This window comes from Artibeus jamaicensis, unplaced genomic scaffold (genome assembly GCF_021234435.1).
Source record: "Artibeus jamaicensis isolate MK-2021 breed Jamaican fruit bat unplaced genomic scaffold, CSHL_Jam_final contig_447, whole genome shotgun sequence".
Lineage (NCBI taxonomy): Eukaryota > Metazoa > Chordata > Mammalia > Chiroptera > Phyllostomidae > Artibeus > Artibeus jamaicensis.
In genome coordinates, this window is record NW_026521834.1 from 3277754 (window position 1) to 3561001 (window position 283248).

Consider the following 283248-nt stretch of genomic DNA (forward strand, 5'->3'; position numbering starts at 1 on the left):
ATGTTCTTTGCATTTTCTTTGAGCTTCTCCATGAATAAGTCTCTCCTTTTTGTGACCAAGTTCTAAGGAGAGTCATTAACACATGACGCTCTCCTTTCTTAGCTTTTGTCGCTGTCCTATGTCAATTAAGTTACTATCACTCTCCACCAACCCCATCAACTCAGTTCTCATTAGTGTCATATGTGGACTCCTTGTGGCCAGGGGCATTTGACAGCCCTCCGTCTAGACTCTCTGCTCTCTGGGATGCTGTTGATCACTCCTTTTCTTTCTTTGGCTCTTGATGCTCAACTCTCTTACACTTTCTTGTTTTCAGCTATGCCTTCTAGGTTTCCCATGTGGGCTTCTGCTCCTTGCCATATAATTGTGGTTTCCTCAGGATCTTGTCCTGCCTTATGACTCTGCATGATTCATACCATCTCCCAAGGATGTCTCATCCACACATGTAGCTTCAACCACAACCTTTATGCCATCACAGCCTTTCCTATGGCTCTTCTGACCAGTGTCATGGCTTCTATTCTTTCCCAAGTGTTAGTGATGTTGACTTTGACTGCAAGTAACAGAAAACCCAACCTAAGTTGACTTCAGCATAAGGGGTCACAATTTAAGAAGGTCGCATAATAAAAAGACTGGGAGGAGGATAGCTCCAGAGTTGATTGAGTCAACAATTCAGAGACGTCATCAAGCGCCTAGCTTTCTTCTACCTTTTGGCTCTGCCAGCCTCTTGAGTTCTCTTCAAGTGAACTCCTCTCGTGGTCCCAAGATAGCTTTCATAGTTTCGGGCATTACAGAGACCAACATGTCCAGCTTCAAGGAAAACTTTCTCAGAAGCCTCTCACAGATTTCCCTTTTCATTTCATGGACATTACTTTTCCATGCCCAAACCAGTAACTGTTAAGGAGAATGGGATCACCATGGTAGCATTAGATTGATTATGATTCAACCTTGGGGACCTAGGATGTTGTTCTTCTGTGAGACATAGAGTCAAAATAGGGGTGAAGTACCAGAAACAGTCTTTGGCTCTGTTGGAAAAGAGAAGGGGAACAGTGACTGCTGGGGAGACAGCTATGTCTCTTCCCTCTCTCTGACTCTGTCACCCAGTGTGGTCAGACACCTGACCACATTAGTGCTTTGATTAAACCCTTCAGTGGCTTCACAATAACATCTGATGAAATTCCGAGTTCCCAGCTCGGCACTCCAGGCTTCCAGGACCTGACCTGTATCTCTCCGGCCAGCCTCATCTCCCACCAATCCCCACCTTGCATCAAAGCACACCATTACCTCTCAGTGCCCAGATCTGCACCACTGTGCCCAGGAAGCTTCCTGGCACTTGCCGGTGATCCAAGAACATCTCTGTGCATGCTTATAGCACTTGTCCATTTCTCTCTCAGCTCTTGGTGATATTGCCTTCCTGAGCACCAAAGTTCATTTCAAGTACTCGATAAATGTTTTCTGAACTGACCTACAGCCCCTGCTGGCCTCTCTCCTGTGCTCCAGACCTGTTTAATGTGCACTTTTGGCTTGTCCCACGGGTACTTGAGTCTCAACATTTTAAATAAGTGGTGTGTCATCATCTTGCCCTGATCTCTTCTTCTCTCTGCATTTCTTAGAAAATGTACCTTCACTAAGCTGTTCAGACAGGAATTTGGAAATGAATTTTTCTCTTAACCTCATATCCATTTTGCTCTGAGGCCTGCCAATCCTGTCTTCAAATGCCTCTCTAATTACCTTCTTTCCCACCTTTCTCTCCATATTGCCATAATCTCAGTTCCCCAGATTCCTGCAGCAGCCCCCAAATTGATTCTCTTGTCTCCAACGTGTAGCTGTCCTTTCTCCCCAGGGTAGCCAGAGAATGTTTTTTAAGGTTAGTTTCCTGCTTAATCCTTTGATGCTCTCCATTTCCTTACCAAATTTCCTTACCAAATGACCTTTCTTGGTTGTAAGACCTGCTACTTACTTCTAGTCCGTATCTCTTAAGATTTTTATTTATTTACTTATTTAGAGGGGAAGGGAAGGAGAGAGGGAGAGAAACATCAATGTATGGTTGCTTCTGGTGCATCCCCTGCTGGGAACTGGCCTGCAACCCAGGCATGTGCCCTGACTGGGAATCGAATCACGATCGTCTGGTTCGTAGGCCTGCGCTCAATCCACTGAGCTACACCAGCCAGGGCTTAGGCCATATCTCTTAAAGTACTCTTATACTCATGTGAACTCAAGCTGTGTAGGATGATTTCCAGTTTCTCCACAACGGTCCCCCAGGGCTTTCTCTCTGCTTCAAGTGCAACTTCCTGACTTTCGCCCCCTGTTGGCTCATGAACCCTCATCCTTCAGGGCTCAGCTCATCACCACCGCTGGGAAACACCCCATCTCCACCTGCTTTCCAGGGTTGGTACAGCCACCCCTTCTGCCCTCTGTCACAGCTCCTAGCTCTATACGGTGGTTGTCACTTCACCACGTTTTGTAGCACCTTCTGTGCTCCAGGCTCTGGGACAACCTCTTCCTACACTTTGGAGTTTCTGGGTGGAGGGCTCTAACACTAAACACACACTACTGGGTTACATCTGAGACAGTGCTGGGGAAGAAGGGAACAGGGTATTAGGGGGGGTAAATGACAGAGGACCCGACTTAGGTTGAGGAGTCAGAGATGGCTTTACCGAGGAAGTGATGGCTATGTGGGAATGCTAGGCATGAGGAGGAGTGGTGGTCAAATGAAGACTGTGGGAGCGGATGCTGGTGGCATTTAGGCAGAGGACTACCGCAGTGGGAAGGCCCTGAGTGTGAGGTCACCCGGCTCTTTGAGGAGCTGGAGGCAGCTGGTGTGGCTGGTGCACAGAAGTGGGCAGGAAGCGGCGCAGGAAGACACTGCCGTCACAGCTACCTTCTGAGTCTGCTAGCATGTACGATCCTCACTTCCCTCCAGGCTGGCTGCTGCACAGCCCTTCCCGAGCCCATGGGTGATGCTGCTGTTGGAAGCTTTAGCCCCACCCACACATACCTGCTTGCTGCAGGTTCAGAGCAGTGATGCTTACAATGGCCAGAAACTGACAAGTGCCCAAAATAGTGAAGGGCGGGGCAGACTGCAGACACATGATGGGACAGCGTGGTGCCATCAAATTAAAATGCGGCTGTAGGTGAGATTGTATTGCTGTGTTGATGACATGGGATTTAATGTGCCTATGAGATTTCATTTAATGAAACAGCAGAACATAAAATATCAGGTACATACTAATTACAACTGCCTGCAAAACCTGTGTATATGCACTATAATCTCAGTTGTAGGGAAAACACGCATAGTGAAAGACTGAAATATGTTAAATATTAGTAACATTAGGTAGAGAAATTGTACATGATTTTTCTGCTTCTTTATTGTTTTCTATTCTTAACTTTTTATAATAAGCAAGTATTTAGCATGAGAATTCAGAAAAGTAAATAAATGAAAACACTGAACCCCTCCTACGTTTACAGATGGGTGTAGATCAGGAGAGTATTTCCAGGGACGTGAGCCAGAGTGCGTGGCGATTGCCAGGTTCCCATCACGCAACATCTGAGAGCTGAGCCAGGTGGGGCCAAGCACTCTCTGCCTCCGAAGTTCTGTGATTCAACTCAATGCCATACAAGTAGGGAAGCTCACTAGTCAGGGAAACAGATTTATTTATTTAACTCATTCATTAATTCAGCAAATATTTATGGAGTTCCCGCTATGTTCCTGGCATTGGTCCAGTTGCCGGGGAGCGTAAATGCACAATTATAATACCATGTAAGAAGTGCCTCTGTGGCCCTGGCTGGTGTAGCTCAGTGGATTGAGTGCGGGCCTGCGAACCAAAGGATCGCAGTTCGATTCCCAGTCAGGGCATATGCCTGGGTTGCAAGCAAGCAAGTTCCCAGCAGGGGCCAGTTCCCAGCAGGGGACACATGAGAAGCAACCACACATTGATATTTCTCTTCCTCTCTCTTTCCCTTCCCTTCTAAAGATAAATAAATAAAAAAAAGAAGTGTCTCCGTGGAAGTTCCTAAGAAGTGTTGGGAATCACACACCAGAGAAAGCAAGCAGCTCGTACAAGCAGCTCATTCGAACAGAGGGAAATTAAGCTTATGATGTGTTGGGATTGCTTTCGGAGATGCCTATGAGAGCTAGGAGGGCAGATGGATAGTGGATTGTTTGTAGGCAGTTGTCCTCATCCCAGCCACGGGAGTCAGGGTAAGAAGTGAGTTCAAAGGTCTGAACTCACAAAGGTAGAGTCACTCTTTCGTGTCCTGGCTGTTTCTCCCCCCACCTTTAGCCAGGAGACATGCCTGCTCAAGGCCCCTTGAAATAACGACCCTCCTGACCCATTGGTATTGCTCAGGCCAGGAACTGGAAACATCTGGATCCTGCTTGGCTGGAAAAACAGTGAGTGGCCCCCGGACTTCTGTCCTTGTGTGGAAAGCAAGTGACAGCTGCAAGAAGATGATCCAGGCTGGAAATCTCAGTGGCAAATGTCAGTGTGAACAAGCATTGAAGAAGGGACCACTGGGCATCTCTCGTTGGCCTAGTTCTTTCTTCCCCCCTTTTCTCAGTGCTCCTCTGTCCCCTGTTTCTTCTTCTTTGCCACATCAATCTTTCTTCTTTCCTCTTTCTTTTTCCTCTCTCTCTAGTCTCTTGGAATCACTTTTGTCTCCTTCTGCTTTGCCAGCTGATTCTCTGTCTCGCTTGCTTCTTGCATCTTTTTCTATCTTTCTCTTTCTCACTTCTGTTGCCTGTCTTCAGGTCAGCCTCTTGGTTTCCTCCATCTAAGGGAGCCCCAGCTCGTCTGTGAGGGTATTCAGAGGGGTAGAGGCGGTGGGATGCCCTGAACTTGTTTGGCTGTATTCGACAAGCATCTCTTTTTAAGGAGTCTGACTTCGTAGCATGAAAATAGAAAGAGCTCTTTCATTCTGGCTCTCACAGATTCTACTTGAGCAGAAACGTTTCAAGACAGATAACTATCAGGATTCCCACAGGAAATTAAAGACCTTGGCACTGCGTGGCTGCTCCAGTCACCTGTGTGGTTTGTTAAGTTTCGTGAAAAGCTTTGCTTCCCTGACAGGTGATAGGGCACATCTTTAATGAGATTTCTCTCCCAGATCTAATGAAGTCAGTTGTGTGTCTTCTAGATAAGCAAGTTCACAATAAAGCCAGCGGGTTCTCATTTCGGTGCAGACCAGTGCTTCACCCCTTCTTATCTGAGTCGCAGGGACACCAAATAGACACACATCCTCAGGATCCGCACCGGGGAGCGGCCCTGGGGGAAGAATCCTTACCTGAGGTGCCTCTGCACCTCTGGCTGGCTTGGCCGATGCAGCATTTGCCTCACTTCTTTGGTGAATCCCTACTTTGTTCACATTGCTCTGGTCCACGTCTGCTTCAGAGGAAGATGGGCCTGAATCTGGCCAACATGGGAATCCCACCCACCCCTTGCCAGTGACAGCCCTTAGGTCTGAGCATGGAACTCATTTTTGACCAGTAAATGTGGAGGAAAGTCTAGGAATTTGAGGGACAGCTTTCTTTGTTATGAAAGGAGATGTAAAGTAGGGTGCTTCCCTTTACTGTCTCTGGACTTTGAAGGGCAATGATGGGATGCCTGGAGGTACTGCAGCCATCTTGTGATTATGAGGAGGTGGCCAACACGCTGAAGATGGCAGAGCGGAAAGCCAGATAGAACCTATGTTCATGGTGACCTGTGCCGCCAAATCAAAGCCCCCTGAAACTGTCCTAACTCTTGGGTCTTAGTGTGCGGGATAATAAATGTCCTTTTTTTTAAAAAAAAATTCTCAACCAAAGATATGTGGGTTGATTTTAGGGACAGAGGGAGAGGGAGAGGCAGACGGAGGGGGCAGAGGAAGAGAGACATCGTGTTGTTGATGTGAGAGAGAAACATCGATCAGCGCCCCGACCAGGGATTGAACCCGAAATCTAGGTTTGTGCCCTGACTGGGAATTGAAACTGCAGCCTTTTGGTGTGCCGCATGACGCTTCAACCAACTAAGCCACTTGGCCAGGTCATAGATGTCCTTGTTTTAAAAACTATTTAGAGTTGGGTTTTCTTTACTGGTAGCTGAAAGCATCTTGGCAGATACGGGGAGGTCCAAGTTGGGCCACCACGTTTTATAAGGGGAGTGTGAGCTCACTGAGATGGGGGAGGTGGGGACCAGACGCCCGCGCTGGAGCGCCGGCTCTGTTGTTTTGCACTGTAACAAGTCACGGGCAAGTCGCTTAACTTCTCTGGGCTGAAGTTTCCTTGGCTCAAAAGGAACATTGAGAACCACACAGATGCTTCGTTGTCAGTTATCTTCTCCCCAGACACGTTTCTCTGCCAGCTATTTTTAAAGGGGCCAAGAGGGGCCAGGTGCAGTTGTTGAACAGCATTTCTGTGCTGGGGAGAGTTGTATGTAGAGACCATTCTGAGTCCTTTCCCCACAGTTACTCCAAGTGCAAATCACATCTCTAATGCCAGCAGCGGCACTGAGGGGGAGGCAAATGCACCCAGTTCTCAGTTCTCCATGGTGATGAGGGACGTGGATAATTGGAAACAGCAGATAATTCCCGAACTTGCTTTGAGTCACTGACTTCCACTGCCTCCCCCACCATTGCTTTTCTGGTGCAGCTGACAGACTGCCACACAAATGCACACCTCTCCTTTCTCTCTTCTGGGGCATCACTTGGCCAAGCTGCTTCAAAAAGTGGCCAAGGTCAGGGCCATGGAGGAGAAGCAAGGGGGCTAATACTACCACCCCAACCAAGAATAGCCTGGGAGCTGCATGACTGAACTGGGCCTTGGAGTTGGGCTCTGTCTATCCCTTGGGTTAGTTGGACTTCAGTTTATCCAAGCTCTTTAGGAGGTCAAAGACACAAAGGGATAAGGATCCCATAGGTGGAAATGAGCACCAGCTCCTTCCCGTGGCTGGCCCCTGCCCAGGCGCCCAGGGCAGAGCCGACCTCGTGCTCGCAGCTCCTTCCTGTATGTCACACACTGCTGGGAGCCAAGGGTGTCTACCCACTTCCCTCTCCTGAGCAACGGTGTGGACTGACATTAATTGTATTCATTGAATTGAGAACTGTTGGATTCCTGATCCAGGTAACAGATCCTCCTTATTTGCCAAAGCTCCCCTTTCAGTCTGTGAAAGAACTTCGTACGAGAGGGATGAGAAATGAAGAGAGAGGGAAACGAACATTTATCGAACACCCACCGCAGGTCAGCACTGTGCTGAGCACCTCTCATCTATTGTTTCAGGGAGAGACTAGATTTTTCTAGTTAGAACCTGTCTGGTCTGAAGTAGAAGAATACTGGCTGCTTGCTTGTCTCTGGCAATCTATTCTGGAAAATTCCTGCCTTGGTAGCAATAACACAAATTAATTTCCTACCGTCCTAGACCCAGGGTTCAGGTCTCTGAGAGTCTCTTGCTGCCCTGTCCTTTCCTTCTGTACTGGAAGCTCCAGCAGCCAAGTTCTGTGGGTCTGGGAGCCTAGCCACTGGTCGGGGTGAAGCTTCTTCACTGGGCAAGGGGGAGTTGATGGGGCTCTCGGGCTTTATCGGGAGACACAGAAGTGCCCATGGTGAAGGGTCACAGTGCCAGAAGCAGCTATTACAAGCTCTGGGGGCTGCCAGGGCAGGCTCTGGTCCCTTTTTCTTTGTTTTTTTCCTTTTCTCTGGTCCTCCTAGCTGGTTCAGAAGCTTCTGTAATAATAGTGACAAGAAGGAAATAGGAAGCCACTGGCCTCTTCTACTCTCTGGGGCTCACATTGGCCAGTTCCTGGGGCCAGCGGGAGCCTTCTTACGGGATTTGCAGGAGGAAAAATGTGTTAAGAAAAGAGGATTAGCACCCACTAGGCCACCCCCCCAGAGCTCACACAATGGGCCACAGGGGTTGCTGGAGCCATGATCTGTCCAACGGTCAACTCTGGGAACACCTGTTTCAGAGACGATCAAAAGAGACAAGCTTCCCTAAATTGCAGGAAAACTCCCCGGTGAGAATAAGGGCTTACTTTCGGTTCGAGTTCTTTCTGAGATGTATGGCCTCGTCCCTTCCCACTCTCGTGTGTGGCTTAGAGTGCCGGACGGGAAAGAGCCAAGGTGAGGGAGCTGGGCCTTTGAGTCTGAAACTCACTTAGTTAATCTGGGGCAAGTCTCTAGGCCTCTCTGGGTCCCAGTTACTCTCTGTAAAATGGAGACAACATAACCGCCTCCCAGTGTCACGGATTAATGCCTGGAGACTGACAGGCGCTCTAAGACCTGGTCAGATCTGATTCCGCACTACAGGTAGCTCGGGCAGCAGGGGCGGTGTTCTCCACCCTGCCCATGACAGGCAGCCTGGAAATCCAGAACCTTCTCTCTCCTCTTAACCCTACACAGACTCCCCTGAGCTCACAAACAGGAAGAGAAGTTCCCGCAGGAGAGGGCAGAGGCCAAGTCAGGGCCTGCAGTGGCGACCCCACCTGGTCTTGTGGAGGTGCTACGCCCTCGGAGCTGCTGCTCGTGGCATTTCCAGGACGGAGCCCTCCCCCTCCTTCAGTGCCTCTCCTTCGTCAGGAGAACTTGCCAGGGGCTCTGCAGCGGGAAGGAGGGCGCCCAGCCTGCGCTGAGGCTCTGCCCGAAGGGGTTTTTTTTCTGCTACAAATTCCACGCTTGCAGTGGCCTGTCTGGTCTGGCAGACCCTCGGCCTTCGGACGAGGGCTTTCTTTGAGCACCGCCCTGGTCCAAGATGAGGAGTGAATGGCAGTTTCTGGAGGTGTGGGCTGCAGCGCTGCCTGCCATAAAGTCGACGTGAGAGCGAGCTCAGCTGCCCGCCCTGCGCCCGCTCCCTGGGGCGACTTTGTGACCCTCCCTCCAGGGTAAGCCTTGGCGTTTCCGAGACAGGGTTTGGGCAGGAATGACTTCCTTTCTGCTTCATCGTATTTCGTGGTAGAAATTAAAAATAAGAAAGATGCTGGTAAATGTGGGGATTTGGTCACTTTCCTCTACCTCTCTTTCCCAACCTCTTTTTACATAAATACATGCACACACACAGAAACACACATACACACGGATATGCGTGTATGTGTATACGTTCGTGTGTCCACGCCTACATCTGCATCTGTCTCTGTGTCTGTCTCGAGGGTCTTCTGCGATGGAGATGAGCTTCCCTGTCCAGTCACACTCTTCCTCCAGGACAAACGCCTGTGGGGAGGGCGTGTGGTCAGGGCAGAGAGAAGCTGGCTCTGTCCTCCACACGGGCGTGCTGAGGCAGGCGCCATACATAGGCTTGGTGACTTCTAGGGTCAACATGCTTTCCTATAGGTCCTCGCTTGACAGGTTCCTCGTGGCCACTGGGGGCTCTGGAGTGTCCTTCCCAAAGGAAGCAGAGCAAGGAGGCTTCACACCTAACCTCCCTGTCAGGGGGGCCTGAGTCTGTGGCTGTGTGGAGTCTCATGGTCTTGGGGACCAGGTCTGGTGTGTAGGTGGGCAGCTATGGGACATCCCACAGGTGACAGTGCTCTGATTTCATGGCGGAGAGCCCAGAGTCAGAGAAAAAGCTGTGGTCTCATTGAGGGAACAAGCATGGGAGTGGGAGTCCCGGTCTTCTGGAGGGGACGTTGGCACAGGCGGTGTGCTTGGGTCATCATGAAAGTGTTGGGGTGAGAGGCGAGCGTTCTCTGGCCATGTGCTGGAAGCCTAAGGTGGGGGGAGCATGCTGTTTTCATGTGAGGGGCTCTAGTAGTGGTGATCGTGACGTAATCTCCTGGTGAGGGTAAACGAGGGTCTGTGTCACAGTGGGGAGTTGGGGTGCTTCTGCCCGCAGGCAGCCGAGTGGCCAGGAGTCCAGCTCAGAAAAGTCCCTGGACCCCTGGGGTTGTTCTTACATAAGAGCAAAGGGCTGCCAGGTCTTTCCTGCAGGCCCTGCTCCCACGCACAGCTGTGGGTGCCCCACCCGCCCTCTTTCCAGCCGCCTGCAGGGGAGGTGCCGGCCACAGCCATCAAGTATCTGATTTGATGGTGAGGCTGTTAAGACACTATTGCATTTCTAATTCTAGCTAAATTGACATTGGTTTTGTCAATCTACCTACATAGGTCAGGCTTGCTGCTTCCAATTTAGGGTGATTTCCATCTTGTCACTCTCCCCTTTTCCTTAGCCCATCGAATCTCCATTTTTTCCCAGCTGCCTGGTGCCTCCTGTGAGGCATCCCGCGGCCCCCAAGGCTTGGCAATTACAGAAGGGACTCCAGCAGGGAGGGCCGCCACGGATTACCACTGAGGAGGGAGGGCCCCAGCGCAGTGTCCATAGCAACCCTCCAGCTTCCACCTTTACCGGGAGAGAAGGAAGGCAAAGAAAGAAGGGAGGTGAGCGGATGCCTGCCCTTTTGCATTATTGACATCAAAGTGCTGGGCGCTGAGGGCCTCGGCTACTGGCTGTGCCTGTGAAACTGTGAGAGAGAGGGAGGGGACTGTTCTCATTTAGCAGCAACATGGAGTGCGCATGTAGCTGGGAGTTTTGGTTTGGGATGAACCTGGTGAGACAGCAGGAGAGGTTGTGGTGAGCAGCTGATTATACAACAGTGAATGAGAGGTGACAGGCCCCTTGAAAGGGGACCCTGGTTTGGGTACCAGCTTTGTTCTTAACTCACATGTGAGCTTAAACAGGTCACCTGCCATCTCTGGGTGGGGGGGGTCTTCTCTTGCTAATAAGAATGGGCCCTGAGGCATCTCTGTGTTCCCTTTGAGCCCTCTCATTCCAGACTACCTAACCTAGGACAGAGGACAGGGATAATACCTTCCTTCCCAATGGAGAAAAAACTCAAGGAAGCTGCCAAGTCGGAGCTGCTTTTGCAAAATGTTAGCAAAGGTGAGTCTCAGACCCAGACGCAGTCCCTGGGCTGCACAGAAGGAGGCAGAAAGTTAAGGCTGGGTGATTGCTCTGTTTGAGATCTTCCTCCGAGCCTCCCCCAAGATGCCTGGAGTGAAGAGCTATGTGCATATGCCACCAGCAGAGGGCGCCACACTCCTCACAAACCCACCACAGGTTGCTGCCTCAGGTGGGTGAGCATCAGCCAGCTGGGGTCTCCACCTCAGATCCCAAGCTGGGCAGGAGCCACCAGGAACTCCCTGCTGGAGCTGTCATTGGCCAACTGCATTCGGGAAGGGCTGGCAGTGCCAGGCTGGCTCGGAGGGCTTGGGCCCAAGTCCCCAGCCAGGCCCTGGGACTATGTCAGTCATGTGCTACCCCCACTGCCAGGAGGGCGGGTCACCGGGGCCTCAGAGTGCCCGCTGCCTCCCTCTGCGCTTGGCTGCCCTGCTTCCGGGAAGCCCTCCCTCAGGCAGCTCAGGTGCTGGCTCTGGGTTTGGGGAACTGTTAGAAGCCTTTTTTCCTCTGAGTGGGGCCAGGAAGCTGATTTATTCAGTAAATCTGAATTGAGAGTGTGCTGTATGCTCGGCACAGTGTCTGTGGTGGGGGATGGTGCCATCATTTACATTACTGCGTGGCCACACCCCTGACCCACGACAGGCAGGCGATGGCCTCCACCCACCGCCTCAGCCCTGAGCAGGGGACGGGGCTCAGGAGCTCTGGCCAAGCAGGTGTCTGCAGGCTGTCCTTCACCCACCAGCTTCCAGTTGCACTGACAGCACTTTACAGTCTGCAAAGTGTGCACACCTGTGCAGTTCCCGGAATGCTGACACCTGTGCCCATTTCCCAAGCCTTCTTCTGAGTCATGGTGTCAGCATTTTTCATTTAACCCTTCACTCCTCAAATAAGTGAACGTTCCCACCCAGGCTGACTCATCTGGCTAGAACAGCAAGTTCTCACCCCAAAGCGGTGAAGAAGGGGTCAGGAGAAGCCTTTCAACATGTATTTTGATTTTCACAAAGGGCATGAGAGGGTCCAGTTTTACAGGCTCAGAAAGGTGCTCCTTGTTCGTGTGGTCACCGGCAGGGAAATGGCAGCTCTAAACCACCTGGGCCAGACCCCCAGCCCAAGGCGCTCCCGGCACCCCCGCCTGGCTGCTCCACTCCTCCCCAGCCTGGGCTGCCACGGAGTTTCAGGAGCGGCATCGTCACCCTTCTTCCAGAGAGTTCTCCATAGAGCCGTCCTTATGAAATCTCCCCTATCCTTTTCTCTGGAGGGAGTTCTATGGAGAACCTGGAAGGAGTGGAGGGCCGGAGGGTCCTTTTACTAGAAGGGGAAGAAGCCCAGTGGCAGAGGCTTCGTGGTGAAGAGAGTGACTGGTACGTGAGTGGATAGACCTGTTTGGCGTGGCCTCTTACCTCCTCTGACAGCAAAAACATGCCAGTTATCTTCTCTGGAACTTAACTCAGTTTCCTCATCTGTAAAATGAGGGCACTGACCCCAGCCCACGGGCTTGCTGGAACTGCACACGCACAGAGCAGCCCCACAGTGCAGGCGCCAGGGCGCAGGGTGCTGGGCCGTGTGTCCCCTTTATAGAAAGACCAGATAGCATATGAGAATTTCAGTTTCTCTCCAACAGGCAGGTGGTGATATCATGAAGCTAAAGAAGCCTCAGCACCCAGGGATGGCCAAGGGTTGGTGGGTGGCCCGGGGGCAGGTTGAAGGTGCCGTAGTCCTGCCTTACTCTTCCTGCCGTGGTTTGGGAAATGGTGGGCGAACTTCAGTGAGGAGAGGCTTTGCCCCAGGGTCTGGACACTCAGGGAAGAAGACAAAAGAAGCATGTCCTGCCAGGAAGTCTAAGGGGAGCATTTTATGTGAAAATAGTTGAAACACTGTAAAGTGCTATACAAACACAGGGAGCTGTTTTTATTATTAAAGCATTAATTGATCTAGTAGCAAAGCTCCTAGATAAGAACAGAATAATGATGGGGCCTGGATGGGCTGTGAGCTCTTCAGCCCAGCTCTCAGACCCAGCCACCCAGGGTCTGAGGGAGGGTATGATGGATCTTTATGACAGTATCTATCCTGCAAAGTTAAGGGTATTCCTTAAACACCACTGGTTTTTCTAAAAAAAAAAAAACACCAACCCACTATTATCCATTATGGTATCTAAATGGTATGATCATCTATCCACATATCCATCTATCTATCTATCCACCCACCTATCTCTTCCTCCACCCATCCCACTGATCCACCCTCCCATCCACCTATCACTCATTCACCCACACTTCCCCCATCTACTCAGCCCTCCCTCCATCATCCAGCACCTATTTATCCACCCATCCATTCATCTACCCATTTACCCACCAGTTCATCTATCCACCTACCCACCCACCCACCCACTTACTCATCTGCCCACCCATACACCCACTCACCCATACACCCACATACTCATACACACACACACTCATCTACTCATCCACCCACCCACCTACCCACCCACCTAGTAAACCTTTACTGAGTGTTGACGTGACCATGTACCCTACACAGCGCTGAGGATATAGAAGAAAATTAGACCTCTTTTCTGTGCTCAAGGACTTCAGAGTCTAGTGGGACAGACAGCCATGGAAACCACGGGTCATCACTTTTCTTAGACCTGTTTTCAGTTGGTTCTGCCTTTGAGGGAAACAAACCCCACAGATCATAGATTATGGAATTTTAAAGCTGAGTGATCCAAGAATCATCTCTTCTGTCTCACTCATTTTACTGATAGAGAATTGTGCTTATAATTTGTTGTAGAAACTACTACTACCTCCTCCTGTTTGCCTCTAAGTGACTTCTCCCAGGGTTCAAGTTCGTTTCAGTTCAAGTAGTTTGTATTAAGAATCTGTTAGATGCCAGGCTCTGTACAAGAGCTGTGGATACAGTGATGGAGCAGACGTCATTCCTGCCCTCCAGTCGGTCATAGTCTAGGAAAAAAGGACACAGAGGTAACAGCCATACTGTTTGATAAAGACAGGAATAGAGGTGAGCACCAGGAACTGAAAATACAGGAGAAGTGCCCTAATTTTTCTTGAAGATTTTACTTATTTATCTTTAGAGGGGAAGGAGAGAGGGAGAGAAACATAAATGTTTGGTTGCCTCTAGTGCTTCCCCTGCTGGGAAATAGCCTGCAGGGAACTGGCCTGCAACCCAGGCATGTGCCCTGACTGGGAATCGAACTGTGATCCTCTGGTTCGCAGGCCCGCGCTCAATCCATTGAGCTACATCAGCCAGGAAAGTGCCCCTAATTTGGATTTAGGAAATTTGAGGGAGGCCTCCCAAAAAAGAAAACCCATCAGCCTCATCCTGATGGGCAGAGAAGTGTGTCAGTGAAGGTGTAGGGGGGGCATGACAGCCGGAGGAACAGCATGAGCAAAGGCAGGGTGGTGTGAGACAGCACGGTTTACTGCAGGAACTGCAAGAAGCTGGTGTTGGAGCTTAAGGAGGGAAGTGGTGAGGAATGAGGGGGGGGGAGGAGGGCGGGGCCGAGTGTGGCTGATGTGGGCTCCCTTCGCCTCACTGGGTTTGGTGAGCATGCCCTTGTCTCTGAGATAAGAAACTACCAAATCCCCTCATAGGGGAATTTATAGACTGAATAGGCCTAGTTTGTGCGAAGGAAGAGCCCATTCTTCAAGGTGTGGCTGAAATCTCACCACCTCCTTGAAGCCTTCATTAACTACCCTCTGCCTTTAATGAACTCTGTTGTCTGGCCCACAACCCAGGCTTGTGCCCTGACTGGGAATCAAACCAGCAACCCTTTGGTTTGCAGGCTGGTGCTCAATCCACTGAGCCACACCAGCCAGGGCTCTGTTTTTTGTTTGTTTTTTTAATCATCCCATCTGAGTACAGCTCGTTTCTACCTGAGACCACAACTTCCTGAGGACTGACTATGCGAGTCACATGACGATGTTTAAGAAACACCGATAAAACTGAATCCTACTGATTTGCATTTCAGAAAAGGTCAGACAGATCTGGGTTTGATTTCTACTGTGCTACCAGTTACTAGTTAGTGCCTAAGGACAAGTATTTGAATATACCTAAGGTTTCAGTTTCCTCATCTATACAATGGATGATGACTTCAACTCCTGGGTGGTTTTGAAGACATGGTTTTAGCTGGGGGCTGGGGCAGCCCTGGAGACTTCCCCACAGTGGGGATTGGAACCTGCAGCAATGTTGGCAGGGGCTTGAGAGCAGTGCATCTCTCGGGCAGGATGGAAAACTTGCAATGGTCAGGCCCCGTGGCTGAGCAGCTCCCAGAGGATTTACTAATCCACTAGGTACTTGAAGGTGACAAGGTACTTGATCTGTGCTCCCTCACTGGAGCTAAGGAGGTTAAGCAATTTGCCTGAGGTCACCCGGCAATCAAGTGGTGAAGCCTGTGCGGGTGAGAGGGAGGAGAGAGGGAGTGCGTGGGCAGCGGTTAGAGGGGGATGACACGCACACTTTGTATATAACAACATGGGGTAAGGGACAGGAGTGTGATGCTAAATGTGTAACAGCCAGTAAATGTTTAACAACTAGCTCACCAAGAAAGGTCAACCCCACCCTGGCTGGTGTGGCTCAGTGGATTGAGTGCCAGCCTGTGAACCAAAGGGTTGCTGGTTTGATTCCCGGTCAGGGCGCATGCCTGTGTTGCGGGCCAGGCCCCCAGTTGGGGGTGTACGAGATACAACCACACATTGATGTTTCTCTCTCTCTCTTTCTCCCTCCCTTCCCCTCTCTCTAAAAATAAATAAATAAAATCTTTAAAAAAAGGGAAGATCAACCCTGCTGTGAAGTGTTTGCCAGTTCCTGTGGTGTAAATACTTCCACCACCAGTGTTTCTACACGAGCTATCAATCTGACAAGCTATCAGTACGACATCACTGGGTCTGGGATTCAGAAGAGGTATGCACAGTTGGCTTTTATGAGCCAGTACCAGCCAGCTCCGGCATTCCACTGAGGGCTCAAGGTCGTCATGAATGGGCCTGTGGGAGAGCCCACTCATACTGACTTGCATCTAATCCTCCCAAACCCCTCGAGGTTGGGACCCTCCTGCTCCCATTTCACAGAGTGGGAAGCTGAGGATCCTGCCTGTGGTCACACAGCCATCACGTGGAAGCGAGGGGCTCCAGTCTGGGCCGTCCAGCTCTAGAGCCCTAACCACGGCCGACTCTCGCTAAGCATGAGCTGCTTAGTGGCACTGGCTGTCAAGTTCCAGCCCGTTTCCAGATGAATTTCCAGTTGATCTTTGGCGCTGGTATAGTTTGGTTCCTCTCTTTCTGCCCCCAGCTATTTTCCATCCCCATCCATGATAGCAGGACTTCCCCTAACATTCCCCGTTGGGGTCTAGCTGGCACAGCCAGAAGAACTGGAGGTAGAGGCTGGCCCAGCAAGGCCAGTGGGGGCAGAAACAGGTTATGGTGGTGGGACATAGAAACGTCCAGGCCCGGAGTCCGTCCCAGCCCAGATACTTACTGGCACTCAGAACCAACACTAACAGCACATGTCTGCTACTAACAACATAATAATGATAAATTACTGGGAAATAATGAAGTCTATGTGATCTGGAGCACTGAACCAAACAGGGGACTCTGTCTGGGAATGGAGGGAGGGAGACCAAGAAGACTAAGGGACGGGGAGGAAAGGCAGGGCACGCTGGAGGGTGTGCGTGAGTGTGCGTGTGCATGGGGACTGGAGGGCCTGCAGGGTCCTCGGAAAAGACACGGGACCCAGGCTTGTGTCTGAGCCCCAGTGCTATGATTGTAGTGGTGGGGGACAGGGGAGAAGGAAGATCACATCACTGACAATAATAACAATAGTCAAGATTGTTATCTGTGCCCTGGTCAGTTAGTTGTAGCATCATCCCATACACCAAAAGTTTGCAAGTTCAATCCCTGGTCAGGGCACATACCTAGGTTGAGGGTTCATCCCTGGTCAGGATGAGGCAGCCGCTCAATGTTTCTCTCTCACATTGATATTTCTCTCTCTCCTTCTCTAATATCAATAAACATATCCTTGGGTGAGGATTAAAAAAAGATTATTATGTGTAACTAATTGTAATTTATTCAGGTTTCTGGGGTTGTGCTTATACTACAGGTAATATTTACCTCTCTATCACCAGGGCTGCAGGGGACTGAAGAGGTGACACTGGTACACAGAGAGTAGTAGGACTGATCTGATGGGAGCCGTGCCCCTTCCCGATCTGGCCACTTGCTGGTCACCATTCAGGAGAGCTGTTTTAGAAACTCGTGAGATGTTTGCATTCCCGTGCATGTGTGTGCATGTCCACATGTGTGGGCCAGTGCACGTTTGAGGGCCTGTGTGTGCACACACATGTACATGTGTGCACCTGCATGCACGCATCTCTGTGTGTACATGTCTGCTCCTTTCCTGTCCAGGGAGGAGCTGGGCAGAGGCCAAGGGGTGATGGGGGAGCAGAGCCGCTGCAGACAGAAATGGAAATGAATTCAGCTCTCGTCCCATCTCTTTCGAACCTCTTTGCACACAGTGGAAGCTTAATAAATACTTGATGATGGTTCTGAACCTGGGAAGCCAGCAGCTGTTCCCAACTCTGACTCTCAGAGCCCCGTAGGGCAGACCAAGTGGGGAGTGACCACGGGGGTCTTCATTCTTCCTGTCAGACCCTCTGGTGACTCTGCCCAGCTGGAGCCATGGTCCACTTCACACCTCCTGTCCTGGGGAGGCTGGTTCCTCCTCCGCAGCTTCTCTCTGGCTCTTTCCCACCCATCATTCCAGCAACATTTATGGAGCAACCACTTTGTGCTAAGCACCGTAGTGGGAGGCATCCTGGAAGAGGGTACAGGCGGTGTGGGGTCAGACTGACCTGGGTTCAAGTCCTAGCACCCTTAATTACAAGCTGGGCAATATCTGGTAAATTACTTACCTGTGCTCCAGTGATTTCCTTCCTTCCTTCCTTCCTTCCTTCCTTCCTTCCTTCCTTCCTTCCTTCCTTCCTTCCTTCCTTCCTTCCTTCCTTCCTTCCTTGTTTTCGTCTGTAAAAGGCCAATGATGACATTTTTTTAGGGTTGATGTGAGGGTTAGAAATAACCAAGAGGCGTCTGCACGCAAGTTGCAGGGTTTCAGTGGGTGAGCTTATCCACCTGGATTCATGAGGACGTCGATCCCCTCTGCTTCTGTTACCTTGTAGTTGTTGCTCAACACCTCTGAGCATCAGCTTGTAAGACGAACATAATGCCCACCTCCTTGGGTGTTTGGAGGATGTTAACTGGATAATATGTGTGAAACAACCTATTGTAGACCTTGGCCATTAACAACTGTCTTCCTCGATTCCTGCCCTCGCATCAGAGCGCACAGCTCTCCTCCTTAGGAGACCCTCTGCTCCTCCTCCCCACTGCTCGCGTGCCGCGTACATCCCTTATAGTCGTGGGCTTCCGGTATCTACCTGTCGGAGGAAGGGGGCAGTTGCTTAGCTCTCATGTGGGGAGCGGAAACTACAGTTCCCAGTCTTCCTTCTGTGGTCGCGGGGCTGGAAGCTGAGGGCGGCTGGCCCCTCCTCTAGGGAGGAGCCTATAAGGAGGGCGGAGTTAGGAGGTGGTGGGAGAGTTAAGCCAAGCCAATGAGACCAGCTGCTAATAAGTGGGCTGGGCTTGCAATATAACAGTGGCAGGAGGAGGAGAGCAAAGCTATTGAGCCAGCGAGGAGTGAAGCTGAGCCTGGCCTCGCAAGCTCCAAGAGGACCACCTCCTGAGACAGTTCTTTCTCCCCTGTTCTTTCTCCAAGCTCCCCTCCTGCCCTTCCTTCCTGCCCAGTACAATGCATTTTTGACTGGACGCGTCTGGACTCCAAACAGCCCCACAGAGCCGGAGCAAGCCACAGAGAGAGGACTGGAGCCAAGACACTCTGGTGGGGAGCTTGGATGCCTGGCTCTCTTTGAGGACATCTCTGGAGCAAGGGTGGCTTTGGGGTTGGGGGTTGCACTGCAGGGAATCCAGCCAGGCCCCAAGATGGACACTTCTGGGCACTTCCATGACTCAGGGGTGGGGGACCTGGATGAAGACCCCAAGTGTCCCTGTCCATCCTCCGGGGATGAGCAGCAACAGCAGCAGCAGCAACCGCCACCACCACTGCCAGCACCACCAGCAGCCCCCCAGCAGCCCCCAGGACCCCCGTTGCAGCCTCAGCAGCAGCAGCAACCGCAGCAGCAGCAGCAGCAGCCTCAGCAGCAGCAGCAGCAGCAGCAGCAGCCACCGCATCCCTTGTCTCAGCTCACCCAACTCCAGAGCCAGCCCGTCCACCCTGGCCTGCTGCACTCCTCTCCCACTGCTTTCAGGGCCCCCCCTTTGTCCAACTCCACCGCCATCCTCCACCCTTCCTCCAGGCAAGGCAGCCAGCTCAATCTCAATGACCACTTGCTTGGCCACTCTCCAAGTTCCACAGCCACAAGTGGGCCTGGTGGAGGCGGCCGGCACAGGCAGGCCAGCCCCCTGGTGCACCGGCGGGACAGCAACCCCTTCACAGAGATTGCCATGAGCTCCTGCAAGTACAGTGGTGGGGTCATGAAGCCCCTCAGCCGCCTCAGCGCCTCCCGGAGGAACCTCATCGAGGCTGAGCCCGAGGGCCAACCCCTCCAGCTCTTCAGCCCTAGCAACCCCCCGGAGATCGTCATCTCCTCCCGGGAGGACAACCATGCCCACCAGACTCTGCTCCATCACCCCAATGCCACCCACAACCACCAGCACGCCGGCACCACCCCCAGCAGCACCACCTTCCCCAAAGCCAACAAGCGGAAAAACCAAAACATTGGCTATAAGCTGGGACACAGGAGGGCCCTGTTTGAAAAGAGAAAGCGACTGAGTGACTATGCTCTGATTTTTGGGATGTTTGGAATTGTTGTTATGGTGATAGAGACCGAGCTCTCTTGGGGTTTGTACTCAAAGGTAGGAGTTGCAGTTTCTCTTTATACCTTGAACAAAAGGAATATACAGGTACAGAGAGAGAGAGAGATTGGGGAGAGAGGTGGTGGTGGGGGAGAGGTGGTTACTCGATTATATTGGACACTTGAACTTCCCATGGTTTTCCTTCTTAATCCTGGGAGAATTCATGCCTCTCTTTCTCGGTGGGGGACGCCCCCCTGCACTGTGTCTAATTTGGAGACTCCGTGTTGGGGAGGGTTAAAGAATCCCTTCGGAGAAATCATTTCTCCTCCTGGCTCACCCATGCTAAAGCATAACCCAGGAGCTTAACGCACCAATTAATGACACTCTCTCCGCCTCGATGTGCTTGCCGGTTCCTGTGACTTCCCCTCCTCTCCGCCCTCCTCCCTCCACTCCATTTTCCCGAGGATAAAACAGAAATAAATGTCTGGGTGGGGGGTGGGGATTCCACGCCGGTCTCTTCTCTCTCTGTCTGCTCCCTCTCTTCCCAAGTTTCTGTCTCCCTCCTTGTCTTTGAGAGACTTAAGGCGAAATCAGAAAAGCACCAGTGACCTGAGTCTCCTGGGGCTTGGGGTAAAAATACAGGTGGAGGAAGTCAGCAGTCCTTTCCCTCAGGAAAGAGGACTCAGAATAAACCCGCTACTGCCTCATAAACATCCCCTGATAAAAATGGCTACAGGTGTTCCCCGGGTAGAGCAGATGGGCGCCACCTTGGCACCAGCCTGGGGGGCGGGGGTGGGCCTCTGCTTCGGATGGGACGGCAAGGCTTCCCCGGCTTCCCTAGAGCCCGCTCCCAAGCTCGGCCCGGTTCTCCCCTCCCACCCCAGCTCCTTCTCTCGGGATAAATAAGGCTGAGTGTGTGTGCGCGAGTGTGTGAGCGCGCGCCAATGGAGACCGGCAGCGCCCGCCGTAGCGGGGGAGCTGGCCCCACTGCTCCCGCCTCAGTCCAGCCCAAGGCGGAGGACGGGGTTCCCTCCTAGAGGGGCCTTGGAAATCGTGTCCTCCGAGGCAGTGGGGATTGAGGAAGGTGGGTTTCTGTTCCTGCTCTGCCCGCTGTGGGCTCTGAGGCTTGGAGACCCAGGGGAGTCTTGGGACAAGTAGGTTTTTCCCATCCACCCCTCACCCCCAGTTTGTTGGGATGTGTGTATGTGTGCGTGTGTGATTGCCTGTGTGTGTATGGGTGCTTCCTTGTTGCTTGCATTTCTCACTTATTTGTCATTTTGGGCAGGGGGTGGCTGGGCCGGCCGCGGTAGCTGGGAGGGGCTCAGCTGTTGGAGGTTTCAAATAGAGCTTGTTTCGGGCCGGGCACAGCTGCCGCGAGACTGTCACATTCCTTGTGGAAATCCAGCCGCTAAACCCTCGGAGGTGCCGATCGGATTTCCCCCGTTCCCAGCCTCGAGTTCTAACAGGGGATGGGCAAACTCGGTGGTTCTGGAAGCGGCTGGGGCGGACCTGTCAGATGACCTCTTAGCCAGGGCCGGGACTTCCAGGTGGGGGTTCTGCTAGGAAAAGGCTGCTCAAAGGGGGCTGCTGGGCGGAGCAGCTCCTGGAAGCAGCCTTCGTCGAAACGGCTCAAGGATTCGAACCCCTCAAGCGTGCAGACGCGAGTGGGGCTTCCCCTGGAAGCACGGCTCACTTAGTCATCCCCAGTAATGAGCCTCTGAGGCCGCAGGTCCTTCTGCTCACGCCTTCTCAGAACCGCTTCTCGCTCTGGGCACACAGGGAGAGGGGCCGCCGCCCTCAGCACAGGGGCTCCTGCTGGGAAGTGCTGATGGCCCAAGTGCTGGGTGTGAGGGGAAGGGGTGAGACAGCGTCTCCTCTTTCAGTGAGCCCCATGGTCAGAGCTCTTCCTAGAGACAGCTCCCAGTGCACTGGTCTGCGCACATTCATCTTCTTGCAGTGGGGGGGCTGCTGCCAGGGAGGAAGGGGCTGGAGCAGGTGACGTTCAGGGAGAGTGAGAGAAAGCAGGCTCCAGTGTGAAGGACGGGTGAAGTGATCCAAGGGGCCAGGCGTCCCCGTTTCTAAATCGCTGACCCTCTGGCTGATGGCAGCTCGGGCGGGGCAGCACCTGGGAAGGTCCTGTGGGCCTCCGCTGGTGAGGCGGCTCCTTCCTGTGCCTCGCGGTTGGTACTGGGTGGGATCAGCAGGACTCACTGTAACCTGCTCTCCCGCTCGTGAGCCCTGCTGCCTGTCCATCCACACTCCGAGTCATTCAGAAACAAGCACCGTCTGCGTGTCTTCTGTGTCAGACCCTGTGGATCCAGGAGGGAGGAAGGGAGCTAGCCCTCTCTGCTGGAGGCAAATGGGAGCATTTCAAAGAATCAGACTGAAGTTTGAATTCCGGCTCTGCCACTCCCAGCTGTGTGGTCTTGCACAAGCCATGTAGTTTCTGTGAGCCTGTGTCCCCAGTCAGCAAGTGGCGAGAAGTGAGCTGGACTAATAAACAGGACTATTGTTGTTGTTGGTAATGATGACACTGGGGAGAGAAAAAGAAATGTCTTTTTCCTGTTACCCATCTCAGTCTCCCACAGCAGTTGGGGCCTGAACAGACTGGGAACTAAGACTTACTGATGGAGGGAGAAGTCGTATCTCGGAGGGACAGGTTCTGAGAGGGGCAGCCATTCCTCCTCACGGCCCTGTGGTGGTGAGGGTCTATTCCCTGCTTTGTGGAGAAAACAGGAGGGTTCGGGTGAGAATGAAGAACCACCAACTGCAAGCACTCAGAGTCACTAGCAGACCCGGGGTGGGATGGGTGATGGTATCTTTTGCTGGGGAGCTTTCCGTGTCTGGAAGCAGGAGGAGGGACTGGTGACTGCAGGCCCCCCAGTCAGACTGGGTCATTCTGCACGAATGGTGGCAGCTCCCACTCAAAGGCGTGGTGGGGAGAGGGACACACTTCCCTCTACCCCCCTGCCGTGATGGAAGACTGCTAACCTTGTGCCTGAGCTGCTGCTTTCCAAAGTTCTCTGCCATTTCCCACGGAGCCGTGGCCTGCCTGTTTGCCTGCCTTTGACTGGCATCTATTGCCAGGGAAGGAATTCACCACGAGGCCTGGCTGGCTCTCTTGAGAGGAACACAGCATGTCCCTGAGCACATCCAAAGTTAATGCAAAAGGAAGCCAGCGAGAGGAGGTAAGAAACTGGGGCAGAGCCATCCTGGCTTCCCCTTCACGAGCTGTACGTGGTGACGGGCAGGAAGATGAGCTAAGGGGGGCTCAGGTGGCAGGAGAGCTGCTCACTCTCAAACCAGGGCCGTGAGGCCTTGCTGCAGGGAAGGGCCAGAGATGGCCCCAGCAGGCTCCTGGAGGTTCCGGACTCACCCTGAACCGAATGAGGACTCCAGGTTTGTCCGTGTGTTTCTAATAGCTGAGCTTACTCTGAGGGTTAAGACATCCTGACGTGGCCAGGTCGAGGGAGCTTGTTGAGAAATCTTAGTGACATTGTCTCTACTGTGTTGGTGCTAGTTGGGAGTGGGGCAGTGGGGACTTAGGGTCCTTCTTGGCATTCTTTATTTTCTCCCAGAGCTGGTTTGAGGCACACCCTCTCCGTTGCCTTACCCTGCCTGCTGTGTTCTCCCCGGCGGATGGGGAGAGAGCTGGGGCTGGGCCCTGTCGGTCCTCCTTGTCCTCTCCAGGCTGTGGACTCCTGGACCCCACCCTGCTGTCCCGCTGGCTGCTGAGCTGGTACCTCTCTTCAGTCTGTCCAGATGGCCAGTCAAGGGTGGACAGTGTTGCTCAGAGGCCTCAGGGTGTGGAGTCATCTCAGAGGAGGCTGGGGGGTGCTGGGCCTGGAAGCACTTTCCCATCCCTGTTCTCACGGTCCGTCCGAGCTTCACTCCCCAGACAGAGCGGGTTCTCTGCTCTCTGCCCTCCCGCCTGTCCCACCAACTTCTGGCCCCCTGCTCTGCCTGCTCCCCCTGGCTGGCCTTGTTGCTGGGGTCACCCAGGGTACGGGCAGAGGAGCTGGGGTGATGGTCCTACCTGGCTGTCCTCTCTATCCCATGCGTGGCTTCCTTTCTCATCTCTAGTTACTCTTCTATTTTCAGACCACCTTATGGGAAGCTGCCCTGGAAAGGACTGGCTTCTCTGCATGGCCAGGGAGCGTGGTCCCCCAGCCACTCACTCTTCAAAGAGGAATGGGGTCCCTTAGGGACAGCTCATAGAGGTCAGTGAGTCCCTTCCAGCCTCCAGCCTGGTCCCAGCTCCTTTGATCCCTGTCCTCCCGCTCAGAGGTCTTGGCTGCAGAAGGTAGAGCAGCAGCGGGGCTTGGCTGGGTGAACGGCCTCGCCTCCTGCCAGCCCAGGAGCTAATGTAGGGTAGGTGGGCGGCTGTCAGGAACGTTTGGACATTTGGGAGGAGATGCCTCAAGGTACTTGCCGGGCACGTGGTGAGAGCAAGGAAAGGGCAGACCCCTATTCCTGGGCCCTCTCTGTGGGATGGCCCACGGGACAGGGTGGCAGAAGGCAGGAAACTCTTCACAAGCCATTGGCTACAGGCAGGAGCCTGGGAGCCAGGTGCCAAGGGCCCCCAGGCACATGTTTTATCTTCACAGGTCACACTGAGAGTCTTGGGCCCAGGGAGGGCAAGTGTGGCTCTGGGGCGGTGAAAACGAGGCCCTTCTCCTATCCAGGGTGGTGGCAACTTTATTTATAACCTTGTGGACAGTCTGCCATGAGTCAAGCATTTGTAATCCACAGAGGGGACAGCTAACTTTTATATATGCTTCCCCTCTGTGGGTCATCACACTATTTATAACCGTCCCAAGGAAAGACTTCACAACACGCCCGGACTTCCCTTCCCCACAGGCAGCGTGGCCTGCCTGCTTGGGCTCCAGCATCATCACCGGGGCATTTATCTGCTGTGCAGGCTAATTAGGAAGCTGGCCATGGCCTTCTAGGTCCCTCAGTGAGCCTTCTTGTGAGGCTGTGGTCCAGAGACCTGCTCTAAGTCGTATAGGGTAAAGAAAGACAAAACGAAAGCAGATTTGAGTAACCTCGGTGGTGAAGCTGAGGCCCAGATGGAAATGTGAAATCAGAACAGAAAGCTTCGGTTTTGTTGCAGTTTCTCGTAAGGCACATTTGGAGGAGAAAATGAGTGTGTGAGAGCAGCTGAGAGGGAGTCAGAGAAGGGACTGTGGGGGGTGGCTGTGCGCTGATGGAACCCGGGTCACTCAGCCGGGTGGCAGGCAGACCGATGTGTTCATTTGTAGCTGTTTTTCTTCTTTCTTTCAAAACCCCAAAGGGAGACAGAGCAAAAGAAGAAAGCCACCTATTTCTCTTTAAATAAAGAGGGTGGAGAGTTCTGAGACCATGCTGTTCTCAGGAGCTGTGGGGAGGAAAATTCTTGTGTCTTTTTTCTGGTGAGGAAAGTCCGGAGGAGGCTAATGGGTTTTCAGGTGCCCCTCCGCCACTCCGTCATTCCACCCCCAGGAGCTCTGCTGAGAAAGGAGGGGAGGAGGGTGGGGGCAGGGACTGCTCTGCATCCGGGCCCCGTAAAGGCTGCAGGAGAGGGAAGGCAGGGGCCATTGGTGAAGCCCTGGATCAGCTTTGCACTGGAGAGCTCTGGAAGTAGGCGGCCGTCAAGGCCTCCTTTGCAGATGAAGTCACTGCATCGAGCCAATATTGCTGGTGGGTGACCACGTGGGGCTGAAAGCCCAGGCTCACTTGAGGCCCAGTGCAGGCCCTTTCCTCACCTGCTGCTGCTGGACAGATCGCTTAGCATCCTTTGGAGAGACACTCAGGTTTATGGGCTGGAGACCAGTGACGTGGAACATTGGGACACAGGGAACTTTACCGAGAGATAGGGCTTGGTGGAGGCTGGGAGAGGCCAATGCAGGCCCCCCAGAAAAGTCCTCAGGGGGCGGTCAGGGTAAGGGGGGCTCTGGGGACAGCTTGGGTCCAGGGTGAGACGGAGGTCTGGTGAGGCTGCCTGCCCCGGGGCGGTGCTGGCAAAGCTGCAACGGGGTAGGGGTCGGTGTTACTGAGAGCACAGGAGTTCGTCCTTCAGAGGCCTGGACCGGTCCAGGGTCCCCCACAGCCCCAACCCCGGCGAGCAGGCAGGCCCCAGACCGAGGGGGACACTTCTGCACACAGCTCTGGGGCCTCTCTTTCTCCAGCCCAGCATTTACATCCCACCAGGTATTTTCATGCTGTTGTCCTTCAGGACCTGCTGTGGCCCTGGGAGGTGGAACAAGCAGCAGTATCTCACAGATAAGGAGACTGAGCCACAGAGGGGTTGAGTCACTCCTGGTGTCCATCTTAGGAGAGATGGTTCTGGAACCAGAGCTCAAGTCTCCAGGACAGGGCTTGTCTTTCTGCTAGGGCTTGAATAAGGGAATCTCCAAGGACTTCTCCATCCCTGGTTCTAGAATTTTCTCCTCATCCTGGAGTCCCAGTTTCCCAGTTCCCTGACGTGAGGCTTGTTTAGCTCTGTCGCCAGTGGTCAGTGTTAAAGAAACGCTTGTCTCTGCTTCGAAGGAACCCCGCGGAGCAGCTTCTACCTCTTGCTTCTGACTCGTTCAGGGCCTCGCTCAAGCCCCTTCGCCTCGCTGGGCCTTTGTTTCTCTACCTGAACAATGAGGCCAGGCTCTGATGCTGAACTCCCTTCTCGCCCCAAAGCTTTCAGACTCCCCTCCGCGTGCGCATGTCCTGCTCTGTTGCCGAGACAGTAGCGTCATCCTCAAGCTCGTGTTCTTAAGGGGAGTCAGGCCTGCACCTGGGAACCATCCTCCAGGCTGGGCTGCATTTTCTGGTGATAGTGTAGGAAACACCGCGGAAGGAGTCCAGGATTCAAAACATCGGGAAGGCTCCCTGCAGGTGGCGAGTGGCCCTCGAAGGGTCGGACAGACCCAGATGAGAGGGTCACGGGCAGGAGTCCTTACTGGCTGTGGGAACGTTGGGAGCAGGGCAGGGGGCAGAGTGGGCAAGGAGCGGAGCTGGGCTGTTCTGGGCATGTGGCGTGCGCAGGGCAGGGTGGGAGGGGAGACGAGCCTGGGAGGTTGCTGGGGCTGGTCTCATCCCCAGGGTTTCTGAGTGGAGAATGGAGCACTCATGCCCCGGTGAGGGCACAGGGGTGACTTGATAGTTCACTGATGCCTGTAGTTGCTGGGGTCTCAGAGTTCTGCACCCTTGGGCCCTGCAGGCCTGATGCTATTCTCCAAGACTCAATCTGAGCTGGCACAGTCAGCAGCCTGGCGTGGTAGTTGAGGGCCTGGGCTCTGGGCTCCTGTGCGGTGACACGCCAGTGGTGGGTCCTGAGGGGGTTACTGACTTTGGAGCCTGCTTCCCAGGGGGAATCATAGCCCCTGCCTATGGCGTAGCACCTACTACAAAGCTGGACACGCAGTGACCCTTGATGTCTGCCAGCTTGTGCTTTTATGAGGCCAGTGCTTAGAAGATGCTCCTGCTGTTACCAAAGCCACCCCGAGGACCACAGAGGGGCACAGATGCACAGGCCACTGTTCCACACAGGTGGCGTGGAAGAGGCTCCGGAAGAGGCGAGCACATGAGGAGCGTGCCCCCTTTCTCACAAAAGCAGATGGCCTCACTTTGGGTGGTGGCAAGGCGCCCCTGCCATGTTTCTGGACGGGCCCCTGGGGGTGAGTCAGCACATTGAGAGAGAGGCAGGGTGTGCCCTGGGAGGCGGGGCCATCCGGCCTGGGCTTCTGGGGCCTTCCTACCTCAGGGGACCCGGTTATTCTACACTCCAAGTCAGCCCTCTGTGGCCTCGGCACAGCTCGCTGGGTGTGGGCCTGGGAACGGGACAGGTGGGCAGGAGACAGAAATGAGCCCGGGAAGCCAGGCCAGTGGCAGGGAGACCTAGAGGACAGCCGGGGACAAACAATGATCAGGCAGAGAGGCTGGAGCATGGGACAATGGGAGAGGGCCACCAGAGGCGGTTCAGGACAGACCAGGGAGGAAGAGAGATGCTAGGGCTTTCTCATGGCTTCAAGGCTTGCAGAAGGGTACCTCCTTGAATGCAAAGGGTTGTGGGGGCTTGTGAATCCAGCTTCTTTGTACCCGTCCTGCTGTGATAGGTGGTAACTTCCCACCTGGCGCTAAGGGGCACAAAGGGCTGTGGGCAGGGGAGGGACACGCCAGGGGATCAGGGCTGGCCTTGCATGGAGGCCATGTTTTTTTCACAAGGCCTGATGGCAAGGTAACCAGAGTCGTATTCTGAGCAGAGCCTTGGTGACACTAAGTGAACAACATGCAAATGATGTGTGAAATAAGATGCAAATTGGCATCTGTTATTTTAGAGTCAGCTTGTTTGGCATCTTTCTTAAGGGACAGGCAGGGTGCTCAGTGTCACATGAATGGGAAAGCTGCCCTAAAGGACACTCCCACAGGGGCTGAGAGCTGGGCACTGTCCTGCACCCTCCGCAAGAGCTGTTGTTTGGTGTTTAGCTCGAGGCAGGTGATCTGCTGGAGGGAGACTGCACTTGGGTAATCTTGGCCCAGACTCTTGATGCCAGGTGACTGTAAGGCCAGTGTCTCAAACTCTCCGAGCCTCAGCTTCCCCATTTCTAAAAGGAGATGGTGGCATTCACCAGTCTGGTGAGACTTAAACGTGCTAATGGCCGGGCAAGAGGCCAGCACAGTGGCTGGCATATCCCAGACTGCCAATAAATGGCAGCTCTTCCTTGCACCTTTGCTGAGTTTGCATCTGTCTGCACCCTCGCAAGTTTCCTCCAGCAAGGATTTTTGCAGACCCTTTTCTTCTTTTTCAGAAGATTTCTGCTTCCTCAAATTGGGGCTTAGCCATTTTCTCTCTCTCCTGGCTTCCATTGGGAAGGATGTTGGCTTGCTCAGCCAGCCCCTGAATAGCTCCCACGTGTGGGAGCGCACGGAGATGTCCGACAGGTGATGGCACTTTCCTCAAAGATGAGGGCTTGGGGTGAGCATGCTGGCTTGTTACGCTGCCTTTGGAGGTGCTCAGAGCTGGATGGCGTTGGTGGGATGACCCAGGGGAGGCCTCCTCTGGGGGAGGCTGGTAGCCTGCCTGGCCAGGTGTGGTGCAGTACCTCTCTGAATGGCCAGACTCGACAGGCCCACCAGGTGTGCCACCCTGGGTGGGAAAGGGGCAGGAGTGCAGGCCCTGTGGCCAGCAGGCGTCTTCCTGTATATGCTGCCCACCTCTGGAGGAAGGCAGGGCAGGAACCATTATCCGCTTTACAGGACCTCAAGGCCCAGAGAAGTTATGTGACTTACCTGAGGCCACTCAGCATTGTAAGTGGCAAGGAGCAGCTGGAATGCAGGCATTCCAGGTTTCGGCCCCTGAACACCAGCGGCAGCCCCACCCTGTGTCACAGCAACGCAAAGGCCTGAGCCCTCGAGGACGCAAGTCGGCTATAGGGGGTCTGTCCTCAATGAAATGTGTTGCTCTCCACTCACTCTTCCTTAGAGAGCACGGGCTTCCAACACAGGCCTGGGCTCAAATCCTGGCTGTACACAGCTTCGCTATGCGGCCTTGACGGTGGCCTTTTTATCAGGAAGTGGGGTTTCAAGGGTTCATCGTGGCACCCACTGGGCTCTAGGACTCCCAGGTCCGGGGTGGCCTGTGGCAGGCTTTGCCTTGGTGTCTTCCTCTGAGAGCTCAGCAGCCATGGGACCACACGAGATGCCCCATAGCTGGACCCACAATTCCCTGCCTCTCCTGCTACGGCTGGACCTGGCGCTCCCCTGCTCCTGGGGAGCGACGGTGCTGGGCCAGGTGGGAGGGCATTTTGGCACAAGATGCCAGATGGGGTCCACGCTGTGTGCCAGCAATGGAAAGACCTCCCGGGGGTGAAGTGAAGTTAATTCGAGCCAAGAATAAGTCCAGGTTGGAGGTCTGTTCCTGAGGGTTTCCTTGCGGGTGGCTGGGTCATATATAACACTTCTGTCCCCAGCAGCTTGGCAGAATGTGCCGCTCTCATAAAATAGAAACTTCTTTCCCTTCCATAAAAGTGACTCCAAGGCAACACCAAGTCTCATTCAGGACTGAAAAGAGGGATAGGTAGGGGAAAGAAGAACATGAACATTTACTAAGGGCCTACTTGGTGTTTTCACACGCCTCATCTCATTTTAATTCTCACAGCAGGCTCCCTTTCACTTGTCCTGGTCTCAGCCAGGAAACAGTAGAGTTGGGATTAGAACCCAGGAGCATCCTCAAAGCCCTGAGCCCTGTGCGACAGACGTGCATTTGCAGATCATCTCCTGCCTGGGCTCTTTTGAACCAAAAGGCTGCTCTAGCTCTCTGGAAGCTCTGCACCTGGGCCCGCCCCACCCACTTGACTGTGCCGCCCTCACTCACTGCCAGCCTCACCCAGAGCCTCAGCTGAGCTCTGGAGGGAAGGAGGGGAAGGACATCAGTTTAGACGCAGAGGGTTGCTGCTCTCCTGGAGCCCTGAGTATATTTTCAGGGAGGACGGGGCCCTGGGGCCGAGGACGGGCTCCTGTGGGCTCTGCAGGGCCAGCTGAGCAGTCAGCGGCTTGCACTTCGGTGTCCTTGTCCTGGCTCTGCGTCTTCCGGGATCTGCAACCTCCACGAGAAAACTGAGCCCTGTGAGCCTCAGTCTCCAGACCTGTGCTCATAGTAAAAGGCTTGGTTAATGCTGGCTGTTTTTATCGTTTATTTTCTCATTGCCTAACTCTGTAAACTCCGTACCCACAAGGCTGGATTGAGTTCTCTGACCACCTGTTTGCTGGCCTGGCCAGCAGGCGTCTCCCTGGGCCACATGGCCCGCACTCCTGCCCCTAGTCTGGTTTCATGCAAACTCTAGTGCCTTCTGCCCCCTCTGCTCTGTCGGTCCCTTTCCATGTCCATCCCTGGACCTCCCTCCCCCCCCACCTCAGTTTATCTCTGTTTCCCAACAGGTGTTTCGGGTTGGCTCTGGGGTTCAACACTGAGCAAGACGTGGAGCTCACAGGCTGGTGGGGAGGCGGGCGATGAACAAGTAATGACAGGTATGAGGAGTTTTATAGAGGATGGAACCACATGCACAGGGCCTGGGTTCAAAGCACAAGCCGGAGACGGTCTCCCGTTTCTTCCGCCTGTTCCCTGCCCTTGGTTCCCAGGAGGTCCATCTCGCCTTCACTTCTTTCATCTCGAATCTCTCCGTTGCCCTCTGTCTCTTACATACAGGCAGCATAGCCTGGCGTTAGGAGAGGCTTTAACGCAACATGTCTGGGTTTGCTGCCTGTGGGGCTTTGGGCGAGTTGCTTCCCTGTTTGGATTCCACTTTCTTGGGAGGTAATCAACAACCCTCTCTTGAGGGCAGTTGTGAGGATTAAATGAAACACCACGTATGTAAAGCATCAGCATAGTTTGGGCCCCTGTTGGGCACCAGTAAAGACTGTGGTGAAGAGCAGGGCAGTGGAGTGGGGGTGGGAGATGTGGTTTCTGGGCCTCTGCTTTGTCATCTGGAAAATGGGAAAAGGTGAGGGTGAGGTGATGGTAATTCCTCCACTGGCCATCTCACGGGAGGGTCGCGGGCATTGGCTGGAGCTCGGGAGTGGACAGGGAGAGAGCTGTGACCTGCCGGGCTGAAGCACACTCTGCTGTTCGGTGGGCGTGTTTCGGAGGGGTGGGCTGGGGCAGGCGAGGGGAACCCGCCTGCACAGGTTGAGCTCAGGGGGTTTTCTCACTATCAGGAGACCCAGAGAGACGGCCCTTCTGGCCGGCCTCCCTGCCCACTGCCTCCTCCCTGCAGGCCAGCCCTTGGCATGAGGCCTGTCAGCTCCTGAACCCTCCTATCAGCGGGGATTTAATTACTATAATGTAAGGAGTGTGGCTCAGGGCCTTCTGGCAGGGGGAAACATTTGTCTTCTCACTGGGAGAATAAGAACTGATGGGAAGGAAAGAAAATGTACCTTCCCCTAAAGTACCCGCGGCTGTGGGGCTGCCAGCAGCTTTCCTGGGGTGGGGACAGAGGAGCCAGGGTGGCGGGGAGGGGGCGCAGTGACAGTTCAGGGGCCCTGGCAGTTGCCTTTGCCTTCCATGGGATGACTCAGCTAAGCTGCCTCTGTGTCCCCAGTGACCTGGTGACAAGTCATTCTGCCACTCAACAGCCACATATCGAGCTCCTACTATGTGCCTGGCACTGTCCTTGAGGAAGTTTCCAGCCTTGCAGGGAGCCCAGGCAGGAAGCGGATGACTTGTTCATTCGCCAAGTGGTTACTGTGCACCTCTTCTCTGTAAGGACTATTCTAGGCACCACAGATCAGCCAAAAAAACCCACAAAAGATAAAAATCCCTGGCCTCTGGGAACTTACATTATAGTAAGTAATGCTGATGGTAAACTATTTACATTAGTTATTTATTATGTCACATGGTGATCAATGTGAAAAATGAAGCCGGGACAGGCAGAGAATGTGGAGGAAGGGCTGATGATTTTCCATGTGTGCAGGGCAGGCCTCGCTGAGGGGCGACAGCTGAGGGAAGGTCTCTGTGTGTGGGGGCTGGAGTGGCACTGGGTTGGGGGGGCGGCAGGGCCTTGCCGTGCCCCGCAGGCCCTGGCAGCTCCGTGCGGTGGAGACAGAGGGTGAGCTGTGTGTGGGGTTTTATGCTGCCCGGCAGTCACATTGAAGAGAGTAAAAGGAGAAATGTGAAATTAACGTTAATGTCTTTAATTTAACCTAAAATAGTACAAATATTACCATTTTGGCATGTAATTGGTGTAAGAAATTCCTGAGATAGTTTGCATTCTGGTTTTCATACTGAGCCTCTGAAGCCCGGCGTGTACCTTACAGGACGTTTCCATGGGAAACACTGACCTGGACCTGCCTTTGGAGTCCGAGAAACAGAGGGGTGGGAGCGGCGAGGTGGCGCGCGAGAGGCGGCTGGCTCCGTGGACTGCGTGGGAGGAGGGCGTACTGATGAAGTGACTGTGGGGCTATGGTGGTGTTGCAGGGGTGCGGGGAGGAGAGAAAGGGGAAGTCAGGGATGAGGCCAAGATTTTGGCCCAACAAATGCAGGGATGGAGTTCATTGGGATGGAGAAGACTGTGGAAGAAGCAGTTTGGGGGAGAAAATGGGAGACTGGGGTTGGACTTGCCAGGTGTGCGGGTGTCAGTTTTAACACAGTGAGTAGTGTGTGCCCCAGGCACCGAGAGCTTCTGCCTGGGCCCCTGTACAATGGGAGCGGCTCCCTTCACATTGCACAGGACAGTCGCAGCATAGCTGGCCGTATTTTTAAAAAAACATTCAAATAAGTTCTTTGTGTCTCTTGTACCAAAGGTGTTCACTTTTCAGAGGTCACTGGGAGGCTGACCTCAGAGCAGTTTGATGGCTAGGAAGAGTCACACAGGGTCAGAAGCTCCCCAAGGATGGCTGGGGAGCCTGCTCTTATGGGAAGTTACTGAAACAATACAGAACGCTGAAGACATGCATTCTGAATTTTCCCGCTTCAGCTCTCCAGGGGTGTTGGGGGAGGGATTAGTACCGAAGTGCCGAGAGGTTGGAGCGACCTCCTCCTCCAGGCCTCACAGTGGGGAGCAGGAGAGGACCAGCCACTAGGGATCCCCAGCCTAGTGTCCACCAGCCAGGGCTCTTGGGGACCCTATGGGGAGCCGCCTCACCCGTTTCCTTTGCGGTTGGGGGGGGAGTAGGACAAGGGTGCAGGAATGGCCTTTAGGGTCTTCTCCCGACCCTACCAGTGCCTGGTGCTGGGACCTAGGCCTGGAGGGTGACATCTTGGGTGGGACCTCTTGACCAGGCCGCCCCGTTTTGGCAGCCTGGGCCTTCTGGCTTGGGTCCAGATCTGAACCCTGACCCTGCCTGGCTGTGGGACTCGGTGATCTAATCTCTGAGTCCATTTGCCCGTCTGCCGGAGCGGGTGGGGGTGATGGTGCCTGCTTTGCAGGAGGTTTGTGAAGTGAAGCTAATGTCAACCTTAGCACAGGGACGTGACACTTAGCAAATACTGCTTCCCTCCTGCCTCCCGTGGTGAAGGCAGGGAATGCCCGTGGGTGGGTGGTTCTGCCCAGAGCGGAGGAGCCGGTGCGAAAGGCAGCATCCAGGCTGTGTTGGATGAGGGTGCCCAGCGAGTAGCGTGAGTAGAAGAGGAAGGAGCTCGTGCCTGACTGGGGTAGAGGAAGAACGGTGGGAAGGCTCTCCCGCCTTTCAGGGTACCGGGGATCTAACGGTGCTTTTGACTGGGGGCCTCAACCGGGCCATTCGATCCCCAGGGGGACATGCAGCAATGTCTGCAGACATTTTTGGCTGTTGCAGCTGGGGGAAGGATGTTCCAGGCATCTCAGGGATAGACGCTGGGCAGAGGTTGGCCAGCCCTGGGTAGAAGGAACTGAGGACCAAGGCTGGATGGGCCATGCTGAGCCCATCTGCAGTAAGGCTGCTGTTTTGAAAAGTTCTTTCCCAGTTCTAGCTAGTAAGGGTTGTTTCCAGGGGTGCTGTTAAACATTCTACAACTCACAGGACAGTCCCCACAACAGAGAATTAACCGGCCGTCGCACCGAGGTTGGGAAACCCTGCTGTGGATGACTCATTCTCACAGGCTCGTTGCAGGACAAAAGCGAGTGCAGACCGGGCTGGTTATCAGCTTCACTGTGCTTTCTAACCCCTTTCTTCCCCCACCCTTCCCTCAGGGGCAGCCCTGTGTCATCCAGGGCTGGGGCCACGAGTCAGAAGCTCTGAGTTCAGGTCTGCTCAGGGAAGGGTTCCTCACTTCAGTCTCCAAGTCTTTCACTCTGACGGGTCTCATCTGGAAAGGGGCCATGGTGTGGACCAAACGGGAGCCTGTGTGGAGAGGGTGCTTCGTCAGCTGCGATATGCTGGCAAACGGGAGGCGGCGGGGTGATGGACGTTCTGCCCGACGTGAAGGGTCCTCGTCGGAGTGCGAGAGCCCAGGGGGTCCTCTGCTCGCCTGGGACTGTGGCTGTTCCCAGGTCTGCTCCATCCTGCTTCTGGTTTTGTGTTTCCTTGATCAAGTGGAGATAAGTCTCCATTTGGGGAAGATGGAATATGCAGGAAAATGCAGGGCTATTATTTCTGTGCCGTGTGAGTGGGAGACAAAGCCAGGAGAGTGGCAGATTCCCTGGCAGGGGAGGGATGGCTGAGCGTGCCAGCCCGGGCATTGCTAGCACCCTTTCAGGGCGAGTGGGCCAGGGCTCCTCAGCGACCGCCGCAGGAAGTAAATATTTCTTCTGAGCTCAAGACTAGACGGGAAAAGATGGGACTTGCTGGAGGGGAAGGATCTGCACCCATGCACTGAGGTTCCAAGGACACGCCGCGGGCAGGCCTTCACTGACACCGTTCTGTGCTGGGCACTGGCCTCGGAAATGTCGGGGGACACAGAGATGGACAGTGCATGTTGAGGGGGTGGCCTGCCTGCCAGTGCTCTGTGGAGAGGTGGACTGTGACAAGTGTGTTGACGTGGTACAGGGCCACACTAAGGGCACGTCTGTGACCTTTCATGTCTAGAGTCTTCTGAGAGGAACTGGGCTGGGCCTTGAAGGAAGGTGGGGTTTCACGAGGCGAGAGGGAAGGAGGATTCCAAGCTGAAGGCACAGTCTGGGCAGATGCCCAAAGTTGGAGAGTGCCAAGTGTTCTCAGGAGGGGCAAAGGAGCTAAGTTTTCCTGGAAGTGTTGGGAAGAAGCGGCTGGAGACGGTCGCGGACCCTGCAGAAGACGGGTGACCACAGGAGGAAGCTCCAAGTAGGGAGGCCGGTTGGAAGGTTATTGCAGTCGCTCTAGAGAAGACGTGAAGGCTCGAACCAGGGGAGGTGTGGGAGCAGGTGGTGTGCTGGGCCTCATGCCCCCCCCACCCGGATAACTAGGTTGTGCGAGACGGTGGGGAGAGAGCTGCGGCCTGATCCTCTCACCGCGCAGCTAAAAACCAACCAACCGACAATAACAAACAAACAAACACGCCCTTGCTGGGAGGGTGGGAAGCTCCGAGCACTGGCCAGCCTGCCAGTCCCAGGGGGAGGGGGGCACAGCGCCCACGCCAGCCACCCTGGCCGGGGGGCTTTCCTTCTGGAACCCACAGGGCTCGGTTCTGGCCTTCTGCCAGGCCTGAGGGAGATGGAATATACCCTCTTCCTGCTCATTTTCAAAGATATAGGAGGAATGGCAGCCGAGGGTCGGAGCCAGCTATGCTTGGGCTCACATCCTCGCTCCGGTGGCGACAGGCTGTGTGGTCGGGCAGGCCGCCTGGTCCCCGGGCCTCAGTGTCTGTGTGTGTAAAGTGGGGGTGATGATGCTGAGCCACGAGGTCGTTGTGAGAGAGGATGAAATAAGAACACAGTGCGATGTTCTTAGTTCAACAAACAGCCACTACATTTAATGAACAAGACATGGCACAGACTGGCCCTGCCAGGTGGGGAGAGACAGGACTGTGTTGTCTTTGAAGGAGGTGGAGACCCGGGGACTCGTGAGGTGGTGAGCTCTGGCCTAGCTCTGAGGGGCCCGAGGAGCCCCAGGAGCATGTCTGAGGCATGTCTGGGCACGCGGCTCCTGTGAACAACCCTTCCTAGCCAACTGGAAATGAGCTTTTCAAAACACTGGCCTCACTGCCAGTGACCCCAGGGCGGTGCCCAGGAGTCGGTTCTTGTGGCCGACCCAGCCTCAGTCCGCAGTGCCTCAGTCCGGAGCCTGGACAGCCTCTGCCCTGGGCTCTGGCCGGCCCTGCTGGGGCTCCAGAGGGAAAAGGGTCCCAGATCTGGGACTTGGCCTTCACGTGGGCTTGGCCTCTTCCCCCTCAGACGTGTGGGCTCTCACAACATGGTGTTGGGGCCGAACAGCATCCGGGCCACGCCGGCACTTAACACACGTGCACCCCTCCTTCAGCAAGTACGGTCGGCAGTTAGGGCGGGGCCGCCCCAGGGCGGCTGGAACGCCCGCACTTCCCAGCTGTGGGGAGTCGGGTGCGTGCGGGGAGCCGGTGCTGCTAAGGCCACACTTCCCCTCTGCCCTGGCTGCCCGTTCTGCATCCCTTTGCCCTCTCTTCTCCGGGGATGGAACCCATCTCTTTGGAAATGGCTGCGGCTGCCTCCAGATGGGCGCACCTCAGGCAGGGGGTGGGCCGCCCCTGCGTGGACAGTGAGGGGCACACTGTATGGAGAGTGAAAAAAAAAGTAAAACTGACTAACAGTTGGTCTGCTTTTTCTTTTCTTTTTTAAGATTTTATTTACTTAGCTTTAGAGGGGAAGGGAAGGAGAGAGGGAAAGAGATATCAGTGTATGGTTGCCTCTCATGCGTCCCCTGCTGGGACCTGGCCTGTAACCCAGGCATGTGCCCTGATTGGGAATCGAACCGCTATCCTTTGGTTCACAGACCCGCACTCAATCCACTGAGCTACACCAGCCAGGGTGGTCTGCTTTTTCTTATCACTGTTTGCTGCCTCTTAGAAATACTGCCAGTGATGGAACCCTCCTCCTCTGGGGACAGATGCGCCATTCCCTGCCCTTGGTGTCGCCCTGCCTCCTGGTCGTCCAGAAAGGGGCCCAAGAGGGAAACTCACTGGGCCCTGCCGAGGACGAGAGATGACATGGAGAGTGAGCCATTTATAGCTGCAGTCGGAGTGTGAGTTTGGAGCCCCGGAGCCCCCCCAGGCAGTGAGGGTGGACAGAGTGGTGGTGAGCTGCTGCGGGCAGTGCGGGTGAGGGCTGGGAGCTCAGGCTGGGGGCACTGCCCAGGCCCTCTGGACACGGGCAGGAAGAGGGTGCATTCTATTTCCTTGGGCTTGGCAGGAGGCCAGTGCTGAGCCCTGTGGCTTCCAGAATGAAAGCCCCCTGCCTGGGGTGCTGGTGCCAGCTGGTGTGGGCGCTGTGCCACCCTGTTCCCCCAACCTGGGGAAAAGGAGCCAGGCTGCCCTGGGGCTCCAGAGCTGGTGGGGCTTGGGGAAGCAGGAGGTCTGCAGCGGCAGACAACGCTCCACCCTGGTGACCAGGATGTGCGTGGGGAGCAAGCCCACCTTGGGGTTTATTACCGTTATTTAAAGAGGTTTCCTTGCAGGGCTGCGGGACGGGCCCATGTGGACGGGTTGTGGGGGAACCTCTCTCAGCTGGAGAGGCTGAGTGGGTGCAGGGGAGGAGAGTGTGTCCCTGGGACTGGCTGGGGCACTGGGCCCTGGGACCGTGTGGAATGGGGGTCCGGTGGTGTTTGGCCCCTTTTCTGCTTGAACCCCTTGGAGTGTTCCTTGCCAGGGAGCAGCGAGCCTGGATCTGTTCTGGAGTCAGCCACCTGGGCGCCTGCTATTTCTGGAGCAGATGGGGTTTAGTGAGGATGGGCCTCAGTGGCAGGGCCCCGACTGTGGGGAGAGCAGAAACCTTTGGGACTTGGGGGAATTGGGGCACTCCTCCGGATCTGCTCCCAGAAGCAGGTGCGCCTGGTTCTGTTTGGAGCTACTCAGAGCCAGAGAGTGGGCTGCTCCAGGGCTGAGCAGCCGGCTGCGCTTAGCCCTTCGGCACTTCCCAGAAACCCGTGGCATCGTCACAGTGCTGGCTGGCTGTGCAGAGCTGGCAGGGTGCAGCACAGGAACAGCAAACAGGTTTTATCTGGATGTCAGTTCTGAACAATTGGTATGAGCTTCTGGAAGGGTTGTGTTGAGAAGGATTCTGAGGCACAATCTGAGCTTGGTGGGAAGAGTGCTGTGATTGACTTGTGGTGTCTATTCTGGGCAAGGAAGGATGGTAGAGTGGCTAGGCGTTTGCCATCCTTGGTGCAGTGAAAAGAATTAGGAGAGCCTGTGTTTGATCTCGCGTGAGTAGCCTCTACCTCTCTGGGACCTGGCTTCCTGCTCTAAAATGGGGGTAAAAGTGTTGCTTTTCCAACCTGACAGGCTTAGGTGGGGCCTGAGAGTGGAGTGAAGGCCCTTCGTGAGTCTGGAAAGTGACGCAGGTGCAGAGTGGGGTTCTTTGTTACTGAATCACTCAGGAACCCAAATGACCTAAAAATGACGTCTGCAGTCCCTACTTCCTCTGCCTCACCGAGGACCATACCACCCGCAGTCTGTGCGCACAGGCACGGTGCGGCGCCGTGCAGGGCCTGGCGCCCGGGCCCCTTGGAGGCACTTGGCCAGCGTGGCCAGCGGGGAGTCACTTTGTTTCTCTCAGACCCTCTCCCCAGCTTAAGACACAGAGACCAGTTTTGTGTTTAATGAGAAAAGGACAGAAGACCTCTCCCATTGACTCTTATTCTCTATTAAAGATAGTAAAATTACTTTATAAAGTCGGAAAGCCTGACAAGAGCACATGCTAATAATGCATAAATTATGGAAATCTGTATAGTCACTTGATTTGCATAATGAAGGGGCTGGAGCAAGGGTTGGGGAGGGGAAAGAGTGGGGGTGAGGGTGCCTGCCCAGATCTGCATAATGGGGGACACCATTCTCTTCTCCTTCCTCACCCTTCCTGGTCTTGAAGGTGGCCCACCCCTCAGCTTTCCCTGCTCGCCCCGTGTCTGTCCCTCTGCCACCTGGCTTCTGTCCGTGTCCCCCCCACCCCCGCCCCGACAGGGGCTGTCACCGAGGCAGGGGCTCGCCACCCTGTGCTCACCTCTCATGTGGAACTGGCTTCATTAAATCTCTCAGCCGCGCCTCCGTGTACAGGCAGCCTCTCCTGAGAAGTCCCCTGGGTCATTATTTTTACAAACGTCTGTCTCACTGAGATGGTGGACTTCGTTAAGTACCGTCTGGAGTTGTAACTATTGCCAAGTGCCTTTTTCTCTGGCTTGAGGGAAGGAGGGAGCAAAGATGGTGGGGAGGAGGAAGCTCCTTACCTGGCCTTGCTGCTGTCTCTCAGGCTGTAAAGTGGGCTCCACCTTTGCCTGTCCCTCCCTGTCTCCCTGGGCCCTCGCTAACCTTAGGACTGAATTTGAAGAGGGCAACTGAGGCCTGACCCAGTGGGTGTTGCTTGGAAGCCTGGGCAGGTGTGGCTCTGACTGGAGGGGTTCAGCCGTGGAGGTGGCTGGTCCCCGGCGTGTGTGGTGGCACAGCAGCCGGCTTCCCCAGAAAGCTCTTGTTCTGGGGAGGAGCGCACTCTGCATGGCAGATGCAGGGACCAGCCCCGGTGGAGCGTGGAGAGGGAAGTCTAGCTTCTGCAAAGGCTGAGCAGACTGTCAAGGCCGCACACAGGCCAGGGTTCAACTCAATTGGATGTACTTTCTAAGTGCTTAGCTCTGTGGGCCGCAGCTCATTCTAGGTGCTGGGACCATGGGGATAAAAAAAATCCCTCAGTGCCCCATTTACTGAGGTCCTACCCCTGGCTCAGGCCCTGTGCTGTGCCGCTTGTTTAAATGAGTCACCTCAATGTTTACAACAACTTTATGAAGTCACTATTTCTCTCTTTTATAGATGAGTAAATTGACGCTTGGTCGCAAAGCAGGGCACAAGCCAGGTCTTCCAGCTCCAGAGCCCATTTTCCCGCCCCCCATGCGTGGCTGCCTCTGTTCACTATGATCAGCCCCTTCCCTTGAGTGTCTCGCGGTCAGAGGAGTGAGCAGATGGGGGTATGGTGAGTGCGACGCCCGCAAGGAGAGTTTGAACCGGGATCAGAAGTAGCACGGAGCATTTACTTATTCAGGGAGGGCCAGGGACAGTTCACAGAGGGGGTGGCCCCTCAGTAACGCACAGAAGGGCAGCCAGGTTCTGACTGGCACCATGGGCAAAAGGCCAGTGTAGCTGCAGGTCAGTGGGTGGGGGCTTCGGGTGAGCAGGGTAATTCCTGCTGCTGCTCTCAGCTGCTCTTGCCCCACTCACCGTGGGGGTTGGGATGGGGTGCAGTGGAATTTAGCTCCAGCCCTGCTCAGGGGATCTTGGGAGGGACAGGCAGGCAGGGCAGGTGTGTGGTGCTGCCCCAGGGGCAACTCTCCCCAGCCCATATGTCCAGCCGGTGCACTGGCCACCCTGGCCCAGCCAGGCAGCCCTGAGAGAAAGGGTCTCTGGGTGCCTGAACTGCGTGTGGACTCTGATGCCTGAGGTGAGACCACAGCTGTTCCCACACCCACACCTTTCCAGACCCGGGAATGGGGCCACCAACGGAGCAGCCCTGGGAATTCTTTGCATTGTGGAGGACAGAGCTGGAAGGGGAGGGATCAGAGGTTCTGAGAAAGGCAGTGACTTGCCCCTACTCTCACCTGCTCGCTTCCCCCGGCACCTGCGTCAGCACCTCTCATGTGGAGCTGGCTTCATTAAACCTCCCAGCTGCCCCTCGTGTTTAGGCAGCTTCCCCTGAGAGGTCCCCCGGGCCATTATTTCTCTAAATGTCCATCTCACCGAGACAATGGACTTCGTTCAGTACTGTCTGGCCTATGGGAAGTGAGGGTGAAATGTCAGCGGGAGGAGAGAACCCCTCGCCTGACCCCACTGATGTCTCTTAGGTTCTCATCACAGGCACCCTCCTGCTGTGTTTTCCTCACACCTGGCCAACCTGGCAGGATATCTTAGGCCCAGGCTTCTTTCTGGAGACAAGTGAGATGGAAATGTCAGGTGAGGGAGGAGCAGAACCTCCAGGTCCTTCCCACACGCCCAGCCCCTGGTCTCCAGCCCTGTCCCAGAGTCCTCGTTCTTGGCCACAGTCAGGCTGCTCCACTGAGGAGCCGGGCAGAGCGGGAGAGCAGCGCATGGCAGACGGTCTTTGTGCAGGACGTTTGGAGAGGGGGGGCTCCATGTTAGAGCCACAGAGGCGTGAACTGAAATCCTGCCTCTATTGCTTCTAAGCTTTGTGACTTTAAGCAAGTGACTTAACCTCTCTGAGTGCCAATTTCCTCATCAATAAAATGGGGGTAGTAATAATACCTACTTCAGTGGTTCTCAAACTTTGCTACATTTTAGAAAGACCTGGGATCTTTTTAAAAAATGCTGATGACTAGTTGCCAGCTTCTGACCTTCTACCTCACTGGTGTGGGAGGCAACTTGGGTATCGGGAGTTTTAACAACTCCCCAGGTGATACTAATAGGAAGCAAAGGCAGGACCCACTGGCGCAAGGTCAAAGGGGCCTTGCAGGGGTGATGCAGACACGTGGGAGAACTCGGTGCATGGAGGCGATGGCATTTTTTAAAAATTATTTGCTTTTATTATTATTTTTTAATTTTTTTTATTGATTATGCTGTTACAGTTGTTCTATTCCCCCCTTCATTCCCCTCCACCCTACCCCCCCATCCCCACCATTACCCTCCTTTAGTTTATGACCATGTGTCTCAATTCCTTTAGATTCTATATTTCCCATGCTATTCTTGCCCCCCCCATCTATTTTCTATCTACTGTCTATGCTACTTATTTTCTGTACCTTCTCCCCCCTTCTCCTCCTCCCACTTCCCTGTTGCTAACCCTCCTTGAGATCCTCATTTCTATGTTTCCACTCCTGATCTAGCTGTCCTTTTAGTTTGCTTTTGTTTTAGGTGTGGTTGTTAATAACTGTGAGTTTGTTGTCCTTTCACTGTTCATGTTTCTTTAACTTCTTTTTCTTAGATAAGTCCCTTTAACATTTCATATAATAAGGGCTTGGTGATGATGAACTCCTTGAATTTGATCTTATCTGAGAAGCACCTTATCTGTCCTTCCATTCTAAATGAAAGTTTTGCTGGATAGAGCAATCTTGGTTGTAGGTCTTTGGATTTCATGACTTGGAATACCTCTTTCCAGCCCCTTCTTGCCTGTAAGGTCTCTTTTGAGAAATCAGCTGACAGTCTGATGGGGACTCCTTTGTAGGTGACTGTCCCCTTAGCTCTTGCTGCTTCTAGGATTCTCTCCTTCATTTTAATTTTGGCTAATGTAATGATGATGTGCCTTGGTGTGTTCCTTCTTGGGTCCAACTTCTTTGGGACTCTCTGAGCTTCCTGGATTTCTTGGAAATCTATTTCCTTTGCCAGATTGGGGAAATTCTCCTTTATTATTTGTTCAAATAAGTTTTCCACTGGTGGCTGTTCCTTCCCCCCTTCTGGTACCCCTCTAATTCTGATGTTGGAGTGTTTAAAGATGTCCTGGAGGTTCCTAAGACTCTCCTCATTTCTTTGAATTCTTGCTTCTTGACTCTTTTCTGTTTGGCCATTATTTGCTTTCTTCTGGTCCACTCCATTGATTTGAGTCCCAGTTTCCTTTTCATTGCTATTGGTGTCCTGTGCAATTCCATTCATTTCAATTAGTTTCGCCTTCATATATTTGTCTAATTTGTCGGTATAATCAACCAGTTCTGTGAGGATCCTGATGACCAGTGTTTTAAACTGTGCGTCTGAGAGTTTTGCTATTTCTTCATCGCTTAGATCTATGGGCTCTGGGGCTTTGAGATCTTGCGACATTTTTGGTCTGTTCTGGCCCTTTAAGTGTGAGAAGCGGTGCCTTGGACTCCCAGGTCGCTGGGTTGTGACGCTGTATGTGGGGGCGTGGTCAGAGCGGTGAAATGGCGGCCCCCTCTGCTGTCTCTCACAGCTGGGTGAGGAGCAGCGCCTTAGGTGGTTCCCCTGGGCCGGGCCACTCAGAGTCGCTGGGTTATGAGGCTGTATGTGGAGGTGGGGTCAGAGCAGGGAAATGGTGGCGCCCTCCACTGCCGCTTGCCGTGGGGACCCGCCGAGCCCCGGTCCAACCGCCCACTCCCTCGCCTGTCCATCCGCGCACAAATGCGCGACCACAGTCAACATGCAGCACCGCTCCCCCGCTGTCTCCCCCGCAGTTGCTCGCCTGGCGGCTCGCTCGGTGGCTCACTAGGTCCAACCCTGCACCTGGATTCCGCGCCTGAGTCCGTCTGACCGAGACCTCCTGTGCAACCCCGCTTCACCAGCCGCTGGTTTCGCCCCTTACCGGTCAGGCTGAAGAATTTGTTGTTAACGGACTTCCGAAAAGTTCAATTTTCCGTGTTCTGGCTATGTTTTCTGTTGCTAATATTTAGTTGTCTCTAAACTTGGTTGTGTGAGAAGGCACGGCACATCCACCTATGCCTCCATCTTGGAGGAAGTCCTTCGGCGATGGCATTTTATCCGCCTCCCTGCCTCCCCCCCACTTACTGGAGGGGTGGGTGGGAGTGGGGGCATTCCCATTACTCCATGGTCGGACCCCCAAAGTGGCAGTCAGTGCCCATCTTTATAGAAAAGCCTCTTCCCGACCCTCCCAGTGCCTTTGCAGCCCCAGGACAGCCTCAGTCTCCCCGAGAGGCCCCAGAAACTCACGATTAGATAGGGTTCCCAAGAGGGGAGCCCATGATCAGACCTCCTGAGTCTCCTCTTGGTGGCTTTGGGGACCGAAGGGCTGGTCTCTACAAAGGCCTTGGGGAGTCAGAGGCCTGTGATGCTGGCCCGTGCTGCGCCCAGCCTGGATTTGGTGGTCTGATTTGGGGGGGGCTCAAGGGAGGAGGGTGCTGGTGGCACAGAGTAGGGAGGGGCTGCTTCTTTGGCACAAGTGGAAGCAACCTGAGGTGGAGGCTGTGAGGGGAGACACATGTCCTCGGGTCCCTTGGCTGTCCCCACAGGAAGCTCTGCCTCACTGGGCTGACAGGAAGGAAATGACTCTGCCTTTTGGGGAGACCGACTGACTGCACGGAGGGGACAGGCGTGTGCTCGCAGAGTCCGATTATCCACACACAGCTCTTTCCCCTCGGTGGTCGCTCCCCATTCATTTTCCTTGGAATGGCGAAGATTGACTTTCACTAATGAGGAGCAGTGAGAGGGAGGCGAGAGGGGCCCTGCGAGACTTCAGGAGGTGGGAAGCCTTCTGCCTTCCATCAGCATCTTTCTTACCCAGCTGCCAGCTTTGGGGAAATGGAAGGCGACCAGCATTTTGTGGTCTCACGTGCTGCTTTTTCCTCCATTCCCAGACCACACCTTCACAAATGCCTTTGATTTCTGCTTCTTTTACCAGCCCCAAACACAATGAATCTTTTAATAGCACAAGGCCTTTTGGATCTCTAATCAATCAGTTGCCAAATCCTCTCCAAAGTACACTCAGAATAGATGCTTTAAATAAAATATATTATCTTTAAGCCAGCGTAAACCTGTGAAATTTGTACATTTCTTTTAGAGCATCTCTACAAATTTTACAATATTGAAATCACCACCCAGTGACCTTTCAGGAAATACTAGATAAATTGCAAGAGACAAGTAGACAAACCAAACTGAGAAGCACAATTTTCAACGCCTTTCCTGCTCAGTTCTCAGGCTGAGTTTTTGAAATCCCTGTCTCCCCATCTGCCCTTCCCCAGCCCTGTGACCACCCCACCCTGGAGGATTCCCTGCTTCCCTGCTCCTGCAGGAACCGGTGGCCCGGGTGCCTTCTGAGAGCCACTTGAAGCTTGGAGAGGCAGCTCTGGTATGTGGCTTCTGGCACCTTGTCCTGTCTGTGTTTGTCTCTGCACTTCATCCTTCAAAACACTCCCACTAGTGGCCAGAGCCACCGGAATGCCCTTGGGGGTGGCTGGGGCTGCTTTGGCCAGGCCCCGATGCTCTGTTGGCAGAGACAGGGAGTCCCCGGCCACACTGAGGCCTGCGTCCAGGGCCCTCCCTGTGGAGTGTTCTTTGTGTTCGGGCCAGCCCTTGGTTACCACCTTCGCCCCAACCAGGTCACGTCCCCTCTGAAGACTTGCTGCAATAGGCACCTTCCCTCCCTGGTGGTATGCAGGGGATATCAACCAGGTGTAATGGCCCGTTCATACTTTGTGTAGGAAAAACAGAATTTGGAAGGCAAGTGGGCTGTAAAATCACGTGACTCAGAGTCCCCGAGGGGTCTTCCGGCAACTCGCCACTCAGCGTCCAGGGTAGTAGGCCCTGGGGACGAGGGGCAGTGACGGGCTGGTGCCTGTTTCCCGGAGCCTATTAACTGGGATTTACTGGGTGGCAGTGGCCACACGTCGACAAGCTCACTTCACGGGTAAGTGAGCTCATTTACCAGCCCGGTTGCTTTGCCATCAACACTCAGTGAGCTGCGTTCAGGTCCACCAGAGGAGGTAGTCACGTCCCCCGGGTCTCAGCTGCTGTTTTCCCAGCAGAGATGCACCTCACATGACTCGTGGTGGTGGCTGAGACCCACCAAGCTCCCACACGGGGATGGAGAGAGATGAGAGGGAAAACAAAGGTCCGAGCGCATCCCGGCCCCGTTTGCCCTTCCTCAGGCTCAGTAGCACTTCGAGGAACATAAGCAGGCACTGTCAGTGCTGCCCGGGGGCTCATTCACTTCTTAATTTGATAATTAATTTTTTGAACATTAATGGCTTTTTTGCACTATGCTGGGTGTGGGGGTGGGGGAAAAACTAAAGATGAAAAGAGCTGGTTCCCACCCTCAAAGAGCTCACAGGCTGGTAAACAGACACTTAATGCCGTTAGAGTGTCTTCCAGACACACCAGGTGTCCCTGGTGGAGAAAGCACAGAGGAGGTGATGGGGGGTGGGGTGGGGGTGGGAATAGTGCGAGCACATTTGGGGCTTGAATGTGTCATGCCCAGAGGGGAAGGTCACTCCTTCCCAGAGGTGTCAGAGTGTAATGCATTTTGGAGGCGTGCGGATGTCACTCATTGTGGCCGGAGTGTGTGGCATGAAGGGGGCTGGAGAGGTGGGCAGGGTCAGATTATGCAGGTATCCTGCTTAAGGGTGCACATTCATCCCAGAGGCCGCAGAAGCCATAGAGAGCCTTCCGGCCAAGGGGCAGCACAGTCCGTGCTCTGTATTTCCCGTGGCGGAAACGATGCGGGGTAGCAGGAGGCACTGGAGCAGGGGTTGAGGGCGCTCAGTTCTAGCTCTAGATTCTAAGTCTGGCCCTAGCATCTGGGTGACCTTGGCCAAGTCTAGGCCTCAGTGTCCTGGCCTGTGAGATGAGAAGACTCTCAGGCCTGTTTCGGCTCTGATATTCTCCCACCCACAGCTGCCTCTCTTTTTGGCCCCACGCCTTTGTTCTGCACTTGTCCACCCACCTCTGGCTGCCTGACCCATGTCTCCTGGCTGTCCCGCCACACTCAGCAGCTGGTGGCAGCTGGAGGCAGAGGGGTGAGTCCTCCAGGAAGAATGCGCACCCCTAGGCCCCTGTAGTTCCCGGACTGCCTGGCCTTTTCCAGCCCTGCAGGAATACCTTTCCCCTGGCCCCAGCTCCCCTGGCTCCCCACGGCTCGTGGCCCTGGCCCAGCTGGGTTTCTTCGGTGAAATGTTTCATTGCCCTGGCCCAAGTCCCCTGTCTACGTGGTCCCAAGTGAAAGGAGGTGGCTGATTTGGAGTCGCTGCCCGGAAGCCAGGGACATCTGTGTGGAGACGTGTCTGTGCCTTTGGCCTGAGCAGTCTTTTTCTTTAGCTCTGACCTCAGTTTTAAAAGCTTGGTATGTCGTCATCTGCGGTGGTGGCCCAGGACCCCTGGCATTCACTCTTCCTCCCCGGGGACCCTGGAAGCCACCTCTGCAGGAGCCCTCAAAGATGGCAGTGGGTGCCAGCAGGTTTGTTCTGCTACCTTTTCAGCGTTGGCGCTCTGTCCCAGAGAGCTTCCAGGCTGAGGGACCGGGAGGAGGGCTGGCCTGCGGTTTCTGTTTTCCTTGTCTTTGAGGAAAACAGCTGTTGTATTTAAATACTCAAACAATGGATTCTAAACAAATAAGTATCTATTTAGTCAGTGAAATGAGGAAATTAAAAGTGACTCAGAGATTTCCCCCCTCATTCTAAGTGCTGTTTACTACCTGAGTGATCAGACCTGAACAGGAGTAATTTTGGTCGATTCTCCTCTCCTTGAGAACGTGGTATGGTATTTCATTCATTCATTCACCCACTCACTCATCCATCAGGTATTTATTGAGTACCTGCTACTATGAGCCAGGCCCTGAGTGAGACAGTGGGGACAGGGACAGACAGGATGAGCCCCCGCCACCAAGCAGCCCGGAGTCTGGGGTGACCCCCCAGGTGCTGGGGTGATCCCAGGGGCTCCCTTAGACCCAGAAGCTTTAGCTGACAATCCTAACCCCAGTTCCCAGAAAAAAAGGAAGTAGAAACAGTGTAAGGGGAAGAAATATGTATGAAAAGAGAGAGAGGGTGGAGGAAAGAAGGAATGATGGAATAAAGGAAGTAGCAAGTTTCCTGGGAGGGGGACCCTCCAGACAGCCCCCCAGGTCTGTGCTGTAGCCCATAGCTAACTAGCGAGGCCCAGTGGAGGGCAAGGCCCTGTTCTCTCTCAGCTCTGCCCTGGCAAGCTGGGTCATAGACTGGCTACTCCTTCTTGTGCCTCAATTTCCACAACTGTAAAATGAGGCTTTGGACAGGGGGATCTCAGAGACCTGTTTTGAACGAACACCCTGCGACCAGTGCAGGGCCCAGCAGATGTGGGGCAGGAGCTCAAACAAAGGCCCTTCAGGTGGGAGACACGCTTCCTCTGGCTCTTCCCACTGCAATAGCGAGACACCCAGACGGGGCCTGTGGGGGTCTCACCATCACCTCACTAGCAAGAGGTGCCTTCCACTGCTCTCCCAGTTGAACACAGAAGGAAAGTTCTGGGTCTCCACGTTTGTGGACATACTTTCTGATGTGGGCACAGCCTTGTTAAAGTTTCTTTTCTTTTTCTTTCTGCCAGTAAGGCCACTTGAAATTCTGAAGTGCAGGACCGTGCTTGGCACACTCGTACCCCTGGTGTGCCGGGCTGCACTGGCAGGCCTGCCTTACTCCCCTCGGGCCCTGCCCCCAGGCCTGGCTGGGCTGTGTCCCACCCCTGGAGCCGAGGTGCTCCCGGGCAGCTCACACTTACTGAGCTATAAAGAAGGCAGTGTTTTGTCAATGCAATGTTAGAAGAATTGGGGTTCCTAACTGTGACCTTGGGTAATTGCTTAACTATGTTGAGCCTCAGTTTTCTCATCTGCCAAATGGGAGCGGCTCTGCTGATCTCCCAGGGATCCAGTAGGAACCTGCACGAGAAAATGCTTCATAAACGGGGAGGCCTCAAGCTGACCTGTGGGACACAAGGATTCATTATTGGAATATTCTACTATCCAGTGCTCTCTGCAGTTATGGCCTCCTCCGTGCTGAGAAATTGAAGCCACGAAGGGTTAAGGCAGGCTAGGCATGTGACTGAGATTGTCAGTAATTGATGGAATAAACCTTAAGGAAGGGAAGTATAATTGTAATTAATCCAGGCACTGTGACACTGCCGCGCTAAAAATAGTATCTACTAATAATTGCTTTGATTTAGCAAAACGTTGCCTGTCCGTGAGTCTGGGGGCAGGGACCTGGCAAAGGGTCTGCTTGTGGCAGCACAGAGCCCCCCCCCCCGCCCTGTACAAAGTGAGTGTGGCAGCTGGGAGACTTGGGGGCAGAAGGTCAGGGACGGGCCTTGATTCTCTCACTCTATGGCATCAAATGGTATGTATATAGGGTGATCATATGATTTATTGCCTGAACTGGGATACTTCTGAGAGTATAACATTAATAATTACTGCTCAAATCCACCACTACACCAGACAACAAGCATCAGTAGACTCCTGCAGGCAAACCGAGTGTATGGCCACCCTCCGCAGAGGCTGTTTTAAGTTCATGGGAACCCTTGGCAGTAGAACATTTCCACGTTCATTATCTGGTCCTCCTCCTGATAACTCTGGAAGGAAGGAAGGATTTTCCTTCTCATCTAATGTATGTGAAAGATGGTGATGGAGCCAGACCGCCCAGCTGTGATCTTTGGCCTGGCCCTCCCGGTGGCTGACCCTATGCAGGCCTGGCTCAGGAAGCTCTGTGTGCAGGGAAAGAAGGGGAGCTCTGAGGGAGAGAACCTGCAGCAAAGGGACCGTGTCCACCAGGGGCACAGGGCGCAGGTCCAGCAGGGACTTGCCTGAGTCGCCTCCGATCCTGGGCTTAGAATCAGAAGCCTCCTGCACGCACTAGCTATGTGATCTCAGCAAATGCGCCACCGCCCCATGCCTCGGTTTCCTCATTTGCCCCATGGCGACAGTAATCCCTTGCTGTGGGGGTTAAGTGAGATCCTAGGTGAAAATGGGTAGGCTCAGGGTCTGACAGGCCAGGTCCTCAGTAAATCCTTGTAGACTGCGGAGAGAATTCCCAGAAGTGTCCCCTTTAGAGAACCACTGGCGTCCTCGTGTCCTGAAATAGTTCCAACTCGAGGTGCTGGGTAGACAAGCTCCTACCTTGAGATCGGGACTGCCTCGGCTTCTCGGAGGAAGGACATGGATGAAATCAACACTCGGAGAAGCTGAGAGATTCCCGACCCCCCAGGCCGTGGACGAGTGACTGCAGGCACTGTCTGAGGCTCCTCCAGGCCCTGAGACTGCCCCGAAACTCTGCGTGGGCAGGCAGCCTGCGTGGGCCTGGGGCCTTGGCCTTCTTCTGAGCTCTGGGACGAGCTTGCCTGAACACGGGCAGGAGACATGGCTTGCATGGTGCCCCACTGCTGGAACTGACGGCACCTCAAAGCCACAGGCAGGTAGGTTGGCAACGATTTGGTGCCAGGGAGCTAGTGAGGAAAGGAGAGGCTTATAAAAGTGCCACGTCCACCCTATTAATAGCCGTGTTTGGGCTCCACCACCTCTGTCAACACCATCCATCATATGCAAACAATTGAACAGCCTGTGCCAAGCGGCTAGGAGTTAACAACTCAGGCTGGGCCGGGTTTCTGAAAAACGGTATTTCTACTTCTTGTGCTGCTCTGGAATGCCAGTTGTTTTGTGCCAACTGGTTATTTTTCCAGACCATTTCCTTTTATTTATGTTTCAGTTTTTATATTTTTAAGCTAAAAGAAGATGGAGAACCTAGAGCAGGTAACTATTATTTCTGATTTGCCCTTGAGTGAGCTGTACAAGAAATATTCATTCTCCAAACCTGAAGTGAGCATTTGCAAAGAGGGGTGGAGCAATCAGACAGAGTCCTGCCCCTTTCCGATGTCCGGGCCCGATGAGCAGGCAGAATGGGGACACAAGGGAAGCACTGGCCCGGCCCTCTGATGGCCTAGGGCAGGGTTAGCGCTCTCTGGTAGCGCTCTCTGCTACTGGCCGGCAGCGTCTCCCTGGCCCCAGCTTTCCTTGCCTGCAGAGTGCGGGAGTCGGACTAGAAGACCCCTCCCAGCGAAGCCTGTGCTGCCTCACATTTACTGGCAAGAGCACGTGGGTGGAAGTGGAAGGAAGGGGAGGCTGCCCATAGGGGAAGCACAGACAGGGCTGTTCTCTATCTGGGGGGGCCCAGAGCAGCCTTCAGAGGTGTCTGTGGGGCCGCCCAGGCAATTGTTTTTCTCATCATATGGGATTTCTGGGCAACTTAAAATTTTCACTAAACCCAAACACTGCCAGGCTCAGGGGATGGTTTTGCCCCGTGTGGGGGCGAAGATGGGTTTGCCCCTGGGCAGCAGGCAAAGAGGTCCACTGTGGAATTCTCTGGGGCTGGAAGGTACAGCTGATGCCACAGTGCTGCCTCCTGTGTAGCCAGAGGCAGGGGCTGCAGGGAGAAAAGAGGGAAGTCGAACTGGAGGGGGTGACGAGGCTGAGATGCAGGTGTGGTGGGGTTGTCTGCAGGCCTTGCTTTGTGTCTTTAAAACCTACATACACTTCCCTGTCAGGCAATGCAAGTCAGCACTCTTATTCCAAGTTATATCCATCTGAAGGTGAATTTACCCAGTCCACTGCGGCTGGTTGGCCCTAGCTCCTACAGGGAAGCTGGGGTCTGGTGTGTATCATGGCCAGGATGGGGAGAGAGAAGCCCCGGACTGGGCTGGTTCAGCTCTAGCCAGAAGCCCAGTGAGCACACACAGGATTTTACAGAGCAAAGTGATTTCTTGCTCTTTTATTGGTTTGGGGGCCAGATAGGTTTCCGTAAGAGAAAATAAAATGACTTCAAAGCAAGCCATCCAGAAAGCATACTTACTTGTTTCATTCTAGAACATTGGAGAGAATGGAGGCTTCTGCAAGCTGCAGGAACTATGGGGGCCGCGGTCTTGGCGAGGGAAGCAGTGGCTGTGTGTAAGGAGGACCCCTCATGGTGATGACAGGCCTCTGGCTCCCTGTGGCTTGGGGTCTCGGCTGCCAGGATGGCAATGGACTAGGGCAGAGGCCTTCAGCGTGTGCTTCTCCTGAAAGGCAGGTGGGAGTCGGGCCTTCGGAATGAGACGCAGTGGCAAGGGTGCGTTGGTCAAAGCTGGGAAGAGCGGCGGGGGCTTTCTGATACTGCAGAGGAATGGAGCTGCTGGCTGGCCCAGAGCGCTCATTCTACGAGGAGGAGAGGAGGAAGGGCAGCCCGGAGCAGATTGCTTATTGGAGAAGGAACTAGAGGGCCAGGTGGGGCACTGGGAGGGGACTTCCAGCATGGGATGTAGGCTTTTGGAAAACAGGTAAATGTAAGGCTTTTATTTGCATGAACAGGGAAGACAGAGTGGGCAGGGCTGCTGACCCTGTGAGTGGAGTCCTGGAGGCCCCAATATTTGGGTTCCAAGCTTTGCTGCAGCACAGGCTGCTGTGTGCCAGGGGCATAGCCAGCCATGCTGGGCCTCAGTACCCTTGTGTATAACAAAGAGTGGGGGACTAGCTGATGTCCAAGTGTAACTTCAGGCCTGGCATTCTGTGTATTTATGGGTGTTTGTGTCGGGGAGGAGCTCTCTATCCAAGGACATCACACTGAAGCTCCACAGAGGCATTGGTTTGTTTAGCTTTAAGTAGGGGCCAAACACCTAAGAAAGCTGAAGCCAGATCTTTGAAAAACAGCCTTCCAAAGTAGAGATGGACTGCTTCAACAAGAAGGGAGTTCTCTGTCCCTGGAGGTAATCAAGCAGAGACTGGACGAACACATGCTGGGAATCATAGAGAGGAGAGTCATGGGTCATTTAACTAGATGGCTTTTAGTTTTCTTTTACCTCCAAGGTTCTGGGGCGTCACCGCTGACATGTGTGGCTGCCTGTTCGGTGGTACCTCGTCCAGGCCATGATGGTGGTGGCAGCCCCAGCCTCTGGGTGTCTGCGCTGTGCTCCTGAAGCAGCGGTCCTCATGCCTGGCCTGCCTATTGGGATCACTGAAATATTTTTTAATTTTTATTTTTTAAAGAATTCTTAAAAGATTGTATTTATCTATTTTTTAGAGAGAGGAGAAGGGAGAGAGAAAGACAGGAAGAGAAACATTGGTGTGAGAGACATGGGTTGGTTGCCTCTCATACACACCCCGACTGAATACTGAACCCACACTGCAGGCGTGCGCCCTGACTGAGAGTTAAACCGGCGACCTTTCGATTTGTGGGGCAACACCCAGCCAGTGGAGTCACACAGGGCAGGGCTGAAATGTTGTTTTAAATGTCAGTGTCCAGGCCTCACCTGGGGAGATTCTGATTTAATTGCTCGGGGGCGGAGCCAACGCCCCTCAGTTCTGGGGTGGCCCGGGCTGTTGGTGCCTGGCCAGCTTCCACCCCACCCTTGGACTCCCTGATGGTGAAGAGAGACAACCCCTTCTGCTGTCATTCTGTCCTCGCACGGGGCTCAGGAGTGCGAGGCTGTGTTTACCCTCCGCGTTCACTCATCCAACCAACATTTGCCGAGCACTTATTTTGTGTCCGGAAGAGCCTTTGGAGGGCCAGCTTGGCTACGTTCAGCGCCGCAAGCACTGCACTACCTTTAGAAAGACCTCACTGTGTTTCATTATTTCTCTCATACTCAGCACGGTGCCTGGCACACGGCAAGTGTGTAATGCAAAATTTGACTGAATCACGTGGGCTCTTTGCCGGTGTCGTAAGTGAGGCAGGAAAACGCGTTACGAGCAAGCAGGCAGCAGAGGGTTTCTGACGTGCCCGTTCCCCTCTGCTCAGACCTTGTAAAGGAACCCATCTCCTTAATTGCAGTCATGTTTGTGGCCACAGGGGTGACTTGTCTGACTTGATATTTTGGTGGCATGATCTCCCAGCTGACCTTTTTTACTTCCTTGGGGCATCACACGGCGGGAGCGCCGGGGCCTGGGGAGGGTCGTTTTCTCTTAATTGGTGCCCCAGTCATTGTGCTGGCTCCACCAAACGTTAGCAGGCCGCCCTCTGCTCAGACCCGGGTGCCCTTGTTATTAACTGCGCGATGTCCCTCACACATCAGGTTCCATCTCCTCCTGGGAGTGACAGATCGGAGGGCCACAGAGAAGTGCCCCAGGCCAGGTCGACTTGCTGAGCTTTATTTCGAGATAGTTGGCCTCCTTCCCTCCACAAGCACTTGCTGCCTGCCCCCCCTCAGGGCACTGGTCTGGGCTACACTTGCAGTGGCGATGCGGATCCCAGGCTGATCTGGGGCTTGGCGGTAACGCAGCTGGGGCCTCCTGGGGAGCAGGCACGGTGGGGGGTTAGCCGGGCCTGGGAGGGAAACGTTCCGATGGCCACTGTCCCACCTGTCGTGAGACTCGTGCCGTGGACAGAGCAAGGACCTTTGGGTCTGACTTGCCTGGGTTCCAATGTGCCCTTCACTTCTTTCTTGCTTGGGGACAGTGGGCAAGTGACTGAAGCTCCCTGGGCCTGTGATGGGGTTGCTCTGAGGACCTAAAACAGTCACACCAGCGCCTGGCCCGTGGAAGCACATGTTGAATATCAGCTGCTATTTTTATCGTGTCCCTTTGGTTTTCAAACATTTGGAATTTCAGGATCAAGTGCCTATCTGCTTGACACATCTCAGAATTTGGTCCCTTCATTCAAATATTCAATATCCAACTAATATTTCTTGACCTACTATGTGCTGGACAATGTCTTAGGCACAGAGACATAGAGGTAGACAAATGAAGTTTAAAGCCCTGCCCTGCTGCGGCCTCTGTCCTGGCAGGGGGGAACAGCGAACATCGGTGGGTAAACGGCTCGACAGGGACAGGTGCTCTGGTCACTGCAGCAGAGAGCGCGGCCGACAGGGTGGCACCAGGTGGGGTCTGTTCCGGAAGGTTGCGAGGCCCAGGCCAGAATAGTGGGGTTCTTGGTGCAGAGGTTACCTCGCATGGCATCGAGTCCAGGAACAGACTGCCACATTAGATGGTGGGTCTAAGGGCCCAAGGACTGAGGACAGGGTTCCAAAAAGCCATCTTTCCATGGACATAGGGCGGACCACCCCCTCCTCATCCTGGTCAGCTGGTTCAGTGTCCCAGCCGGGTGTTGGACAGAGCGGATAGCGTGGGCGATCTCACCTTGGATTTTCCTCACGGGGAATATGCCTCAGGCATCCCCCAGGCGCTGGGGGCAGGGAAGCAAGCCAGAGCAGAGGCTCCCTGCAAGGTGACTCAGAGGCAGGAAGGGCCGCAGAGATATTCAGCTCCACATCCAGCCTCTGGGGCCTGGTGAAGGCATTGCCCCTCTCCCCCGCCCCCACACACAGGGGGCTTGGAACATCCAGACTTGGCGCTTAGCTCAGATGGGCGCCGAGCAGCAGATGTGGCCCTCATCTGCACAGCGCATGCAGTGGGTCTGCGCCCTCCGTGGCAGCCTCCAGCGCGTCTGCACTCCTCTCCTCACACTCAGGATGGAGACTTAAGTTCAGCTGCTTCTCTGTGGTCACCTCCTCTGGTCATGCGCTGGCCATTCAGGAGCCACTTGCTGGTTTTCTCTGTCCACCTGGGCTTCCCGTCTGTCTCTGCCTGGTGGGATTCAGGCTCGGTGGGCTGGGGTGGGGTGGGATCCCTGGCATTTCGCAAATGCTCAGCAAAGAGCCTGGGCAGAGCAAGTTCTCAGTAAGTGTTTACGTGCAAATGGATGCAGGAATGGGTGTTTGGTCCACTGCGGTCGCCAAAGGTGTCTCTGAAACGTGGGGAGCCCAGTTGTCAGCTGTCAAAACCCCGAAGTGCTGATGCTGGAGGTGCGTTCAGCAGTTCCCACTGAGCTCATCTGCACTGGCGTCGGAATGCGAGTTTTTCTCTGTGTGAGAAAAAGGATCCGTTTCTCCACGTGCCTTGTTCCATCCTCCAGCGCCCAGGTGGGTGAGAGGAGGCCCTGTTAGACCTGCCTCGCAGAGGAAGGGGCAGAGGCCCAGAGAGGTTAAGGGTCAGGTCCAGTGTCCCACGGTCAGTGAGCAGCGAAGATGTGACTCGAGTTTTGGTGGTTTGATTTAAAATCCCATGCTATTTAGAGTTATTTAGAGAGAAAGAGAACAATGATCTTCCTTGTGAGCTGCCTCGTCCTGTCTGAGGAGAGGGTGGCGTGAGTGAGTTCATGCTCACAGTTTTGTCATCTACAAAAACACTTGGGAAAAGAAAGGGAAGGTTTGGAGTGTCCCTCTGAGCTGGGTGTGTGTCATGGCCAGCGTGCTTGGGCACCACTGGCTGTTCAGCTTAGCTGAACTGCAGGGACTGTTTGTTCCAAGAGTTGAATTTTACTGGGGGACTGAGGCCTAGAAGGGTGAAGCGATTTATCCAGAGCCAGGTGTTTTCCACGCAGGGCCCTCTGATCCAAGCCCAGGGCCCAGCTCCAGAGCCCTCTTGGCTATGAAGCATTCTGGGTTCTTGAAACTCGTCCCTTCCTAGGCGTGTTGGAGATCTGTTTCCCTTGCGCTCAAGTTGGACATTCCAGAGGATGCAGAGGGTCAGAGTGATTCCACTCTGGACCATGAGCGGCCAAAACAGGGTTCTGGTGGCTAACTCCTGGTAGGAGCCTGGAGGTGATGTGATTATACTTTAATCAGGCAGCTCAACCTGGGAGGGTGAGGCTGAGCTAAGAGATGAGCGTGAAGGTGAAAGATGCAGAGAGTGGATGAGAAGAAGCGATCTTGAGAGAGGGGCAGCGTGCAAGCAGGGGACGGATCGGAGGAAAGCAGGGGCTTGATGCCACTGCGGGGGCCTGGGTCGAGGATGGAAGCCTCCCTCTGCAGACTGCAGCAACCAGCAGTGCAGTCTTACCTGCCGCTGGACGAGGGGCTGGTTTTAATCTGCATAGCATTAGTTAGCAAGAGTGTCTAATTAGGACAACCATGACGGAGTCATAGTATTAAGCTGATACTGAATATCAATCAGTTTTGGAGCCTCCATGAAATTGAAGGAAAAGTTGACCTTATTAAACATAAAAGATTTTTAAATCAATTATTTCCCAAGTTGAAAGCACAGAACATAGATCTTAATTCAGTAAATGCAGACTTTAGATGGTATCATCTCTTCCCCTCGGGGTTCCAGCCAGTGACAAAAATCGTGAATGGACCACATGTCTGCGCAGGCACATGCGCAGGCACATGCACACGCACGTTGGGGTGCAGCTTGGCTGGGGAAGGCACCTGCACATGTTTACCTCAGTGAAGCTGGTATTTCACTTCTGCCCAGGTGCCTCCAGGACTCTGCCTGTAAGCACAGTTTTCTGTTCCTTTCAAATGTTCCAAACAGGGAAACACACTTAGAACTTCAGTGTTTCTGGGAAGATCTGGTGTGATCATTACAATTCCGGCCTGTCTTTGGAAGCCAAGGGCAGGCAGGAGAGCAGTTTACGTGGCTGGCTCAGAAACTGGGAGCGCACCCCATCACACTGCAGAGCGTGGGGGAGGAAGGCCTGGAGCGGTCTGGGGGTCTCCCTGCAGACACCGCAGGCACAGGCCTGGCCTTGGGGCGGGTGGGGGACCCGGCGGGCAGGTCTGGAGTAAATCCCAGTTTCTTCAGTCCTGACTTTGCCGTTTGTTGGCACATCCTTGGGCAAATGAAGTAATTTCTCAAGGCCTGTGTTTCCTCCCCTGTGAAAGCAGGCTGGCGATGCCCTCCTTGCCTGCGGGCCCTGCGCTTTACTGCAGGCGTCGTCAATGAGGAATCACAGACCTGCGGAGGGCGGGCTGAGGGCCCGGAACTGGACAGAGACCATGTGGGCGTGGGTGTCCTGTGAGTCAGTCACTCTCCGACTCTGTGGTACCCCATGGCTGCAGCCAGCCTCCGCTAGAAAGAGAGGCACCCCCATTGCATGGGGAAGCCTTGTTTGCTTGCAGGAAGGGGAGGAAGGGGATAAACAAATCTGGCATACAGCTAAAACCTGGGCTAATGTGTGATCCTGGAAAAGCTACTTTACCTCTCTGATCCTGAGTTTCCTTATTAGTAAAATGGAGACATTGTTACCTCATCTGCAGGGTACCAATGTGAGTTAAATTGTGTGCAGGCCTAGTCTGAGACCTGGGACACAGTCAGTTCTCAAAAAATGTTGGGTAAAAGTAAAAGTACTATTGCTAAGTAGTTTCGGGAAGTGCTTATTAAGCACCTATTGTGCTCAGAGTGTTTGAGAGGGCCCGGCGTCGACGCAGTGCTTCCTGAGCCCCCCCCCCGTCTCCCCCTGGGAGGTGTGTGCGAACTCGGGGTGCGCGTGGTGTGTCCTGCCTGCCGCTTCATAGCATGGTTCTGTATTTTCCGTTTTTTACATTAAAAAGTAGCAAATTTAAACATAATTGGAAATGTACCATGTACAGTTTTGGAGGCTGGGTTTTTCACTTGATATTACTGTATTTTTAGACTATAAGATCCACCCCCCCCCAAATTTGGGAGGAATAGTAGTTGTTAATGCTGCTGTTGAGTTCTGCTTACATTTACATTGGTGAAATATTATTTATGTTATTAAATATTTTACCACATTTTTTTTTGCTTCAAAATTTTTTTTCTATTTTCCTCCTTTAAAACCTAGGTGTGTCTTATGGTCCAAAAATACGGTACATCCTGAACCTTTCCTCCTGTTGTCAGATACTCTGCATAGAAATGGTGTTAAGTGACCACACAGTGTTGCATTGCTGGCTGTTCTCAGGTTTACTCAGCCACCCCAGTATTTTGGGGCATTTATGAATAAATGGCTTAAAAACAACTCTTATTTTAAAAAATATTTTATTTACTTTTAGAGAGAGGGGAAAGGAAGGAGAAAGGAGGGAGAGAAACATCTATGTGTGATTGGTTGCCTCTCATACGCCCCCTACTGGAGACCTGGCCCACAACCCAGGCATGTGCCTTGACTGGGAATCAGACCATGGAACCACACCACCCGGGGCAAAAAAATACTCTTATCTGTTGGGACGTAATTCCTAAGCATTCCTGTGTGTTAAGGATCATTACTCTGTTGTTGAAAAGTTCTGAGTTGCAGGGCAGAAGGATTGACCAGTTGATCGTAGGACTTCCTTCCAGCCCAGTGGATCCCATGGGCCCTCGGGTGGGTGAGTGGGGAGAGCAGGTGGGTGTGGCAGGCACCCCAGCTCATGGTGTGTGGCAGTTAATTAGCCAGCTCTGAGTTGCTGTCATCACCCAAGAACCATATCGATTCCAAGCTTCATTGGAGTCCAGGCAGCAAAGAAAAGATGATAATTAAACATTTTACCAAATAGACAACATTTCTAGTCCAGTCAGAATTTGTTGACATATTTTCCAGCTATTAAAAATGGTTGATAGTTGATAGTTCATTTTTTATCGATATGTGAGAGAGAAGCAAGGAGATCTGTAAAGCGGTGAGTGCTCCTGCTGGTTCCGGGTACAGCTCATCTCCCCACGGGCTGGCACTGGCCGGGCGGCGCACCGGCCTGAACCACTAAGCTGGTGGCAGTTGCCTCTTATGCAGAGGCTCCGGGTTCTAGAACAAAAGGAAGAGGCCGAAAGGAGAGGAGACAGCCTCTGGCCCCTGTCCCTTCACCTCTTCCTCTAAAAATGGTGGAAATAGGCTTGGATAGTGAATTCAGTTCATTTCTGCCATAAGAAATAAATTAGAGGTGGAAATGTGCAGCCTCTCCTTCTGGGGGAGGCACGATGCCCCCCAGACGCCTGCAGACCCCTCTGAGGGGAACGTTACGGCCATTTCTGGCCCCCAGACGCTGTGAGCTGCTTTCAGTTGGTTCCTGTAGGAGGTTTGTCTCCCCCTACAACGGTCTGCGTGTCCCGGACTCACTGCCTGCTCTTTCCGCCCCACCCAGGCCTGTGATTTGGGTCGCGTTTCAGGCGTCCAGTAGTTCTTTCGAAGGCCAGAACCTCTGCGAGGCCCGGAACCGTGACCAGTTTCTCTCTGTGCCCACAACTGGAGCAGCACCACACCACCCATCCCCGCGCCTTTGTGCGAGTAAATGAATGCAGGCTGCTCCCCATTAAACTGCAGCCCACGGCAGAGGCTGGAGGAAAGCCTCTTACATGTAGATCACCGTCCGGGCAGCACAGAATGGAGAGCTTCCCCCACAGGGGACGAGCACACAGTATGGAAAGTTGGAGTTGGTGTGTAAGCCATGTGGGAAGCTCCTGGTGGGCAGGGGCTCTCTGCAAATATTTCACAGCATTCAGTACACTGTCAGACATGTAGTAGGTGCGCAGGAAGTGAGAAGTGGTTGGAATTGTCGTGAATGAATTAAACAACGAATGAATGAGCTACTTCCGTACTTGGCCCTCAGATCCCCGGTGCTAGCTCAGGCCTGGCATAAAGCGGGCCCAGGAACTGTATCCAGTGGATACACGTAGGTCAGCAGACGCTAGGGACAGCTGCTCCGTCCCCTCTCAGCCTGCAGAGGGTGGTTGGGGGCACTCTGTCTCCGAAACTTTTTCTTTTTTGTTTAATCTTTACCTGAGGGTATGTTTTATTGATTTTAGAGAGAGGAAGGGAGGGGGGAGAGAGGGACAGAGACGGGGAGAGAGAGGGAGACCTGCTGACCTGAGAGAAAAGCTGGCGGGCTGCCTCCTGCACGCGCCCTGATCGGGGATCAAACCCGCAGCCTTTCGGTGTGTGGGATGACAGCTGGACCAGCTGAGCCACCGGCCAGGGCTGAAAGCTTTCTTGACAGTGACATCTCCCTCTCTTGATCCCCCCAACCCGACCCCAGCTTTGTTGTAGATTTTGGCAGGCCGTCAATCACATCCCACCTTTGAAATGCCTCCCATTATTGTCCTAAGCTGTCATCTGAGTCTATGTAATGGACACTTCTCACTTTTCTACTCTGTTTCCCATTGGAGGGTGGGCCTGAGGGCTCGTGGGCAGTGCTGCAGTCTGGGACTCAGAGGCCTTAGCTTTGAACTCTTTCACAAGCCACTTCCCTCTCTGAGCCTTTGCCTATGATGCTATAAAGCGGGGAGCGGGGCCAAGGGCTGCTGTGAGGAGGGATGAGACCCGGTGTGTGAAAGCACCTCATAAACTACAAGGTGCTTTACTGAGATTGGGTGCCATTATGACTGAGCTCTGGGAGCCCAGGGGTTATTTCTCATGTGACATCCATCTCCCAGGACACCCAGGTCACCTGCCTTTCGTCTGCTACCTTTGCTGAAAGCTGGGCTCCTGCCTTCCTGTGGGGTTGGGAGCAGTCTCTACTCGTTGGCTTTCGAACGCCCAGGAAGGCACAAAGTCGCCCTGAATTTGTAGAGGAGGCAAAGCAGATGCCGGTGGTGGCTGACCCTCACGTGGCCAGGCACTGGGCCATGCACTCACATGCACCAATTTCCCTTGATTTTCCACAGCAGACCCATGAGGAAGGTTATCCCCACGTGGCACCGGAGGCATCGGAGTGAGCAGCGGAGGTCACACAGCTAGGTGCCACGTCAGGGTTTGGACCCCAGGGCTGGGCCCAGAGCTCGAGCTCCCAACCGAGTGGGTCTTCAGGCTGCCCTGGGGCTGAAAGCCTGCAGTGCTGGCCAAGCAGCCCACCTGCTTCCCCTGCCCTCCTCGGAGGGTCCCTCGGGACCCTTCTCCTGCCCAGGACTCTTCTTTGCTCCTGTGCTCAGCCCCTTTCTCTCTTCGGTAGCTCTTGCTCTCTGTCCCCCTTGCTTCCCTCTCTACCCTTGACCTAAAACAGGAATTGAGAGCAGCTGCCAGGACATTCCAATTTATTCCTAAGAAAGTTCTGCATGGTCAAGGATAGAAGGACCTCATCCTCTGGTTTAAGATCGTTAAGAGAAAAGAGAGGCCTGCACTGGCACAGTGCTGATGCTCAAACCATTTAATAGCAGGACGAACAAAGAATTGTGTTCGCATGACTTATGAGCAGAGAGGCAAAAATTCTAAACAGCGCATCAGCGAACTGAATCTAGCCATGTATAACAAACATAATATATCACGCCCAAGTAGAGTTCATCCCAGAAACGAAGACATGATTTAACCCGAGAGAACGGAGGCTGGGTGGGGAGTCCCTGCTGGGATGGCATCAGCCCAGGGCCCAGCCTGAGGCACTTTCTGGTGACAGTCCCTCCTCTGCCCCCAGGCTGCCACCGTTACTTGGCCTCAGAGTAGAATGAGATGCCCCGTTGCTGGCCCTCCCTAATTCTCACTCTCCGTTTCTCCTGCAGGATTCCATGTTTTCGTTGGCCCTGAAATGCCTTATCAGTCTGTCCACCATCATCCTCTTGGGCTTGATCATCGCCTATCACACACGTGAAGTCCAGGTAGGTGTCCTGGCCCTTAGCTCTCATGCAGTGACCATTCTCTTTCGCCTGGCTGAGCCCGTCCCCACCTTCAAATCACCTTCTAAGCAGTTACTCGGTTGGTTTCATAAGATGGTGTCCAAGATTGTGGCTCTTCTAAGGGTTTGGAGCCTCGTGGGAGAGGCATGGTGAGGCTGCCCTGTGGCTTGGGACCAACTGTGACATTATCTTCATTGGGGGAATCCAGAGGCGAATGTGGCTTTACGGTTTAGGGGTACTGTGGGAGCCCCGAAGAATTGCTGTGACTTTTCTCCCTCACTGGATCCTTTCTGAACCGGAGCCACAAACACCCCAGTGAGATAGACCCACGTGCACCCTCTGTGCATGTGTGTCCTCCTACGAGCGCATGCTCACATGCACACATGCACTGCCCCCACCACCACCAGGAGTTCGTATTTCCACGTCACGTAGACGGTACTGCCTCTGGACACCGTCCAGGGAAATACTGGTGGGTGTTTTGGGGGGCACTTCCGGTTGGCTGACGGAGGGGAGATGGCTGGGCCAGGTCTGGAGAGGGCAGGCGGGAGTGAGCAGGCCTGTGGCATCTTCTCCTGGCGATGGGTTTTCCTCCATCGCTGGCCCTCCAGGCTGCCCTGCTGTGCTGGGGACCCGGGTATCAAGGTGTTTTTTTCTCACACTTGTGAATCTGGATGCACTCCTAGTCCATTGGCTGGAGGAACACAGATAGATTCACATCTGGGCAGTGGCGAGAGCATGACAAAGGCCAGGACTCAGAGGCAGGACCACGGCAGTCAGGCCTCAGCCATGACCTCTTCTCACAGTGTGTCTGGCCCGTCCTGTGACCTTTCTGGACTGGAACATGCGAACCTTTTTTCATCTGGAATATGAGGGTTTGATTCCACATTTCACTGGTCGTTGTGAGGGTGGAGTGAGGGGCGTGTGAGAGAATGCTTGGCGAACCGAGTAATCTTTTGTTACTCATCGTTTTTGGGGCGGATTGGCTGCATAGACAGACGTGGTGTGCACAGCTCCCGCTAGAGAGTGGGCTGGCTTTCCTGCTGAGTGTTGGGGCGCTGCTGTGGCTCCGGGCCATCTTGGCAGGGCTCCAGTCTGCCGACGACCAGATGGCACTGATCCAGAAGGCGGGGACTGTTGAGTCTCTGGAGGCTGTGGGTGCTCAGAGAGATGTGCTCTGAGGCTTGACAGTCCTGGATGCCCTCACGGAGCCTGGACTGGACAAAGCATGTGGCTTTCAACATAGACCACTGTCCAGTCAGCCCAGGAAAGGGGCAGGAATGTGGGCAGAGAGCAGGAACTAAGACGGGACCCAGAGCCACTCCAGGCCTTGGGCCAGGTTTCGGCCTCCCAGACCAGTCACAGACCGGGGAGCCCCGCAGCCCCTCTCAGCCCCCGTGTCCTCACCTGTCAGGAGCCTGTCTTGCTACAGATCACGCTGACCTGTGTGCAGAGAAGATGGCAGAATCATAAAGTCCAGCCACCATGCAGGCTGGAAGGAGGGGAGAAGAGCATTCCCAGCCGTGGTGCTTGCACTAGGGCCCTCTGAGCCTCGCTGCTTCCTCTCTGCACTCCCGGGCTCGGGGGCTGGCACTTCCCTGCCTCCAGCTCCCTCGGGGCCTTGTTCCCAGCTCAGATCCTGCAGCTTTCGTTCTCACACGTGGCCTGGCCTACCTGCAGCTGTGACCTTGGCTCTCTGGCCAGGTGGCAGGGCCATGCTGCTGACAGGCCAGCGCCCAGCTGGGCACCCTTTGTCTCATCCTCAGCTCATGGCTAATCTTTGCTTTGTCCTAATTTTGGGCAATAGAAGATGCTGTTTTAGTCACTTACCTTGGCCCGGCCTCATGGTTTGGAGAAATGAAGTGGAATCAGTGGTTGGAACCCTGGCTTGGACACTTCAGCCTGAATGACTGTGGGCCAGTGACAGCCTCCCTGGGCCAATTTCCCATCTGAAGTGTGGCTGTCACATGACCACCTTGTTGAACTCTTGAGAGGTGGTAACAGCAGAGAGTGCCCAGTGGGCTTTCGCAAAATGAAAACTTCAGTTTCTTTTCTGCCACACTGTTCCCAGCTGGGCCTCGTTCATGTACAAGCTGGGCCCACAGGTGGTCACTGTCACGCCGCCTGGTACTGGCAGGTGCCTGGGCGTCCTCTCCACTGTAGCCCGGCCCTGCCTTGATCCTACTCGACCTGCGGAGTCACCAGTGTCTGGCTCCCTCTGTGTCTCTTACCGTTCCAGCGAAGTTCTTTCTGCATGTAGATAGGCCTTCTCCCGCCGGAGGGAAACAGGAGCGGTTCAGGCCCAGATGCTCGTGGGGGGCGGGGAGAGCTTGTTCCTATGCCTGCACCCCTTGTATGGATCACACTGTCATTTTTTTGTTCCATCCCGCCTCAGGGACAATGATGTCATTAATCTTTGCATTTCAAAGGCTCTAAGTGTCGGGAAAGAGCTGGTGTTTGCTGTGCATGTTTTGAATGAAAGGGTGCTGGATTTAGTATATTTGGTTTCAAAAGCAGTTTGGATCATTGCTTAGCTCTATGGATTTCACCTGAGTTTCCTTATCTGTTAATTGGGGATCCTAAGCCAGCAATTCTTTTTTTTTAAATTATTTTTTTATTTAGGCACAGGGAAAGGTAGGGAGAAAGAAAGGGAGAGAAACACGGATCAGTTGCCTCTTGCACACACCCCAACCTGTAAGCCAGGCGTGTGCCCTGACCGGGAATCGGACTGGCGACCTTTGGTTTCCTGAGATGATACCCAACCAACTGAGTTGAGCTGGCCAGGACGAGCCCCCCCAGTTCTATAATTCTCCGATCGAGGTGTGATGTGCAGCCGGTGGGGGGGGGGGGCTGCTTCCTGAGGGGTGTGGACCACCAGCACTTGGAAGAGCAGAGCCCTTGGAAGGCACCTTCAGTCAGAAAGGCCAGCTGCTGTTCACCTGTTGTGAAGCTGGCCAGGGTCGAGTGACAAGCAATGTGTGGCTCGTTGCTCTGTGGGGTGATGTCAGGGGCTGTGGTAAGGATCTGCTTGTCACTTCTGTCATCTCTACCAGTTGCTGGTCACTTGGCCAGATAACCCGGCTCCCACCTCCCCCAGCTCTGCCACCAACACTCACCTCCAGGCCCCAGGCCCGGGCCCACCCACACATGCTGCCGGGGCACCTTCCAGAATAGTGTTCCTGTCTGTCAGTGTGGACGACTTGTGTTCTGAGGAAGAAGAATTCTGGAACACTATTGGGTAACTCTCAGTCAAACTCGGGCTTTAAGGCGGAGAGCCTCCAACCGGGAGTGTTCTCAGGGGTGGCTGGTGCTCCTCTCTTCAGGGCATGCCCCTTTGTACCTCCGCAGGCCCCCCAGGCCTGGGGGTCTCCCTTCTTGAGGGAGGGTGTCCCTCGACGGGCAGCACAAGGTTTCAGAGAATCTGCCCTCCCTTCTGCGGGAGGAAGTGGGCTTCCCTGGAACCTCCACTCAGCCTGTCTCTGGAGCAGGGAAAGGATGTTTCCCGCCAGGCAGCCTCTGGGGCTGGAAGATGGCCTCCGGCTCTGCTCATCTCCTCCTGTCTCGCTGGCGTGGAGCACACAGCTTTCAAAGGCTCAGGCATCTGTTATTCTCAGGCCAGTGTGTCCTGGAAAGAAATGAAAACACATAAAACCAGCATTACGTTTCCTTACCAACACATCGAAAACCTTCCTCTCTCTTGGAGAGCCCTTTCATCCTTGTGGTTTGGTGGTCGCCAACTCCCAGACAGGCAGTGGCAGCCTCCCAGGCTGCGGGCTCTCGTTTTCGGTGTCACCGGCACGTCCCTGGCTCCACGTGTAAGACGTGGGACCCTCCGCCCCCAGCCTCCTCCCTCCCCCACTCTTGACAACCCGTTTGGCGCATTCGTTCAGCATTTACGTACAAGACCTCCTCTGTGCAGAGCTGGGGCAGGAGCCCGGTGCTGTGGGCTAGAAACCCTGCAGGTACCTCTGCTTCTCCAAGGGGTTGTCAGCCTTCAGTAAATCTATGTCTGATTACTGTCTCCGGTGCCACTCTGGAGCGGAGGGTGGCAGGTGGCTGAGAACATGGACTTTAGAGTAGTTTGGCATGGGTTCAAGTCCTGCTCTTTGACACATTGTAGTGTGTATGGTGACCTTTAGGAAGTTACTTAATCCCTCTTAGTCTATTTCCTTCCTGCAAAATGGGACTAATAATAGTACCCACCACAAAGGGTTGTTGTGCAGATCGAATTAGATAATATATGCAAAACACCTTCACTTAAATGAGGATGTGTTTGCCTGGCAAACAGGGTGGGAAGAACACACCGCGCAGAGGTCCCCAAATAAACAAAGGCCCCGAGCTGGGAAAGAGCAGCACACCTCCGGGACACCTCCGGGACGGGACACCTCCGGGGCGGGGCCTGAGCAGCGGGCAGGTCCGCTGTGGAGCACGGGCAGGACCAGCAGGTACTGGTCTGTCTCACTGAAGGGTTTGGGAGTGTCCTGCAGGCAACAGTAGACGCCATAGAAGGGGTTCAAGCTGCGGGGAGTGATGATTGGATTTGCATTGTAGCTGCAGCATGTCAAATGATTTTGAAAGGGCCAGTTTCTGAGGGAGAAAGATGAGTTGGAAGCATGTTCCCATAGTCCCGTTAGGGGATGGTCACACCTCGAACCAGGGCAAGACAAGAGCTGGACGTGAGAGACATTGAACAGGTGGAATTGACCAGACCCGGTCACCAATCAGGATGAAGTTTCTATCTGTAGGAAGAGGAGGCAGCTAGGAGTTGCTTGGGTAACTCAGCCACCGGGAGTGCCATTTATTAACATTGAAACCACAGAAGGAAGTTGGCTGGGGAATGATAAGGTCAGTTTTAGGCCTGTTCAGTTTGAGGTTTGGTGGGGCAGATGAGCATGCAGCTGCCTCCTGGGTAGTGACACGGAGGCCAGGGCCGCGTCAGCAGGGGCAGTGGGGTGTAGGAAAGCCCAGGACAGATCCTTGGAGGGACGTTGGTGAGGTGAGAAGTGGGGGGAGGAAGAGGGGTCCACAAAGGGTCAGAGGAGACTCAGGAGGCGTGAGTCACAGAGCCCAGGGCAGAGAAGGGAGTGTAGGGTGTGCCTCGGGGAGGTCGAGAAGTTGCCGTAGGCCCTGGAGAGGTCATTGTGCCTCTTCTTAGCGCAGTCCCTGGGAGTGGCAGTCACAGGGCCGTGGTGGGGAAGGGGACCTGAGTGGGCGGTGAGAGGGCAGAGACGTTGAGCCCCCACCAGTCTGCTAAGAGGTGTGGCTGTGAATGGAGGGACGCCAGTGTGGAAACTGGAGCGGACACAGTGTGAGGGAGGGATGTGTGGTTGCTTTGTGCAGACTGGAGAGACTGCATGGGTCCATCAGCTGTCAGAAAGGGGCCAGCCGAGAGGGAGAGGCCACCAGGTTCTGCTCCAGGAGCACACGGGAGGGGAAGGGACCCAGTGCTCCGGACAGGAGGTGCTCTTTCTCAGAGCCTGGGGACAGGGGTGGGGGAAGGAGAAGGTGGGCAGCCCAGCCAGACCCGCCTGTGGAGGCCGGGAGAGGAGCCTTGCTGTTCCCGATGAAGCCGCGGGGGCAGGAAGTGGCAAGACAGCCCTGGCACACCAGAGCCTCGGCCAGTGTTTGTTGAGTTAAACTGGGGGCTGTGAGCCCAGGACAGGGCGTGGTTCAGTGGGAGATGCCACGTGTTCTGTGCGTGGATGGGAAATTTAAAGATGATTTCAGGGTGTGGTTATCGGCTACATTCAAAGCAGAAGTATGTCAGATTAGCGGGTAGGTGTCCACTCTTGTCTGGAAGCATCAGTCCCTCAAGCTCCGGCACTGGCCTCTGGTGCCTGTTAGTCCACTTCCAACGTGACGGAACCACGACCGCGACCAGATACGAGCCTTCAGCCTCATCGACTAGAAACACAGGGGACCAATAAAAGGGGATGGTTTTAATTTATTGGGTATATAAAAGTGGATATTTTTATTAAATACTAATAGTGTTCTCAGCTGACAGTGAAATTACTTCAAATTACATTCAAGAGACAGCTCACATTACAGAAAGGCCCACCTGTGGCACGGTGCCCCACAGGTGAGCGCCCTCCTGGGTACGTACGACCCGCTGCCCCAGGGGCGTGGGCATCTGGGGTGCAGGAGGTGCCCCTTTCTCAGACGCTTGGGGGTCCCACTGCTAAATGAGCTGGTAGCGTCTTCCCCCCAGGGGGTGGCAACTCTGCATCCTGGCCTCCCCCTCCCTGGGGAAGGGAGTGGGTTCCAGTCACGTTCCCAGTTTACCTGGAACGGAAGGATTACTTCGTGTTAGGCACTCAGGATTCAGGAGTAATTCAGACCTAATCCCTGCCTTTGGAAACTGCTTGTCCTAGACCTTGACCCACTGTGACCCAGGCTAAGAAGTGCCATAATGTAAGATGTGTGTGTTTGGGATGAGACTGGCTGGCAGTGTTTTAGGGGAGCAGAGCGAGAACAGAAGGAAGGTGTGTTTGTCCTCCAGGGGAGATGGCTGCTTTCGGATCCCATGGGGCTGGGTTCTCCATCCCCACAGGCCCCTGGAAGACATTTCCTGGCGGTGTCTCTGGCTAGTTGGCTGATACAGTTGAACTGCCCTCACAGGAGGCACTCCTTTCGAGCTGAACAGGTTGGGGACCCCTGAGATCTCAAGGGCTCCAGGCAGGCGGCCCTCTCAGCCTGCTTGGTCTGAGGATATTAGCTCCTTACAAGGCCTGCTGCCCAGAGATGGGGAGGGGGCTCTGAGCACCCTGGGTGGCCCCAGGACCAAGGGTTGTGGAGCTCCACAGGAAAATTCCAGATGGCGGTCTCCTCTGCCAGCTCACGTCCAGCCCCTGCTCCACTCCAACGAATGCTCCCTGGGTGGATCTCTGCACACAGAGGAGGCTGGAAATGGGGAGTGTGTTCCAGGGCACAGTGCCCAGGGGCCACCGTGCATCCACTGAGGACACCACCCACCCTCCCGCCTACACCTGGTGAGGCGGGAAGAAAGGAGGGAGAGAGGCAGTAGCAGCTCAGTCTTTGCCGCAGCCCGCGCCGTGCAGACACCTGGAGACCTTGTCAGACTACCTTCGAGGGCAGGAAGCCGAGAGGCTGGCACATTGGCAGCTGCCTCGGTGGTGATGACGTCACCTTATCTCGTCTGGTGCTCCATATTTTTTGGAGTGTTCTCACACATACTGTCAGATCTTTGCCTGCCTGACGTCACCTCCTGACTGTCAGGCTTCAGCACAGGTACATCCTCCTCTTGGAGATTTTCTGGCTGCCCCTGTGCCCTGAGCAAAGTGCCCTTTCTAGGGGGTGGCCTGGCGCCGGCGCTGGCCCCCAGCGCCGCATGTCTCGTGTGGAAGTGCAGATGCCGTGCCTTACACATGCCGCTTCCTGGCTGTGTGAGCACGGGGTGGGGTCGGAGGGGGCAGAGAGTGCCTAGCGCACAGCAGGTCTCCCGTGACAAATGAACCTGGGGCGCAGGCGGGGCAGGTCTATTCTCCCCTCACCTGCAGCAGGGAAACTGAGTCTCCAATGGCTGAGAGACGGGTCTGGGCAGGCCTGGCTTCCAGCCTTCGCTTTTGCCTCTTCAGGGGTCTCCGGCCCCTGCAGGCCTCCCTGCAGCCCCCCCCCCCCCCCCCGTTGTCCACCAGCCTCCTCCCATCCCAGCACCTCTCCGCTTGTGGGCAGGCTGCTGGTCATGGATTTCCACGGTGACCACGCCAGCCCTGGCAGTCTCTGTGTGACAGTTTGGTTTTATTTGCTAACCACTTAAACATGTGGGTTTAACCCTTTCCTCCTCAAAGAGGAGGGGCCCCTGCCCCTTCTGTGGGTGCGAAGGCCTCCTGCTGCCGGCGTCACTCGGCATTGGTCCCACGGCCACCCCGGGCTGCTGGGCCCGGGCGCTGGGTGTTGCAGCAGTGCCAGGCTCCTCAGCCACCCTCACTGGCTTTCTGTTTTGTCACTTGGAAATGTCACCCTGTGTCATGCTTCTCTGTGCGGCGTGTGCAGCATCTGGTATCAGGAGTGAAAACCGCCGCCCTGGGCAGGTCTGGACTTGCCCGGGCCAGAAGGGGTAGTCCGGGAACTCTGCAGTCAGCCCGCTGGGGCATTATTGACTTCCAGGCAAATAAATGCCTCTCGCCAAGTTCTCCAGAAGCTTCCTTGGCTGCAGAAGTCCAGGATGTTCGAGTGTCCTCCACCCCCGAGCCCTGGCCAGACACAGAGGGGCCGAGGTCTCCGAGTCAGCGTTTGTGAATGGGAGGTTGGCGTTACCTCACTTCCCACCCGCCTCCCCTTCTGGCTCAGAAGTGGGGCTGAGATGCCGAATCCACGCATCTGTGTGTCGCCTTGGAAACCACACAGTGGCCTCACCCTGGGCCCTGTGAAGTGAGGGGGCTGGCACACCTCTCAGGAAGCTTCTCTGTAATTCAGTCACAGGAAATCACCCTCCCAGCACGGGCAGCCAGGTGAGCGAGGGGGTTCTGCAGAGAAGCAGCCCAGTGCCCGTCCCACCCCTGGGGCGTCCGCCCGGCGAGCCGGTGCCACTTCTGCCTGGTTCAAGGGGCCTGCGGACTGTCTGGGGCGCCGTCACTGTGGGAGCTTGGATGAACGCGTCTCCCTCAGCCTCGGTTCTGCCACCATAAGCGGCAGTTTGGAGCGGTGCTCTCTGGGGTCTCTGGCTGTGTTCAGGATTCTGTGTCTGAGGGACGCTCGGTTGTGAGGAGAGAAAAATGCAGGGAGAGTGGCTGTGGATGCTTCTCGTGCACAATGACCAGCACCGTGTGTGTTCGGGAGGCCCTTCTGGGGCCCCGCCAAGCAACCTCGTCCCTTCCCTTGGCTGCCTGGCCTCTCTGTCCAGTAAGGGAGTGGACTGTCCCCTTAATATAACCTTGAACTCGAAACAGTAAATAATTGAAAAGAGAGTTCTTAGGCTCCAACATCTTAATGTTTAAAGGTGACTCCTTTTAAGACTCTTGCAAATGTAAACTGGCCAGACATCTTAAAGCTTTTAGGATAATTAAAGTCAATGACCGAGTTCCCCTCCTCAGTGCTGGGTTCCAACCTCCTTCCATGAATCCGAGCCCTGCTTCTCCCGAGTCCTAGGGAACGAGTGCCCACCTAACAGAGCGCTCCCTCTCCCCGAGAGAGCCACTGGGGCCCGCCCGTGACTTTTCCAGTGAATTTGTTCTGCATGTTGTTACTATTTTTAAGTGGTGATCTTGTCCTCCACGGCAGCAGCTGTCAATCAGGGATGGGCATCGCGTCCCTGGGCGGCGCTGGCCGGCAGGCCTGGTAAACCCCGCCACCTGGGGACGTGTGCGTTGAAAGCCCTGCAGGCGTTCCAGTGCCCACACCCGGTGAAGAAACATCGGGCTCCCTTATGAGCTCAGCGAGGGCCCCCACTTCTAGCCGTCACTGTGGCCGGGCCTGCTGTGCCTGTAAAGGGTCTTGTATGTGGTAGGAGCTCAGCGATTCTATGTCCCGCCTGAAGATAAGTGCCTCCCTGAGGATTCGGGAGATTGGAAGGCATTGTAGGACATTCAGCAAAGCTCCTTTATAACTATGGTCGCATCGTACTACCAAGAAAAGTTGGATAGTTCTAATCTGTTCAACTGGAATCTGGTTAAAACACATTTTCCTGTTTTTAAGATAAAAGGTAGCAAACTTGCTACTGCTCAGCATCTCCAAAACCCAGTAATTGGAAAAGAGGTGAATGGTGCTTGGTTTATCTTCGAAGCAGAGAATTCACTGGGGTTCAAACAGTGTTTCCTTTCCTCTGACCACATCACTACTACGGACCTGTATGGGTGGGGGGAAGAGGGTACAGGCCATGCTGTGACTTTGTCATTAGCGACTTTTAAAAAATGCTGGTAAAATACATACAACATGCTGTTTACCATTTTAACCATCTTTTCAGTGGACAATTTGGTGGCAGTACATGCACCCAGGCTGCTGTGGGGTCATCGCCACTGTCCATGTCCAGACCAACTTTGTCATCTTTTGTGTGAATGGTCACCTGATGGCTCCTGGGTGCGGGTGCCCTGCCGAGGCCCACGGTGCACTTTCTCCACACACCGATGTCCTGCCAGCACCCCCACTGCTCAGCCCGTGAAATTGCCTGTACCTTTGCCTCACACCCTCACGTCACAGGCCTGGGCTTCGATCCCAAGCTCTGATTTGGAAGACGGATTCGAGTCCCACAAATGATGTGAATCATGGCCTCCATTTGTTGATCTCTTGACTTTAGGACCTCCCTCAGTGGATGGTCCGGTCACAACAGTCCTGTGATTCTGGGTAACGTGTCCAAGGTCGCGCCGCTGTCGGGAAGCAGGGCTGGCTCGAGCCAGGCTGCCGGTCTCCAAGCCGGGAGGCTTCCCTGTTTGGGCAAGCGCGCTCCCTCCCCGACCCTGGTTCCTGCGGATCCTGAGCACGCCCAAAAGCTGGGCTGAGCCTTGGGGACTCCTCTCCAAAACGGGGTGAGAAGCGTGACCGTGACAAAATGAGGGCTGAAGAGCCGGCCAGATGCTGCTGGCCCCTCGAGGAACAGCACCTGAGTGCTTGCCCCAGCCACACCTCCTGATGGAAGCCCGGCCTCGGCTTTGCCCTCCGGTGGCTCCTCTGCCTAGTCCAAAGCCCTTCTTATCCTGGTTCCCCACTGTCCACCCCAAGAATCGGGTCCAGCACCGCAGGGGTTGGAGGGTCCCGCCACAGGTGACACTCCCGGGCAGCAGCCCTGGGGCACGGCCCTGCTCTCCCTGCCTTCACCCCTGACCCTGTGAGCCCTGGCCGCCTGGCCGGGCCTCACACTGTCCCGTTCTTTCTTCTCTCGCTCTCTGAGGGGTTGGCTTCTGCATCCCAGGCCCACTCAGGGCTAACCCAGAGCCATTGTGTCGCTGCCAGTCACCTGGCCCTAGGGCTGTATCTGACTCCACCTGCAAGCCCAGGCTGCCTGGGCTGCTTTGCTGTTCCCCTTAGACCCCGAGCCTTGGGCTGCAGGTGACCTGGGCAGGCCGGGCTTCAGCAGCTCCCTCCATTTCCCCGCCTTTATTTCCTCCTTGTTCTGACTGCCCCTGTGGTCAGAAGCCAGCAACTGCGCACTCAAGTCCCCGTGGGTCAGACACATGATTTCGCAAGGTCCCCTTCCAGATGAAACACTGCAACTTCCCTGGCATAACGAGGAGCCCCGTCTCCGCCTGGCCCCACTGCTGTCCCCAGGGGCGTGAGCCAGCTACTGCGAGGGCCGCCTGCCTGCTTTCTCATTCCTTCGCTGCGGCGGAAGGTAGCAGTGCTGTTTGACTTGCATAGCAGCCCGAGAGTTCACATTGAGTCAAATGTTTACTGAAACCCTCTGCTTCTTCACAGAGCTGCGGAGCCACAGGTTCCCCCAGCCTCCCCAACCCTGGCTTGTACAGTTGGCTGTTGGGGGCAAGAGCTGCCCCACCTGTGTGCCCTCGTTGGTGCCACGCATTCATTTCAACCCTTCATTCGTTCCGGCCTGACTGGGTCTGTCAGCCTCTCATTCAGCAACACGTGGCTGGGACCCCCAGCTTCCTGCCCTCCCACTCGGGGGGAGCCTGGCTGTGACAGCTTCACCCAAAGCATTGCTGCAAACACGGAACCAGAAATGGAATCTGGGGAAGGTGACTTCCTTTTGCTGAATTAGAGACACGAGAACGGAGGAAGAGACAGTCAGGGATTTGCAGATCTTTCTCATTCTAAACATGCTGCACTGCTCCCTTCCTCCCGCGCTCTGGTGCAGGATGGAGCCGAGCAAACTCTCTGTCTCTGCCACTCGCATCTGAGGGGTGCAGGGGGAGTGGGCGCTGGCCACCTGGCAGGACTGGGGCGGCGCAGCGTTGCCCCACAGGCTGTCTCAGGAGAGTGTCACTGCACGACCACATGTCCCCGCGGCGCCAGCCTTCCCAAAGCCACTGCCAGACGCCACTGGGTTTGGCTGCGACTGTTGGCCTGTGGCACCACTGGCCATTGCCACACACCAGAGATGAGTGACTGGCCACAGTGGAGCCATCCACCAGGTGCAGAGCAGCCAAGCCTCTGAACTCAGCACCAGGAGGCAGCCACGCCCCTGCCGCTGTCTGCTGCATCAGGGACTGCAGGTCCTGCCCCTGTGCTCTCAGCACCCTCCTTTGTGCAACCCGGGCAAGGGCGGGGGGAGGTTGAGTGCCCGCCAAGGCTCCTCCAGGTTCCCTCTGGGGCCTCTTGCTACAGTGTGCTAGAAACCATACTGATTTCAGAGCAAAGAAAAATGACTCCCGCTGGGCGTGTGTGTGGAATGGGGGTTGGGAGGGTGGGCAGGGCGATATTTGTCTTCCTGCTGCTGTTAGAAATAGCAACCGCTGTGCACCTCCCCTGAGAACTGGACAAAAGGTGATTAATTCATTTGACACAGAGCCATTGGAGGTCTGTTCTGAGCCGGGTACCTCAGGGACGGCAAGGTCCCTGCCCTAAATGGGCTTTCGATCTAGCAGGGAGATAAGCAAGCACTCGTGCTCCCGCCATGGCTGCCAAGTGCTGAGCGCTGAGATGTGGGGCGGGTGCTGGGGCGGGTACTGGGGTGCAGGGGGGCTCTGCCTGGCTGGGAGTGAGGACCCTGCCCAGAGGCTTTGAGGTGGGCCTTAGTGGCCAGGCAGATTTCTCACAGGTGCAGGTGGGGTGCAGGTGTTTCTGGGAAGGGACCTGCTTGAGCAAACGGGGAGAGTGAAGGAAAGCTCAGGGCTCTGGGGCGGCGGGAGGGGTGCAGCCGGCCATGAAGGCAGTGGTGAGGAGTGAGAGTGAAGAGGAAGGCTGGAGTCAGGTCCCGGCCAGTTGGAGCAGGATAGGGAGGGGCCCGGGGGTCAACGGTAGCAGCAGCACTGGCAGTTAGGAGGGGCTCAGGGATGGCAATCGGATGGGGAGCAGGGATAGGAGACCAACCCCAAACTTGTGTTAGTAAAGCATTTCATGTAGGACTGAGGAAACATCACTAGTCAGTAGTGAGACCAAGGAAGGCGCTGGGGTAGGGAGACCGGCAGAGATGATGGCAGAGGCCCGACCCGCCGCAGTCCGCGTCCCCATGTCGGCTTTGAAGCCCAGGACTGTCTGGGCTGCAGGAGATGTTTGAAGAGATCTCCATCCTGGGAGGATCTTTAGTACTAACCATGACGACCACCGGGTACATTGTCCAGGAATGAGAGGAGTGGGAAGCACCTGGCCTGGCCCGCACACCCAAGGTTCTGTGGTCTCGTGGACAGAACGTGCGCCACTGGGACCCGGGCCGCAAGGAGCCGCGTTTGTCTTGCTCTGTCGGATACTTTCAGATGTTTAGTGAAGAACTGCCCTGAGATTTTACAAGAACCCCAGGATTTTACAATTTTGCTTTTATATCAGATCCAGCCTCCACCTAAAAATACTCCACTGCCAAGGGGTCTGGGAGACTGAGCCCCTCAAGCAGGGAGTCGTCCTTCCTTTGCTGGCAGCATGCCACCTGCATGTGTGGGGAGAGGGCCTGGCCCAGACAGAAGGGCCACCTCCCGAGTGCTGGTAGGATGGGCTCCAGGCTTGACTGGTGCCTGTGGGAGCAGTGGTGTCTTCGAAGCCCAGGGCCAGGGCTGGGGGCTCAGGGCTCCTCAGTTTGTAGTGGGTCGACAGGTGCAAATGCAGGGGAGGGACAGGTGATGAGCTACCCGTGGCTCATAAAGGAGCAGCTGACCTTGCACAGGAGCGTCTGCCCATCTGTGGCTCATGCTGTTGTTGGCTCTGGCAGGAGAGCTCGCCAGCAGCCGCCCCGAGACGGCTCTTCCTGCCCGCGATTTCTTTGCAGGGCTCTTTTGAGCATCCGCTAAATCTGCCCTGTCCCCCCGGCTCTCCTTTCTAGCTCTCCTCAATCTCTCCGATCTTTCCTATCTAAACTGTTGGTGTCTGCTGCTCTGTGTGTGTGTGCGCACGCGCACACGTGTGTGGCTTTCAAGCTGAATTGACAAGGCTGAATTTTACAGCCAATACTGCATGGCTCTGGAAAAAGAGAAAGAGGAGGACAATGAGGGACAGGATCTCTTGTAGCAGGGAACATTCTGATCTGGGTGAGCCTGCGGGATAAATTTAGTTCTCAGAGCTGGTGCAATATTCTAATTTGGTGGGAGCCCTTGGACACCCACGGTGGGGAGTGGACACGTCTTCCCTCACCGGCCTGGCCTGCAGGAAGCCCAGGTTTATGACCGTTATGCAGAAATGCAGTTTCGGCAACCCTGATCTGACACAAGATTTATTCTTCTGGCACCAAATTCCCTTCACACCCCTTTCCAGTTGTTTGTAGCTCTCGAGGCTTCTACATTTTTATGGCTGGCACATTTCAAGGTGGAAATCCAGATGAATGGCTGTACTGGCTGTGTTCTCATGTTCTTAGGATTAAATCAATAAGGACTAAAATATTAATTGGGACTTTGTGAGAAGAAAATGAAATATGGTACAGAAACATGGACTGAAGCATTTTAGATTCAGTATCAAGAGTTTGAATTCAGTTCTGCTGCTAACAGGTGACTCAGGCAAACCACGGAACCTCCCTGGAGCCCGTCTCCCGCTCACTCCAATGGCTACGCAGGAGCCGGGTGACAGGCCCTTGCAAGCCCGGCACAATAGGGGCTTTGTAGTATTTAACTAGGGACCCTCCTTGCCAGGTCAGTCACTCTTGCAAACCTGAGCCCTCTGCTGCTGGCGCAGCCCTCTGGCTCTTAACTGCTGGAGGCAATTATTGGTCGCCTGTAGCCCCTTTAAGATGAAGTTCTGAGGCCCTTGCAGATCATTCCCACTGTCCTTTCTTAGCTGGTGGTCAGGAACATGCCCCAGGGCCTCCCTTCCCCGCCCACCCCCCCCCCCCCCCCCCCCGCCCCCAGCCCACAGCCCCACTTCCTGTTGTTTCTCTTGAACAGAGTCCGGAAGCAGAAACGGTGGTGCACGGTGCTAATTGGCATCTCGGGGCTCCAGGGAGCCTGTTGCCCTGTTCAGGAAAGGCTGACTGGTTCCTACCAGCTCAGGCCCAGGTCACAACATGAGGCTTATTGCTGACGCATGGGGTCTGGGACTGCCCAGCCACCGCAGGAGCCCAGAGTGGATCTGGGGACGGTAGGGCAGGCAGGGGTGCGAGCCACAGGGGATGGCAGCTCCCTGACAGGAGGGTGATCATACAAATAGCAACCAAGTACTAAGAAGAGTGCTACATGTTTCACAAAATGTATCTCGTTTAACCTTCACCCCCCCATTTATTCCCTTGCATCCTGTGTTTGTTGCCTTTTGCTGCTGCAACAAAGCGCCACAAACATGGTGGCTTCACATGACACAAATGCATTTTCTTTCCATCCACAGATCAGAAGTCTAAAATTAGTCTTACTAAGCTAAAATCAGTGTCAGTAGAACTGCATTCCTGTCTGGAGGCTCCAGGGGAGAATACAGACCCTGGCCTTTTCACTTCCAGAAGCTGTCTGCCTTTCCATCTTCAAAGCCAGAAACAGCCAGCCGTTCAAGCCCTGGTCCCTCCTCATCCCTCTAACACTGACTCTTCTGCCTCTTCCTTCCACCGTAAAGAACCACTGTGAGTGTGCTGTGCCCCTGGATACCCGAGGATAACCTCCCGGTGACGAAGCCAGCTGATTAGACACCGTGATCCCAGCTGCATCCTTAAGTCCTCGTTGCCACCTCAGACAACATATCTGCAGGTTCTGAGGAGTCACATGTGACATTTTGAGGGGCCACTTTTCAGCCTGCTGCAGTCCCGTATTTGCAGATGAGGAAAGTGAGGTTTGGATATTAGGTGACATGCCTGAGGCCATGCAGCTGGCGAGTGGCAAGGCTGGACGTTGAATTAGAGCCACGTGATCTAAAACCCACCACCACTCTACAGGGCTCCCTAGAAAACTGGGGAAGACACATCCCCCTGGAACGGCCCCCAAATGGCCACCACGGTGGGGGAAGGGAAGGTGGCAGGGGCTTCCCCAGGCTGGATCTGTGTGTACCACCTCACTCCACAAAGAAAGAGCAAACTTCTCTGGTGGTAACAGTACGAGCTGCTGAACCAATGGACCTCAAACTTGGCTGTGCACTGAGTGAGCGTTATCATAGTGCCCATGTTCCAGTTCCTCCCCTGGGGCCCGAGGTGCAGTCACTGGGGGGCACTGGGTGCAGAGGTTCTTCCCAGCTCCCCGGGTGGTTCTGAAGTACAGGACAGCGTGGGAACCATTGCTCTGAGCTAATGCACGGCCCCAGCCATGCTCCCCCCCCCGCACTGTGTGCGTAGTCTCCTCCAACCAAGTCCAGGACACAGCTCTCCTACCCCTGGGACTTGGCGCTCAGGCCCTGCCCCGAGGGCCTGTCTCCCTTGTTCCTCCCTCGCGGGCCCCCTCGCGTCCTGGCCGTGTCCAGGGCAGCATCGGTTGTGCACAGAGGACCCTCCCCTTTGCGACTGGGGAATAGTCCCCTTTTATATAGCTGTCTGTAGAATTGAATTTTATTAATTTATCCCGTGTACATGTTGTATTTCTATAAAAGGGCCTGTTCTAAAAAAATCTAATGATCTGTTTTTTAGAGAGTTCGTATCCGTTCGACCTGAGAGGACTGGAGACCGGGCTCTGGAGCAAGGCTGCCTGGGTTCTAATCCCAGCCCTGCCACTTCCTGACTGAGCTCGGGGCAGGTTATCCTACTCTCTGTGCTCAGTTTCCTCATCTATAAAATAGGGGTAATACTAGAACTTACCTGGGGCTGGTGTGGCTGTTCATGGTTTTATCTACATAAAGGGATCTGAACTAGCGAGAATGGGTAAGTCAGACAGGTGGGCAGCTGATTTGAAGTGTGAAAAGTTTGAAGCAGATTGCCCAGGCTGATAAATATGGGCACATCCACGGTGCGTGGGCTCGCTGGGGCCGGAGACGTCAACGCGTGTTGTTCATTCTAACCTCTAACAAAATCTTAATGGGTTTGTCCCTACCGTGCACACTTCTGAAATTCCGAACGGAAAAGCGTTTGTTGGCGCCTGTGCCACGCGTGTCTGCAAGGTGTGGGTGGTGGCCACTCCTGCCAGTGGTGCCCCTGACCGGGAAAGCCTGCCACTGAAAAAGAGCCGGGTCCCTGCGAGGAAAGGCTCACGGTCCCCTCGGACACACTGCGGACAGCAGCGGGGCCCATGGGAGTGTAGTGAAGGAGAACCCGTCCTGCACAAGAGGACAACGGAGCAACTCACATGGGGTTGCTTAGGACCCCCAGGGGCAGGGCCAGAAATGCCCGATGGGAAAGTAGCCAAGGGGCAGAGGGAAAATGGAGGGGCAGTCCTTGGTTGGAGCCCTGGCAGAATGTGTCTGCCCGCCCCCTCAGCCAGATGGCTGGTGGCGCCCCACCCCCCCACGCCTCTCCCTTGGCTCACCAGATCCCTTGCTCCTTGCTGGCAGCTGTGGCGGACCTGCCAGCTGTGGGAACAGCTGTGCACTGCCTCTGGCCGTCTTACCCCTGGCACTTCTCCTGGGCCCCGCTCCGTTGAGTGCACTGAAAAACAGGACCTGACACTCCTTGGGTTTGAAATGTGCAATTTACCCTCAAAGGACAAAGACTCGCCGCCGTCTGCCTGCTGAGGGCTCGATAGGCTGCGGGTTTTCTTGTTTTGACAAAATTCACCTGTCTCAGGGCAGGCAGATGTTGATGGGCAAGTTTATAAGGGTCCCAGTGCGAGCCAACAATGATACTGATGGTATCATACTAAAATGGCAGGTGTCAATTCTGACCTGCAGCTCACGGTTCTGCTGTCAGAAGCCTGGTTCAGATCCCACCTCTGCTGGAGCAGCCTGACCTTTCAGCCACAGCCTTGGGGTGACGATGGCAAAACATTCGCTGTCACCTGGGGCTTGCTGGGATGCCCTGATAATCCCTCCGTGCACTTTGCTGGTGGTCACAGGTGTCCCTTCTTGTCCCAAACCACTGAAGTCCCTAGGAATCTGAGCAAGGAAGGTGAGCCTGAGGCTCACGGGTGGGTTAGGGAATTTCTGGGCCATTTCACAGTGGGGGCAGGGGGCCATTTGTTGAAAGAGCTTTGTCTCCAGCAAAAGGTGCTTCTGGCCTTGGCGAGCCAGAAGGGAGGGCACAACGAGGGCCCTCCCAGGGCAGGCCGGCTGTCCCTTCCACGGGGCAGAGCACGACGTGAAAAGTCTGGAGAGGGAGGCCGAGGAGGAAGCTCTGAGCAGCAGCCGCAGGAACGCTGCGGGGAGACCGGCACCCGGGTCCCTCCACACCAGGGCCCGTCCTCGCCCGTGTCAGCAGGCAGGGCCCCAGCTTCCTGCGGTTGAGTGTGGCTGGAGGGTTTCAGCAAATGGATCCTATTTTTTCCTGTTACACTCTAGATACTATGTTTTGCCTCGTAAGGTCATAAATATTCATCTGCAGCTGGTAGTCCTCCTAAAACATGACTTTGACTAGGTCATCCTCTCTTCACACACTCTCCCCTTTCTGTGACTTCTAGATAAAATCGAACCCCTGAGCCTGGGACTGGGCTCCATGCTGTCCAGGGCTGGCCCAGGCCAGCTGCCCTGTGATCACTGAATATGGACCGGATCTTACCTGCCTCCTTCCTGCGTTTGTGAGAACTCTCCTTCCCAGCTGCAGAGCGGGTGCTGGGTGCAGGAAGGTGCACGCACTTCTCTGCGGTGCGTAAACACAGTGCCTGTCCCTGCCAGCCAGCGCAGGAGGCACGCGGGACGGCGTGCTCTTCTCCAGCTGGGAGTCAAGAGGATCTTGGACGGCCCCAGCTTATTTAGCCACATAACCTTGGGCTACTTGCTTAGATGTTTCAGCCTCAGTTTCCTCATCTGTAAAGCAGAATCGTGTTAGTACTTCCTTCAGGGGCTGCTGTGGACATCAGATGAAATAACGCACGGAAGGCACCTGGCCGAGTGATGGCACCAGGGTGTGAGTTCGGTACAGTGACCGCTACTAGTTTGCCGCTATTTTTATTTCAACCCACGGTCGCCACCCGTGCCTGACACACAGCACGTGCTAGTAATTGCAGAGCCGACAAACACTGCGTTTGTATCCCCCACTTATGGCTGTGACCCCTTCCTCTTTGGGGGCCCCCTCCCACCCCTCCCCCAGGCACGGGGAGCCGATATGACAAACGGAGCACTGGAGGTGGGGTGTTTCACACTTGGACTGCACATCCTCTCAGGGTGTCAGCTCCTCAAGCTCTTCTCGGGAGCCGTGTCCAGGTCCTGCCGCTGCGGGCTGGAGACTCCAGCTGTGGAAGAGCGGTGCCTCCGCCATCTTGCCTGTCCCTCCTGCATTTTTCACTGTCACTTTCGCAGGCAAGTGCACTTAAAAATAAGCTGCAAAAGTTGCACTTGTTTGAAGTGTAAGAGATGTAACTCTCAGAAAGAGATTTTGTTCTTACTTTATAAAAGATAAGAAAGAGATCTCTAGTTAAAGAACGTTTTTGGCCAGCTCTGCTTTCAGGAGGGGAGCGCACATCCTCTGTCTTTTGGGCGTGGGCCCCTCGAAGCACGAACGGGCTCGCTTCAGAGCCAGCAGCACAGCCGCTCCGGGCCGGCTTTCTCACTGATCTGTTTCCTTCGAGTGAATGGCTGCCACGGAAGCGGCAGAGATTTTCTCCTAATGATCGTGGATAGAAAGGAATAAAAAGTGACTGGGGGCGTCTTGGGGCCTTCACTGTCACTGCTTCCTGATACTTCATGTCGGAAGGCAAAGGACCTTCTCTCATTTTGCAGAGATAAATGGTTCTCTTTAGTCAGAGGGACTTAAGCAAAGAAGCAGGGCTCTCCTTGTAAAACTGAAGGGCCTCCCCTGTGTAGGGCACTGGTCTACGTGTCTCCCTTCTCCTGGTCTTCCCCAGAATCTCAAAGAAGGGAGGCCAGAGGCTGGATTCTACCGGCCAGCTGGGGCCCAGGACAGCTTTGTGGTTAGAGTCCTAACCTGTTTCCTCCTGAGGGGTAGGTGCCTCCCAGTGAAGCCCGGAGCCTGGGGACGGAATTCCTAGACTGGCTGTCACCCCACTTGTGCCAGCATTGGTCTGTGCAAGGCTGCTTCCCTGGTGGGTCCTGTATCTGGGCGGATTATAACAGCTCTGGAGCTCTGCTGTGGGCCCCAAGGCAGACCCCAGCCCTGAGCACTCATGTCCTGGGTGACGGTGAGTCATTTCTGCCCCTGAGCCAACTCTGCCACCTGTGGTAGCACAGCAGCTCTGTGAAGACAGAGGGAAGTGTCAACACCAGCGAGGCCCTCGGGAAATATCCACCAGCCACTGGATGGATGGACACAGGAAGGCACCGCAGCGCCGTCCTCCCCAGGGTACGGGCGTGGCCGAGATCTCCCGTGGGCTGGGGCCGGGGACTGGGAGGGAGAGGCCCTCCTTTTGACTGAGCCACTGATAGGGCCCATTATGTAAGAATACAGCCAATAAAACCATCCGCAACAGCACAGTGACAGTAATGATTTGGGGGCCAAACAAGTAAGTCAAAGCCCCTGCTCAGGCCCCTGGTGCTGCAAGGCTGTTTCTCACGCAACTACACTGGTGGTTAGTCTCTGTTCGCAGACAAGGCCGTCGAGGGGCCCAGAGGTGAGAGGACGTGACCAGAACTGTCCAGACGGCAAGGCAGGGTGGCTGTCTCCAGTCTGGGGTGCAGAGCCCCAGGTTCCCAAGTGCTCAAAGCTGTTTCAAGTCCAGCTGTGGAAGTAATCAGGGACCTTTCCCAGGCCCTGCATTGTGCCGCCCGGTCCCCCGAGAGCTGAGGCCGCCGGCTGACCCGGCTGCTGTGGGCCAGGACATCGGCCCCGAGTCTCCCCAGGCCCAGGGCCCTCGCGTGTCCCCGGAAGGCAGGGGAGTGCTCTTCCTTCAGGGGCAGAGCCCTGTCGCTTGCCACCCTTTAGGGCGTTTACAGCTGAATTCTTACGAAACCCTCTGTGGGGAGGGCGTGTGACCCCTGGCACCTTCACTCTATGGGCTCAGTGTGTCTGGGCTCTGGAAGCGGGTCGACCTGTTCACGCTCCCCGGAGACTCTGGCTACGTCGGACAGTTCGCATGGGCAGCCTTTGCAGGGTCCTTGGCCAGCATGTGACAAATACCTAGCACCACTGTTCAGTCACCAGTGAGTGACAGTGACCTTGAGCCTTTCACCTAACCCCAGAGAGTGACCTAATCTGTCTGGTGTCAGTGCTGACTGACTTGGAGAGCGCTCACCTCTTTTCATCTTGATTTGATCGCAGTTTAAGTACTGCACTGGTATAATTCATTATATATAGTACACTTTGCATGTGTGTACGTGGTAAATACCATATTAATGGAACACAAATACAATCATTGTTAGTTCCATATAATTAAGTTCATTCTGACAGTCTCACCAGTCTGCCCAGGGTGTGGTGAGGCTCTGGGGTTGGCCACTGGAATCAGAGAGACCAGGGTTGGAACTGGGCTCCATCACTTCCTAACTGCGTGGCCTCAGGTCCTTAAGTTACTTTGCCTAAGTGCCAGGCTCCTCATCTGCAAAGTGGTGGGCACAGTGCCTGCCCCCGGTGGGCAGGTGAAACAGGAGAGTGCTCCTGAAGTGCTTGGCGCTGCACCGACATCACCCCTGGGAAACACGCTGGAAGTGTTAGCACGTCTCACCGCTCCTGTCATCTTATCCCCTTCATGTGAACCTGTAGAGGCTGCCTCTGAATTAATAGTGTCTTCTTGCCCTAAATTGCACTGGGGTGTATCCTGATTAACAGGTGTGGATGAGACGCCTGGAGCCTAAACTCCAGCTTCTTCAGAGTGGGAGACTTTGAGTCAAAGGCTCTGCTTTGGTTCCTGCTTTGCCACCTGATGCTTCCATGGGCATTGCTCACTCATCCTCCTGGCCTGTGAATGGGGACGACGGTACCGCCCAGGCTGTGAGGTCCAGATAAGCCAGTACCTGCCAGAGGACCTGCGTGGGGCCTGGCGCCCGCCCATGGCCCCCAGTTCCCCTTCCTTCCTTCCGCTGCCCCTCCCTCCCTTCCTGTATTTTCAAACCAAGTGTAAGGCTAGAAGGTGAGTCTTGGTTCATCCACCAAGCAGCCAAACCCACAACCTTGGTGCACCAGGAAAATGCTCCAGCTAACTGAGCTACCCTGTCAGGGCCTGGGTGTGAACTTTTCAGTGTCCGCCTCTTGCCAAGGAGCAGACATTTGGGTGCCCTGCACCCCTGGCCGAGGGGCAGGGCTGGTGCTGTGCAGGCAGAGAGAGCATGATGGCTGTGAGCTATTAAACACACTCCTTTATTTGCAAGTCTGTGACTGTTCTTCGCTGGCTTGCATGTCTGACACCTCACTTGGCACATGATTTATGACAGCTTTTAAATAACCTGTTCTTTCTGGATCGACTCTCCCAGTCCATTTAGAACAGGGAGGTTGGCTTGTAGGTGTTTGTGGTAAGAAGGGTCCTCAGTGCAGTGGTTTGGAATTAGGGGCTTCCTGTTGTCAGTAAACTCCCCTTGGCCCTGCTGGGACAGAAAGGATGGGAGGAACTCACCTGAAGTCACAGGAGCCTGGGAGTGTGTGCAGAGAAACCGCCTTCTAGTTCTGCCATTACCTGCAGGGGTAGAAAGACGTGACTTTGTACGTGGGTCACAGTCTAGGGAAGGCAGTTTATCTAAACAGACTGGAAAGGCCTTCAGGATCCATATAGATTTTCCCAGATGAATAGGTCCAGACTTCCCTCCGGGGTATTTCTCCAATCTCCCTCCCTCTCCCTCTCCCTCTGTCTGTCTGTCTGTCTGTCTCTTTCTTTCTGTCTCTTCTTCCCTCCAAGGTCTGATACTCTCTGTAACCAGAATCCCTCTTGGTACAGTTAAAGCCTCTTAGGGACCAGTTAAACTGGAATTAAGGGCGAAGATAACAGAACATGCAAATTCCCTCTTCTTTTAAAGAGAACTGTGTCTGATGGCCATTACATGAACAAACTCCTCAGTTTATTATTGCTGGTCTGGGGTGACAACTGGGGCAAACCCTGGCGGGAGTCCGGGGAAGATCTTCTGTTCTCTGTGTGGAGGACCATCCCAGCAGCTGCCTAAAGAACATTCTGGGTCCTACTGCTACCCGTATTTGTCCCCTGGGCCCCACTCAGAGCCCACCTCCTCTGGCTGTTGGCCGTGAGGCCCTTTAACACAGCCCCGATTACAGGAAGAGGACGGCATGGTTGTAGAAACATGGCAGAGAGAGGGACACGGAGGGAGCAACCCGCACCAGGCACTGCATTTGCACAGGGACACCCACCAGCCACATCAGGGTCCTTTGTCCCCGTTCAGGATTCCCGCACTGAGTCACCCGTTTTACCACATGGTGGCAGGATTTATTCTCTGGCCGTCTGCCCCCACCCACTCGAAGTTCGGAACCCTGGATAGCATCACTCTCCATTGATTATGGCGCAGGTGCCGCCTGCCACCGTGGCCGGGACTTCGTTGCAGTTCCATTGTTTCCCTTGCCCTCCCTGAGACTCAGAGGAAGGGCCCCTCGGACAGGCTGGCCAGTGCGGCGATGGCTGAGCGGCTGGCACGACTCTCCAAGGAACGCAGGTCAGCTCTCCGATGTGGTTTGGTTCTTCCTCTCGAATTCATGCAAACAGCAGAGAAGTTTTAAAAAGTCTTATAACTTCACTCATTTAGCAACTGAGGGGCACAACTGTCACTTTGTTACGGGACAGGGGCCTGGCCCTGAGCTGGTCTGCCTGGGGCCAGCTGTAGCGTGTGGGTTCTTGACTTCACATAGGACCGTTTGCTGATGCCAGGGACCGTGAAGCAGGAAAGGCTTAGCGTGGAGGAAGAAGCAGGAGGGCCTGGGTGGGGCTGCCTTAGCCCACTGGGAGGTCAGGGAAGAGGGGGCCTTGGGGGCAGGTTCAGGGATCAGCCTAGGACAGCTGCCAGACACCCACTGCCTGGGAGTTTAGGAGACGCCCACCTGTGGGGAAGAAGTCGGGGAAGAGGAAGGGAAAGGGAGTGGGGGCTGCCCCCCGGGGAGTCCTTTGTCTTGAGGCTTTCATCTCTCTCTTGCAGGTGGAAATCTGAGGGGAGGTCCCGGGTCCCCAGGTGCGCCCTCCCAGGGTCGCGGTCTCCTGATGGGTCAGCGGCAGGGCAGGGGCCTTCGGTCATTGCCGTGGGTTCCGGCGCGGCCCACCGGGTCTTGCTGCTCTTTGGGCCTGGAGCTGAAACACGGCTGAGGTCTGGGGGTTAATCACACGGGAGGCGGCAACCTGTAGTGTGGGCTGTAAACGGCTCGGCCACTGCGTTCAGCTCCCGGCTCAGTTTCCCCACTTCACTCGCCAAGGAATCTCCCCAGCTTCTTACTCTCCTGTCGCCTGTAGCCGTGGGAGAGGCGTGGAGTCAATCTCAAGTTGGAGAGGACTCCAGTTACTCATAACCCTGGCCCGAGGGTCCCTTGTTCCCTCCCAAACCCCCTTCTGGGTTGGGCAACAGCACCCGTTTTTCACCACAGCGGCGCCTGCGCTCTCACCCCGTCGTCGCACCCTGCTCGCAACTCTCAGTGCTTTCCTCGTTTTTGTTTTTCATGGAGCCTGGGGTAGCTGCTCAACTGCTGGTGTGCAGGGCTGCTAGAAGTGCCGGCCCTCGGATGAGGGCAGCAGGAGGACCCCCTTCATCCGTCCCAGGCAGACACACGTTGGGCCCCTACTTGGCAGCAGCCATAAGAAGGGACCAGACTTGCCCTTACCCTGAGAGAGCTCTGAGTTTAAAGCAAGTGTTGTTCTGTAAAAATTGTGATGAAATACATGCAATGTAAAATGTACCATTGTAATCATTTCCAAGGGTTACGGCTCAGCAGTGCCCGGCACATTCCTGTCGCGGTGCAGCCAGTCCCCAGAGCTCTTTTCATCTCGCAGAGCTGAAGCTCTGCCCCACGCCCTCCCCGCAGCCCTGGCAGTCACTATGCGTCTGTCTGTCTGTCTGCCTGTCACTATGCGTCTGCCTACCCCGGGCACCTCACGTAAGTGGGATCCTACAGCGTTTGTCTTCTGTGACTGGCTTATTCTACTTAGCATAATGTCCTTAAGGCTCATCCATGTTGTGGCCTATGTAAGATTCTTCTTCTTTTTTAAGGCTGACTAATATTCCATTGTATGTGTATACCACAGTTTGCTTATTCATTCATTTATCCGTGAACACTTTGGTCGCTTCCATCTTTTGGCAATTACGAATAATACCGCTGTGAACACAGGTGTGCAAATACCACTTTAAGATCCTTCTTTCTAGAGCAAGTGTTTGTAACCTGGGGTCTGTTACCTCCTGGAAATCATCTGCAAAATGTGGTGTGTTCGTGTACCTTGTTCCCAGGAAGGCAAATCCATAGCTCTCATGAGGTTTTCAGTGGGATTAGGATATATATGAACGTGTTTCTTCTGGAGGGTAACAAAGGCGGCACCTACTGAGAACCCCTGAGGCCTCTCCTGTCCTGTGTCCTCTCCAGCAGCAGATGCAGAGGGACAGCAGAGAGTCACCCCCTTCTATCCCAGCTGAGCTGCTTATCCCCTGGGTGTCCCTTGTAGCTCATGTGACTTCTTGGAGCCTTATTCTTCTAATTTGTAAGATAGGGATAATAACAGTGTCCTCCCAATATTGTTGGGAAAATTAAACTTACGTAGCACAATGGTTAAAAGCAGAGTGTAATAGGGTGAATAATGGCCCCCAAATATCCAGGTCCCAGTCCCTGAAATGCATGGCTGTGGCAAAAGGAATTTTGCAGATGTGGTCAAATTCAGGATCTTGAGATGGGGAGATAATCCTGGGTTTTCTGGGTGGGTCCTAAATGTAACCACAGGTTTCCTTATCAAAGTGAGGCGAAGGGAGATTTGGCTACAGAAGAGGAAGTTGGAGATGCAGCAGATGAAGCCAGAGGCTGGAGTGATGGGAGGAAGGGCTGGGAGACAAGGAAAGTGGCCAGCCTCTGGAAGCTAGAAAAGACAAGGGAACAAATGCCCCCAGAACCTCCGAAAGAGTCAGAACCTCCTGACATCTTGGACTTAGTCCAATGAGACTGATTTCAGACTACTGATCTCCAGAACTGGAGGAGAATAAGTCTGTGTTTTCTCGGGTCACTAATCTTGTGCCGATTTGTTGTAGCAATAATAGGAAACTAATACACATGGACTCTGGAGCCAGACTGCCTGGATTTGATCCAGGTTTTACCGAGTACCAGCTGTGTGACCTTGGGCAAGTCACTTACCCTCATCATGCCTCGGTTTCTGCCTCTTTAAGTGGGGAAAATATAATAAGGCCCACCACACAGCGTTGTTAAGAGGTACATTTGTAAAGCACTGAGAACAGTGACTGGAACCTAGTAAGTATTGTATCCTTGTTAAACGAAACATCTAGGAGCCCTGTGGACGCGCCTGGGCTATGGGAGGCCACGATAGCGCTGGTTATGCTCAGCGGGGGAGTAGCTGGTGCCTTGCAGGAAGACTGCTTGGTTCTAATGAAGCACAGATGACCCAGGTATGAACTTCACTATCTGGTGCAGTGGATGCCCCGCACTCACTGCTCTCCAGTTTTCCTTGAAACATTAGTAGCTGTTATTCCAAAGTAAGTGTCATGGTCAGATAGGTTTGAGAGACTACCTTTCAAAGCTGTTTTCTTTTTTTCTTGATGATTTCTCAGACCCTTTAATATGTAAATGAACCTTGTGAACCTCCCAGAGTCATTTCCCAAATGTTGACCACTGGATTCCCCTTTTTTGGCACCTCCTACAAGACAGGTGTTCAGCAGAACCCACTTCAGAGTGAGTCTGGGAGCCCAGGTCTGCACAGAAGGGAGGAAGAAGGGAGGACAGGCTCTCTGGGAGGGAATACCAGGGCCCTGTCCTGCCTGACCTTGGAGCCATCTAGAAAATACAGCTGCTGCTGCAATATATACGTACCCCAGGCAGTCAGAAAGGACTATAGGCAGACGCACCTCTGATATCTCCGGCGCCCTGGTGGCAGCCTCAGATGGAGGTTCCCAGGCTTCCAGTTCTCAGCCCCTAGTGTGCCCCTGCTCTTTTGTTCTGGCTCATTCTGTACCCTGAGGATTCTTGTGGATTCATCAGCCCTCAGGCCCAAGGTCTATCCTACACCCTCCCCATCCCTGCCACCAGCCCAGCTGCCCTTTGGCTGCCTTCAGGCTTTAAGGCTGCACCTACAAGCCACCATGATCTGCCTGCAGGACAGAGACGTGAAGAGGTGCTATGAGTCCTGGACGCAGAGCCCTGCCAGCAGGCTCAGACAGGGAACCCGGGGCCCTGGAGATGCGAAGCTTGGTTGCAAGGGCTCCTTGGCTGTGGGCTCCAGGCTCTGAATCCAGAAAAGTTGGCGTTCATGCTACCAGAGCCAATAAGCAGAGACAGGGATTGAATCTTTATGGTGCTTTATTCAGATGGTCAGCGATCTGAGAAGACATGGATTTGCACCCAACAGACTGTCTTCCATTCAAGCCAGCCTTTTATAAGGTGGCAAAAGTGTAGGTAAGGAATTTGGAATTCAGGAAGGAGGTGAATCAGATAAAGCTGCAGTCCGGCAGTTTCTCTAATGTCCTTTCGTCCGCTGTCTGGTCATTTTGTTCATCTGCGTTCTGTGTCCTGGACAGCAGACTGTCCCTCCCTGGAACATAATGGCTCAGATGCCACCCTGATTGCTTCTGGTCTCTTCAGAAGCACAAAGGCCAATCGCTGGTGGTCTCCCTGAGTCAGGGTGGGTCATACTGCAGTTCCCGAGACAATAGCTTTCTACATGCATTAACTACTAGGCTTATTAACTATACCTTAAGCTAAAATTTTTCAACTCTTGAGTTCCCCCACCAGCTCCCAGGGAGAGGTGTGGCCAGAGGAGGCGTTACCGGACAGGAGTCTGGCCCTGAGTGGTCTGCCTAGGGCCAGTCGGTAGTGTGTGAGTTCTTGACTTTGTGTAGAAAGATTTGACAACACGAGTCCAGGTGACTATGAGGGTATGTTTATTGAAGCTGGGGACAGTGAAACAAGGAAGGACCTAGCATAGAAGAAGCAACAGCTGGCCTGCCTTAGCTCACTGGGAGGTCAGAGAAGAGGGGGCTTTGGGGAAAGGTTCACAGGATCAGCCTGGGTCAAGCTGCCAGACGCCCGTTGCCTTAGAGTTCAGGAGACGCCTGCCTGTGCAGAAAGAAGTGGGTGTAGGGAGAAGAAAAGGAAAATGGCACCAGCTACTCTCCAGAGGGAGAGCACCCCTGGGTCCTTTGTCTTGAGGTTTTTCTCTCTTTCTTGCAGGCAGAAATCTGAGGGGAGGTCTCAGGAGGTTTCAGTAGAACGTTCCTCAGTTGCCCAGATGCGCCCTCTCAGGGTCACGGTCTCCTGATCGGTCCGTGGCAGGGCAGGGGCCTTCAGTCATTGCAGCTGGTTCTGGTGTGGCCCACCTGGTCTTGCTGCTTTTCTGGGCCTGGAGCTGAAACACAGCTGAGGCCTAGATGTTATTTCCAGGGAGGAAAGGCCAGAGGAGGAAAGATTACCGTGGCGGTGAGATTCTTGTTTTCCCAGTTTTGCCCCCTGCCAGGCAATCTTGTGGCCACCTGCACCCGGCTGTAAATTGCTCGGTCACTGTGTTCCCCTGTGTCTCAGTTTCCCTGTTCTACATACCAAGGAATTTTCCTAGCTTCACACTATCCAGTCTTAGAGACATGGAGCGTGGCCCCTCTAGTGGGGAGGGGACAGGGCCTGCAGGAGCCCCCCTGCCTGGGTCCAGGGCGGGACCAGGTGTGGGCACCAGCAGTGCAGTGTCACAGGACCCCAGCTGCACACAGTGACTATCTTTCCTTTGCCCCTCATTGCCAAGCTGGTCACTTCCACGGCCTTATCTTTGTTTACTTCTGTTGACTTCTGAGCTCTCAGTGGGGCAGAAACTCGCAACCTAATCTCCGCTGTGCCCACGGAGCCTGGCACTGCACGTGGCGCACTGCGGCCAGGCCCTGGCGGGCCTCCTGCCGATGAAGGCGGTTTTCGGCGCCTGCAGTATAAATGTGCATGAGAGGTGGGCCTTGTACTAAGTGTCTTTGTTCAATTTCTGTACATTCGAGCTGTATTCACAGGGTGTTTTAGTCAGAAGGGCTAAGGAACAGGTAATGAAATTGGCCTTGGTGGGGTGGGGGATGGAGCCTTGTGAATTGAGCCCAGCTATTAACGCCTCCCAGCCAGGCTTTGCTCACAGAATCCTGGGGCGGGGCCTCCTGAGGGCTTTGAAGCTCTGCCTAGAAAATTACAGTGGAGGGAAAGGACTGAGCCCTCACCCCTCCAAGAATGGCCTCGCTTAAAACATCCCCATTAAGCTCAACTAGAGGCTTTCCCCAGGGCAATTATTTTAAGAAATACTTTATTGGGTTTTCAAAACTACAAAAGCAACGTGGGCTTGTTTTAACATAGAAGTATGTTCAAATTATTAAGGAAAACAATCAATACTTTCCCAGATTCCCAACCCCCACCTCCCCAGAGGGACTGGCATTAACTATTTGGAGATTAAACAAAACCTTTACCGCATTTTGTGTGTGGGTGTCCACACAAAAGATATATCAATATATTAGGGACTTTTTATGTTTGTGGTTTTTTTTTTACAAGAGAAGAATCACACTATATCCACTGTGCTGCAGTTTTCTCTTTTTACTTAATATTCATCATGAGCGTCTTCGAAGTCGGCACAGATAGGTCCCGCCATTACTTACCCGACTGTTTCCCTACTGAGGTGTGTTCGGATCGTTCCCGGTTTGGTGTGTTGTGTTGTGTTTTATTATTAGCAGTTCTCTTTTAAGTATTCTTTGGTTTCCTTCTGTATCTTGTTCATATGCTACAAAAGACTATTTTACCTTGGGAGAAGTGTAGAAATGGCGAACAATTAAAATGTGTTTATTTTATAGTCACACTGACGCAGTTTTGTCGCCTTACCCTGCTGGAGTGTCAGCCCATTTGCCCCCGTTCGCCCGTTCGTTTGGGTGGCCTGTGCTTCTCGAATGCAGTGCCCAGCGGAAGCTCTGTCCCTGCAGAAGGAGCCCTGTGGGAACGAGGGCACCGGGCACCCACCAGAAGCTGGGCCACCTGCTTCAGCCGGGAGCACAAGAGGCTTAGTAGCTGAGCGTGTGGACTCTGGATTCAAATCCCGTCACCACCACTTGCTGTGCAGTCTTGGGGATGTGGACTCACTTATAAAGCGGCGACAATCACAGCATTTTCCTCTGGGGTTGTTGTGAGGACCAGGAGGATTAATGTAAAAGTCACTTTGGACCAAGCTAGCAAGTCAGAATGGACGTTGGGCTGCTGTTTGCAAGGCCCCCTCCACCGGGGTTCAGGAAACTCATGTGAGGGTTGACAGTTAGTCATTGAGCATGAACTGAAGGGCATTAGTCAGCTCTGGAAAGGCAAACAGTCCCCACCCACCACTACCACCTGGCCTGACCGGGTTCTTCAGCACCATGAGTTGTACGATCCTGAAACCTCCTTATTTTTAGTTGCAAAAATACCCTCTGAGCCAGGGTTCAGATGTACCCCGCCTGCCCCCCACAGTGGCCATAGGTTCCAGTTCCAGTGGATCAGGGCTTCCAGCAGCCCCAGCAGTCACACTGTTATTCCACAAACATTCAGCAGGATCCTTCATGTGTCAAAACAAAATAGAAACTTACCAAAAACTTCCTGTTGAGAAAAATGATTCTTCTCACTCCAGACTTAGCAGGTGCTCAGAAACCATGTAACTCCCTGATCTGCCAAGGTACACAGAGGCCCAGAAACACCCACTGGCCTGGCCTGAGGTGGGAAAACACCCAGGGTCAGCCCACCAAGCCCACCTTGCATAGCCTGAGACCAGAACACAGTGGTCAAGACTGTGGGTTTTGGAACATGTCCCCCTGGCCTTAGAGCCTAGGCCTGCCCCTTATTAACTGTATGGCCTTTAGCAAATTACTTAGGGAAACTGAGGCTCAGAGAAACTACCTGTATAGTGGGGATAATAATACCTCTCTCGCAGCCCTGGTTAGGACCAAATGAGACGATGCCTGCAAAGCACGGAGCACAGGGCCTGGGACCCTGCGAGGCTGCCAACTGCGGTGTCTGACGGAGAGGCCACCCTGCCCCCTCCTCACCTCCCCCAAAACCGGGGCTAGCACTCCAGACCCTCGATTTATCCAGCTGCTATTTGGGGGGTTTCTCTGTGATGGCACAGGGACTGGGGAGTCCCCAGGGAGGACACTTAACCTGGTCTGGGGTTGGGAAGAGGCCCGCCAAAATGTGTGCAAAGGAGATGCTTAATCTGAATCTTCAAAAGAGAGAAGGAGCTCCCTGGTGAAGAAATTGAGAAGAGAGAACAGCCTGTACAAACTCCAATGGACAGAAGTTCAGGAATCATGAGTAACTTGATTTGGCTGGAACGAGACGCCAAGTGGCAGGGGGTGGGGGTGCTGTTTAGAGAAGTACAGTTAAGAGGTTCGACTTGATTCTAAAAGGTCTGGGGAGCCATGAAAGGCTCTAAGAAGGGAAGTAACAGTTTGGTTTGCATTTTAGAACATTTGTTCTTGCAGCAAGGTGGAAGACGGGTGGGGTGGAGCGCATTGTGATACCTGGGTGTGGCCACTGTCACCAAGACAGTGACAGTGTCACTGTTGGACAGTGTCACCTTGCTCTTACTGCTTCAAATAGGATTGGGCTTGAACTCTGCCCAAGGGTGGGGACCTGTGTCTCCTCACAGTCTCTGGGCGTTCTTGGGAACGTCCATTTCTCTTTTGGCAGCTCCTCTGATGCGGCTTCTGCTGAATTCTCCAGCTCTGTTCTGCACAAAGTGACGTCTGCAGGCCCTGGCTCCCCTCCTGGTCCCTTCACAACTAGAGGACCCGTGATCAAGACCTTGGTGTTAGCTGACTTTTCCGTGGGTTGAGAGCAAGGGGAGGGGGTGATGTTGCTGGTGGCACAACAAATAACATGGCGTTAGACTTGGCATACTCTTATTCTTGGAAGTCTCATGACTGTGCCTGCTACTCCTGAGTGGACTCTGTCCCTACTCCTGAGTGGCCCCAGGTGCTCCTCAGCCATTTCCCCTCTCCTCCTGGTCCCTTGCCCCACAGTCCCCAACCTCTGATGTTCCTGTTCATTTCCAGGGCAGATGAATGAAGCCATGTGTTGGTCTCCTCCAACCCCACCCCAACCTCGCCTAAAAGAAATCTTCTTCATTAGCAAATATGCTCGGGTATGTAGGCGGCTCCCAAGCAAAGATGGGTCCCTCCCGCGGTGGGAGCTGCACCACAGATCTCCCCCGAGGATGATGGGAAAGCAGACACGTGGATAGTCTGTGGGAATGAGAGCAGCTGCCTTGGTTTCACAAGCAGACCTGTCTGGATCGCTGATCACGTGTGGGTGCAGACCCAGCATGTTCTAATGGTGTATTGATTCTGTGGTCACTGAAGACTTTTTTGAGACATGAATATTTTGAAGAGTGAGCTTGGGTTTTGTGTGTGTGTGTTTGTTTTCTGTTTTGTTTTTTAGACTAAAACCAGGTAAAGCCCAAACTGGTCTGTCCCCAGCAGATGGTTCTGCTTGGCCGTGAAAGGGCCTGGGGCACACAGGGTAATGCGGGGCCCTGGGGACTCAGTTCAGCCCCCTGTGTTTCAGTCTCTTCATTTGCGAAATGGGCCTAATATCACTCCCTTGCAGCAAGGTTTTACGGTTTGCATGAAACAGCATGTGCAAAATCACCTGGCTTGGCCTGTAGTTGGGCTGCAGGGTAATTCTGACATACAAGGACACTACAGCGGACTGAATCGTTTCCCCCAAATTCATACGTGGAAGGCCTAACCCCAATGTGACATGTTTGGAGAAGGGGTCTCCAAGAGATAATTAAGATGCAGTGATATCTCAAGAGTGGCCTAATCTGCTAGCACTTTGGATTTACTTGTAGGGAGAGAGTGAGGTCTCTGCCACTCAAGGACGTGGTGAGAAAGAAGGCAGTGTGTGCAAGTCAGGAACCTGGGCCCGACCTTAGTGGCACCTGGACCTCACACTTCAGCCTCCAGAACTGTGGGAAAATAGAGTTCTATTGTTTAAGCCACTCAGTCTGTGTTACTTCATTATAGCAGACCACACAGGCTAATGCAGTCCTATATTTAACCTGCGACAGTCTGTCTTCAGAAAGGGGTGACAGAGTGCATGTCCCCTGGTGGGGGCAGGCCCGTGGTCTCGCTGTCCTTCCCTGTGTCTCCTTTCATGGCCTCCACGGCCCCAGTGAGCTGGGCCCTGCTACCTTTGCGGCCTCATCTGGTGCCACCCTCATTTATTTCCTATGTCGGCCTTCTTTCTTTCACCTTTCAACCTCTCCGAGTTCCGTCCTGCCTTGGGCCTTGGCGCTGCCCTCCCGCTGCTTGTGGTGCCTTCTCAGGACTCCCTTTCACTCGAAGTTTGCTCCTCGGGGAGCCTGCCCGGGGAGGCTGCCTCGGACCACTCCCTCCACCCAGGCTGCTCTCATTTCCTTGCCCTATCGGAGTCTTCCTGGCAGGCATCGCTCAATGGAATTAAATGGTTTGCCCATTTATTATCTGTTTTTTCCCACTGGAATGTAAGCTTTGTGAGGACAGAAGCTTTGTCTGCTTGTTCTCGTTACCTCCCTAGAGCTTAGCACAGTGACGGTCACGTGATATGGACTCAGTCAATGATGCATGAATGAAACAATAGGTGAGCGAGTGAGGGAGTGAGTGAATGCATGAACCCACGGATCTAGGTCAGCTGCAAGCCTGGCATCCAGTATTTCTTGAACTAGACCCAGAGCACCTTTATTTCCAGTACGACCCCTTACCTCTCATTCCAGCTGGAGGCTAGAGACGGTTCTGGGGAGAGGTGCAGGGCCTGCACAGAGAGCTGGGCTGGCAGGGGTGGTGAGTGAGTTGGCCTTTGAACGCTGTCTCTGCCCCTTCAACTAGCACAGCTCTGTGTTCTGCTGTTTCCATATCGGGCTTACATGAAAACCTCATTGGAAGAAGTGGCTCCACAGCTCAGAGAAGTGGAAAACCACAATCTGGATCCAACCCTTTATGTTATAGATGAGCAACCAGAGGACCGGACAGGGAAAGGGACCTACCCGCCCATGGATTAGTGGCAGAGTGTGGTGTCCCCAGGGGTGCTGTGGTTAGGGATCAAGAAATTCCCTTGTTACTGGCTTCCTCAAACGCTATAACTTGGCTTTCACTCTCTAAGGACTAGGGACAGGAAAGGATATGTGGTCCCCACTGGGGTCTGGCTGTCCCCCAAAACTTCAGACTCACGGGTCCTCACACACACTGCAGGGGACTGCGGATGAGCTCTGCCGGGGCACTTGGGAGAGCCCAGGCCCCGCCAGCTGGAGAGCCACCACGGGAGCGCACGTGGCCGAGTGCCATTTGGCTCAGCAAATCCCAGCAGTTTCCGAGCCGGAGGATTCCTTCTTAGAAAGATGGAACTGCCTCGCTTGGACCCCAGCCCTCTGAGACTCTTCGTAGTAGACTGAGAGGCTTTTTTCTGACAGCTCACTCACTCACTGGCCTCTCCGAGATGTTCCTTTTCCTACCTTTGCTTTTCTTTTTTTCTTTCCTCCCTTTCTTCAGCTAGTTCCATGGTGCATTTGCTGACTGGAAATTTTATGATAACCATTACTGCAAAATCTAGGAGTTCATTTTATCACTGGCAATCAGCTCTTGTCCTCGGGGAAACCTAATTAGGTATTACAGGACTTTTGATGTCGTTTCCATGGAAACCCCCATAGTAATGGTGTACATGCCAAACGCATGCTCCAGGGAGTTGGAAAAAAAATAAATATATTATTACTGGGTTTTAAGAAAATCTTTCATTTTTTCCCTTTTACTTTTTTCCTGCATACCTATCTATATTTTTAATGATGGGAATTTTCCCTGGAGTTCTTCTTTCACAGAGAGAGAACAATAGAGACACAAAAGGCCGTTTCCATTTTCTCCCCTGTAATTTAAGGAAATTCATAGTTGCACAGGAATGAAAGTTTTTCAAATCGGTCAGAATGTCTAAGCAGGATCTCCCCTAGCAGCTGAGAACGTTTCAATAAAAGATGCTGCTCAAATAAAGAACCCGAAAGGCCTCAGGCTTTCAAAACAGAATGGGGAAACTAGCGAATCCAATGAATTTACTTCAAATGTATCTACCAGGAAACAAAAAGGCAGGTCCCCATGTGCTTCCAGGGGAAAGGCCAGGGCTTGTGGGCTTGGAACTGAGCCGTCAGGCTGGCAGGGGAGACTCTGGGGTAGTCGTCTCCCTGTCGAGGTGGCCTGTCCTGGGCCCTGAAGCTCCAGAAATCCCACTTTGACTTGTCTCGAGGTGACCAGATGGCCTGTCAGAGGTGACACCTCCATGGGGGAACTGAGAAACTCTAAAAGGGAAGCAGGCAGACCTGGTCTGGCTGAGGCGGCGGCGCAGGGAGAAGGGCTCAGAAGACTCGGAAGAGAGGGCACGCCTGTTACGCACCCATGTGCCCCAGCTAAAATGCCACGGTTTCTGAAGGATCCATACAGAACTGAAGCTGCTTTCTCTGATACCTTTGATTCAAGGGCGGAATACCCACATGGATCTCTTTGCTAGCTGCCAGGAAAATCATTTTACCACCAAACTTTCCCGACCACACTCACAGTTCCCAGACTCCCTGCAGTTTTCTCTCCCCCACACCCAGTAAGTTCTGTTTGCCTTTATATCTTGGTTCAGTTTGCCAGCTGACTTCTTTTTTTTTATTAATATATTTTATTTATTATGCCATTACAGTTGTCCTATTTCCCCTATCTTCATTCTCTTCCACCCTACACACCCCCTCACCCACCATTCCCTCCCCTTTAGTTATGACCACGTGTCTCAAGTTCTTTAGATTCTTTGTTTCCCCTACTATTCTTGCCCTCCCCCTGTCTATTTTCTACCTATCGTCTATGCTATTTATTCTCTATACCTTCTCCCCCCTTCTCCTCCTCCAACTCCCCTATTGCTAACCCGCCATGTGATCTTCATTTCTATGGTTCTGCTCCTGATCTAGCTGTCCTCTTAGTTTGCTTTTGTTTTAGGTGTGGTTGTTAATAACTGTGAGTTTGTTGTCTTTTCACTGGTCATATTTTTTATCTTCTTTTTCTTAGATAAGTCCCTTTAACATTTCATATAATAAGGGCTTGGTGATGATGAACTCCTTAAATTTGACCTTATCTGAGAAGCACTTTATCTGCCCTTCCATTCTAAATGAAAGCTTTGCTGGATAGAGCAATCTTGGTTGTAGGTCTTTGGATTTCATGACTTGGAATACTTCTTTCCAGCCCCTTCTTGCCTGTAAGGTCTCTTTCGAGAAATCAGCTGACAGTCTGATGGGAACTCCTTTGTAGGTGACTGTCCCCTTAGCTCTTGCTGCTTCTAGGATTCTCTCCTTCATTTTAATCTTGGCTAATATAATTATGATGTGCCTTGGTGTGTTCCTTCTTGGGTCCAACTTCTTTGGGACTCTCTGAGCTTCCTGGATTTCCTGGAAGTCTATTTCCTTTGCCAGATTGGGGAAGTTCTCCTTTATTATTTGTTCAAATAAGTTTTCCACTCGTGGCTGTTTCTCTTCCCCTTCTGGTACCCCTATAATTCGGATGTTGGAGCATTTAAAGATGTCCTGGAGGTTCCTAAGCCTCTCCTCATTTTTTTGAATTCTTGTTTCTTCATACTTTTCTGTTTGGTCTTTTTTCTTCCTTCTGGTCCACTCCCTTGATCTAAGTCCCAGTTTCCTTTCCATTACTGTTGGTTTCCTGTGCATTTCCCTTCATTTCAATTAGCGTAGGCTTCATTTGTTCCTCTAATTTGTGACTAAAATCAACCAGTTCTGCGAGCATCCTGATCACCAGTGTTTTGAACTGTGCATCTGATAGGTTGGCTATTTCTTGGTTGCTTAGAGTTGTTGGCTCTGGGGCTTTGAGTTCTTCTTGAGCCATAATGTTTTTGTCTGTTCCCGCCTGTTACGTATGAGGGGCAGAGACCTAGGTGTTCACCAGGGTGGGGCGACCCAGTCACTGGGTTGTGACACTGTATGTGGGGGTGGGGTCAAAGAGGGACAATAGTGGTCCCTTCTGCTGCTTCCCATTGCTGGGGCCTGCGAGGTCTGTCTCATTGCTCACTCCTTCACCTGGTTTATCTGCGCGTGAATGTGTGACCACGGTCAGCCTGCTGTCTTGCACCCTCACTGGGTCTGCCCATTGCCACCCCATGTCTGGGATCCGCCAACCACCACCCAGGGCCGAATTTGCCTACGCAACCCTGCTCCGCCAGCCACTGGCTCCACCCTTCTTACCGGTCTGGCTGAACGGTTTGTTGTTGTCGGACTTGCATATAGTTCAGTTTTCTGTGTTTTGGTTGCGTTTTTGTTACTAAAACTTTGTTGTCTTTAAACTTCATTGTGCGAGGAGGCACAGAATTTCCACCTATGCCTCCATCTTGGCCAGAAGTTCCGCCACCTGACTTCTTCACACGTGAGAAACACTTTGTATGCAAAATCATTAAATGGCCGGCAAAATAACTTATAGAACAATTTGAGTTATTCTTTGACATAGGAAATGATGTGGCCAGTGGGTGGGGAAGCTGCCATGCCTCTCGATCACGAGCCCTCTCCGTCCAGTTACCCAGTGACTTGAAAAGACTGGCCAGCCCTGACTGATCCACCGTGTGGGGGCGGAGTTCCTTCTAGAGCAGAGGCACAACAAGCTGAAATGGGAACGTTGGGCAAATGACTCACCTCTTCTAATACATGGGCTAAGTAAGTGCATGAGCTAGTTTTGTTATTCACTAGATTTGTTGCACAACAAAGTACCCCCCAAATTAATGGCTTAAAACAGTAATCATTTAGTTCGTGATTGTGTGTGTCAGCAACCTGGGCTGGGCTCAGTGCAGCTGTCCTTCTGCCGGCCTCACCAGGGGTGCCCCTGTTATGCAGCTGGTTGAAGATGGCCTCACTCGCAGGCTTGGCTGCCAAAAGCAAGCTCCACGATGGTGACATTTTTCAAATCTCTGCTGCATTACGCTTTCTCATGTCCATGGTAGGCACATTTTCTCATTGGCCATTGTAGGCACATGGCCAAGTTCAGGTTCAAGGGGTTGAGAAATACACGGTACATCTTGCTGGGAGAGGTAAAGCCACATGTGAAGAAGCAAACGAATGGGATGTGAGGAGCCTGTGGCCATTTGGATGAGCTTCTACGGGAAGTTTGTCTGTCACAGGCCTTCCAGGCACCACGAAACCCCATCTTGCCCCAGAAGCTTGTTACAATGGGCCTAATGGCATGGCCCTTGCTGGAGCCACCTGAGATTGCGAGCTGATTTATGGAATATGAGTCCGATTCGTATTTATATCTCCACGGGTCCTTGCCTAGTTGATTCTTTTTTATTGATTTACAATTGACAAACAAGATTGTGTATATTTAAAGTGTACAATGCGATCATTTCCTGTACATATGCATTGTGAAATGGTCACCACGATCAAGCTAATGAGCACATCGTGACCTCACATCATTGCTTTTTTGTGTGTGTGAGGACACTCAAGATGCACTCTCTTAGCAAATTTCAAATACTATTCGGTTCCTACTAATTGTTTTTATCGAATTGAGTTGAGTTGAGTCTCATCAAGTTGCTCTCCTTTGTAATTGCAAGCTCCTTGAAGGCAAGTTTGGGGTTGCTCTACTACATAACATCTTCCCAAGCTCTCAAAGCTCACAGAACTATACCACGGGCTCTCAGTTAAGGGGCAGAAGGATTAGTCTGGAGCCAGCTCTGTTGGGGCACTATCTGGGGAAAGTGTGGGACTTGCGGGAGACTCTAGGCCTTGGTATGGAAGTGTCTTCAGGCTGGTCATACCCCACATGAGTGAAATCTTTGTTTTAGGTTGAGGAGGCAGAAAGACTCAGCAGGATGTGGCTTTCCTTCCCCACCCAGGGAGGCCAGCACGCAAGGGGCAAACCCAGGCCAGGTCAGGAGGAAACTCGTCTGTTAGCCCCAGGCCTCTGAGGCTTCTGCTCCGTGGCAGGCCAGAGGGGACCATGCCAGGTCTGATCCACATCACCCTGGTACTCTTTCAGAATTCATTGGGGTAAGCAGTCAGGCTGCTCTAGAACTGGGGCTGGGTGGTGGCCGAGACCAAATGTGCGGGAGGACAGCCCCTTTGAGGAGTTGCTTGCATAGCTCCCCTCACTCCTGTGGTCCAGTGCTACTCAGGATCCTGGTTCTAGATTAACTCCAGAACTTCCTAAGGCTTGAAGATCACCTGGGACAGTTTATTCCAGATTGGATCACTATTTGGGAAGAGGAAGGTGTCTTTCTCACAGCATAAGCTGAATTGTCAGGGACTTCACTAGTTGCAGGCTTAGGAATGAGTTTTCCACAGGAATCTCCATTCTGAGTGGTTAACAAGGGCCATCGGCAATTTCTTTTTCTTTGCATGACGCAGTCATCCACCTACTCTCTTCACCGTAATTCTACTGACTGCTGGGTGCAGTCCCAGGCATTGTCGAGAGGCCAGATGAGCCAGGCTTGGGTCCTGCGTCCAGAGAGCTCATGCGCCCTGAGAACACACGAGGGGCAGGTAGCACCAGCAAGCCCGAGGGGCTGCTTGGGACCACAGAATGACGGCCCCTCAGGGCAGAAGACACCTCATGTGCTCCAGCCCTCCTTCCTCAGCAGAGGAAACTGAGCCCTAGAGAGGGAGCTTAGACTTCTAGGATCACTTCGTCTCGGTGGCCCAGGCATGGCTATTTCAAGCAAGTTCTCCGAGCGATTCTAATATGCAGCCAGGCCGAGAACCACTGCCCTAGGGGAAGACAGATGAAAACTGAGTAAACATGGAGAAGTTCACAACTGAGATTTGCGATCTGTAAGGAATGAGCAGGGTGCTGAGTGGGGACTCATCAGGGTGGCGTGTCTGTTGTCTGATATGCTCAGGGAGCTGTGCTTCCAAGGGTCAGATGGGGGCGGGCACAGGGTGTTCTCATCAGGAACAGCAATGGAATTCTCTGGGGCACATTGCCTACCCTGCATGTCCACAAATCCCTGCGTGGGAGCCCTAACGAGCAGGCCTCTCAGTCTGCAGTATGAAGTGGCTACCCGCCATTCACACACCCCCAGCACGCACTCAACACCCCCCGCCAACACTATGAATGCTCCCCAGGGCTGTGGCTTAATAATCCCTCACATTATTAGAGTAGTTAGTAAAGCACATTCTGTCTTTTTATCCGTAATATTGGATCCTAACACTAATCCCATGAGTGGGCAGGGTCAAGGTTAATAATCCTGTCACGGAGATGTGGAAACAGGCTCAGAGAGGTGGTGTGACCCACCTGAGGTCACACAGGTAATAAATGGATGTGTGAGACCTCAGTCCAGCTCACCGGCCTCCAGTTCTGCTCTGTGGTTGCCCCGCACACATCGCACCAGGAAACAGAAATAGAAGACAGGCGCCAGGGCGGCGGTGGCGGTAGCGCCCGGCCCGGAACCCCCGTTGGGCTGGGCAGTAAGGTGCGCCCTCCCTTTAACTGGGCTGGTGTACCATCTTGTTCCCCACTAGGGACTCAGAGGGGTCTGTGACTCGTAGCTTCAGTTCCTGCCCAGAGTGAACCCAGTTACTATAGTAACCTGAGGCAGTCCTTTCTTATAGACAGGGTGGACGGTTTTCATTTTGTATTTGAAGAGTTTGGCCAGCCAGTCACGTTGCCAAGGCTTGGCCTGTTGGTGACTCAGGAGAAGAAGGGACACTTGAGCAGCCATTAGGTCTTTCCTATTTCCACAGATGGTAGACACTTGTGTCTAGACACGGCCGGGCTTGGTGGCACTGGGGGAGTCTGGGCTGGGTGCCATGCTGGGTGTCCTCTCCTGTTCAGAGATCACACGTTTTTAATGAGAGCCACCTGGGCCGAGGTGGGCCCCTCAGCCAGCTGCTTCCCCACTGCCCCCCGTGGTTCCCCTCCCTGCTTCTCGTGCTCACAGCTGTTTTGTTCAACCCTGAGTCCTCTGGGTGGGACCTCCTTGAGAGCAAAGCCTGGGCCCTTCTCTGCCCATGAACCCCAACACCCCAAGTCTGGGTGGGGTGCACAGCAGGTGCTCAGTAGGTGCTGGTTTCAGCTGCTTTGTCCTTCCTGCTGGCATGACAACAGGAATCTCAGCTTCATGGAAGTTAGGGCTGGAAGGGAAATTAGACATCACGGAGTCCAGCCCTTATTTTATAAACGTCGGAGGCCCCGGGCATTAATAATGCTAAAGATAATAATAGCTAATACTTACAGAACATTACTGGGTTCTGGGCAGGGTCCTCTGCACTCTGTACACAGAGTGTGTATAGCTGGCTCCCTTTGACTGCCGTGAAGCTGCGGGTGTTATCACTGTCCCCAGAGGAGCAAACCAAGGCATAGAGAGGTTCGCAGACGTACCCAAGGTCACAGCTAGCTAGTGTTAGGATCCGGTCCAGACCCAGGCAGCTCCTCTCCAGGGCCCACACCACAAGCACTGTGCTGCTCTGAGTGAGAGCAGGGCGCTGCCAGCGAACACTGTGGGTCCCCTCTCCGAACGGGGAGGTCTGTGCCAGCCTGGGTCAGCTCGCTCACAAAGGAATGAGACTTTTCATTTCCAGGTTCCCTTCCAGGGCTTAGCTCAGAGCCTGGTAGGAGCTTAGGAAACTGTTTTCAATACGAGTGAGCTGTTCTTCTTCCTCCTCATGAAACAGCCAGTTTGGGAGCTTTCAGCAGGAAGGGACCTTGGGAAGCAATGTACAGAAACGGAAGCCCCCAGAGTGACTGTGTCGGCCAGGTCTCCCTGCTCCCCTTCCAGGGCACTCACTGCACAAGCAGGGCTCCAGAGAGCGCCCTGAGGGGGGCCAGCCACCCTGTCCCGCCTCCTGCAGCGCAGGTTCTGCCTTGGCCACACTAATGGGCTCACAGGTTCTGCCTTGGCCACACTAATGGGCTCTCTGCTCTCACCAGCTCTTCGTGATTGACAATGGTGCGGATGACTGGCGGATAGCCATGACCTATGAGCGCATCCTCTACATCAGCCTGGAGATGTTGGTGTGCGCCATCCACCCCATCCCCGGCGAGTACAAGTTCTTTTGGACGGCGCGCCTGGCCTTTTCCTACACACCCTCTCGGGCAGAGGCCGACGTGGACATCATCCTGTCCATCCCCATGTTCCTGCGTCTGTACCTGATCGCACGCGTCATGCTGCTGCACAGCAAGCTCTTCACGGACGCCTCGTCCCGCAGCATCGGGGCCCTCAACAAGATCAACTTCAACACCCGCTTCGTCATGAAGACCCTCATGACCATCTGCCCCGGCACGGTGCTGCTGGTGTTCAGCATCTCACTGTGGATCATCGCCGCCTGGACCGTCCGCGTCTGCGAAAGGTATTCCTGAGGGTTGCGTTCCCCACCCAGCCCTAGTCTTCTGAGCACAGAACCGTGCAGAGCAGGGGAGGGCAGAGGCGTGGGGTGCCCAGACGTGCATGCCTGTTGGAGGAGACAGGCAGTGCCCACACACCTCCAGGGAGAACGTGGGCAAGGGGAGGGCCCCGTCAGGCTGAGCATGCACTGCCACGTGGGAACACTGTAACCACCGTCAGCTGGGGGAGTGCATGCAGAATATTACTCATATTTTGTTCCCTCTTTGTAAACCAAAGTGTATCGACGCTTCCTAGTTGTGTCGTTAGCCTTTCTCTGGTTATAACACGTTTGCATTATCTGTGCCTGTTGGAGACTGACTGAGCTCGCCAACAGCGCAAAGATGCTGAGAAGTCCTGTAGCAATGAAACTGGTTTGATTTTATTTAGTCCAGATGTTCTCAAAAAATCCGCCCATAGCCCCTTTCAATGTATAACATTGCTGAGGCCTCTCTACTCAAAGTCTGGCCCCAGACCAGTGGCATCAGCACCCCGGGCGCTGGTTAGAAACGCAAGACCTCAGGCCTCACCCCAGGACTCCCGAGTGGAGTTTGCGTTTTGACAAGCTTGCCAGGGGGTCTGTGGGCTCTCTAAGGTTGGAGAAGCACTGCACTGGTGGAACAGACTTCGGGAGACACTGTTGTAGGAGGCTGGTGGTTAGGTGGTGTCTCAGAGGGTGGCTGGTGGGTGAGTAGCGGACAGAGCCCAGTAGACCCCGGGCTCTAACAGAACTGCCAGCCTTCAGAACTGCCACCACTGAGCTCAGGGGTAGGACTGTCTCCCTCCACCACCACCCTCAAGCTGCCCTTGGTAACTCCTCTCCCTTCCTGGCTGATCCTGAATATTCATTTTAATCTGATGTCACATTGAAGAGTCTGAACACCCAGGTTAGAAACCTGGATTTTGTTGCTGAGTGGCCACAAGACCTTGGGCACGTCACTTAATCTCCCTGGCTTCAGTGTCCCTGTCTTAAAATAAGGATCCCCTGAGAGCAAAGGAATCTGTGTCCACCTGAGAGGTTATTGTTATTATATCTGGAGACTTGGTCAAGCACCCTGTGTAATTTATATCAGCAGTCCCAAACCTTTTTGGCTAATTTCCTGGGAGACAGCTTGTCCATGGATGGGGGTTGGGGGGGCGTGGGTGGGACAGGAGGTGTAGCCCTGGCAGCGATGCAAGAGAAGATTCGCTTGCTCGCTCACCGGCCTCTCACCTTATGCTGTGTGGCCTGGGTCCTGACAGGCCGCGTCAGCTGGTACCCGTCCTCGGCCCTGAGGTTGAGAACCCCGGATTCACACTCATCCTGGTAGGCATCCTTAGCTCATTAACACGTGCACTTGTATTGCTGAGTCTTCCCTGTGCCAGCGTCTGTTCCAGCAGAGATAACAAAGGGCATCTGGAGCAGAGTCAGCCTGAAAACTTCCCGAGCGGGTGGTTGAGCCGGATCTCCTGCGTAGTTTGAGAGGCTCTGTTTGCAGATGTTTCTTTCAGGTGTTTGGCCAGCTGACACACGGTCAGATTGAGAGCATTCTTCTGCAGTAGGACCAGGGCCCTTAAGCCTTTGAGAGCCAGTGCAGAATTGGGAGACATTTCTCACTCACAGATCCCCAGAGACACATGACACCCACCGCCATCACTCAGCAGCTGACATGGCAACATCCGCTCTACTCAAGACCACACTTCATGGTGCTTTGAAGCTGCAGAAACCTTCTCCGGGAAGCAGACACTCTTTCTGCAACGGAGAACGCGTGTGCCTGGGTTCCGCCCCGAAGTCCTCACAGTGCTCGCCATTGAGCAACATAATGTCCGTCGCACTGCCATGCTGGTGCTCAGTCCTCTCTCCCGAAAGCCGGGGATAATAATACCTACTTTACAGAATTTGTTGTCAGAGTTAAATAAGATAGCGGATGTGAACCGAACACTGAAATGCAATACAGCGAAAATTAATAATGATAACAGAGATACCTCGATAACTTGGGAATTTTGTGGCTGCCTTCTTATGGTTAGGACGAACCAGTTCCTACCACATGTAGGCCTAGTCCCTCCCTGTTTTCTTTTCCCAGTGACAGGAGCAATCACTGAATTTGCACAGTCCTTCAAGGTGTTTGGAATTTCAGACGAGCAAATGGGCTGAGCATGGGCAAAGTCCCTGCAAGTGAGATTTCATTGTTGATTGAATGTGGAACAGATAGGAGTGATAGGAACAGATAGGACTGTTTTTTACTGGAAAATAAGTGTGTTTTAAAGTGCATAGTTTGCAAAGTCCTCTGTTGCACTTTATTTGGCCTTCGATGGCTCCGAGAGGCTCTGAGAGGCCTCTGTCCCCAGATGTGACTGACAGGCCCTGCTGAAGTTCAACGCAAAGGCGCAGAGAAACAACGCACAATTCAGAATTTCGCCTCAACTGTCCCTTTCTCCTGTGAAAAGGCACTACGACCCAAAGGCTTCTCCCGCTGGGCTCTATCACGAGTGCACGAACACCACGGGGGTGTTCTCATCACCCTGTTTGTCAGGGTGCAGCCTGCGCCAGTTCTGTGAGAGTTGCTTCCTGTGTTATCTCTGCTTGCCCCTCAATAGGCCTGTGCTACGGGTAGCATGACTGTCCCCATTTTAGAGTTGAGGAAACAGATGCAAAGGCACCAACCTAAGGTCACAGCCAGTAACGTAAAGCCGAGACTTGACCTTGATTCTGACTCTGAACTTTGTATTCATCTTACCACCCAAGGCAGAACCCTGCTCTTACAGAGAAACCGTGGCCTAGACTCTCCTGGCGACTCCCCCCTCCGAGGGTCTGCCGGTCACAGAGGCTGCACGTAAATCCCAGTCTTGCTGTCGTGTCTGCCTCGATGTCTGTGCGCTCAGCCGTTTCGCTGTGCTGTCTTCGGGGCTGACTTCATGTTCAGTTCAAACGAGCCCCAGTGTGGTGGCTACCGTGGTGCACCGTCCACTTGCCTCCTCCAGGCCCGGACTCTCATGCCCTCCGCCGGGGCTGTCTGCTGTGGCCCAGCCCTCTCCCAGAACCGCCCTGGCTGAACAGAGTGGCCTCGGCCAAGGTCAAGGCCCCTTCCCAGGGCAGCAGGCATCCGCTGACTTGTCAGTACAGGGCTTCAAAGCCTCAGCCCCTTCACCCCCAGCAGGGCCACCCAGCTCCAGGCTCCCGGGGGGGGGGGTTGCCGGAGGCCCTGTTGTATGTTCACAGCCCCTTCCTCTCCTGCCTCCACCCAGTCCTAGGTCCCTCACGTGCCACCAGTGTGAGCCCTCTCTGCGGCCCCCGCAAACGTCTTGCACCCCAGTCTCAGCATCTCGGAGACTCTTTCCCAGGAACCTGATCTATAGAACTGTGAACACATGTATGAATAAGTATGTTTTTTTCTTTATCAGGCAACACACTCGTCTTTAAAAAGACCAAGCAATTTCTTTCAGAATCAAGCTTAAATTACCATTAAGCAAGATTGGCAGAGACCTTGAGGCGGAAATTTATCAGCCTGAGACTGGACAAAGGCTAGAAGAAGGGCTGCTTTGGGGGACTGACGCATCGGACTGGGCGGGGAGGGTGGTGTGGGCAAGATGACCTTGATCTCTCTCATCCCGGTCTGCTAATGCTCCTGTCATCTTAGCAGAGAGAGTAAATGACCTGCCCAAGGTCACGTAGCAGCATGATGGGTTCTAGGAAAACTCCTGCCTGCCGACGCCTGGAGCAGGGCTTGTTCACATTCCAGGTGGCTTCCATCAGCCTGGACTTATCTCTAGTTGTATACACAGTCTTCTGAAGTTGCTATGGAAATCCCGCTTCAGCAAGATGCATTTTGAAAGGCATTTATTTCTCATGTCTTGGGCTGGCTTTTATGTGACGATAAAGGTTTTCACATTTCCTCCTTCCAAGCAGGGAGGGGCTCGTAACTACTCAGAACAGCCCGCTGTGGGGCGGCAGCCACCGGGGCGGCGCTGACAGCAGCGGGCTTGTTTTCCGAGGACCCCAGTGAGGCACTGATTGCATCACGGGGTCTGCGGCCTGGAAGCTGTGGCACTCAGCACTCTCTGGGATTCTCCTGGCCGCTTGCCTGCCTCCCACAGGCCGCCCAGAGCTCATCTGAGGAAGCTCCTCATGAAACATGTCACAGCCGAGCAGCCTGGCTGGTGGAGGGGCCTCCACAGCCCCAGTGCCAACGGCAGCAGGTGGGGGACGTGGGCCTTCCTGGCGCACCCTGAACGAGGGCCGCTAGCTCACCTGTGCGTGTGTCTCCGCAGGAGGGGTACAGGGCCTCCTGTAACATCGATAGAGTGGGCCGAGTCTTAAGAGTGGGCCAGGTTTTCTAAATGACCCCGTGGCCTCTTGAATGGATTCCCTCCCTCTGGGCTGTTCCCTCCTGAGGCTCGAAGTTGTGCACAACAGCTGCTTCGGTATCTCTAGCCTGCCAACAGGTCTCCAGTGATGATGTTACAAAGTTCCAGCTTTTTCTGGCTATTATATCAAAATGAGAAATTTCATTCTGGACACTTGGCCCTTGGAACAAGAGGGAAAAAAAGACAATCCCCCTTCTTTCTCTCATTGAAACAGAGCAATCCCCATTGTAAGGGGCAAATAAGAGGCTTCCTTCCTGCACTCTCTTCTCTCTTTACCTCAGACACTCAGCTCTGAACCAACCAGAAGCCAGGGAGCAAGACCCTCCCTCCTCCCACCGGTCCCACCCACCTCCCACCCACCCCTGGCAGGGCCTTCAACTACAAGGACACAGCAGGGAGGTCATCCAGGACATGAAGAGCACTGTATGGGGGTGGTGCTGAGCCCCCAAGTGGGGCTCGTGTGGTGGGCTCAGCTAGGAAGAGTCTTGAGAACCGTGGCTGAGGACTGTGGTTTCTGGTGGCCCCTTGGGTCCGAGCCACAACCTCCAATGTGGATGGACCACGTACCGGCATCCCCAGAGCAATAAGAAGAAATGGTCAGAACTTCTAGGCATAGTTATTTTTATCTAAAAAATGAGCTCTGTTAATGTTTTTATATGTAGGTAGTCAATAATATGTGGCTACAATTTATGATGAGCATACATGTAGCAGGGGGGAGTACCTGCTTAAAAGTTGTTTCCTAGTACAAGCTCATGATTCTAAAGGTTTGTAAGCCATGGGTTTGGGGTATCGGAGGACTAGTCAGTGGGGATTGTGTGCTGCCACATTAGATGAAGCCTGCTAGACCCAGGAGCCCCGTGCTCTGGTTAGAGAAAGAAGTTAGCTCAGCGCCTCACAGGGCAGAGGACCCGCTGAAGGCGACCCGGTGCCGGGTCTGGGTCAGGGCAGGGGGTGAGAGGAGAGGGAGGGAGGCTGGACGTGAGGGGAGGGAAGGGGATCCTGCCTGAGGCCTTTGAGACAAATCTGCAGCATTAAGAAAGAGGAAAATAATCCTGGAGACACAGAAGAATGTTTGGTTTTGAGGAACAATGAGCAGCCTCAGAAGATCCTTGGGAATCCCTCCTGGGGCAGGAAGCTGTGGTCTCTGTGATGGACCAGAGCGGCCCATGCGAAATGCAAGTGTATGTTTCACATAAGCATAGAGTTCCAGGAAAGTAAGATTGTTTTAGCAAAACAAACACACAAAACCCCCCACCACACTGGGGGCACCGAATTTTTTAAAACGGTGGAGCGTGAAGAACAAACTTGGAAGTTCTCTCTGAATGTAGAGGCAGGGACGGGAGCAAAGACTGGCAAGGAGAGAGGAACGGGGACGGACTTAAGTCTGCAGAATCAGGACTGACTCCAAGAATTAGAATTACTTTTGGAGGGAGGAATCGGAATAACTCAGATAAAAGCATAACCAAGGACATGCATGAAGAAACTTCTCCAGAACTGGCCGGTTGAGGGACACTGGGGAGGTTAGGGTTAGGCAGACCATAAGGCTTTCTGTTTTCCTGTTAGAGCTGGGAGGAAATGCTTTTTTTCTGGAAAATTTACTGAATCATAAGGTTAAGTAACCCCAGAAGTATGCAGGCAACACAAGGCAGATTTTTCCTCAGAAACCCCAAATCCCAGGAGGTATTAGGGCATTACTGCCATTCACATGAAGAAACAAGAATAATAGAAGTCACTCCTGGAGTTTTGTAGACCCAGAGGGGAACAAGCTACACTTCTGGGGAGCGTGCCTGCCAGTTGATTCATCTCCATTCATTCAGGGGATGAATCACACAGTGCGGATCTCCAGAGCGGGGCAATGTGAAGGAAGGACAGATAGACAGCATCGAAATCAGGTAACGAGAAGCCCAGATGACGTTTCAGCATGGTCGCAAAACCAAACTCTAGAACAAAGTAGATTCTGGAAAGAATAACTGTATAAAATAAAAACTGTAGTCCCATAATAATTAGAGGGTTGCAAACCCTCAGATTAAAAAGTTGAGAGAGAAGGATAAAAACGATCAGTTAAAACATGCTAAATTCATTGTTTTAGGTAGAAGAGAATTTAAAAGCCTTATCACTCAATTTTTATAATTAGAGAATATAGTTTAAATCATTTTAAACCTAAAGGTAACTGCAGGTAGAATTTTTAAAGTGTAACAACAGTATTGATATCAGCCAGGTACTGTTTCACTTAACCCGTGCCACAGCTCTGTGAGGTACAGGGTTGTTACTCTCTCCATCCCACATGCGAGGAAATTGAGAAACAGAGAGGTTAAGCCATGTGCTTTGGGGTCACACAGGGTATGACAGACCCGAGGCCCTGACACCCTCCCTGAAAGTCTCATTTCACCCACCCTGAGAACGTGTGCTTTCCACTCGCTGGATGTTTGTACCTCAGACAGAAAAATAAAGGAAGCGGGAAGGAAGACTTTAAAAACAGAACACATGAAACAAGATGGGAGAAAACCAAACTTCAAGTTTACAGCGATCAACAAAACTGAGTTTACTTCCCCTATTAGAAGACAATGTGTCTTATGTAGGTAGGGTTTAAAAGCAAAATTTAATTGCATACTGTTTACAAAAGAGGTACACTAAACGAAAGAAAGAAAAATAAATGAATAACAGACTTATTAGGTGAGTGCAAACAAAAGGGCGATTGAATAGGAACCACCATTTTCGACCAAGTTCAATTCAAAGCCAAAACCATTAAATGATTCAAAGGAAGCATTTTAATAGAAATAAAAAGCCTAACCATAGTAAAACTTTGAACTTTTATGCAAAAAAATAAATGAGGTGGTTGAGAATCTGAATTATAAAATGTTTTAATTAACTGATCCATATTGAACTTTATAGCTTATAAACAAATAATACATCTCTATTTTAGGTATTCATGGAACATTTACAAAAGTCAGTTAACTTATTAGCCACACATTTCAAAACATCTGAAAAATAAAATTCAGGTATATGCTCTAACTACAAGGCTATAAACCCATAAAAGTTCAACTAAAAAACACGTTTTGGGGGTCTTTTAAGGCAATCTTCATTACCACTTGGTCGACAGAGAATTACTCCAACTACTATTTAAAAGATACAGTGACGGCTCTATATGTCAAAACTCAGGGCAGGACCAAAGTTATGCTCAGACAAAAAATATCCTGAATGTTTTTCTGTTAAAAAATGAAGCATGAAAATAAATTGAATTCATTAAGAGAACAAAACAAACTTCTGGAGAACAGATTGAGTTTATAACAAAGATAGGAATTAATGAATTTAAAAAACAGAATTTATAAACCCAAAAGATACTGTTGCCTAATAAATCTAATCAACAAAAAAGTTAGGAAACACACAAAATTAGCAACTTTAATGGGGGATAACTACTGATTCCGAAGATGTTTTTATTGATGAGACTGGCTTAAATTTGAAAACACAGAGAAGGCCATTGAGGGAAACTTTCTCTATTCGATATTAAAATGTCTTATAAAATTCAAGTAATGAAGTCCCTGTAAGCGCCCTCAAAAATCAGTAATGGTAGATCAATGAAACCTAACGGAAAACCCTGAAGTAAACCCTAGTATGTAAGAACACAGTGTGTGAGAAAGAAAACCAACTAGGAAGCAATAAATTATTTAATAAATGTGAATGGGGAGATTGGATATTTGGATGACAATGCAAATTAAAATCCCATGTCTCACCAGCCACCAAAATAAATTACAGGTGGAGACCCATGTAAAAGAAGATGTAAGAGAACAGGTATGAATAAGCTCTAGAAAACAAAGTAAATATTTAATCAATTCTGAGGTGGTAAAGAACCAGTAAGCATAAAGTGTCTCAAGCAGTGGAGAATCAGAAACCAAGCAACTGCCCAGGATGTAACATGGTTAAGTGTGCTATAATTTATTGTCATTTATTGTAGCATGTCCTTATGATGGGTAGTTAGGCAACCGTTTAAAAAATCAGAAGGTAGGAATATAGTGATGTGATATTTGAAAAAGGAGCATACAAAATTGTCTTATATGGGGTGTTATTGATTTAAAATATATAGATATTTATAATATGCATAGAAAACTCTCGGAACATGCGTGTGAATATTGTTATATTAAGTTGTTTTCTCTGTGGCTGGTACATGGGTTTTTTGTTACACTGTACTGTGTTTTCTACAGTGAAAACGCGTGTCAATATATGCGTGTTTGTTTGTCTCATGGGAAGAGGCAGCATTGCTTCCTCCACACAACCCCTTTTCATCTTCCACAGAAACCCAGTGTTTATTTCAATGGAGCTTGGCAATTGAAGTTCAATGGCTCAGTTTTCACAAACAATTCTCTCAGAAAAAAACCGCAGTGAAAGAAAGGTCCTCGCTGAGGGGTCGCTTCTGACCTAGCAGCTAGCACGGCCTTGAAAGGCAGGGAAGCGGAGGTTCCCCCCCAACTCCCACCCCCTCCCCGGGGTATGTGTTACTTAGAGCCCTCTGTGGCGGCAGGATGTTTATGGGAGGACCAGTGTCCAGGCAGGTAGAATTCTGCAGGTGAAAGGTGATCGGAGGCACGGCTGCATTAGCTCTTCAGCACCGTCTGGGCAGGCCGGGCTCTGGGGGACCCACGGGTCTGAAGAAACCAGGTGTCAGCAGGTGGTTCCCGCACCAAGGCCCAGAGACGGCCAGTGAGGGGCTGGAGCGAGGCTCGCTTCGCCAGGGGGCGCCGCATCCGGCAGGCGGGGGAGCACGACTGTGGCCCGATGGGCAGGGCTCCAAGGTCAGGGGCCAGCAGCGCGGGGGTTCAAGTTCAATCCTACTGTGGTGCCGGCGCCTGCGTGCAGCCGGGAGTGGCTGCGGGGCTGGGCGCTCTGCTCCGGGGCAGGTTCTGTGCCAGTCTCCGGTAGCACTGCCATTCTCATTTCCTGTGCAGGCTCCGCGTTTCTTCCCATCCCTGCGCCTTCACAGCCACGTTCAGTTATGTCCGATTCGACGATTCTCTCCTCTTTCTCACTTGCAGTAATTTCGTGCTCTTTGACACTTAAACATGGAAACAGTCAATTTGTGACAAGTTTCTTTGTACTTTTATTTATATTAAGTAATAACATATTACTTATATATTATATTTTAATTAATGAATGACACCTCTTAGGAGAATCAAGAAGTGGGGAAATGAGGAAAATTTCCGCAAAGTTACCATTCTAAAGCACTAAGGACAGTGTGGGTGCAAAGTGAACTCCATATTACACTGTGAACTGTTCCATTTTCCAATCTGGTCAGTCCCCAAATTGCTCTAGCCTGTACCACACTAAAGTCAGGGTTTCTCTCCACTCTGTGCTGGGAAGTGATTGACCACGGCTTTCTGCTTCCTGGATCTTTGCCGTAGGTAGATGCAGCTAAGTGCCAGGTTCTGAGTGCTGGTCCTTTCTCCATCCAGGAAGGATTACCTAACATTTCCCCACCAGGGATCTGAGAGAGAATTAAGCCCTACAAAAACGGGCTGGAATGAGCATCTTCCCATTCTGCCAAGGATGGTGCACAGCTAAGTACCATGCTAGATGTATGGCAGAGAAGTTGCTTCTCTCTCACAGTGGATGCCTAAGGATCTGGGTTGAGTCCTCATCCCTAGGACCAGAATAAAGGGCTGCATCACTGGCAGGAGACAGTGCCACAAACCCTACAAGGGTGGGAGTCCTCGGAAAGAGCGAAGGTAAGGAAAAGGGAGGGGTTCCTGTCACCTTGCCAGCCACATCTATTTATGGGCCAGCATTAGTCAAGACAGGAAATACAAATTATGTCAAGTTTGGGTTATTTTGTTTGCCCCTGGTCATCCCATTGTGCCCTACATGTCCAGTGTGGGCATCTGCAGCAAGGGGCTGGCCCCTCACCCACAGGCCTTCTCAGTGTTCGGCGGTGGCCGGGACTGTCTCACATGGGCTCCCTTTGCCACCCTGATCCTTCCACTGCTCCGGCTGGAATGGGGCCCCGCCTTTCCACCTCTCACAGCCCAGCCACTGAGAAATTTTTTTCACAAGCACTTCTCCTTCCATTTAGTACAGATTCCTTCATTCCAAAACTCGGCCCCCGTCTCCCAGAGGCTGAGCCGGGAGTATGGGCGAGAGCATGCTATACCCCAAATGGCATCTCACTGAGTACCCCCAAACTCTCCTCTGCCTGGATGCCTACTACCCCTGTGGTGCGCTGCCCAGGATTTTAGGCACAACCATAGTCTCTTGGTGGCTTAGGAATAGTGGCCCCACAAAGCTACCAGCCCTAACACACCTGGTCGCTTTGTCTTCCCTTGAGGCTCTTGGGAACAGCCCACTGCCACTTCCAGACATTAGGAAATTGGGTAGTTCATAAAAAGTCCTTAGCACAGGGGAAAGCATTTAGCATGCGGTGAGCACCCAGTAAAGCAGGCTGGCGTTCCCTCTTCCACCGAAGGTCCCTTACATACATGAGAACATATTTTATCTTCTCCAAATGAATGGTCTCTAGTCCTTCAACAAGTCCTGCTCACCCGCCTCCCTGGTCATCAGTGTCCCCACAAAGTACACATAGTGCCCAAGTGGGCAACCTCCCATTTTCTCTGCATTGTTCTCCTTTTAATGCAGCTTGAGAGCGGCCCACAGGAAGGGTACGGGGCACCCAGAAGAGGTATAATGGCCTGGACATTGGAAAGGGAGACCTGGGGCACTTTTGATAGCCCTGAGTCTACAGCCAAGCACTCTATAGTAAACTTTCCCTCAATATGACTGCGAAGGCCCTGGTTAGCATGAGCCCTGTGCGGGGTGACTGGCACCCCCACTCCAAGTGGCCCACTACCTGACAGGAGCCACTGCTGAACCAAGGACAGAAGGGTATTAAGCAATGTGGGAAATAGATAGGACTCTTTATGTCCTGATTCCAGCTTTTGTGAGAGGAAGGGGGTGTGACGGCAGGGGTGGGGGTTCTGGCCTGGAGGGTCCATTTCTCTGCCTTAGTTTTCCTGCTGCTAAAAGCAGCCGTTATCAGCCCCTTGAAGATCCTCAACAGGATTGCCAGAGCACCGGCTGTCAAGGCGGTGGGTCCCTGCTCCTCAGGACCCATCTCAAGCTGGTCCCTCCCCATCACCTTCTGCTCCACTAGAATTTATTTGCCTTCTTTGGCTGGCAGTGCTCTGCCCTTCCCTCCGTCACACCTGCTCGCAGACAGTGCATCCACTCTCACGAGGATGCGGCCACCCATCGGTCAAAATGTTGAGCCAGGCCTCCTCCCTGGGCTGTGATGCTCAATTATGAATAGCTTGCTAAGTAATAATAATACTGTTATTGATAGCTCTCAATCCCTATGATTTGCCAGGCAATATCATTAGGAATTAAATATGCCTTAGAGAATAAGCTACATATAATTTTTTCCCTTATGGGGCTTATCATCTACCAGGGAAGAAGCAAATGAGTCAAGAAACAAATAAGTGTGTAATTTCAAATCTATGAAGGAATTAAAATTTTTTTGCAAAGGTTCTTTGCAAAGGCTGCAATGATTTTTTTAAAAAAGTAGTGGGGTTGGAGAGGAATCCCACTCAGCTGGGATCTGCTTGGAAGGTCTCTTTAGAGGTTATGTTTCAGCTGAGACCTGAAGGACAAGAAGAGCTAAGCCTTTTACAGACAGAGAGGGAGGGCCGTCCAAGAAGAGGGGCCAGCATGTCCAAAGGTCCTGAGTTGGCGAAGAGCATGCTATGTGGGGGTCACCAAAGGGGGAGGAGAATGGACAGGCATGTGAGTGTGGCCAGACCTGAGCTACGGAGGAGCTGGACCTTTGTGGAGAATAAGTTAGAAGTGAGTAAGAAACCTACTAGGAGGGCGAGTGGAAGCCATTGCAGCAGGCCAGGCAAGAGACAAAGGTGACTTAGAAGAGTGGCAGCGGCAGTGTCGAGTTCTCAGATGCATCCCGTGTACCAGGCTAAGTCTTACATGTATGTTCTCAGATACATCCTGCGCACCAAGTCTGTGTTCATACTGATCGTGCTGCCCTAATTTCTCTCTGCTTCTCGGTTTTTGTCTTCTTTTTCTCAGGAATTTTATCAGTTAGTATTAGTTGTTGGTTGCAAGTGGCAGGAAACCTGAAATAGTCAGCAGTTGCTTAAACAAAACAGAATTTTCTTTGTTATGCAAAGAAAGACTGGAAAAGGGTCAGTGCAAAGCTGCTGTGGTGTCCTGACAGCCTCAGGGACCCAGGTTCTTTCTCCCTTGTGGCCTTGCCAGCCGCCCTATGTGGCTTCTCCTTCGTAGTTAAATAAGGCTGCTGGAGCTCCCGTCGTTCCATCTGCCTTCTAGCCAGAGGAGGGAGGTAGCGACAAAATAAGATGTGCTGTTTCTCTTTAAAGACATTTTCTGAAAGTAGCACATGTCATTTCCATTCACATCCATTGGTCATTCACCTGTCTGGAAAAATGCACTCTTTTTTAATTGGTAACCATTGCTCATTCCTGGGTTCTTTTACCAATAAAGAAGGGGAGAAGGGCTATAGGACCATAACTATCTCTTAGGCTCAAAACCATTCACCATCCTTGTACCCTCACCCGACTCCATTCAGCCTTCTATTCGGGCATCAGCCCAATGATTCTCATCCTGTAATGTCTCTCAAAGTCGTCTCTCCCTGCTCCCTTCACGAGATACAGAATCCTGTCATCTTACTTTAGCACACACCCTATCACCCCTGGGACCCTAGGTATCCTCCTCCAGAAGTTCAGTCCATATTCCTGGCTTCCGTGTCCAAGCTCTTCTACAGCCCCGCCCCAGCCAACCCATGATAAACCACTTGGTTCGATTTCAGTAACATCAGCAACGGTGGTCATGTGGGGGAGGGAGAAACTTTCCTCTACAATTCAAAGTTCTGTCAGTCTAAGGTCTAATAATTAAATGTATATGAAAAAAGTTAACAAGATAAAATGGCCAAATTTAATTGCATATGTACATATGGGAACCACCCGTACATGAACCGTTCAGAGACAGAAAATTAAAATGAGCTATGTATGACACTCTGGGATAAGGATGAGGTCAGGAGCCTGTGGCTTCAGCGGGGAGGTGGGTCATTCGCTGACTAATAAGAAGAGCAGACGTTCAGTAATTAGATGTTTTTACTGCTGTATAGGTAGGTCAAAAAGTTATTTCTGGTGATAACTTATTAATTTAAATTCTTTAAGGTAGAGGTAAAATTTTCTCATGAGCCCACAGGGTCTCGATTGCCTTCAGCTCAACATAATTCACATGCCCAAGTAGTACCTCTTGGGGAGGCCTGTTCTGAATCCCCCACAGTAATAACACATCAACTTATAAATGTAAGGTTTTATTGCCTACAAAATTGAAGGCAGTAGAACCTGAAGTCAGAAAATCCACGCTAACCATCTAGCTTAATGGATTAGCCATGTGACCTTCGGCAAGTGACTTACCCTGTATTAGATAAGACAACTGCCTATGACTATAGCTAGTTCTCAGTGAACACTGGGTCTTTTCCTTCCCTAGGCCTCATTGTTTTGATCCGTAGGTTGGTAGTAAAGCCTGTCTTACATGCTTCCTATGTGAGTATGAAGTTCAGACAAGAGGAGGCTGGGAAGCCAGGGAAACCTTGAGTCCTGGCCAACATGGAGACAAAGGTAAATATGTTTTGCTTCGTCTCACAACCAAAAGGCCAGTAACAAATTTAGAAACAAAAACAACCAGAATTGCCAGAAAATCAAACTGTATGGAAGTCTGGCAACCAGGGAGTTAAAGAAGAAACATTCATCCAGACTGGGGGGCGGGGGTAGAGATAGGCAGCTGGGGTGAAGAGGATACATGGCAAGGCAGTGGCCGGAGAATGGGGTAGGTGGGTCCCACATTCGCATGTTGATAAGCTGGGAGGAACAACTGGGGAGCGAGACACACTGCACAACCCAGAGTTCCAGTGCAGAAACTAAAGCCTTAAAACCTCTGGCTGCAAGAGCCTGTGGGGTTACGACAGTGGGAGAAACTCCCAGCCTTGCAGGAGAGTTCATCAGAGAGAACCACAGGGTCCTAGAACCTACACGAACCCACCCACCAGGGAATCAGCCCAGAAGGGCCCAGTTCACTTGTAGGTAGCATGGGAAGTGACTGAAAGCAGGGGGAGAGCTGAGCAAGAGGCATTGTTCCCTCTCTGACCCCTCCCCCACATACAGCACCACTAGCAGTGAAGTTGGTTGCCCTGCCCTGGTGACTACCTAAGGCCCACCCCTTACAATGTAACAGGTGTGCTGAGACAAAGAAATATAGCCCAAATGAAAGAACGGATAAAAATTCCAGAAAAAGAGCTAAGGAGGATGAAGAGATAGCCAACCTATGAGATGCAGAGTTCAAAACACTGGTAATCAGGATGCTCACAGAAATGGCTGAGTATAGATGCAAAATATAGGAGGAAGTGAAGGCCATGAAAAGTGAAATAAAGAAAAATATACAGGAACCAACAGTGAAGGGAAGGAAACTGGGACTCAACTATTTGGAACAGAAGGAAGAAATAAACATTTCAACTGGAACAGAGTGAAGAAACAAGAATTAAAAAAAAAAAAAAAAGGCTGAGGAACCTCTGGGATGACTTTAAACTCTCCAACATACAAATCATAAGGGTACCAGAAGGAGAATAGGAAAAGTAAGAAATTGAAAACATTTGAAAAACTTCCCCAATCTGGCAAAGGAAATAGACTTCTAGGAAGTATAGGAAACTCAGAGAGACCCAAAGAAATTGGACCCAAGGAGAAACACACTAAGATATATCGTAATTACATTACCCAAGATTAAAGAGAAGGAGAGAATCTTAAAACCAGCCAGAGAAAAGGAGACAGTTACCTACAAAGGAGTTTCCATAAGACTGTCAGCTGATTTCTCAAAAGGTTGGGAAACTGCAGGCAAGAAGGGGCTGGAAAGGCATATTCAAAGTCATGAAAGGCAAGGACCTGCATCCAAGATTGCTCTATCCAGCAAAGCTGTAATTTAGAATGGAAGGGCAGATATAGTGCTTCCCAGATACAGTCAAGTTAAAGGAGTTCATCATCACCAAGCCCTTATTATATGAAATGTTAAAGGGTCTTAGAAAAAAAGATCAAAACTATGAACAGTGAAATGACAACAAATTCACAACTATCAACCTAAAAAAAAAAACAAATTAAGCAAACAACTAGAACAGGAACAGGACCACAGAAATGGAGATCATGGGGAGGGTTATCAGTGGGGAGAGGGAGGGGGGAGATTGGAGGAAAAGGTACAGGGAATAAGAAGCATAGATGGTAGGTAGAAAATAGACAGGGGGAGGTTAAGAATAATATAGGAAATGTAGAAAGCAAAGAACTTACATGTATGGCCCATGGACAGGAACTAAGCGGGGAGAATGCTGGTGCGGGGCGCAGGTACAGAGTGGAGGGGGATGAAGAGGAGAGAAAAATGGGACCAGTGTAATAGCATAATCAATAAAGTATCATTTAAAGGAAAGAAAAGAAATGCAGGGAAACCAAAAACCACAAGACCATGCCCCTCTGGAGGTGAGCAGGCAGGACGGAGTCCAGAGTCAGCGAGGCTCGGTGGTCTGCTCTGTCCCCTGACTCACAGGGCAGTGGAGGCCTGGGCCCTCAGGAGCCCGATGGCCTGCCATGGGGTTCTTGGGGTGTTTGTTAAATCGGGGAGTTGTCTTATTTGACTGTATAGGGGTCAAAGGAGAAAGCATAATGTACAAAGTAAAAAAAGTTTTTCTGTAGTTTTGGGCTACGATGTCATTTTTTAAAAGATCTTATTTATCTTATTTTTAGAGGGGAAGGGAGGGAGAAAGAGAGGAAGAAAAACATGAATGTGTGGTTGGCTCTCACACGCCCCCCACTGGGGACCTGGCCCACAACCCAGGCATGTGCCCTGACTGAGGATTGAACTGGCGACCCTTTGGTTCACAGGTGAGCGCTCAACCCACAGAGCCACCCCAGCCAGGGCCGATGACATTTTATAAGTTGTTTGAGGGCATGCTGCCGGGACCTAGACAGAGATCGTGACCGGTGGTATGGACAGCCAGTAACTTGTAGTGGGAGGCCACTGCCTGTTAGTGGGCCCAGGTAGCAGCAGCCCGGTGTCCTCGAACGCTATGTCAGTTTTGGGGGGGTAGGCAGGGTTTGGAGACTGGCTGGACGTGTTCTGAGAAAGTGTATGTCAAAATTAATAAAGTAATCAGCTATGTTTTCCATCTTACATAGTTAAGCAAATGTGAATATAGTTAACTAGGCAATAGCTTTATAATTATTTTGTCAAGTTTAACACATGAAATTGCTCCCACTTAGTTACCAGCATGGTTAATTTGTTTCGTTCTTATTTATCATTTAAACTGTGCATTTTAGTTAGGGAATAAATGTGTCTCGAGGCTTTTCATTACTTTAGGAATGAGACTGTCTCTCCTGAGGGTTGCCAGGCTGCCACTGCGGCCACGGCAGGCAAAGCCCGAGCGCTGGTGAGTCCGAGCTCGGACTCCGGAGCCTGGCGACAATGACCTCGAGCCTGAGGAAGGAGGGAGCCATCACTGAATAAGTGCATTTCAGTGCTTCTTGCGTACGTCGTCCCAGTTAACCCTTGCCAGAAGCTTTGGCAGTATCATCTCCATTCACTGGTGAAAAAGCCGAGGCCAAGGACAGGTGGGGGGCTCGCCCGCCACTGTGTGGGGTTGCTGTTTACTGGCCTGTGCCCCAGCAGCGGGGATGTCTGTCAGGGAAAGTCCCCTGGCGTGCCGAGCACCCGTAGGACGTTCGAAGTGATTTCCGAATAAACGAGGAGCACTGTCGTGTAGTCCACGGCTTCACAATCTGTGCAGCTGCTCGTCCGAAGTGCACAGGCAGGAGTAATTTTCCCGTTTTAGAAATTAGGGAGTGGAGGCTCTGAAAGGTAAGTGAGCCTCCATTCTGACCCAGGGCTCCATTCTGCCCTCACTGCCAACCCAGGGCTCCCTCCCGCCCGGAGAGGGGGAGTCCTCCGCTGGAGGTACTCCCCTGCTGTCCCCAAACCTGCCTCCGAGGTCCCCTTGGCAGCTGGGGTGTCATCTAGCCTGAGTGTCCCCGGACTGGCTATGACTCTCTCTGATCCACTCAGTGCTTGCAAATTCCAGAGCCCAAGGTCAATTTAAACTCACGCTCAAATGAATGACCCCGTGTTTGCCGAATGAATGATGGCAATGGCAGTGGCGCTCTTTGTTTTGAGAATAACTGTGTTTCCTGGAAAGTCTGGGGAGAACTGTGCCACTGCTTGTGGATGTTCATGATAAAACCACTCATGAGATAGAAGTAGAAGCTCACAGACGAGTGTTTAGCTAAGGCGCTGTCATCATCATTCTCCCAACCATCATCTTATCAACAACTCCACTCCAATCACGTCAGGTTTGACCAAAAAAACAACAAAGCCTTTTGAGGACTTGACACCCTCAGGCTTTTCTCCACGTCTCCGTCACCGTCTCCCTCATTTCAGTGCGTCAGTCTTTCTCCCATCCGTTTGCTTTTTGGCACTTGATGCAACTGTCTGGGCTCTTTCATTCTGCTTCCCGACACCCCCAACACCCCGGAGCTTCTCCTTTGTTCTGGCAGCCTCCTCTCATCTGCTGGTTCCAGGCCTATGAAGTGTCAGAGGTGGGTTGCAGTTTTCAGGCAGCATTTTGTTGCCTGGCAACATATAACAAGTGTCTTCTGTGATGGCTGCTTCCTGTAAAACGGAGCCAGGGCTGGGGACGAGAGGATGGAGAAGGCTCCAGGGGCTTCTCTGGGGCTGTGGGAGGAAGAAGGGAGGAGAGAGGCAGACCGGCAGACAGATTGGCTTATATGGTGACTGAGAGTAGCCATGCTGGTTGCTTTGTTGTGGCGCGGGCACCGGCTCCCCTCTCCTGTCCCGATTCAGGGACCACGGGTGTTCTGTGTCAGAAGTCTTGGTTAGGGTCTGTCAGAGGTTTGGTGTAACTTGGTGGTCACCTGCAGCGGCTCCCCAAGGTGTGGCTGGCCTTGGGTGACAGCCGCTAGGCTGAACTCCCCCGTTATCTTCTTCCCTGTGGGGTGCCGAAGGCCTGCAGTCTGTGAAGTCGCCTGGCTTCCGCACCTGCAGTCGGCCTGGCCACAGGCTCCCCAGAGACTGGGTGGAGGGGCAACAGTGGTGGCAGGTGGTAGAGCATGAGCAAAGAAACCGTGCCCTGAGAACTGGAAGGGGCTCTAGAGCTTATTTAACCAAATCCTCACATTTTACAGATGAGGAAACCAAGGTCCAGAGAAGGGAAGCAACTTGCTTGGAGTCACACAGCAAGTTGGAGAGAGTCTGAGCCCCTAGTGAAGGGTCTTTCTCCTGGGGCCAAGCATCCCGGACTGGCATGACTGGTGCCTCTTGGGGTGAAAAGGGACACGCAGAAGCGAGAAGCACAGTGAACTTGGGCCCAGCCAAGTTCCTCTCTGGCCTCCATTTCCTTATCTGAAAGAATAAGGTTTGTCAGGCTAGAGGTAGCCCAAGACTCAGTAACTCCCAGAGACCAAGCTGACCCAATGGGCGATGCGCCTCCTGCCCAGGTCTTTGACCGCATGTCCATGCTGTTCTCTCCCTTCCCCAGGAAGTCCCGGAAGTTGCGGGGTGGCAGGGCGGCTCCTGTGTCTCTGGGCTAATGTTCCCTAGAAGAACCCCATTCTGCAGGAGGAGACTCCCAGCGTGGAGCAAGCCTGCTCGATATATGTCTTTCCAAACATGGCCCCTCAAAGCCTCAAGATGGGACCTGCAGCTGCCCACCCCTGACCTAACCAGTTCTCTGCCCCGTGTGGACAGTGGGTGAGAAAAAGTGCTGGGCGAGTCCCAGCTGCTCAGAGCTGGAGGGCCCGGAAGTTCCGTGGCCCGGGTGTCCTCATTTCTCAGATGAGCAGAAGGAGGGATCTCCAGATGGGTCATCTCTTTGTCTTGCTCCTTCTTTTCCCCCAGCAAGACTCTCTTATCTCAAGGGGCAGAAAAAAGCATTGCTGCGGCTGGAGGCAGTCTGGCTGCAGCTGTATCCCTTCTGCTCTTGGGCTGTGGAGCTGAGCAGGGCGGGTGTGGGGGCCCTGGCCTGAGCCCCTGTACTTGAGCCTTTCCTCTCAGCTGCTGCTCTCAGAGACCTCGGGGCATGCCAGCTCCGGAGGTTTGGAAGTTCCTTTGGCAAAAAGCCCCCTGGGAGGATGGCTGGATGTGTGCTGGCTGTCTCCATCCTTGCCTCCTTCTAGTATTGAGCTTTAGAAATAGCATTATTTCTGATGTGTACAGGGCTTTCCAATTAACCACATAAACCAAGGTCTGGGTGGCGTGGCTGTGTGGCTGGAGGGCCTGGACCAGGGCCTGAGAACCCTGCTTGCCTTAGACTTTGTCACCCTTCACATGGCCAAGGCCTGCCCCACAGACCCAAGGCCACATGCCTCCCGGATGCTCAGCCTGTGGAGAGAAGTCAGAAATTAGAGGCAAGCACACTCCACGTGCAGGCCACATGTGGCCAGGAGTATCCTGCAGTTCCCCCCCCACCCCACCCGAGCCCTGAAGCCATGTCCCCAGATCAGGTGGTGGCCCGGCTGGGTCTGAATTCTGCCCACTCACCCTGTGTCTGATCGGACCCCTCCTCAGCAACCCCTCTTCTCAGCCGCAGGGGAAGTGGTCCAATCAGGTTCTCATGTCCCACCCTGGAAGCCCTGCTGCTCTTGGAAACAGTAACGAGAAAACTCCTTCCCAGGGAGTTTCTTCCAACCAGTTTCTCTTTGTTCCTGGTCACAGGACCATCCCCACCTCCCTCTCTCCCACGCTACACTACCCAGGTGAGACTGCGGTTCTGTGCCCTCCTTAACATCCCCCGCCCACCCCTTGGGGCTGCCTGCCTTTAATTCTCTGGGGAAAGCATGACTAAGAGGAGGAAAACACCCTTCTTTCCTTTGAGGCTCCAGTCAAGACCACTGCCTCCGCAGCACTGACCTCCAGGGGGTGCCATTCGCATTGAAGTCTCGGTGAATGGCACTCCTGGGGCTGCAACAGTGCACAACCTACGCTGCTGAGCTGGGCAGCCCTGGCTCTGGCTGAGGCCCCTGTGAGGCCGGCTCACTGCATACAGACCCAGGGTCCCAGGATCAGGTCCCCAAGAAAGGGAGAGAAGCCCCAGTAATCTTTGCAATCAGCCTGCATGGGCCTCCACTTTGTCAATGGCATAAATGATCAGACAGGGCTGTGCCAGCAGCCAAGCCCAAGCTCACACGCAGGCTCTCACGCTTGGTAGATGTTTTATTTTGTGCGAGTTCCCTAGTCTGGCTGACCCTGAGTTTTCAACTCAAGAACATGGCCCATGTGGCATGTGGCTGATGCTTGACAAATGACAATCAATGACTGTTCTCCCCTAAAAGAGGGCTGAATGCCTCGTCCCACTCACCTCACAGAGATGGGCCCAGATACAAAATGAAATGAGAAACACATCTCTCTAAGGTCTCTGAGGAAATAGTTTGCAAGAGTTCCAACCACTGCTGTTCTGTCTGTATATGAGAAACTAAGAACTGTGATGCCCCTTTACGTCTGAGTCATGCTCTGTGACTGACAATGGGTGTTGGGAAAAGCTCAGCCAGGAGAGAGAAGCTCACGGGCGGCAGACTCAGGCCCCTGTCAGGTGGAGCTGAAGGTAAACCAAAGACAGCAGCTGCGAGCGACAGGCCCACGAGGGGCACGAGATGAGCCCAGGCTTGAGTGTCTCCACCCGGAGCCGTCCTTCACTCACCGTCTCCTTCAGCACAACTGCCGAGCGCCCTCCCAGTGCCCGGCCACCTGGGCCGGCACTAGCCATGCAGAAGAGTGAGCCCCAGGAATAAGCCCCTGTAGGTCCTGTGGTGGGAGGGGACAGAGAGCGGCATGGGGGCTGAGGGAGCTCCGCAGAGGACACCTGATCTAGGAAGGCTTTCTGGAAGAGGTGATTTGGGGGGCTCGAGGGGACTTCAGGCAGAAGGACCAGCAGGAGCAGAGCTCAGAGGTGAGGGGAGAATGGGGTGGGAGAGAGAATTGGCAGTTATTTGCCACGGGGTCAGCTGCAGTCAAGGTTAGAGAGGCAGGCAGCAGCCAGGCCTCTTTTACCAGTTTGAAGAGTTTTGACGTGATCCTCTATCAAGCCAGTGGTTCGTAACCTTATTTATTTACTTGCTTCTTTTAATGCAGTGACGCAGGAGAGATGGTACTCAGACACCTGGTGTGCACTGCGGGTTTGCCCCGGTGATGAGTCATTTCCATCAGGGGACGGGGGTTGCCACCCCTTCCTCGCCACAGGGGAAGGCAAATCAGAATGCGAGGGAGCGAGAGTGATGCTATCCCAGGGCAGCCTTGGGCCACCCTGACACGAAACAGCAGGTCAGTCAAGCTGTCGATTCTTCCACTGCTGTTCGTCCTAGACAGAGGGTTTGTGACCCTCCCTGTGTCTCCACACTGAGGGCAGAGCACCCCGCCCCCGCCCTAGGCCCGTGGGAGCCATTGGTAAGTTTTGATCAGGGGAGGGTCTTGTTTTGGGGAACGATTTCTCTGGCTGCAATGAGAAGAGAGGTTTGAGGGGACACGAGGATGACACGAGACAAGGAGACCAGCTGGGGACACTGCTGCAGCGATATACATGGTACAGGATGCCATTTCCACTGGGGAAGTGGCAACTGGGACGGAGAGTCAGGGGAAGGTTTGAAAGAACTAGCAGAGCCCAGACGCACGGGACTGGATATGGGGTGGAGGGGGAGGAAGTTTGAGAACAACGCCCAGTGTCCTGCAGGCTTGCTGGACTCATAGAGCCACCCCACAGCACAGGCCCGCGACTCCTCGGAAACTGCCAGCCCCCCTACAGTGGGCTCCCAGTGTGGGTCCTCACAGGAGGAAATGGGAAAGACGCTGAGCCAGAGAAGGGGAAAGCAGGGGAGAGGTAAGAGAGGGGTGAGCAAGGCTCCACAGGAGAGAAAGACAGAAAGAAGGATGACAGAGAAGAACAGAGAGGCAACAGACAGAAAAGTAAAGGAGAGGGAGGAGGGGAGGGAAGGCCCAGGGGTGCCGGTGACGGTGCGGGCCAACAGTGCCACTCATAGAAGCCCAGTGCCGGGGACTTTGAGGGTACCCCTCCCCTGCAGTGGTCAGAGCTAGTCCTTCACCTGGAGCGCCCCCAACCCAACACTCCCCCCCATTTGTCCTGGGCAGTATGAATGTTGCACCCTCAGAGAAGGCCTCTGGGCACTCACCTCAACTGGAACTTAGCCTTTTTTTTTCCTGCTTTTGTGTTGCTCAGTGCCGACCTTCTTCATGGCCCTGTAAAGTCCGTGAAGTCTGGCGCATAGTAGGGACTCGTGTATTAAGCCCCAAATCCGTGCCAGGTGCCACGCCTGGTCTTCTGTTTGTCATCTCATTGAACTGTCAACAAGATACCACGAGGCAGGTTTCTCACACTTCATTTTACAGGAGAAGAGCCCACGAGGTGGAAAGGTAAGGCCTGACCGAGGCCACGCCCACCCTCGCGCCCACCCTCGCGCCCACCCTCGCTGCCGCTGCACCCCCTTCCAACACCGTGGAAGACTTGCTTCCCCTGGGAGCAGTGTTTGTTCCAAACATATTGCTTTTCTCCATTTCCATGCATTTTTATTAATTGCTCCCAAATCAGGAAACGTGGAGATATTTTTAATAAGGAGAAAGAAATATTGCAAATAGAGAAACTGACTCGGAAGGATTTGCCAGATGAGCCATCTGGTCTTTAACTTAATAACCACTCAAAGAGGTCGACAGCGCCCCCTTTATGAAGAATGGACTGTGGAAGGAATGGCAGCTGGCTTCCTTTCAAGGGCATGTCCATTGGCCAAGTGGAGGCTTCGAAGGGAACATCTTGGCTGAACAAGAAAAGAGAAGCACATGCGGAGGAAAGCTAAGCTGGTGTCCTGGTGTCAACTTACCACCAAGGCCTGGAGAGACATTGCATCCGGATGTGTGACACCAGGCAGATGTCCTGGCTGTCTCGTGGGACGATGCATGCGTGCTACCACCTCTCCGAGGAGGAGACGCGGCATCCGCGCGCTCAAACCGCAGGCACCCGCTGTGCCTGTCTGCGGCGTGTGGCAGCCCGGTCGCCGGAACTCCCGTGTTTTGGTGGTGGAGGTTTTCTCCCCGTTCGGAACTGGCAGAGGCCTTCTACCTGTGCTGTTAGCTCTTGGGCTAGAAATAAAAGACTAGATTTAGATTTGTGCTGGAAAGATCCAGGGCTGTTGCCTTGAATTACCTGGTGACGGAAATGTCCTTATTTTCTTAAATTCGAACAAAGCCAGCTCAAAAACTAGGACACTGGCCATGGGGATGAAGTGACAAGGAGTGACTTTCTGGGTGCATGTGTCAGTGTGGGCCTGTGGGCCAGTAGGCTTGCAGTCAGCCCTGAGTCTTCAAAGTCGATTATTTCACATTTTAAAATATCTAGAAAGAAAACTTTTTAAGGGCGAAAAGTGCTTTTTATTTGTCTCGCTGTAGCTGGAATAAGCAGTAGCAGCTCCAAAGTCACCATAGGCTGGTTATTCCTCAGCCAACTTTGAATTTCGGTGGTTCGTTTGCAGACCTCAGGCGCTGCTGAAATCCTGCTAACCTGAGGTTCATAACACCCTTACAAAAAGGCAGTTTCCCCTCTGGCCGGATGCGCACCCTCCCCAGTGCACTGAGGGCACTTGATACCTAGGAGCTGGCATGTTAAAGGTGTGAAGGCAGAGGGAGGAGCGGGAGTAAAACCCAGGGCTCCCTGGCAATGTCCCGCTGTGGTAAGAGCTTCTCGGGCTGCCTGCACAGGCCAGCACTGGCCAGCCCTGGCCAGCCCTGCTCCTGGCCATCGTGCTCCTGGCAGGGCCTGAGCAGGCACTTTGCGGAGCTGGGACAGGCCGGCCCCTGCCCGGTGCCCAGGTTCTGCCGCCCTCCCTCACTCCACACCCTGTGTACCGCAGCCATAGCACCGAGAATCTGCAAAATCGGGGGTTGCGGTCCCAGCTTTTTCATTTACTTGCTGTGAGAAGTTAGTTAATAACTCCCTTGAGCTTTTCATTGCTTCACAATAACAGCCCTTGTCTGCTGACCTGGTCCTGCTAGCTTGTGATAAAGACAAACGGAACCATCCATCCATTTGACAAATATTTATTAATCACTAGAGATACAGCAGTAAACACAGAAGAAAAGTCCTTTTCTTCATGAAGTTTATATTCAAATGGGAGTTGACAGTCAGTAACGCAAAAAACAGCCACACGTATGTCATGCCTGGCAGTGACATGCACATGGAGGAGAATGACCCAGGGACAGAAGGGGGTCACGGGGGGGGGGCAGTTGCAAGCAGGGTGATCATGGAATATCTTCCTGAGAAGCTGGCATTTGAGCAAAGGCCAGAAATCACAGGGGTGAGAGCCTTCCAGAAGAAGAAGCAGTTCATGCCCACACTCTGCACCGGGTCCAGCTGGCTGTGGAAAGAGCCATGCAGACCCCAGATGGCAGCACTGCAGCTGGTGAAGGGGCCAGAGAAGCCACAGGGGTCGGGGGCATTCTTTAGGCCCTTATATGCCCCGGCGAGAACTTCGGCTTTTGTTTTCAGGGATACAGAAAGTTTTGAGCAGAGAGGTGACATGGTCTGTCTGACTTTTTGACAGGACCACTCTGGTGGCTGTTAGTGGGTGGTAGATGGGGCTGCACAAGCAGAAGCAGTGGCCCAGGTAGTAGCAGCCAAGGTGTGGGGGAGCGGCCAGAGTCTAGACATATTCTGAAGGAGAAACAGACGGGACTTGATAGAGAGAAGAGGTTCACACCACAAATCCTGAGCAAGAAGGGGGCCGTGGCCAACCCAGAACACAGGACAAGGACAAGCAAAAGGACAGCCTGGTACAAATCACCGTTTCCCTGTGTGGCAATGTCTGCTGTCTGTTCTTCCTCCATGTCCCGTGTGGTGCCTCTGTCACTAGGAGGGAGTCTCAGATGGGAGGTGGCCCAGGTGGGAGGCTCTCGGAGAGGCAATCACGAGCCTCTATCTGTGTTACAAGTTCAAGGCTGACTGAGCCCTTCCACATTTGCCCCCTGCCAAAGCCTCCTGAGATAGGCAGGGGGATGTTATTACACCCTGACTCCCTGAAGAGAAGACAGACCCTGACAGTGGATTCGTTCAAGGTCACAAAGCCATTATGGCATGAAAGGCAGTCTTTCTGCTATGCCAAGGCCATATATATATATATATATATATATATATATATATATATATATATATATATATATATATATATACAACAATAGCCAACATTTTTTAGTGTGACTACTGTGTTAGGCACTGTTCTGTTTTAGAAACATCAGCTTATTTAACCCTCGACTCCAAGTGGGCTGGTACAAGTATTACCCCCTTTTATAGGTGGAAAAACTGCAGACAAAGTCACGCAGATACTAAGGGGCAAAACCTGGATTTGAACATTGGCAATCTGGCCCTAGAGCCCGTGTACGTCCACCCATGACGCCAAACAGCCTGGCGGCCTCCACACAAAACAGCGTGAGGCTGAGTGCCATGGGAGTTGAGACGAAGAGCTCACTTTGGTCGGGCAGGTCAAGTTCGAAGTTGAGCTGGGCCTTATAGGGTCAGTTAGAAGGGATCTGCAAGGACAATGACCGGCATGACAGGAGCAAAAAAGAGGTATGTGCAAGGAAAGCTTGGAGCACAACCACACTGAAGAGAAGGCTAGAGGAAGAAGTCAAGGATGCTCAGAGCAGGAAGGAACCAGGAGATGAGCCAGCCACTGAAGATGCCCAAGGACAGCGGTGTTCTGAGGAGGGAGGCCCCAACGGAGTCAAAGGCCACCGAGGGTCAGGTCGAGTACGTGTTGTCGGGTGCTTCACTGGAGAATGTGGCAAGCACGAGGCCCACAGCTCTTTGAGGGCAAGGGTTTGACCGTGTGAAGCTGGGGAACAGCTGGACAGTGAAGACAAGCAATCCGCTTGGCTAGAGTCCTGCAGAAGGCCTAGCTTGATTCCTGCAAGTTTCCAACAAACCAGACCCAGAACAAACGGCTGGAGACATCAAATCACTAAGATTCATGTGAAAAGAGTTAGGTCATGACTACTGTCAAGAAGCTGAGTTCTTATTAATAGTGCACACGGACTCCAAATCCAAGATACTTGGCAGCTGCTTTGACCAAAGTTTATCTGCCAGAGCGAACAGCTGCAGCCACCTAACATGCTTCACTGAATTCCTTTCACAGGACGGCAGGAAAAACAACGAGCAAGCTGCATTCGCTCCACAGATGTTTACTGAACAACTTTTATGTGTTAGGCTCTCACATGGTACTTAGAACAGGACTATAATGTAACTCCAGCATTAGACAAATGGGCCAATGGAGCAGAATAGAGGACCTAGAAATAGCATCACTTTCAAATACAATCTGTATGGCAGGGGACCACCGTCTCATGAGAGGCTCTGAGCCAGAGGCACCCAGGGAAGCTGCCTGACTCCCTGACCCACGGCACTGGTGAGATAGCAAGTGTTATTCTAAGCTGCCAAGTCATGGGGCAGCTGGTTAGGCAGCAACAGGGCACTAACACTGACCTCTTTTTGCTCGTTGATTTTAGTGTTTACCTTCAAGTCTGTAAGCAACAGCTTTGCATTGCTACTTCTTGATGCGAGGGCTTCACCATTCCCTCCCTTGTATAATTGTATTATAATTTTAATTAGATAAGGAATCAGTATTCGAATTACTCACTCATCACTGATTTGGCTCTAATCATAGTTTTGTCTTTGTAGTAAAGGACGATAACTTCTCCTTTCCTGTAGGAGCTTTTTTTCTGGTTAATTATCGTGTTTGTTCATTGGCTTAGTTTTGTATGTATTTATCGCTAATGCGACTGCAGACTGGCAGTTGTCTAAGTTTCTTTTCCAGATGTTCAGGCACATCTGGTTTTCTGTCCAATTTCATTTTCTTGGAGAAATGTCTCCCGGAGCCTCTGCCCTGCTCCAGTCTGGACCATGGCCTTCACCCTGGGCCTCTTTCCTCCGCCTTTCTCTGGTGCCGTCCACCCCAGGGTTCCTTCTTTTTGACTTACTCCTGTGTTTTGGTGACACACACCATTCCCTGGCTTTCTGAGAAAGGGTGCAGAGGAGGCAAATTTCTGAGAGCCTTGTATATCTGAAAATGTCTTCATTTCATTCTCAGACTTAACTGATACTCTGTCTGGTTTGGGATCCTGGTCTTGTTTGGAGAATTCTCATCTGGAGATCATTTTTCTTTAGAAATGTGAAGTCTGTTCCATGGCCCACTAGCTTCCAATGTTTCTGTGAAAAAGTCGAAATCACTCAGATTTCTGATTGTTTTATATTTGACCTCTTTCTCTCTCTCTGGAAGCTCCATAGTATCACCTCCTGCCCCCGGTGTTCTGAAATTTCACCATAACATGCCTGAGTGCAAGTCTATTTTCAAGCACTTTGCTAGGGACAGTGGGCCCTTGGTCTAGAAATTTGTGTCCGTCGATTGTGGGAAATTTTTTAATGATTTCTTAACGATAACTTCTTTTCTTTTCCTTCATTTTCTGTCTCCTTTACCGCTTCCTTCTTTTTCTTTAGTTCTCTCTTTCTGAAGCTATTATTATTTGAATTGGTAGACTGATTTTCTATTTTCTCTCCTATTTTCATTTCTCTGTCTTTTCCTGCCTGTTTCAAACCTTCCTCAGTTTATCTCCCAGCCCTGCAGGAAGACATTTTTGGTACAGCATGACATTCTTGTCTCATGGGTCCAATATCTTGTTTTATCTCTCTTACGGTGTTAATTATAGGATGGTTTTTCAAGAGTTTTTCTCTGCAAATGGTCTGTGTTTGATTCAGAGTTCTGTTTCTTTGTTAATTGACTGATTTGGTCTGTGTCTTGAATGCTAGAGACATTCTCAGCTATCTGGGGATTTTTGGCCACCTGCTTATTTTTAAAAGCAGGCGACTAAAACTCTTAGTTGTAGAGGGATCTGAGAAGGGAGCCAAAGCGGCACGTGTGTTTAATCCACCACCTTCACCCAGTTATGCATTTATCTTATAACATTAAAAAGTAAAAAGCCCACTATGGTACAAATCCACACCCTAATGAAAAATAAATAAGAATAATAACCCATCCCAAAACGCCATCTTTTCCTTCTTAGCCCCTAAAGAGGAAGAGGGAACTATTTCTTTCCCAAAATTCTCAATTGTAAAAAATAGCATGAAATTCATATGTGAGTTTGTGACAAGTGCAAACCTAAAAAAATTGTGAATAGGTTTGAATATAATTTCTCCCTTCCCCCACCCCCAGTGTGAGTCACCAGGCCCGCTCATCACTTCCTGCGTGGTGAGTTGCATGCGTGTCTCATCTCTATGACGATGCTCCAAGGCACAGGAGTGGCGGGTGTCTGTCCGATTCATCTCAGCATCTTCTAGAGCCCCTGCCAGAGGACAGATGGTTGGAGTCTGACAAATGGTGAATGAGTGCCATCCCCAGGAGCTGCTGGTCTTCTCCTCAGCACACACAATTAGTGCGAGTTCCGGATTTTATATGAAAAAGAAACCCAAAAGAACACTAAGAGAATTTAGACAAAAACACAGCAGTAAATCAAACATCAACTTTAAAAGGAGACAGATTACTTGCTGCTGCATGCTTAATTCTGCTTTGAGCTCTAATCTCCATGGATGAATAGAGTGGTCCATGGTCCTGAGGGCAGCCAAGCCAGGGAACAATTGCTTAAGCCTCAGGGTTTGCAAGGAAAGGGCTGTGGAACACATGGGCAGAGCAGAGTCAATGAGGTACATGGGGGATAGGCTGCAACTACATCCAAACCCCGTGGTTCAGCATTCAAGGCTCGCCACTGCTTCAACTTGGGCACCTGCAAACCCTCTAGTGGTCTCACCCTTCGGGGCTTGCTCTCTGCAACCAGTCTCGCATGCACCTGCTAGAGGAATCATCTCAGATACCATATGTCTGGTGTCCCTTCTTTGTCCACCAACTTAGAGTAGGCTCCTCTCATCCCTATATCAAGTAGATCAAATAGTTCTCTGGCCTAAACTTCAAGACATTGTTATCACTCCCTGTGGGGACTCTCTCCCCACGACATCGTAAATCCCCACCCTGTGTTTTTCTGTAGACTATTTCTCAGACTGAGAGCACCTGCCCCTCTCAGCACGCACTGCCGATACTTGGCGCACCTACTCCGGGCCGAGCACTGTGCGTTATTTTTCTTAATCTTCTATCAGCAGATAGGGAAAGTGGGTCACAGAGAGGTTAAGTCCCATGCCCACAGCCTTAAGGTAGAGCTGGGCTTAAAGGCAGTCAAGCCAAGTCCTAGACCACCGGCTTACCTGCTCCCTGTCTGCTGCCCCAACCTTACCACCCCACCTAAGACATCTTCCAAGAAATGCGTTCCAATGAACTGATGTCTGACCCTGACTCCATAGCATGTGTTTTCATGGTGACGGCTTATAGCATGGAGCTTTCTTTAAGTCTCCCCCTTCGGGGCCCACACACTCAGCTGTACTGAGTCTTGTTGTTTCACAGGCTCCAAAGTCCATCCGTCAGCTGCCCTTTCTCCTAGCCAAGAGCATGCCTGGAGTAGCGGAGAGTAAGGCGGCCTGAGGGCCTGGCAGAGTCCCGGGCTGTGGGGAATGGCAGCTGCCCCTCTAAACTACTTCAAAGCTGGGATGGGGCTGGCGCACTGGGTCAGGGGAAGGGTGCACTTCACCTTAGAGTTCAAAGTTGGGCACCACCTGTCTACGTTGCTCCAATGAGACCACAGGAGTAGACGTGGCCCCAGCCCTGGCCCCAGGGAAATGAGGCAATCGGCAGGAGAAGCCGCCAGGGACGGGGAGTGAGAGAGGCAGGTAAGGTGTCCAGCCAGCAAGCCCTGGGGAGGGGAATGACTGCTTGTCAGATGTCCCTGGAGTTCCAGGCATCCATGCCCTGTGTTAAGGCTAATGCCACCCCCCTATGGTTGCTGGTAGGAGACTCAAGTTGGGACTGGAAAGCCCACTGAAGACGTGCTCACTGGCATCTGCTGGGGCCGGGCTCACGAGGGCAGTGAAGGCTGCACCTGCACCTCCTCCTGGTTGTGCACACCTGCTTTCCATCTGGCTGTCCCACCTGTGTGTTTCATATTTTCAAACATCCTGCTCACCAGCTGCAGACTAGGCTTCCCAGCAGGCCGTGTCATTTTGTCATTCACCTGCTTAGGACCAAATCTCTAAGACCAAATCCAAACCTCACATCCTGGAACTCCAGGCCTTCCAAATTTGGCCTGCTGGTCTCTGAAGCCACTTCATCGCCTGATACTGGAGCCCAGGTGCCCTCCTCTTGCTAAACTTCCTCATCAGTCCCCAAGGCACACAGCAGTGGCTTCCGCCTCTCTGATACTAAGTGAGCACTTCCCGTGTGCTCTTGGGCGAAGTCTCTGTGCTCCCAGCTGCCTGGACGTTGGGAGAATTCGAGTTTCTATGTACAACATACCAGCTTCACGGCAGGCTGTGCCGTGTGACCCCCACCTGGACAGCAGGAATCAATAAATGGTGTCCGTCACTCTGCCTTGTGCCCACTGTCTTCTTCATGACCAGGAGAGCTTCTGCCGCCTCCAGACCCGTCCCCAGACGCCCCTGTACCTGCAGCCGTCCCCACACACCGACTAGAGGAGAGGGGAGGGAGAGCAACATTTGCCAACTGCCCATTGGGCCCCAGACCCTGCGGGGGTGGGGAGAGCACTGAGGGTAGTAGCCAACACTCTGGGGGCCCCCCGGGCCGACCCCACCCCTGGCACTTCATCCACATTGAGTTGTGTAAGCTTCTTAGTGACTGGGTCTGCGGACGAGGGCTCCTGAGGGGCTGTCTGCTCTGTCCAACCAGAATGGTTTGGTCTCCCAGACCCACGGCGACTTTCCCATCATGATCCCCTGAGGCTGATGGGGAGATTTTATCAAGGGGTGATGTTGATGCAGGACAAAACACTGAGTCCCTTGCGTGTCATCCAAGCTGGTTCGGTTAGAGAACATTCTGGGAAATGCCCGCCCGCCCTGCCGCCCCGCTGCGGCCCTCGGCCGGGGTCTGGGCTCTCATCAGGTGTCGCCGTGCCTGCCTGGAGAACAGAAGCCTCTGGCTGACCCTCCAACGTTTGGGACAAAGGACACTGTACTTTTCTTCCTGTCCCCACGGTGCCTCCGATTCATTAACTGACCTTTCTGCAAATGTTTGCATCCTCCGTGGACCCCCGGCCTGGGCTGAGCGCCCTGAGGCGGGGCATATCAGCACCCGCAAGGAGCCCGGCACACAGAGGGCCTTGGTGTGCAGGGAGAAGGGAGGGAGGGGAAGGATGGGGTGGAATGGGCATCGGGCAGAGAGAATGGTGGCGATGCGTTTTCAGCTGGCTCCTCCCAGGGCGTGGCAGCCACAAGGCCTCAGAGGTGTAGACGGTCTCTCTGCGGAGAGCCCAGAACCGCCCCAGGAAACAGCTCCACAGGAACCTGCCTGGCCCCACTCCATATGCCGGGAGGTGCCAGTCTTGGAGATCCATCAACCTTCAGGAAATTGCTAACTGTATTTGGTGATTTTTTTTTACATTTTCCCTGTTTGGGAGCTTGTGATTTTAGATTAATCACATCTACATACATTTAGACTGTCAGCTTGAAAGGAAGATCTAAATTTTATTACCATGTGGTTTCATCCAAAGCTATTTTACCAGCCCCAGGGGGACATCTACCACATGGCACAAACCATGACACAGCATTTGACCTCTGGGACCAAGCATGTGGTGAGGGGGGAGGCTGCGGGCCGGAGCTGGGGGCACGGGGTCGAGGCACCTTCTGTCTCTGAGAGAGATCTCTGTGCTGCCATTGCTGCTGCCTGCACCTCAGCCAAATTTCATTTCCTTCCCCACCCAGATTTGCCCCGGCCTTTGCTTTGGAGATGGCAGTTCCACGGACTAACTCCTATCCTCCCCTCGGCAGGTACCATGACCAGCAGGATGTAACCAGTAACTTTCTGGGTGCCATGTGGCTCATCTCCATCACATTCCTTTCCATTGGTTACGGGGACATGGTGCCCCACACGTACTGTGGGAAAGGTGTCTGTCTTCTCACCGGCATCATGGTGAGTACCTGCCTCTGCGCGTGACTCCTCCCCGCCCTCCAACGTGAGCTCAGGGGCCTTTCCTGGTCGGGGGTGGGGCCCGCGGCTGGTAAGCAGGCCAGCATGCGTGTCTCTGTACATGGAGAGGCAGATGTGAAGTCTATGATGGTTTCTTACTTTTTCATTTCCTTTTCCAAGATAGGGATAGGCCCTGGTTCCTGACAATGAGTGGTCTCTTCACAGCCTTGCTGAAAACGGGCTGGGCAGAGCCGACCCTCTCCCACCCGTACCACCCCACTGCCCAGTGTGCTCCCCCACAGTGAGCATCACGGCTTGCCGTCCTTCCTGTCCGCGGGCCGCACAGACCTCGGCACCACATCCGTGAGCTCTCAGAGGCAGGAACTAAGGCAACAGCCCTGAGCTGTGTCCCGCACTGGCGGGCCCCTGCTTTGATTCCAGGGCTTTGCACCAGCTGTCGATTCCCCCAGACTCTGGCGTTCACATCTGCATGTTGGGGTGCTGGGCTCCAAGCGCCAGGTCCTCCCCAGCTCTGGCGTCGGCGAGGCTGTGCCTCCCTCCCTCCCTTCCCCCAGCCGGGCTGCGTCATCTCCAGGCATGTTTTTCCTGCCTGTTGTCCTGCCACCTGAGCCAACACATTCTGTTGCCAGTCACATGGCTGTCACAGCACCGTGTGTGGGAGGGGCCTGGGTGGGAGCTCAGAGCTGGAGTCAGAATTCCCACTGCCTACCTCCTGGCGGACGCTGGGCAGGGCGCCAAGCCCGCCGGACGTGGTGTCGAGGAGTGTGCAGCAGGAATGGCAGGCCTGCCCCGCCCTCCTCGCCGGCCCGCGATGGGGACGGTGGCAACGCTTTGTGTTCACGTGCTTTCCCAGCATCAGGAACTGCACATGCCATCAGGGTTGGGGGAGTCCTAGTGTCCCCAACCTCCACCCCTGCTTCCCTGGCCAGGCGATGAGGCTCCTTGGCCTTCTTGAGCTTTAGGTCCAGGACAGGCGGCCACTGCCCTGTGCCCTCCTTCCTAGAACCCGAGAACGCAGGCTGCGGAGAGGACAGTGCCCATCGAAGCCTGGGCCCCGCCGAGGTGACGGCGGGGGTGAGGGTGCACAGGAAGTCTCTAGTTTGTCCCAGGTCTCTACGGGTGGCTAACGCAGCCCTTCCCAGGGGAGCTTCTCTACACCCCCATCACACCCTACCCATGGAGACCCTCCTTCCAGTGCCCCTCGGGTTTCACTTGTTCTCCTGGGGGGACAAAGGCCACCTTTGGAAACGAGAGGGACTTCCTTCGGCAGCGGAAAGGGGATTAGCTCCTCACCAGGGATGGGGGCTGCTGCCCACCCCACCTCAGCCTGGTGGCCCCCTGGGTGGCCCACTAGGACCAGTCTCTGCGACGAGCCCGTGGGGTTCAGAACAGGGACCCGGGGCAGGGGCCCTGCACACAGAGGGACCAGCGCTGCCATTTCACCACTGAGCACAGTCCTCCGTCCTTCCCCGCTGAAGTCCAGGCTGGTGCACCCTAGCAGGCAGGTCCTCCCCAACAGCAGTTGATGACAACAGGTTTAGCACCCAGGGTTGGGATAAATAATGGGTGAGTGTAAGGCCCCGGAACAAATACCTCCCGTTGGTTAGCAGGAGTCTGTCTGGCGCAGCTCCAGCTGTCACCAGGAAACCCGGGGATGATTCTTCCTTCCAGAAAGGAATGAAATGCCACCCAACTGAAGGCCAGAGCTTTCCTGTCTTGGAGCAGCTCCTGGGTGGTGGGCTGTGTGTGTTGGGGGGGGGGGGGCACTAGGTGGAGGAGCCCGCTGGGAGCCTCTGTTATTTTTAAATATCAGTGTTCTCCCTCTCAGCAAGGAGCTGTGCCCCATCCAGGAAGTGCCCCCCCCCCCCCCCCCCCCCCGCCCGCCACGGTTTCCCTGATGCCTTCCCTCTGGCAAGCACCTCTTGGCTTCTCTGACGAAGTGAGTGGGGCAGGCAGGGCCCCTGGGTCTCCTCCCTGCCTTCTGCTTGGAGTGTGGTCCTCAGCACCCTTTTTGCTCCTGTTCTGTAGCAGCTCCTTGGAAGGGAGTGTTCATTCCTTGATGAGAGAGTTGTGGTCCAAGTGGAAAGAGCAAGTGGATGAAGAGGGGCTGAGGCACCCCCCCCGCAGTAAAGACACAACTCCGTCTTCTCCACTTACTCAAACCCTGTTGCACAAACCTGCACCCCCCAAACACAGGAGCAGGGAGGTTTTCTCCATTCATCTCAGTGTTTTTATGCAAATTAAAGCCACTTGCCTCCCTCTGGGGTCAGCCACAGTGAGGAATACCAGTGGCATTTTTTAAACAAGTGTGGCTTTTGTAGCTGAGTCACTCCTTTTGCGGTTTCAGGGTTGCTGAGATTCCTGTCGTAGCAAATCCCTCCCCCAGCTTTCCAGCAGCGCGTTCATCTCTCGGATATTATTGCAAGTGCCTTAACTAAAGGTACAGCTTCCTGTTTGGTTGCCATGGACACCATGCAGGCCAAGACAAGGCCTGCTGGGGAGGGAAAGGAAAGATTTGTACGTGCGGGCTGTAAATAGTCTTAATCATTGTTTTCTCTTGGCAATCGCAGTAACGGTGTAATTATCAACCATTAAACAGGGTATATAATTGTCTGAACAATTTGACATTGTTGGCGCAGACCTGGTGTGTGTGTGTGAGATTTCACCTGCAAAAGCAGGTGCATCAAAGTCCGGTGTCTTTCCACAAAGAATTTTTTGATGACAGGTACGATGCAGAGAAAGCTCTCGGTACTTAGTCCAGAATTGGAAATGACAACGAAACCTACAGAGGTGCCTTCGGAGCTTTTCGGTTCTGCAGGCACACGGGAGACCTTTGGGACCCCCGAGACAACTCGCTTTCAATAGAGCCGTTTTCTAAAGCCAGACTCACTTGTGGACAAATTATGGACAAATAGACAAAAGCTTCCCGGTTGTCTGCTGCGGACACTGAGCTTCTCCCCAAGGCTCCATGAGAGACGCTTCTTTGAACTGCAGAAGGAAAGCGGCGATGAAGTAGAAGGGAGCACAGACTGAGTCACTTTGGGAGGAGGGAGAGGGAGGGCTCGGCAGAGATCTGCCTAATGTCAGTTTTGGAAGACGAGCCTCTCCCTTAAAGCACCTTGGTTTCAAACCAACTGATGTTATTTTAGTTGTTACGTGGAATCTGTTGCAGAAACAGAATCCAACTGTAAATCCTCCAGGCTTTTCTCCTCCATTTGTCACTTTCATTTATGTTTTATTTTGTTTTGTGCTCCTTTAGTTAAGAACACCTCATACTTTTCCCCTTGGGGTGCTTGTTTTTCCAGAGTCTAAGGTTTTCCAGCTGGAAATGTGTTTTGGAAATAAGAAGTGGAAGGAGCAGTGTGGAGGGGCCTGCGTATCTGATTTGGGTCAAAATCCTCAGAGGAGTTAGGCGTGTCCCCCCATGGCCGCCACTCACTGCTGCTCACTGCTGCTCCTGCTCACCATATACCTTGGATGGTAGGAGCTCATGAGAGGTGGACCCTGCCGCCCCTGCCACCCTCCTGTGGAAATGGGGGCAGAGGAGGACCAGGGAACCCAGCTGGTGTCAGCTGGGATTCAGGGCTTGGCCCATCTGAAGGCAAATGTCTGAGTCATGGATTATCTCCACAGTTGGACCCCATGGAAGTCGTGCCAACAGCTGCTGACCCTGGTGTGCCCCACCCCTCCTCTCTTCACATGCCCTCTGCCCACCAGCCACTTCTCAGATCCCACGCCAGGCCAGCATACACTCTCACACCCCGAGATCAGCCAAGTCCTCAGCAATTTGTCTCTTAAAACCAACTTGCATCACTGCCACATCCCACAGGTTTTCCCAGGCTGCCACCATGGGAATGTCAGACTATAAATGGTAAAGTAAAAGGCTCATGATCCTGAAAGGAACACAGGTGACCATCACATCACTTAGAGGTGAACACAACAGGAGGGTGGGGAATCCTATAACACTACCTTCATTTCCTCTCAAGAACGAAAGTTGACCATTAACTTTTTGACTTAGGCTCCTTGTCCTTCCTGCGTTCCTCTCTTAATCTCATCAACCAGTCCTTTTTTCTTATGCCTCGGCTTCTTCCTTTCCTCTTCCCCTGATCTGTTCCATGCTGTTTAGGATGGAGCGAAGCATTCCCCGTCTCAGTCTCCACTCCAGCTCCCTCTCTGGATCCTCTCTCTCCTTCCCTTCATCATTTCTCTTCCCTTCCCTTCCCTTCCTCTCTCCTTCCCCTCTTTCTCTCCTCCTTCTCTCTCTCTCTCCTTCTCTCTCTTTCACACACACACACACACACACACACACACACACACACACACACACACACATTCTGGAGAGGTCCACAGTCTGGATTTCAGCACCCTGCCCACCACTTTCTGAAGGTTGCAAGATCTGACCCCCATCTTTATAAGGTCGCTTCTTAATGGAAATGATCGAGTTAGGCTTACTGATTGGCAACTTCCCTAACCACATCCATATGATGGATTTTCTAAAAGAAAAGCAAAGTTGGGAGTATCCATTGATTTCTATTCAAGTTAGAATTAGGGATTAAGAGCCCAGCATCCTCCAGAGAGAGTCTTGGTGTGTTTAAGTAGAAAGAAACTGGGAAATGTCATCTAGTCCGCCCTGCCGCCTCCATGCAGAAACTTATCTTAACCATAGAAGACGGACAGCTCCCTGGTTAAAACACTCCAGCTAATTAGAAGCCTCCTGCATTCAAGATGCTGTGCTATGAGCTGTGGAGGGACCACGGAGCACTGTATCCTGGTGCTGGAAGTTCGGGAAGGTGGATGTTAGACTGTTTTGATGAAATTCCCTGAGTGGCATGTATGGTGAGCAGGGCAACTCCTGGCTTGTTATGCCCCCAGCTTTCAGAGGTGATGTCAGTGGGATTTTGCCTGGACCCAAGGAGACGAGGGAACACGGAGCCTGAGGAGAACCCTCTCCATTGATGTTCCGTTTTGACCTCTGCGATATAGCCCTCTTCTTGGGCTTTCAGCCCAAAGTACCTTTGGAATGCCATATAAAGGAGAGTGATTGTACTTGATCTGGTTGAGCAGAATTGAGCACACATCTGCCCTCTAGGACAGCTTCTTTTAAGCTATTTTTTGCCTTTGGAGGCCTGGCTAAATTGATTACAGCTACAGCCAGGCTGTCCAGCCTCCCATACATATCCTTTGAAAACTGGGCACAGAGTCTCCTGCAAGTCACAGACGGCAAGAAAACACAGCCATCTCCGAACAAGAAAGGAAAATTAGGTCAGAAAAGGAAGATTCACAGAGACTAAGTTCCTTTCATTTTGTTGGGCTAGAAATGGGTGGCCCATTGGCAGCTGACCAAATGACCAAATGTACCAAAACCATGAGATTATTTGGACGAGAACCCTTGTAAAAGCCAACTGCAGCCATGCCGAAATGGTACACAGACTAGCCTTTGCCAACCTGTGGAAAAGGAAAGACAGGCTATAAAGGAGGTAGTAGGGCACTGGTCTACCCACTTGGTACAGACAATGTACTTTTGAGACCATTCTTTACCATTTCTAACACACTCTTTTAGACCCAATACTGTTACTGATTGAGTCCTTCAGTCCTGAACCTCAACTGCTAAACGAGGCTCTGTGGCCACTCCAGTTGCTGTTGCAGCTGAGGATGAGACTGTTGACTCCGCCGATCTCATCGCCTCTTTCCCTGAGTGGCGGTCAGCATGGTCCGGGCCCCTGGGCAGGAAGAGGGTGATGGCTCCCAAGGAGAGCACGCTGTCTTCCAAGAGCCAGGCAAGGGCTGGTCTGGCTTCCGCTGCGATAGAAGAATCAGGGGAGGAGAGGTTCGCTCACCCCCCCATGCAGGCCAGTAAGGAAGCGTAGTGGAGGGGACTTGAGAGTCCGTGGGAGGGTGTTGGAATGAGCCACTTTCCCTTGGCTGCTCATTTCCACACAGCCAAGCATGCGCCCAGAGTGTTTGAAGAGAGAGCCCTGGGAAACTCTGCTGCTTTTACTGCCCACCTCCCTTGTGCCCCCCTGGAATGGAACTACCCGAGCAGAATAGGAACAGTGCTCTGGAAAATACTGAGGGCCCCTATGTGTTCTCTTAGAATTCTGGTTTGAGGCAAGAGTGTTGCCATCTTTAAAATCTCTGCATGCCGGTGAATTCATGAGCCTCCTGGCGAAAGCAAGACAGGATCACTTCCTGTGCTGAGTCAGAGCCTCTGTCTTCAGGTAGAAAAACTCAGCTGAGCAGTGAGCAGAATCGAGCAAGCGACTCCTGCCACTGGTGTTCCCCTGGCAAGTGATCTGGGGGAGAATGTGTTGCCTCTTTATTAGATTATTTTCAGGAAAACTCTCCCCCACCAGCAGGTGTTCTGTGTGGCCTTCTTTCCACCTGGGCCCCCCAGTCTGGACCTGGTGGCAGGGTCGAGACACACCTGAGGGAGAGTGGGCCTGTGTGTGCACCAGACCCTCTGTAGTCCCTGCACAGCCTGGCAGGTGACCAGACCATTGTTCATTGTTTTAAATTCCCCAAAGCTTCAGCCACACTCAGTGTCCTGCTCCATTAAGAGCCGGCAAGTCCTATGAAGACTCAGCTTCCCAGAAGTCAGCTCTGCAGCTAGGCCAAGGGCATTGCAGACCCCTCCACGGGTACAGGGATCAGGGCCTGGACAGGTTTTGTGGCTTTGGCCAGCCAGAGAGCTCAGGTTCCCCCTACACTCCCAGAATCCCCACAGTGGTCACCAGGCACGCTGAGTCTTCCACCCGAGTCTTGCCTCTGAATGATGTGCTTTCTCCCCATCCTCTTGCTGTTGTCCCGCAGGGTGCGGGCTGCACTGCCCTCGTGGTGGCCGTGGTGGCCCGGAAGCTGGAGCTCACCAAAGCGGAGAAGCACGTTCACAACTTCATGATGGACACTCAGCTCACCAAACGGGTAAAACACCGCCATCCACATCTTCATGGGGGACTTCAGACAGATGTGGAGGCCAATCAGAAAGGAAGTAGTCACGTGGAGTGGGCTGGGGACCCCAGACACCGGCCACCCGCCTCCACTAAATGGGCACACGCCTCAGCACTCCGGGTCCTGTGTTCTCTTACACGTCCGTGTGCCGTTCAGGCAACCGAATCGTTTTCCCGATAGTTAAGTCTAAAGCATATGGTGGTGTAACCTGCCCCCTTGCCTAGAGGTGATTGAATAAATTACCCCACATGAAGCAATGGTTTGTTTATGCTCAAACATTTTCATGATTCTCATGAGGAAGGGCAGTGGAGACTCTTAAAATGGTACTGGAAATGTATCCAAATCCAGGCCTTTAAAAAATCATTACAGCCATTGCTGTACGGCCCACATTCCCAAAGAACATCATTTTCCAACTTTCCCTTTTGGGTTTTCCGGTTAACGTTCCTACGTGTCCCCTCAGTGGAAGTGGCTAAGAAGGGTGCACACTGAAAACAGGCAGGAACAGAGAGAGCACTCAGACTGGACAGCCTGACACCCCGCAGGGCTGCCAGGGAGGACGGGCCCATCCAGAAGGGGCAGAAACTAGCAGGCAGGAGCGATGGCAGCTCTGGCGGACCAGTCTTTGTGAGCTGCAGGCTGAAGGAAGGTCATCAGAGGATTTCCTGCAAAATCCCCTCTTTCCGAGATGGGCAAGAATTCAAACCCTGTGCTGCAGTCTTGGCCGCCCCACCAAGTGCTTCTCATGCAGGACTGGAGCGGGTGGAAGGGCCATAAGCGACTTGACTTGGGTTTGGGTTTTTGAAAGCTGGAGAACACGTTCGGCGATCGATGCTGCCGCGCGTGTGCAGTGCAGTGTGTAGAGACAAAGGCAGAAGGGAGAACAGAGAGAGAGAGGACAGTGGCGGAGGGTGCGCGAGCTCTCGGAGAAGGCAAGGGAGAGTGCGTGGTTGCCACGGCCTCTCCAGTTTCTCAGTAGACTTACTTCTGGTGCCTGACTGTTTGGTCTTTGATTACCTGTGCTGGGTTCTCTAAAGAGCCCCCTCCGCAGAGGTCGCAGGGAGGCGCACAGACAACCCTTCTTAGGTTGCCGGCACACAGGTGTTTGCACAGCAGCTCCTCGACAGTGATGCTTTGTCACAACATTCGTGTGGTGCCACCGGGACTTGATTCTGTGTATGGTAGCCTGTGGTAAAATCGGTTTCCTTATACATCTTTTCATCTCAGTTCCAAGAACCTGTTGACAATGTTAAGTGAAGACCCGCTGCATGTGGTATGTAGCGGACCTGAGCTGTGGACTGGTGGAAGAAAACAGCCTGTGACATCCAGGCGGCAGAACTGCGCCCGCGCGCAGGCCAGCCGGTGTCACCCCCAGCCCCGCTGCTCTCGTTCAGGCCTGCACTACACGGGCAGAAGTTATGCCCAGTCTTGAGCAAATCATAAAAGTGACTGGAGCACCTAAATGCAAATATGCTTGTATCTACTCTCCTGAAGCGACTTAGCCCAGGAGTGAAGGGCGAGAGTTCTGCCTCCGAAACCTTCTCAGAAGCTGTTTCCTTAGAGCAGAGTCATCAACAGTTTCTCCGTTCTGCTTTGCTTTTTGAAACCAAGGATGTACTTGTATTTCATGCTATTAGTTTTGTCCTCTCCATTTTCCGCCATGTAAATCAGGCTGTAGAGGGAAATAAGCCAAGGGAAGCCAGCTCCCTCATATGACAGGAAAACAATCAATTTTTCTGCAACACAATTGCAAAGGAGATGAGATTGTGGTTGCTAATTTCAGTCTTTCAGGAATAATTCTCTAAAATTCTCCTCAACTCAGTCCACTTAACTCCTTCAAAAGTATAACTGAAAATCAAATCAACAAATATTCGTTGCTCACTCATGGGTGCATGGCTCCTTTTAAATCAAGTCACATCTCACTTTTCTGAGAGAACGTAAATCTGTTGAAATGTTCCTTTAATGCCTACCGTCTTTTCCCAGAGAACCAAGCAATGTGAAGGGACCGCTCTGGCCGGGGGGGGGGGGGGGGGGGGGGGGTGGTTTCCAGGCCGGTGGGACTGGGACTCCGGAGGTTCCGTGACATAATCTTTTTTTTTTTTTAAGATTTTTTTTTTTTAATCTTTAGAGGGGAAGGGAAGGAGAGAGGGAGAGAAACATCAATGTATGGTTACCTCTCATAAGTCCCCTGCTGGGAACTGGCCTGCAGGGAACCAGCCTGCAACGGGGTATGTGCCCTGACTGGGAATCGAACCACGATTGTCTGGTTCGCAGGCCCGCGCTCAACCGTGACATAATCTTGATTGAAGGGAACTGGCTGGGTCTGCTCGGAGAATCCCACTTGCTTCCCCAGGGATGTCTTGTCCACCCTCTGTCCTTTCCACGCGGCCCCGGTGCGTCCGGCTGTGGTTGCTTATGGGTCTAAGGGGGGCCGGGCCCAGTCTGATCGTGAGGTCGCAGGGAAGGGTCTGGTTGTGGGAGGGGGTGGTCATGTGTGATTCCTGCCTTCTCAGGAGTGGACAGTTTAGTTCCACAGTTAAAAACAATCTCTTACCAGGATATGCAAACTTTATCCTTCAAACAGCTAAGCAAAAACAAAAAGAGGAACTGAAACCTTTTCATCATAAAAATATTCAAACTGTCTAGCGTTTAATCATCCTATCTATCTTGAGTGCTGGCTTTGACCCAGCCTTTACTGTGAGTCACAGGGTCTTTATGTGTTTGTTGGGGGAGGAGGGGTGCCTGGGGCGCAGGGCAGGGCCTCGGTCTCTGGTCCCCTTGAACCCGAAGCTGTTCTTCCCTCACTCGTTCCACTTGCCAGCCCGGCAGCAGCGTCACGCCCGTGTTCGGGGCCGTTAGGTTTTCTCACAGGACTTTACACTGTTACCACCACTGTCACTGAAATGATAATTTACTGCTAACCTCCGGGCCATTAGATAATATGTATATAAATGACGCCCAGAGAGACTGTAAAAAGATGTTAGTTCCCCATCTTTTCTCCCACTTGACATGACATGTCCCCATCTCTCCGTTCCACATAACTACACACCAGTCACAGGGTCACCCATTCTGGGGACATCAGGATGGGTAAGGGATGGTCCCCTGCACATCCTTCCCGCCTGCCCTCAGAAGGCACCTCCCTTTCCAAAGGCGAGGCAGGCTGCCCAGGGACGCGGGAGGCTGGAGAGGCGCCGCGGCGAGGAGACGCTCTGCTTCCCGTGCCTGCTGCACGTCCGACCCTCGGCAGCGGCCGGTGTGAGCCACTGGCTCAGGGCGTGTCTCTGTGTCTTGCCACAGGGGTTCTTGCTCCGAATACGTCATCCAAGCACATTTCCCGTGAAATTAATGAGGAAGACCAAAACCAAACCCGATTCCTCCCTAAATTAGCTCCTTCTCCTGACTTCCTGGCCAGCTTATGACGTCAGTGAGTGCCTCATGCCTGAAAACTCAGCACCATCTGGACCCAGGGAGGCACGAGCGGTTTACGGGCCTGATTCGACCTGCTGAGGCCGAGGCCATCCTCGCATGCGGGGCTCCCCAGGCCCTCCGCCCACCATCCCTAAAGCCGCCATTGCCCCTGTCTTGCCCGATCGCAGCTGCTTGCTGTCTTTTCTGCTCCCGCTGGGCCTCCCTCCCCCGACTCACCCTCCACTTCGCCTCCCTGCGGACCTCCTTAGACACTAAGACTTCATTCTGAACATATCAGTACCCCGTTCAGAAACCTTTAGTAACCCCGCTGCACCCACTGAACAGTGCTAAAGAAAACTTCTCTCTAATTATGAGCATATGTCAAAGTTTTTATCACAATCCTGCTGGAAAAGCAGAAATTTTTGTCCAGCAGACCAACTCAAAGGCTTACTCATGGTAAGACATTTTATAGGGAAAGACAGGCACCACTGTAGTGCCAGGTGCAGGAAGTCTGGCGAAGGGACACTAGATTCAGGACTGATAACTGGTTGGTCCCAAGAGTGGATTCCCAGAATAGGTCTGAATGTCTTTAAAAGTTATCAGACAATCGACCCTGGCTGGTGTAGTTCAGTGGATTGAGCACGGGCCTGTGAACCAGACAATCACGGTTTGATTCCCAGTCAGGGCACATGCCTGGGTTGCAGGCCGGTTCCCTGCAGGCCAGTTCCCAGCAGGGGATGCACAAAAGGCAACTGTACATTAATGTTTCTCTCCCTCTCTCCTTCCCTTCCCCTCTAAAGATAAATAAATAAAATCTTTAAAAAAAAAAGTTATCAGACAATCGATTGAGCAGTTACCAGGAAAGCTAATTCCTTTCAGAGGGGGATTGTAGATTTTGCTGATGATAAGGGTTTTGTCCCACACCAGACGGGACAGTCATCACAGAAACTGAGCTTGTGAGCTGGGAGGACCCTCAGGGCTGTGCCTCTCGGCCCAGTGAGGAGTGAGGCCAGGCTGGCTGTGCACGGCCAGCGAGGTCCTGGCGAGGGCAGCAGTCCGTTCTCAGGCCTGCGGGCAGCTCTCCAGCCACCGCCCAGCAGGTTCTCCAGAGTGGTCAGTTCCTTGAACCTCAGCATGGGGTTGGGATCCTGGCCTGCTGCTGAGAGGAGCCAGGTTATCCCAACCTCACTGAGCATCGCATAAATATCAGTATAGAATCAGCCACCATTCATTACCGTGCTGCTGTGGGGAAAGAGTTCAAACTACAATTTGGAACCATGGAGATTCTTCTTGCTCCCTGCCCTAATTTCCCACTGGCGACAGGGGTGGAGCCCCCACTTCAGGGCTGGCCACTGGGTGAAGTGAGCAGAGAAGCCTGGGGAGGGAGTGTGGAAAAGGGTGGGAGAGGAAGGGGAGAGGGTGTCAGAAGGGAGAGGAAGGAGGCCGCCCTGCAGGAAGCCTGTGTGGCGGGGGTGGGGGTGGGGGGCGGCGGGGCCACCAGAGGGGAAGGCGGGCCAGCCCTGTTCCCCAGCTGTGTCTGAAGGACACCTTTGGTCAGGTGTCTGAAGACAGACAGAGCTGGCTTTAGGTTCTCAGGTTGTGATGTCCACAAGCTCTCGGCGAATCTGAATGCAACCTGTGCAAGTCCTCCGAGTCAAGTCGCACTTACCCTGCAGTCTCCCCTCCCCTCCCCCTGCCCCCTGCCCCAGCCTCCGGGGCAGCACCCTTTCCCTGGGCAGGATTCCTGGCTGCACAGCGGGCGTACTGCGAAGTCTTCCAGCCGGCATGGGTGCCTGTCTCATCCCGTCCTGTGTTCCACCTAGAGCTCTCAGTCCCTTTGCAGTGCCCAGGGGCATGTTGCCCTGGCAGAGAGGGGCCTGAACAAGCCCTGACGTGGGCGACGTGGCCAAGGGCTGGAGGAACAGGCTTGTGTGTTCCATTTAGTGTTCTCTCTTGTTAGCAAGGAAGGAAGAGAAAGAGGCTGACGTTTATTTGGTGTGGGGGGAGAATATTAATGAAGGTACCAGGCATTGAAAAGCACTGTGGCCACACTCTCATTTAATCAACTCTACAGTCCCATTTTATGACCTGTAGCATCATCTCTAGACACCTTCCTGCCGAAATTTTCTCTTGAAGCATTTATTACCTGACGCTATGTTATAAACTACATGCTGTCCCCACAAGATTATACGCTGCACGCGGGCTTGAATGTTACCGGGTTGTACATCTTGGTTCCCTCACTTCCTGGAACAGTGTCTGCCCCATTGTAGGGGCTCGGTAAAAACTTTTCTTATTCATTAATAAGAAAATTGAGTCCCAGAGAGGTTTCATAACAGGTCCAAGGAAGAGATAGTAATTTATCTGCTTGTGAGGATTTACTGAGAGCTAAGAAAACACTGTAAACAGAAAGTGTTTTGCAGAGCCTGGCACACAGTAAGTGCTCAGTAAATGTTAGCTGTCACTATTATTTGCGAGATCTTATTTGGATGACTTCTTTACTCAACCCCTTTCATCTTAAAGCCCTTCCTAAAGTATGTGGGTCACTGAATCCAGTCCTTGGCCTTCATCAGAATGAAAATGTACATTCTCTTTGGTAGAGAATGTGTGGAGAGGAAACAATCAGCTCTTGGGCTTATGGGCCTGGTGAACTGGACAACCAGCTTCCACGCACAGAGGCCCTTTCTCACCGCCCTGAACCCATCTGCTGGTGACCAGCCTTGCTCAGGTTTGCCCAGTGCCCTGACCCACCCCACCCCAGGACCACCTCTAAGCCCTGGTGGCCCCTCCCACCAGGAGAGCTCAGAGGGTCCCCAAGCTCCCATCCGGGGCTCAGCGGACCCCAGGGAAGGCACAGGACCTCAGCTGTTCCCCATCTAATGATGCTTGTCAGCCAGGTGAACTGAAGGGAGACCCTGGTCACAGTAGCGGTTACTGTCCACCTGGGAAAGCACAGTGCAGTTAAAAGCCTATTTCTTCTTCTCTAGCAGATATTGATCTTCTTAGCGTTGTGCCAGGCTGTTCACTGGCAATTCATTTCAACGTCAGCACCAAGGCTCATATTTAACATCACTTTCCAGAATACTCAGGGGTGTCCTGTTCAAAGCGATAAAGATGACGCGGCTGCCTCTGTGCACCGCCCGGGCTGTGCGGGGGCCTCAGAGACTCACCTTGGGCTGACATTACATATGGGATGTGGACGCCCTGTTCTGTCATTGCTGAGTGAAGGCCAAGATGATTTAGAAGCTTCTAATGTCCTTTCCAATTCCTTAATCCTGGAAAACAGGAAATAATTTTGTTTGTGTAGAGATGAAATCTAGCCGGGTCTTTCTTCAGACCTCATGAAAACCTTCTGCTCTTCTTGGACCTGGTTCTGCTTTGACCTTGCCGTTGGCTGGTTGTGAGTCTGGCCCTCACATCCCATCTCTGAAGCTGTTTCTTTTTAAAGAGGGGTTTAGGCAAGATGATAATAATCAACATCAGTTTGTTTATAGTTCATAACTCTTAAGTTCATGTTGACTCAGTTTGTCATTTTGAACTTTACAGTCTCAGTCTGTGTCTCGGTTTCTTCAGCTATAAAATGGGGGTAATATCAATACCTGCCCGACAGGGTTGTACAGATGACCCGAGTTCACGCACAGAAGGTTTGCAGGCTTGCGCCTGGTAACGCTAGCCGTTGGCTTCACCATCAGCACCGTTATCACTGCCTCATTTGGGCATCATAACAAGCCTTAAAGTCGGGATTCATTTTTCCTATCTTACAGATAATTGTTTAGTCCTCGACTACTTAACAGCTGCTGGGGCAGGAATTCACTTGCACACTTTTCGATTGCAAACGCCTGTCCCACACCAGATGGAGACCATGGTCAAAGGCCCCTCCGTGCCCGCGCCGACACTCCTTCCCCTTCTCCATCCACAGAGGAGACCCGTGGACCTGGGGCCCTGCTGGGTCCTAAATACAGGGCAGGTCTTCCCTGTCGTTCCTCTGTGAGGCTTCCCTTGGAGGCGAAGCGCCGGGGGAACTGAAGGTCACGTGTCCAACCACCCCCTGCAAAAGATAGGGGTACATGCTATGCAGAGGGAAGGGGTTCTATTCCGTGTGGCCTGGTCGCCGTCCACTCTAGGCCCTGGGCAGAAACCTAGATCACCCCCTCTCCCACCTTCCCACTTCTCACCTGGACACTTACTATTTCTAGCTTATACTCACCATTACCTGCTTCCTTTACAGCAAGAAATTAACAGGGGTGGGCAATTAAGTCCTTAAAACCATTTTCACAGTGGATTTTTACTGAACAAAAAAAGCAATATATTTATGTCACTTAGACATTTCTGAGAAGACTTAGCTGTTCTTTTAAAAACATCGCTTCTGCGCCAGCGAAAAATGTAATCCAACCTTAGTAATAAATTTTTAAAACACACACACAAAAATTATCAGTCTGCAAAATGATGTTTCCTAGGCCTTCCCGCATGTCTCAGTATTTTAATGACGTCCCATCTGTTGCTGTCAGTCTGAAGAAGCAAGCCTGTACTCTCCAGTTTTATTAAAAATCCTTGCTGGCTAGTAACGTGATTTCTACGAGGCTGGCCTACTTACTTCCAGGCCCCGGGCCTGTGGGTCTGTGCCAGTGTATGCGGCCGATGGGAGTGGGGATGGTCAACCAAAAATCTGTTTAGTTTGTGCTTAATAAGAAGTGTTTCCTTTTGCTCTTGTTACTAATTGCTGAAGATGTCTGTGTTTGGACTGAAACTTTGTCCCCAGCCATCTGGTTGCCACTGATATGTCTCATCTCAGTCTCGGGCCCGGTGATATCAGCGGTTTCCATGCCAACAGATGACAGCGTCATCTGTTGAGACGTGTGATTGTGGCACACAACGAAGGAGCTGGCCTTGGGAGAGCGGCAGCTCGGCTTTCATACCAGACATCTACACTGATTCTCAGATACCGGTTTCATTATTCCTGTTTAATGCCACGCACAGTTCCACGTAAAACTGCAGTGGAAGTGTTTTTGGCCATTCGGGGAAAGAAACAACAGTCTCGCTGACACCTGTAGTTCCATTTGGTGGGAAAGACTTTCCCTCAAAGAGGGCCGGACAGATCTCCAGCTGATAGGAAATCTGTTTACTCCCCGAATGCAGGAAAGCACCGTGTGCAGGAAGCAGAAGTCTCGGGTAGGGCCGGGACTCTGCCTGCAACGGCGGCAGTGTACATATTTATCTATTCGCAGGGGGCCTGGGGCACCCAGGTCTTGTTAATGCGGCTTGTCTAAATATAGCAGCAGCAGCAGCAGTCCAGGGGCAGCCCTGAGATAATTAGAAAGGAACAGGAAACACCCCTGAAATTCAGGCTCCAGTGCGCTGCGTCCAATACAGGATTAGTAGGAGATGAATTTTAATTATCCATTCTAAGAGTTCATGATTTGATTAAGGAATTAGATCACTGCAGAATTGTTTCCTTATAAAGTAGACTATATCAGCAAACAGAAAAACATGTGCAACTAGGAAAACCAACCTTAGAGCACCTCGCTTTATCCACTTTCCTTAGATCAAGAATGCTGCAGCCAACGTCCTTCGGGAGACGTGGCTCATCTACAAGCACACGAAGCTGCTCAAGAAGATCGACCACGCCAAGGTCAGGAAGCACCAGAGGAAGTTCCTCCAGGCTATCCACCAGTGAGTATTTGGGGGCTGGGACCCCGCAGTGTCTCCTCTGCACTCAGAGGCACAGGCGAAGTGCATCCTCTCCCGCTCAGTGAGCCTGGGGGGGCAGGGACCGGAACACAGGTCGGTCTGTCCACCCGGAGCGCCTGCCGCTGCCAGACACGGGGCAGGCTGATGGGGGAAGAAGCGTAGTGACCAAGTAGAGGATGGAAACAGTTGTTCTTACCTGGAGGTTTGGGGGAACCCTGAAAGGCCAAGAGTACAGCGCCCGAGGTGGAAGGCACAGCTTCGAGGCATAGAAGCCAGAAAACGGTCTGGGAGGAAACCAGAGTGGCTGAAGGCGAGTGTGCGTGGAGACAAGAGCCTGCTTCCCGGGGGGCCCGACAAGCCCTTGGTGCTGGTCAGGTGTCACCCATGTTCGAGGTTCCCACACTGGGTTCCAAAACCAGATGAACTGATGTGAATGTGAGACTGTTTGTGGGACTGACCCAAATAGGCACTGGAAGGCTATGGCTGTTGCAACTCTTTCCCACAGACTGAGGAGTGTCAAGATGGAGCAGAGGAAGCTGAGTGACCAAGCCAACACCCTGGTGGACCTTTCCAAGGTGAGTGGCCAAGTCTGAAGACATGCTAAAGAGGTCTCAGATGCTGGCGTACTGCTCGAGCGTGGCTGTGAAGACGGGCCACGTCCAAACCGCACAGGGCAGGACCGGGAAAGCAAAGAGCAATTCCTGCTTGGTTCAAAAACTATCTAGGTTCAAGTTCTTACCATTTGCAGTCTACTAATGGGTCTTGTCTTTTAAAGCCTGGCATTTGTTTCTTACATTCAATCATTCGGGTTTGTCTTTGCTTGAAATTAATTAGCTGCCCTCTCAAAGTGTCTCAGCAGGCCGCGTTCAGACGAGCTCGAGTTTGCACAGGGCAAAGCACACTGGAGAGAACTGGCTGGGGACGATGGCCATAATGTTGCTGAGGTCACACCTGGGAAAATCCTTCCAGCTTGCTGTTATAATTGGACATTCATGCTCTTGCATCCTTCAGTCGTTACAACCCAGCTGTTATGGCCCCAAATTGGTGGTGGGGTGCATTTCTTTACTTCTCAAGAGGCAAATAGCCAATGATGAATATAGAGATGCGGAAAATGAGAGTCCTCTTTTGAGGACCCCGGGGCTGGATATCACGCCCTCATTCTGCATCCCTGGGACTGAGCTGCTGTAAAGAAACTTGTTCTTTTTTGCAAATCACTGAAGTGAGGGAACCTACGGCTGCCCCGCTGGTGGAGCTGAGTGTGTGGGAGCCACGGAGGTGAGGCCTCCCGCCCCAGCCCCTTCTCCTCACTGACTCCGGATAGAAATTGTGTATCAAGTGTACAGCCCAGGGCCAGGCAAGCAGAATATTCCAGCAGATGCCAATTATCACAGTGGCACACATTCGTCCCCTGGGTAAGCAAGAGAAACTCCCTCAGGCAAATTAAACACCCTTTGAAAAGAGGGTGCAATCAGAGAAATTGCTGGTTGTTGGGCCACGTGCAGGCCCCTCTTTCAGTGAAGGGATGAAGCCAGAGAAGGAGCCTGCCAATCCCCGGGGGGTTGAGAGACTCGTACCAGGGAACGCGTGGCTTGTACGGGAGAAGCCACAGGCCTGTGTGCCTTTGCAGGGGTGCCGAGGTGGAGCACAGGGCTCCGGGGAGCCCGGAGGAGGGACCCCTGTGCTCTGAGGTGTGTCCTGCATCAGAAACCTGCTGGGACTCAGTGTTAAAGTGGAGGCGTTTTATGTTAAGGATACCAGGAGGTCTCCTTCCGGGCAGAACCTCACGGCAGGCCTGTGCTCACACATCAGGAAGGAACGAACTAGAACTGGACCCGAGGAAGCCCTCGCACCCAGGAAATATTCTCTCTGCTCTCTCCTTCTGTTCGAGTGCCTGCTTCAGTCTCGCTCCTTCTCTCACCCTCCCCTTACCTTAGACAGCTTTCTATGCCCCCTGTCTCCACGGCAGACCACAGCAGGCCCCAGTCCAGAGAGTAAGTGTTCTGGTGCTGGCCTCAGGCAAAGACAGCGGGCTGCCTGTTGCTCTTCATTCTGAATCTCAGGAGAAGTGAGATGACTGGCCGCTCTGGGTCATGTGTCCACCCTTAGACCAATCAGCCGTGGCCAGGAAGAGGGTCCTGTAGGGCTAACACCCTTTGAGATGCCGCAATGGCCCAACAACATGCCTCAAGATATTTCTTCTAGGAGTAGCGACGTTTCCTGCCTCATCTCTCAGCTGGCAGGAAGTTCTCCCGGGACGGTCAGGCCACCCCAAGTTTCAAGCCTGCGTTTCTTCAGTGCCACCTGCAGCCTTTCACAGAGGTGGGGCTCAGCGCAGATCAGACTGGGTGAAGCAAAAACCGCAGTGAGCTGGAAAGAGGTTCATATGAATGGGGTGGGGAAAGTGAACATCAGTAATCTGGGAGCCAGTCCCTGGAAAGAAGGGGTGTAGAGGAGAGAGGGTTAACGCCGGGCACAGGGCAGGTCAGCTGCGAGACCTGGCGAGGAGATGAAACTGCCATCCATCTGGGTTTTGTCACTTCCTCCCGGGGGACTCACCCAAGGTTCTGGCAGCAGCTTAGCATATGTCCCATTGATCCACAGTCCCCCTGGCCTCCTGTCACCAAGCAACAAAACAGGGGAGCTGATAGTGCTGTGCTCTCTCTCCGTCTGCACTCTGTCCTTCCTCCTGGCTGCCCACCTCCCTGCCCTGCCCTGTGGTCCCCTCTAGATGAAGAAAACATCACATGACCTCGCGGTGTCCGTTGCTGTGTTGAATACGTGGAGGCAGGACTGGGAGGGCTTGGGCTCTTGGTTTGCTGACTCCAGTTTCCTCAACTGAAAGGTAGGAACAGTTCCTGATGTCCGAGGCTTAAGTGAGCAAATGAGATGCTCTCTGTGAAAATGCTTTGTAACCCACAAAGAGTTTGCAAATGATAGTTCTGATTACGAATCTAGGTGAGGAAACCAAGGTCACAAGGAACAAAATGACTGTCCCGAGGTCACCCCGGACTCAGTCCAGCGCTTTTCAGGGTGCCCCTGTGGCCAGGAGCGTTTGTGGCTTGTACATTCTGGGAGGAGTGGGCACCTTGAGGAGGTTTCTGAAGGTTAATGAAGGGACCACTTTCGCTTCCAGAGCCACCCTCTCCTCTAGGGGTGTCCCGCTCCCCCAAGGGCAGCCCTGCCTTGGTTCTACCTCCGTGACGGCCACTTGTGGGCCCCAGGCAGCTTCTTGTGGGGCACGTCTCACCTGGGAAGGTGTTGCTCAATCTTCAGTCTCTCCTCCCCATCTTCTCTCTGGTTTCTCATATTCGCCACCTTCCTTTTCTCCTCTTCTCACCTTGTTCTTATTCTCCGGGCCCCTGAGAGCACCAGTGGTTCCCATCTTCTGGAATAACTTGAAACTTCAGATGAAATAGGACCGGAGTACCACTGGCAGATGGCCAGAAGCCTCAAGAGCCACAGTACCTAGTGTGGGGGCGGAGCACACAAAGCAAGGGCAACCTGGCCCTCTGCCACTGTGGCCAGAGGGGCACCTGGGAGTGCAGAGATGCCCAAGAACCTTGCTCCCAAGTCTGATGTCACGTGTTACTTTGAGGGAGAGATGTGGCCGTCACATGGAGGAGGGTTCTACACACCAACCCGGGAAGCCAAATCATAATCAGAAAGTTGCCAGATAGAAGTGGAGTCAGAACTAGATGGAGCAGTGGTTGCAGACTGCTTTAACCAGTCCACGCAGTGGTTTAGTCCAGTTCAAGGAATTGAGATTGGGGGATGTTGATGGGAGGGGTGGGTGGTACTTTGGTCTGGTGAGGTGCGAGGGGTGAGGCAGAAGATGACACCCAGGTTTCTGGTTGGGACAACCTGATGGACACCCCCGCCCCCACGGAGACGGGGCTTTGGCGAAGGGCAGGTTCAGGGAGGAAAACGGCACCCTTGACATGAGCTTTCTTTGTTCAGCTCTGCTTCCGACCTGGCTTTAGGACTTAACTCTTGAAGCCCAGTTTATTTTATTACTTTAAAATGTTATTTTATTTTCAGTTCCCTGGAGGCACCCCAGTCTTGCTCTCCTGCTCACATGACCTCTTTTCCATCTGCTCACAGACGCTCACTGAGCACCTGCTGCAGAGCCAGACCCTGGCTGGGCCCGGGCGTCTGCTCTCCTTCACACGCAGGTCTTGGTGGGAAACTCAGAGAAACCTCATGGGTGTATGGCCACAATTGGGGGTGCACAGGGTCTCTCCCCATCAGTAACACTGCCGCCTTGGCTACAGGATGGCGGGGCCAGTGATATTTTACTTGGGCCAGTACTGTATTCATTCACTGGCTCCGCCAACAATTTTTAGTGACAGTCATGTGCACCAGACCCCCCCTGCCTTATATATATTTGTCCATCAAAATTGTTAGTTGAGCATCTCCTGTGTACCAGACACTGTTGGTTCCCTGGGACCCACATCAGTGGACCCAGCAGGCAAACACCCCTTCCTGGAGGACACCAGCAATAGCCCGAAGAAACAGTGAATTTGTTCACGCACTAGAAGGTGGTGTGGAAGACAGAAAGGGCCGAGCAGCGTTAGCGGGGCGGAACGAGGTGCGGGACTGAGCAGGGTGTCAGCGAGGTGGGACTTTTCATTGAGAAAATGATTTTTAAGGGGCACCTGTTGGAGGTAGGGCTGTCAGACGTGGGATGTGGTGGGGGAACCAAGGCTCAGAGAGGTTAAGGGGCCTCAGGGAGGGCACACAATGAATGAAGTGCAGACTTGTCCCTGAACCCTGGCCTGCCAGCCACAAGTCCGTTGCCCTGTCCACTGCCCACCACAGTGCCTGTCTCATCAGCAGCGCCAGGACCATATGAGCTGGGAGGCTGGGCACAATGAGAACACGAGAACAGCTTGGAGACTCTCTCCATTTAAGAAAAAAATGTGCTGCTTCTTTTCCATGTTACATATTCTCTTATATCTTGTTATAATTAATATGCATGACTTTTGTAATGAGGGGGGAAAAAACATTTTTCCCCTTGAGCCGCCGTGTCTCCAGGAAAGTAAGCTGCTGCCTCCTCCTTGAGGCACGAGGCGTGGCCGGCGTGGAAGTTGCTCCCGTCGTAATCGGAGGAGTTTTTCATTTTCCCCATTGCAGAGTTCCCTGTGATGACCTGTCATCTCCCTGTCTCTGGCCTCTCTGCCTCTCTGTACAGATGCAGAATGTCATGTATGACTTAATCACAGAGCTCAATGATCGGAGCGAAGACCTGGAGAAGCAGATTGGGAGCCTGGAGTCCAAGCTGGAGCATCTCACCACCAGCTTCAATTCTCTGCCCCTGCTCATCGCGGACACACTGCGCCAACAGCAGCAGCAGCTGCTGTCTGCCATCATCGAGGCCCGGGGTGTCAGCGTGGCGGTGGGCGCCACTCACACCCCGCTCTCCGACAGCCCGATCGGGGTCAGCTCCACCTCCTTCCCGACCCCATACACCAGTTCAAGCAGTTGCTAAATAAACCTCCCCATTCCGGAAGCATTACCTATAGGTCTTAAGATGCAAATCAACTCTCTCCTGGTCGCTTTGCCATCAAGGAACACTGAGACCAGGGAATGTAAGACAGAGAGACCGAGCTCACTAACCGACTCGTGTTCATTCAGCGTGCTTGGTTCGACATGCCTTGAAACCAGAAATCTAATCTCTGTTTAGGTGCCTCTACTTGGGAGCAGGAAGCTGAGATGACAGGAAGCGACGCCCCTGGCAGGGCCCTTGCTGCAGAGTTGGTGGAGAACAGAAATCCACGCTCAATCTCAGGTGTTCGCCCGGGGGGCGGGGGTCAGACGCACTGACATGGCCGGCAGTGAACCACCCGAAGAGGGGCCCGCTTCGGCAGGGGCGCGTCAGGCGTGGGGAATGGGCTCCTTGCCACTGGGGTCCTCCGCACACCTCTCTCTTTTTCTTTTGTTTGAGGAAACTGCTGGATGACAAAAGGAAAAGAGGGCTGCCCACATGTTGCCCAAACAGGCATTCTTTCTTTCCATATCTTATACAATCGTAAAGCCCAATTTAGACAGAAAAATGAAAAGCCAGATTTTCCATCCAATATCAAAACCCACATAAACCCGTGTGTTTGCGAGTGTGCGCACACACACATACATCCCACACTCAACCCAGGTCTACTCTTGTTTGAACTTGACCCAAATGAAAAGGGACCTGGCACCTTGCCTTGCACACGGTAGGAGTAGTTTGGGTCAGGGCACTCCCTAACTGTGTGCTGAGCTGTTTGAGTCTGACTGTGGGTGCTCTCAGTGCAGGCTGCATGCCGGTGTTGGCCAGGTTCTGAGCTTCACAGGAAACGCGGGTCCTTCAAACACAACACAGGTTGCTCCATCCTGGGTGTGCACCATGTTTGCTTGGTTTGAGATGATGCCGTTGGCATTCTGGACAGACAAGCGGCCTTCTAAAAATGGCAGCTTTGCAGAGCTTTCTTCTTATATCCCAACAAGTCATGTTCCTGTGGAGCACACGACCAGGTGTGTGCGTGTGAGGGATGGGGACAGGACCTGCGCATACGTGTGCCTCCACATGCACTGACAAGTGCAACCCAGTCACACCCGAGTGCTGTCTGGGGGTTTGCTCAGCTCGGTTTACCCAGCAACAGGTTCCCAAATCCAGATGTTAGGGCTACAGGGCGGTCGGTGCCTCCTGGGGTCCCTTCTACCTGACCTGAAACCACCTCCGAATGAAAGGCTCTGAGAATTAAGGGAGCCCCTAGGGACTTGGGGGTCAAGCAGGTTGACACAGATGCATGGATTTGTCAGTAGCCTGTCCCTGCTGTGCCGTGTTAACCTTGGTGCAAAACTCTCCTAACATCTCTCAAACTCCAAGAGACTCCAGAAACATCAAGATCCAGTGTAGGGACAGGCCTTGCGAAGAGTGGCCTGTGGAGGCACAGTCATTTCATTGCTCCCAGACCTGCCCACACATCACACGTGTGGTGTGAAAGCCACCGTGCTATTCGTTGCTTTCTCATTCGGAGGTCTTTGACTTCCATTTGCGGGGAGTTAAGTGGTACTGCACGGAGCTTTCATCTGTTTGGGGCAAAACGAGACTGCTGTGTGTGTGTGGTTCCCTGCCGGGTCCCCCTCTGTGCGGGGACGTCGTCACCCTTCCAAAGGCCGTGTGGGCTGCGCAGGCTCCTCTTCAGCAGGCTGGGCCTGGTCTTCAAAGAACAGGATCAGTTGAAGGTAGATGACCCTGGGACTAATGCCACTCTTTCAAAAAGATCTGGGCTCTTGCTAAACTTCTTTTATCTATTTTATTGCTGTTGCCGTTCATTTAATGGTCTCATGTTTATTATGACAGTCCCTTTGAACATTTTCATTGGTTGTTTTGAATACCACAGATGCCACACTTGCTGTTGGCTTTTTTTTACTTGTTCTTTTAACTATTGACTACCTGAAAGATCCCTCTCTTTTATGTCCCAAGGATGGCGCCCCTGTTTTCAGTGACAGCTCAGCTGATCAGATCAGCAGATGTGTAAACAGATGAAATAACCATGCGTTTCTTTGTGGCATCAGTTTCATTTCACAAGGTGAAGGCCACTGACAGGTCAGGCTGGGAGTGCCAGTTCTGGTCATTTAAGCTACAGACCCCCACTTTCAGTTTCCGTTTGTACTTTCCAGTGAGCCGCAGCCCTGCGGTGTGTGCGCGCACGTGCACATGCACACGCACACGCACACACATGGCACTTCCGTCCCATTTCCAATGAATGCTGCGCAAGACCACACCGCCACTCCCCTACCCAAAAGTGTGCGCAGACCGTCACTGACCCACCCCCATCTGTGGATGATTCTTTGATCCATCATGAATGTTGTGCACTTAGTTAAACCCCCAAAGACCAAGCTAGCGACACTAATAAAGGGCATGGCTGGATTCATTTCCAGTACCGGTAGCCACTGATGTCCTAGAAACACATGGACATTTGGGGCATGAGTTGACCTATTGGTAGTGCAATAGCTATGTATTGTTGGCAAAAGAATACTTACTCTTTCCCAAAAACGTGGTCAAATTTGCATGTTGATCCTACAATGGTAAATGGAAGGCTGCTTCTCTGCACCAGTAATTCAACTTTATGTGGGAAGTTACCCATTCTCCTGCAAGTACAATCAACCCTTGATGACTTAGCTATCAGTTACCCAGGGTGTAGCTCACCCAGCCATTCCTCCCACAGCCAATCTTTTGGCTGATCCCACCGGGCCTCAGCATCGCAGTCAGATGGACAGAGGGGACAGGTGGATCTCATACCAGGCCTTCTTGTTCCTCATTTTCACGTTTGACAATGGAGGAGGTTTCATTATCTACTGAAGAAGTGGCCATCTGTAAAAACTGTGAGTTACGATAACCTCACTCCAATATGGAACTGGTTGAGTTCTGCCTGCTCCTGGAAAGCTGACCCAGTGGCAGAGCCCCTACTCCAACCTCTCTGATGACTTAGTGACAGGTCATAGTGCCCTAATGTTCCCTAAAATATCAAGACACTTGAATTAAAAATACAGGGCCACCCCCTCATTGCTTAAGCCATATTATAGCTCCATGTACTGTAAAGTCAGGGATGTACTGTGATATTTAAGACCACTAATCTCAGTGGAATTTCAGGACATAGCGTCAGTTGGTAAATCTTACCAGACTAGGGGCTCACTCCTCCTTAGATTGAAGTCCAAATAAAAGTCACCTTTGGCTCAAAGGCCACCTATATATGACAATCACAAATAAATTGTCACAAAATATCAATGATCTGCTCTTGCCATGCTCATAATATAACTTCATGAATTCATATCTTCAGAAATGCTTAATATAATTTAAAAGAGCAAGAGGGGTGAGGCCCTGAGTCATTACTACCTAGTGACATCAGCAGGCACCTCGTAGCTGGAGGTGCAGAAAGTGGGCACATGCCAGCCAGCCCTCGTGCCGAGCAGGTGCCAGCTCTCGTTGTTCTTGTAAGAGCAAGAAGGAGCAGCATGAAAGAAATAATGACTTCATATACTTGAGGATTTCCCCCTTAGATTTTCAGTAATTTCCTTGTAAGTAACGATGGAAAAGAAGAAAACTAGAAAGTCAGAATCATAATAAATAAAATCCTAACACTGCATCCAAATCTTTGGCTGATAAATATCACCACCTCATACCTCCACTTATTTGTACTTAAAATGAAGATAATAGTGAATGTTCTTAAGTACAAAATATTCAATAGATTTAAAAAATGGAATCACTATTGTCATCAACAACAAACCGGATGACTGTTTCATCCACACCTTGATGTTATGTCTGAAGGCAATCAATAGTTACCAAAAAGTAATTATTATGTATCAACTAGGTAATGAGATGAACAGGGAGAAATATAGCAGGAGCACTCGGTCCCAGGACCCCTCCCCTCTGCAGAGTGCGCCTCAACACACAGCGCCCCCCAAACTAGGAATCAGTGTTTCAGCCCAGACATGGTGTCACCCCACCACAGCACCATGAACGCACTGCACTACCAGTAGGTTACTGCTCTTTTTAAGTTACTGCTTTCAAATCCTGAAACATGTCCCTAGTTCTATACGGTCATTCCACTTCCCTGGAAGTCGCTGAGAAGCAGATTAGGACCCGCTAGTGGGTGTTTCGCTGTCTCTGTGGACTCCGCAGTGTTTGGTTTCGGTACCTGAGCTATCTGGTGGGTTCCTCGTAGGCACAGAGCAGCCCCTTCCCTCGCCCTGCAGCTCAATGATGCCCTGGACAACATCCCTTCCTCCTCTACTGCAGCCAAAGTAATCATTGTAACAATGGGATTACTGATACCGCTAAGAAAGGAGTGTCCCAGGGATAGCAATAGGAACTGTCTGCCTCTGGTACAGAATATATTAGTAGTAGGTGAGCGCTCTTCACCCTGAAAGCTTATGCCAGGTTGCATGAATAGAAATTAACATTAAACTCCTGTGGACAAGTAATATGTAGATTTTTGCTGAAATAGACTGAAGCTCATTAAAACGTATTCAGTGCAATGGTAGATAAATATATACAGACTAGAGAAATAATAACTGTGATCTTTTTTTTTACACCATTACTGGAAGCACCCAAACATGAACTGGAGTTCCCTCTGAACAAAACCATCATCAGATCTTCAACGTGTGACCTCTAATCTAGGTGCCAAGCAACACTTACTTACACACCTGAGAAATGCATTGTGGAAGCTGTAATCCTGGACCTGAACCATGAAACAAACGAAAGGGACATTGTGACCAATCAAGCTGATGGAGGAAAAGCACAAGATTCAACATCAACCTGAAGTTAGGATCCCAAAGAAATGCTGAATTTATAGCAAAAAAAAAAAAAAATCAATGACAAATCAAATAACAAACCCAATGAGAATACCTGACATCCAGATCCACGGACGAAGGACAGGGAATAAATGACAGTCTCTAGCTGTGTCACACTATTCCAGTGTTTGAATCCCAATCAGCACCCGTTCGCCTTCACCGACTCGGCTTTCCATGGCGCAGCAGCTTGGTCCTGGTCCCCGCCTCCCGCTCTGCGCCGGCGGCCGGACGCGAACCACGGAAGGGAAGCTGGGGTGCCGAGGGAGGAAACGTTTTTTCATGGAGAACTCAGAAACTGAAGTGTTTATATTCAGAACCAGATGAGCTTCAACATGAATTTGCATCTTGCCTCTGTACCGCTTGCTATTTTTTAATGATAGGAGAAAGCATATCAGTTTATTTTAAATATAAAATATATTGCTATATTACAAAATATATTGTAACTTTCAGTTAACGTTTTGTATCAACTGGTCTTTGGCAGGCCGAGTGTCCGCCTGCTGCCCAGCCGCTGTTTCTGAGTACACATCACCGCTAGCGGTGCCGACCCCAGAACAGGGTCCTCAGACCTGACTATTAGAGACAAAAGAGCATTATTCCAAGCCCAGAAGAATCATTCTACCCTAAATTCTACCAAGCCATTCCAGAAGAGGGTTTTAAAAGCCATCACTCCTTTCGTAGCCGTACGAAGCCAGTTTAATCAAAGTGCAGGCTCTTTCTATGTAAAGCCAAGGCCCTCATTACATGAATTATATGTCTCCAACTCAGCCGACCAGTTTTTCCTTTGTCGGTGTCAGATTTGGGCATAAGGAAGAGTATCATTCTCCGGTGACACAAAAGACTCACAGTTCTAGGCATTGCGATTTTCTCTGAGTCAGAGTAGACATGGGCACTCGGCTGCACCGGGCCCAGCGGGAGCCCGTGTGTGCATGTGCTTTTCTGAATGGCAGTGGCAGCGCCTCGAGGGGAGCAGGGGGCGAGGTGCCCACTGTGTACCCGCAGCGGGGAGCACGGCTCCTAAGGGAATGACGGAGGGGGCGGGACAGCACAGCAAGACCCCACAAGGGCTTCCTTTTCTATTAGTTTACTCTAGTTGGGAGGAAAGAAAGAGCTCAATCTAGATGTTTTCCTTTATTGGCAAAATTGGAGGAAATTCTCTGCTTAAGCAACTATGAAATTCATTGCCCTCCTCCGATCAGCCGAGACACAGAGAATTTCTCCCTTCCTTTGAGTGACAGAGGGGCTAGATGAGAACCAGCTACGTAGGTTATGGAACAAAGATTTCCTGGAAGCTACGGGCCTCCTCCCGAGGAGGGCGCTCGCTCAATAGCATCACTTCGGGGTGACATTATCCGAGTGCAAACCATGTAGCATCAGAGTCGAGTCAACTGAGTGTGCTCATCTCTTCCTTTCACAAACCCTGGAAACACACACAGACAGACTGGCAGTGCAGATCAGCGGGGCTTCTCCTGGGAGAAAGGCTGGAGTCCTCTTAAACTTCCATTTATTTGAGCCGAAATGTACACAAGGCTTGGTCCTCAATGGTGTTAGTTATTCATGTTCCCCGAAGGACAAATATCTGAGTGCCCAGCCTCAACCTGCACATGCAGCTGAGACCGGCCTTGCACGCACGTTGCCCGCACTTGCTCCGATTGAACTGCCTTCCCTCGGGTCTGCACTGCCCCTCTGTTGCACGTAGGCTGAGCTCTACCAAAGCCATGAGAACTCCAGGGCACCTGCTTTCGGCAGGGTTCTCGCCACTGGGTAATGGAAATCAGTTTATTCTCAGTTTTATAATTGACTGATGAATGTACTGGTGGTAATTTATTTGTCTCTTTATATTTTTCTGTCACTAAATAGAACTGAACTGTCTTTTTTGCTAAGAGTCGGACTAAGACTCTTACATCTCTAGAAAGGGAGTGTATTCTAATGTTCCCCTCAAGGTTACTATTCAGTCTAGGTCAAGGAAACCAATGGACATTCCTGACTTGAGGAAAGCAGACGTCTTGACAATGATTCAGGTGTGTGGTTGCTCACTGACCATCGCTACTCAAGGTGTGGGCCGCAGGCCAGCAGCATCAGTACCACCTGGCTCTGCTGGTTAGCAATGCAGGGCCTCAGGCTGCACACCAGACCCACAGCATCAAGTGCGGTGCCTTCGCACGGTCTTCAGTGGTCTGTGGACACAGTAAATACTGAGAAGCACTGGCCTTCCCACCCAGCACTCATGATCGACCTCCTCAGTAATCAGAAAATTGAACCATTTCTTCCTTTTGCAGAATTATTTGATGAAGTACATTGTCCCGTGTGACCATAAGGTTAAAAACAAATCCACCTTAAAATTCTACTTGAGGTCATATAGCTTGGGTGGTGCGCGAAAGAGAGTGTCTTTCTCCAGTCTAATTTTATAAAGCTCGCTTCATAGCTTTGAGCCACCTCAGAGCCCCTGGTCAGGGTTTTCACTGTGGCCAGTGCTGGCAGGTGACCCCTCAGGGCAGGTGCCGGGAAGGTCTGCTCAGCCCAGTGCAGACACAGGGCCCCTTCCCTGGGAAACCCCCTCCCGGCAGCGGGAACTCTCCTCCCAGGAGGAAACTAGGAAGGAGTTAGTCTAACCATCCAGAAACATTCCTGATCTCTTCTTAAACCAACTCCCTTATACATTACAGCAACCAGGGACACTCTGAGGTGAGCAAGGAAAGATAGGAACTGTGATATTGGCGCCAAAATTGATATGTACCCAGAAACAGTTATGTTCTAAATTAATGGCTTTAACCTGTTCATTGTAAAAAGTGCCTTGGACTTCAATCTAAAGAGGTCAGTATAAATATATGTGTGTGTGTGATGTATGTAGGCAGATATTTACATATGTATACATACATAGGTGCACACACATATACCTGCACATTCATATATAATATATACATACAGATATAAACGCTTCATAATATATTATATTGCTGTTTGCAGCTCCATTTCTTTTGTCTGTTATGTTTATTTGTTCAGTGAGATCTTTACATAGAGAGGTTCTATTCAGGACATTGATGTATTTTTTTGTTTGTTTTTTACTTTTTATTAAAAAGGTAAAGGATAATTTAAAAAAAGTCAAGTGCCTGAAGGTTTTTTTTAAAGATTTTATTTATTTTTAGGGAGGAGGGAAGGGAGGGAGAAAGAGAGGGAGAGAAACATTGATCAGTTGCCTCTCACACGCACCCCAACCAGGGACTGCGCCCCTGCAACCCAGGCATGTGCCCTGACCAAGAATCGAACTGGCGACCCTTCAGTTTACAGGATGACGCTGAACCAGCTGAGCCACACATGCCTGAAGGCTTTGAATGGAGCTGTGGTCAACTTTCTCAGGTCACAAAAGAGGAAACTGTTTTTCTTCTGGAAAACATTTTTCTGTTTCAGCAACTTTGTTTTCCCTTGGCAGGAGGGCATAAACAAGAATGGTTAAAGTGATTTGGTAATTTCATTATAATCCATTTCTGTGGTCCCCATAATGCAACAGGAGAGATTTTATTCAGTCTGGTGGCCGTGTCTTTTCAGGCATCAGCATCGGAAAGGCTTTGCCTTTAGATGCTGTGCATGGTTTTGTCAGCACAAGGGAGACTAAAGTTGCAGGAGCAGGGATTGGACCAGCTCTCAATATAGCTTCTCTCCAGCCACACACACAGAAGGATGAGGGGAAGTTCCTTTCACCAGGGGCGCCCCAGTAGACTTTCTGGGGCTCCGCACCCTGTTAGCCGAAGGTCTTCTCTTTCTATGGTGTGACAGCTTGCAAGGGACCATCCTCTCTGGTTAGAAGCCCCCCCAGAACTCCAGGGGAGTCACCAGGTTTTCAGTGCTCTGCTCATGAGCTCAAGGAGGCAGTTTTTCCTTTAAGCCAACTCAATCTTCTCTCTAGCTCCCTGCCCAAGTGGTGACCACGCCCATTCCCACTGTCAATCAGAAGAGACACTTCAAAACAACGGAGGGGACTGGGAAAACAACAGGTCTCTCCAGCCGTCTCCACAGCTGCAGCCACACTCCCGGCCATGAGAGGGAAATCAAGCCCCCCCTGCCAAAATAAAGCCCCCCACCCTCACTTTTCCCAAGAATTTTCCTGTAGCTCTAGGCCAAAATAATAATGATGATAATGATAATAATAATAATAATGCAATTTAGGTGCCTTCAGAAACAATCTCTAATATTTGGGATTTTTTCTAAGTTAGTAGACCCAAAAATGTTTTAAAAAATACATGTAGCTGCATTTCTGCTGCTATTCATTCCTTGAAGCCCTCCTCCAGAAATTCCTTATGATGGATACAATTACCAACTCAGCGATTACCAGGCAAAATTCTTAGTACTTATAAACAATGCCTTTCATCCAAGGACCTCGACTATCAAAAAGTTAGTTGTCACGCAGTGAGGTGAATGACAATATTATTCCAGTTCCTCAAATGGGAGAATTGAGCTAGAGGAAATTGAGCAGAAAATTCAACCTATGTTCTCAGAACATTTGGGGAGTGAACAGAAACTTGGTGGCTCAAATTCTATGGCTGGCCACCTTTGGGTGAGTAAGTGGGTGGGCCACCCGGGAACAGGGCCCCTGGAACCAGTCCCCACTTTAGCAGGGCCGGATCGCCCCGGTATCGATGGCAGTTGAGCCAGGAGACTGGCCCTGTCCACACACAGACACTCCATGAGCTTCGATGCCCAACTCTGCTTTAACAACCTAGGGAGAAAGTGAGAACCGCTCCGCAGGTGAGCAGCTGGCCATCAGCATGCGGTGCATGCTGAGGTGGGCTCGCAGCCATGATCACATACAGGATCAGGCGGTTAAACACCACAGTCACTCCACGTACCTGAGCAGAGGTGCTGAGCCTTTGCTTCCCACTACAATCATCTCGGAAGCTTTTGAAAACACCCCAGTCCCAGCCCTCAGCCCCCGAAGTTCAAAAAGTGGAGTCTGCCTGGCTCCTGGGCATTGTCCTCAAGCCCTGCAGATAGTTCTAGGGGCACCCAGAGCTTGCTGAGTTGAGATTCACCCCTCTGGCTCCCAGCCTGGCAAGTGCTCCCCAAAATGTCTACCCTCCCCTGAGTTGATGAGGAGTGGTGGGGGAGGGGAAGTCAAGGTGAAGGGGGCAAGATTTGGATAAAGATGGCGATTTGCTCGCAGCTCCAGTTTTGGACGCCTGAACCTGTGCTAATTTGCATTCAGGCTCCACAGGCATTGGCAAACAATGCTGCCAGATCATTATTCATTCAGGACTTCTCTGGCTTGCTGCTGCAGCCTTCTGCTTTCTCCTGGCACTCGGTCTGCCTGGGCTTAATGTCTTTCTTTGGCCTATGCTTTGGGCAAGGATAGGGGGAGGCCATCCCGACATTTTTCATTAGGCTAAGAACGTTGAGATTAAAAATGTCTTTGCTAGCAGGTGTCTGACTAAACCTAACACTAAAATAGTTAGGTAACCTGCCAGGCTACACACATTGGTCTTTTCCTAACTATATTTAACCATTAAATAAAGTGTTGATTTCAATCTTAAAGAAAACTTGACCCATTATTACATTATTCCTGGCTGTGAAAGCTGCAAAAACAGGACGTTAGGACTCAGCAGAGGGTCTGGTTCTCTGAACCGAATTCAGTTCTGCTGAACTCAGGGCCTCCTGATGAAGCCCCCCGCCTGCAGTTCAGACTGAGATCCGGCCACTGGGGAAACTCAGAAACTCCTCTGGCATCTGGGGGAAAGCCCTTTTGCGTGCCACGACCCTTACCTTACACAGAGGGGATGGAGGGCCAAGAAAAGGGATTGGCCCAAAACCAAGCGGAGAATTGGGGCAGAAACTGGACGGAGCGTTGTCATAGTGTTGAGAGACCTTCTGCGGTGCTGTATGGAGAGTGGAGGCCTGCCCACAGCCTTGCCCTGTTCTTCCTAGTTTCATCAGTTTTGCAAATGTTATATAAAAGCAAAAGGTCCCTGCCTCCCCTCGACACGTACACGTTCACGCACATGCAGAGACACACACACACTCCACACATTATCAGTCTCTCACCGAACAGAGGTGCACATTGTGATTGGCTGAATTAATTCATGTGTTTTATATTCCAGATGCATTGATCATTTTCAAATTTATCTACTTGCCTTTAGTTTAAAGAATTTAGAGCTAATACTTGCAAATGTACCAACCACCCCCACACTGGTTAGGAAACATTAAATTAGATTATTAAAATAATGTAATTTTATATCCAGCATTAAAGAGGATTATGCTAATGCTGGTCAAGGTTATTAATCTTTATTTCTGTCACTACTGCAAATAGTACATGAAGATTAGCCAAAATTAGCTTAATCTGTTTTTTGTAGAGTGAATTTAAAATTTTCACTTTATTTTTTCTGGGGACAAGTCACACTTAATAGCATCTCTTAAGATGCAGTCCTGTCCCCTAGAAAACCAAAGGTGGAAAACAAATGCAGTATGTTCCTACTGCCTACAGGCAATTTCCTCTTCACTGAGGCAAGTTTCTTTCCAAATCTGTTCTACCTCCTACTTCCAACAGTGGGGTATCACTTAAAGCAATCAAGTACTTCTCAAGGAAGAATACGTGCGGCAGCAGGGCACCCACACCCCAGCCACTCGCGGGGAAATGTCAGGCCCTCTGCGGGCTCCTGTGCTCCGTGTGGCTCAGTTGCCCTTTCTCTGAACACCCTCTTCCCCTCCTACCTCTTGAAAGGAGAGGGTAGAACACGGCTCAGTCAGAACTTCGGAATTTAGGAATTCTGATGAATGCTCGGGATTTTCTAGAGAATTTTTAAGAACGACAATGCGAATTTGGGGACCTAGGGCCCTGTTTAGTTTGGGTTTAAATGAGAAGATGATCATCCAGCTTTGTCTGAACGTCTGCAAGAGAAACCGACATCCTCGGGTCTTACGCCAGGAACGCAGTGACAGAGCTACAGAGCACGTTTACTCATTCCCGCCCCGGCATCCTTTCCTCCAACTCCGGGCCAGCATTTGGTGGATTCCCGCTCCTCCGTCTCCACCATGCATTTGGGTGGGATCGATCCTTCTTCTTGCAGACCCATGGTTGGCCATGACGGGCTTCAGACAAATAGAGAATTTCATTAACCCTCACTACACAGTGGACACATGGCCCAGCCCAGGCCAACACAGGCAAAGGACCCCCAGAGCCCAGAGCATGGGCAGCAGCTACCAGAAAAGATGGTCTTCCCGAGGAAGGTGTGGTATAAGGAGTTTGTCAGGAACTGACGGGACTGCGCAGTTTCATGAGGGGAGAGGGTGGAGTTGACAGGGGCCACCCTGCAGAATATGAGGATGAAACCAAGACTACAGAAAACGGAGAGGAAAAGGAGAGAGAAATGAGGACCTTGGTGACATCCTTTGAGCCACTGAATTTTCTAATTGCCTAAGCCAGTAACTTTGCTGTAGCAAAGCCATTTGGCAGTGGATTTTCTGCCACATTCAACATAGAGTTCTGGTGGAGAACCACCAAACTTCCGTACCCTTTTCTGATTTCCTGGAGGAGTAGTCAGAATGAAAATTAAAGGGATGTGCTTCTTCAGTAGTTCTGATATTAAAGGTTTAAAACGCAAAAACTAAATGGAGCAACAAGAAAATAGGGAATGCCAAAATGCACGGTAGGGTGTGTCTTGATCACCTGGGTGGGAAGGTGATGGAGGCAGGAAGAGCCACAGAACGAGATTCTGTTAAATGAACCAAATGGTTCTTATGAGAAGGGAATGAAAAGGCGGCCAGGCCAATGTGGCTCAGTTGGTTGGGCATCATCCAGCAAATGGAAAGGTCGCTGGTTTGATTCCCAGCGGAGACACACGCCTAGGTTGCGGCATAGGTCCCAGTGGAGGTGCGTACCAGCACATACAGAAGGCAAGTCAGTGTTTTTCTCTCACATCGATGTTCCTCTTCCTGCCTTTCTCCCTCTCTCCAAAATCAAAAATAAAAATGAGCCCTGGCTGGTATGGCTCAGTAGATGAAGCACTGGCCTGCCAACCAAAAGTTGCCAGTTTGAATCCCAGTCAGTGCATATACCTGGGTTGCAGGCCAGGTCCCTCGCTGGGAGCGTTCAAGAGACAACCCATGTATCTCTCGCACACTGATGTTTCTCTCCCTCTCTTTCTCCTTCCCTTCCCCTCTTTTTAAAGGTAAATAAATTTTTAAAACTTTGAGAAAATAAAAATTTTTTAAATTTTAAAAGAGATTAAAGAGGCAATCATCTACCAGATAGGAGTGATGAGTGAGTAAGAGTGATCCAGCCATTGTTCGGGAGGAAGGGAGACATCAATAACTTTAGAGTTTTATAATTATAACTGCAAAGTAATCAATAACATAATTGAAAGAGTCTATAACTTCCAAACCAGTAGAAGTTGAAAAACTGAAAAAAAAAAAAACATTCAGAAGGAGAAATAAAACAGAAAAGGTGGAATGAAGTGAAAGAACAAAACAAAATGGAATAATTACATCCAAATATTTTTGTGATCACAGTGAAAACCAGGCACTAAATACTCCAAGCAAAAGAAAAGGACTGTCAGACTAAACGCTTTAAATTAGCCAAATAAATGCAAATTATAAGACACATCTACATCATAAAAATGAAGAAAAATGGAAACAAAAAAGTGAGTGTAGCTATGTAAATATCAGGGGAAACAGACTTTAAGGTAAAAAACACTGAGTTTGCCAAGAAAATATATCAACTCTAAATTGACATTTTGGTCATTTAGCCTCAAAATCCATGAAACAAACATTTATGAAACTACAGCAAATCGCAGACAAAACCATAATCATAGTAGGAAATTTTAACACATCTCTCTGATTAAGATCAGACAAAAAATAGAAAAGGACAGAAAGTTTGAATGACATAATTAATAATCAGAAAATCTATAGTATACACTTTTTCTAAGTATACAGAACATTAATGTAAATTGACCATTTAATGGGCCACAAAGCCACGTCAACCAATTTTAGAGGGCGGTTACTGCCCAAACAGCATTCTCTGACTACAGCACAACATGTACTAAATGTCAGTAAAGAAATTGTAACAAAAATTCCTTTGGAAATTCAGAAACATAAATAATTCATGAATAAATAATAATGAAAATTTTTAATATATAAAATAGAACTTGAATAAAAATATGGTTCAAAATGAGTTGAATGTAAATTTAAGGAAAGCAGAATGAATGACTAGGGATATGAACAAAAATTAATTAAATAGAAAACAAACACACATTAGATAAGATTTTATGAAAAGCCAGAAGTTAAAACTCTGAAAATACTAATAAAATTGATAAGCTTCTAGCAGGATTAAATAAAAAGAGACCAAGGAAGGGAAAGAGGGAAAAGCAGAGACAGAGAAAACACAAATAATATTGGGGATGATGAAAAAATGGGGGAATATGAGGAAATAACAAAAAGACAGATTTCTAGAAAAAGATTACTTACCAAAAATGACTCAAAAATAAATAAAAATATACACCAATCATAAAGATCATTAAAATAAATAAATAAACAAACAACTATTTTTCCACAAAGAAACGCCTGGCTGAGAAGATTTACCAGCAAATTGTACCAAATATTCAAGGAGCAAAAGTTATCCCAGTCTACACATTTTTTTCCAAAGCATAAGATAAAAGGCGGCCACTCCCCAACCCATGTCACAGGGTAGCACAGCGCTGGTGGCAGGACCCGACAAGGGCAGGTGAGGCAGGAAAACTGCAGGCCGGTTTGGCCTTGAGTCAAATGCTGCAAACGCCCGAGTGCACTGTTACTGAGCCACGTCTAGAAATAGATGGGGAAATACATGGTGATTAAATGTGGTTGAACCTCAAGACACATTTGTCTAATAACAGAAAAATAATGAAATTTATCATGCTAACAGATCAAGGGGGAAACATCATTTAATAATAATAGAGTCTTTAAAAGATTAATTAATTCATATTGGTTAATTTAAAGGAGCAGTGAGCAAACCAGGCATAGTGGGTGGGCCAGAATCACCCAGCGCTGCGGCCTGTGGTGCACTCTTCTCCCTTGAGCGTGTGCCGAGCCCGCGTTGTGCTTCTGGCCAACAGAATATGGCAAAGGTGATGGATGTCATTGCCATTGTTAGGTTCTGTTATAGAAGATTCTATCTAGTGGTCGAGAGAGAGTGTCCTGTGCCGACTCTGAAGAAGCAAATAGGTGCATTGTGAACTGCCCGGGGAGGGGGGCCTGTGGCAGGGAGCTGTGGGTAGTCTCTAGGAGCTGAGGGCAGCCACTAGCCAGTAAGAAGTCATGGCCCTCACTCAGCTGCAAGGAAATGAATTCTGTTAACAGTTGAATGAGCCTGGGAAAAAGATCCTTCTCTGGTCCAGCCTCCGCACAAGACCTCAGCCTGGCCAGCATGACAGTCTGATCACATCCTTGTCAGGCTGAGCAAACGACCTGGCAGAGCTGTGCCCATGCTCCTGACCCATGGAAATCGAGATAATAGATGTGTGCCGTCTTGAGCCATTAAATTTTGGTAATTTGTCATGCAGTAATAGAAAAATTAATGCAAAATGGAACTTCCTTAACCCAGTAAATGGTATCTACAAAATGATGCCTTCCTAAAGCATACATCATACTTACTGGTGAAATCAAAACACCTACTATTACCACCTTTCAGTGGAGGTCCCTGCAGTGCAATATGGGTAGAAAAACAGGAGGAAAAGCATCGGAAAGGAAGAAAACTTTGCCACTATTTGCAACTGATATGATGTCTACTTGTTTACCCAAAAGCATCTAAAGATAAATCATTAGAATTAATGAGACTATAGCTGCTGAATACAAATTCAGTAGGTAAAAATAATTACATTTCTATACTCTATTGATCAGAAGCTAGAAAATGAAATTTTTAAAATGAAACCATTTATAATAGCACACAAAATATTACAATCTAGCAATAAACTAAGAAGATGTATTAAAGTTTTACAGAGAAAATTATAAAATGTTTTAAAGGAATATAAATAAAACATAAATAAATGGAAAAATATCCACATTCAGGGTTTTAAATTGTTCACTCTCCTTCAAATTAATCTGCAAATCTAATGAATGCCAATCAAAACCCAGAGAGGTGTTTGGTGGAACATGACATGCCGACTATAGCACATACGAAAGCCAAAGAGGCGTTGGCATCTCTGAAGCAGAAAAAGGGAGAGGACCTACCCTCCCATAAATCCATTTTTTTTTCAGAAAGCTCTAGTAATTAAGGCAATGTGCTCTTGTGAGAGGAGAGGTAGACAACCAGACAACGGAACACAACAGAGAGCTGACAGAGTCACATGTTTGTGGAAACTTGATTTACTATAGAGCTGGCCTTGCAAATCAGTTGGGAAAAAATGGGCTATTTAATGATTATCTAAATCCACATATGAAATTAATTATGATTGGATTCAAAACATAAATGTAAAGAAAAATTGTTACCCTGGCTGGTGTGGCTCAGTGGATTGAGTGCCGGCCTACAAACCAAAGGGTCGCCGGTTCAATTCCCAGTCAGGGAGCATGCCTGGGTTGTGGGCCAGGTCCCCAGTAGGGGTCAAGCAAGAGGTGACCACACACTAATGTTTCTTTTCCTCTTTCTCTCCCTCCCTTCCCCTCTCTAAAAATAAATAAATAAATAAAATCTTTTTTAAAAAATAAAGAAAAGTTGTGACACTTTTAGAAGACAATAGGAAACATTTCTTAAATGAGACTGCAAATGCTCGACCCTGGGACAATGGTTGCCAAATTTGACTATATTAAGATTAAGACCTTTTATTCTGCATTTTTAAAAAGTGGAGAGTCGTTACAACTCCTATAGTTACAAAGTCAAGCATGCCATTTAGATGATTCGGGGTGAGGGGGCAGATGGCAGGAAGCAGGCAAAAGACAGAAACAGAATTTCACAGAAAAGGAAGCCTGAATGTCCATAAACATGAGAAGGTGGTCAGCTTCATCAGTGATCAAGAAAATGCAAACAGATCACCTGTTACCGCTTCACACCCACTGGAGTGACAGGAAAACTTCAACAATCAGGTAACACCAAGCGTTGTGAGTATGCGGAGCTGCTTAAACTGTCAGCCACTGCTAGTGGGTGTGTGATTTGGCACAACCCCTTTGAAAAGCAATTCAGCATTATTTAGAAAAGTTGAGCAGGTACATATCCAATAACCCAGTATTATTTGTGAAACAAAGAAATAAACAAAATATCACTACAATCAACCCAAATTAAGAATAGAATGAGTGGATACATTATGGATAGTCATGCAATGGAATATTATGCAGCGATGAAAATGAAACCCATGAAGTATAGCCAGGCGCGCCAGCAGAAGTGACTCTCCATCACATAACACTGAGGGAAGAAGCAAGCCGAGAAAGAATACACATCGTATGAGCCCACAGTTTGATGTTCAGAAGCAGACAGAACTAAACAATATTCTGCTTAAAGACACAGACGTTAGCGTGTCCTGGGGGAGAAAGGGGATATGATTGTGGAGGTGTATCAGGATTTCTAAGCTCTTGCACATTTTCTAGATTTCCACCTGGGCAGATAAGACACAGACATTTATTTTATTTTTCTTCTTTAAGCTGTAGAGGAATGTATTTAAACACTCTTTTGTATACCTGCTTATACTTTATAGTTTTCAAAACATGTTAATAGAGCAGAACCCAAAATGTGCAAGGTTTTGCCTCTGCTCCATCCAGTCCAGCTGATTGGCATAAAATGTAACTGTAGCATCCAAGGCAAGTGTGGGGAATGACCCAACATCCTGGAAAGCAGGGCAGAGCTATAGGTACACCTCCAGAAGCTTACCATGCTGTTGTGGACTTTGGAAAACAAAAGAGTTGCCCATGAATGGCATCCGTACATCTTTAGTTAGGAGCAGAGCCTTTCACCTTGAGTACATAGCAGAACCTCCCGGCAACTGAGAAGGGAACAGGAAGAGAGCAACCCTTGCAGGTTTCCACAGAGGACAAAGAGCCCCGCCAAGGATGTCATTTAATCAAAAACAACTTAAGTACCCAGTGCCTGGATTTAATCAGCTAGACCAGTGTTCTCATGCTGACTTAGGTGCTTACCAGCTGGTTACATTCTCTGAGAAAGAAGTACTCTGAGCCTCAGTTTCCCCATCTGTAAGATGGAAATACTAAGAGTACTGCTGCTGGAGGGTTGCTGTGAAGACAAAATGCAGTCGCACGTGAGGTCACCTCCCACAGAGCTGGGGTGGGGGCTCCGCTGCTGGTACGGTGGCTCATTTCCAAGCTCCGTGTTTACAGAGGGAGCTGACTCACTCACCATTGCTTCTTTTCATCTAAGGATGGTGCTTTCCAGTCACTGCCATGCTACGGACTCTCTCCGCATAAAATAAAGAGGCTGGAATCCCAACACGCAGTCCCCGAGGGCTGCAAATGAAGAATGCAGCTCACGCAGCTCATCTCACACCCTGGTCTAAAGCACATCATGCAGCGTGATTACAAAGAGGCTTTACTGCCTCAAAAGCACAATTGTGACAATCCTCCCAATCATCAAGAAATGAGAATTGACAAATGTCTCCTTCCAATCTAGTTTTATGGAAGTGTGCATTTCTCATGAGCATTCAAAGGGAGGCACAGAACGAACATCCAGGAAAACCAGGGGGCCTGGGGAGGCAGCAGCCCCTTACTCCTGCGGAGAATGCCAGGGAGCCGGTCCTGCTGCATCTCATTCCCCATCACGGGCAGAGCCTCCACACACTCGTGTTCCCAGCCAGCAGCAGGCGCTGGGCTCCTCCTTGCGGCTCCCAGCTCGTGGGTCACCCCCTCAGTTAGGGTCCCTTTGCTGCCTTTTCTGCAGGGTAAGGCCTGGCACAGAGATTGATTTCCCCCCAGTTGTGTCTCCACATCCTGTGCTGTGAAAATACTCCTCCTTCCTCCCTTTTCTTCCAAAATGAGGTAAGTCAGTGAAATAATAGCCACTTCACAGTGCATTCAATTTCCAACAATCTATTCCCTTCTCTCGCCAAAAGCACTATGACGCTTCTGGCTAAATGAATTACAAATATCGATCTTCCCTTTCCTGCTTAGGTTCATTTCCTTCAATACATCGAAGTTCTTGTAATCAAAAAGAGGAGCTTTGAAATAAAGATCATGTAGAGATCAAATGGCCAGCCCTGCATGAGAATTCAGGCAGTCTCCCCATGCGTAGGATAAAGTCCATGTCCCTCAGCCTGATTGCTAATCCTGTCTCAGGGTGGCCCCAACCCACCTTCCTAACCTCCTCCCCGCTAATTGCGCGATCCTTCTTTCCTCCTCCCTCCCTCCCTCTTCAGCTACCCTGGCTCACACTTACACACATAACGGGCTTCATAAACTTGTATTCCCTAGGGGTTTGCATGCGCTCTTCCTGCTGCCTAGAGAGCTCTCAGCTGCATTTTGCCAAGAAAACTCTACCACATTCTTCAAGACCCACTTCTCTAAAGCCCTCTCCGTTGTCCTCACTCTGATGATAACAGCTACCATTTATCTAAGCACCACTGGTTCCCAGCCTGCACACCAGGATCACCTGAGAACTCTCTACCAGTACACATCCCTGGACCCCATCCCAGACCTACTGCGTGGGCATCTCTCGGGTGGGAACAAAGCGTCCCCCAGCGATTCTGGTGCACGGCCCTGCCTGAGAAGGGGTGCTGCTCAGCTACGTCAGTCAAGGGCCCCCAAAATCAAAGACTCTGGGTTTGAAACCTAGCTCTGCGTCTAGCTGGCTGCCCGACCTTAGGTAAGTCACTCAACCAAATAGGCCCAACAACAGTAATGATATCTACCTCCTAAGATTGTTGTGAGTTTTTCAGAAAATGCCTGGCACAGAAAAAGTGTTCAATAAATGTTAACTATTACCATGTCTCTCTGACACACATTTCAGGTCATTTTCACAATAATGCTGAAAGATAATTTTTATTAATCATAGTTTACAATGAGCGGTCTGAGGCTGAGAGAGAGAAAGCACATGTCTGGTCCGGTTAACCACATTACGCTTTATGTTTTTGACCGGTGCTGTTGACATGGACTTGCCTTTGGGTGGGCCACTTGACAATGGATGTCAAGTTCCTTTTAAGTCAGACCCACGTCTTGGGCATCTTTGTATCCCCAACACCTAGCACAATAAATGCCATAAAGTAAGCCCTTGATAAGTAGTGACCAAAGTACGAATTAGTAAAGAAAAGAAAGGAAGGAGGAAGGGAGAGAATCAGTCAAGCAACAGGGGTCCAAGCCCTTGAATGGCCCCCAAGGCTGGACTTGTGCCATGTGTTGCCCTTCAGAGATGGCCCTCACAAATGCCACCCCTGCATGCCCCGTCAAAACCCCGAGACCAGGATCTCATTACCCCTGTTGGAAAGATAAGAAAATGGAAGCAGGGAATAGCTCTGGTTCCTGAATCACTTGATTTCTTATCTTTATTTTATATACTCCATTCCATGTATATTTTTTATTTTTATTTTTTTGTTAAGGTCTAGTTGACATACAATACTGTGTTGGTTCCAGGGGTACGACGTAATGATTCGAGATCTGCACACGCCGTGGAACCGTCAGCACAGGAAGCCTGATTCAACTTCATCGCCACAAAGTCACAACGCGCTTTCCTGTGATGAGGAACTGGAAGATCCGCTCCCTTACCCACTTCCAAATATGCAATATATTAACTTCAGTACATTAAATTTAATACATTAAATAATAATATTTAATACATTAAATATTATTAACTACAGCCACCACGCTGTACATCATATCCCCAAGACTTATGTACTTTATAACTGGAAGTCGGCCCCTTCTGATCCCTTCACTCATTTCGCACCCCACCCCCCACCTCCGGCAACCACCAGTCTGTTCTCTGTGTCTGTGAGCTTGGTTTTGTTTGTGTGTTTGTTTTAGATTCCACACAGAAGTGAGATCATTCGGTATTTGTCCTTCTCCGTCTGACTTACTCAGTGCCATGCCCTTGAGGCTCCTCTGTATTGTCACAGATGGCAGGGCCTCCTTCTTTACTGTTGAACGATACTCCATTTTCTGTATGTACCACATTTTTATTATCCACTTACCCCTCAGTGGGCACTTAGGTTGTTCCCATGTTTGGACTATTATAAATAATGCTGCAATAGGCTTTGGGGTGCATAAACTTTTCTGAGGTGGTGTTTTTCTTTTCTTTGGATTAAATGCCCAGAAGCAGAGTTGCTGGATCCTATAATAGCTTTATTTTTAACTTTTCGAGAAGCCTCCACAGTGTTCTCAGTAACGGCTGCACCAATCTACAACCTCACCCACAGACGCGAGGGCTGCCTTCTCCCAGGGACCTCTCCGGCACTCGTTGTCTCTCGTGTTTTGCTAACAGCCACTCTAACAGGCGTGAAATGGTATCTCACTGTGCGGTTTTCTGTGTATTTTAACAGATCATATATAAATCAATTAACAACGTTTTGTTATTGATGTTATTTTTACCCAAATTTACCTCCTTGAAGTAAGGAGTAGAAATCTGACATTTCTATTTGCCAGTGTTCTCAGGTTAATAGAAATGCAAATATCTGTGCTGCAATGGCCATGGGGTCTATTTGTTGGGAGGCTTGAAGAGCACATGTGCCAATGGAGGAGGCATGTGGGTGAGTTGTGGGGACTTCACTCACCCAGGGGGCCTTGAGGAGCCACTGGTCAAGGGAGCAGCAGCAAAAATGGGATTCGATGAGGAGGAATCAGGACTTCCGGCCAAGACGGAGGTGTAGGTGGAAACACTGTACCTCCTCGCACAACCAAGTTTAAAGACAACAAAGCTTTAGTAACAAAAACGCAACCAAAACACAAAAAATTGAACTGTACAGAAGTCCGACAACAATGAACCATTCGGCCAGACCAGTAAAAGGGGTGGAGTCAGCGGCTGGTTGAGTTGGGTCGCGCAGGAAAAAGTGGCCAGACCGACCCAGGCACACAGGCGGCAGTTGGCAGATCCCAGGCAGGAGTGGCATGGGCAGAGCCAGTGAGGGTGCAAGGTGGCTGGCTGACCTTGGTCACACATTTCCACGCAGATAAACCAGGTGAAGAAGCAAGCAGTGAGACAGACCATGCGGGCTAGGGCCCCAGTGATGGGAATTAGAGCCTAAAAGCACCAACTGAAAAAACTTTCGGGGTTGAAGTGCCAGGAGAAGCTCCCAGGATCACAGAGAGTTTGTTAGAGAAACCCACAGGGTCCTGGAGGGTGCACAGGCCCACACATCCAGGAACTAGCACCAGAGGGGCCCAGTTTGCTTGTGAGAAGTGGCAGAGGGGACCAAAATCCAAGAGAGAACAGAACAAACACCATTGCCCCTCTCTGACCCCGCCCCCACACATAGCGTCTCAACCCAGCAACTGGGTCAACCTGCCCTGGTGACCATCTAAGGCTCCACCCCTCATACGTAACAGGTGCAAACAGACCAAAACATTATGGCTCACGCAGAAAAACAGGTCAAAGCCCCAGAGCCAATACTTCTAAGCAACCAAGAGATAGCCAACCTATTGGATGCACAGTTCAAAACACTGGTGATCAGGATGCTCACAGAACTGGTTGATTTTAGTCACAAATTAGAGGAACAAATGAAGGCTAAACTAATTGAAATGAAGGGAAATGCACAGGAAACCAATAGTGATGGAAAGGAAACTGGGACTCAAATCAAGGGAGTGGACCAGAAGCAAGAAAAAAATGACCAAACAGAAAAATATGAAGAAATAAGAATTTTAAAAAATGAGGAGAGGCTTAGGAACCTCCAGGACATCTTTAAATGTTCCAACATTTGAATTATAGGGGTACCAGAAGGGGAAGAGGAAGAGAAAGAGAAACAAGTGGAAAACTTATTTGAACAAATAATAGAAGAGAACTTCCCCAATCTGGCAAAAGCAATAGACTTCCAGGAAATCCAGGAAGCTTAGAGAGTCCCAAAGAACTTGGACCCAAGAAGGAACACACCAAGGCACATCATAATTACATTAACCAAGATTAAAATGAAGGAGAGAATCCTAGAAGCAGCAAGAGATAAGGGGACGGTCACCTACAAAGGAGTTCCCATCAGACTGTCAGCTGATTTCTCAAAAGAGACCTTACAGGCAAGAAGAGGCTGGAAAGAAGTATTCCAAGTCATGAAATCCCAAGACCTACATCCAAGATTGCTCTATCCAGCAAAGCTTTCATTTAGAATGGAAGGGCAGATAAAGTGCTTCTCAGATAAGGTCAAATTCAAGGAGTTCATCATTACCAAGCCCTTATTATATGAAATGTTAAAGGGACTTACCTAAGAAAAAGAAGATAAAAAAGATGAACAGTGAAAGGACAGCAAACGCACAGTTATTAACAACCACACCTAAAACAAAAGCAAACTAAGAGGAAAGCTAGATCAGAAGTGGAACCATAGAAATGGAGATCTCATGGAGGGTTAGCAACAGGGGAGTGGGAGGAGGAGAAGGTACAGAAAATAAGTAGCATAGACAATAGGTAGAAAACAGATAGGGGAGGGCAAGAATAGTATGGGAAATACAGAATCTAAAGAACTTGTGACACATGGACATAAACTAAAGGGGGGATGATGGGGGAAGGGGGTGGAGGGGAGTGAAGGGGGGAAATGGGACAACTGTAATGGCATAATCCATAAAATATATTTAAAAAAAAAGAGGAACCATACTCTGGTGGGCAGAAGTCAGGTGACTGCAGCTCGCTAGGCTGGACAGAGGCAGTGGCCTGCACCTGAACCGGAAACAGAGCCGAGCCCGCAGGCCTGAGCGGGCAGGGCTGGGCGTCCCTCCGCTGCCTCGGGGGCCTGTGTGAGAGCTCAGCGATGGGAACAAACGAGGCACAGGAGGCCAAATGGCGCGAGTCAGGGCCGGGGGAAGCTGCAGTTCCCAACCTGCAGGCCACCAAGGAATACCTTCAAATATTCCTTTTGCTTTGTCTGGTGTAAGCTTTTCAGTTTATAGTCTTTATTTTATAGCATTCTGTTCCTCAAAAGCCTCTGTTTTCCCCTGTGAGCTCACACTCTCAGAGAAGGGCATTGTGTAAGGGGAAAGGGACTGAAGCCTGGCCCTGACGTGGGACCTGCTGGGGCAGCTGGGACAGGCTGGGAGGGCACGTGATGCTCCACGGGGCACCCAGGCTGTGTCCACACTCCCTGTTCCCAGTGCCCTGCCGGTGACCCCACTTCTCAGAGAACCACCGTGTCTCCAAACAGAAGCACTTCTTTCTTCCAGGTGTTTGTTTATAACCCATCTGGGGGAAGGAAGTAGGAGGAAATATTCAGGAACCCTCAGGCCTGGGACAGGCTCTGAAGTTCAGATCAAACAGGTCACAATGAGGAAGCTACTTCAGGTAGCAGGGGAAACTCGCCTGGAGGTGAGTGGAAGCAGGCAGCACGGTGGTAACCTCCCTGAGTACAAGGGCCTCCTGTTTGCCCACCTCTGCTCCTCCATAAAGTACTAATACGTCCTCTTTGGCTGCATTTTTTATTTTTAAATTTTTGTTTATTTATTTTTTAGAGAGAGGGAAAGGGAGGGAGAAAGAGAAAGAGAGAATCATTGATGGTTGCCTCTCACATGCACCCCAACCTGAGACAAAACACGCAACCCAGGCATGTGCCTTGACCAGGAATCGAACCAGAAACCCTCTGCTTTGGGGGATGATGCCCAACCAACTGAGCCACACCAGTCAGAGATTTGCTGCATTTGAAAGCCCAACATGAACATGCCTGTGGAGTTCAGACCAGACAGGTGAGACCTGAGTGCAGAGGACAAACAGGAGCCATTAAACAGAGGCCTTCCCATTGGGCCAGACTGGAAACCTCATTTTTAGCCGAAGTCGTCTCTCTCTTTATATCCTGTTTCTCCATATTCTACTCCTTCTCCACAAACATTTGGAATAAAACCCATGTCTGCCTCTGAAATATTAGGTTTGATTTTTTTATATAAAATTGGAGGAAGAGAGTTGGAGGCAAATCGTAGCTTAGTAATAAATGCAGAACAGTCTCAATACATCAGAGGCCTGCACATCAGGGACTCAACGATCGCTGGAACCTGTAGCCGACTCATTAGTCTGCCGGTTCACTTCCAGAATGAACCCACCAGCTTTGATTTCCTCGTTTATTTCCATAGACAAACTGTGTCCTTCCTCTCCACAGGGCAAGTTAATGGATTTTATAATTAATTACTTCTGTCTTATTTGCACATCCTAGTCTAGTTTCGAAGTTGGAGTTTGGACATTAAAATACCTCTAACATTAATATTTTATTTTCAAAGACATTTTTATTTGACTTCATTTTGGCATTTTAATTTTAAGTGAACGGTGCAAATCATCATGTCCCTTCACACACAAGTGCATCTGTTTATTCCAGTCTGGCAGTATTCTTTATTATTTTCATACCAGAAGAATTGCAAAGATGAATTGTTGTCTCTATACTCTTAGAAGTTAAAAGCATCACGCTGGCACTGGGCATTGTTTCATATTTTTTTGAGTTATATGATTTACAGAAACACTCAGTAGTACAGATTTATTCCTTTTTCTTACAGAATGATGTCGTGGACAGAGCCAGGGTTTGGAGTCAGGCTGACCAGGGTCCATCTGCCAGTCCTCCACTTACTGGGTATATCATCATTAGGCAAGTTATTTAAGCTCCTGAATTTCAGTTTTCTCATCTGCAAAATGAAGACAATAAAATTTATGTGAAAGGGCAGCTGAGGATTCCATGTGATTGTCTGACAGCGGTGATTCTCTGGGCCAACACCGGGAGCACTTGGGACCTTGTTAGACGCCAAACCTCAGGACCCACCCCAGACCCACTGCATCAGAAGCTCTGGGGGCAGGGCCCAGCAGTCTCTCTTAACCAGTCCTCCGGCAGATTCTGATGCCCACTCACACATGACAGTGCCTGGTCTGCAGAGCGTGACATACGGCAAGTGCTTGCTAGTTTTGTCTTCCTCCTTTCTCTTTAAATAGCAACAACAATTCTTTGCACATAAGGACTGGTACGTGAAATGAGCCAGCGATCCCAGCCTCATTGGTGGGTTTCCGCAACACAAACTCTATCCCAGATGGTCCTTCCAGGGTGGATGCCCCCCCGTCCTGTAAGTCACCTCAAAGAAGTCACCTTCCAGGAAGCACATTGAAAAGAGGGTAGGCAGATAACATGGTGCGTTATTGCATGTGGTTCCCTCATAGGTGGAGGTTTCTTCATTTCCAAGAAGCCAGGTAATTTCCAGTTCCCAAACGGTGGGCTACTGCTGGGGCAGAAGCCTTGACTAAATGCTGCCATCCTGTGGGCATAAGCAAGACATAGAGCCTGGCTGCCGGGCCACGCAATCGGCATTGCTGGGCCCCAGTCGGTGTCCAGGCCGGCCCGGAGGTGTGGCCCTGAAGCTCCCCCAACCATGACGAGCTTGTAAATAGACAGGCACGTAGGCCCCCATCCCTCCCACCCCAGCGCAAGGCCAGCAGAAGGAGGTCCTCGCTCTCAAGTGCCTGAAGAGACTATTTTAATGCACAATCTCTTCCTTAAGGGCAACAGAGAATTTGTAGAAATATTAATAACTTTTCACAGAACAATAAGTATACAGATTTTTTAATGAGAAACTGAAAATTAAGAGTGACTAAAAGAGTGCTATTCAAAGGCCGTTTCTAATTGTAGTCTCCTAGTGGAGAAAGCGTGGAACGGACTCAGTTATCCTCCCACGGCGGGAGCTCCGTGCGCTCTCATTGACGAACTGGACCCTCGCTTACATCTGTTCCCGCCGCGTGATTTAAAATTCTGGGAGGATATTTTATTTTAGTGCATAATGCTGTCTTCGAACAAAGGTAACTAACTTGAATTTTATATATACTTAAATCGTTCTCTCAGAAAAATTAAAAATACTTATCTACCAGAAAAAAAAAATCGGCCAAAAGAACAGTGGGGCATGTCAAAAAGATTTGGAAGGCAGCTTGAAAGCACCCCAATGGCCAAATCTAAAAAAAATTAAGGCTTCAAAATAAGGATTACAACTCGTTGAATAAAATAGGAATGTGAGCCTATATACTATTCAAATTAAATAAATAGAAAGTTTGGTGAAGAATAGGATAGTTTTCATTAATTAATTTTTATTGAGATATAATCAAAATACATTATATTAGTTTCAGGTGTACAACATTATGATTTAATATTTGTAGATACTGCAAAATGGTCACTACCATAGGAGGTCTAGGTAACGTTTGTCTTCATACATAATTACAGAATTTTTTCTCGTGATGAGAACCTTTAAGATTAACTCCCTTAGCAACTATCAAATATGCAACACAGTATTATTAGCTGTAGTGGCCATACTGTGCCTCACATCCCCTGACTTGTTTATTTTATAACTGCAAGTTTGCACCTCTTGGCTCCCTTCACCCTTTCGTGCAGGGCCGTGCTAATCTCTGTATCGGTCCAGTTTCAGTGTGTGAGCACCCCCTCCCCCGTTGGGTCCTCCTAACCCCGCCCCCACCCTCCGCCTCTGGCAATCACCAGTCTGTTCTTTGTATCTTTGAGTTTGGGTTTTTTGGCTTTTGTTGTTGTTTTTTAAGATTCTACATAAAAGAAATTATATGGTATTTTTCTTTCTATAACTTATTTCACTTAGCATAGTGCCATCAAGGTTCATCCATGTTGTCTCAACACCGAGATTTCATTCTTGTGGTTGAATAATATTCCCATATGTACAAACCGCGTTTTCTTTGCCCGTTCATCAGTCTGTGAGCGAGTAGGTTGTTTCCAAATGTTCGCTAATGTAGACGATGCTGCAGTGGCCTTGGAGCTGCGTCTATCTTTCCAAGCTGGTGTTTTCATTTTCTTTGGTTAAATACCCAGAAGTGGAATTGCTGCGTCACACGGTAGTTCTATTTTTAATTTTTTGAGGAACATCCATACTGTTTTTCTACATAATTTTAAATTACCACCCCAGAGAATGTTAATTGGTAAAAACATTACAGGAAATACAGGGTGGGGCAAAAGTAGGTATACAGCTGTGAGCACATGAAACACAGAGTTTACTCTTGTTATTATTTATAAATTACTGTGATATTTCCCATACAAACACCTGTAAGCCCACTTTTGCCCCACCTTGTATATGGAGGTTCCCAAAATAATTAAATAGAACTACCATCCAGCAATCACACTTCCTATATAGCCAAAGGAAATGAAACCAGTATCTTGAAGAAATATCTGTACTCACGTGTTTATTGCAGCATGATTTATAATAGCCAGGCTATAAAAATTACCTAAGTGTCTGTTGACAAATGAATGCATAAAGAAAAAGTGATACACACACATTCACACACATGCATGCACACACACTGGAATGTTAATTAGTGTTAAGGAAGAGGAAGAAGCAAATCCTGCCATTTGTGACAACAGAGATGAACCTGGAGGACATTATTGTCCTGGAGGACATATTCACTTATGCCAAGTGAAAGGAGCCACACATAGAAAGACAAATACTTCATGATCTCACTTACATGTAGAATCTAAAAACAGGACTCACAGAAGCAGAGAGTAGAATGATGGTTGCCAGGGGCAGGGGTGGGGGAAAGAGAGAACCAAAGGACAGAATGTTTCAGTTATGCAGGATGAGTAAATTCTGATCTAAAGTACAGCATAGTGGACATAGTGGACCTTAGGAAGGGCAGCTCCTTGAGCCTTGAAAATCAAGGAAAACTTTCTGAGGAGGTTGGAGTTCAGTTCAGCTTGAAATGATTAGCAGGAGCTCATCAGGAGACAAAGGGGAGGGAGGATGAGATGGGGGCTGGGGCAGGAAGAAGTGTGTCCCGCCCGAGGCCTTGGGGCTGCCTGGAGAACCAGGGAAGCCAGAGTGGGAGGAGGGAGGAGCCCTGGGGTGCCTGGCTGCCCAGGTCCACTCCAGGCAGGTGTGGTGATGCCGAGTCGTTGGAGGGTGGTGAGCAGGAATGGCGTACTTAGACAAGCGTTTTGGAAAGTTAAACTTAGTTGCAGTTGTGGAAAGATGTTTTGGAAAGTAGCAACAGTTAAGAGGCTGTTTCAGTAATTCAGGAGAGAAATAAGGGGGGCTTGGAGTAAAGTAGAGGCGGTGAGAGAGAGGAGTGGGCAGAGGGAGGAGACGGGAGCAGACCAACAGGACTAGGTGTTTTGAGCAGCCAAGGAGAGGGAGCCACGCGATTCATTGGAATTTCAGCCGACATGATAGTGAGTCATCCTGTCCACGAATGTTTTGTTTTTTCCTTTTTAATTCAGTAATGTTTTACAATTTTCTTCACAGAGGGTTTACATTTCTTTTGTTTATTCCTGTGTATAACTAATATTGTCTTGTTATTTTAAATGGTATCTTAAAGCCTCAATTCTTCTTCCCAAGCTGATGGGCTAAAAGGCAGCTATTAGCAAAATGGCCTGTTTTATCACTGGGCCAAATGCCCAGCCACTTTGGGACGCCAGCATTTAAAGAACCGCACCATCCGGGGAGGCAGCCTGGAGGCCAAACTGCAAGTGGAGCGGTCCCCTGGCTCCTGTGCTCAGAGGCAGCAGGACCGCAGCCCCAGCCTGCTCACACCTGCCAGGGCTGTCACCACCTGCAGGGGGAGCCCCGGGCACAGCCCGGGTTGGGTGAGAAACTGCTAGCTCCCGGAAAAGACAGATCCTTGGAAGATTTCTTTCCAGGAAATGGAGAGCTATTTGTTAACATGTAGCTTATCAGCAGTAGGCAATAGAAAGGCCTTTGGCTTACACTTGGTTCCAAATGCGTAAGGGAAATACATTGCCCATGGACGTCTAAAACCACGTTTTCACACTTACAGACCAGGTCTGCTCCAGTGGTGGTTTACTCAGGAACTAAGTAAGGAAGCGGCTGTGTTAAATTTGCATAGAAGTGATAGCCTTGTACAAATGATATTTTGGTAATTAGGTTTATAAATTCTAACAAATGAAGTTTTTCAGAAACAGTTCAGAATGCTATGTGGGTAATAAGCAATGTTTTTATCTAGCCCCTTTTCATTTCCAAAGCCCTTTCCTATCTCTTATTATATTATTATCCAAGTTTCTTTTTTTAAAGATTTTATTTTATTTATTTTTAGAGGGGAAGGGAGAAGGAGAGAGAAACATCAGTGTGTGGTTGCCTCTGGCACACTCCCTACCAGGGACCTAGCCCACAACCCAGGCATGTGCCCTGACTGGGACTTGAACCAGCGACCCCTTGCTTCACAGGCTGGTGCTCAATCCACTGAGCCACACCAGCCAGGGTCTGTTGTCCAAGTTTCACAGATGTGAAAACAGAGGCTCTGGCCATTTCAGGACTTGGCCAAGGAGGGTCACAGCACTGGCACCCAGGAGAGCCAGGACTCAAAGGTCTGATTCTCAGCCACCAGACACTTGGCAGCACCACGTAACCTTTTGGTTTTGCCTGTTGTATAGAACTCTATTAGCTAGCCCAAAACATGAGTATTTTCTGGGGTAGAGGACAGGAATAAACTAAAAGACAATGCAGTGTTTACACTAAGCTAATGAAGTGTTTTACCCCATTTATTATGAAGTCATGGGAAAGCTTATGGTAAAAGGGATTCTCAGAAATAGCTGACCTGTACAAGAGATATCGGCACGAGAAAATTCTCCCTCATTGTTCATCATCGTTGACCCATCACACTCCCTGAGCCAGGACTCGCAGCTGGCCCTGAGGAAGCCACACACAACTGCCTGGGTTTGGGTCGGTCTTCTCTCGGTTGGTGGAACCATGAACAGATGACACTTTCACTGCAGAGTGACCTTCACTCCCCGGATGAGAAAACATACTAAAGTATGTTTTAGTTTTATTAACTATTCCATTATACAACAAGGGTTTTTCCCTATGACAACCACATACTTTCTGTAGCATATAGACTGCATGGTTCTTCATGGAATAGAATGCACCGGAGAATATTTGGTGCCAACAGCCAAATTAGCTTAAATCTTTCCCCCCAAATTCTGAAGTTTCTCTAAGAAGAACAGTGTCTTACTCCTTGGGACATTAAGAGAAATTGGATGCTATGAACATGATAACAAGGGACTGTAATCACACGGGCTAAACACTGGAGAGTGAGGAGGGCCCATCCGAACGAGGCATTGGAACAATTTGGATTGAGTTCACCTCAAACCTGTTACAGGCAATAGCTATCTTCTTTTGGTTGTCTTTTATTTTTCCTGAAAGTGTTTTTTTACATAAAAGGATATTTTGCTTATATATCAGTTACTTCCATACGAATTCCTTCTCCTACTAATTTAAAAAATGACCTTACATTTTAAAAGATGTTTGTTCTGCCTAAAGAAAAAGTAAAGTTACATTTGGTTGGTTGGTTGACTGGTTAGACATCAGAGGTGGCTTTTAGTTTTTGAGACAATTAACTAAGTTGTTCTGGAAACTTAAACTTAGGTTTATTAAGAAACCTCAAGTTAAACTATAAAACATAATTATCTCAACCTTGAAATGTTTTCATGTTTCAAAGACCTTTTAGAAATTACTTGATGTTTCCCAAAAAAAGCTTTACCTCGAATTCAGCATTTCTTCCATTTTCATTTTAATTTCACTTTGTTTCTATTCAATTCAAATAAAAGTCAATATAACAGTTGATATAGATGAGTTTCTTTTAGACACAGATGACAGAAACGTGAGCATTAAAAAGGAGTTTGCTGGCTGGCAAAATTGAGAAGGCCAAGGGTACCTTTGGATCCTAGATGTGGGTCAGACACCTCTGGGTTCTGCTCACTTCATCTTTCAGTTCTATTCATCTCTCCTTGATTTCATTCTCCAGACATCTACTCCCCAGGTGGTGGTGAGATGGCCTCAGGCAGGCCTCCTCTTACACATCTTGTTTAACCACATAGAGGAAAAGGTCATCTTCCTCATTGGCTCCCCCTGCAAAAGCTAGGAAAGCCTCTGACTGGTCCCCTGCGTGTTGAGCTGCATGCCCAGCCATCAACTAATCCGAGTGGCAGAAGTATAGAGGAGAATTCTGATTGGCTAGACCTAGGTCATGGGCCCACCCCTGGAGAGGGGAGGGTCAGCCCAAACTGACCAATCAGATACCTTCCTCACGAGAAGGAAAAGTGAAGAAAAGTGTTCTGCCTCAAGAAGAGGACAAGGGATAAACCAAAGCAGATGTTGAGTTCTACACTTCTGAGGTTTGTCTGTGGTTGATAAGGGTAGAGGCAAATTAATTTTTTTCTTATGTATATGAGACTTTCAACTAAGACCATATTTGTTTTCAGAAACAGAAAAAAGCAATGAATATATTATATATTTCTAAAAGTGTTATAGATCTCTATAGAAAGATGGATTGTTAGTGAAAAAAAAAAGAAGTTGTGCGGCAATATTTCTAGTCAAATCCTATGTTAAAACACTTGGGAGGAGCTATCAGTGAACGGTCACATGTCCCCTGAAGGGTGGGCGGGCAGGGACAGCTCAGGGAAGCCTTTCACTTTTCGCTTTATACCATCTGCACTGTTTGAGTTTTTTTCATCACACGTATGTATATCTTTTATAATAAATAACAGTATGGATAATAAATACTTGGAGTTTAATGGAAAAATCAGTACATGTTGGTATATTAGTTATCTATTGCTGTGTAACAAACTGTCCTTCACTTAGTAGCTAAAAGCAACACGTTCATTACCTCACAGTTCCCGTGGGTCAGGAATTTAGGCGTGGCTTAACTGGGCCCCCTGCTTCAGAGAAATTAGGGGAAAAACAACAGAATAAACATGAGAAAAGGAAAGGAAGAAAATAATGATAAGTAAGGAAAATAATGAAATGAAAAAGAATTAACAAAGCTAAAGTTGATTGAAAATTAAGAAACCTCTGGCGAAATTAAGTTTAAGATAAACAGAGATCTAGATTAGGGCGGAGGAGAGGAAGAGATGGAGACAGATCTGGAGGGGGGAGGGGAGGGGAAGGCAGGGGAGGGGCGCAGCTACAGTGCCTTGCATGTCATAACATGGGAAGTCCCACAGCATTAGTTCTACCACATTTTACTCATTAGAAGCAAGTTACTAAGGCAACCCATATTCTCCCTTTGTAGGATGAGTGTCAAGGAATTTCAGACACGTTTAAAACTACTGCTTGCTATATTACAGCTTCTACCCAGAAGAGTAGGACAAAATAAATAAATAAAATGTGTACAGATTACAGAGGAAAAGTCAAATCTGTTATTATTCACAGGACAGATTATTTAATGGAAACCACAAAAGACTAAATAAACAAATTACTAGGATTAAAAAAAGGCTAAATGTAAAATAAATATACAAAAGTCTGTTGCCTTGTTACACGTAATTAATAAATGGCTAGAAAGTGGACTTTAAAATGGATTTCATTAAGAACTACAGCAATTAGCCCTGGCCAGGTGGTTCGTTGGTTGGTGTGTTATCCTGTGCACCAAAAAATTATGGGTTCTGATAGGGGGCTTAAGATCGGAAAATTTTAGTTTAAGTAGAAGCTAATAAGCTTAGCAGTCAATGCATGTAAAAGCTTTTGTTCTAGGAACTGAAGGTATGACCCACCCTTCGTCAGGGAGACCGGACCTCTGTGCCTCAGGAGAACTGCAAACAATTCAGGATGAAATCTGAGCCATCGTGCTCCCGAGTGTGGTGACCACCACCCAGGACACAGCTAAAGACCACGGCCCAGGACAAGAATGCTAAAGTTGTTTTTTTTTTAATCCAATTAACTTTTCCCTGAATTTCAAACCCCTTCACCATGCCTTGTCTATTCACTGTTATAAAAACCTTGGCCTGGAGGCCCTGGCTGGCGTAGCTCAGTGCATTGAGCACAGACCTTCAAACCAAAGGATCCTGGTTGATTCCCATTCAGGGCACATGCCTGGGCTTCAGGCCAGTTCCCAGCAGGGGACACAAGAGAGGCAACCATACTTTGATATTTCTCTCCCTCTCTCCTTCCCTTCCCCTCTAAAGATGAATAAAATCTTGATGGTCTGTTAAGGTATGAGCCCACTATCTTCTCAGATTGCTGGCCATCTGAATAAAGTGCCCATAAAGATTCAATCTCAGTCTCTGTTTATTGGGCTTGATAGTGACAGGCAGCCTGAACTCCGGTGTCTTCCAGCTTCAGTTCCATTCCCGGTCTGTACAGGAGGCAACCAATCGATGCTTCTCTTTCACATCAGTGTTTCTCTCTCCCTTCCTTTCTCCCTTCCCCTCTTTCTAAAATAAAATATTTATCTCTATCTTCAGGTATGAATAAAAAAATCTCAGCAATGAAAAGGATGGGATTATTGATTCATACAACAACTTGGATGGATTTCAAGGGAATTACACTAAATGGCAGGGGAGCCACTCTCAAAAGGCCACCTACTGTATCATTTATCTAACTTTCTTTAAAAAACAAAACTATAGAAATAGAGATGAGTGGTTGTCAGGAGTTAGGAGTGAGGGGACCCTGTCCTGGCTATTTGTGCTGCCTCTACTTTATTCTTGATGTCTTACCAAGGTTTGGTTTTAGTTTGGTTTTCTTCTGTTTTATCAATCATCAAAGAACCAACTTGTGCCTTTATTGAGTCTCTCTTGTAAACTCATAGTCTATTTCATTAGTCTCCACTCTTATCTGTACTGTTTCCTTTCTTCTACTTTCTCTGTGTTTAATTTGTTGGTCTTTTTCTAACTTTTTGAGATAGATGTTTACATCGCTGATTTTCAGCCTTTCTTTTTTCTATATTATATTTGTTATTTCTCTATATTTTTAATCTGATTAATATATTATCAATGTTAAGGTTGTAAATTTTCCTCTAAACACAGCTTTTTCCACATTCTATAAGCTTAGATATTTTTAACATATTTTGTTCAAAATATCTTTTCATTTCATTAGTCCATTAGGTGTTTAGACTCCATTAAGAGTTTAATTTCCGGACTTCCGCCAAGATGGAGACGTAGGTGGAGGAACCACCTTGCCTCTGTGCACAACCAAATCTAAGAACAACTATTTTTAACAAAAATCACAACCAAGCCACACGGAAAATCGATAATACGGAGTCCAAAGACAACTAAATACTCAGCTAAACCGGTAAGAGAAGCGAAACCAGCAGCGGAGCAGGTTAGCAAGAAAAAATTCCCGGGTGGTGTGCGGTGCGCAAGCTGCCTAAGGCGCTGATCACGAGCTAGCTACGGGAGCGCACAGGGAAGAGGCACAGCGGGCTGTCTGCGGTCGGTCGATTGGTCGCGCATCTGCGTGCTGAGAAACCAGTGAGAAGGGAAGCCTGCTCCGGACAGCAGGCTCGCACAATTCCGATCGGATAAACAAGCCCGGGGGCGAGCGGTGTGACTGGACGGGCTGGGTTAGCGGAGAGGACCGCCATTGCTCCCTCTCTGACCACGCCCCCACACACAGCATCACAAACCAGCGACCTGGGTCACCCGGTCCTGGTAAACAACTAAGGCTTCGCTCCGCTTACTTAACAGCACGAATAGACCAAAAATGGCTCTAGGACAACTCAGAGCCCCAGAACCGATAGATCTAAGCGATGAAGAAATAGCCAGTCTTTCAGATGCACAGTTCAAAACACTGGTTATCAGGATCCTTGCAGAACTGGTTGATTTTAGTCACAAATTAGAGAAACATATGGAAGCTAAACTAATTAAATTGAATGGTAATACAAAGGAAACCAATAGTAACGGAAAGAAAATTGGGACTCAAATCAAGGGAGTGAACCAGAAGGAAGAAAAAAATGATCAATCAGAAAAGAATGAAGAAATAAGAATTCAGAAAAATAAGGAGAAGCTTAGGAACCTCCAGGACATCTTTAAACGTTCCAACATCCGAATTATAGGAGTACCAGAAGGGGGAAAGGCACAGCCACCAGTGGAAAACTTATTTGAACAAATAATAAAGGAAAATTTCCCAATTTGGCAAAGGAAATAGACTTCCAGGAAATCCAGGAAGCTCAGAGAGTACCAAAGAAGTTGGACCCAAGAAGGAACACACCAAGGCACATCATCATTACATTAGCCAAGATTAAAATGAAGGAGAGAATCCTAGAAGCAGCAAGAGATAAGGGGACAGTCACCTACAAAGGAGTTCCCATCAGACTGTCAGCTGATTTCTCAAAAGAGACCTTACAGGCAAGAAGGGGCTGGAAAGAGGTATTCCAAGTCATGAAAACCAAAGACCTACAACCAAGATTGCTCTACCCAGCAAAGTTTTCATTTAGAATGGAAGGACAGATAAAGTGCTTCTCAGATAAGACCAAATTCAAGGAGTTCATCATCACCAAGCCCTTATTATATGAAATGTTAAAGGGACTTACCTAAGAAAAAAGAAGATAAAAAAGATGAACAGTGAAAGGACAGCAAACTCACAGTTATTAAGAACCACACCTAAAACAAAAGCAAACTAAGAGGACAGCTAGATCAGGAGCAGAACCATAGAAATGAAGATCTCATGGAGGGTTAGCAACAGGGGAGTGGGAGGAGGAGAAGGGGGGAGAAGGTACAGAAAATAAGTAACATAGACAGTAGATAGAAAATAGATAGGGGGGAGGGGAAAGAATAGTAGGGGAAATACAGAATCTAAAGAATTTGAGACACGTGTTCATGAACTGAAGGGGGAAATGGTGGGGGAGGGGTATACAGGGTGGAGGGGAATGGAGGGGGGCAATAGATCAAGTGTAATGGCATAATCAATAAAAAAATTAAAAAATTTAAAAAAAGAGTTTAATTTCCAAATATTTGGGCAATATTATAGTTATCTTTTTTGTATTGATTTCCAAATACTTCCACTGTGGCCAGAGAACCTGCTATGTTTGATTTCACTCATTTGAAAATTGTTGAGTTGCTTAATGGCCTAATATGGAGTTAATTTTTATAAATGTTCCATGTACACTTGACAAATATATATTCCACAATTGTTAGAAAAACATTTACCTAACTTTAGTTAAATTTTATTTCATTATTCAAATATTTTACATTTCTACTGAATTTTTTTGTCTGCATAGTCTACTAGTTAATGAGAGAGGTATGTTGAAATCTATAACACTGTAACAGGATTTTTCTATTTCTTATTCTAGTTCATATTCTAGTTCATATTCTATATCATATTCTATGTAATTTTTTGCTTTTTATAGTCTGATGTTTTGTTATTTTATTATTATATCTTCTTGGTGAACTTACACCATTGTCATTATGAAATATTCCTCTAGCTTGCTTTTTACATTAAAGTCTTTTTTATGGAATTGTTAGTATTACTATATCTGTTCTTTTATTTTGTATTTGCTAATCATCTGTTCAACCCATCTACTGAGTTATTAATTTTAGTCATGGCATTTCTCAGTTCTTTGGTTTCCTTTTCATAGTCCCCTGTTCTCTCCCGAAACTGTCCATCTTGTCATAAACCACAGTAATCACAATATCTTTTTTTAAAGATTTTATTTCTATAATTTTAGAGAGAGGGGAAGAGAGGGAGAGAAACACCCATGTGTGGTTGCCTGTCATGTGCCTCCTACTGGGGACCTGGCCCACCACCCAGGCAGGTGCCCTGACTGGGAATCAAACCGGCAACTCTTTGGTTCACAGCATCTTTAAGTCTGTGTATGATAACTCTAACATCTGGATCTCCTGTAAGTCATTCCTACTATCTACTTTGTCTCTGAATTTTTGGCAGTCTTATCTTTTTTGCATGCCTATTTTTCATTAAATTCTAAACATTGTGCATGAAAAATTATACAGATAATTAAAAGTACTGGAAAATGTTGTCTTCACAAGAGAGGATTTATTCTTGCTCATAGGGCAGGCCAGCATGAGGGCAAACCACCTGTAATAAAAATAAGATTGAGTTGGCTGGATTTCAATCGTGGTGAGACCTAAGGGGTTTAGTTTCATCTTTACTCTAGAATGCAGTCCTTCTGGGACCCCAGCTGTAAGCCTGGGGTGTTTACCAGGGCCCTTTTCATTGGTGAGCCCTGAATTTCTGGTACCATCTCCCCTGAGACACTTCCGAAAGCTCTGCTTAGTTTCTCATCTGCTCACACGCGACTTCAGAACTGGCGAGTGCCTGAAGCAGGGCCAAGTGTCGGTCTCGCTCCTGTGAGATTCCCTTTCCTCCAGCATCTTGACCACTGAGTCCTTTTTCTGTCTCAGTTGTTCTCCAAAGCTTTCAGACGGGTTTTAAATATTTCATGGAGCTTTTCGAAGTATTCTTGATGGGAGGTTTGGCCTGACACAATCTCATTTGAGATATCTTTGGATGATTATTATTTATTCTACCTAGTTCAGTCTGAAACGGGAAGCCCTTAATAGCACCCAGAAGTATTGCTCAAACTTTCTCTCAAATGTAAAATTCTGCCAGTAATAACTTTCAGAACTGATCCAAACATAACAGGATTCTCGGATCTGGCTCCCCTGGACAGCCCTGCACATTCGGCACTATTCCTGGCAGGGCTGCTGAGATGGCCCGTTCCAAAGATTTTTCTTTGCCTTGGCTTTCTTTACTTCTCTCACAGTGTCACAGAAAAACATCTGCACCCGCAAACCTCCAATTCATCTTCCCAGTAGCCTGTTTCCTCTATTTTTAATCACTCTCAACGTTAGAAATTCAAATGCATGTATATCCAACCTGAATTCCTTGAGATTACAGAAAAGGCTCACAGAAGTAAATATACATTTACTCGTACAAGAGTTCACAGGAAGAGAATCTTCAGTTTGAGAAAAAGTACTGGGCTTGCATCTTCCTGGAGGAAGAGCGCTTTCTTCCATATCTGTGTCTCTAAAACGCTGTTCCTTCTTTTGAGAACATTTTCCATCTTTATTTTTCATCACAGCCTCCACTTCAGCTTCTCTTGACCTTCCCTGTCTCCAGGACCTTTAATTTCAGCCATAGGCGCCACCGTGCAGACTAACTCTGCAGACTCCAGCCACTTCCAGGCAGGCCCCGGACACGCCTCACCCCAGCGCAACACCAGGCCCTGTCCTGCCTGGGGTTGCTGCTCCTTGGTGCTCAGACGCCAGGGGCCATGTGCACCCCACGGGGAGAACAGGAAAGCTGACCCTCATGCTGAAGGGAAACAAGGGTCAGGAGAGGAGCTCTGTCCTTTCCCCAAGACAGTGTATTGAATGATTGAAAAATCCCTTTAAAATAGTCCGCGAGCCAGACTTTCCTGAGACACTTTATGTGGCTCCGTAGAGGACAGTCCCGGAAGCGCAAGCTGCTCCATTTTACGGTGAGTAGCAGCTGGTCTGCATGTGCATTCTTGCACTGGCTCTTCTTCTTTCTATGTGTGTGAACCCAAATTAACATTGTCTGTGTGGAGTAAAATTACAATGACTAAATTTATGGAGTTAAAAAAAGATAGGACTAAAAAATTAGACAGCAGTAACTATAATCGTCAGAAAGGGTAAGAAAAGAACTAAAATATTCTAAAGCTCCTGTACTGTCCAGAAGAGAATGCCAACATCGTGTTTAAACTCTGGACCTTGTTAAATTAAAATGCATGATAAATTTCAAGGCTAACCACTAAAAAAAGATAGCATAATTCCAAAATCTTTAAAAAGAAAAATATGAATAGGAAAAGGAGTTCAAAATGAACTAAATTAATCTGTAAAACGAAGGAGGAAAGAGCCCTGGCTGGCGGCTCAGTTGCTCGGAGCACACACTGAGAGCTTGTGGTTCAATACCGGCTAAGGGCATGTGCCTGAGTTGCAGTTCGATCCTTGGTCAGGGGTGTACAAGAGGCAACCAATCGATGTTTCTCACATTGATGTTTCTCTCTCTCCTCTCCCCTCTCTCTAAAGTCGATGAACATATCCTTGGGCCCTGACCAGTGTGGCTCCATTGATTGGGCGTTGGTCCACAATGCAAAAGGTCACTGGTTCAATTCCTCAGCAGGGCACACGCCTGGGTTGCAATTCTGTCCCCAGGCACATGCAAGAGGCAACCAACCAGTGTTTTCTCTCTCACATCAGTCTTTCTCTCCCTCTCTTTCTCCTTCCTTCCCCTCTCTCTAACAATAAATAAAATCTTTTTAAAATTAAAAATATAAACATATACTCAGGTGAAGGTTTTTAAAAATTGAATTCTTCCAAAGGATATATAAATAGAGAGAATATGCCTTATATCTTTCTAGTAAAGCCAAAGAGATAAAGGTGGAATGAGCAAGGAAAACCACAAGCCCATGTTGCTATCAATACAGATGCAACAATCTCCCACAGAATATAAGCACATGCAAACAGTACTTTATGGTCAAGGCTGTTTACCTAACAACACAAGAATAATTTAATATTAGGAAACCTATAAGTGTTATTTATCATATTAACATTAAAGGGAGATGAAAAATATGTGATCATCTAAATGGATATAAAAATCTTTGATTAAATTCAATATCCATTCAAGATTTTTTAAATCTTTAGTAAACTAGGAATAAGTGAAACCTTCTTCAACCTGACAAAGGGGATTTACAGGAAGCCTAACAAAATATCATTCTAAATTTATTTATAAAAGTAGACACAAAAGTAATTCTAAATTTCCTTTTCAAAACTCAGGATCAAGAGTCCCCAAGTTAAGAGAAAAATACCACATTCCTATTAACACTGTACGGCGGCCCCAACCAGTGGGGCGGGTGAGGAAAAGAGAAAGGCAGGAGGGCTGGACGGGAGAGAGAAAAAACGGCATTTTATTTTCATTTATTTAGTTATTAATTTATTTTTGTATGGTTCCAATTTTAGAATCAGCCTTTTTAAAAGTAGTTCACAGCACCGGCACTTTGGCAGAGTTGGAAATTAAGCTGGAAAAGTACACTGTCAATGTAGGGGTAAAAGGTGGAACTACCCTGAGCAATAAAAATCTGTTTTATACAGTGAAAGAAAAAGAAATGATAGCTTCCATAGTGATCATGATTTCTTCATAAGATTGAGATGGGTGAGAATCCAGGCAGTTTTTTATCATTTAAATCATTTCCTTGAGTTTATAAGCTCAAATGAATGGACTTGTTTGCTGTAATCAGGCTTTTACTGGTGGGATGAACACTGATCAGCTACAGATTTTCCTTTATGAACTTCATTGGACAAAGCCCTCTTGGATTCTGTGTTTTGAGTCAAAAAATGTAAAAGGATCTTGTGTGTTACTGCTTTCCTGAGACAATTAAAAGACAATAATGAAGAATTAGAAGAAAAGATCATTCTAAAGTGTAACTCGCAGATGTTTACACTTCTGGAATATCCTGATGACTCCAGGGCGGGGCCGTTGCCGGAGGCGCTGGTCAGACCTGGGGCCCGGCCTGGGAAAGCAGCATTATTTTTAGATAATTAGTCATTTGCAATAGATGAATCTAAAATCAAAGACAAATTATTGTATCCAGCAAGTTGGCTGGATACAATATCAGTATACAAAAGTCTAATTTATTTCTACAATAGCAACAAATAATTACAAAGCATAACTTTAAAGGATGTAATTTCCAATAGCAACAAAGTATCTAGGAATAAATCCAACAAAGATGTGCAAGATCCAAACATGGAAAATAATAAACCTTTACTTAAAGACATTAATGAACACCTAAGAAAAAGAGTGTTTTCCTGTTCAGGAATTGGAAGACTCAGAATCACAAAAAAGTTAATCTTCAAATAGATCTACATATTCATGCAACGCCAATTAAAATCCCAACAGGTTATGTGTGCGTGCGTTGCTGGCCTGCAATTTGAGATGCTTGTTCTGAAATATGTATGAAAAAACAAAGGACCCAGAATAGCCAAGACAGAAGATGAAGAAAAATAAGAACAACTTGCCTTATTAAATAATGCAGACTTTTAAAAAAGATTTTATTTATTTATCTTTAGAGAGGAAGGGAAGGAGAGAGGGAGAGAAACATCAATGCGTGGCTGCCTCTTGTGTGTCCCCTGCTGGGAACTGGCCTGCAACCCAGGCATGTGCCCTGACTGGGAATTGAACCACGATCCTCAGGGTCGCAGGCCCACGCTCAATCCACTGAGCTACACCAGCTAGGGCAATAATGTAGACTTTTATAAAGCTGTGGTAAGGGGACTTCCGCCAAGATGGAGGTTTAGCTGGATGTGCCTGCCTCCTCACACAACCAAGTTTAGGGACAACTAAATATTAGCATCAGAAAACACAACCAGAACAAGGAAAACTGAACTTTTCGGAAGTCCGCTAACAACAAATTCTTCAGCCCGACCGGTAAGGGGCGAAACCGGCGTCGGGTGAGGACTTACAAAGGAGGGCTCGGTCGGACCGGGCGCGGAATCCAGACGCGCGAATCCAGTCGCGCGGGTTCCAAACCCAGGATTGGACCTAGTGAGCCACCGAGCAGCCTACCGGGGGAGCGACTACAGAGGACACAGTGGGGAGGCGGTGGCAGCGAGTTGACTGTGGTTGCCTGGTTGCGCCCGAGTGAGGGAGTGAGCGGTTGGACTGGCTCGGCGGCGGCGGCGCGCCATTTCCCGCTCTGACCACGCCCCCACATACAGCATCACAACCCAGCGACCTGGGACTCCAAGGCGCCGCTTGTCCCACTTAAAGGGCCAGAACAGACCAAAAATGTCGCAGGCAGAACTCAAAGCCCCAGAGATAAATCTAAATGACGAAGAAATAGCAAAACTCTGACGCACAGTTTAAAACACTGGTCATCACCTTCCTCACAGATCTGGTGGATTACAGCCACAAATTAGAGAAACATATGGAGGCTAAATTAAGGGAAATGAATGGAATTCCACAGGAATCCCATAGAGATGAAAAGGAAACTGGGACTCAAATCAATGCAGTGGACCAGAAGAAAGCAAATAATGGACAAACAGAAAAGAGTCAAGGAGCAAGAATTCAAAGAAATGAGGAGAGTCTTAGGAACCTCCAGGACATCTTTAAACGCTCCAATATCCGAATTATAGGGGGTACCAGAAGGGGGGAAAGACACAACCACCAGTGGAAAAACTATTTGAACAAATAATAAAAGAAAATTTCCCCAATCTGGCAAAGGAAATAGACTTCCAAGAAATCCAAGAAGCCCAGAGAGTACCAAAAAAGTTGGACTCAAGAAGAAACACACCAAGGCATATCATAATTACATTAGCCAAAATTAAAATGAAGGAAAGAATCCTGGAAGCAGCAAGAGCTAAGGGGACAATCACCTACAAAGGAGTCCCCATCAGGCTGTCAGCAGATTTCTCAAAAGAGACCTTACAGGCAAGAAGGGGCTGGAAAGAAATATTCCAAGTCATGAAATCTAAAGACCTACAACCAAGATTGCTCTACCCAGCAAAACTTTCATTTAGAACGGAAGGACAGATAAGGTGCTTCTCAGATAAGACCAAATTCAAGGAGTTCATCATCACCAAGCCCTTATTATATGAAATGTTAAAGGGACTTATCTAAGAAAAAGAAGTTAAAGAAACATGAACAGTGAAAGGACAACAAACTCACAGTTATTAACAACCACACCTAAAACGAAAGCAAACTAAAAGGACAGCTAGAGCAGGAGTGGAAACATAGAAATGAAGATCTCAAGGAGGGTTAGCAACAGGGGAGTGGGAGGAGGAGATGGGGGGAGAAGGTACAGAAAACAAGTAGCATAGACAGTAGATAGAAAATAGATGGGGGGGGCGAGAATAGTTTGGGAAATATAGAACCTAAAGGACTTGAGACACATGGACATAAACTAAAGGGGGGTAATGGTGGGGTTGGGGGGGCAGGGTGGAGGGGAATGGAGGGGGGAATAGAACAACTGTAACAGCATAATCAATTCAAAAAAATAAATAAATTTAATTTTAAAAAAAAAAGCTGTGGTAATTAAGCAGCGCGCTGTTGACCCTGAGGTGGACAAACTGTCCAGCGGAACAGAATGAACAGTTCAGAGATAGGCCCGCATGTAAACAAATGATATGGGACCGGGCTGGCGCGATAGAGCAGCTGGGAAAGGTGAGGCTGGTCAACAAGCAAATGCGGAAAAAGTCATTTGTACGTAAAAAGTAAAATTGGATCCCTACTTCACACCATAAACAAAAGTAAATTCCAGAGAGAGCAAAGGTTTAAATGTCAAAAGCAAAACTAATTATTTTTAGAAGAGTAGTTGATATATATTTGAGTAGGAAGAAAAACCATTAAAGTTTACAATTTGAAGTTAAGAACATCTACTTATCAAAATAGAAAATGAAAAGACAAGCTATATACATATGAAAGAAACTTGCAACACAGCTAAATGACAGAAAAATAATATTCAGAGTATATAAAGAATTTGCCAGGCCAGCCCTGGCTGGTGTGGCTTGGTGGATTGAGTGTGGGCCTGAGAACCACACGATCAGGGTTTGATTCCCGGTCAGGGCACATGCCTGGGTTGCGGGCCAGTTCCCAGCGGGGGACTCATGAGAGGCAGCCACGCATTGATGTTTCTCTCCCTCTCTCCTTCTCTTCCTCTCTAAAGATAAATAAACAAAATATTAAAAAAAAAAAGAATTTGCCAGGCCACTAAAAAAAATGGGCAAAGGACACGGACAGCCCCATACAGCGTCCTCTCAGTCCTTCACGGCAGGCAGGCTGGGCCTGCATGACCAGAAGCCTGCTGATACCAAGCTCAGATTTTTACACATCCAGTTGTTTCATTTTATTTTTTTATGTTTTTCTCCTGTATTATAAGTTAACCGTAGTGATATATCAGTCACGTTGGGGAATTCACAAATGCATTGTCTCCCACTGCTCTGTCTTCAAGCATCTTATCATTTGCAATATATATGTATATGTGTATATGTATATGTGTATATATATATATATTAAAGGCTGCATTTAGCATATTCTAACTGAAAAGCTGCTTTAAAAGATACATTTTGGTTTTCTTTTTTTTTAAGATTTCATTTATTTATCTTTAGAGGGGAAAGGAAGGACAGCGGGAGAGAAATATCAATGTATGGTTGCTTCTGGTGCATCCCCTGCTGGGAACTGGCCCCTGCTGGGAACTGGCCCCTGCTGGGAACTGGCCTGCAACCCAGGCATGTGCCCTGACTGGGAACCGAACTGCGATCATCTAGTTCGCAGGCCCGCGCTCAATCCACTGAGCTACACCAGCCAGGGGTTACATTTTGGTTTTCCATTAAGCTAATTTGCTACCCCATTCCACCTCAGCCTGTAACTAACAAGCAAAGAAATTGAAGATTTGCTGTTCTTTGTGTTCATGAGAAAATACTATCTAAAATCAATGTGTAAATGTTAAACTAGTCCTACGGCTTCCAGTGTTTCGGTAACTCCTGAATGTTATCCCGGATAGAGAGAAGTGTTGAGAGTTGGGAGCACCAGAGGGGACCATCTAGGCAGGAAACCGGCCGCCCCAGGCTGCTCCGTGGTTCCGGGGGCTGCAGGCGGAAAGACACGCGCGCACGTGCACAGACACACCATCAGGCAGACTCCTCCGGTGTTCTTTGGAATTTCTCTAGCAGATACAATGCCACACCAAAATGGCCAAATCAGATGTGTTCAGAAAAGAAGAAAAAAAGGAAGGCCGACGTCTGTCCTGAAGGAAGTCCAGCCTCCCAGGTAGTTGGTTGCAGTTCTGGGTCAGATCAGTACAGGTTCTCTTGCCCACTCCTGCCAAGACTCCAGATATGTCCCCTAATGACAGTCTCAGCCTTCACTTTGGTTTTACACAGTGACTACTGTATTGCAACTAAATGCTTTAGGGCAAGATGCAGAAATACAGGCTAATTTTTTAAACTTTTTTTAAAGATTTTATTTATTTATCTTTAGAGGGTAAGGGAAGGAGAGAGGGAGAGAAATATCAATGTATGGTTGCCTCTTGTGCGTCCCCTGCTGGGAACTGGCCTGCAACCCAGGCATGTGCCCTGACTGGGAATCAAACCTCGATCCTTTGGTTTGCAGGCCCACTTTCAATCCACTGAGCTATGCCAGCCAGGGCTATTTTTTTTGGTGGCAATAAAGCTCAGAAAGACTATAAGTGTTCCCATTAAGATTGGGAGCAAGGCAGGGATGTCCACTTTCACCTCCCTTATTCGACATAGTACTGGAAGTCCTAGCAATCAGGTAAGAGAATAATAAAAGGCATATAAATTGGATAGGGAGAAGTAAAACTCATTATTTGTAGATGACATGATACTTTACAGAAAGAACCCTAAAGATTCCACCAACAAAATACTAGAACTGATAAATGAATTCACTAAAGTAAAGGAAAATACCAGCAAAATGAAAAGACAACCCACTGAATGGGAGAACATATTTTCCAATACATATGATAAGGGGTTAATACTCAAAATTTATAAAGTACTTATGAAACTGAACACCAACCCTGGCTGGTATGGCTCAGTGGATTGAGAGGTGGCCTGTGGACCAAAAGGTTGCCAGTTCAATTCCCAGTCAGGACACATACCTGGTTTTGGGCCAGGTCCCCAGATGGGGGCATTCGAGAGGCAAATAATTGATGTTTCTCTTGATCTCTTTCTCTCTCCATTCCTCTCTCTCTAAAAATAAATAAATAAAATATTTTTTAAAACCTCAACACCACAAAAACAAACAATCCAGTCAAAATACAGGCAAAGGACAGGAAGGATCTGTATGTCCAAAGAGGACATGCAGATGGCCAATAGACATATTAAAAGATGCTCAATGTCACTAATCATCACAGAAATGTAAATTAAAACCACCAAGAGTTATCACCTCACACCTGCCAGAATGGCTATCATTAATAAATCAACAAAAAAGTGCTGGTGAGGATGTGGAGGAAGCACTGTTGGTGGGAATGCAGACCAGTGCAGCCACTGTGGAAAGCAGAATAGTTACCTCAAAAAAATTAAAATGGAACTTTCCTATGATTCCACTACTGGGAATTTATCTGAAGAAACCTGAAACACTAATTCAAAGGAATATATGTATTTTTTTTTGTTCATTGTAGCATTATTTACAATAGCCAAGATTTGGAAGCAGCCAAGTGCCATCAGTAGAGGAGTGGATAAAACAACTATGGTACGTTTACACAATGGAATACTACTTGATCATTTAAAAAAAAAAAAACGACCTGGCTGGTGTAGCTCAGTGGCTTGAGCGCGGGCCTGCGAACCACACGATCGCGGTTCGATTCCCAGTCAGGGCACATGCTTGGGTTGCAGGCCGGTTCCCTGCAGGCCAGTTCCCAGCAGGGGACGCAAGAAAGGCAACCATACATTGATGTTCCTCTCCCTCTCGCCTTCCCCCCTTCCCCTCTAAAGATAAATAAAAAAAATTAAAAATCTTTAAAAAAAAAAAAAACCGAAAAGAAAATTTTACCCTTTGCAACAGCACAGATGGGCCTCGAGAGCATATTACTAAGTGAAATAAGCCAGTCAGAGAAAGATGAATACCATATGATCTCACTCATATGTGGAATCTAACGGACAAACTGAACCCAAGCGAAATAGAGACAGACTCATAGATGGAGAGCTGGCCAACAGTTTGGGGATAAGCTTTGCAAGGTGGAAGGATCAAGTGAAAAAGAAAAACTTATGGACACAGACAACAGTGCGGTGATTATGGTGGGGGTAGGGGAGAGGGGTGGGGGTTGAAGGCAGGAGAGAGTATAAGGGGAGCAAATGGTAATGGAAAAAATGCAATAAAAAACAAACTATTAGCCCTGGCTGGTGTGGCTCAGTTGTTCCAGTGATCTGACGTTGTCCTGCAGACCCAGAGGTCACAGGTTCATTCTTGGTGAGGTCACAGGCCTGAGTTGCAGGTCCCGTTCTGGCCAGGGGTGGGGCCTGCTAGGGGGAGCCAATCCAGGTCTCTCTCTCTCGTATTGATGTTTCTCTCCCTCTCTTTCTCCCTCCTTCCCCCCTCTCTAGAATCAATTTTTTAAGAAGAAACTAAAAATAAAAATTTTAGTATATTTTATTGATTATGCTATTACAGTTTTCCTATTTTTCCCCTTTTATCCCCCCTCTGCCCCGTAGCCCCAACCCTATAGCATTTTCCCTTAGTTATGTACATATAAGTTCTATGAATTCTCTATTTCCTATACTATTCTTAACCTCCCCCCATCTATTTTGTACCTACCAATTATGCTTCTTATTCCCTGTGCTTTCCCTCCTTATTCTTCCCCCTGCCCCCCGCATCCCTACTGGTAACCCTTCACATGATTTCCATTTCTCTGATTCTGTTCCTGTTCTAGTTGTTCGTTAGTTCATTTATTTATTTTTTAAGTTCAGGTTGTTGATAGCTGTTAGTTTGTTGTCATTTTACTGTTCATATTATTTATCTTCTTCAATTTCTTTGATAAGTCTCTTTAACATTTCATATAATAAGAGCATGGAGATGATGAACTCCTTTAAGTTGACCTTATCTGGGAAGCACTTTATCTGTTCTTCCATTCTAAATGATAGCTTTGCTGGATAGAGTGACCTTGGATGTAGGTCCTTCCCTTTCATGACTCTGAAGACTTCTTTCCAGTCCCTTCTTGCCTGCAAGGTTTCTTTTGAGAAATAATCTGATAGTCTTGTGGGTATTCCTTTGTAGGTAACTGTCTCCTTTCCTCTTGCTGCTTTTAAGATTCTCTCCTTATCTTTAATCTTGGGTAGCTTAATGATGATGTGCCTTGGTGTGTTCCTCTTTGGGTCCAACTTCTTTGGGACACTCTGGGCTTTCTGGAAGTCTATTTCTTTTTCCAGATTGGGGAAGTTTTCCTTCATTATTTTTTCAAATAAGTTTTTAATTTCTTGCTCTCCCTTTCCTCCTTCAGGCACCCCCATGATTCAGATGTTGTAAAACTTAAAGTTATCCCAGAGGTAAAGACTCCTCTTTTTTTTCTTTTTTTTTTTGAATTTTTGTTTCTTCATTCTGTTCTGGTTGGATGTTTATTTCTTCCTTTTGTTCCAAATCATTAATTTGAGTTCCGGTTTCCTTCCCATCACTGTTGGGTCCCTAATATTTTGCCTTATTTCACTTTGTGTAGCCTTCATTTGTTGCTTCATTTTGCAACCAAGTTCAATCAGTTCTGTGAGCATCCTGATTACCAGTGTTTTGAATTCTGCATCAGATAGGTTGGCTATCAACTCATCGCTTAGCTCTTTTTCTAGAGTTTTAATTCGTTCTTCATTTGGGCCATATTTCTTTGTCTCAGCACACCTGTTGCGTTTTAAGGGGGAGGAGCCTTAGGTATTCTCCAGGGCGGGGCAACCCCCCTTGCTGGGCTGTGGTGCTCTCTGTGAGGGAGGGGCCGAGGAGGGAACAATGCGGCCTGCTTGCTGGGCTCTAGGCCCTCTTTCCAATGATCTCTTCTGGGAGACTGGGAATTTCTCCTGCCATGGCAACCCCCTCTGTAGTTTACAGCTAGCTCCGAGTCTTAGTTTCTAGTTCTGCCAGCTCTGCCTTGCTCATGCAGTCCCCTGCCTTGCCACAGGTCTTCTCCACCCGTCCAGCTGTCTCCCTCCATTGAATGTTTCTTCAATTTCTTGATTGTCAGAGTTCCATGCAGTTTGATTTTCTGTCACTTCTGGTAGTTTGTTATTTTTAGATTTGTTGTTATCCTCCTTTTGGTTGTGTGAGAGAGTGAAGGGTTTCTACTTACACTTCCATCTTGGCCAGAACTCTAAAATAAAAAAATTTTTTTAAATCTTATCATCAGAAGAATAGGGAAAAAAGCCCAGAAAAGCAGTGAGCAGAGACCAGGTCAGTCAGTGCCTCACACAATGCGGTCTGGGTCTCTCAATCAGCATGACCAATAATGGAAACGTTGATATTGAAATAGAACCAGGGGGAGCACAGCCTGAGTCCGCACAGCCATAGTGGCTCATGTCTCCCTCCTGTGTCTGCCAACTTCCCACGGACTTGGGGCCACTGCCCCGGGTTCCCACGCGGGGCCCTGTAGGGACACAGATGTGGCCTGAGCTCGTGCAGGTAGCAGGTAGAGTGACACAGCTGAGCCACCAGTATAGTGAAGCTGATGTTAGAGGGGGTCCTTGACATTAGAGGAGGTCAAGGACCCTGTACTTGAAATGATGGCAAGATTGACTCAGAAAAGCTCTCGGTAAGTTCTCATTTTATGAAAGACCTGTGCTTAGACAGTTTGGGCCAAGTGGAGATTCTCATGGCCATGGAGGTTGAATTTCAGTTTGAAGTTCCTGATATAGATGCAAAGAGGTTGATACATCCACAAGAAGTTATAGATTACACTGCAGGTAAGAAGGATGTGCGTGAATAAACTATCGGACTGTAAGAGGATGCAGCCTGGGGCCCCCCAAATAGGGATTTGTAATGGGGCCCAGAACTCAGGGTGTTCAAGAAATATTAAAAATATGTTACATCCTCACCCCCTCAGGTCTGAACTCAGGGATGGGACGCATGTAGCAGGGCTATTGAGAACTGTTTGGCATAGCAGCAGTTTTACAAATAAGCTCAGGCATGGTCATTTAACATATCTATAACTTTTAACTGGTTTCATAGATATGTTAAATAGCTGTGGCCATACCTTGAGCCAGGGGGATGGGAGTGACTTCCACCCAGGATGTAACTCAGAGGCAACTCCCCCTGGTTACAGCACCTACAGGAGAGTTTGGAGATGATTGGCTCCACCCCATGGGGCCACGCCTGCCCAGACTCACCGTAGCAGCCCAGAAAAACTGGAAGAATTTGGGAAGGCATTTAAACCCAGGCAGGGCAGCCATGCTGGGTGGTTGGGACCACAGGCAAAAGGGATGCTCCCTTTTCCACGTGGCTTAGGAAGCAGGCTTTCCTTGCTGGGAAGGAAAGGAGTGGAAGGACTCTTGCTGGTGGGCCATGAGAAGGTACCACATGGTTTTGGATTAATTGGAGATCGCGGCAGTGACACAGCTGATGGTACCGGGAACTGAGGGGCTGCCTGAGCCACAGACTTCTACTTCTTTTGCTGAGATACTGTACCCTGGACTGGGCAGAGGGAGAAGGAAGGACTCTGTGCATTTGTGGGTATTCTAAAGCACTTTAGTATTTTAATGAAGACATTAAGTCATTACTCTAAGTCTGTATAACTTTTAAATAAATAATTCCTTTCCTTTTCACCAATCTCTGGCATTGAGAGATGTCTTTCCCTGGCGGCAAGCAGGCAAACCAAGTAAGAGCAGGGCGGGGGGGGGGGGAACCCCTGGAGCACCAGGGGGTCCATTCGGTAACAGTATATAGTTCACTCCCCCAAGGTCTGTTCTGTAACAAGACCCCTTTTCTTCACAGATAGAAGACTCCGAAGATGCGGGAGAGTGACTGGCAGGAGAACATATTTTGGCATTATTGCTGACATTGACAAAGTAGTTCTGTTTAGACTTGTATTTAAATTGTCTAAGTGTTTTGCTGTTTGAAAATAAATCTATAAAACAAAAAAACTCATATCTTCTTAATAAAGGAGGTGAAAACTTGTGACAAAATATACTTGATATCCCTAATTGCTTTTCTTTCACTCTGGCTCACTCTACGAGGTTTTTTAAAATGACCAATACTGTTTTTTAAACTTTTAATTGAATTTATTGAGGTGACACTGGTTAATAGAATTAAGGTTGCAGGTGTACGATTCTGTAACACAGCATATGTGCACCGTGTTGTGTGCTCACCACCCAGGTCAGGTCTCCTCCCACGCCACTCACCCTGCCGCACTCACCGCACTGCTGTCCACGTCTACACGCTGGTTTGTTCGGCTTCACCCCGTCACCTTTTTCACTCGACCCTGCAACCCCTCTCCCCAACATCCAGTCGTTTCAAACATAGCCCCAATAAGCAGACTTTTAGCCGCTTAGAGCTGCCTCCCCTGCTTTGCCTGCTTCTGGAATCTGCGCCCTGACACCTGCTAGTCACAGGTAAGATAAACCTCACGGGTGTCAAGTCCCCAAGCTGCTGATGTGCTCAGAGCCTTCTGGCCCAGAAACTTCCTGCTGGGCTTCTGAGCAACTTCTTCTAAACGTCTGGGGACTTCCTTGCCCTCTCTGCTTATGGATGTGTTCCCACCATCCACCCCCCATAGTCTCAGAATTGTCTGGTTCTTGAGGGACCTCTGTAATGAAATCTGTCAAAGCGCATCCAAATAAAGCTGGTGAATGCTACTGCCACCTTGTGGTCATATTTCTTCTTGCTCTGCCTTGAAATTCCTTGAACCCTGAACACTGACATTTCACAGACAAGTAGGTACAGATGGCTTAACCTCAGGGACATTAACCAACAAGGCCAGGATGAGACACCATTTAACTCCCACTTCATTGCTAAAAATCAAGAAGTCTCAAGTGTTAGAGAAGACGTGGCTGCTGGAAGGATTGTAAACTGGTATAACCAACTTGGATATTTCGACATATAAAGTTGAACCCTGACATATCAAAGACCTACCAATTCCACTCCTAGGTAAATACACCGGAGAAAAATCTTCCCTTCCTTTCTCTCTTTTGGGGAAAGGAGGAGAAAAAGGGAAAGAAACATCGATGTGAAAAACATCAATTGGTTGCCCCTTGTGGGCACCATGACAACAGACCAAACCCCAAACCTTGGCATGTGCCCTGACCAGAAATTGAACAGTTGACCTTTCACTTTGCAGGACAACCATCTGAGCCATACCAGTCAGGTCTCAAGAGAAATTTTTGTACAGAAGCATCAAAAGGCAATACTGATGGAAAGAGCAAAAAAACAAGAAACTGCATAAATGTTTAGTAGCTGGAGAATGGATAAATCATGGTACGATCACATAATAGATTGTTATGTAGTGGTGAAAGTTGCCTGAAACCACTTGGCTCAACAAGAAAGAAGAATCTTAGTGCTGAGGTCCGAATGTTTATCTCCCCTCAGAATTCCTGTGTTGAAATCCCAACGCCCAATGTGATGGTCTTACGAAGCGGGGCCTTTGGGAGATGTTTCAGTAGCAAGGGCGGAGTCCCTGTGAACCAGACTGTCGTTCCTGTAAGAGACGCAGAGAGATCCCTAGTTCTTTCTCCTGCACAAGGAGAAGTGGGCCACCTCGAGGAAGGCCGTCACCCACCGTGCTTCCAGCCTCCGGAACTGGGAGAATAGTAAATTATTTTTGCTTACAAATGTGGTATTTTGTTAGAGGGGCCGATGGACTAAGACACTTAGTAACATACTTGTGAAAATGAAAGTCCAGAACACTAGATAAAATTCCAAAACACACAAAAACCAATAAAAATATATTAAGGCACATAAATGTGAAACTAAATGAAAGCAATGAGAGTTGTGTAAACACAAATCATAGAGGCTATTTCTGAGGGCGAAACTGAGAGGTAAAGGACGGACCACTCAGGACGGATGGTTATTGGTAATATTTTAGTTCTTTGGTTTAGGTGGTGAAATTAAGAGTGAAGGGGGTGTTTGTTACATAACTTTAAAAATAATTTAACATAAAAGAGCTCACAAAGACTACTGATTATAGTGCCAATTCTATATTATAGTGCCAATAGTACCAATTTTGTGTACTTGAGGTCCACTCAAACATATCTCAATACATATGAGTACGGTACCCACATACCTCCAAGCCCTCTGGCCCGACTACGTTATAAACGACTGAGGAGTTTAATCAAGGCTATGAGCAAAAAGGCAGCACCCCACACTCAAGTACCGACTCCCCAAACAACGCGATGAACAGGCCGGGAAAACGGAAGAGAGGACAACAAAATCCTAGCTTAACTAGGACGCAGACAAAAGAGGGAGGAATCACGTGGTACCCCTCCCACGCGCGGCGCGCCAATGATGTCACCAAGCCGCGTCCGGGCCATTGATTCCCGACTGAAGGTAGAGAGGGCTACGTGGTGGGGGCGGGTGGGGGGAGGGTCTGGCGGCTGTGGCAGCCTCCTCTGTGGGCTGCGTTCCGGAGAATTACGAGATCGGGTAAGAGGCCTTTTCCTTCTTCGCCATCACCTTCCTGGGCCCAGCGCCCGGCTCGCGCCGCCTCTGCAGGCTCGGACACTGATGGAAGGGGTAGCTCGGAGGCTCCCGGGGGGCTCCGAGGGTGGCCGCGGGGCCGGGTGGGGATGTAGGGGCTGCGGGCCGCGGCTGAGCTTGCAGCCTGGTGGGGAGGCGGGCGCCTGGGCCCGTGTGCTGGTGTGCATGTGTGCGCGCCCGTGTGCGTGCGCGGCTGTGGGTGGCAGAAGCCGCGCACGGATGCTCCGGCGCTCGTGCCAGCCGAAGGCCAGCCTCTGGGTACCACAGGCCCCTGTTTCCCTCTCGCCTCGGAGAGTGACTGGATTGAGAGGCGCCTGCGACCGGTCTCGGCGCGCACCTTCCTCCACCGCGTCGTCCTAGCTGCAGAGGCCCGTGCCGCATCCTTGGGATAACATCCGCCGCCCTTGGCGTCCCTGACACAGGGATGGCGTAGGCGGCCGTCGTGGAGAGCCCACTGCGGGGTCACGGCTGCGGCACTCTGCCTGGGTCTGGCCGGGTGCAGGAGGCCTAGTTGCGTCACCTCCCCATCCTTCATCTCCTAGGCATGATTCTTGCTCTATATTGGAAGGTGAAACTGCCTCCGATGTTCCTTGTTGGTGTCAGTTTAGGAAACTTGCCTTCCAAAAAGAGACACCTGTCGTTGGATTTGAAATGAGTGAGGGGGGTCCCAGCGTGCGCTTAGCTGAGGGACTAGAGTCTGAGCGACCCAGAGAGGAGAAGGGCCTGCACAGTGGCTGTGGCACTAGGAGCAAAGAACACAGGAGCTTTAAACTGTCGAGCAAATGTGAATGATGATGGCAACTTCTTTCTTTACCCAAGAAGGGTTGTTCCCATCTTGCAAAGGTCCTGGAATATCTCTTTCATCATTTCATTATTTGACAAACAGTTGAGTGCCTTGCTGTATGGGGGGCATGGGACAGTGGAAGGGGGCATGAACTTTGGAGTCGGGGCTGACCCTTACTAACTGCGTGACACGGAGTGAATTATTTAGCCCCTGGACTCCTATTTGGTCTTATCTACAAAATAAGGAGAATTTTATCTACCTTGCAGGGTTGTTCTCAGAATTTGAAGTGTCTAGCTGTTATTAGCAAGGGCACAGCTCCCAGGCACTCAAGAACTTGCTCCCCCTTCCTTTGAAGGTACAGCTGCTTGAGAAACGGAGCTTTTTGCTATTTCCGATGTTTGCTATTCTGCCAGATATGGTAAAGCAGACTTGGGTGTAGGAAGGGTTTAGGTGGGAGGGGCAATCCCAAAACCCATAATCTCTCTGCTGTGGACCTCAACATTTTAGAACTGGAAAGAGTTTAAGGCCACACTCTGTTAATTATAGCTTCTTTTTATTGAGCTCTGGTTAGGTGCCTTACACTGTACCAAGCACTTTACATATGCTAATTTATTTAATCCCTCCAGCAATCCAGAGCAACAGTTAAGTATTATCCCCATTTTACAGAGGCAGAAGGTGGATCTTAGCCAAGATCCTGACACTGCCTAAAAGCAGAACTGTGATTTGAACCCAGGCCCTTAGACTCATAGTTTGAGTCTTGTTATTTCTCAGTGGCTAGAGTCCCAGAAATGTGAACCTGAGTGTGGTGAAGGAAGGGAGGCATGAGCAGAGTTGAGAGGACCAGTACTTGCTGCAAGAATAACATCTCAAATTGTCCAGTGATAAATTATCTTTTGCTTTGCCTGCATTGCCCTGGCCAGGTGGCTCAGTTGGTTGGATGTTATCCTGTGCACTGAAAGGTTGCAGGTTCGATCCCTGGTCAGGCGCATCCAGGAGGCAACCGATTGGTGTTTCTCACATCCATGTTTCTCTCTCTGTCTCTCTTTCTTTCTCAAATCAATAAAATCATATCCTCAGGTGAGGATTAAAAAAATACTTTGCCCACATGTACAATGAGATTTGGCTTTTTCACTCAGAGAAAAAGGGAAGGCTCATGGGCACGCAGTGCTGGGACCGTGAGCACAGAAAAACCAAATTCCTGTTTGGCAAATGCCTGTGAAAGAAGAGAAAGATCTTCAGGCATTGATATTTCAGTCAAAGGGAGACCCATTGCTTAATACAAAAAGGCTCCCTTAAGCCGAGCTAGATGTGATATGAGCATCTTTCTGATTTATGGTTTTAAAGATTTGAAGCTGTGTTTCAGACCAAGGTTGGTATTATCATCTGTGACCAGCTGATCGGAGGTTTCAGATGCGTGAACAGTGGGGCCTAACCCTCTGGGCTTCTGCAGTGATCCCTTGAGATGCAGCAGTTTATTTGGCTGTAACATCTGTTAGGCTCGGGTGATGATGGGTGCAGCTGCTTGGGTTGAGTTTGCTGGAGGACACTGCATTTCTTGGCGTTGGGAATAAGGAGTTCAAAATACTAGTTTGTTGCAAAATTATATATTTGGGAAAGATCTATGACTGATGTGCATAAAAGTGGGAGTAGCAGAGTGGATTTAAACAGACGATATTCTTTGCATATGGGATGAGCTATGTTCTGCTGGCCCTCTGAAGGTGATTTAGGGTTGTATAGTCAATTATTAGGGACCCACAAGGCTTATATAACTCACCCACCTAAACTGTGACTTACGCGTATATACCCAGTGAAGCTCTTTCCCAAAAAGGGGATATATTAACCTAGTTATAAATGGCAGACGTGCAGTGTAAACTAACTTAAGCGAAAAGGGGTTTTTACCCTCTTTGATCATTTAAGTAGGAAGTCCAAAAAGGAGCTTCAGGCGTGGCTGGGTCACGAGGTTGAAATGAAACCATGAGGACTCTCTTGGCCCTGCCTTTCTTGCTTCTTTCTGTTTCCTGGCCTCAGTCTCCTGCTGTTTTCTGTACACATACTGCAAAGGCTGAGTGCTGGCTGCTGGCTGCCCCAAGCCTATGACCGCAGAGCTGCCTTCTGGCATCATAAACTAATCATCGTGGACAAGCAGATGGGGGTGCCCCGATGGGACAGGTCTGTGTCAGAGGCCCACCCCTGGGATGAAGGAGTCAACTGCCTCTCTGCACCCACAGGGGACGGGGTAGGCAGAAACGGCGGATGACTGCGCTGTGAGCGTGTCTGCACGCACGTGTGTGTATGTGCACTCACATCCACTTCTCCGAGGCCCTGCCAGAGGCTTCCAGCTGAGATGGATCACCCCAGTTTTGTTTGTCCATCACACATTCATTCAGTCTGGCATCGACTGTGTGCTCTGTCCCTTCCATGATGCCTTTACGTTGGCCTTTTGGCTTGCCCTCCCCCGCTGCTTCAGCTGGCTGACTTCCTTTCAGACTCAGGTCAGGCTTCTCCTCCCAGAAGCCTTCCTTGTCCTCCACCAATGAATTAGACAACCTTTCCCACAAACGCCTCAGCACAGCCCAGTTGTGGATTTGACTTCTGTTGGACAGTTGTCTGAACTGGTCACTTCTCAAGACCGAGAGCCCTCGAGAACAGAGGAGCCTTTTGCTTTGTGTTCCCTCCCCCACCCCCCACGGCCCGTCCTTGGCTGGGTTCTTTTTCTTCATTGTATCTACAGCCAGTAGACATTATGTATTTATTTGTGTATTGCCTGTCTTCTCACTGGAGCATCAGTTTCGTGAAAATAATAGAAAAAGCATTTTTCTTTTGTTTACTGCTGTATCTCCAGGGCCTAGGACAGTGCCAGACACAGTATGTGCCTAATAAATGTTTATTAAACAAATGAAAACCTGCCCACAGCGAGAAAGTTTCTGTAGTTTAAATCTTTTTCCTTATTTGTTTTTGAAACTTTTCCTTGAGCACTTCCAATATGCCAGGCACTATTCTAAGCCCTTTTTATCAGTAACAACAACTCACTCTTTGACTGGAGTTTTGGGATCAAGGCCTGTTAACTTTAAAACATTTATCAAGTACCAAAACACTCAAGAAAATCTAAACAAAATCCGTACGAGAAAGTTATAAAAGAAACAAGACCCCTCTCCCTCCAGCTCGTCTCGCCCCCAGACCTGGAGCTCCTGGCAACAGCTCCACGTGGGCCTCCTCCCCGACCTTTCCTCGGGATTTGTTAGAGCTGCTAATAAAGTTGTTGCTTCATTTCCGCCCCATGCAGCCCTGTTCTACGTGCTGATCTGCACTCGCCCTCGGGTGGGTGGGCCAGCTGGGGCACCAGTGGCCCAGAGTGAACTCTGTCTTCCAGGGAAGGCCCAGTTCTCATCTCCCAGCCGCCCCATCTTCCTGCTTACTGCTGTGCCTTGGCGAGTGCTATTCATGTCACACTCGCCTCCCAATCAAAAAGATAAATAAAAATTAAAACTGGGAGGTGGGGACTTCTATTTTCAAAAAAAATAGTTCTCCCGAAAATACTGCAGACCTGACGGGAGGCGCCCACCCACAGTGCCTGGTCCTGCTCAGCTTCCTAGGAAGGGGACACCGGTCCCCACTGCAGCCCTGGCTCTGCGCTGCCCTTCCTTCCAGGCTGGTGTTCTCACCAACACCGGAGAACTGGAGCTAAAAGGAAGAGTGACATCTCGTCTTCATTTGCTTTTTTGTTATGATTAAGTTCGAACTATTTTTATATACCTATTAACCATTTTTATTCTGTGTTTAAATTTTTCAGTTAATATTACTTCTAGTCACTTATTGTGTTATTTTTATAAATTATACAAGTTCTCTTAAAAATGAGTATGTACTCGTTATTTTAAAAGCAAGCAAAAAACTTTATTTCCTGTAAATAGTTTTCCAATTTGGTATTGGCCTTATCATTAAATATACATATTTTTCATTTTTCTATAGACAAATTGCTTATAAGCTTTAGAATGTTTTTTCTCGTTCTGTATTCTAGTATTGTATGGTTTGCTTATGACATACTACTTTAAAAACCTGATATTCAGTTTTAGTTTTTAATAGATTTTGATTATGCTGTTACAGTTGTCCCATTTCTCCCCTCCACCCTGCACACCCTCATTCCCCCCTTTACTTCATGTCCATGTGTCATACTTATAAGTTCTTTAGCCTCTACATTTCCCATATTATTCTTACCCTCCCCTGTCTATTTTCTTTCTACCGTCTATGCTACTTATTCTCTGTACCTTTACCCCTCTTCCCCCCTCCCACTCCCCTGTTGCTAACCCTCCATGTGATCTCCGTTTCTGTGGTTGTGTTCCTGTTCTAGTTGTTTGCTTAGTTTGTTTTTGTTTTTGTTTTAGTGTGGTTGTTAATAACTGTGAGTTTGCTGTCCTTTCACTGTTCATATTTTTTATCTTCTTTTTCTTAGATAAGTCCCTTTAACATTTCATATAATAAGGGCTTGGTGATGATGAACTCCTTCAACTTGATCTTATTTGAGAAGCACTTTATCTGCCCTTCCATTCTAAATGAAAGCTTTGCTGGGTAGAGCAATCTTGGATGGAGGTCCTTGCCTTTCATGACTTGGAATACTTCCTTCCAGCCCCTTCTCTTTTGAGAAATCAGCTGACAGTCTGATGGGAACTCCTTTGTAGGTGACTGTCCCCTTATCTCTTGCTGCTTCTAGGATTCTCTCCTTATCTTTAATCTTGGGTAACTTAATGATGATGTGCCTTGGTGTGTTCCTCCTCGGGTCCAACTTCTTTGAGTCTCTCTGAGGTTCCTGGACTTCCTGGAAGTCTATTTCCTTTGCCAGATTGGGGAAGTTCTCTTTTATTATTTGTTCAAATAACTTTTCTACTTGTTGCTCTTCCTCTTCTTCTGGTACCCCTATAATTCAGATGTTGGAACGTTTAAAGATGTCCTGGAGGTTCCTAAGCCTCTCCTCATTTTTTCTGAATTCTTGTTTCTTCATTCTTTTCTGGTTGGATGTTTCTTTCTTCCTTCTGGTCCAATCCATTGATTTGAGTTCCAGTTTCCTTCCCATCGTTGTTGGTTCCCCGTACATTTCCCTTTATTTCACTTAGTGTTACCTTCATTTTTTCATCTAATTTGTGACCAAATTCAACCAATTCTATGAGCATCCTGATCACCAGTGCTTTGAACTGTGCATCTGATAGGTTGGCTATCTCTTGGTCACTTAGTTGTATTATTTATGGAGCTTTGATCTGTTCTTCTGTTTGGACCATTTTATTTCGTCTTGATGCACCTGTTATGTATGAGGGGCAGGGCCTTAGGTGTTCACCAGGGTGGGGCAACCCAGTCACTGGGTTGTGATGCTGTGTGTGGGGCAGGGTCCGAGAGGGAACAGTGGTGCTTGCTCTGCTCTCTGCTGGATTTCAGACACTTCCCCTGCTTCCCACAAGCAAATTGGGCCCTTCTGGTGCTGGTTCCTGGGTGGGTGGACTTGTGTACATTCTAGGACCCTGTGGGTCTCTCCATTGAACTCTCCTGGGAGGCTGGGAGTCTCTCCTTGCACCTCAACCCCCACAGGGGTTTGTTTTGAGTCTTTATTTCCTGGACCTGGGATCCTGGGTTGCGCAGTCTGTCTCGCTCCCTAGTTTCTCTGGGTTTATCTGTGCACGAATGTGGGACCGCCTGGTCCACCAGCCGCCGGGCCCCTCTACAGTCCGCCACCTTACTGGGTCCGTCCTCTGCCACCTTACATGCCCCGGGTCTGCCAGCCACCGCTTTGCAGCCAATCCTCTCTGCCTGGCCCCCCCCTCCGCCCCGCCTACCGGTCTGGATGAATGTTTCTTCTTTAACTCCTTGGTTGTCAGACTTCCATACAGCTCAGTTTTCTGTTTGTTCTGGTTGTGTTTTTGTTTCTAAATTTTTGTTGTTCCTTATTTTGGTTGTGCGAGGAGGCACAGTGTGTCTACCTACGCCTCCATCTTGGCCAAAAGTCCTGAAACCCCAGTTTTATTTCTGACTATGACAAGATATTTGATAAAAATATTATGTAATGTTTTAAATAAAATCACTATGGATTAGACAAATGTCTATGTTTTGTTTTAAAGTTAGTGTATATATCACATATTTTTCTTTTTTAAAATAATTGATCAGGATATCAAAGTGCACTCCATGAAACAGATTCAGATGCACACATCGTTCTCATGATTTCGATGTTCTCGGCATTTCCATAACTCGCTGCATGGAACAGCGTTTGTTTATCCGCGTCTGTCAGTCGGTGTGAAGAGTACTCTTGTTCCACCAACAGCTTCAGAGCGCGTAGCCAATAGGGTGAATTTAGCTTCTTCCAGTGCTCTTATCCCACTGTTTCCCAGCTCTTTTTTATTGTGATATGATTATATGCAATAAACAGCACATAGTTTATGGGTGCCATTTAATGAATTTTGACAACTATATAGTACACCTGTTTAATCACCATTTGAATCAAGAAAATATAACATTTCCCTCAGCCCAGGAAGTTCTCCCAGGCTCCTTTCCAGTCGCTGCCCTCCTCCCCAAACCACCACTAATGTCTGTCATCATAAGTTAGTTTTGCCTGTTCTAAAATTTCACATAAATGGAATTGTGCTTTTGCCAGTGGCTTCTTTTAGCAAGGTTAAACTGCATTGCCTGACTCAGTATCTTCTGTATGGATACACCTCAGCTGTTCGTTCATTCTTCAGTTGACAGGCAGTTGGTTTGTGTCTAGTTCGAGGCTATTAAGGATAAAGCTCCCCGCCCTGGCTAGTGGCTCAGTGGGGTGGAGCGTCATCCCGTAAAGCAGCACATGCCTAGGTTGCAGGTTCAATCCCCAGTCAAGGCACGTATCAGAGGCAGGCGATCAATGCTTCTCTCTATATATAAATCAATAAACATATCTTCAGGTGAGGAAGAAAGAAAAAAAAGAATAAAGTTCTATGAACATTCTTTTTTATTATTGTGGTAAAAAATATCAGAAAATTCACTGTGTTAACCATTTTTGAGGTACAGTTCGGTAATGTTACATATATTCACACTGTGAGACATCTCAGGAACTTTTTCATCTCACAGATCCCAAACGGCACCTCCTGCCCAGCAGCAGCCCTCTCCCTACCCCGGTTCCACGGCAACTCTTGCGTGTTTTCTTAGGGCTGTTTCTTTTCCTGTTCCTGCCAGCACTGGGTGCACAGTGCCGGGCTGCAGGGAGGGCAGTTGCGCATTCAGCCCTGGAAGAAGCTGCCGGGCGGTTCCCAGAACGGTGGCGCCCTTTTGCATTCCCACCAGAGTGTGTGAGACGTCTAGTTGCTCCGCGTCCTGACCGACGTTACACACTGTGAGCGTTTTATTTCAGTCGTTCCCATACCTGCGGTGCTGTCTCAGTGTGGTTTTATCACACCGTATTTTAATTTATTTACGGGCAGCCCATCTCCTGGGCATCATCACGAGCAGTTTGGCGTCTTGTGCGGTGTGGCGTTGGTCACCCCACAGGGAAGGCCCTGCCGGGGTTGGCCGAGTGGGCGACTTCATCTCGTGACGTCGCTGCTCCACAGCCAGCAACCTGCGTCCCAGAAAGCCCCTGGCAGACTTTCTTTTGTGTTTCCTTGACCAGAGGTGTGTCACCTGCATTACTGACTAGAGAAATGCACTTGCCACGCCAGCTTGTTAGACCGATAGACTAATCAGCCTCCTCCCTCTGGGCCGGGGCAGGGAGCCTGGCCTTCTCCAGGGAAGTGGGCAGAGCCGTGCGCTCTCGGAAAGGAGGCGCAGGTCTCGGGGTGAGTTGGCACGGCCTGCCCTTGGGTGTATTGTTTTTCCAAGCTTACGTTGTTCTCGCTTTACATTTTACGTTCTTTCCGCTTATTGTGCACTAACCACCTTCCACGGTGTTCTCCGTAAATATCACTCCGCGTGCCCTGTGCTCTCTGACCGCACCTGCGTCTGCTTGGCGGTCTCTCGGTCCTGGACCTTAAGACTGCTTTCGATTTCTGCTAATGTAAACAGAACTATAGCATACATAAGGTTTCGCACTAGGTTTTAAATTCTCCATCTCAAGGTAGATTTTTATTCTTTACATTATTGACAGTAACTGTAGGAGTAGGTTTACATTATTACTAACAATGACTGCTGACTATTAGCCGAGGTTATGGACATACTGGAGACTTGATATACACTGTGCAGCTGCTTTGTAAAAAAGTCGAACTCAGCAGTCTAGCCTTCACAGCAGTATAGTAGTGCATGTTCCTCCTCATTTTTCCCTTTTCTGTCTTTCTTTTATTCAATTATTAACATATATTCCATCGACAAACATTGGCTGAGTACCTTCCACAGCCAGAACACTGTACTGGGCCATAGGGTTACAAGACTTGTTCTGCTCAGGAAAGATACATTGCAGTTTATATGATCACACGAATGTGTGACCACAGCTAATGAGAAGGGTTATGAAGAAAGCTTCCCAGGGCTATGAGAACTGCAGGCATTACAAGCCCACTGCCCCAACTGCCCCCCCAGCAGAGGGCAGGAGCAGAGGAGGAGCCTGTGACTGGGCTTGCCCAGGCGGCAGGAGTGCTCTGTGACTGTCGGCCGAACAGGATGGACGGTGTCTTTTCGTGAAGCCTGGCTGGGACGGGCTTGGCAGTGGAGTGGGGTCACATGGCAGACCCGGTAATGGACTTGGGCCTTCCTCCAGAGAGTGATGGGCAGCCACGAATCAAGGGGTTTCCAGAGAGGAGATGGCGGTGGACCGATCATACGAGAGAGCATTTTGGAGGGACCAGAGTGGATCCTAGACGCAAGATTAGATTGTGAAGGTGGCCACGGAATGCCCAACCAGCACCAAGTGAATCTCATTTTTTTAATTAACTTTATTAATGAAAACATAATTGTATCACATTTCTGTAGTTTTCATGGCTAGTGTGATTGGATCATTTTCCCACATGCTTGGTGGGCGTTTGCACACTTTTTTGGTGGGTGGCCTTTTACAGACTGCTGTGTCGGTGGGGCGGCCTTGAGGGGTGGCCAGTGTGCCCCCTGTGCAGCCACCGTGCTGGCTGTCACCCTGAGCCTCCTTTGCAGCTTTGCTCTGCCTCAGTTTCCTCTTCTGTGACGTGGGGACAGTAGTGGTGTACTCCTTTCATCAGGTAGTCATGAGGGTTAAGGGTAACCCTAGTGCCGACCCGTGTGGGTGCTGCATGTGCGCATCTCATCTCGGTGTGTGGGCCCTGTGCATGAACATACATGAGCTCTGTCGTGCGTGCATCTTACTCTGATTCAGCGTCCGTACTCATTTTAGTGTTGATATGTTTTTAACTTTCCCCCGTGAACAGACTTAGACGCTGCATTGCTGCTCTGAAGTACAGACGCCGTCTGCAGTGAGCGGACGCCCCGCCTCTCTTTCGGGGCGTGTCCCGCGCTGCGACAGGTTGTACACGCTGTTTGTGTATCAGTGGTTTATCAAAATGCTTTAATCTCCCAATTCATTTATAATGTATATTGGTTTATTAATATAAGACAAGGCTATAGATTTTTTTCCTCGTGAAATCAGCCAGTCGGCTCCACCTGCTAACCCACCCTGCCCCCCTCACCCGAGCCGTGGCGCCCCACCTGTGGGGTCCATGCACCTGCTCGGGTCTGTCTAGGGCGCGTGTCTCCAAGGTCCAGCTATTGCTGCGTTCTTGTATTACACTAGGACAGCCTTGGCGTGAGCAGTGCAGCTGCCTCTTTTTAAAAATAATTTAGCTGTTCTTACCTGTTTGTTCTTGCACTTGAACTTTAGATTAATCATTTCATTAGGTATCCAGTCTTTACTGTCTCTACCCTCACTAGAATTTGCAGTAAACTGCTATTTAATTTGGCACCAATTAGCATTTATATACTATTTGACTATCACATTTGGGGGTTGTATATTCTATTTAATACATATATATTCCTCAGCAGAATTTCATATTTTTCCATATTTTTAAAGATTATTCCTAAATGTTTCTGTCTTTTAAAAAATGGTTTATGCCCTGGCTGGTGTGGCTCAGTGGATTGAGCTCGGGCTGCAAACCAAAGAGTTGCTTGTTCGATTCCCAGTCAGGGCACATGCTGGGTTGCAGGCCAGGTCCCCCAGTGGGGGCCACGTGAGAGGCAACCACACACTGATGTTCCTCTCCCTTTCTCCCTCCCTTCCTCTCTCTCTCTCAAAATAAATTTTAAAAAAATTTTAAATGGTTTATTTGCTATTAAGGATATATTATTTCTCAAAAAGGAACTTGTTTTGTCTTGTATATTTCTCTTTAACATCCAGCCACATTCCTTGACTGATGGGGTTCTAACAGTTTCTAGGTAACCCTATATCAACTGGGTGATGATGTCATCATCTGCAAATAATCTGGGCTTGTTTCCTGTTTTAATAGTTTACCTTTTATTTGTTTTGTGTTATAGAATACACTAGAATTTGCCAAACAACATTAAATACAATATTTCTTTGACTCTATGACCATTCAGCTTAAGAACATGCTATCAATTTAATGATAGCTTTTGGAGGCTACTATTTGAAATGCCCACATGTTGCAACTCACGTTCCAAAATCAGAAGTGTTTGCATACATCTCACAACTGGGGACCTACGGTAAACTGGTAATGGTGGCTCCCATTTCTTATTTTAGTGGGATTTAGGATAGTCTTTGTTATGTTAAAGAGTATCCTTTTTTGAACTCAAATAAAAAGCTCTAATTCTGCTGGATGGTAAGGAGAAGCTGTACTGTTTGGTCTAACAAAAAGTGGGCACGGCAGCTGTGCACGCGTCACCCAGGACCTTTCCCTGTGACCGTCCCAGGCGCAGAGTGCCCACTGCAGAGCCACGTCTCTGGTGGCCCCACCCTCGGGGCTCCCTGGCGGCACCGCCCACCGAGGATGGTGTATTAGTCTCATAGCATGGCAGTGACACGTTTGGTGGCTTAAAGCAACAAGTTTATTCTCTCACCATTCTGGAGGCCAAAAGTCAGAAACCGGTACCACCACCGGCCAGAACTGAGGAGTCGGGGGGGGGGGGGACACCCCTTCCGGAGGCTCCAGGGAAGACTCCTCCGCACCTCGCCTTCTCCGCCTCCTGGTGGCTGCCTGCGTTACTTGGCTTGTGGCCGCGTCACTCCAGACTTTAAGGCCAGAATCTTCAAATCTCTGTCTGCACTGTCTTCACACTCCTGCTGTCTGTGTGTAGATGGAAATTTTCGTGAACTTGTCAGTGCTGAGGGTGATGCTTTCAACAAGGTGTGTTAACAATGGCAAAGCCTTGATCATTCCCTTTGGAAACAAGGCTGTGGACACCTGGAAATGGCTCTAAGCCAGTTCCCAGAAAATCAGTTCATTGAAAAATTGGTTCTACAGGAGCCACTTGACCCCGCCCCCGCCCCACCTCCCACTGTCCCCTAGTCTGCAGCTCTGCAGGAACAGGGAGGGGGCATGTTCTCTAAGACTATTGTGAAGGCAGAATAAAAACTGGTCAATTAAGACCTTAAAGAAAAAAATCAATTCAGCATATTGGTTGCTTAGTAAATTGCTAATTTAGGAAATTGGCCATTTGGCAAATTGGCTTTCTGCAGTTGGCTCTTGGGAAATCAGTCTGCTGCTTCCCTAGAAGACACTGCAGAATGTGGGCAGAGTCTGTCTTCAAGCCTGGAAGAGCACTGCACTTGTCCCCCTGCTTGTCCCCCACAAGCCACGACATGGGGACATTGCCCTCGCAGGAAGGTGGGACTCAGCCCAGCCACTCACTCTCTATGAGGGCCGGGTCATAAAGAGGAAGAGGAAGAGGAAGAGAAAGCAAAAGTGAGTGGGAGGTGCCCCACCTTTGGACCCTGAGTCAGCGGAACCCAGATGTGGGCCAGCAGCTGAACTTCTCTGTGCTGGTCAGGCCAAGCAGGAGGGCGGTCAGCTGGTGTATGCCAGCCGGGCGTGGGAAGGCAGCTGTAGGATGTCCAGACTTAATGCATACAACCACAAGTTGTGCAGGGTGATCTTGGGGAGTTGTTATTAGACTAAATGTGCATTAACTGTTCCAACTTACAGCATGAAATACTCAGCACTGGCCTGTTAGCCATTGTTAGTGGTACTGTTTTGACACTCGTGCGATAGTCCTAATGTGTGACGTACCCACGATCACAGTGCCTCATGCCCATAGGTGGTTATAAATACCACTTCTCTTTTTTCATTGACTGGGTAACTTAGGGTACAGGCGCTTGTCCATCTTTGGAGACCTGTTTGTTCTGGGGTTACCTGAGGCATTTCTTGATCCTTGTAACTTCAAAAGCCAGTCTAGTCATCAACATCAGTGGAGCATGTACATCAGCACAAACACAGCCACGGAGCACCACTCAGCCAGCTGGCCGACTCACTGTTCCGTCTGTAGAGAGCCTTACCGATCACCAAAGCAAGTGGGGGCTGCTGGGGGGGACCCTGAGGACTTTGAAATTGTGTTGATATGGCATGAACTGTTACAGTGGAATAAAAAGCCCAATAATAAAGAAATGAAAAGAAACAACAAAACAAGGAGGACAATAAGCTGGTGCCTAGCAACTGGTGAATTGCTGATTATATTATGCGCACGTATCACCTCAGACTAAAGATAAGAACGGGTTTATTTGTGTGCGCATCCTTTTCTAACACAATGACCTGGTAACTAAAAATAGCTCAGTAATCTCTTGCCTTTTGGTGATACGTTGCCAGTTCAGTGGCAACAGGCAGCTACACTCACAGGCAGCGCATCTCTGTTGCCATGTCCCTGTATGAGCAAGTGTTGGAGGGGCTCGCAGACATCTGTTTTGCCAGAGGGAGCAGACGATCCAGCTGGCTGCAGCCCATATGTGCACTAGTCTGGTATGGGAAACCGTAGACTAAAAAGACTTGTAGATCCGCTTCCCTGCACACAGTGAGGTTAAACAGAAGATCCGCGACAAACCAGACTAACGGTTATTTATAGTGAAAAGGCAAGAACAGCAGGGATTGGAAACTAAAACCAGCTCAGTAGCCAGATGATAATGTCCTCCCCGTAAGGGGGGTGTCCAGGCCACTGAAGACACATAGGAGCCGGAGCCCGAGCTCGGCGGAGTTATGGGAAAGCCAGAGTTGGAGTGAGGGGCTTTTTCACGCACACCTTATTTTAGATGGGAACTCTCAAACCGTTTAGGCAGTGGTTAGTAAGCAGCCCTCGGTCACTGCACAGCCGGCCAGCAGGCGCTCAGACCCCCGGGAACGTGAGCTCCCCGCAGCAGCCAAGAAGCGAGTTCCTGGTGCCTTTGTGCACACGAGGGGAAGGCACTGGTCGATTAACAAGGGAGGAGTAGGGGTCATTTTGACTGTTTGCTTTTCTGTATTTTCTGAAATTTTCTCTAGTCAACTGGTTGGTTTGGGTTCATTTTTTAAAAAATCAAGCCCATACAACAGAATAGCACAGAGATTCGAGTGTCACTGCCTGACAACCCTGTGGGCGCCGAAGCAACTGCCGGGGGTGGTGGGAGTTGAAATGTTTATGAATAAGACACTGCAGTTACTTGAGCTGCTAAGATTAAATTACAAGAGCAGTTGTTCTTTCAAGGCCGTCTGACCCTCTGCTGAGAAGACAAATGTCCCTTCTGCTCCGCCACTGCGTCCTGTGTGAGATGGGGTAGGGTGGCAGCAGTGTGCTGCTGGGCAGGGGAAACCTGCCCAGTTGTTTTGATTAAGGCTTTTCTGGAATATTCTTGTAGAAGGGTTAAGAGCTGTAGGATTGTTTAGCCCAAAGACAAGGAAGCAGAGGTAAGGCATAACTTATCTGACTTAAATGGAAAACAGAATGTGGGAAGATAGGCTGGACTTGTTATAGTGAGAGTCTGTTTTTGTTTTCACCTTGTAAAATTATGATGTAGAGCAGAAAGAGTAAGTATGTGACCACGAACCATCGGGAAGCAGCCATCTATGTAGCCGCAGTCTTCCCCACCAGGCTGACCCTTAGCCGGGAGATGGGGGCTCTCATACATGTCAGGTCCTTCGTACTGAACCTATGTCTGGCACGTGTCAGGTGCTCAAATGACTGAAGGAGGCATGTTCTGAGATGGTGAAGTGCTCTAGTAGGGTAGGTGCAGAGCAACAGAGAAACACAAAGTGAGGGACCACGAATTACACCTGCTCCCTCAACCCAGAGTAAGGAAAGGCTCCCTAGGAGAGAACAGTTGAAGCAGATCTTCAAAGACTGTTTCACCAGAAGCAGTGCAGGAAGCACAGTATAAGCCAGGGAACAGAATGTGCGAAGACACGGAAGCAGGAAAGAACACAGCCAGGCCAAACGTGAAGTCTGGGGGTGACGGACACTTAGGGTAAATGGAATAGGAGGGCAGCGGAGAAGGGACGTTGACTGGTGGTAACACTGGAGAAGGGCTGCCTTGTAAGTCTCAAAAGCGATGGGGATAAAAAAAAATTAAACACAGAAAAGGGAAATGTTCCCAGGTGAGGGTTTGTTGAGCACTGGAGCTGATCTATAGAATTTTTCCCAGGCATCTTGAGCCAAATAGAGCAGACGCATGAGCATGATCACAAAATCAACTGAAGTTTAGCTTCCAGGTAACACAAGCGACCTTTTGAAAAGTCAGGCTGTAACCGGAGCGAGTGTGATGGTGGCTGTTTTCCACAGTCGGACCTGGAAAGCCTCACTCCCCACCTCTGTGATTCGGGAAGCTTGCCCATCTGGTAAAACTGTGAAAACAAGGGGGTGTGCCTGTGAAGGACTTCTCCCTCCCTGGGATGGCGGGATGGTGGCAGCAGGAAGGTGTTATGACATAAATCCAAAATTGCTCAGTCGTTAGTGCTGATAGAGCCTAAGGCTGTTTCTCCAGTGTGGGGCTTCCTGGTGCGTCTTTGTTGTCCTTTGCTTTTTTGCCTTGCATACCTGAGAGGGCCAGTTAGTAGCATTCTGAGTTTAGTATTTACACGTTTTCCAAAAAGAAAGAGCACTCTGCCGGGTACTCTTGCAAGGAAGGAATGGAGCTATAACCGGCGTGAGACCGGCGGCGTCTGTTAGCTGAGCTCAAGCCCCTCCCCTCGGCCAAACTCTCCAAAGGGGCTGTCCTTCCCGAGAAACGAAAGTGAAATTGAACCGGAGCCATTTCACAGCCAGTTTGCTTGCCGCCCGGCCCAGGGGTATTTCCTGTTTGGACTCCAAGGACACTCCCTTGTCCGCGAAGCCTGGAGCAGAAGCCTGGCCCCCGGAAACCAACGGTGGCTGCGGGGAGGGTCCCACCACCGGGAGGGTCGCACTGCCCGGACATGCTTCCCGGGCGCCATGGACCCGAGGCAGGTAAGTGCGGGCCACCCAGAACTCGGCGCCTTGGCCCCCCTCCCGTGCGCTCGTGTTTCAGCCCTTGTTGTGTGAGCGCTGTGAGTGTGCGTGCACGCACGCGTGTGTGTTTTCTTGCCAGGCAGAGTTGCTGTTCTCGTACTTTGTATCCTGCTAATTACAGTGCGGTGTTGAGCGATACGAGTATGAGGGCCTGTGAGGGGGCTGCACCCCCGTCGGAGGGGCGAGGCCTGAGCCCAGGCAGAGGCAGAGCCCCTCTCCCTTCCCGCCTGGACCTCCCAGGCACGCCCCCAGCCACCCTTCAGTCCCATTCAGACAGCATGCTTTACTTCTAGCAATCTCCTCTCTGCGCCCTTTAAACTTCCTGGAGGCACTTGGGAAATGGGAACCCATCCTTCTTAACCTGCAGGAGAAAGTTTATAGCAGTTTTCTTCATTATGGCTAAAAACTGGAAAAACCCAAATGTCCTTCAACAGGTGATGAGATTTTCAAAAAAGAAAAGGGTTGGGGGTCCGGCGGTGTGATGGACTACCACTTGTGATCTCCGGCGGTGTGAAGGAAGGAGAGACCAGTGCTGCAACAGGATGGGTGCGCCGCAGTGCTCTGTGCGAAGCCACGGGCTGCGTGCTGTGTGCGTCCCCTTAGCTGTGTTCTGGAAAAAAGAAAGCCGTAAGGGCAGCCCCCAGACATGGGTGTCGGGTTCTGGTGAAGGAGTTGACTGCAGAGTGGTGAAAACGTTTTGGGGGAAGGGAGACATTCTGTGTCTCCATTGCGGTGGTAGTGATGAGGCTGTATGTGCTCCGACTTTGCAGTCAGAATTACACACTAAAAAGGCTGCGTTTTACTGTTTGTTAATTTACCTCCATATAAAAAAATACACTGGGTCCCACAGAAGTAACGCCTGCTTGAGTGTGGTTGGTAGGGTGTAATAATTTATAGTTTTAATTTGAACATTTCACCTGAAATGTCTGTGAGTGTGGTATTGTTGTGTTACAGAATTACATACTTATCATTGCGTAATACAAGATTTCATAACAAAAAGGGGTGTTATTTATGCCAGACCCTGTATATAAAACACACGTTCATGCATGTACACATATGTGTGTAAAGAACAGAGATGTCCACCAGAGTGGCCAAGTGTAGGTTTCCAGTTGTGAGTACGGGAAACAATTTATTCTTGTATTACTATTTATTAATTATTGTATTATTTTATTACAACTCACTTCATATGTGTTATAGATGTCTTTAAAAATCAGGTAAATTTAACGTACAGTGAAACTTACCCTTTTTAGTGTTTAATTCTGAATTTTGACTACCCAGAGTCAAAGCACATAGAGCCTTATAACTGCCTCCGATTGTAATTGTACGAGCGTAGGGTATATCCGAGTGCACGTGTGCACAGAGTGTGTCTCCTGCTGTACGAGAGGCAGAGACGCCCTGACCTGAGGAAGAGCAGTTTTCACACTGCTAGTGTGGCACCTCTGGAGCCTGCGAGGTGAAAGTGGGACTCATCTCTTGATCCCAAATACGTGAGACCGGATGGAAGTGCAGTTCCGTCGGGCGGCAGGTGTGAAGTGGCCGGCGCAGTGTGCATGATAAGTGGGCATGAAGCGAGTGAGTGGGGTGCTGAGGGATTTAGGAACGATCGATCGATCGATTGCAGTGAGTTGGTTTCCCACTTCCTTGCTCTCACTCCCATGCAGCAAACCTCCAAATGGTGGTGGTTTTCCGGTGGTGGCTTAGTTTGGCTCTCAGAGGCCTTGGGTATGGGGGAGGGGGGAGATAAAATTAATGATCTCCCTCTAATCTTTCTCTAAAATAACAGTTGTTAACAAATGTAGCCTTCTTTTCTCTGCTCATTCTAGCGTGTACACACGCACACACGTATTCATGGGGTTTTTCTTTTGTTTACAAAAAAGTGGATTACAGCATACATGTTCCTCTGTGGCTTGCTTTTTGTTGTTGTTTAATTTAACATTATATCATTTCTAAATTTTCTCCAGGTGAATACAAATAGGTTGAAACACTTTTTTTTTTAACTGTGAGTACTCTTCCAAAGCATGAATTTGTCATGATTTATTCTACCCTTTTTATGTAGATGAACATGCGAACGTTTTGCAGGTAAAAGCAGTTTGAATCTAGAAAGCATTTAGCTAGGAACTGACTTTAGCCACTTTGAAACAGTTCTTTTCACCAAGGTCACTCTAAGAACTAATGAGAAAAGCGCTGAAACCCTCCTCATTCGGCTCCCGGAGCCTGGCTGGCGGTCCAGCCCCTACGCGCACCGCGGCCCCCAGCAGTGCGGCGGGGACATGGTTGTGTGCAGCAGGAGGAGCAAGAGAGAGGGGGTCGCGTCTCTGCGTAGGGGTGTCTTGTTTTCGTGTTAATTCCACAGATGTCGGTTTGGGACCAGCTTTGTGCCAGGTGTTTTCCTAGGTGCGGGAGTACGGAGATAGTAGAAGCATGCATGGTCCTTTCCCCCGGAAGCGCACCGTGGAGTTGACGGAGCCCCCATCGATATTATGTGAAGAATATTGAGAGTAATTTCCAGGGCACCTACTATTGTTAATCACCTTTTAGATATACTACAGTCTATGTGTGCCATTTACAAAATCAGTAGCAGTCCTGGCCGGTGTGGCTCAGTTGGAGCATCATCCCTGATGGTGTTGCAGCCCCGAGGGCTGCAGATTCGATTCCCAGTTAGGGCACATGCCTGAGTTGCAGGTTCGATCCCTGATCCAGGCTCATACAATCCCTGGTCCGGGCATGAGTGAGAGGCAGCCAGTCAATCACTGTTTCTCATATCGATGTTTCCCTCTCTCCCTTCCTTTCTTCCTTCTCCCCTCTCTAAAAAGCAATGAAAAAACTGTCTTCAAGTGAGGATTAAAAAATAACAAAATAAGTGTAGCTCAGTGGATTGAGCATGGGCCTGCGAACCACACCATCATGGTTCGATTCCCAGTCAGGGCGCATGCCTGGGTTGTAGGCTGGTTCCCTGCAGGCCAGTTCCCAGCAGGGGACGCATGAAAGGCAACCATACATTGATGTTTCTCTCCTTCTCGCCTTCCCCTCTAAAAATAAATAAAATCTTTAAAAAAATATATATATAATGAAATATAAAAACATTAGTAGCTATGATAAAAGGTAAAGTAAGCAGTGTAACACGTGCGGAGTAGGAGTTCAAAGACGGGAAGCTGGAGGAGAGGGAGGCGGGTCTCCTGGAGAAAGTGTTAAAGGAGATCTGTAAGGAAGAGGCTGCACTTGGCAACAGGCGGTCATAGAGGGCGAAGCCGGCCCACTGGACTGGAATGCCGGGGGATGGAGAGCTAAGAGGCTCTCGTCCTAGGTAGGTAGGCCTGGTGAGAGGTAAGGAGGGGCTAGAACTGTAGGCAGCACACTTAAGGGAAAACACAGAGGTGGCAGACAGCACAGGACTCGGCAGCTACCTGATTTTTAGATGTTGGAGAAAGGCAGGCAGCAAAGATGACTCGGGTTTCTAGCCTTAACGACTAGAAGGAGAAGGGTGCCATTAACAGTGATAAGAGCAGCAGGAGGAGGGGTTGGGGTTGGGGAGATTCATCCAGTTGGACTGTGTGGCGTCTGAGGAAATGGCAGGATAGCCAAGTGAGCGGATTATTTAGGCATTTAGAAATTCAGTCTTAAGCTTCAGCATAAGGTGGTGGCAGAGATGATCAATTGGAACAGTTCCTAAGAGGGCTAGTTTAGGTGGAGTGGCTGGAATCACCTCAGGGAAGGAAGAAGCAGCCCTGAGACAGAACCTTGGGCACCAGTTACGTGTAAGGGGGAGGGGAAAGGGACCGGGACAGACAGGTCAGAGGTGAGAGCAGGGAGACCTTCGATGCCACCACCAGACCATGGGAGGAGACTTTTTAAAGGAAAAGCTCAGTCCACAGTGAAGCAATATTGAACTGAACTGACCCCGAAGAAGTGAAAACCTGAAGTTCAAGAGGAGGAATGTATGTGAGCCCTTTCGTCAGTGTCCTTCTCCAGCACCGTGTGGACCCTTTAGAACAGAAAACGAGGACAGTGGGCCTTGCTTGGGTGGGTAAGGGAGCCGACCGCGACATCCGGGCTGAACAAGTGGGTGTGTGAAACCAGAATGGGGTTGAGTGGGCCAGGCTGGCCCACAGCTACGTGGGGATCACATGAGTGAGGAGGGGAAGTTGTAGGAACAGAGAAGTTTCGTCAGAAAAACAGCGTGAGTCAGCAAAGTGCAGCCCTCCACCTGTTTTGTAAATGAAGTTTTGTTAGCAAGCTCTGGGGGGTCGGGTAGTCATCACCACGTAGTTTTACTTGTACTTCCGACAAGCAAAGGAGGCCGGACTCATCAGAAGCTCTGCCTCCCCAAAGGGGGCTTAGCCATTCCTTATCGACACTGTTTGGGCAACTACATGTTAATTTTTTCTTTGCAGTTGGCTGCTTTCATCCCAGTTGAGTCCCTGTCTCCTCTTCCTATTTACAGTTGTATCTGCAAAATACTCTGCTACATTTTAACATTGAGCAAGAAATAACACTGAGAATTTCCTAGACTTTGAGACCCTTGTCCCATCTTACAGTTTTCACACTGGGGACGGCTGCTTTTGTGCTACAATTGAAGATTCATCTGGTCCTTCCTAGAAAAATTTCCTGACCCCTGGAAAAGAGTTGCATGCAGGGTTTGAGGTTTGGTGGTGGCTGCAGCTAGAGTTAATGGTGAGACTGAGTGACAAGCTAGACCAGCCAGTCACGTGGCTGAAGGGTCCAGGTGGTGGTCATCTGGGAGCCCCACAGCCAGGGCACGGGGGGGGGGGGGGGGGGTTGGCACGCGTGCCGAAATCCCCTGATTGCATTGAGTAGAAGGCTGAAGTCATCGCAAAGGGGGCACAGCTGCCTGCAGTACTCGGAAGCCCTGGGGAGATTCAGACACGGGGACGGTCGTGGAGAAACACTGTTCTAGCTGCTGCCCCACCTCCACCTGCAGGCGCACACAAGCCCCAGAGGGAGGCAGCATTTCTGAGAGCCCACCCTGGGTCCCCTAAGTACCTCCTGTCCCCACCCCCACCAGGGGGACGGGAAGGGGTCACAAGGGCTCATTGTCCTGGTAACCGTGTGGCAATTTGTGAGGACATGGTGTGCCTGTGCCCTGTGGAACTGGGTTCTGAAGGACACACAGTGGAAGCCGGGAGCCTAGGGAGGTGTCCAGGAATAGGCGCTGCCGGCTCCACTTGCCCAGGAGAACCGGGCAGTTTGGAAGGACAGGAGTGAGGGCCCAGCGCCCCTCCGGAGCCCGAGCCCCACACCGAGGATGAGATCAGTGTGCCCTTTTTCAAAGGAATCTTCCAGCTGCCCTCAAATTCTGGCAGGGACCGGCCGATGAACCGTGCACTCCTGCCCCCCCTCAGGTGCGGGGGCTTCCCCTGCTGTAGCCTCGACTGGCTTCCGCCTGTTTGTTTTCTAATCATCCCGGAGGAGTCAGAGGCAGTGTGTACCCTGCACAGCCCCCCACTTTGCGGTTTAGGTTATTATCTTGTTTTTATTTCTTTTTAACACAAAACATCTGTTTGTTTTTCTAATTTGAAAAGGGTAATTGTTTTGATGAGTGGGAAGATTCATTCTCAGCTCCCTAAAATTCTGCCAAAGGGAAAAGAACGAGTTAGGTTGCTGGAGAGGCCACACTGCTGCTGGGGACTCTGTTCTGCCTCCTGAGCCTCTCTCTCCCCTGCGGTGGGTCAACAGGCAGTGCTCACTCGAGGTGGACAAGCCCTCCTGCCTGGGTCCCCAGCCTCCCTCATGCCATCCCATCAGGTGCATCGGGTGCACCCCCCCACTCCCCCCTCCACCTGCAGTGCCTGGCTCACCACTGCGGTCCTAATTCACTTTCTCTTCCATCTTGTTCTGCAGGGGTCTTTCCTGAACGGATACTACCCAGACCCACTTCAAGGCTATGACCACAGCGGACTCAGACACCAGCAGCCGGGGCCAGGATCTTATCCTAATAGTTTCCAGCTTCAGCAAATAGAGTTTCTCAAGGGGCAGCTCCCAGAAGTACCCCTAATTGGAAAGCAGGCACCAGTACTGCCACTGCCCCTCCCTGAATCCTGGCCAAGGTTTCCAGGACCCCCTGCCAGAGGCAGGCAACCGGAGATCTGGGGTACCCCCAGGGGCGCCCCTCTCAGAAGTCAGGCGCTCCAGAGACAGTTCCAGCTTCCTTCCCCCCGCGGCAGGGTTCTTCCATGGAGAGGTGTTGACAGGCTTTCCTCACACTTCCGGGACCTGAGGATCAGCCTCCAGGATCAGGAGCAGAGGGTGTTAGAGCTCTTACAGGAGCTCGGCGAAGGGAAGGTCACCACAGCTCAGGATCTGGCTAGGAAGCTCCAGGCCCCCAAGAAGGAAATCAATCATATTTTGTACTCTCTGGCAAAGAAGGGCGAGCTGCATCAGGAGGCAGGAAGGCCCCCTCTGTGGAGACTTGCATCCTCGGTTCCTCGGAGCCAGCACAGCCAGCCATCGAGAGCAGACGGGTGTAGCCAGGAAGCTCCAAACTCAGGCCCCAGTTTGGAAACTGAAGACAGGGAACCCACGTCTGGCTTGGAAGATCCTTCTGAGCCTGTTGACATGGCTGAGATCAAGGAGGAAATCTGCAACTACCTTTTTAATGCGTTCAAGTCCTCCGCCCTGAATTTGGCTAAAAATATCGGCCTCTCGAAAGCCCGAGATGTCAACACTGTGCTGATTGACTTGGAAAGGCAGGGGGATGTCTACAGGCAGGGGACAACCCCTCCGATATGGTATTTGACTGACAAGAAGCGGGAGAGGATACAAATCAAGAGAAATACGAACAGTGTTCCTGAAACCATTCAAGCTGCTATCCCCGAGACCAAAAGGAATGCAGAGCTCCCTCCCTGTGACTCGCCTGTGCCAGATGCCTGGAACAGTGTCACCACAGAAAATGTGGAGAATGGGCAAGAACCGGTCATAAAGTTAGAAAGTGGGCAAGATGTCACACCAGAACCAGTAAAACTGCAACCACCTGTCCGTGACAATGGCCCCTCAAAAACAGGGTATGTTGACTTTGAAAATGGCCAGTGGGCCACAGATGACATCCCAGATGACTTGAATAGCATCCACGCAGCCCCAGGTGAGTTTCGAGCCATCATGGAGATGCCCTCCTTCTACAGTCATGGCTTGCCACGGTGTTCACCCTACAAGAAACTGACAGAGTGCCAGCTGAAGAACCCCATCAGCGGGCTGTTAGAATATGCTCAGTTCGCTAGTCAGACCTGTGAGTTCAACCTGATAGAGCAGAGTGGACCACCCCATGAACCTCGGTAAGAGACCCCAGGAACTGTGCCTAGGGTTGGGGTCAGGTGCTCTGGCTCCTGACGCAGGCTCTGCTGACTCATGACATCGCCGAGTGGTGGCCCCTGTCTTTCCCCCCTCTTCTCTGCCTCTTGGCTAAAGCACCCTCGTTGGCCCTTCCTCTAGCTCCTGAACAGGGAATGTAGAGCTCGGACTAGCCAGGATCTTGGCTGAGCAGGGGGGAGGTTGACCCTGTTGGCTAAAATGCAGCTTCTTGGGGGAGAGGGTTAGCTTTCATGTGTCAGTAGCGTGTCTGCCTGCTAAGGCCAGAGGTGATGTAGACCTGGCTCCCTTCCCACATCTCTTCATGTGCCGTTCCCCCTTTCCCGCCACTGAGTCCCCAGAGAGGGTGCAGGGACAGGTGGGTTGGGGCAGGCTGCACACCCGGAGCAAGGGTGAGCTGTGCAGCGGCAGCAGCGGGTTCAGACCCACTCCCAGCCTCTGTAGGGAAGGGCAGTGTCGAGTGGGCACCGCTGCCTGCCTCCTGGAGGAGCTGGTTCTGATTTTACATACTTCCTCTGCACAGATGGCTGGGCTAGCACTTGCTGCTGCTCCTAAGCTGTGAAATCAGAAATTCCCTCATTCAGACAGTTGGCAAGGCTCCTGCAGGCCAGCGGACAGATTGAGGAAGACAGGTGGGCCCAGAAGGAGCTGCTGCAGGGCCTAGCAGAGAGCTGAACCCACTGCAGCTGAGCGATGACGCGCCCCAGCTAGTGAGGACAGGAGAGAGTAACCTAGGCTGTCGTCTAAGGGTGAGGGTTCCCAGCTTGACCTTTATCCCTTGTTGTGACTGTCTTAATGGCACGATGTCATTGCGATGTCATTGTGGGAGGGCTGTTAAGTAAAGGGGGTGTGTCCACCTGAAAGCCAGCGGGGCGGGACTGGTTTGCTGGTGTTTGGGGTAAAGACTGGATGGCGGCCGCTCTCTTCCCCCTGCCCCCTCCCCAGGGCTGGGGAAAAGCAGCAGGTTTTGTGGCTAACCTTTCTTTGGACTCCAGCTGTAAGAAACATTGATGCCAATGTTCAAATATTTCAGAAGATCCAGGAAATAAGAAATTTGACCTACTTTTCTAAATGAAATCCCAGGTTGAGCAAAGAGCTGAACAAATTTGAAAGCTTGAACAAAGGAAGTCTAAGTTCAGTTCGGAAGCCTAGAACAAGCACTTTTTGATTTTCTACATAACGGGGAAATTCCTTTCATCTCAGGCGTCAGACAAACAGAGCTTTAGAATGACTCAAACCAGGAGCGAGCAGTGTGTCTCTGTGGGCAGGTTGGGGACAAGAACAAGCCCTGAGGAGTGGCAGGTGTCGAGGGTGTGAGGCCGCACCACAAGGCTGGCACTCCTGCCCCTGGGGCGGACAGCCTAGCACAGTTGCTTTAGGGCGAAGGCTTTTTGGTTGCTGACAAGACCGAAATGTGGTGGTTTTACTTCATCCTTTTCGTACAGGCTTTACCTCAACTCACTGAGGAGCGGTGAGAGACAGTGGGTGTCCCTTGAGCTAGTTCCATGTCACCTGTGGCTGTGTTTGCTCTAACAAGCTATAGGGAGGCAACCACTGGCTGCTTTGTTTCCAAAAAGTAGGAACAGGCTGAGCCTCCAAAGGGCCAGGAGCCCCTTGGCCTACCTTCTGTCTCCTCCACAAATCAAAAAGCCCCTTAGAGTAGCAGGAGTTCCAGGGTGAAGATCTCTTTGGAGAGGGCAAAAGGGAGGCCTAGACTAGTGTTCACACATCTAATCACTTTCCATCAAGATTTAAATTCCAAGTTGTCATCAATGGCCGAGAGTTTCCCCCAGCTGAAGCTGGCAGCAAGAAAGTGGCCAAGCAGGATGCAGCTATGAAAGCCATGACAGTCCTGCTTGAGGAAGCTAAAGCCAAGGATGGCGGAAGACCGGAAGAATCCTCCTGCTGTTCCACAGAGAGAGAACCGGAGAAGGTGGGTGTCCTGCCCTCCGGGAGGGTGTCGGCTGCTTCTCCGTGTCCGTGAAGGGTCAGGACTGGGCTGGCCCTCTTGGGGGCATCCCAGCCTCCCAGCTGATTACTCACCTCCGTGTCAGTGGCCTGCTCCCACCAGCCCACCTCACCTGCTCACGCCCAGTTCCCCTCCTCCCGAGCCCCCTGACGAAGTAGACCTACAGATTGCAGAGTTGAACGAGATACTAAAGGTCATCAAGTCCCGTCTCCAGATGGGAGACCCAGAACATTTGAGTAACTCACCCTTGCCTATAATGCTTAGAAAATTCCCATAGTCCTCTTTCTTCGGAAAACCGGACTTTCACGTGTAGTTGACCAAAAGAAATTTTCCCGTCGCCATTCCCTCAGCTCTGATGGACTAGCTAATGTTTTCTTAGTTGTTTTTGTTTGTTTTTGTTTGTCTTTGTCTCTCATTTTCTCCAGACTGCAGAGTCCCAGCCCACCACCCCTTCAGCGACTTCCTTCTTTTCTGGGAAGAACCCGGTCACTACATTGCTTGAGTGTGTGCACAAGTTGGGGAGCTCCTGTGAATTCCGCCTCCTATCCAGAGAAGGCCCTGCCCATGACCCCAAGTACATCTCTTGTATCATGTATCTCTGCTGAGGTTTTCTCAAAAAAGAGAGAGATACAGTTCCTCCTTGCCTCCTCAGAGATGGCAGATTATTTCACAGAGCAATCACTCCTGTTTTCGATATGGAAGATGGGGGGCCTTGAGGGCATGGCAGAGAATCTGGGACTAGGAATTCAAAGGGCAAAGCAGGGACCAAGCAGTGGGGAGCTACACGGCTTGGAGGTTATTGGTGGTGGGACAAAACGGTACAAGACCTGGGCATATGTGTGACAAGCTCTGCTCTGAGGCTCTGCAGACTTACATGTGCAAGAGAAGGGTTCCTGGAGGAGGTGACTCTAGGCTGATGCTCACTGTTGAGTAGGGGTCAGCGAGGCTCAGAGAGATGGGGGCAGGAGGAGGGAGAGAGGCACCAGCTCCTCAAGGCGGAAGTGGCTGCATGAGCCAAGGCACAGAGGTGATGTGTGTGAGGAAATGGCAAGTCCTAAAGGATGACAAGCGACAAAGGCTGGGTAAATCTCTTCCGTCGAAACCATTTTAATTCTCCTCTCGTCTCCTGCCAGGTTCCAGTACTGTGTTGCAGTGGGAAACCACACCTTCCCCACTGCGAGTGCCCCCAGCAAGAAAGTGGCAAAGCAGATGGCTGCAGAGGAGGCCATGAAGGCCCTGCACGGGGAGGCGACCAGCTCAACACCTTCTGAGAACCAGGTGGGGCCAGTCCCTACTCGAAAGATGCGGGTCATTTTTAGCAGCAGAATGGTGTAGGATTGCCCATGAATCCCTCAGTTTCCTTAAGTGTTTATGGTGGGTCCCTCTTGGTTTGGCTGATTCTCTTTCAGCCCGGAAGTACCAACACAGAATCGTTTGATAACTTGGAATCTGCGATGCCCAGCAAGGTCAGGAGGATTGGCGAGCTCGTCAGATACCTGAACACCAACCCCGTGGGTGGCCTATTGGAATACGCCCGCTCCCACGGCTTTGCTGCTGAGTTTAAGCTGGTTCACCAGTCCGGACCCCCTCACGAGCCCAAGTGAGTGTTCTGGTGCTGGCGACTGCCACGTGCCACGGGGTGGGGATAGCGTGTAACCCGGGGAGAGAAGGGATGTGCATTGGCTGTGAGTGACGGGACAGGAGGGGCAAGTTGAGGCAAGTCAACAGACAGACAGGGCAAGCCCAGCCCTGTCTCTGCAGCCCCTAGAAGATCAGCCACTTTGAAAGTAGAGTTACTTTTTCGATCTTTTAAAAATTTTTTAACTAATTTTAATTTGAAAGAAGTACATACATACATAGAAAAATCATTCAAGCTGATTCAAAAGGTATGCAAGAAAGTGTCTCATTTCTATCTCGGTTATAGTTTATTTCCCCTTACCCCACATACACTATTATCAGTTTCTTGAGTCCAGAAATGTCCATGAACATATTAGCATAGTTTCCGTTCTGTTTTAAAGAAAAATAAGTACATGACACTTCTTCTGTGCTTTGACTCCTTTACTTACAGAAGTATCTTAGAGGTCATCACAGGTCAGCATATACAGATCAGTGGCACTCGTGCATAGCTGCCTAATGTTTCGTTGAGCAGATGCTGACCGTTTTTAAACAGTTCTACATTAAACCAGAGATGCCGAGGATCTCTTCGAAATTGGACACCGATGTAGTCCCCCTAGTTTACGAAAGTGAGTGTCGGGACTGCCGACACCCTTCCCTTACATAGTGCATTTAACCAGCTTCCAATGACGTTGAGGTTGGTTTCGGTTTCACCAACAGAAACACTCCAGCAGCGACTGCTCGTGCGCCGCGTGCACGTCCGCTCGCGTGTGCGTGCACGTCCGCTCGCGTGTGCGTGCACGTCTGTGGTGTAAACTTCCAGGAGTGGAGTTTCTAGGCCATGGGTCATGTAGGGTTGGGGTTTTTTTTGTTTTTTTTTTTAAGTCTTATTTATTTATTTAATCCTCACCTGAGGGTGTGTTTGTGGATTTTTAGAGGGAGGAAGGTGGGGAGAGAGAAATATGGATACGAGTGAGACTCATCGACCATTTCCCTCCTGTGCAGGCCCCAACGGGGACTGAACCCACAACCCTTGGTGCATTGTGGAGGCTGCTCCAACCACCTGCGCCGTCCTCCAATGAGAATCTCACCAGCTTACGCTTCATCGACAGTGTAGGGTGGGGCAAAGCTAGGTTTACAGTTGTGAGTATGCAGAGCAGTTTATTGTTGTCTTATTTGTTCATTACTGCTTTTCCATACGAACTGCCGTAAACCTACTTGTGCTGCGCCCTGTGGGTGAGAGCGGCACTGTCGCGTTTCTGTCTCTGCCGTTGGGAAACGTGGACAGTGGCTTGTGAGCGCAGTGCCCAGATTAGTCTACACTCGGATATTGTAACTTACCATATTAATAGATCAAAGGAGAGGAATTCCAAAGTCATTTAGTAGAATTCAGCATTTACTCAGACTTTTAAAAAAATCCAGTCTGTGGAATTATTGAGTGCCTCCCTGGCATGATAAAAATATATGTCTGGAGTCAAAAGCCAGCCACTTACCTGGCGTTGAACCTGGAACTGTCCTCTAAGTCAGGAGGAAGGCGTGGACACCAGCGTCATTATTTACTGTTGTCCTGGAACACTGGTTAATGCAGAGAAAGATAAGTATAAAGGGAGGAAAGAGAATGTAAAATTATTATTTGCAGATGACATGATTGTATATATGGAATGTTCATAAGAAAACTGAAGAAATGTTACAGATGAGCGAAAGTTTAGAGCAGGGGAATTACAAAATAATGTATAAGAATAAAGAGCTGTTTTGTATACAGCTGTAAGCAATTAGAAAATACAGCAGGAAAATACCCTATTTGCAACAGCAACTGAAAACATAAACAACGTGGGTATATTCCTCATAAGAAGCGCGAGGTCTGTCCAGAGGGTATCCAGCCATGTAACATGTCTCTGGTTTTCTCTCAGTAAAAAATCTATTTTTAACTTAAGGGCTCTGCCTTAAGTAAAATACAAAAATACATGAAACATTGTACATAGAACAATGACGCCTCAGTCCCCTTCAAAGTAGGCACCTTGGGACCCCACACAGTTCTCCCAGTCACCATCAGCTGCCCCATGTGTTTTCCTGAATCTCATTGATGGTCTGAAATCTCTTCCCTTTCAAAGGTGATTTCAGTTTGGGGAAGAGCCAGAAGTCACAGGGTACCAAATCTGGGCTGTAGGAGGGCTGAGTCACCTGGTGATTTTGATGTTTCACAAAATAATCTATACAAGGTGTGTTATGAAGCTGCCAGTCACCAGCTGCCCACAGCCATGGCCTTCTGAATCATACAAATCGTTTCCATGGAGGAAAGTTCAAGCTTAATGCAAAACCTGATGCAGATTCATTGCTGCACTGACTAGTACAGTGAAGGCGTCACTGTTCAGGCATGTGCATTCCAGTCCACCCGCCTCGGCTGCCAGGTTACATCGGTGTCACACAAACCGTTCTCGCTGTATTAACAGTGGCTGGACGTTTTCCGGACAGATGTGTCATGTGTGGGCTCTGCCTTAAGTGAAATGTTGCTGAAGAACTGAAGGAGGACTAGTGACAAGGGGACAACTGATAGAATGACTTAATGATCATATATTTGTCTCCAGGTTAATCTTCACCTATAATGTGATCCCAAGAAAACACCATTAGAATTTATTTATTTTAGAACTAAAATTTGTTTTAGAACTAGAAGACTTAGATTATAAAGTTCACATGAAAAATAAAGATGCAAGGATAGGAAAACGGAAAGAATAATAAGTAACTGGCCCTAGCAGATGTTAAAATGGTGCCGTCTTGGCGTGAGGGTGGCAAGGTGGCAGGTCAGTGAGACAGAACGAGGCACCTGGGAGCGGACTGAGATGTGAACGGGGCGTTAGTGCGTCAGAAAGACGAGGCTGCAGCCCAGCGGGGAGTGACGGGTCGCTCAGTGATGGTGCTGAGGCTGCTGGCTGTGCGTCCGAGAGGATGACAGCCAGGGTGTCCCCTTCCCTGCACCCAGACCACTGGATCCAGGATTTGAATATAAAGTGAATGAAATCATAAAAGCACTAGATAAAAAGTAGGGACCTTTTTTTTTTTAAAGTTTTGGGGTGGGAAAAGGCCCTTACAGTCAGGACATAAAAAAGTTATAAAGGAAAAAGAAATTGGAGTGTAAGGAAAATTGGTATGTGGTCACAAAGCCCCCAAGAGGAAAAGCCCTTGTGATAAACAGCGGCCCAAGGCTAATTCTTAAATATTAAATACATAAGGGATTCTTTTCAAATCTAATAGAAAAATAGGGAAAATGAAAAGTAATGAATTATTAATAAATGACCAGGTGCTCCTCCTTGCTTTGTCATGAATTACACTTCATCAATGGACTTCAGCAGCAGTGGTGTGATTTACCGTCTACATTGTAGCCAGCGGTGGAGAGCGGCGCCCCTGACCTAGCAGTGCCACCTTTAGGAACACTCTCTCTCTCTCTCTCTCTCTCTCTCTCACACACACACACACACACACACACACACACTATCTGACACAAATACAGAGCTTTGCATTGCAGCATAGCAATGCATTTCAAGCACCAGACTTGAAATGGCATGAAGTTCCATCATTTGCAGACTGGTTAAGTGACCCATCGCGTGTGGACACTTAGGCAGCCAGAATAAACGGGGAGACGCATCTGTGTGAAACCACCTCCGGTTCCTAGTGAAAAAGCAAAAGGCGTAAAGTGAGGGGAGAGAGATAAGTAGCATACTTACATATGCATAGAATATTTTCGTGAAAGATTAAAAATCCTGCTAATCGTATTTGCTTCTAGGGAAAGAGGGGCACTTACTTTCATTGTACAGTTATACTCTTAACTATTTGGATTTTTACTTGTGGAGTAGTCCTTTTAAGGAAAACTCATAAAAATGGTATCTTGTATCTTAGTTTGTTTCGGTAATAGGCAGTGTTATTCATCTATTCCTGGTTATATGTTATCCATACTTCCTTTCCTGTGAACCACTTGCTCTTGTCCTTGTCCATCTTTCCTCTGGCTCGTCCCTCCTTACTGGCACTAAGAGCATTTAACACCATTGAAAACTAGTGCTTAGACCCCGTGCCCCAGTTTAGAACAGTCAGCGGAGAGGGGCCGGCTGCCTGTAGAATGCGCTAGGCCGGCGGGCCTCTGCCCTCTGTTTAAAGCCGCTCAGAGGGGAGGGGTGCGGTCTCCCTCCAGCTGCCTTTCTCCTCGTTCACGCCCGTCGCACTCCCTGTCTTCAACCTCATCCTCCAGCTGGTGGGTTTATCCATTTCTTCTTTACTTCAGTAGTCTTCCATAGCTCTTCTCTGGGACTTCACGTCAGTCATGCATTTGAACTTAAGAACTCACTGTGAACTAGATCGGAGATTCAGAAACCACCGGCCCCGCGACGTACTGCAGACGTGTGATCCCAGCACAGCAGCGTCCCAATGGAGGTGCTGCCCTGTGCGGTGGGGACCTGGTGCGCCGTGTGGCCTGTGTCTCCTGGGGGGGTTGAGGAGGTCGCAGGGGTGGGGAAATGCTAATTTAGAAGCTACAATTTAAAAAATATTTTATTTATTTATTTATTTATTTTTAGAGAGGGGATGGGAAGGAGGAAGAAAGGGAGAGAAACATCAATGTGTGGTTGCCTCTCATGTGTCCCCCACTGGGGACCTGGCCCTCAACCCAGGCATGTGCCCTGACTGGGAATCGAACCAGTGACCCTTTGCTTCACAGGCCCATGTTCAATCCACTGAGCTACACCAGCCAGGGCAAAAAGCTACAATTGTTGAACATCTAGTACACATGTTAACTTCCTTCTTACTGTGAATGATCCCAGGTCATATTTTTTCCCTTTTTTTCTTGGCAACCTTCAGCAACTTCACGACTTTTAATATCGAAATGATGGAGACCTTTCCAGAGCCCCAGAATCCTCTCTGTCCAGCTGCTTACTTGTCATTTATTCTTGGACAAACATCTAATAACGACATGTCCAAAGCAGAACTCTTGATTTTCGCTCCCTTCAGCTCTTTCATTCTGGGTCTTTCCCATCTCAGGAGAGGCCGGCACTGCGCATCCTCAGGCTCCGTTTATTTCTGTCCCGAATCCCTTCCTCTTCCTCCTCCACTGTTACCCTCTGGGTTAAGCCACTGTCCTCTCTCACATAACCCCTGGCAGTATGTGCTGATCTCCCTGCTTTATTCACTCAACAGGTATTTATTTGTTAGTATAGGAGCCAGATACTAATAATCACGTGAAATGTAGCTCCCTCGTTGATACACACTACAAAGGCTGGAGTTGCATGATGCAGTCAGCGAGGATCTACGTGGCCTGACTTGACTCAGTTAAGGAGAGGGGAGGGGGCTTCCCTGAGAAGCGAGGAAGATGAAGAGAATGCACTACAGACCCTTCTTCCCAGTGCAGGGTTATAACGGAGGTGAGGGTGAAGGTGGAGGGTGCTAGGCAGAGGCGAGAGTCCCCTGCAGTGCTGTGGCGGGAAGCCTGGCACCAAGTGAGACTGGAGGGTGAGGGGCCCCCCAGGGCCTGCGATGCCTGTAGTCTTTACCACACAAGCCGAGGAAACCCACTAAAGGGTTCTAGGTAAGGGGCTGCCACTTGTCCCCACTCCACTTTTTCCCTCTTCCCAGCATTTTTGTACTGAGTTTTCTTTCCTACTCTGAAAAAACTATTTCAGACCTTTGCCTTTGTGCACATTTCTACCAAAACCCCTTCTCCTCATGCTAAACTGGTGGCCTTAATTCACACTTAACTGAGAAAATAGCGATACTCAGGTGACAGATATTTTACCTTGTCACCAGCAAGTTCCCCTCCCTGCCTGCCTCGTCCTTCTCTCTGCAGCAGCTGCAGTAAGCATCTCTCCCCGTCCCTGTGCCCAGGGGGCCCCTTGCCTCTCGTCTGCGCCCTCGGTCGCCTCTCTCCCTCGTCACCAGCCACTCCCTCTGTTAGGACATCCCCGCCAGCCTGTCCACACGGCCATGAGGCCATGCCTGCTTTAGGGACCTTCCCTCGACCCCACACCCCCTCCCAGGACCACCTCATCTCTGCTGCCCTCAGAGCCAGACCTCTCCAAAGAGTTATTTATAGTCTTTGTCTTCACTTTCTTAACTCATTCCAGGGCAGCTTCTGTCCCTAGCATTTCACTGAAAAGGCTAAGTACCAGCCATAGTGGCTAGTGAGCATTTGTGGTTATTGAGCATTTGCGAGGTGGCTAGTGTGACTGAGGAACTGAGTTACTAATTGCATTGAATTTTAATTAAAGTTAATAGTGTTATGTGGACAGTGCTGCTCTAAAGGATTCTATTTGCATAATTCACCAGTCCCATCAGATGCATCTGTGATGCATGTTCAAACACATGGCACCCTCGTGAAATTCTCGGGACCCCTCTGGCAGAGATCCTGCGTGGTTTAGCCCTCCACCAGCTCTCCGGTGTCGTTCAGTCCACTGTCCCTCTCCGTCACTGAACCTCAGCCCACTGTCCTGCACGAACCTGCTGGCAGCAGCAGGTAAGGAGCGAAGGCTCCTAGTGCTTCAGATGAGCAAGGACGCTCCTCGTGGCTGCCCACGAAGATCAGTTCCCGTCACCACCCGAGCTGCCAAGTCTTGATACCGAAGCCTTTCCCATACGCACTCGGATTAGCCAAAGCAGGGTCCCCAGCCAGCAGACTAGGATCTGGTTAAAATCCAGGGCTCTTGAACCCTGGTTCAGTTGATGCCCCAGCCGTTTTGCTCCATCCTACTCTCCCCTCTGTGTGTGAGACCCCCTGCCAGGAAGGGAGGGGCCCCAGCAGCACTGCCCGCCTCCCTGCTCCCCCCAGCGCCGTACGGGTCAGCAGGGCTCACGTGCCCCAGGTACCCTCCTGTCTCCTGATACCCATATCAAGGCTTTCAGGAATCCAAAAGTGTCTCCTCATGAAAATTGGGCTCCCTGGTCTAAGGCAGACCTTGACAGTTTGACTTCTTGAGGTTAAGTCCTCTCGAGCTGATGAGGAAATGGAATCAGGTAAGTTGGAGTGTTAAATGCCGGTGGTTCAAGCGGGGAGAAAGCTATTTGCTTCTCATTTCTGCTTAGGAAGAAAGTCTGTGCCGGACATTAGTGTTTCTTTACTCCCTCTCGGACTCGCCGAAGTTCCTCCACGACAAAGACCGGCCTGGGGCCTGCAGGCGGCGGCGTCTGCTCAGGATTTCATCGCACTGACTTCACAGCCGCCTTCAGATGGTGGCGAGTGACACGGTTTTTCATCCACAGCATGGTGTTTCCTTTTTAAACATGTTTACATTCTAGAAGAGCGAGTTCAGGGGACAATGTTTCGTAAAGAGCAGTCTGGGTGGCGTCTGAATCTAGCAGAAACTGCCTTGCAGTCCCTGAGCATCCTGAGTCTGGGCAGCGCCGCCTCGGACAGGGCTGTGCAAGTGACGGGCCTCCTGCTGGCAGGACCGCTGCCCCTCTGGCAACGTCGGCCCTTCCCTGCAGCCACCATCGAGTTCAGGGGCTTGTCTTGATCCCCTGCTTCTCATCCCAAAGGTTTGTTTACCAAGCAAAAGTCGGAGGTCGCTGGTTCCCAGCCGTCTGCGCGCACAGCAAGAAGCAAGGCAAGCAGGAGGCAGCGGACGCCGCTCTCCGTGTGCTGATTGGGGAGAACGAGAAGGCAGAGCGCATGGGTTTCACAGAGGTAACCCCAGTGACAGGGGCCGGTCTCAGAAGAACTATGCTTCTCCTCTCAAGGTCCCCAGAAGCACAGCCAGAGACAGTTAAGACGTCTACTTTTGTGCTATCTTTCTTGGGGGTCTAGCCAGCTCCCATCTGGGTGGAGTTAGCTTTTAAGTTGCTATTACATGAATTATTCCTGGGCTTTAATATTAGCCTCATAGAACATGGAACCGGGACACTAGGTGTGAGGGGAAAGACGGTTCACAGTCGTGTGAACGTTATCTCCCTGCCCAGTCCAAGACGAGGTGGCCATGGCCCAGGCTCGCGGCCCTGACACGCGTCCTGTCCCCGCAGCTCCCTCTCACCGGCAGCACCTTCCACGACCAGATAGCCATGCTGAGCCACCGGTGCTTCAACGCTCTCACCAACAGTTTCCAGCCCTCCTTGCTCGGCCGCAAGATCCTGGCTGCTATCATCATGAAGAAGGACTCCGAAGATCTGGGGGTTGTGGTCAGCTTGGGGACAGGTCAGTGAGGCTCGGAGGCGTGCGCCCCCAGCATGGAGCCTGGGAGCAGGTCTGGCCATTCTCTCCTGGTGTCCCATGGGGGCGAGTTTGAGGCGGGGGAAAGAGACCTACTTGCCTTTTAGTGCGGCCACAGTTAATTCTGAGTGGGGAGTGAATTCTCATTTTCCGGGGAAGAGAGTGTAGGAGTCAGGGTTGATCCGTTGAGGGCATCTCTGCCTTCAAGCCCTAAGCACAGACAGCCCCCCCCCGCCCCCCCCCGCCCCCCGTCATCACTTCCTTTGGAAATGGCCCGTTTACCACCTGTGCCCTTCCAGGGAATCGCTGTGTGAAAGGAGACTCTCTGAGCCTGAAGGGGGAGACCGTCAACGACTGTCACGCGGAGATCATTTCCCGCAGGGGCTTCATCAGGTGAGTGGGACCTGCGGCACAACGGCCACATCTGCTGCCAGCCAGCGCGGAGGCCGGCACCCAGTGGACAGGCAGGCTGCTGACCGCAGTGTTGGCCATTTGAGCCCGTGGCCCGGGCACGCCCACTTCTCGGCCTGTGGTTAAGTGCTCTCCCTTCCTCTGCTAACTTGGCTTCGTGCCTTTTTTAAAAAGCACAGAATGACCTCAGGGATGAGGAAGGATTTCAGGATCTTTTAAACTGCTGGCCAGCCAGCTTGCTTCTCCAGTTTACCTTTCCTTTATTGTGGAGGGACTTGGGGAGAAGCCACAGCCCCTGTGGCCCATGAATCTGTCTGCTCTGCCCTGGGATCCCTGCACCGGCCCCAGCAGGGAGCTCCTGGCAGAAGGGGAACTGGCCCTGGCTGACCGGGGTTCGGAAATGCTGAGGTCTCCCGTGGAGAGCTTCTTACCACCTCTTTCTCCCTGAGGAACCGTGGCAGGTCCGCAGCATTTAGGCTTTTCTCCCTTGAGGTCAGAGCACAGAACAGCCGCTCTCCCCAGAATCACACGTTTTCTCAGCCAGGCTTCCTTGTAGGTTTCTCTACAATGAGCTGATGAAGTACAACCCCCAGACTGCGAAGGACAGCATATTTGAACCTGCTCGGGGAGGAGAGAAGCTCCAGATAAAGAAGACCGTGTCATTTCATCTCTACATCAGGTCTGCCCCACCTGTCGCCACCTGCAGCCCTGCCTCGTTGCCCAGTGGGGTGTCAGCACGCTCCCCTGGTCCCTAGGTCAAAGCCGATTCCTCGGCCCCCCTCAGTCCTGGTGTGGAATGAGCCCCACATATAGTCTGCCCGCCAGGGTCACCTGTGACAGGCTTCAGAAAAAGTCCCTTGCCCCCACAGCGTGGGGCAGTTCTGGAGCTCAGGGAGTGGGAAACGCCTGCAGGGCGAGTTTTAACAGCGGCCCCTGTTGCGCAGCACGGCCCCGTGCGGGGACGGCGCCCTCTTTGACAAGTCCTGCAGCGACCGTGCGGTGGAGAGCACAGACTCCCGCCACTACCCTGTCTTCGAGAACCCCAAACAAGGCAAGCTCCGCACCAAGGTAGAGAACGGTGAGTGGCGTGGCCTGCCTCCCCCGCCAAAGGCTCTGCAGAACCCAGGCCCCGCACTGGCTCGAGGACACAGCAGCCAGGGGTTTGCCATCAGCTGCCAGGGTGGTAGCATCTTGTTCGCAGGGGGAGGGGAGGTCCGGGTCAGGGAGCTGTCTGCAGGAAGATGAAGATCGAGTAGGAGGCAGAGGTAACCATGTAGAGCTCAGAGGCGAGGGCCTGGCTGCAAGTGGTGTGTGGGAGTCAACCTCCTACAGTGGATCTTTCCGCCCCTGGGGACGGATAGGGTCGCCTCTGGGGAGGGCGGAGAGAAGAGGTGGTGCAGACCCAAGCCCTGTGGGGTGGGACTCCCGCCACGTGCCTGGCCCCCTAGGGTTTGCTGCCAGTTCTGCGCCTTGTCTGCCCACTCCTTCTCCACTGGCCTCTGACGTCTCTTACTGTCTCCTCACGGCCGCTCCTGTTCCCCTCTGCAGTCGTCGGAGCAACCCTCACACGTGAATCAGATCATGTCACTTCCCCGTTCACAGTCCTCAAGCTGCTCTTAGGTCTTTCTCTCCAAGAGAAATGAAGAGCTTTGTCCACACAAAATGTGCATGTGAAAGTTCACAGCAAGTGAACTTTATTTACTTATCATACAAAAAGTGGGGACAACCGAATGCCCTAACTGATAAATGGAGAAACCAGGAGAGATGCACCCACACTGTGGAATGTTACTCGGCCTGGAAAATGAGTGAAGCACCGTACATGCCGCAGCACGGGTGGGCCTTGAAAACAAGTGAAAGAAACCAGACACAACAGGTCACATATGTGGTTCCATTTACATAAAGTATTCAGAATAGACAAAGCCATAGAAACAAAGTAAATTACAGGTTGCTGAGAGGTGGGAGGGGTCAGGGGAGACGGGGTGGGCCTGCTAACGGAGGTTTCTTTTGGGGACAATAAAATGCTTTTAAATCGGTAGGGGTGATGGTTGCACAACCAGGAACACACTGAAAAGTCACCGAGTTGTACGCTGCAAGTGGGTGAGCGCTCTCACTACAGCTGTCACGTAGAACAGAACAAACCGCCGCCCTCTGATGGTTTCCCACTCCCTGTCACGTCAAAGCGAACCCTGCATCGTCACCTGCCTCAGCTCCCTGAACAGCCCACCCTCTTGCTGCCTCAGGGGCTCTGCTTTTGCTGTTCTGTGTATCTGAACACACTCGGCTATTCTTTCTCCTTCACGTCCCCCTGGCGGTTGTACCCCAAGGGTCCCCTGCTGTCCCTCAAAGCCTTCGGAGCACAGGTACCACCTAGAAGCCGTGCGTCTGTGTCGGTTTATCGCCTGCTGTCTGGCCCGTTTCCTTTCTGTCCTCACACCTTCATGAACGTTCTGGGAGGATAAGGAGCTTAGTCGCTCACGGTGATTATCCAGCACCAAGCACCTACTGTGCAGCGCCCTGTACACAGTAGGTGCTGTGGGATGTATAAAGAACAAAGGCGTGAGTAGCCTGTGGCCCGAGTCTGAGGAGCAAACACTGCACTCTGGCCCAGGGGTCTGACCCAGGTCTCTCACAGGGGAAGGCACGATCCCAGTGGAGTCCAGCGACATTGTGCCTACGTGGGACGGCATTCGGCTCGGGGAGAGACTCCGTACCATGTCCTGTAGTGACAAAATCCTGCGCTGGAACGTGCTGGGCCTGCAAGGGGCGCTGTTGACCCACTTCCTACATCCCGTGTATCTCAAATCTGTCACACTGGGTAAGGGACCTGTCTTGGGAGCTGGGACTAGTCTGTCCTGGTGCCCGCATCTCAGCAGACTGCATGCTTCGTGGCCAGGTGTTAGCGTGAAATCTCCCCTCTCAAAGTGTGTTTGATTCGGTCGTCAGTGATTGATTTAGTGCATGGGTCTGTCACGCTGGGGAGATGGATTTAGGCAGCAAGCCCAGGTAAGGACGTGCCGGGCAGGTTTCTTCGAGATGAACTAAAGAAGCACAGCAGCCTAAGACTGCAGTGTCTCTGCTTCCTCGACCTCCCTGGCCCTGACCTTTACCTGGAACACATATTCAGCAGTCGCAACCACAGCCACAGTTCCGCCTTCTTAACGAGGGAGCTGTTTCTCCCTCGTTGTCTCCCTGACAGCTCAGTTGTGTGCCCTCAGACGCCCCCCGCCCCAGCAGGCCTCTGCTCGGTCAGAATTTGGCACAAATGCAGGTGTGCACGTTTCTTTTTCATATCCAGGTTACCTTTTCAGCCAAGGGCATTTGACGCGCGCCATTTGCTGTCGTGTGACAAGAGATGGGAGTGCATTTGAGGACGGACTGCGACACCCCTTTATTGTCAACCACCCCAAGGTGCTCTGTGTAACCCCTTCTGTTTTTCCCTTGACGTTTTTCTCCTTTTCGAGTAATCTGCGTGCAGAGTAGAAATGCGCAGTGTAGTCAAAGCGAACTTACCCTTTCCTTCTTTTGATTGCCAGAGGCTGCCCTCCTTTTTGTCTTGAATTCGTCTGAATCTAGGAGTTAGTGTACCCCGTGTCACAGTCATGCAGAACCCTACAGAAGGGGGAAGGTCGTGAGCCCTCGGTCCCTTTTCCCTCTGAGTCCCGAGTCCCTGCTTCAACACCTCTTCCCTGAGCGGTTTTCATCTTTTTCCCGGTGCTCCTGGGACTCCTAGGTCGGCCGAGTCAGCGTATATGATTCCAAAAGGCAGTCCGGGAAGACCAAGGAGACAAGTGTCAACTGGTGTTTGGCCGACGGCTATGACCTGGAGATCCTGGATGGGACCAGGGGCACCGTGGACGGGTAAGGAGTGGGGAGCACAGAGCGGCCGCAGGGGTGACACGCTTGCCAGTCTCCAGAGCTGCCCTCCCCACCGTGCTGTCCCTCCCCAGGCTCCCCGCCTTTTCCAGCTTCAGCCGAGTGATGAATGCCTTTTGTTTTTTCAGGCCACGGAATGAATTGTCCCGGGTCTCCAAAAAGAACATTTTTTTTCTATTTAAGAGGCTCTGTTCCTTCCGGGGCCGCAGAGATCTACTTAAACTCTCCTATGGTGAGGCCAAGAAAGCTGCCCGTGACTATGAGACAGCCAAGAACTATTTCAAAAAAAGCCTGAAGGACATGGGCTATGGGAACTGGATAAGCAAGCCCCAGGAGGAAAAGAACTTCTACCTCTGCCCAGTATAGTGCCATCCCGTGACCGGGCACTGGGCAGTGGAGGGAGGGGCGCTTCACACCGGTGAGAGATAGGTCGGAGCGCCCCTCATCACACTGGACGTGGGAGCCTTCTTTTCTTTCTCTTCCCCTTTTAATGGAACCACAGTTGCTGGTACCGAGACCTTGGGGTTCCTGTTGGTCCTGCTTCCTCTGGGGAAACCAGGCCGGTTCTTTCCGGGCCCCTTTTCTTTTCCCAAGCAACGAGGCAGAGACCTGAGGGGAGAGAAAAGGGGCTCTGTCGTCTGTCCACCCGACGCCTGAGCAGTCACTGAGCACCTGCCGCCATTTCCTCTTCCGTCCGGTTTGGGTTTTTTCCATTTCCTTTCCCTCTGTCTGCTTTCCCGACCAGTCAGCTCTGTGAGTCGTGTCAGGGACTGACGAGCTCATTTGTGCTGATCTCATCTGCGATCCCCTGTGATTCCCCTCCACCCCTTCTACAGTCGTATTTCTCATTTTCCTCCAAGCAGGTAAAGAGGGGACCTAAAGAATCTGTGAGGCAATTAGAAGGGCAGGAGTTTGAAACTGCAGTCAGTTATTCCTGGTGCCCGGTGTGACTGGGATCTGCAGGTAGTACTCATCGATCTTCGGATCTTGCACTTTAGCCAGCTCGGGAGGGACCCAGAGGCAGGGAAGGCGAGGGCCAGCCAGACTGGGTGAGGCGCCCCCTGCAGGGCTGTTCAGTCCATTTCCTGGGGAGCACAGACATGCCTGGGCGTGTCGCCAGGCCCCCAGCTGTCCCTCCTAAAGCATTCCTAGGAATTTGCCCTACCAGTTCGGGGATTAGGGCCTGGAGGGCAAGTCCTCCTGCCTTAAGTAAATAGGACTTAGCAAGGACAAGGCAGAAACGATGTCGAGTCAGATGGCCGTCCTACCTAACATATTTCTCACTACAGTGACCCCAGGGGAGGCTAGTTAACTGTGGGTGAATTAGGAGTGTTTAAAAGAATGCCATAACCTGTCATTGCACAGATTGAAATTCAGATATAATTTTCCATTTACCCAAGCATTTATCATGCTTTTGTTTTGCTAGATAGCTTCAGAAGGCTGTCTGTGGGCAGGTCGCAGGCCTGAGGTCTCCCTGCCTGGTAGGGAGTCTACAGGGTTGACAGCAGTTGTAGGGAAAAGGCAGGTTGTCCTCAAATTCTGTGAGGTGGAGCCCCTGGTCTACTCCTCAAGCTAATGACACTTGTGGTCCAAGCATCGGCCTCTCTGTGGGGTCCGGCTCTGGGCCAAAGTCAGGCACACATGCCCCAGAGAGGCACAGAGGCCCTGCCACCTTGTGAGCTGAGCTGGCCTCGTTGGAGGACTCTTCTCTCTTCACCTGCGAACATGCCGAGCCTGCGCCCTTGATGGTTTCCCACCCACTGCTGACTAGCCAACCCCACCCGTCCCCCCTCTTCAACAGTAGGTTTGTCCACATTTACACTTTTGTTCTTGTAGCTGCTATTCCCGAAAACTGACCAAATGAGAAACCCAAGTTTTATGAACACACTAAGGGTGTCTTTGCAGAACATCCAAGTGTCCCGAGGAGCTTGTAGGGAAACGGCGCCTGTCTTCCGGAGCAGCGGGAGCCTGCCTGCCCACAGCCTGTGCGTCTGCAGAAGGCACGCGAGTCAGTCCTGCCTCAGAGGCTCAGGCTGGAGCGTGTCACCCACTGGTTCCTCAGAACGTTGCCCCCTCTGGTCCATCTCAGGCACTAGAATATCTGGCTTAGCTCTGTAACCAGGAGCACAGGGCACTCAAAAGACCAGAGACCCCACTCACCCCAGCGTCTTATCTGGCAACCTTGCAGTGTTTGGTTTCTGCTGTAGGAAGAAAGCAGGGCACCCTGAACCCCCTGTGTCTGCTGGAAGCAAGCCTGCGTCGGGCCCTGCACGGCCCCCATGCCCCTCGGTCACACAGGACAGAGGAGGCAGAGCCCGTGCCTAAACTGTTCACTTTCTTGTCCACTCTTTGTTTTTAATAAGCAGGACCCCCTCCTGCCTCTCCCCCTACCTTTTTTAAAATGATCTTTGTAGTTGATTTGTCTGAACTGTGGCTATTGTGCATTCTTTTGAGTAATCACTTGTAAAAATTGTCGCTGCTTGAAGCTACTTCCTTTACTCACTTCAAAGGGATTTTGCCGGTGTTGGGGGTCTCAGCAGAGACTCCCAAGAGCAGAGTACGGGAGAGCCCCGTGGGGACTTGGGTGTCCGATGGCTGCAGTCAGGTTTTGATTCTGCTTTGTGTGCCCCTTGATTACAGTGACTAACCGTATACATTCCTCCTGAATAAAAGATCTGAATTGGTAGAAAGTCTCATGTCCTGGTTTCTTGGGGCAGTGACAGTGAGGTCAGAGGGCCCTCTGCCAACGACTGCACCTGGTGCCTGGGGAGAGGGCCGCCCTCTGCCCGCAGGAAGGTGCCATTTTATTGGCCTGTCTGGGAGGCGAGCTTGTGTCTGGGTGGGGTGAGCTACACCAGGTACACATCCCCCTCCAACCCTATCAGAACCTACCCTTAAATGCCTGATTCTCAGAGACTTCACAGGCAAGATTTCAAGGCCCAGGGGACGAAAATGTCCCTCGAGAACTGTATTACCAATCACACACAGAACTCCCCTCCGTGACCGAGGCGGTTCTACGCCCCACCCACACGCCCGCTCTGGGGCCTGGAGGGCTGTGCCTGTTGGGAGTTGAGTGGCAGTCTGAACCAGGGCTGGCTGGCTTGCCTGCATTCTCAGGAGACCGGCCATTCGCCTTTCATAGATGGCATCCAGAATATTTCTCCGTCTTGAATTTCAAAGAATGCACCACTTTCCACATTGTCATTTAGTTCAGAATTTCTACAGGGCTCATCCTTGACCATTTAAAAATGATATGCCAGAGGGCAGGGCGGGCCTAAGTCACAGCAAAGCCTGCTTCCTCATCCGTCACACAACAGCTGGGCAGCAGGGCCAGTGACAAGCTTGGGGGCCCAGGAGGACTCCAGGTGTCACACGGGTGCTGGGTGACCCAGACAGGGAAGGGTGATGTGTCTGCCTACTAGGGTGCCCCAGGCCCCTTAGGCACCATCTGGTTCTCGGACAATTCCTGGTTCCACCTGGAGGGAAACGTAACGCCTGGGTATTTCAGAATGAGGACAGTTTCCTTCGTACCTGCAACAAGTGCCAGGTGCAGCTGTGGAGGGAGCAAGACTGTCCCCCACCACGCACCTCTGACTGGACAGGAGAGCAGACTGCCCTGCGGGACCACGGTTTTCTTCAGTTGTTGGTGACCCTGCGTTTCATCTAGGGGGCCCACTGTCTAATACTGGCTTGAGGAGTTGGGACCAGAACACACTAGTGTTCTGGGAGCAGTTCTGGCCCCCACGCAGACCATGGCCTTGACTTCTCAGAGCTCAGGGAGAGGAGGCCCCAGCCATCCCTGCCTCCAGGAGACTGGCCCTCCCTGGAGCTTTTCCTGGGCTCCGTCTACTACAGGCCCAGGGATTTCATCTCCATCTGATGGGCAGACTCGTAAGGCAACACATCACAATAATGGAACTGTTACCACTGGCCTTTGCTTTAATTTTCTTTAGAAAACTGCATGAGTGCAGCTTCCCCGAGTTCTCCGTTTTTCTCACGCGGCCCCAGTCCCTGAGGACCCTCCCCACCTCCCAATAAAGAGACAAAACATCTTTGGAAACAACTTGTCTTTACGAGAATCTTGAGTTCCTAATGCATCTGGCCCGGGGTGAGCTAAACAGTGCAAATATTCCAGGAAGACACACAAGGGAGGCCAACCAGGGCCAGTGTCGGGGAGGGGGCACCGTGGGCGGACGAGTGAGGTGCCCTAACGATACCTCGCCCTGCAGTCCCTTAGCAACGGCAGGACTCACACTGACTGCTTGGACCTGTCGGGATACGTCTCAAGAGGTGGCTGCTTGTCCTCAGTCTAGTCTGGCCGGGTGAGTGGGGGGCTGGTCAGCAACAGTGGGCTGTGAGGTGCACAGTGACACCAGCCCAGCTGCCTAGAAGCAGAGGGTGGCAGCTGGGTCTGGGGCCACTCTGGCTTGGGAACAAACTCAGAGCAGACCCGATGCCCTGACTTTGCTGCTTCCTGCCTCAGAGGCCACCTGTCAGGCCCAGCACTGCTCGCTAGCCTCCCTTGGTCTCTCTGAGCCTAGTTCTTACTTCTGTCAACAGGGCACCTTCCCTGCAGGGTCACGGTGAGGGATAGAGACAGTGCAGCTGAAGCACGTGGCACGGAGCAGGCTCTTAGCAAACAGTAGCTATGCCGGAAGTGGGAGGAGACAGGACCAGAGTCAAAGCTCCAAAATCTCCGCAGAGCATTCCCCCCCCCCCCCTTACAGGGAGCCAGGGCTGCCTCTGCGGGAAGTGCCAGCAGAGGGCTGCCCCTGTCTGGTTCGCAGTAACTCAGTAGCAGCTGTTCGAGTATCAGCTCCCTCGCTGCCAGGAAACTGCCTCCCCCGCGGCACTGACAACTGTCCAAAGCAGAGAGTCTGCGCAAAACCTCTTTTCAGACAAAAATGTCTACAGAACACCCATGGTCTCGCCGTTTCTGACAGAGACCACCCCAAAGTCTCTCCTCACTCTAGCCCACCTCACTCAGGTATCTCCCTTCCTCTTCAGGTCTGGGGCCCCAGTCCTTGCCCAGTGCCAAGCCGGCTACCGATTCTCTAGAGAGACGGCCGCACCGCAGAGGGGCAAGGCGCCGCCCAGATGAAACCAAGGGAAGAGGACAGAGGACCTGAGAATGGAAGAGACTAGTTCTCCAAACCCGGTACTGACGTGTGACACCTGGCTCGTGCAGCGGCGACCTCCTCCCTGCCCCTCTGCCCTCGCCGCCCTACTGGGATGGTCCCCAAAGGGCAGCAGCCAGAGGTGGAGGGAATGGCGCCACTCCACGGACAGCCCCCCAGTTAACCCCTCGAGTACATCGACCCTCTCTTCCTTGCTGCATCCCTCAGCCTACTGATCACCTCTGTTTACAAAAGAGGGGGAGCAAGTTCAGAGCTAGGTGCTTGTGCAAGGTCAGGCAGCAAACGCCGTCCAGGCCTGTTTCCTGGTGTCAGATGGGTCGTGGAGCGGATTTGGAGAAGCTGCTCTCTGAGCCGTCTGCTGACTGCCTTGGACAACAGCCACTTGGGAAGTACTGAAAGCATGTACAGCCACCAGCAGCAGCCGATGGGGCCAGAAGCCTGGGAGAGCTGGCCCGGCGGGCCCCAGGCCAGCACCCCACCCTTCCTTTCCAGTTGCTATTTCAGGTTCTGGGCTGTTTCTTCAGGGCTATGAGTTTGAGGCAGGTCTCAGCATAATGCAGGCAACTGGAAATTTGCTGTTATATTTTGCTTGAGGAAAAAAGGACTCATGGCCATGGTCAACAGTGGGTGATTGCAGGGAGAAGGGGGTAGAAGGGGGATAAACAGAAATAGAAAACAATACAATAAAAATAAATCAATCTGCTGTTCTAGAAGGGAGTGTCCATGGAGCCAAGACACTACCCCTCGGAAGAAATGTTGCAGAAGCCTGCTCTGGCAGATGGGTGGCAGCACTGGGGACAAGGCACGCGACAGCAGCAGGGTTAGGTCAGCAGAGGGCTCTGAGCGGGCACCTGCATGGGGAGGAGCTGACCGAAGGGAGGTTGAGGCCAATGCCAGAGCTCTCAACCCAGGAGTAGCATGAGACTCTGCCGAAGACGCCCAGGAGAGGCCCGCCCGCCAGACTCACAGGCATTCCCTCCCGCTCGCAGGTTCCCTGGGGCCAAGGCCTTGTTCTGGGGCACTTGGTTTGTCCAAGGAAGAGGTAGGGTAAGCGAGGGTCTGAGGGGGAGGCAGACAAGACAAGGGACCCCATTCCCATTGGATGGGACTGCCTCACATTCACAGAGCGCCCTCTCTGTGCCAGGGGAAGCACTGGGCTTTCTCACAAACGCCGCCCCATCCTCAGGGCAATCCCACAAAGAGGGCATCACTGTCTGCATCTGACAGGTGAGGAAGCTGAGACCCAGCAAGGCAGAGACACCCTCCAGATGGCCAAGGAAGCAGCACAGCTGGGACTAGAGTCCAGAATGCGATCCCAGGGCTCGCAGGTGCCACGTGTGTCCTCTCACCCACTGGCACCTCGCCCCCACCCCAAACTGCGCTGTGCCTGGAGAAGCAGGGGCCCAGCTGGACACGAGAACAGCACGGTCTGTACGTGGCAGGCTCCTCAGTGCACTTGACAGACTGACCCCTCTGTGACCAGCCACCTGCTGGCCCAGCACTGAGCACAGGCTGGGACCATAAATCAGAGCCTGTCATGTGGCAGGGACAGGGACAGAAGAACTCAGAACAGGTCTGTTTCCTATGCTAACAGGCCAGGTGGCCTCCAGCTGTCCCCTGGGAGCAGTGTCAGAATACGGCCTCCAGGGACTCACAGGACGGGATGCTTTCAGGGGAGCTGCTGGCAGTGGCACCCCGTCCCACTGCAGCCTCGCTCAGGTTTGGGTCGGGGGGCAGGGCGCAAGCAGGAAGAGCGGATCCCTGAAGAGAAGGGCGGAGCAGGAGCAGTGCTGATGTGGCCACTCTCTCTGCAGCCAGCTCTGCTTTGGGCAAAAAGGCTGGGTCTGCTTACAGCTAACATCTTTTCTTCATTTACTACAAACAACTGGTCAGAGTTCAACTTTGAGGGTGAAAAACAGCCTGTGGATGTGACCTCAGGCTCCAAGCAGGTCATGCAAAGACTCGAAACGCAGAGGCTCCCCAATACCCAGCCTTGTCCACCACACCCTGGCCGGGCAGGAGAGGAACAAAAGCCCAGGGGTTGTGGAGAATTCTTCATGGGAGAAGGAGAACTGGGGCTGAGCTCTGGACCCCTCAGGAGCAAGGGGCGGTGGGTCTGGGCTGAGCAGCAAGCAGGCTAAGCCTCTGGGCAGGACCCTCCCCCGCCCAGCCACTGTCCACTGGGGCAGGGGCGGGTGTGAGGCTGCTCCTCCCTTCTGAGCTGCCTCGTGTCCAGCCAGCCTGGCACAGAGTCGGGGGCCCTGTTCCTCCTCCCCACGTCCCTTCTCGTGATTCGGAGGCAACAGATGATGCTGCCCCTTGGCCCCTTCCCCTTCACACTGCCTTCAGGCTGGACATCTCCGACATCTCTGTCCTCTTCTTCTCAGCTTCTGTCCTCGACTGGCAGCACTCTTGCCTGGTTTGGTGCAAGAGCAGGAGCGCAGCTGGCCCAGCCTCCAGCTGGAGCTGGCTGCGAGTGGGCTGAGGTGTGGGTGGGGGCAGGGGCTCTGGGCAATGTGAAAGAATGGATCTTTGTGGGCAGCGACCCTTTCCTGGTAGCTCATCCACCTCCACCCAAAACTACTGTACGATGGAGGACAAAGGGGTGAAGGATCATGGAGCCGGGACCTCACTTGGAGCTGGGAGCCGAGTGATCTGCGTGGAGGAAGGTAGCAGTGGTGTAGTTTTGGAAGAGAGGCTGTAGGAACATTCCGATGGTGCCAAAGACACAGACGAAGACAAAGATCCAAAGGAACAGGCGGTCGATCACCATGGCAACATACTTCCAGTCCTCACTCACCTGCACGGGAGACAAATGATGCCCAGGTGTATCAGTCACATGATGCAGATAGGAGTGAGGTGGCTATAAGCAGGTCACACCTTACACACATACGTTACTCTCTCCCTCCATGACCCTAGAGTGACCTTTCCAAAGCATGGTTTCAATCTGCTGCTTAAAAGCCTCCAGTGGCCCCGCTGCCTCCAGGCCCTCTCCGAACTCCCAGATCTGGAATCGAGACCCTGCCGTGACGACGCGTGCCCACCCCACCCTCCTCCGTGCTGGAACCCACATTCATCAAGCCCCACATGTCCTCTCGGGTCTCTGTGCCTCCGGGTTTCTTTTCTGTCTAGAATTCCGGGCCTCCCTTTCTATGCTTGCTGAACTCCTGTGCATCCTTCAAAGCCCAAATGAAATGTTACCTCTTCTGTGAAGGCTTTCTTGATCCCCCTGATCAGAATGAACCATTGTCCCTTCTGAGTTCCTTTAGCACTGCACACACATTTCTATCCCAGTATTCTCACTGCCCTGTGCCATCGCTTCAATTTGTATGTCTGCCCCAGGCCCCCAGCTCCTAAACTACAGGAACCCATCAAATTCACCTTGTAATTCCAGCACCTGGAACACAGAGAGCCAGTAAATGGGTCTTGAATTAGTGAATGAATGGCTCCCTCTGCTCCCTATGTGACTGCACCATCTGAGCACGCAGGCCCCAGGGGATGAAGACTGGGTCCCGGATGTGAACAGATCAGTCAAAAAGACAGTGACTTCGGCAGGTTCTAGGGGTGGTGCTGGCTCCACTCAGAGCTGCTCTGCTCCAGCCTGACTCTGGGCCTGGTACACACGCTCACCTGCAGCCCGGCCAGTGGGGGTGTGGAGAGGAGGCTGTGAACCTTCATTTAGTCAGCGGCTGAATAATGACTCGTTTGTGTCACATGTGTGCCTCCTGTGCACCTGGCACCATGCTGGCACGGGGGATACAAAGAGAGCAAAACAAAGAAACACATCCTATGGTCTGCAGTCTACTGAGGGAGGTGATGGGCACAAAATAAGTAAAAATAAAAGAAGTACACAGGCTGCTTATAAGGAAACAGAGGGCTGAGACAGAGAAGTGGAGGGGATAATGTGATTTACAGTGCGGTCTGGGAAGGCCTCTTTAAGGAGGTGACATCTTCAGTAAGAGGTTGTAAGTGAGGAGCCTGCTGTGGCAGAAAGGAGCAATCAGGCAAAGCCGAACTCAGGGACCTTCAGCCAGCCTGTACCCTTCAAAGGGTTTACAGCAAGAAAGCCCAGGCTGAGGAACTGCTCCAAGCTGCACCAAAGAGCCGGGGCAACCAAATACAATTCAAGTCCATGGACAATGCTGCAAAGGGCATCACGGAAAAATTGGGAAAATAAGATATTGCACTGATGCTAAATTTCACCAATTTGGTCACTGAACCTGGTTTATGCAAGGCAGTGTCCCTGTTCTTAGGAGAGACACGCTGTAGTGCTTAAGATAAAGGGTCACCATGTCTACAACTTCAACAGGATATTGAAAGTTATTAATGATAATAATTTTTAAAAGGAAAAAAGGGCATTCCAAGCAAAGAGACCAATCTGTGCAAATGTCCTGAGGCAGGAAAGAACTTAGCTTGCTTAGAAAAGTCAATCAGATAAGCCAGTGAGCTGAGCAAGGAGGAGAAGGCACAAGGTGGCAGGGGTGGTGAGGCGGGGGACACTGTCTATTTGGATGGAGAAGCACCGGAGCTATCTATATCCAGGACACCAGTACGAGTCTCTGCTCTGGTTGGGGCAAGAGCTGACGGAGGCCTACAGCCAGGGACAGCATAGAGACGGTGCAGAAAGAGAGAAGCCGAGGATTACGTTGGGGGTTTGTGCTCATAGGTCAAGACTTCTGAGAATCTGGACAGTGAGGGAGGTGAGAGTTAAAAGTTGGGAATCACTCAAGGTTTTTAGTCCAAACCGTCATGCAGAAGGTGATGATTACATTTACTAAAAGATAGATGAGAAGTAGCTGGGGATGTATGTTAAGCACTCAGTTTGGGAATGTTAAGTCTGAGATGCCTCTGAAGCATCCAAGTAGGTCACTGCATCATCAGCGCCCAGCTCAGAAAACACACATGACACGAGCGGACTGCAGCAGAGGAGGCGGAGGCAGAGAGGAAAGGCTGAGCCCCACACCTCCACCCCCACCTGTGCCTCTCCCACTCGGCCTCTGCTGGCTCTGAGGCTTTCACCCCATACCCTCCAGCCTGGATAGCCCCCCTTTCTCCATCAGCACCCACAAAAACACCAGGCTCTGAAGTCCTCCTCCTTTTCCCTCCAAACAGTAGGGCAGAGAGCTCACCCTTCCTCACCCCCAAAAGGAAATGGCAGCAACCCAGTGAAACATCACTGGTCACCATAGCAACAGCTGGGCAGCAGCCAGGAGCTAGTCAAGTACTGGAGACAGAGCTCGGGGCTAGGCTGGGCCAGCCACAACCCAAAGTGGGGGCATGTCAACTCTCTGTACTTGGTTCCCAGGTGTGGAAATCAGGGGAGTCCCCTTCTGAAGAACTGCCATAGAAAACACCTGCTGTGCAGAAATTTGGGGGACAGGTCTTGGAAGCCCTAGCCTCCACCTGCCCTCACTTCCATTAATATTTCACAAGGCCATCCCCCAGGCCCCATGAGAGCAAAAATAGTATATTGATTGGGCGCCGTCCTCCCCTCCACTGGCGGACTCTTAGAAACTCTGAACCGCCCCCCACAACACACACACCCTTTGAACTCCCCTCAGTTTCGTCTCCTGGTGGCACACAAAGGACTCAGTGGTGGTTTGTGCTGAGAGCTGAAAATTAACAACTTAGACTTGGGAATGCGAGAGGTGGGTAGGAACTCTGGGGACACGGCCTCAGGCCGACTGCAAATGCCGAAGGGCCTTCTCCCCTTCCTGGCTGCCCTCCTGACACTAACAGTGCCCCAGATGGGGCATCTTCACCCTGGCTCCTAGTCCTCAGGAAGCCACAAGTTCAACCTGCAGGGACTCCAACTGAGGCGGTGCCTCCTCCTGGAAGACAACTGCAGAACCCGGCCTGCGCCCAGGCCTACAGCCCCAAGCAGACGCGCGTTCCCTTCACCTAGCGTTCCCTTCTTCTAGCCATTTTTGCTTTGTACGCTGCTACCATGCGGCTGCTTTCCACTGCAGCCCCACAAACCGCGCGCTGCACTCACACTTTGGTCGTCATCCTCGCTGCGCATGTGGTCTGCGATGAAGCGCACACCGTCCACCGCCTCCTGGAGGCCACAGCCACACGGTCCCCCCAAGCGCCCTGGGACAGCTGCTGGCGCAGGCTCTGCCCCAAAGGCCTCAGCCAAGCCCTGGACTGATGCACGGTTGACAAAGCATGTGCAGGAGTCGGCCCCAGGGGTTTCGCGGAAGAAGAGCGCCCTGGGCCCCTCACGCTCGCGCTGGCGCCGCCGAAGGCGCAGGCGTTGTCGGGCGCAGTGGTGGCGCGGCTGCTGCATGAAGAGTAGCGTGGGCAGCTTCTCCAGGAAGACGACCTTGACCCACGGCGCCATGGTGTGTGTGGTGGGCGAGCGGTGGTGCACGTTGAGCACACACACACTGGTGACGATGGAGAAGGTGACAAGCACCATGGTGAACATGAGGTACTTGCCAACAAGAGGCACATCAAGGGACGTGGGCGGCACGATCTTGGAGATGAGCAGCAGAAAGACGGTGAGAGCCAGCAGCACAGAGATGCACAGCGTCATCTTCTCGCCGCAGTCGGAAGGCAGGTAGAAGACGAGGATGGCCAGCGAGGTGATGAGCACACAGGGGATGATGAGGTTGATGGTGTAGAACAGTGGCTTGCGGCGGATGATGAAGTCGTAGGTGATGTCCACGTAAGTGGAGTCCTCTGGGTTCTCATTGCGCCGGCCGGGCAGCGCCACAATGTCCCACTCGCCACTGGGTGTGAAGTCGTCCAGGCTGGCCACATCACTCTTGAGCACGAGGTCGATCTCCGTGCGGTCGTAGGTCCATGAGCGGAACTTCATGGTACAGTTTTGCTGGTCAAATGGGAAGTGCTTTACTTCAATCTTGCAGGCGCTCTTGTAGATGGCAGGTGGCAGCCAGAAGATGCTGCCGTCATAGGAGACCACGGCGTTGGAATAGAAGGACACCTCATACATGCCGTCAGCACTGCGAAGGGTGAGCAGTCAGCTCTGGCCTCCACCTTCTCCACCCCCACCTATCAACCCAGCCCTGACTAGGAGGAGAGGGAAGCCAAAGGGACATACGGGAGGGGGGACCCCAGTCTGCGGGGAGCCATCCGGGGTATAGGGAGGCAGAGCAGGGGCGGAGCCAAAACAGTATCTGGGCAGGTTTGTGGGGAGAAGAGGTGTTCTGCTCAGAACTGTGAGGCCCCTCAGAGATGAAGAGGCAGATGAAGGGGTGAAAGATGCGGCCGCAGCTTGTCATGGACTGTGGAAGCTGTTTGCTTCACATAAGGGTGGAGAAGTTGGGGGAGCCAGCGAGGGCAGAGTGAGGCACCTCAAGCGCTGGTGTGGGACAGAGGCAGGTGGGAGCAGGAGACGGTCCCAATAACTTGGAGGTGAAGGAGTTATTTCAGGAGAGGGCGTAGCACCTGGAGAAGAGAGCGAGACCCCCAGGTCCTCTGGTCCTGCCCAAGCCTCCAGGAAAGCCTATTCTTGCATCGGCTTAGGCCCTGGGGGCTGTCAGTCCTTGCTTACATCCCACAGCAGCTCCAAACACTGGGACTCCTAAATGGCTGGGCAGGGGCTGACAATGGGCCAAGTTACCCTGGCTGTCCACATTCTACCTCACTGGTCTGGGTCTGTCTGTCTGGGTAGCGACAGCATCTATGCCAAGGGGAAGACTCTTCTCTGCACCCAGCATGAGCTAAGTTACCTTCCCCAAGACCTCTTCCTTCTCTGCACACTCCCATGGCCTCCCCCAGCCTTTCCAATGCTCTGAGGTCACCTACTTGTTGTACAGGACCACATCTGGGAGCCAGATGTGTTTGGAAGGGAGTCGAACTTTCTTCATGTTGTCAAACTCCTCAGGCTTCCAAGTGAGGCGATAGTCCTCCCATTCCTGGGAAAGGGAGAGAGGGAGGCAGCGCCAACCTCTGCCCTGGGAGGGGCCGAAGGCAAGGACAGCGACAGGAGGGGGCCCGCTGCGCTTTTCAAGCCATCACCTTCCCACAGTGACTACTCTGCCCAGCAAATGTGGCTCATAAAATGCATTCTCATTTAAACTGCACAGCTAAGCCAAGACATTAGAATCTACATTTTACAAATGTGAAAATGAATCTCGCAGAGTTTAACAGGCTTGAGTCATAGAGCTGGTGAGTGGAAGAACCAAGATTCTGATCCAGTTATTTAGGACACCAAAGTTTGTACATTTCTGCCTCTCTTCAGGAGATTAAAAGAGGGGAAAACACCTAAAAAGAAAAAAAGAAGAAAAGAAAAAGGATGAAAGAGAAGACCAGGGGTGTGGGCAGGAAGAGCACCTACCTGGGTGAGCCAGACATTGGTGGTCATGATCTGCTCCCGCTCATGCTGCAGGAAGGAAGAGAAAGAAGAGAAGCTGCCGCAACGGCCTCCCCGCCTGTGGGCCCAACAAGGCCGCCGTGGGCTCCCCACAGCTCCCAGGCCGTGGGAACTCCTGAGGAGTAAGCACTAATATGACTGCATCTGGCCGTGTTGAGTCGAGTAGTAGGGCAGCGAGTTTGGGAGCCCACTCACCACACTGATGAGCTGGGCCAGTGAGACCATAAGCTGTACCGTCACCAGCTCAGAGCCATTGGTGGCTGGGCGGATAAGCTTGTTGTAGCGGGAAGGATCCAGGAGATGCTCCACCAGCCGCTCCTCTGTATCTGTACCCCAGACTCCTGGGCAGAGGATTGAGGGGCAAGAGGTAAGGAAGTGCATGAAAAAGGCCCACCTACCCTAGGCAAGGGGGTCAATCCCAGCCCAAACAAGAGGCTGTTGCTTCCCAATGTTCCATCCCTAAGGGATACCTCAAAATGCTTCAGTTAACCATAGAGGCCCCTCATAGAGAAACCCTTCCCTGAGCGCCCCGAGTTGCCCAGACAACCCTACACAAATGTCTCTGGCCCAAGAAGCCATTCTGTAAAGATTAGTGGAGACCTGATCTTCCTCTAAGGTATCAGAGGGTGGTTTCAAGAGACATTCATGTTTCCAGAGCTTCTCCTGAAAGATGCCTACAATTCAGGGAAGGTTATTCATGTCCCACCATACACCCCTTCCCGAGTCAGGGTTTACCTGTGCACATGCCTCCACATGTAACTGTGGCTGTGACCCCATCCCCACCCTCAAAGGTACTGGGTTGGAGCAGAACCGTGGGAATTTCTAAGCTGTGGGTCAGGGTGCATATTTAGTCCCAAGTTTCAAATACACAGGATCCCACATCCCAGGAGATGACGGGCAAGTATAGAAGTCTTACTAGGTTGTACATTCCCTTCGCACCTGCTCTCCACACACCCCGTCCCCTCAGAGAGGTCCTCCGTGGGCCCCAGCCTGGCAGAGCCTATTCCCTTTCGAGTCTCCTGTCCCACCCTATGAGACGGTGGAAGAGTCACTTCTCTCTGCCTCCTTCCTTGCCTCTGTGGAGTGATCAGAATCAGGAGCCCAAGGTGGCGGGCAGGAAATGATGGAGAGCCAAGGGAGGCTGCTGAACCAGGCAGACGTCTTGATATAATGTTTCACAAGAAGTCAATGGCATCTCAGGCCCAGACACTGCCCTCCTGACGACCTAGAAAGCCTGGGGAGATTCCCTCCCTCCTTCCTTTGTGTGCCCAACCTCCCCACCCACCCCTGCCCAGATTTCTGCCGCTTCCTTTCATCATTACTCCTCCCGGTTCAGTCTCCCGGGGTTCCCTGCAGGCCCGAAGGTCCCTCCCCTAACTCCCAGCAGACTCCCCACCTCTAGGAATCCCTTCCTTCCACCTGGGAGCCTGACTAGGCGAGACAGAGCGCGGCGCTCTGCCATTACCTGCACACAGCTGGAGGAGGCCCAAGCCGAGGAGCAGCGCCGTGGAGCCGGGGCGCCAGGCCATGCTGCGGGCATAGCTCGCCGCCTCGCTAGACCGGCGGGTGCTGTCCGCGGTGCTGAAGCCGCGCCTGCGCCGGGCTGGGGGCCGGGCCTTGGGCGGTACGCCGCGGCGGCTTTGGGGCACAGGGACTGGGCTGCGAGAAGGGACCGGCTTCTCGCACTGCGGTCCCAGCGGCGGAGGCTCTTCTGGCCGCTGGTCCAGGGAGTGCGGGCGGGACGGCGAGGGGAGGAGTCTCCGCCCGGAGACGGAAGCGCCCGCCCGGGAAGCCGGGGTCTCCGGGTGGGACGCTCCGCGGCCGGTCCTGGGCGGGGTGCTGCAGCCCCGAGGTCCGGCCGGGCCTGCAGGCTGTTGGCGAAGAGGCGGGAGGAACCGGCGAGTCAGACAAACAAACGGGTCGGGACCCGCTTAGTCCGGGGACACGGGCCAGCCCGAGGGGGCGCAAGTCGGAGGTTCTGGGGTCCCGCCCTTCTTTTTTCTCTGACCAAACCCAAATGATCCTGCCTCCTGGGAAGCCCAGGATGCTCCAGAGAAAATGCCCCTCGGGGAAGAGACAGGGGGCCGTGGGTTTGCTATTTTAAGAAAACAACTTTGGAGTCGGAACAGGCCCCCTCACCTGCCCCGTTCTCTACCTCCCTCCATAAATTCCCGAAAAGGCCAAGCTTTCTGTCCTCTCCCAAGTAAGTGGTCTAAGGTGAGGACTTCTGGACATCATCTGAATAGGTAGGTGACCTTGAAGGTCTTGAAGAGTGGAAGGGTAAGTGACTCTTACCAATTAGCCTTTCTCACCTCACTCCTTTCTACCCCAGTCTTCGGCTTCTGTGTGACAAAGCGGCTCAGAAGACCGTTTCACAGAGGCCAGCCCCAGAGTGAAGCCAACACAAAGGAGAGCAAAGATGAGACAGAGAAAGAGGTGTCAAAATTCAATGACATCTTTGATCTTGAAAGCCCTGAACTTTTAGCTTGTGAGCCAATAAAGGCTTCCCTTTTTTCTTAGGTGGATTTTTGTCACTTTCAACCAAAAGATTCCTGACTGAAGCAGCCTTATCATACATCAAGGCTCTGTCTTATTCCATCTCTGCCTACTTCTTCAACCTCATCTGGGCCACTACCCCCAGCTCCGCACTTCAAATATTGGCAATGTCTCTATGATCCTTGAACATTCTGTCCCTTCTATCCCCTACATTTCATGGTCCTTTAAACATGTAGTTCCCTTGGGTTTTTTGTTACCCATTTCCCCCTCAACTACCTTTTACTTAACTTTGAACATCTGGCAGCAACGTCAGCTTCCTCAAGGAAGCTGAGCAAGAACTAGATCAGTAATTTGCTATGTTTCCAGAGGATGTCCAATAAGTAAACGAACCAGCCTAGGGTGTTGCTGTCTGTTTCACTGGATCATGAACCAGCACAGTGCCTGGCATATCGTGAGGGCTCAACAAATAAGGAAAAGGGCTAGTGCAGGACTGACACCTTTTAATGTGTAGGGGTGTTCCTCTTTAAAAGCCCAGTCCCTGGGCTGGAGGAAGAGCAGGAAAGCACCAGAAAAGGAAGGGCTGGAGAGAAGTGGGATGACTATAAGCCCCTTACTGCACCTAAAAGTGGGCCATAAATCTGCACCACAAGCTTCAAGGCAAGTGCCTGTGTAATCACGTGATAATATCTGAAGAATGAAAGAAATCCTGGAACCAAGGAAAGGACTGAATAATAAAAGCCTATGGAAAAGGGAAGGAAAAGAGAAGGGTATATAGTCACACCTCTGGGGGGAAGGGTCAAAGGCAGGAAGAAGAACTACCTTCAGCAATCAGATCAACATTTGTTGAGTATCAGCTGCATAGATGTTGAGGATGCACTGATCAAAAAGACTCAGCCATTTAGGAGATCACAGTTTGGCAACAAAGACTTATTATACAATATGGAGGCTGCATAGTAAAGATATAAACAAGGAGCTATGGAAGCACAGAGGAAAAAGGGGTTAATAGTGCCTCTGTATCTGGAGAACATGGAGGTTAAAACTGAGATTTGAAAACCGAGTAAGCCAGTATGACAGGGTGGCTTAAAGGCACTCCTGAAAGAGAGGGACAGGGGGCTTTATGCATAGATGCTACTCAGTGCTTTCTTCTTTTGGGTGCTAGATGATTGAAGAAGGCTTCCTTTATGAAAATCTCTGGAGTAGTTGCTTGTATCTCATTAGACAAACTAGAGGATCATTTGCTTTCTTGAAGCTCTTGTTTGCTTCCTGGTGCTCCTTTAGGCTAGTCAAGCAGCCTGTTCACCTTGGCCTCTACCTTCTCTTTTCAAATTCCTCAGCTTTTATGTCAAGATTAATTCCAGCCTGGCAGGGAGTGAGTCCTCTTTGCACAACACCCTGTGGCCAAGGAGAACGGGAACGCCCACTCTCCCTGTCTCCCACAGACACGTCTTCCATACCTGCCAGGAAGAAAGGCAGCCGGGGAGAGAGGGAACCATGCAGGGTGACGGACAGCTATAGAATTATCAGCCCTGAGGCAAAATAGAGACCAGGCGAAGTTTGGTGTGGCACTCCCTCTGCCTCTGATGGAAAGAAACATTTTCTTTTGAAAAGCATCACAATCCATTTGTCTACACATTTATGTGTACTTAGATATAACATATATACAAACGTATATAAATTACAAGTGTACAACTTGATATATTTTTCACAACACGACACAGCCATATCATTTTCACCCATATTTAAAAAAATAGAACATTAGTAACGTCTAGAAGTGCCCCCAGTAGGTCCACCCCCATCATTATTCTCTCCTCTTCGAAAGTTCACCATGAGGGCAGAGAAGGGGAGCAACTGCTCCATGGGCCCTGCTTCTGGAACTAGATAGAGGTGACAGTCACACGACACTGTGAATGTGCTAAATGCCACTGAATTCATTGCACACTTTAAAATGGTTAAAATGGCAAATTTTATGTTATGTGTATTTTCCCACAATTTAAAACACTGACTAAAAAAGTAAAGGCTATTCTGACTTCTAAGAGGACACATGGCCTTTGCCTGCTGAATTTCATGTGAATGAAATCACAACCTTTCATACTTTTAAACTTATGGACATTGTTGAATGTAGTTGTAGTTTATTCATCTTCATTGCTATAGAATATTCAGCCCTGGCTGGTGTAGCTCAGTGGATTGAGCGCGGGCCTGCGAACCAGACAATTGCAGTTCGATTCCCAGTCAGGGCACATACCTGGGTTGCAGGCTGGTTCCCTGCAGGCCAGTTCCCAGCAGGGGACGCATGAAAGGCAACCATACATTGATGTTTCTCTCCCTCTCTCCTTCCCTTCCCCTCCAAAGATAAATAAATAAAATTATTTAAAAAAAAAAGAATATTCAGATACTGTGTGAATACACCATTGTTTATTTGGGTTATTTCCTATTTTACTATTAAAAATATTTCTATGAACATTCTTGGTATACAAATATATGCATTTGAGTACATAACTAAGTTATTTACATTTTAATCTATTTTTTAAAGGGAATACACTATAGCTTTGTAACCTTCATTTTTCATTCACGATTTCTCAAACGTCTCTTCATACCAACAAGTGTTCTTGACTTTTAAACAGCTGCATATGTGGCACTGTAGGTGCATTTTGGCACATATCTTTAATATAATTTTGAAATGAAACTGCTGGGTCAAAGTATTAAAGCTTTTTGATCATTTACCGATCCATTGCTAAATAATTAAACAATTGTTTTGCCCTACCTCTAGAAGGGTTAACACTATGGAGGTTACCTGGGGGCCTCAGGCTAACGCGACAACGGCCAGCATCTCTGCAGTCCTGCCTGAGCCCTCCTGGTCGTCCCCTTTCCTCCTGAGCCCTTCCTCCATTGTCTCAGGGCCTTTCTCTCCAACCTCCTTCCACCTCAAGGCCCAGTTCTTTCAAAATGTCCTCCATTTCCATCTAAGGAACTTCTGTCACATTCTTTCTGGGGAGTTAATCCTGACTAATATCACCCTCCAAGGACCTTACCTCTCTTGATCACTGTTACTGTGCTTGCCACACTGTATTACAGTTGATCCCATCTGGCCCCCACTCATCTGTTACCATGTGTTCCTGAGGGCAGGGGTAAGAAATGCAACAAAAACAGTAAGATGGGTTGCAGCTGCCACATAAGGAGCCCCTCCTGTGTGCCAGGAATGAAGCTAAGCTACCCACAGGGACCGTATCTTATTTGTGTCTGCACCTCCAGGGCCCATTATAGTGCCTGACAAAGTACAGCTGCTCAGGACGCATTCGGTCCTTGAGTCCGTGACGGAGTGCTAAGCTTGTGGGAGCAAGTCAAAGGAGAAGGATGATCACTCTGCCCCAGATGAGAGCATCTGCTAACACATGTTCTGATAACACATGACCTTTGGGAGAAACAAAAATCCCTTCAATCCTTTTTATATACAGCAGCCAGAATGATCTTTTAAAATCAGATCATGCCACTCACAGCTTAAAAATCATTCAATGGTTTCCCACTGTACTTTAAATAAAACCCAACTTGCAGTGGTCTCTATAATCCAGCCCTTGGTTTTGTCACTGGCCTCATCTCCTACCCCACTTCTCTCTTCTTTCACTAGACTCAGTGCCGATCCCCTCTCTATTTTCCGAAACACCAAGCTCTTCCTAGGTGCACTGTTCTAAGCACTTTTCATGTGTTACCTCACTTAACCCCCCCAGCAGCCTTATGCAGTAGGTACTGTTATGATCTTCATGTTACGGATGTGAAACGAAGTACATATTGGCTAAGTCACACCATTAACAGCTGGCAGAGCTGGGGTTCAAAGCCCGAGCCAGTATATTATTAGCTTCCTACTTCTAGCCCATGCCACCTTTGTTGGCACACAGGGTCTCGGAGGTTGTTGCTCTCCTTGCTGGCATGCTCCGCCCCGCCCCTGCCATGCCTGCCTTCTCTTCTTCAAATCTCAGCTCAAACACCACCTGCTTAGGGAGACCTCCCCTGACTAGTGGACTTCAAGTTTCCCTGAGTCGTTCTCTCCCACGTGACCCTACTCTAATTCCCTGCATCTACTTACCAGGCATTCTTCCGGTCATTTGTTTTAGTATGTGACTCTGCGTCAGAAAATAAGCAGCACCAGAGCAGAGATCTTATCTGTCCACTGTTGTATGTTGATACTTAAACCAGTGTCAGACACATGCCATAGCCCCATAAATATTTACTAAGTGACTAGTAAACATTTGTGCTTTGTAAACATCTCGACTCTGTAGCAGTGACAGTAATCATAGCAACAGCAGTATCTAGCATTTGCTGGGCAAGGTACTGTGTGCCCATCAGTGTTAATCATTTTGCATACCTCATTTCTTCTAAACTGGAATAATCCACCCTGCAAGGCAGAAGAGTATCATGCCCACGTTACAGATAAGGAAACTGGGTTTCACAGAAATTAAATAACTAGACCAAGGTCACACGGCTAGCAAAGCAGAAGAAGTCAAATCCAAATTCAGTTCTGCCTGACTGCCTAGCCTGTGGTCTTTCCACTCGGCTGTGCTGCCCGCTTTACGGTCTAATTCAAAGACTCTGTGTAGCTGACTCTCTAATGAACGTTTATGGCTCTGCCTCTCTCCTGAGCTCAGAACTCGTACACCACTGGATGTCCCCAGGAGAATGCCCCACATCCCCTCCCCTCCACAAACTCAGCATATTTGTCATCCAAAGCTCCACCCTTCCCACGAAACTCAGCTCTCCTTTGAGGTGCCTCATTCTCTGTTGGAGCTGCTACTGTTGGTTGCCCAGGCTTTCAGAGCTTCTCACAGTTCTAGAGATCTTTCGTTCTTCCTTGATCTTATCATAAAGCCCAAGTTCCCAAACTTGTCTGCCAAGACCTTTTTAATGTCTGCCAAGATTTAACCCTTCCCTACCTAACATGTATCTCTCTCCCCATCTCCCTGGACACAGGTCAGGCCTTCTCTCCATTCCTCCAACTTGCCGTGGTCCTGCCTCAAAACTTTTGCATATGCTGTCCCTTCTGCCTGTGTCAATGTCCAGCCCCCACCCCCCGCCATAGGTAATTGCACTTATCCTTCCGAATTTAGCATGTCACTTGTTCAGGGACACGCTCCTAGATATCCAGTCTCAGTCTTCTTTGAGGCACCTCCCATAACTGCAATTAAGTGACTGGGTGTGCATCAAGTCACAAAGTGTCTTTCTGCCAGGCCGAGCACACAGAGAAGGCGAGGGCTGGTTCTGTCCCATTTAAGGTTGCATCCCCAGTGCCTCACACGTAGTGGCTGCTCGGTGGATACTTCCTCACCGCCTCTGACATCCAGGGAGTCAGCGGACTTTGTAGATTCCACCTCTGTCATGGCCGTTTTCCCCAGCAGTAGGTAAGCTCCACAAGGGCAGCGATTTTTTGTTTTATTCATTCTTGTTTCCCTAGCACTCAAGAATTCATTAAATGAGTATATTCACCACGTTCATTCCATTTCTAGTGCCCATTTCCTCCACATTTCAGAAAAACCCCAGTATGACTCCGCATTAGGCTTCTGTCGGAGGGCCCCCTCAGCCAGAGAGCTGAGGTCCTGGGCAGAGGAGCAGAGAGGAGGAGACAGGCCCCACTGCAGTGACCACCGCTTTTGAGTTTCCTCAGCAGGGGACTTGGCGTCTGTGCAGAAGTGTGGGACTGCCTCATCACCTCGTTGTATTCTAATTAACACCCTTTATAAAATATGGAATTCAAGATCTTCCAAATGGCTGTATTGTGGGTTTCTTGGGTAAGAGTTAGAGTCAAGTGGCAAGAAAATTTCTTGATAAAGCCCGAGAGAGAGAGAGAGAGAGAGAGAGAGAGAGAGAGAGAGCACGGCACAAGCAAGCAACTGCAGCACATCTACCTCTGCTAAGAAAAGCCATCAGTCTTAAACACCCCTTTGGCAGACGGAGGTTTCCAGACATCTTGGGCTCATTTATTCATTAATTAGCTTCCTACCATGAGTTATACATTGTGATAGGAATTCTAAGGAATACAACTATGAGTGATGCTCAGACTTCAAGTTCTGCAGATATCTGGATGATGGTTAAAATACTATAAATAAAAGCTTATCAAGAAATGACTACAGTGTTTTCTGGCTGTGCAGGAGAACCAACCTCATTTTCACTTTTCACAGTCTTCGTAAGCCTGGGCTGAGCGGGGTCTGGAAAAACATGCTGTCTGAAAAGGAGAAACAGAGCTACGCTTTTGGAAGGCCAACTTGGAGTGAAAGAGAAAAAGGAAGGGCATACCCAAATGAGCCTGCACAGTTCCTGCCCATAAGAGGCAGACAGGCTGGTGGGAACAACAGACAAGATATGTAAGGACTCAGTACAGAATGGCAAATGCTTCTACGGGTAGGGCCATAGAACCACACTGGAAGCAGTGTTTGTGATGGACACCATGTGAGCAAATCAGGAAGAGTTTCACTGAGGGGCTGATGTGAAGTCAGGTCCTCATGTCCAAGAATTCCTTGTTTAGGAATTTGTTGTCCACAATACGAATGAGTAACCAGCTATATCTAATATCTAGCGAAAAGTGGGGGTTGGGACAGTAAATCTCTCTGGGCCCTTTCCAGGACTGGCTCGGGGTTGAAGTGACAGTCCCAAGTGTGTGTGGGGGCGGGGGGGGGGGCAGGGGCATCCAGGCCTTTTCTCCAGTGGTGAGACCACCACCAACAACTAAAGCAATCGCAATAGTCAGGATGACTAACCCCTCATGGCCTTTACTACATACCCGGAGCTGCTGGGAGTGCTTTTCACATAGTCAACTCTCATAGGCAAAAACAGGTGGTGGCGTGGGGCCCAGATAGGGGTTCACACATTCAGGCATGGGCTTGCCTGGTTTGAAGCTCCCACTGGTGCCAGATGAAGAAGCACCCAGATTTTCTTCTCCACTTGCCCAGATGTGAGACACAGGGACAGAGGTAGGGATAAGGCTTAGAAAAAAGGAAGTATCAGAGGAAGGTCAGAGAAGACAGAGTGGGGTAGAAGGACATTGGGTTTGGAGACACACCGAAAGCACTGCTTGTTATTTGTATATCCTTGGTCAGTCACTCCTTTCCCCAACCTGTAAAACAGGAATAGAAAATGCTCACTTTGCAATGTTGTTTGGGGAATGGGGGATAAATATTTGCAAGATAACCTGGCTTAGGTAGTGCTCAATAAACGGGAATTCTTACAACAGCCATTTATGCTACCGGCTTGCACAAACAGACACAAACGTCACATGCAGTTAACTCTCCGTGCTCCCTGGAGACATGTCTCAATCATCTTTAAATACTCAGAGCCCAACTTAACCAAGGAAGGCCCATATCAACTGTCACTGAGTAGATGAAAGAGTAACACAGCACTGAGCACCAAGGTTGTCTTCCAGCAAAGGATCACGCAGTTTGGTCCACGTGGAAGAGAGGAAGATGGCAATCTGCCAGTGGCTCAAATGAGGAGTTGGCACAGCATAACTCATCCTGCCCTACCACAGGCTAACACGCCAGCCCTAGGCTGAAGAGCACGGCTCCGACTCTCAGCCAACTTTGTCCTTTGTGAGAGTGCCACCTAGCGAAAGCCCTGGGGCACTGCCGCCTACTTGGGACTACTGAAACAAGGTGTTACAGCCTTTTAAGCTTGGGAGCGAGATTGTGGTCCACGGGGCCTGTTCACTTCCATTCCACTGCCCATGCTGTCCCTTCCTCAACCTTGTCCAGATCCCGTGGGTCTGATAAGTGCCAAGGGTCAGCTATCGGCGACCCCTCATACATAACTGACCAGTGATCTAGCTATCACACGACCCCTTCAGGGCATTGCATCTTTGGGAGCAGGCAGAGCAAACATGACTCGCATCAGGGTCATTGCACAGATGAGGAAACTAAGGGAAGATGGTTAACACAAGGTCACACAACGAACTAGCCACAGGGCCGAGACAAGGATCCAAGACTCATGATTCCTTGGCTCCTTCCCCAACCACACGCCCCTCATTCACTGTGACGACGGAGCATGCCCACCTCCACGGGGGCAGGGACTTGGGGGCCCTGTGCCGAGGACCAGGGTGGGGGGCACAGGATTAAGGCGGCACCGCAGCGACGGCAGCTCCCACTGCCAACCGAGCAGCCAGCACGCGAGCCGCAACGGGGAGAGGTAGGGAAAGGGGCCCAGAACAGGAAACTCTGTCCCGCGCGGGTAGCCCCTGGGAGCTCGCAGCGCGGGGTCATGTGAAAGCGGAGAGCAGACGAGGCCCGTCGCACGCACGCAGGCGCCCGCCGTACGTAAACACGCACTGAGGCACCGACGTCCACGAAGCCAACTCCGGGTCACACGTGGCGAGTGGCAGTCGAGAACAAGGGGGCGGGAAAGAAGGAAAGAAGGAAAGATCACGTGAAGGAGGCCGGAGCGGAGAGGTCACGTGAAGGAGGCCGGAGGCGGGGCTGCGGAGTAGGAGGAGGAGAGGCGCGCGGCTTCCGGCGGCTGGGGGGGGTACGGCGAGCGGAGGGGGGACCCTGTCCCGGAGGTGGCGGCGGCGCCATCTTGGCGAAGGGGGGATCAGGAAGTGCGGACCGCGGCGGCGGCGGCGGCGGCGGCGGCGGCGCGGCGGCGGCGGCGGAGCCCGGAGCGGAGGCCGGAGGCTCCCGGCCCGCCGGCCCCGGAACGGAGCGGAGCGGAGGATGCAGCAGCCGCAGCCGCAGGGGCAGCAGCAGCCGGGGCCGGGGCAGCAGCTGGGGGGCCAGGGGGCGGCGCCGGGGGCCGGGGGCGGCCCAGGCGGGGGCTCGGGGCCGGGCCCCTGCCTGAGGCGGGAGCTGAAGCTGCTCGAGTCCATCTTCCACCGCGGCCACGAGCGCTTCCGCATTGCCAGCGCCTGCCTGGACGAGCTGAGCTGCGAGTTCCTGCTGGCTGGGGCTGGAGGGGCCGGGGCGGGGGCCGCGCCTGGACCGCATCTCCCCGCACGGGGGTCGGTGCCTGGGGATCCCGTCCGCATCCACTGCAACATCACGGTGAGGACCCCCTTGTGTGCGCCTCTCGGGGGACCCCTTGTCAGGGACTCGGGATCACCCCACAAGGCTTTTTGATCTCAGAAGACCTGGGAGGCCGAATCCCCTCTTGGGGCTCTCTCCTTTTCTCCAGGTTACATTTGTTTCTGCCTCTTGAGGTTCTGCCGAGCACCCGGAATCTCTACCAGATCCTTCATAGTGAGAGACACCCGACATATGGCGCCCCCACTACCCCTTCCCACTGACCCACCCACACCCCAAGGTTCACGATTTTGGGTGCTCCGCCACTTTACCTTGCCACCTCCGAATGCCCTTTTCTCTCCCCCCCCCCCCCCCCCCCCATCTCAAGGTTCAGGCCTCTGCACTGACCTCAGCTGGAACGACTTGGCTGGGAGCTCTGCACATTTCAGCGATGCCCCCTTCTCAGTAGTACCTTTAACTTAGGACGTTGCCACCTGTGGGATCCCTGCCCAGGCATCTTTCACGCAGCCCCTCTTTGCTCTCTGAATTTCACCAAGTGGTAGTTTGTACCCTGACTCCTCTTCCTTTCCTTTGCATCCCCTTTTATTCTGGTGTAACCTCTAACTCTCCTTTGCCCCAGCTGGTAGCAGATCTGCCACTCCCCTCCTGTCCCCTGTGGGTGTCCAGTTGTCCTAGGTTTGTTGCCTTTCCCGGTAATGGTAGTTGGTCATGTCTGAGGCTGTCCCATTCTAAACAGTAACAGTTCCTTTTCTCCTCAGTGAACATCGTTCCACCCTAGGCATGCCGGACTCAGAGACACTTACATGTCTCCCGTCCAGTCCACCCTTATATGTCCCTGAAGACAGTTGGCCTCTGGTAACCCAGGAAGATCTGATACTGCACGGTACAGCCCTTAGAGTGGCTGGTGCTAACTGCTGGGGTAGTGTTCACCTAGCTGGAGCACTGGTTCTGGAGCCAGAGGGCAGTCCTTAATCCAGGCAGGCAGACTGAAAACGGGAGTAGTCTGGGGAAACAGGCTTGAGAGTTGTGTAGTACTTTGGGGCCTGAATTCATTTTACCTGGTTCCTGTTTTCTGTCCCTTTCCTCCATCAAACCAGGTCAAGGTTTGTTGAGGCAGGCCTCAACTGGGATGGGGTGGCACCCCACCAAAACTCAGGTGTCCCACTTTTTCTCTTTCTTCCATCCCCACCCCACCACCTTTTTTCTTACTAAAGTAGAAAGTTAAGATTGGAGGACTAGGTGTGGCTTAGGCGACTTTGTTTTCCTTTAGCATTGAGGGTTAGAGCCCTGGCAGAGCTAAAGCCCCCAGTAAAGGTGGATATAGTTTCCTTGGCATATGTAGAAACCTCGGGAGTTAATTTTGTTCCTGAATGAAGTTTCTAATTCCTTAAGGGTAGGTTTGCCCCATTCTAGCTGCCCTTCCAGTTGCCAGAGGCCATCCACTATCTTTGTCTCTGAAAGGAAGTTAATTTAGAAGGTTCTCAGTTAGACTCTGTGGCCCCTGTAAAGGAAGCTTGGTCTGAACTGGTTCCCTCCGTTTAGGCAGAGGGGGAGTCTGGTCAGGCTGCATTTGGCACCATGGCTCAGGAATGCTGGGAATGTTAGCAGCGTAGGTTTCTTTCTTCCAGCCTGCCATGTGGAGCCCTACAGCCTACGCCTGGACGAAGAGGGTGGCAGGTTCCCGGGAGAGGTGGGAAGAACTGGCCTTTGAGGGGTCCTGTGGGGTGTGGAAATTCTTCCTGCTACCTTTTTACTTTTAGGTTCTGCAGATACAATCTAGTTTTTAATCCCTCCTTTCCTAGCTAAACCGAAAGTGATCTCTTTTTCACATCAGTGTGATTGTGGTGAGGTGATCTGTTCCTCTCCTCACAGTCTAGGATTTGTTGGAAAGCTGTTTGGTTAGATACTGACCTGCTGAGCTGGGCTTTTATGAACTGGGAGAAGAGCAGAGGGACTAGTTTTGGGGAGCAGAGGGAAAGCAAATGTAGCTTTTCCCACAGCTGCCCATCTTGACTGCTCTCCCTGCTCTTTTCCCATCAGGAGTCATACCCTGCTGTGCCCCCAATCTGGTCGGTGGAGTCTGATGACCCTAACTTGGCTGCTGTGTTGGAGAGGCTGGTGGACATAAAGAAAGGGAATACTCTGGTGAGGGGCCTGGGTGTTGAGGTGGGGCCTGTGTCTTGAAGACGACCTGTGAAAGGGGGTATATCTGGAAAGTGGACAGTACCATAGGCTGAATTTTGGAGGCAGACTTCTTAGGGGATTTGCTTACTGAAGTCAGAGAGACACCTGTACCCATCCCAGGACTAGCCCAGTAAACTCTCCCCACAGCTACACGGTCCATCAGGGTTAGGAAGCCAGGTATCAATTTGGGGTCTGAGCTAAGAGCTCGTTCATGTAGCTGTCCAGATTGGGGTGGGGTGGGAGTATTTGATGTTACTGTGGTCCCCTACCCCCAGCTACTACAGCATCTGAAGAGGATCATCTCTGATCTGTGCAAACTCTATAACCTCCCTCAACATCCAGATGTGGAGATGCTGGATCAGCCCTTGCCAGCAGAGCAGGTGAGCACCTGAGGAACTCTGGCCTGGTGCAGCTACCGCAGACAGCGCTCGTGTAGACTGAGACAAACCTGCAGTAGCTTCTCTGCACCCAACCCACTCCCAGCACACACACATTGTGACTCTTGGCCTCTCTGCAGGTGGGAATATAGCTTGAATGGGACCCTGATAGGAGCGCTTCCTATTGGAACTTAACTCGTGTGGGCAGTATCCCTCGTGTGGAGAGGAAGGGGCAGACTTTTACCAGTAGCAGTTGGAGACCATTGGGATCTCAGCCCCTTGTTAAAAACCAAGAATGTAATATCAGTCTAAAGACAATTGAGTAAAGGAGACTGATTCTTATGGAAATTAAACTGGGATTGGTGAGGTGGGTGACAGAAACAGTCATTTTGCTGCTTTTTTTCTTTGGCATACGGTAGGAGGAGAGAAATGGGCTGCTAGTGAAGTAATTCCCTGGGCTGTTGCGTCCACTCAGATGTGGCTGGTGGAAAGGCTGGCAGCATTATGGACAGGCACAGAGTGTCTAGACCTGGAGGCTCAGGAGTCAGTCAGAGGTTGCATTCTGGGAAGCCATTGAGGCTCTGATCTCCCACCTTTCCTTTCCCTACTGCAGTGCACGCAGGAAGACGTGTCTTCAGAAGATGAAGATGAAGAGATGCCTGAGGTAGGCTTGCCACCTGAGGTGGCAGTGGCAGGAAGCTCTTTCGGTCAGCAGCACTGAGCACCCACAGTACACGAGCTCCAGTCTAGAATGTGGGAGAGAAAAATGCCAAAAGAGTAAAGACAGATTTGTTGACTTGGAGGAATGGCAAGTGTGATAGAGGAGACAGGGCACCCACATCCAACCACTGAAGACAGTTAAGTGCAGATCTGCTTACACCAAACAGCAACAAAGTAACTTCAGATATCTACTATATAGTTGTCTTGAAGATTAAATAAGGCATTGCACATAAAATGTTTCATGCAGTATATAAGTGCCAGTTTATCTGATACATTGTCTAAAAAGATACTTTTATAGAGTGTAACATTACAATTAAAAACTTGAGTTTCAGAGCCAGACAGAATTTGATTCACATTTTAGCTCTGCTAAGAGATGTCTGACTTTGGATGAACCTCACTAGACCTCAGCTTCCTCACCTGTAAAATGGGGGCAGTGACAACATGATGGCATGGTGGTTATAAGAATCAACTGAGCTAGTGTGTATAGCACCTAGGACAGTACCCAGCATTCACTAGATGCTGGCCAGTGTAATACTAAGTCAGCATTACCATGTCCTGCTACAGTTAGGACATCGCTGATCACTTTGTGTCCTCGAATTGGATTAACATCCCAGGTTCTATAACTTTATTAAAGTCTTAAGACACATGAAGGACTTGCGATACATGAAACTTTCTCCTGTCAAACAGTAGAGCATCCTCTGTGCCATCCCTTCAGCATCTAACAGAGGGTTCGAATCCTGAATATGGGCTCTTCTCCCATGCACAGTGAACTGCTTACTCAATTAGAGCAGGGTGAATAGGGGGCTGGTTCTGTTCTTGACCTCTACCATCTCCCTTTCTGGACCTCCTTCCTCATTTCCCTCCTGGCATTGGGTGCCTCTGTGTGTCTTGCATTAGTTCATGCACGTAGGAGGGCATGAAGTGTCTGATGCGGTTTCTCCTTTAGACCTGGAGTCCTGAGAACCCCTGTGTACAACAGTCACCTGGTGAAACATGAGCCTTGAGTCATAGTGTCAGCGCAAAGTCATTCTAGGAATTAAGAGCTGCTGCTGCCAAGGGAGAGTTTTAGAAACGGTTAGAGCAGAGTCATTCTGGGAAATAAGAGGACTGAGTCCTCCCTGCTTGCTTTCCCTCGGTCCTTGAGTAGTTCTGCTGAGAAATGCGTGAGAGGGGAGATTGGCCTTGTCCTTGAGATCGTGGAGGGAACGGGGCTGGAAATTGTTGTAGAAACAGAAAGGGCGCTCTTTCCGCAGCCTCCTAGACAGAGCACTGTTCCTTAACTTGCAGCTCTAGACCAGGTAGGACTGGGAAGGTGGTGGCCCCTCTCCACAGCCTGTGTCGGTATCTTTTCTCCTATGTCCCACTCCATACCTCCCCCAGGACACAGAAGACCTAGATCACTATGAAATGAAAGAGGAAGAACCAGCTGAGGGTAAGAAATCTGAAGATGATGGCATCGGAAAAGAAAACTTGGCCATACTAGAGAAAATTAAAAAGAACCAGAGGCAAGATTACTTAAATGTACGTATCTTCTAGGGAGAGGCTGGGCCTGGGGGTTGGTGGGTACACCGTTGCATATCAGTTGTGGGAGCAGATTCCTTTTTGGGGTGTTATAGGTGTGCCTAATCCTTGCTTAAATCCTGAGCAAGCTGCTAGGTTGCCCCAGAGTATTTATACAGCACTTGACCATGAGCTGTTTCTGTCTTCCCTCCCTTGCAGGGGGCAGTGTCTGGCTCGGTGCAGGCCACTGACCGGCTGATGAAGGAGCTCAGGGATATATACCGATCACAGAGTTTCAAAGGTGGTGAGTTGACCTTAGGGAGGGGCCTGAACAGAAGCTTTTCATAAGGAAGGATATGATGGTGGCCAGGGCCCCAAGAGGTTTGGGGTACACAAATGGTTATGGACTTTCCAGGCCAGAATGGAGGGAGCTCCTGAAGCCAGTGACTTACTCGGACTGCATGTGAACCTGGAGCCTTTCACAGTTTTCCCTCTCAGCTTGGGAGAGGGATCCACAACCTGGACCATCCTAATAATACCTCTCTTCTTCCTGCCTTCCAGGAAACTATGCAGTCGAACTCGTGAATGACAGTCTGTATGATTGGAACGTGAAACTCCTCAAGTGAGTGGGGCCTCGGGCTGGGAAAGAGGTTGAGGCGTAGGATGTGTGGTGCCCCCATGCTGGGAGTCTCTGGGGCAGTCCCAGGAGCTTGTTGGGCAAGGGTGCCAGGACCCCATGGAGCAGTGCTTTGCCCCTCGGCTCTGAGCCAGGGGGAGGGGAAGCTGCCCTGAGGCTCCTGAGCGGGACCAGGAGTCCGAGCCCAGACTCACTATCCGCAGAGTTGACCAGGATAGCGCTTTGCACAACGATCTCCAGATCCTCAAAGAGAAAGAAGGCGCAGACTTCATCCTACTTAACTTCTCCTTTAAAGTAAGACTGTTTCCCTTCTGGCCCTTCCCTCCTCGGCCTGGACCTCTGCCTCCACCTCCCAGTCCTGTGGTGGATACTGGCCTCCCGTCCCTCACTGTTGCCTTTGTCTGTCTCGCAGGATAACTTTCCCTTCGACCCGCCATTTGTCAGGGTTGTGTCTCCAGTCCTCTCCGGAGGGTGAGTGGCGGAGGGCAGCTCCTACGACAGAGGGTGAGGAAGGGGCGTGGAGCTTTTGCCGGGCACAGCTGACTGACCTTTCTTCTGCAGGTATGTTCTGGGTGGAGGTGCCATCTGCATGGAACTTCTCACCAAACAGGTGAGCCTGTCTCTTGCTCTTGGCCAGGCCGGCATGGGCAGGGTTCAGCGGAGCTTTACCACACACCCCCTACCGGCTGGGCGATGGGCATAATGTGGCCCTTTCACTCTGCCAGCGGAGCCTGCACCCACTGACCTGGGCAAACAGGCATTGGCCGTTCTGGGAGGGAAGGGCAAGGCCCTTCCACAGAAGCAGTTCCTTGCTAGAGAACAAGGGTGAAGTTTCTGGGAACTCTCCTGATTCGTTCGCTTCGCTGCTCGTTCCCCAGGGCTGGAGCAGTGCCTACTCGATAGAGTCCGTGATCATGCAGATCAGTGCCACACTGGTGAAGGGAAAAGCACGAGTACAGTTTGGAGCCAACAAAGTAAGGAACTGGGGGCCCGGGGCTGCCGCCACTGGCCAGCCAGAGCCAGACACAGTTTGGGCCAGTAGCAGGCCAAGGCTTCCTTCTCTCTTGGGCCAAGAGGATAATCCCTTTGGGCTGATGGCATCGTATAAGTGGGCCTAGGACGTCCTCAGTGGGAACAGGAGCCATGGCCTGAGGGTCCTCCTGAGATTTTGGGGGGAGGTCACAGGTCTGGAAAGGGAAGGCTATGGGATTGCACCTAAAAGGGCCCTCCAGGTGAAAGGTCAGGGATGGGGACTCCTGGGACGGTGGGT

General features: G+C 50.9%; 4 protein-coding genes across 24 annotated transcripts in view; 3 read left to right on the forward strand and 1 right to left on the reverse strand.

Annotated features, from left to right (window-relative positions):
* The first annotated feature begins 18537 nt into the window (after positions 1 to 18537).
* On the forward strand, positions 18538 to 166265 carry KCNN3 (potassium calcium-activated channel subfamily N member 3). Of its 12 annotated transcripts, XR_005084855.2 has the most exons (10): positions 18538 to 19774; positions 61822 to 61917; positions 103930 to 104348; positions 136710 to 136851; positions 143680 to 143790; positions 152762 to 152889; positions 153413 to 153482; positions 158099 to 158344; positions 158591 to 158695; positions 162994 to 166265. XR_005084855.2 is itself a non-coding variant. In XM_037162454.2 (9 exons), exons 1-9 carry the CDS (start codon positions 18842 to 18844, stop codon positions 158621 to 158623), a joined length of 2178 nt encoding a protein of 725 aa, XP_037018349.2. In that variant the 5' UTR covers positions 18538 to 18841; the 3' UTR covers positions 158624 to 166265. The 12 variants fall into 12 exon arrangements, 11 of the variants coding, with proteins under 11 accessions (XP_037018349.2, XP_037018350.2, XP_037018348.2 ...); XM_037162454.2 differs by having other exon boundaries at positions 158591 to 166265; XM_037162455.2 differs by lacking the exon at positions 158591 to 158695.
* Positions 166266 to 211865: 45600 nt separating this feature from the next.
* ADAR (adenosine deaminase RNA specific) lies at positions 211866 to 254279 on the forward strand. Of its 7 annotated transcripts, none has more exons than XM_053666249.1 (15): positions 211866 to 211941; positions 234092 to 235518; positions 237302 to 237485; positions 237947 to 238095; positions 238655 to 238799; positions 238931 to 239121; positions 246645 to 246792; positions 247125 to 247296; positions 247611 to 247704; positions 248279 to 248401; positions 248667 to 248800; positions 250355 to 250537; positions 251018 to 251130; positions 251453 to 251580; positions 251724 to 254279. In XM_053666249.1, the coding sequence occupies exons 1-15, from the start codon at positions 211897 to 211899 to the stop codon at positions 251959 to 251961; spliced, it is 3474 nt and encodes a 1157-aa protein (XP_053522224.1). In that variant the 5' UTR covers positions 211866 to 211896; the 3' UTR covers positions 251962 to 254279. The 7 variants fall into 7 exon arrangements, with proteins under 7 accessions (XP_053522224.1, XP_053522223.1, XP_053522225.1 ...); XM_053666248.1 differs by having other exon boundaries at positions 211875 to 211941; positions 237947 to 238023; positions 246645 to 246870; XM_053666247.1 differs by having other exon boundaries at positions 211876 to 211941; positions 246645 to 246870.
* Positions 254280 to 255632: 1353 nt separating this feature from the next.
* CHRNB2 (cholinergic receptor nicotinic beta 2 subunit) lies at positions 255633 to 266828 on the reverse strand. Its single transcript, XM_037162510.2, has 6 exons — positions 266540 to 266828; positions 265270 to 265415; positions 265039 to 265083; positions 264507 to 264616; positions 262729 to 263701; positions 255633 to 259533 (listed from the first exon to the last, which is right to left on the reverse strand). Exons 1-6 carry the CDS (start codon positions 266601 to 266603, stop codon positions 259363 to 259365), a joined length of 1509 nt encoding a protein of 502 aa, XP_037018405.2. The 5' UTR covers positions 266604 to 266828; the 3' UTR covers positions 255633 to 259362.
* Positions 266829 to 276114: 9286 nt separating this feature from the next.
* The window catches only part of UBE2Q1 (ubiquitin conjugating enzyme E2 Q1), an 8228-nt gene continuing 1094 nt past the window's right edge, over positions 276115 to 283248 (forward strand). Inside the window, exons 1-13 of one of the 4 annotated variants that reach the window (XM_037162480.2) lie at positions 276506 to 276581; positions 276712 to 276840; positions 278189 to 278250; positions 278601 to 278705; positions 279020 to 279124; positions 279735 to 279785; positions 281222 to 281362; positions 281561 to 281645; positions 281903 to 281963; positions 282182 to 282272; positions 282391 to 282449; positions 282540 to 282588; positions 282857 to 282952. In XM_037162480.2, coding sequence (XP_037018375.1) covers positions 276795 to 276840; positions 278189 to 278250; positions 278601 to 278705; positions 279020 to 279124; positions 279735 to 279785; positions 281222 to 281362; positions 281561 to 281645; positions 281903 to 281963; positions 282182 to 282272; positions 282391 to 282449; positions 282540 to 282588; positions 282857 to 282952 — 951 coding nt within the window. In that variant the 5' untranslated portion in view covers positions 276506 to 276581; positions 276712 to 276794. Of the gene's footprint in view, positions 276582 to 276711; positions 276841 to 276932; positions 277444 to 278188; positions 278251 to 278600; positions 278706 to 279019; positions 279125 to 279734; positions 279786 to 281221; positions 281363 to 281560; positions 281646 to 281902; positions 281964 to 282181; positions 282273 to 282390; positions 282450 to 282539; positions 282589 to 282856; positions 282953 to 283248 lie in introns of those variants that run through there. The other 3 variants (XM_037162479.2, XM_053666290.1, XM_037162478.2) reach the window with 3 other exon arrangements.

Coding starts and splice junctions, on each gene's coding strand:
- CHRNB2 (XM_037162510.2), bottom strand. CDS start 266,603: ATGGCCTGGCGCCCCGGCTCCACGGCGCTGCTCCTCGGCTTGGGCCTC. Junction 265,084..265,269: donor TGGCCCAGCTCATCAGTGTG/GTGAGTGGGCTC, acceptor TCCTTCCTGCAG/CATGAGCGGGAGCAGATCAT. Junction 263,702..264,506: donor GATGTGGTCCTGTACAACAA/GTAGGTGACCTC, acceptor CACCCTTCGCAG/TGCTGACGGCATGTATGAGG.
- KCNN3 (XM_037162453.2), top strand. CDS start 18,842: ATGGACACTTCTGGGCACTTCCATGACTCAGGGGTGGGGGACCTGGAT. Junction 104,349..136,709: donor ACCGTCCGCGTCTGCGAAAG/GTATTCCTGAGG, acceptor TCCCCTCGGCAG/GTACCATGACCAGCAGGATG. Junction 152,890..153,412: donor TTCCTCCAGGCTATCCACCA/GTGAGTATTTGG, acceptor TCTTTCCCACAG/ACTGAGGAGTGTCAAGATGG.
- ADAR (XM_053666247.1), top strand. CDS start 211,897: ATGATGTCACCAAGCCGCGTCCGGGCCATTGATTCCCGACTGAAG. Junction 239,122..246,644: donor GGACCCCCTCACGAGCCCAA/GTGAGTGTTCTG, acceptor CTCATCCCAAAG/GTTTGTTTACCAAGCAAAAG. Junction 248,801..250,354: donor CCGCACCAAGGTAGAGAACG/GTGAGTGGCGTG, acceptor GGTCTCTCACAG/GGGAAGGCACGATCCCAGTG.